Source organism: Pleurodeles waltl, chromosome 4_1 (genome assembly GCF_031143425.1).
Source record: "Pleurodeles waltl isolate 20211129_DDA chromosome 4_1, aPleWal1.hap1.20221129, whole genome shotgun sequence".
Classification (NCBI taxonomy): domain Eukaryota; kingdom Metazoa; phylum Chordata; class Amphibia; order Caudata; family Salamandridae; genus Pleurodeles; species Pleurodeles waltl.
The window spans coordinates 807,861,392-808,130,190 of record NC_090442.1 but is presented as its reverse complement, the minus strand read 5'-3'; the positions used below and the strand labels follow the sequence as shown (position 1 = coordinate 808,130,190).

The following is a 268,799-nucleotide window of genomic DNA, read 5'->3' as shown; positions in this document are numbered from 1 at the left end:
AGCGTTAAAGTCGGGCTAAGAAAAGAGCCATGAGGGACTCCTTGTTTAACATGCCTAATTGTAGAGTATAAAGATAAAGGTGGTCATTATGACATTGACGATGACTGTTAAAGTGGCGGTACCGCCAACAGGCTGGCAGTAATTACAGCCAAATTATGACCATGGCTGTGATACCTCCCATAGACAGCCAATGTACCACACCAACCGCCAGGGCATTAATACAACTGACCACGGCGGTAGCCATCAACAGCCAGACGGAAGCCAGGGTACAGCCCACCTTATTATGACCTAGCAAACCACCAGGATTTCTGGGGCGGTACCAACGTCATCAAAAGCCTGGCAGAAACACTGCACAGCCAACAAAAGACTCACCATCAGGGACACAAAGGATTCTGCCGCCACCATGGATCCGAAACTTCAATTCTTCTCGATTCTCTACTACGCCATGGCCATCCTGGAACACCAATGCCGACGACGACGGCCAGTACAGCCGCCTAGCACACAAGGGAGGGAGGGAGGAAAAGGAGAGTGGCACACACGCACATCACACACCATTCACAGAGCCAGCTGCAGAGTAAAACGACTGTCACAGGACCCACGTTGAATTAAAACAAGGACAACAATTAGAGTGAACGAACAATGTAATTTGCTGCCAACAGCCACCATAATGTTAAATCAAATGCAAATGCAGGTGTCAATGTCCATATTGGGCCAATGGCCAGTCCAAAGTACAAAATGGCCACAGGGCATAGTCCAAGGACCAACTTGACTCCTGACAACTTCCGGACTCCACTGTTCAGAGGCATCAAGTTGGAAATGGGCAGGCACCTCAGGGGGAAGGGTGGGTGGGGGAGCGACCTTTGACCCTGTCACCAGGCAGGTCGCTCCCCCCCATCTGCCACGCAGCCCCCTGTGGGTTGAACCTCCGTTGCCGCTTTTGCCGCCTGACTACTCGCTCCCTTTTTTCTGTACCCCTGCGCTTGGCCTCTGTGCCACTTCGTTTTTTCATTCTGTGCCCCTGTGTTTTGCTTTCTTTACCCCTGTGCTCTGTTGTCCCTCTCCCGCCGTCTTTTCCCGCCGTTTTTCCCGGGTTTTCCCCTGGGTTTTTCCCCAGGTTTTTCCCTTGCTGCTGAGCCCCTGCTGCCCCGCCCCCTTCACTCCCATTGGCCGCCCCGCTCCCACCTCCCAGCTGCTCCTCCCTCCCTCAGCCCTCATATGGAGGCCGCAAAGCGGGTGCGCCGAAGGCGCGCCTAAGGCAAGCCCGTCTGCGCCCGTCTGTGCCTGGACCGCACCCAGCACCAGAACCCCTGGAACCCACACCCCCGCAACGCCAGACTGCACTACGACGCAAGCACCCTCCACGCACTCAACACCAGACGAGGCCACCCCTGCTACCGGCCCACCCCGAAACGCACCCAGGGTCCTTTCACCTGCCGGAACTGCAGATTCACCAGCATCCAACCCTCCACACCACGAGCCAGAGAACCCAACCACCTCCACTGCATCCTCCTCAACACCTGCTTCGCTCACAAGCACGCCATCGAACTTTGGGACCTCCTAGGCTCCACCGCCCGACGTCGCCTTCCTGACCGAGACCTGGCTGAACGCCACCTTAGCACCAGACATCGCCATAGCCATCCCACAGGGCTACAAGATCTCCCGCAGAGACCGCACCAACGGAGTGGGAGGAGGAATCGCCATCATCCACAAAGACTCCATCAAAATCTCAACGAACACCGATGACACCCTCACCACCACCGAGCACATGCACTTCCAGATCCACACCGACCCCAACACCACCCTCAGAGGAATTCTCATCTACAGACCTCCCGGACCCCACCCACAGTTCAGTGACACCATCGCCGACCTCCTCAGCACCCACGCCTTCACTTCCACGGACTACATCCTCCTCGGGGACCTGAACTTCCACCTCGAGAACAACAATGACGCCAACTCCACCGCCCTGATCGACAACCTCGCCAACCTCGGACTCAAACAGCTCGTAACGACACCCACTCACGCCGCTGGACACACGCTCGACCCCATCTTCTCCGCAAGCCCCCACGTCTCCTTCAACCACACCACCGAACCACACTGGACCGACCACAGATGCGTCCACTTCACCTTCAGAAAACCCACCACACACTACCGCACCCAACAGCTACCACGCCGCTGCTGGGGCAAGGTCACCGAGGACCAACTGACTACCGCCCTCGCCCTGAGACCACCCACCGACCCAGACACCGCCGCGACCAACCTCACACAGTGGATCAACGACTGCGCCAACACCCTCGCCCCTCTCAAGACCTTTACAACCAACCACACCAACAAGAAAGCCGCCTGGTTCGCCGAGGACCTCCGGATCTCCAAGCACACCTATCGGAAGCTGGAGAAGAAATGGCTCCACGACCGAACACCAGACAACCACACAGCCCTCAAGAGCGCCATCCGCTGACATCACCAACTCATCAGGACCGCCAAGAAGACCGCCTTCAAGGACCGCCTAGACAACAACGCACACAACACCAAAGAGCTCTTCAGCATCGTGAAAGAACTCTCCAACCCCAGCTCCATCACCAATGACATCCAGCCATCTCAAGACCTGTGCGACTCACTGGCCACCTTCTTCCACCGCAAGATCACTGACATCCACGACAGCTTCAACCCCGACCCCCCGCACCCACCACCGAGTCCACCACCCCTGCGACTACCACTCGCACCAGTCGCCTGACCGTCTGGTCCAGCGTCAGCGACGAAGACACCATCAAAACCATGAACTCCATCCACTCCGGATCCCCATCGGACCCCTGCCTTCACCACGTCTTCAACAAAGCCAGCGCAGCCATCGCGCCCCACCTCTGGAAAACAATCAACTGTTCCTTCGAGACAGCAACCTTCCCAGAAAGCTGGAAGCACGCCGAGATCAACGCCCTTCTGAAGAAGCCCAAGGCTGACCCCAAGGACCTCAAGAACTTCCGGCCCATCTCCCTGCTCCCTTTCCCAGGAAAAGTGACGAGAAGATTCTCAACAAACAGCTGACCTGCTACCTCGAAGTCAACAACATCCTGGACCCTTCCCAATCCAGTTTTCGCAGTAACCACAGCACCGAGACCGCCCTCATCGCCGCCACTTACGACATCCGGACCCTGATGGACAAAGGAGAAGCAGCCGCCCTCATCCTCCTGGACCTATCAGCAGCCTTTGACACGGTCTGCCACCGCACCCTATCAGCACGCCTCCATGACGCCAGTATCGAAGAGAAGGCCCTGGCCTGGACCACATCCTTCCTCTCCGGCAGAACCCAGAGCGTCCGCCTCCCACCCTTCGGCTCCAAAACCACTGAGATCATCTGCGGCGTACCACAGGGATCCTCGCTCAGCCCGACACTGTTCGACACGAGAAAAACCATTACCCAGGCCCTCATCACCAACAGACTTGACTACGGGAACGCCTTCTACTCAGGAACTACAAACAAGCTCCTGAGACGACTCCAATGCATCCAGAACGCCTCGGCCCGACTCATCCTCAATGTCCCCCGCCGCAGCCACATCACACTCCACCTGAGAGGCATGCACTGGCTCCCCGTCAACAAAAGGATCACCTTCAAGCTCCTGATCCACGCACACAAAGCACTGCACAACACCGGACCCACCTACCTCAACAACCGACTCAGCTTCCACACCCCCACCCGAAGCCGCCGCTCAGCCAACCTCGCCCTCGCCACAGTCCCCCGCATCCGAAAAACCACAGCCGGCGGCAGATCCTTCTCCTACCTCTCCGCCAAGACCTGGAACACTCTCCCCACCATCCTACGACAGACCCAGGACCTGCTGGCCTTCAGAAGACTCCTCAAGACCTGGCTCTTCGACCAGTAGCACCCCCCCTCCCAGCGCCTTGAGACCCTCGCGGGTATGTAGCGCGCTTTACAAATGCAGTGATTGATTGATTGGCACCTCAGCTGAAGTGGTAACATGCCCACTGGTTCTGGAGGGGGCTCCTTGCCCAATTGTCTCTGGTGGGGAGTGTAAGCCCACAGGCTCTGAAGTGGGAAACATGCCCACTAGTTCTGGAGGGGGTTCCTTGCCCATTTGTCTCTGGTGGGGAGTGTAAGCCCACAGGCTCTGAAGTGGGAAACAAGCCCACTGGTTCTGGAGGGGGTTCCTTGCCCAATTGTCTCTGGTGGGGAGTGTAAGCCCACAGGCTCTGAAGTGGGAAACAAGCCCACTGGTTCTGGAGGGGGTTCCTTGCCTAATTGTCTCTGGTGGGAAGTGCAAGGCCACAGTCTCTGAAGTGGGTAACATGCCCGCTGGTTCTGGAGGGGGCTACTTGCCCAATTGTTTCTGGTGGGTAGTGTAAGGCCACAGGCTCTGAAGTGGAAAACATGCCCACTGGTTCTGGAGGGGGTTCCTTGCCCAATTGTCTCTGGTGTGAAGTGCAAGGCCACAGTCTCTGAAGTGGGTAACATGCCCACTGGTTCTGGAGGGAGATGCTTGCCCAGTTGTCTCTGGTGGGGAGTGTAAGGCCACAGTCTCTGAAGTGGGTAAGAGGCCCACAGGTTCTGGAGGGGGCTCCTTACCTGATAGTCTCTGGTGGGGAGTGTAAGCCCACAGGCTCTGAAGTGGGAAACATGCCCACTGGTTCTGGAGGGGGTTCCTTGCCCAATTGTCTCTGGTGTGAAGTGCAAGGCCACAGTCTCTGAAGTGGGTAACATGCCCACTGGTTCTGGAGGGGGCTGCTTGCCCAGTTGTCTCTGGTGGGGAGTGTAAGGCCACAGTCTCTGAAGTGGGTAACAGGCCCACAGGTTCTGGAGGGGGCTCCTTACTTGGCAGTCTCTGGTGGGGAGTTCAAGGCCACAGTCTCTGAAGTGGGTAACATGCCCATTGGTTCTGGAGGAGGCTCCTTGCCCAATAGTCCCTGGAGGGTGTCTACATGCCCTCTGCTGGAGGAGACGGCTCCTTGCCCTCTGCTGGTGGAGGTGTCTCCTTGGCTGCCTCTGTGGAGGTGAGGGCTTCCTGCACTCTACTGGTGGAGGTGTCTCCTTGGCTGCCTCTGCTGGTGGTGAAGGCTCCTTGCCATCTGCCGGTGGAGGGGGCCCCTTGCCTTTCTTTGGTGGTGGAGTGTGAACCTTGTTTTTCTTTGGTGGTGGAGTGTGAACCTTGTTTTTCTTTGGTGGTGGAGTGTGAACCTTGTCTTTCTTTGGTGGTGGAGTGTGAACCTTGTCTTTCTTTGGTGGTGAAGAGGTATACTTGGCTCTCTTTGGTGGTGGAGGGGGATCCTTGGCACTCCTTGATGGTGAAGGGGGATCCATGTGTCCCCTCTTGTGATGAGCCCGCGTGGCCTTTGACATATGACTTGTGTCTTTGCCTCCAGGACTAGCAGGTGCCTCCACTGTCCCTTGGTTTTCCCACCCTAGTCCTCCCTTTCTGAGGCGGAGGTGTGCTCTTACTAGGAGTGGCTGCAGTCACACTCAGGGACCCCTTTGTGCCAGAAGCTGATTTTTTTGGTGGGAGCAGTGGCAGACTGTTTGGCTGAGGTGCTGGGCTGGGTCCTTGGGACCCTGCTGCTACGGGCAGTAGATGGGGTGGAGGGGGAGGGAAGAGATCAAGCTGGGCAAGGAAAAGCTTCTTAGTGACAATGGGGCGGGATGTGGGAGGAGGGATGGGAGTGGTTGTCGGAGGTGTACGTTTGCTGGACTTGGGTGCAGGTGCATGGACAGTGTGTGCTAGAAATGGGGTCTTTCTTTGGCAGTCAGGCCACCCCTTGTCCAAGCTAGGACCCTCATTCTAGTCATGGCAAAGGAGAATCACCCTCAGCTAACCTCTGCACACCCCTTTGGTAGCTCAGCACAAGCAGGCAGGCTTAACTTCAGAGTGCTAGGTGTAAAGTATTTGTACCAACACACACATTAACTCAATGAAAACACTACAAAATTACACAACATAGGTTTAGAAAAATAGAAAATATTTATCTAAACAAAATAAGAACAAAACAACAAAATTCCAACATACACAAGTTAAGTTATTAATTAAAAAGCAAAAAGAGTCTTAAATCCTTGAGAAAACAGGTAAAACACTGCTAGCGTTGAAAAGTACCTGGGTAGGGTCAAAATAGCATGCACAGGCGAGGTAAGCGATGTGTCGATTTCTCACCCGCAAGCAAGACCGTGCGTCATTTCTACTTCTCCGGTTCGGTCGGCGTGCGTAATTTTTCCTCCCCGCAGGGGAGCGATGCGTCAATCCGGGCAGCACTCTGGTCCAGGCAGGCGTTGCGTTATTTTTCCGTGCCCAGCAAGGTTTGCGTCAAAGATCCTGCCACACGGTCTCAGCGAAACCGCACAATGTAGTTTGCGATGTTAACAGCCTCCGTCAGCGGGTGTGCGCATCGTTCTTCCAGCTCCATGCGTCGATTTTCCAGCTTTGATGCCGGTGGAGTGTCGATTTCTGCCGTGAAGCCGGTGCCGCTTCCTTTTTCAGCCGCGTCTCAGAAGGTGCGTCAAATTTTTCGCTGCATGGCGGTCTGTGCGTGGATTTTCAGTCTTGGTCTGCCGGCTTCACCTTCCAAGGCCCCAGGTACTGGATAGGGCACCACTTGGCAGGGCAGGAGTCTCAGCAGAGAGTCCAGGTGCTGGCAGGAGAAGTATTTGATGACTCTGAGACTTCAACAACAGGAGGCAAGCTCAGGACAAGCCCTTGGAGATTTCTTCACAAGCAGGAAGACACACAAAGTCCAGCCTTTGTCCTCCCTCACTGGCAGAAGCAGCAGCTGCAGGATAGCTCCAGAAAGCACAGTCTCAGGCAGGGCAGCACTTCTCCTCAGCTCTTAAGCTCTTCTCCAGGCAGAGGTTCTTCTTGATGTCCAGACTAAAGTCTGTGGTTTTGTGTGCCCTTCTTATACCCATTTTGCCCTTTGAAGTAGGCTTGCTTCAAAGGAAAGTCTCTCTTGTTTGTGAAATCCTGCATTGTCTGAGGGCAGGTACAGCCCTTTCAGGTGTAAGTGACCACTCCTCCCCTCCCTCCTAGCACAGATGGCAGGATATGCAGCCTACACCCCAGCTCCCTTTGTGTCACTGTCTAGAGAGAGGTGCAAACAGCCCAACTGTCAAACTGACCCAGACAGGGAATCCACAAACAGGCAGAGTCACAGAATGGTTTAAGCAAGAAAATACCCACTTTCTAAAAGTGGCATTTTCAAAAACACAATCTTAAAACCAACTTTACTAAAAGATGTATTTTTAAATTGTGAGCCCAGAGACACTAAACTCCACATGTCTATCTGCTCCCAAAGGGAATCTACGCTTTAATCCTTTTAAAAGTTTTAATGTTAACCTATGCAAGAGAGAGGCCTTGCAACAGTGGAAACCAAATTTGGCAGTATTCAGTTGTCCTGAACTCGAGCCGGGGGTGTCGGGTGCAGAGTGGGAAGACTCACGCTTCTGGCGGGAAGTTGGAGTCTCTTTAAAGTTGCTTTCTTTGCAGTGTTTCTGGACAGAGCCACTGTCCTCAGGAGGTTCTTGGTCCTGTAGGTGCAGGTCTGTCCTCAGAGGTCGCTAGTCCCGCTGGATGCGTCGCTGTGCAGGTTCTTTGAGCCTGGAGACCGGCTGGGAGGGCTGGAGCCAAGTCAGTTGTCGTCTCTGCAGAGCTTTCAGGTCAGCAGTCCTTCTTCTTTCTCCAGTTTGCAGGAATCTGATTTCTTGGGTTCATGGTTGCCCCTAAATACTCAATTTAGGGGGGTGTTTAGGTCTTGGTGGCAGTAGCCAATGGCTACTGTCCTGGAGGGTGGCTACACCCTCATTGTACCTCCTCCCTGGGAGAAGGGGGGGGCACATCTCTATTCCTTTTGGGGGAATCCTCCAAAACAAGATGGAGGATTTCTTAAGGCAGGGGTCACCTCAGCTCAGGACACCTTAGGGACTGTCCTGATTGGTGGTTGACTCCTCCTTGTTTTTCTCATTATCTCCTCCGGACTTGCTGCCAAAAGTTGGGGCTGTGTCCAGATGTGCGGGCATCTCCACTAGCTGGGATGCCCTGGGGCACTGTAACAACAGGCATGAGCCTTTGAAGCTCACCGCCAGGCATTACAGTTACTGCATGGAAAGGTGAGAAGCACCTCCACCCAGTGCAGGCTTTGTTCCTGACCACAGAGTGACAAAGGCACTCACCCCATGTGGCCAAAAACCCATCTGGTTGTGGCAGGCTGGCAGGAACTGGTCAGCCGAACACTGGTGTTTGGACTGGTATACAAGGGGCATCTCTAAGATACCGTCTGTGTGCATTTTTCAATAAATCCCACACTGGCATCAGTGTGGATTTATTGTGCTGAGAAGTTTTATACCAAACTTCCCATATTTCTTTGTAGCCATTATGGAACTGTGGAGTTCGTGTTTGACAAACTCCCAGACCATATACTCTTTATGGCTACCCTTCACTTACAATGTCTAAGGTTTGGCTTAGACACTGTAGGGGCATAGTGCTCATGCAGCTATGCCCTCACCTGTGGTATAGTGCACCCTGCCTTAGGGCTGCAAGGCCTGTTTGATGGGTGACTTACCTTTGCCACAGGCAGTGGGTTGAGGGCATGGCAATCTGAGGGGAGTGCCGTGTCAACTTATTCATTTTCTCCCCACCAGCACACACAAGCTGTGAGGCAGTGTGCATGTGCTGAGTCCCCAGGGTGGCATAATACATGCTGCAGCCCTTAGAGACCTTCCCTGGCCACAGGGCCCTTGGTACCAGGGGTACCAGTTACAAGGGACTTATCTGGGTTCCAAGGCTGTGCCAACTGTGGGAGCAAAGGTACAGTTTAGGGAAAGAACACTGGTGCTGGTGCCTGGTTAGCAGGATCCCAGCACATTTTCAATCATAACTAGCTTCAACAAAAGGCAAAAAGTTAGTGGGTAACCATGCCAACTGAGGCATTTACCTACATGGCGGATATGTGTTTGTGGCAGTATTCTGTTTGTGTAGTGTGTCACAATATGGCGAACGAATGTTCGCCTCCCCGACGGTATGATGTTGGCAGTAACCGCAGCAGTAAACGGGATTAACCACCAATGTCGCAATGAAGGCCAAAGTCTTAAATGCTGTAGGTAAAACCATAACCAATTCAGGACTGGGGCTCAAATGCCAATTTCATCTAGCTAAATTAACAAGAGGCTGATACAATCTTATTTTCAACCGCCTTCATCAACTAGAATAAAGCTTTAAACTGGATAACCTCATTTCCTAGCAATAGTTAGGCAGTTTAAATGCCCCAGTTTCACTCCTTGCCCAAACCTTAAGTCGCATGGACGTTGATTCACCAACAAAAAAAACACGGTAGTGACATCACAAGAAGTGACATCATAGGGCCTGATGTCTACTCAGCAAGTTATGTCATGTGACATTTGACTGCAATTACATCACCTGAATTACATCACTAAAGTTATAAACTCTACAGTAACTGTAAGATTAATAAGGTTCCACAGCGATTGCTAAAACAGATGCATGTCTATTTTTGCTATTAAAATACTTTAATGTGTTGTCATAACATGAACGAACTGCAACCATTACTTACCCATTTGCAAATATTAAATGCCAAATACAGTCATACACAATCCCAACTTAAAACACCGAGGGTCAACGAGTGTATTACTATGGGTTCAGCAACACTGCTCTCCTCTTACAGTATTTCAAACATATGGAACTGAAAACAAATCTATCATATGAAATATATTATATTTTTAGGATCTAATACATTACCATCTGGTGCGTAGAGCGTCTTCTTGGTCTGTCGGAATGATGAATGGTAGTGATGTGGAGAGCAGAATATTACAATGTGTCCACCCTGATTCCAGTGCAACATCTGTAGGCATATTCCCAGTCTCTGATTGCCAGTTCAACCACCAATGCTCAGTCAGCCACAGCACACAACCACACTGCAACCACATCTGACACACCAGGACTCTAGTACTTCTGATGTTTATATATTGGTGAGCATACTGCAATTTGATGTTCAGCTTGAAGTGATTGAATCTCTCTCCTCAGTGGAAATCATGTTATTCACTTTGGAAGGATGAAAGAATGAGTAGGTTTGCTGGTATTGATGTTTATGTGGATGAAACACAAATCCGTGAAGTGGATCCCTTGGTCTTCTGCACCACCAGGTCTGGTTTATAGTAATACACATTACGCCTTAGCAGAGTCATTATCCTAGTACTGGACAGTGGCAGCGGCATCCAGCACTGGCACTTCTCAGCAAAGGTGCTCTGCTAGTAATGGACACATCTAGCAGCTCTAAGCACACCCTTTGTACTTCTACTAAGTCGAAACATTACTAGCAGCTTTCAGCATGGCTGCGATATAAATAACGGAAAATGAAACCTTCCCAACATTTTTCTGCAGACGCCAGTGCTCAGTTCTTTGTATCTGTCTTCCATTTGTGGCACTTGGTGGAGTATTTGAAACATGATTGTAAATTGTCTACACATCACTCCCAGAACTCAATGTCTAGAATCAGTCAGTATATCTCTGCCTTCGAATGTTCAGTGCTCGTCTACCTTTCAGCTAGGTTTGGCCTGTAGAAATAACACATATACAAGGGGGGGGGGGGGGGGGGGGTTAAACACACATTTTTATATTTTACAATTTTATATATTACGGACCACAATTTCAAGTATGAGAACCAAAAGGTGTGTTGTCAGTCTCGTATGTATTCATGATAGGGTCTTCCACGAAATATCAGACACAGAAGCCACCTTGCTGCCCTTGTTTCCCACTGATTCCAGAGACTAGAGGCCTGTGCTTGGAAACCCTCAGCTGGAGTTCATCGCTCTCTGCACCCGTCATCCAATCACCCGTTAAAATTGTGAAAGAGTAATGCGGGTTTAACAGTAGGAATAATCAATGATTAGACATCGTGAAAAGTAAACTAACCTACTTAATGGAAATACTACTTGTGTCTCGAGCTTCCTCTGGTTGTTTCCTTCCAGTCTCCTATCCAGTGCTTAAGGGAATGCAGCTGGATCCTCTCTGGCATTTTTTTACTTTAACCTCCTTAGATAGATTTGGCCTCAAGTCAAGCCTAAGTGTGTAAAACTAATGTGGAGGCTTACAGATAGCATGCGGGCACGTAAGCAAGCGGAAGGTGCAAAGGTTTTCTGTAATGTTCACTGGCTTTCTTATTAGCTTAGATGTTCGCTTGCTTGCGCTTACCTGGTCCTAGCTTACATAGTTTGAGCAGGCAGAGTAATCGCTTGCTCTTGAAAACTGATTTAAATGCTAAATTAAAACAATACCCAAATTACATTAAATGTTAAATTCCCACTGCAGTATTCGCCAGGTTCTCAGACTGGAGCAATGAGGCCACCAATGTCTGTTAGGTTACATAACAGCAAAATCAAAATGAGTCCTGGAGTGGCCACTTCTTCCTTCATGAGTGGGTCCTAATTTCCTAACATTGCCACTAACCTTTGCCATATCAATAGGAAGTTACGATCTATTTTTAGGTTCAGATAGAAAACTGATAACCATGCAAAATTAACATGCTTTTTACTCCGAGATCGAGCAAAACCTAATACCGTTCTTTTGAAAGCAAATACAAAATGGGAAACTCCTGGTTAAGTCTTCCTTGCACAGAAATTATAATGTTGCCAGTATTAACAGCACATTCACCTTATAAGGAAAGTACATTTGAGGAAGAAAACAACCTCGCAACTTTCCCTCATTGCTGTGTAAGCCTTATTCACACAAACAGTAAGGAATTCATCCTAACTGACCCCCAAATGATTAATCAGGGTGCAGTCCAATAGCGAACCCCAGTCTTTTCTTTTCTCCTAATCATTCTTTCAATTTAGCTGATTACAGTCGGGTTTACAAAGCGCTCACCTTTTTGTGCCTCTGTTATGGGTACTCCAGGATGGAGATAACTCTTTTGGGAACAGCATCAATGTGTATGAAGGCTGTGTTTGGAGAGTAGCCTGGAAAGGTGACTTTGAATGAGAACTAGTCAAACGGATTCTGAAAATACAGATGATGAGCAGGCATCTACTGTTCCTTTTAATGTATAAAACTAGGACACTACAAACCCACCAGTTGTTTCAAGTACTCCATATCCAGGAAAGGGCGGACTGTTGTGAAACCAGAGCTGGTTGCCTGACCGCTAACTTCCCAGAAGCAGGAAGGGGCATGCGCACTTCAACGAAGCGGGCAGGTGCCAAAACGGACTAAATCAACATGGGCAGTAAGAACTGAGCAACTGAACCGAGTAAGACTTGAGCATATTCAACTGTGAGAGAACGAGCTTAAAATGCACTCAGATAGGCGGTGCACCACCAGACAAGCAAGCCATTGGATACAGTAAAAAGAGAGTCCAGTACTCCAGTGGTAAAGATGAAGTAAATCTTCCTTTTAATTCTTTTCAAGTCCAATATTTGGTATTCGCACAATTCTGTAAATCCAGCATATGGTACAGAAAATAGACAGCCAACGCGTTTCGCCCACCAACAAGAGGGCTTCTTCAGGGCTGTAATATGACATAGAACACAGGTATACAAAATATAAGAAAAGAGAAGGACATACTAACATGGATTCTATAATAATAAAGTACTACATATCAAAACAATCTAAAACACTGTTAGAAACAAGGTAAAAGCATGTGAAGGTGCATGAGCATGCATAGATGATATCATATCTAAATGAAAAATGTCATACAAAACTCAAGCAAGTATGGGAAAGAACCAACAGGAAAAATCAAGAAGAGTAAGAATAGATGTATCAATACTATGAAAGACAGAGAAATACGATATTCACCCAGTGTATGACCAGTCTAAAAGTCAAAAGAACAATGTGAAAAAAAAAATGTGATAAAATAGAGTATCCAGAACAGGAAACTAGGAAGGCAAAGTTTCCACCTTGTGCAAAATCGAATTTAGAGGTCAAGAAAGATAGTGTAAAAAATAATACACGTAAAATTCAGCATACCAAAATGGTATCCAGTCGGTCACAATAATCGAAATTGCAGCAAGAAGTGAGATGCCTAGCAGGGGAAAACATGAAGAATTGTGATGATGAAAACAGTGTAGAATTGTATATAAATATGAATAACGAGCGCCAACGAGAAAAGGAATGTCAAATACAATTAAGGAAAAAGGGGCAATGTGAATAAAAAAGGGGAAAGGGACGACTACCCCCATCAATTAACAATAAAGGTTGTAATTAAAACCAAGAATCGAGGGGAAAGAAATAACAGAAGAAAATAACCAAGAGTTAGCTCATAAAGTACCCATTATCCGGTATATTATGGAAATTTAAATTTAAGGCATGTGGCGATAGTACGCCATCATGTCAGAGGCACGGCACAGACGTCAATACGCCCCGGGTGTGAAACTGACCCTGAATAAAACCACCATCCCATGGCACAAACAAAAGGAAAAAGTGTCTTACTGAGAAACTGCCAAAGTGTGATTCAGACGAAGTCTGTAGTGGGTATCACGGTCAGAGCGACCGTTGTAGTAAATACGGGACCGGCGGAAGTGGAACGCCGGTCCCGATGCGTGGAGACCAAAAGGAACCCCCATCAAAGTATCGTAAATATACTTGAAAAAACCCAGAAATCCGGGTGGTGTCAAGGAAAACCAAAAATAAGATGGACAGCAGCAGCGGCCATCTTAGAACTGTTCAAAATAAAGATCTATATGCAAGTAAATAGGAACGCTAAAGGTCGGTGTTCCAGGGCACAGAATTAAAGGACAGACTAAATTGAAAGGCCATCTAGAGAGTACATGTAACAAAAGTACGGACTGGATTCCACCGTCTATTTAGTCAAGAAAAGAGTGAACAAACCACAAAAAAGGTGGATGTAGAAAAGGGTGAAAAGAGAAAATCCTTAAAGCCCAATAGAGGTGGTGTGCTGGGTATTGCAAAATACTTAACAACAAGGACCAATTGGAAACTGCAAAAATTTGAATTTAAACAAACAGAATATTGGTGTTGGCCCTAATCTTAAACAAAATAATCCTATTCATCATATAGAAAAAACAAATACATCCAATAGTAAATACAATAGCTATACAAGAACCATAATTACATGTAGTTTATACATGTCGATATTCACATTATATAAGTAAATATTTCTGAATCCATAAGGATTGAATTTTGATACAACATACCGTAAATCATTTAGAAGTAGTAATAGCTCATTCAAGTAATAATAAATAATATGCATACTCTAATTGGAATTATAGTCCTAATCCAACCTTGTTTTATTAATCAAAGCGCAGATATTATACTATAGGAAATAGTGAAGTTCATGGTCAGTATTATGGCCCAAGTCTGCCGCTCATAGGCTGCAGATCAAGGCTGCCTCCCTTTGACGTAATATCAATTCCCTATTACCCCCTCTGGGGTGCATGGGAATATGGTCAATCCCCTGGAACCAAATCTGCGAATCATTAAGATGAACCAATACTATGTGAGCTGTTAATGGGTAATTGGTGTCATTATTTTTTATAGCACGTAGGTGTTCCTGTATTCTAAGTTTCAAAGAGCGTTTGGTGCTTCCCACATAAATTATATTGCATGCACATCCCAGGACATAAACAACAAATTTTGTATTGCAATTAATAAAATGTTTGATAGTAAATGTCCTTGTATTATTATAACAAAATTCTTTAGTTTTGTCAAGACCAAAGATACAGATTTTACATTCATGACAAGTATAAAATCCCCTCGGTTTCGTAGAAAGCCATGTGGTGGGACTGGGGACAGAGATGTAACTGGGGCATAGTTGATCCCTTAAGGTCAACACTCTACGATAGGTGATCTTGGGTTTATTTGACAGGTGTCCTTTGAGACCTGGGATTTCAGTCAGTAAGGGCCAGTGACGTTTTAAGATTTTGAAGATGTCCTGACTGTGAGCAGTATAACGGGTCACAAATGGCAACAATTCCTTATGGTTCTTGTTATCTCCATGAGGTTTTACAATCAAAGTATCTTTTCTAGGAGTATCCATATTGTGTTTTTCTGCTTGTGAAAGAATCTTAACATTATAACCTCTCTTAATAAATCTTTGTTTTGTGAGTTGAATCTGTGTGAAGAATTTATCATTGGTGCTACAATTCCGTCTAACACGCACCATTTCGCCAAAAGGAATATTGTGAATTACCGAAGTAGGGTGGGCACTGGTTGCATGGAGAAGACTGTTGCAAGCTGTGGATTTCCTATATAAAACACTCTGTATGCACTTCTGTTCTATAAAGAATCTGATGTCCAAAAAGTCGGTGGTATCTTTACTGAGTTTTACGTTGTAGGGGTTAATATTGAGGAAGGCATGGTACATAGTAAGTTGTTCAATAGTTCCATTCCATATGACGATGATATCATCTATATACCTCCCCCAAAAGACAATAAACTCAGTCCAGGGTGAGGCATGTTTTCCCCAGGCATGTATTTTCTCATACCAGCCCATGAACAGACAGGCGTATGATGGGGCAAATTTGGAACCCATCGCCGTCCCTTTTATTGGTTGGAACCACTCAGTATTGTGTAGAAAGTAATTTTTAGACAAAATAATGTCAATCATTTCTAGGAGCATCTGATTGTGCGCAAGGTGATTAGCAGTTTGAGTATTTAAATATGAAGTGACTGCTTGTATACCAAAGGGTTTTCGGATGCACATGTATAAACTATTCACATCCATCGTGACGAATGTGAGATCATCAGACCAAGTGAAATCCTCAAATTTATTGAGGATATCTTTACTATCCTGTATGAAAGAAGGTAAGTTGCAAACAAACTTCTGTAAAAAGGAATCCACATATTCTGACAATTTCTCCGTGGGTGAATCAATACCTGATATCATAGGTCTTCCGGGGGGGAAATCACCACCTTTGTGTATTTCTGGAAGAATATACATACAGAGGTATTTTGGGTTTGTTACGGTGAGATATTTAAGTTCATCATTAGAGAGTAAACCTAATTCATGTCACCCCCATAGTTTATTATTAGCATATCCCGTCGAATCACCAATTGGATTATATGTAAGGTGCTTATAACACGTGGCATCAGCCAATTGCCTGTTTATTTCTTCCATATAGTCGCCTCGGTTCATGATAACCACGTTGCCTCCTTTATCTGCCTCACGAATCACAATCGAATGGTCGTTTTTGAGGCTAGAGAGAGCCTCTCTTTCTAATGCAGACAAATTGTCAAATTGGTGCCAATTACTCATATGTGTGTTAAAACATTTGTAAAAGTCTGATGATACCTTATTAGCGAATGACTCAGTGTTGCTATGGGTATTAGCTGACGTGAATTTGCAACCTAGTTTTAACCCACTGGTCCTATCAAGTCTCTCCGATATCCCTAAATCAGTTCAAATTTTCTCAATATCCCTTTGATCATCTCCTAGGGACATCAGGAGTTGTAAGTCATGTAAGTCGGAAACAGATTGTATTGGCAAATGACTGTCCTCAGTGGAACTCTCTTCTGTCAGTAATGTAGAATGCCATCTATTTACACCCCCCCGCCCCCATGGAAAGAGGAAAAGTAAGTTTTGAGTTTTAAAAGACGAGTGAATTTGAATAAGTCTACAAGGACCTCTACTAGGTCATTGGTCTGAGTTGGACAGAAGCCCAAACCCTTGCTCAGTAGGTTGAATTCAGTCATATTCAGAGAACGATCAGACAAATTGACTATAACCAAGTCCCCCTCTGTCTCATCTGCAGTGAGTGGAGTTGGTTCTAGTCCTTCTGGGACCTGGTTCGGACCCCTGATTTTACCATACTTTTGTCTCCATCGTTCCCCAACCCTTCTAGTCTTGTTTCTTTTCGGATTGTTTTTGTGCCCAGACGTAACCGCTCCATTTCCCCTAAAAAATTAGAAGCGCTGCGAGAGGTTTGTTTGGAAGGACCACTGTCTCTTGAAGTGCTGCTATCTAGTGAAGATACAGAGCTCCCACTAGACAAGTCAGTGTCACCCGGGTCTCCACCCCTTCTTGTTATAGGTTTAAGAACTTTCGCTTTGTCATATTTGCGGGCAAAAGTGTAAATTCTACCCAATTTGTAGTCCAAATCATCACGTTTAACTTTACGTTGTTTTTTATCTCTTAAATAGATTTGATAATCGTCAATTATCCTACCCAAAATTTTATAGTTCTTATTCACGAAATCCTTTTGAGGGATTTCGTCAATCTCTCTTTCTAATGTTTCTATGTCACCCTGGAACTTGGTGGCCATCTGACATGATGGTGTACTATCGCCACATCCCTTAACTTTAAATTTCCATAATATACCGGATAATGGGCACTTTATGAGCTAACTCTTGGTTATTTTCTCCTGTTATTTCTTTCCCCTCGATTCTTGGTTTTAATTACAACCTTTATTGTTAATTAATGGGGGTAGTCGCCCCTTTCCCCTTTTTTATCCACATTGCCCCTTTTTCCTTAATTATTAGTTACTGACATTCCTTTTCTCATTGGCGCTCGTTATTCATATTTATATACAATTCTACATTATTTTCATCATCACAATTCTTCATGTTTTCCCCCGCTAGCCATCTCACTTCTTGCTGCAATTTCGATTATTGTGACCGACTGGATACCATTTTGGTATGCTGAATTTTACGTGTATTTTTTACACTATCTTTCTTGACCTCTAAATTCATTTTTGCACAAGATGGAAACTTTGCCTTCTTAGTTTCCTGTTCTGGATACTCTATTTTATCACATTATTTTTTCACATTGTTCATTTGACTTTTAGACTGGTCATGCACTGGGTGAAAATCGTATTTCTCTGTCTTTCATAGTATTGATACATCTTTTCTTACTCTTCCTGATTTTTCCTGTTGGTTCTTTCCCATACTTGCTTGAGTTTTGTATGACATTTTTCATTTAGATATGATATCATCTATGCACGCTCCTGCACCTTCACATGCTTTTACCCTGTTTCTAACAGTGTTTTAGATTGTGTTGGTATGTATTACTTTATTATACTAGCATCCATGTTAGTATGTCCTTCTCTTTTCTTATATTTTGTATACCTGTGTTCTATGTCATATTACAGCCCTGAAGAAGCCCTCTTGTTGGTGGGGGAAACGCGTTGGCTGTCTATTTTCTGTACCATATGCCGCATTTACAGAATTGTGCGAATACCAAATATTGGACTTGAAAAGAATTAAAAGGAAGATTTACTTAATCTTTACCACTGGAGTACTGGACTCTCTTTTTACTGTATCCAATGGCTTGCTTGTCTGGTAGTGCACCGCCTATCTGAGTTTATCTTATTGGGGCCAGTTTTGCCTCTAAGGCTCTCTATGCAGCAGGGGTCTTGGTGGAGTTGCACGCCTATTGACACAAGAAACAATCGTCCTTGTACTTAGTATTGTATACAACCAGGCACTCATAGGGATTAGTGCATTACCTACAAGCGTGCTGCATGCTGTTTTTCTGTTTGCTTCTGAGCTTAAAATGCCTTTGAGGGAGAGATATGCACCTAAGTCATGATCACACTATTTTCTTAATCCCTGGGGAGAACTGCCTAAACCAGAAGGGCGGATCCATTAGAGATAAAGGATGGATGCACAGCTGTAGTTTATCACCCAGGACAATACATTGTGCTTTACCAATGCTTGTGTGTCATATTCCATTCTGGTGTACATTAAAGTGCTTTTCATCCTTGTAAGCACAGGTTTGAGCATTCTCATTATGCTGTTGTGTGATTGATGGTTCCTGAGCTTGAGCACTCCCACACTACCTCCCTGAGAAGCCTATTACTATTCACCATTGATACAACTGAGAGTCAGGGGCTAACATAGTTGTACTCCTCTCTGTTTGCGAAGCCATAGTCAGATGGACCCTGGGACATCAGAGGCAAATTACCTGAGCCCACCAGTAGCTCTTCCTCACCTATGACTCCTTGAACAGACCATTACAGTAAATATCTGCTGGTACACATGAACAACAGTAAGATAAGGCTGTTGTCTATATGCGCCGAATTTGAATTATTGGCGTACACGTTATGAATCATATGTGCCATTTACATGTTTTCAAGGAATTAAAATTGCTACAATTATATAATAATATGGACTACACCCCCAAAAAGTAAATATTTGTTAAGCACTCAGATGGTAGTATGGCAGTAGTCCATAGATATGTGTATGCAAGATTTGTGTAAACAGAATGTGTGCAATGTACTAAACATTTATGTCAGTTTATCAACACCCATGCAATGTGATTTCTTGGACATTATAAGTAAGCGAAGCATATCCCACTGTGTAAAATCTGCTTTACTGAAAACTGAATATTTCTCCCACCACAACACTACCAATATGCAATGTTTTTTATATGACACACTGGAAGGAAATGCCTCCTTGGCATGGTTACCCCCTAACTTTTTGCCTTTGCTGATGCTAAGTTATGATTTGAAAGTGTGCTGGGACCCTGCTAACCAGGCCCCAGCACCAGTGTTCTTTCCCTAAACTGTACCTTTGTCTCCACAATTGGCACAACTCTGACACTCCAGTAAGTCCCTTGTAACTGGTACCCCTGGTACCAAGGGCCCTGATGCCAGGGAAGGTCTCTAAGGGCTGCAGCGTGTCTTATGCCACCCTAGGGACCCCTCACTCAGCACATCCACACTGCTTCACAGCTTGTGTGTGCTGGTGGGGAGAAAATGACTAAGTCAACATGGCACTCCCTTCAGAGTGCCATGCCAACCTCACACTGCCTGTGGAATAGGTAAGTCCCCCCTCTAGCACGCCTTACAGCCCTAAGGCAGGGTGCACTATACCACAGATGAGGGCATATGTGCATGAGCACTATGCCCCTACAATGTCTAAGCAAAACATTAGACATTGTAAGTGCAAGGTAGCCATAAGAGTATATGGTCTGGGAGGTTGTCAAACACGAACTCCACAGTTCCATAATGGCTACACTGAAGACTGGGAAGTTTGGTATCAAACTTCTCATCTCAGCACAATAAATGCACACTGATGCCAGTGTGCAATTTATTGTGAAATACACCCAGAGGGCATCTTAGAGATGCCCCCTGAATACATACCCGACTTCCAGTGTAGGCTGACCAGTTCCTGCCAGCTTACCTCACACCAGACATGTTGCTGGCCACATGGGGAGAGTGCCTTTGTCACTCTGTGGCCAGGAACAAAGCCTGTACGGGGTGGAGGTGCTTCCCACCTCCCCCTGCAGGAACCGTAACACCTGGCAGGGAGCCTCAAAGGCTCACCCCTTTTGTTACAGCGCCCCAGGGCATCCCAGCTAGTGGAGATGCCCGCCCCTCCGGCCACTGCCCCCACTTTTGGCGGCAAGGCTGGAGTAGATAATGAGAAAAACAAGGAGTCGTCACTCACCAGTCAGGACAGCCCCTAAGGTGCCCTGAGCTGAGGTGACCCCTGCCTTGAGAAATCCTTCATCTTGAGTTCAGAGTTTTCCCCCAATAGGATTAGGGATGTGCCCCCCCTCCCCACATGGAAGAGGCACAAAGAGGGTGTAGCCACCCTCAAGGACTGTAGCCATTGGCTACTGCTCTCCCCGACCTAAACACACCCCTAAATTCAGTATTTAGGCGCTCCCCAGATCCCAGGAAATCAGATTCCTGCATCCTTAAGAAAGAAGAAGGACTGCTGACCTACAAGCCTGCAGAGAAGGAGAAAGACGACGACTGATTTGGCCCCAGCCCTACCGGCCTGTCTGCAACTTCGAAAACCTGCTTCAGCGACGCATCCGACAGGGACCAGCAACCTCTGAAGCCTCAGAGGACTGCCCTGGACTAAAGGACCAAGAAGCTCCTGTCAACAGCGGCCCTGTTCAAAACCAGCTACTTCTATGCAACAAAGAAGCAACTTTCAAAGACTGCACGTTTCCCGCCGGAAGCGTGAGACTTCACACTCTGCACCTGACGCCACTGGCTCGAGATCCAGAGAACAAACATCACAGGGAGGACTCCCTGGCGACTGCAAGCCCCTGAGTAACCAGAGACGACCTCCCTGAACCCCCACAGCGATGCCTGCAGAGAGAATACAGTCTCCCTCTGACCGCGGCTGCTTGTAACAAGGGACCCGATGCCTGGAACCAACACTGCACCCGCAGCCCCCAGGACCTGAAGGAACCGAACTTTGATGCAGGAGTGACCCCCAGGCGACCCTCTGCCTAGCCCAGGTGGTGGCTGCCACAAGGAGCCCCCCCTGTGCCTGCCTGCACCGCTAAAGTGACCCCTGGATCCCTCCATTGTTTCCTACCTGAAACCTGACGCCTGCTTTGCTCACTGCACCCGGCCGCCCCTGTGCCCCTGAGGGTGTACTTTGTGTGCCTTCTCGTGTCCCCCCCAGTGCTCTACAAAACACCCTGGTCTGCCCCCCGAGGACGCAGGTACTTACCTGCTGGTAGACTGGAACCGGAGCACCCCTGTTCCCCATAGGCGCCTATGTGTTTTGGGCACCTCTTTGACCTCTGCAGCTGACCGGCCCTGAGATGCTGGTGTTGTGAGTTTGGGGTTGCCTTGAACCCCCAACGGAGGGCTGCCTATGCCCCAAACTTGAGACTTTTAAGTGTTTTACTTACCTCCAAAACTAACCTTTATTTACCTCCCCCAGGAACTGTTGATTTTTGCACTGTGTCCACTTTGAAAATAGCTTATTGCCATTTTTACTGTATGTGATATTGCTTTCATTCAAAGTTCCTAAAGTATCTAAGTGAAGTACCTTACATTTAAAGTATTAACTGTAAATCTTGAACCTGTGCTTCTTAAAATAAACTAGGAAAACATATTTTTCAATACAAAAACTATTGGCCTGGAGTTAAGTCTTTGAGTGTGTGTTCCTCATTTATTGCCTGTGTGTGTACAACAAACGCTTAACACTACCCTCTGATAAGCCTACTGCTCGACCACACTACCACAAAATAGAGTATTAGAATTATCTACTTTTACCACTATCTCACCTCTTAGGGGAACCCTTGGACTCTGTGCACACTATTTCTTACTTTGAAATAGTATGTACAGAGCCAACTTCCTACACACACCTAATGAAAAAATGCTGGTCTGCCACTTGCCAGAGCAAACATCAATACAATATTATATCAACTGATGTTTCAGAGATGAGCCTCTAGGGCAAAGCTTCCAGGACCTATCGTGAAAACCTTGTCCCCATTATTGCTTTGCTATTGTGGTCAGTCAAACCCCTAATAAGACTGCACTTTTAGGAGCCATTTATATGTTCAGAAATGCAAACAACTGTTACTGTAAGTTACACTGTCTTGGAACATATATCCAAAGTTTCCCACACACAAGCAGGTAAATTTGATGCACAGGCCCTAATGAAGCTCCCAAATCATTTGTTGATGGATTGCATTATATGATGGATGTACAAATGACCGATTGATCCGTTTCCCCCCCAAAGTCAATGGTATAAACTTTATCTACTTGGTGATGATGTAAAGCTGATTGGACTCATGTGGATTAGAACCTATGGCCATTGAGTTTAACACATATCCCTGTAGATGATGCTTTAGACCATTGTGCCACCAGACCCGCTAATGGCTCAGCATAGATTAAGGGACTAAATACATGTTTCTGGCTCTTCTGCAAATGTTTGTGAGTTCTAAAACCCTTGTGTTCAGTCGGGTCACTTCTGCTGGGCCTTTTGCTAGTGCTTTTGTGTCTGTAACTTGGTGTAATTACGCATTTAGAGGCGAATCTTCAGGGGCGAGATAGTTAACACAGGCAAATTAGCCTGGTGCAACTGAAATCATGTCTAGTGCATTTGTAAGTCAATGCACTGACCTATTTTTCCTAATAATAATAACTAATAATAAGTTAAAACTGAAAATCAGACCATATACCGCTCTTGCCAAGTGAGAGCCTCAAACCCCAAATCCTGCCTCTTCTTGTTTGGTCACCACCATGGAACTGCAACATTCACTTAAGCTGCATGTTAGACCTGACAGCCTTAGGGTGGTCACCCCTAACTTTTTGCCTGCCTCCCTCCACTTGTTAGTTACTGTTTTTTCTGGTTTTAGGACTTTGCACACTTTACCACTGCTAACCAGTGCTAAAGTGCATATGATCTCTCCCTTTAAACATGGTAACATTGGATCATACCCAATTGGAATATTTATTTTACTTATAAGTCCCTAGTAGGATGCACTCTATGTGCCCAGGGCCTGTAGATTAAATGCTACTAGTGGGCCTGCAGCACTTATTGTGCCACCCACTTAAGTAGCCCCTTGACCTTGTCTCAGGCCTGCCATTGCAAGGCATGTGTGTGCAGTTTCACTGCCAATTCGACTTGACATTTAAAAATACTTGCCAAGCCTAAAACTCCCCTTTTTCTACATATAAGACACCCCTAAGGTATGCCCTAGGTAACCCATAGGGCAGGGTGCTGTGTAGGCAAAAGACCGGACATGTACCTGTGTAGTTTACATGTCCTAGTAGTGCAAAACTCCTAAATGTGTTTCTACACTACTGCGAGGCCTGCTCCCTTCATAGGCTAACATTGGGGCTGCCCTCGTACATTGCTTGAGTGGTAGCTGCTGATCTGAAAGGAGTAAGAAGGTCATGAATAGTCAGAATGGTGATTCAAAATCCAGCTGACTGGTGAAGTTGGATTTAATATTACTATTTTAGAAATGCCACTTTTAGAAAGTGAGCATTTCTCTGCACTTAAATCCTTCTGTGCCTTAAAATCCATTTCTGTCTGGGCTTAGTTGACAGCTCCCTTGTGCATTCACTCAGACACACCCCAAACACAGGATACTCAGCCTCACTTGCATACATCTGCATTTTGAATGGGTCTTCCTGGGCTGGGAGGGTGGAGGGCCTGACACTTGCATGTCAAAGGACAGCAGCCTGCTCTCACACAAAGGACTGCCACACACCCCTACTGGGACCCTGGCAGACAGGATTGAACTGAAGTCACTCTCTGAAGTCTCCCCCACTTCAAAGGCACATTTGGGTATTAAAACAGGGCCTCTGCCCATACCAAGTCAGACACTTCCTAGAGAAGAGAACCTGAACCAGAACCTGCATCCTGCCAAGAAGACCTGCCTGGCTGCTCAAAGGACTCACCTGTCTGCTTTCTGTGAAGGACTGCTGCCTTGCTTCTGCCCTGCTGCCTTGCTGCTTTCTGGCTTGGATAGAGCTTGCCGCCTGATCCCTGAAGTCTCGGGACCAAAAAGACTTCATCTCTGCAAGAAGGACTCCTTGTGCTGCAAAATTCGACGCACAGCCTGCCAGAAACAACACACAGCCTGCACCACAGTGAAAATTTCACCACAGACTGAACTGGAACGATGCACCCCGATTTCACAATAAGATGATCAATGCAGCGCCAGCATAGCAACTGGAAATTCGATGCACGGCCTCACTGGATCAATACACAGCTGAGCCGGAACGACGCAGCCTGGCTTCCAGAGAGAAATCGATGCAGTGCGTGCCGTGCGGTAAAAATAATTTACGCAACGCCTACTGGATCAACGCAGCTCCTGTGACTTCATCCTAGCAGTGCTGGAAATCCACGCATTGTCCCCGGGGCGTCTGAAAATCCTCCAACCCAAAGAGGATCCACGACTGAACGCTGGAAATCGACGCACAGCTGTCCGTGCCTGAAAACTAAACAATGCATCGCCGTGTACAGCCTGAGAAATCGACGCAAACACCTTTGTTTCCACGCATCTCCTCCAATGCGGTTCTTTTGCGGAGATTTTTCACGCGAACCAGGTACTTTGTGCTTGAAAGAGACTTTGTTTTGCTTTTAAAAGACTTAAGACACTTCATATCACTTTTCAGTGATAACTCAAAATATACTTATTGCATTTTAATCCTTATGACCTGCATCTTATCAGATAAATATTATATATTTTTCTAAACAGTGTGTGGTGTATTTTTGTGGTGCTATATTGTTATTGTATGATGTATTACCCAAATACTTTACACATTGCCTTCTAAGTTAAGCCTGACTGCTCAGTGCCAAGCTACCAGTGGGTGGGCACAGGATAATTTGGATTGTGTGTGACTTAACCTGACTAGAGTGAGGGTACTTGCTTGGACAGGGGGTAACCTGACTGCCAACCAAAGACCCCATTTCTAACACTGCGGGATTTGTGTTTAGGAAAGGGTGGCAAGATAACAAGAGGCTATAAGCTTGACTGTGCTCTTGGCAGGCAAGTTAGCACTTGTTTTGCATTAAACTCCTTCCTGTGAGCTGTTGTTTTGATTCTCTTAGAGAATACCAGATAGGATTTTGGGTCACACAAGTGATCTGTATTGTACCCAATGCTCACTGATATGCTTTCACACCATCCTGGTATTCTCATTTCAGAAGTGCACCAGATCTGTACCATAAATTATCAACACCATGTGAAATTGTCCTAAACAAAACAGAAAAATAAAGGCTGGTCTATATTACTGGATTTTCATTCGGTATTTAGGGGCCCACAGGGAACAAAACCAGAGATGTAATCTTACCTTAATCTTACCTTAAAAATACTAGCTACAACTTGATGCAGGAAACTGTGCGATGTCAGGCACCTTTGACTGTGAATATAATTAGGCAGTTGAGTAAGCCATTGACCCCATCGCACTTAGGGCCCGATTTAGAGTTTGATGGAGGGGGGCTACTCTGTCACAAATGTGTTGGATATCCTGCAATTCCATTATGGCCTATGGAACTTTTAATATGGTGGATGGGATTTCTGTCACATTTATGACCCTCTGCCAAACTTTAAATCAGGCCCTTAGTCTGAATTGTTGACCCACATTTCTCACACCTTTCTATTGCTACATGAGGCAGGGTCAGAAGCGAGGGTCCACTCTGTACACATTAAGAACACACCTGTTCAGACACTGTAAGCCAGTATCATGCTGTAATCAAGAACAGCATCAACACTTACTTACTGTCCCTGGGCACAACAGCTTAGGTCTCTGTGGATATATGTGAACTGCACACCTTCTGTGTTATGATTGCTTTGCAGAACACAGACTATAAAGTATGCATGTGCAGCAGGCCGACTGGCCAGCTGCACATCCCCCAGGCTCAACCTATGTTGATACACCTAGGTGCTGTCATGGTGCAGGATGCAATGTCTTTCCTTTTACCCCCAGTTTGAGCTGAAGATTGTGACTTTAGCAGAGCACAGGTGCATGTGTAGCAGCTCAAACCAGCAGGCCTGCATTAAATGTTAACTATTTTCAAAGCACTGTGGAGTGCTGTCTTCTACTTCGTGAGCCATCACCCAGATACCATGAAGAAATGCTTCTCCTAGTGTAAGTAATACAGTGACAGCAGGGTGTATCGGCTTCACGTACTCTGCATGCTTAAATACACATTACATATACATGGTGCTGTGTTCTGTCGTACATACAAAAAGCAAGAATGTTGCTCCATTGATCGACTGCGTTGTTCAGACCCCGGTGATGTGCCCTCAGGTTATTTAGACAAGACCTTGGAGTAAGTTTGACTACAAGCTTGCCTTGCCACCCGAGGATCTATGAAGCAAAATCATTGCTTTTTATATGTATGACAGACTACAGAACCAGGTAGGTGTAATGTGTATTTGAGTATGCAGACTGTGTGAAGTCGATACACCCTGAGTCACTGTATTACTTACACTAGGATTGGGATCAGGGAGTTAGATATTTGGTCCTGAAGGTAGCCACGAGGAAGTGTGGCTTGAAACATATAGACCTGGTAGAAGGAAGTGTAATTTAAACCATGCATACCTTTTTAATCATACCATCTGGAGGACGGTATAAAGCATAGCTCTCCTACCAAGCAGGTGTTTTTAACTCACTTCAAAATCAACCCCTCCAACTCCTATCCACCCATCACTTGGTGCTTACCATTTAGTGCTCCTATGCCTTCCACTCGTTAGAAGAAGCCCAGTTCTGCAGCGGAACAGGAAGAACCCTATGGTGAAGCATTCCACCAAAGGGGAACCCTGGTGGGTCATAGTTATATGAGAAAGTCTTCTGCTTTTTCCACCTATAGGAGGTTTAGCACTAACTATGGCATTTTGTACCTTAAAACTAGTGATTTATTGATGGCTACCTACCCAGACTTTTCCAACATGAGTGATGCCTTGTCATATCTCACTTCACAAAGCCCTCCACCCCTGTGGTGCGATGCAGTCCTGTCCTTTGCCGGAGGTGGGGTCATCACTGTAAACTGGCAATACCAGTGCACAAGATGGAGCACCACTGTCCAGCATAACACAACCACCTGGGTGTTCTCTAGAAGGGATCGATGAATTAGGGCTCTACAGTGCAAGCCCAAGAGCCTCTCCCGGCCAAATAAAGTCAGCTCTACACGGTAGGTCAGGCAACTTAATTTCTGCATCTATGGTACTTAAATAGACACCCACAAATTCAAAATCTGCTTCCTCCAACTGGAACTTTACAAGCATTTCAAATATCTAAGTAGCAAATGTGGTAAGTTTTTCTAAATAATAAATGTGATGTGAATACATATTTTAATAGAGTCCAAACAAACCTGTGATGGTTTATAAAGCCATTTTAAGCACATTTTATTTTCATTTGAAATTGCTGCAAGTATCCTAATACATAAAATCATGCTAGCTGATTCACAAAGGTATATTCATCCGTGAACATAAGTTTACGACCAAATTGACCTCTTCTGCTCCTTGGCAGTTACAAGTGTGAAATTCTCCACCACACCCGTAAAGCCCATTCAGTGGATGGGAAGAGGGTGTTTTATGACATAGTTTGCCTTGGATGTTTGGGAACTGCCGCAAACATGAACATTTGTGGTAACTCCCAATATCCTCTACGTCCCTTTTTCTCCACGGAAAGAGATGGAGAATTACTTGAGTAGATGTCTGGAATAGATCCACTTCCAGATTGGGAAGAGGGACGGTTCACAGCAACATTTTGTCCAGATTTAGGCGGTAAGAACTTTCTCCACAGGCAAAAAGTGTTTTGCCTGTGAAGAAAAAACAGGAACAACGTGTTTGTACAAAGCAGAGAGGGCCTCTCTGCTACGGAAATGTGCATAAGACAGTAGGGAACTTTAAGAAAATGTACCTAACATTATTGATTTCAGGTATGGAAACCAGCCCCTAGTACAGCTTTCAAGACATACTTCCTGACATGTTTGTCAATAGGAAGTACATTTAAAAGTACGCTGAGATGGAACCGCAAATCTCTGCCTCTTTTTCCATTTAATTTAATAAATTGGGCCCACTAAATTTTATGAAATGAGAAACGAGCAGATGGTGCCATATATCTCCTTCTTCCCATGTGTGGTCTTTAAGACAGCTCGCCAGACTACAGTTTTCCCAAAACATCCAGCATAGAGGTGCTTTCGTTTCAGCAGGCTTCAATTACCTGTCTGTTGAATTTGTCACTCATGTTGTGCTTCCACCCACCACTGCATACATCTCGCTTTGCTATTGGCCCCCTTCTCTTTACCCATTGGCTCTCTTCACTTTGAGTGACTGCATAAAGCCTTTGCACATTGTTCAACTTCACCTAAAATTAGTTCCTTTCTTTTCATTTGCAAAGCTGCTTCAAAGTATGTTTATTTTTTTAAATTACTTTTTCGGTTAACTTTCTAAACTGGTGATGCCTGCTCGTCTTTCTAGGGTCCCTGTTGTAATCTCTCTGTGGGCTTTTAACCATGCCCATCAGTTTGGTTTGTTTGTGGGCTTGCCTTTTAAAATTAGCTTGATTTCATTAGTGAAAGGCATGCACACGTCATGTCCTTCCCATCTTGTTTGGGGTCAAGGGCAACAAGTTTTTATGTTTACTTTGTCCTTGGGACAAGTAAGCCCAACCCTCTGCAGCACAAACCCTTTGGCTGCCTGTTTACATAGAGTGGAACTCTCTGCAGTTGAGGTAATGTGTTTCCAAAAGATAATGCTGTTCGAACTTGTATTTATGGTTCATTATTTGAAAACCTTCATTATTAGGGTGAGTGCTGTAAATAAATGTTTTAAGGTCACACTTCACTACTGACGTTGGTTCCAGTACAAAAAAAAAAAAAGTGTATACACATGTTTGAGAGGTTTAGGCTATGAGGCTAAGCATAATGCTCCCAGAATGCTCTCTGATTAGATGCAAATGAAGTGTCATTTAGTAAAATGTTTTGATGCATGCTAGTATTTCCCAAAAATATTTTAATGGAAAATCAGTGTAACCATTTTCAACACCATTATGGGAAGCATGAAAATAAACAAACACTGACAAAGCCAACTGATCTGACATATTGTTATAAGTCTTTTAGTTTCATCAATGCGTGTCTTGTTTTGACATGGCTTTTGTAGCACTTTATTGTTGTGGGAGCTACCAGGCCCTCAACATTGTAACAAACACTGGCAAAAAAAAAAAAAAAACGTTTTTGAACTCTAAAAGCACACGTTGCCACCAGTGGCATAACAAAGGCCCCGCAGCAGCACTCCAGGGGGCCCCTTCAGCACAGCACCTGCCCTGAGTGAGTCTGGAGAGGGGGCTCCTCCATGTTCTTTGCAAAGGGGCACCCTCCAGTTTCGTTACGTCACTGATTGCCACTGTAGTTCCTGACACTGAACAAAACTACTTTGTGTGCCAATATGCTCCCTGTGGAAGAGAAGAATGCGATCACTCACAGTAAAGCCAGCCGAAAGAGAGAGAAATAGAAGTTTAATAAAAACAAAATGTCTTTGTTAACACCAGACCTAATTAGGGACCAAGACCCACATGTAGGTAGCTTTTTGGATGTTGCAAACAGCGACTTTCGCTGTTTGCGACGTGCAAAAAGCACATTGCGATGCACAAACCCAGTTTTGCGATTCGGTAACCTGGTTACCGAATCGGAAAACGGGTTTGCGACTCGCAATTACGAAGGGGTGTTCCCTTCCTAATTGCGACTCGCAGTGCAATGTAGGATTGTTTTGCGAACGCGGGTGCAAACCAATCGCAGTTTGCACCCATTTCAAATGGGTGCTAACACTTTCACAAAAGGGAAGGGGTCTCCCTGGGGCCCCTTCCCCATTGTGAATGTCACTGTAAACATTTTTTCAGAGCAGGCAGTGGTCCTGCGGACCACTGCCTGCTCTAAAAAAAAATGAAACAAACGTTTCATTTTTCGTTTTTGTAATGCATCTCGTTTTCCTTTAAGGAAAACGGGCTGCGTTACAAAAAAATAAAAATAAAAATGCTTTATTGAAAAGCAGTCAGACATGGTGGTCTGCTGTCTCCAGCAGGCCACCATCCCTGTGAGGCCGTCATTCGCAAGGGGGTCACAAATTGCGACCCACCTCATGATTATTCAGAAATTTATAAAGAAAGTCACAAAAGTGCACCCATGGTATATGTCGTACCCCTATAAAATATTTGTGAACTGTATTTTAGCATGGGTAAATACGCATGTGTAGATTTGCTCATGTGAAAATCTATTGAGCATTTGCAAGTTCATTTTCCCTCCAGCCACTTTCTTCCCAACCCTGGAAGAAGTTCTAATTCTGCCATTGTCAGGAGTAAATGTCCAACCTTTCTTATTATGGGAAAATATTAGCGAGAAGCTGGTGAAAATCTTTAAAACATGCAGGTTAGTAGGTTTGCAGACTCAAAGGCATTCCAGCCCTGGAACTATTGCTTACTGCTTCCTCCAGCCCCAGTATGCAGATCTGCAGAAAGGTGGAAAAATAAGGAAATTGCTACAGTAGGGATTGAAACTGCAAGTATTCAAGCCCTACTATGGTAGTAGCCCTGGCATAATCAGAGAGGCTATTATCAGAGCTCTTACATAATGAGATTGCTGCCATAATTTGGCGCCACACTACATGGCACCAAAGGGACAAGTAGATCTTTTTACAGGACAAGTAGATTTCAGAAGCAACCTGTCCTGTGGACAAGTAGATATTTTAATAAATTCCACACCCCTGTAGAGCACTGGTAAACTACTGAAAACATACAAGCCTCCATGTTTTCTGTATGGCTTCTGAACTACTTTTTATTTTTATTTCCTACGCACCGCAATCTCGCTGGGCAGTAGTCGAGCGTTTTGCATGACATCGAACCTGTTACAAGGATAATTGTACTTTTGCCGGTTACATGGATAATTGCACTTTTGCTGATATGTTTAACTGCAAGTGAACTTCTGTTTCCTTTTGTGTGTCTCCTTCGCGTCCATAGCTGCCGTCGGCACGCTTATGTGAAACTTTTACTTTTCATTTTCAGTTTATGTGGCAAGAATACTCTGGTTAGGAGTGTACAACACTAATAGCTCCAACTCGAGCAAATGCGAGACCCATTGCATTGCAAATGCTTGTTGAAGTTTAAGTTTTAAACTATTTAAGTGACATTAAAACATTATTAATGCCCACACTTTCAGTGTTTGTTTATGTGGCGATTAATTCAAGTCTCCTTCATGAATAATAAAAAAACACGTGCTGCAAAGAAAGGCTTATTTAAAAAAATCATTAGTAAATGATTTGCCTCATTGAGCGTTTTTTAAATTGAATGTATATTTATTCCAACCTTAAAAAGTTTGAGCTTAAGTGACAGCATATTTTCTTAATTTACTTTTGTCACATATAGCTGCAACAAAAATAATAAACTAAATTAACCATCCCACCGGCATGCTAAAGTCATAGCTTTTGGGCTTACCAATGTTTGTTTACACATTGGCAACTATATTAAATACTGTGCAAGCTGAAAATATGTGACAAAAGCCAAATTTCCCAAAGTTGCACAGTAAAACTGCATCAGTGATACTGTTAAATAGCATTAGCTATAAGCAAAAAACATATCCCATAACCACCATGCAAAATCATACATAGGCCCCACCTGCGGTTGCAAGAAATTTTTAAAGATAGAATCAGGTAAATAACTTAATGAAATCCTCTATATTTCCTCCAGCAAGCAAGCAAGACACATGCATACCTTTAACTGAATGTTATTGCAATTACATGTGTGGCCATCGCACCAGTAGGGGCAGTAAATAATTAAAATTGCCTGTGCAGAAAAACTCCTTGGAGATAATGCACTATGGTAAAAATGCACCTGCCTTAATTGCTGGAAGAGCAAAAGAAGCACTTGACCAACATTAATGCAGATCCATTAAAACCAAATTGCATTTAGCTTCCAAAACGCATTTTGATTGCTTACATGCTGAGCACCTCCAACACTAATGTGCAATAAGCACATATGCAAAAATGATGTACTATTAGATATATAGTGGAAAACTGCAAGTATAGGCACCAATTACAAATATAGGCATCAGAAACAATCTCAGATATCGATTTGCGAAAAGAACAAAAATAGGTACAGTGAAACTTTGCCAGTGTGTTATTTTTTCTTTTAAATGGTTGAAGGTATCATGCCAGTATGTTGTAGTCCTATGTGTACAGCATAAGACAGCTTATGCTACAAAACATGTGCCTAGTTTGAACTGGCCTTTAAAAATGTTGTGTATTTGGGAATGGCCCTTATTGTGAGAAGTACATATTTACCTTGTTCAGTCCTGTGGTACATTGTTCCAGCGAATTGCTGTATTTTCTGGATTTTTTCTACTGGCACTCAGTGCCTCGGGTGGCAGCACAGCATGAAAAAACACATTTCTCTTTGTGAACGCTGTCCATTTGTGACACAGAGTGCAAAAACTTCTATACTGTTGAGACACAAAAAATCAAGTTAAGGATTCTTACAGTGTTTAATCATGTGATGGGGATAAACGTTATACAATATTTCTAGTACACTCTTACAAACGCTTAGTTTATCATTGAGGTCCCATAGTACTACACATGATATCAGAAAACAATGGCATGATGGATTCAGACCTCAGTTAAATCAAGATCTAAGGTACCCGGAAGTCAGATGTAGCAGGTGCATGGAAGACTTAAAGTTGTTTTCCTAGTAGTGGTGGGAGAGGCTATGGATGAATGCATGCTCCACTATGACTGAAGCATCTATTGATAAGCTGTTTCAGGTAACCTTATCAAAGCACTTTAAGAGGACTATTTAAGATTTGCAGTCGCAACCATTGATTTGTTGGGGAGGTTGAACTAGACTCTGTTAATCTGCAGCCGTACGTCCATCAGATCAGTAGAGTTTTCCTTTCCTGCTTACTAGGATGCTGAGGAAAGTCTTACATCATATGCCTGTGGATGCCGCCAAACCATTATTATCTATTATTGATATTGCCCTAAATTGACTACAGCTGTATCTGGGTATCTCCCAGCACGCTCTTACACAGATTACAGCTCATTCAGAATACGGAGGCAAGACTCCGTAAATTAATGGAAAAAACTGAATTTCACAAAATTATTCTGCTGTTCGTTAATTAAAAGATGACAGATTCTAAAGATCACTTTCCCTCTCTCATACTCCTTTTAGTTGGCCCTTTATGTCTCTGTATCCATCACCTTGCCTGTTCATGTTCTCCATTTTTTGTCATTTCTCTCACCTATATCGTTTGTCTTCCATCTTTTATCCCTACCCCACTCTTGCTCAATGTCCTTTCTCTCGTGCCGGACTTGTTTTCCATCGTTCCCTTTATTTCCCGGATTTTGTTCTTAGATTCATGCCTGTTGTGTATTAACTTACAAATAGGAGATGTTAAAGCAAGAAAATGTATAACTTTATGTCTTATCCAGGTGGCTGGTTGACACCTGTTCGGTATAAGTCAATAAAGGAAGCTCAATGAAGGACCACACGCCAATTATGAATAAATGTAGCTTTACTATAATTTCAGGTAAATGCAGGCATTTAGCACATTAACAATATTGAAATAAGAATGGCAATGAAAAGCATCTATTCATATATATGTACACTACAGATAGTATCTATGTATACGAATGAGCAAAGAGTTCATTGACAGAGTAAGAATAGTAAATAAATAAAAAAATCTCTATATATGTTTATATATAAGTACACTACAAAGAGCATCTATGCATACATCTGAGTAAAGAGTTCATTGACCGATATAAACTTGGAATAACTGTATACCAACATGTGACACACTATGATGTTCAGGGAGCAGAATATTAACGAGTTGAATACTTCAGATAAGCTTTGTTTTACTCCACACTAAAATGCACATTTCAATTACTGTGGCAGACTCACACTACGATGTTCAGTAAGGCAGGAAAAAACTATAAACGAGCTGAATTTCTCAGATTATAAACACAGGGCAAATATAATAATCAATCATAATAATAGAGCAGAGAAACAAAAAGCCTTTCATCCCTGGATGGAACTTAACTTAGTCCACGAATGCTGGGAAGCCCTCTACCGCCCGCTTGGACCTCACTCCCCCTCGAGCGTCACGGTCTTGGAACAGCAAAACAGGGAGGCAGCTCTGGGTCTCAAGATGACCGTCTCATAACTCCATCTGCGAGCTTCAAAATTCCCTCACCCACCTTTCAGTGTTTAAATAACCTGAAGCTTGGATTCTACCCCCTTCCAGTATTTTCTAGCTATGTTATCAGTATATGTCTCTTGGCTGCCTTGCCATTCCCTGGCCATTGTTTTCATTCCATCTTTTACTGTGGTCTTGTTCTCAAGGTTGAGGCTGACTCTCTTTTACAGCCTGTTTCTCACACATGCAGCTGCGAATAAGTTTATCTACGGAATGTCAAAAGAAAACAAGCTTGAAAGCGAACATCGTGAATTTCTTTTACGTTGTTCTGGCTTCGGCAGGCATCACGCTTATCTACACTGTTCAAGCTAATTAACCCTTCGCGTTACAATGTCTTCCGCATCTTTCCCTACTACTACACTGATCACTCCACCCCTTAGATGAGCGCGATGCTTGCGAAGCCAGAAGTATTTATTGTAACACTTCGCTAGCTAGATTGCTACGAATACTTGTTAGCATTATTCTGAGCGCCTGCATTTTAGTATAAAGCTGGTTTGTGCGTACATATAGTCTACATAGTATAATCATTAGCGTGACACAGACAATCAGCAACCAGATTAGCGGATGTAACACTATATTTAGCGTTTTCGTGGCTCCTGGTGCCCAACCTAAGAATATGTCATACCAATGGTGCTCAGTTTCTTGCTGGATGCGTGTAGCAGTGTGCATAAGCGGTTTGGCGTCTATGGTCATCTGTATGGCTGCATCCTTGGTATATTTAGCTGCCATGTCGAATTTAGCAAATGTGATTTGTGCGTAGCGCCCGATTGCCTCTAATCTAGGTAGCTTCACAACAAGCGGAATGTTCCATTCTAACTCTGCCTGCATTTGCGTCTGTAATGTGGTTGTGGTGAACTTAGTCAGTTGGTATAGGATGTGAGTACTTATGTCAATAATGCTGGTAATATTGCACATACACATTACCTGCTCTCCGGTGGTTTGTACAAATCCGTTAATAAGTAAGGGGTGATTAGTAACGTAACATATACTCTCTGTTCCTATCTGATATAAGTCTGTGCCATCGATAGGATAAGGTAACCATTCACATTCTCCTGGTATTGGGTGAAGGTATGGTTCTAGCGCCCGTCCATTGTGGGTACATACCCACCCCTTAGACCAATCTGCACATCTAGTGGGATCTACGATGTGATTTGTTTGATCAATCCATTTTTTGTCAGTGTGAGGTATCCACCATTCTTCACCTATTACTACAGGGAGCAATATAAAGGGGCACCAAATTTCAGGAGGAAGATTACTTCTAGCTATATCAAAATGAGCATAACACATCTCTCCCTCACAATGGAATTGTATAGGCTTTACACATATTTCTTCAGGCAAATGCAATTGTTGTCTCCAATATTCACCTTGAAGCTGTCCCCATTCTGCCTTGAAGTCTACATACTGTTGATTAATAATACTTTGCCATAGTATGCACTGAATTCCTTTGGACATTGTTTGGGTGCTTTGAAAGCTTTTTCCAAATTGTTCATAAGTGAAATTATGCCATTGCCAATCATGATACAACCCACACAGAACCTTCCATACTTCTTGTGAGTGTGTGGGCCCCCATTGTGAAATTACTTTTATGGCCTCCCCTGTATTATATCCTGTTGAAGATAGCTTATTCCTGATGGCTTCAATATCAAAAGCGTTCAGGGCCCCTACCCCAATTCCGGTGGCCCTGGCTATCATGGATCCTAGATCTCTTCTGATGCGTAACTTCGGCAAGGGCCATAACTGTAGTGTCCATGGTGTGCATAATGGATCGTACTTGGAGACATTCCCCTTGGCAATAGTTATCTGTAACACAATATGGTTAATTATGCTTGCATGTAAAGCTTGCTTACATCCTATTCTATATCGAACTATGGAAACGTTGCTGACCATGCGTCTTTCGGCTACATAAAACATAAAGGCAGGCGGTTTGGAGTATCGAACTCCTGTAGTTCTATTAGACATTGTAACAACCACCATATGTCCTGGTAAAATGTCATGTTTATCTAAACAATAATAAGATCTACACGGATATGTCTGTACTGGTGTAAAAGGTACAATGGTATCACAATATTTACATATCATGTTTAGCGTATAATTCAAAGCCTGTACCGTTGCGGGCATTCCCTGCAACTCGTTCAGTCCATAGGCATGTCGGATTTGCTGTCCAGTTACCTTCCAGGTTACAGCTTTGGAAGCCATCCATTTGCCTCCAGGTACCTTCACGTTGCAGAGTGAAACATTTCCCTGGTCATCAGTTACCTTAGCGGCTTGAGGTGCACAAGTGACATGAAGGTCCGTGATGACATTCTCTGCCACATTTGGTCGGACTAATATACTTTTTCAGGTTATAATCATGACTGCAAACAGGAACCACGTCATCGATGCAGAAGTCATCATTTACGACTGTGGGGTAAGTTTCACTGCAGGTACAAATACAGGTACATTAGAATTCTTTAAAAGTACAACATATGTACTCCCCACCCCTTGACTCAATATCTCTCCTGCCTCTGGCTTTTTCCCTGGATGATGCACCCATACTCTTCTTCCTGTGCTTCCAAATCCTCCTTCACCTCTCTGAGTGTTATCGGGGGGCAGATCTTTCTTCAATGTGGGGAGTATACGCTTGTTCACAAATCAATTGGGCAAGTCTGTCATGAGCTTGATACGATACAGTAGCATCTCCTTGGTTCAATAATACTACTTTAACCTCTCCTCTAAAATCTGGGTCTATGACTCCCCCTAGCACCGACACTCCCTTGATGACTAGACTGGATCGAGGGGCAATTCTACCATATGTTTCGGATGGTACTCTCACTCCTATTCCTAGGGGAATAGTCTTCACCTGTCCTACGGGTATTTCTCCATCCTCTGGAGCAAACAGGTCCAGTCCTATACTGCCAGAAGTAGCCTGTAAAGGTAATCGAGCTCGAGGGTCTGTTTTCCAGACAATCATTGTGTGGGTGATTTCTTTATCATGCCCTGTCATCCGAATGAAAGGAGTCTGCTGCCCAACTGGTCTATTGTTCAATTCAAACAAGGCTTTGTCTAAATTACTACTCCATCCTTTTAGAGTCTGATGTGCTGATAACTTTTTTAGCTGTTCTTTCAACAATCTGTTATATCTCTCAATCATGCCTGCAGCTTGTGGATAATAACTAAGGTGTAAAATCCACCGAATTCCCTGTTCCTGTGCCCAATCCTGCACTGTTTTCCCTGAAAAATGTGTGCCCCTATCTGTTTGGATTTCATCAGGTACCCCATAATGTTTTATCAGGTAGTTTAGCCCTCGCAAAGTGGACTTTTGGTCTGCAGACTTAGAGGGCATAAACAACATAAGGCCAGAGTAGGTGTCCACCATGGTCAATACGTAGCTTTTTCCTCCTTCCTTTGGTAGCGGCCCAATATAGTCCAATTGCCACACTGGAGCGGCTGCGGTTTGTGCTCTGATGTGGCCGCTAGGCTTCTTTTGCAGGGGCATTTGTTTTATCTGGTTGCATGTGGGGCACTCTTTTACTGCTTGTTGGACCTGTTCTTTAGTGACTGGAATCTGTCGTTGCTGTGCCCATGCAGAAGTGCCATTCTCTCCTAGATGTCCCGATGTTGCATGAGCCCAGTTTGCTAGAGCAGCTTCAGCCTCCTCATTGATGATTACTGTTCGTATTTTGGCCATCTGATCTGCGGTGTTGTTGAATAGAGATGCAAGAGAGGTGTCTGATGGGCAATGGGCGTCCACATGTCCCACATAGATTTGACATTTGTGCCCTTTCTCCCACATCTCTTCCCATAGCTGCTCACCTCCCCAAATGGGGGTGCCTTTGATTTTCCATCCATCCTTGCGCCAAGTCGGGGCCCAGCTTACTAGTCCTTGGTAGGTGGCCCAGCTGTCAGTGTACACAAACGTTTTCTCTCCGATGGGGGCCTGCTTGATTACTGCTGCTACCCCCTGCAGTTCTGCAAGCTGACTTGATCCATTATTTCCTCCTTGCAGCAACAGCGTTTCTGTAGCAGGCTGGAATGCGACTGTTTACCATTGTCTCTTTCCTTGATGGTACCGGGCGGTACCATCTGTAAACCATGCATTTTGCTGTTCTTCTTCTGTGAGCTGTTCAAAAGGTGGGGCTGTTTTAAATGGTGAGGACTCCATCTCAGATGGCTCTGGTGAGGGGACCATTGCTTGTAAGTCCACTGCCCCCAGCATATCTTCTTGTAACTTTGACACTCCTGCTGGCCCCGGTTTTGCCCTCTGCTGCAGATACCATTTCCACTTTACGATGGTAGACTCCTGCGCCCTGCCTACTTTAGTACCAACCCCTCCTTTTCTTATCCAGCCTAGTAAGGGGACCCGTGTTCTTAGGGTAACCGGCCGGTCACCAGTTATGCACTCTGTTTCTACTAACGCCCAATATGCTCCTGCTAGTTCTTTTTCTAACGGGGTGTAATTGCTCATGGAGGGAGTTAATTTCTTCTACCAAAATCCCTGTGGCACTCTCTTTTTTCCTTGCCTCTGCCATAAACTCCACATCACTACATCATCCTGTACTATCATTTCCAGCTCAAATGGGTCTCCTTCTGTGATGGGACCTAACGCAAAATAGTTCTGTAATGCATCGTTTGCTCCCTCAAAGGCCTCTTGCTGTTCAGGTCCCCATTGGAAAGGGTGCTTTTTTCGTGTAACTTGATATAGTGGTCTCAATATTAATCCTAAGTGAGGGATATGTTGTCTCCAGAATCCCATCAAACCAATAAATCGTTGTGCTTCTGCCTTAGTTGAAGGAGTCTTTAGCTGCTGTACCGTATCAATCACCTTCTGTGGTATTCTTTTTACTGGTCCTGACCAAATAGTGCCCAGGAATTTCACTTCTTGTGCCGGGCCTTGGACCTTTTTTGGGTTAATAGCCCATCCCCTCTGCTGTAAGTATTCAATTAATCTTTCCAGCATGTCCGTGACTTGCTCTTTAGTGTCCCCAGTGATCATGATGTCATCAATGTAATGTGCAAGTCGGGTGTCTCCAGCTGAGAATTGGCTAAATCTCTGGCTATCAGCCCATGACACAATGCAGGACCATGCACGTACCCCTGGGGCAACTTCCTGAATGTGAATTGTCTGTCCTGCCAGCTTATTGCAAATTGGTCTTGACTGGCCTCATCGATATCGATCGAAAAGAAGGTGTTTGCTAGATCAATCACGGCATGCCATTCCCCCACATCTTTACTCAACTGTTCCACCAGTGTGATGATGTCTGGGACGGTGACTGCCAAAGGTGGAGCCACTTTATTCAGTTGTCGATAGTCGACAGTCATTCGATATGTATCATCTGGTTTCTTCACGGGCCATATAGGAGAGTTAAATGGGCTCACAGCCGGCCTTAACACACCTGCATCTAGCAACCCCTGTATGGTTTCTGAAATCTCTTTATGACCTCCGGGTATGCGGTACTGTTTAATGCACACCGGCTCCTTTGGAGGAGGCACATGTAATGGACTCCACTTTGCATGGCCAACCAGAACTGTCCTAGATTTCTTTATGTGTACGCTCCTCACACCAAAAGTAAATGTTCCCCATTGCGTATCAATAGTTTTGCCTAGTAACAAATCCATGCCAATAATGTATTCTGGTACTTCAGCTATTAAAACTTCTGCCGTGAACGGGGGTCCTTTACCGATTGACAATTTAAGCTTAACAGGTTTGGCCTCTGTCTCTGCACCCCGTAACCATTAATGATCACACCCTTCCCTGGCAGCCTCTTAGGGTTTCCATTTATCAAAGTTACTTCCGCACCTGTGTCGAGCAGTGCCATAACATGTTGTGTTCCTTTGTGCCAATAAATGATGAGAGGTACATATGGCCGCCTGTCCCCGGGGCTTACCTCTTGCTCTGACCCCCGGGGTTTGGCCTGACCTTCAGAATAAGGGGTCTGGGACTTCCCAGCCATTGCTGGACAAGTCAGGATATAGAGTTGAGACAGGCACCTTCCTATTTTTCCCTGATTCTGTTTTTTCCTTCTCGGACTCTTCCATGGGTGGTGCTGAGGGCTGTTTCTCATCAACTGCCTCTTTCTCTTTCTGTCTACGCTGCAATGCTTTCCATTTATTAAGCAGATAAGGGGTAGGCTTTCCATCTATCTCCTCTTTCTTCACCCCAGCATTCAACAAATCAATCCACATTTGTCGTCTGGTCACTTTTATTGTAGATTCTCTTCCCTTATACTTATTGTCCTGCCCCACTGCTCTTGCTGATTTTTGTCTATCAAGCCCTTCTAATTGTGCCATTAATAATACCACATCCCCCACTGGTCTTCCCTGAGCGGGTCCTAGAAGGGCCAACAAGGCACCTTTCATATGCGGAGGGGCATTTCTGATTAACCGTGCCCGGATCCCTGCTGTCACGGGTTCAACATCAGGTCCTAAAAATTGCTGGGAGTATACTGCGTTCTGCATCCCCATTTCTCACAGTTGTTCATTTGCCTCAGAAATCGTATGCCAAGGACCCCAACTCTCCACATCTATAGCAGTTGGGTACAATTGCTTCACTCCTTCCATCAACCAGCCCATTAGAGAGAAAGCTTGTTGCCCCTGTGCACCTCATAACCGTTGCCCTAACATAGCGTGTGTAGTTACTGATCCCATTTTCAAAAGTTCAGTTGGTGATAAATATGTACAGTCTGCTCCAGTGTCCCACAATCTCACCAACCATTTAAACAAGGGCTCTGTAGGCATTTGTCTAAACATACGAGTTATTTCTAACAATTCACTCTGTGTATAATCTCTTACCAAACGTGAATTCTGTATTTGCCCACCATTCACCCCCTTTGATTTATTCTGCATGAGTGGGCGAACCTCCATTACACTTCCCCTTTCACCTTCAATTTCACCTGCACGTCCTTCTCCACTTTCAACTCCACCTAGTTCTGCTACAAGTACTTCCACCTCATCCTCCCAATTCCAGTCATCATCATTATCTTAAACTGTTCCATCCCAAGTATGAGGATCCCAGTTTTCTTTGCGTACCAGTGCCCTCACTTGCACAGCTGAGGGTATTTTAGGCTTCTGCCTACTCTTCTGTTTTGCTACTCTAACTGCTAATGCAGTGCACCTTGCCTCCATTTGATCACCCCTATTCACTGCACTTTCGATAGTTTCTTTCATAAGTATCTGCCTTTCCTGCAAGGCTGCAATCTCATCCCGCAGTTTTCTTATTTCTGCATCTTGTGTAAATGTTTTCCTGTAAACCGTACGGAGCGCAGACAGGAAAAGCCATTCACTTGCCCTGCTGCTTTCAGCTCCAGCTTTGCCCCTTTTAGCTTCACACTCTCAACTGCATCTTCCACTAAAAGGGGAGTCACTTTCTCATCTAATGTCTCCCATAACACCGGCGCTGCCCACCGGTTCAGGAGCCCTGCCACACCAGAGAACGGGTCAGTTGCTAACCACCCGGGAATGGATCTGGCTTCTGCCCCATGGTGCCTTCCGCTCTCTGCCTCACTTTTCTTATGTCCCCAAAGAGGCATTATTGACTTATACCCCACTCCTGGTACCAAATGTCTTATCCAGGTGGCTGGTTGACACCTGTTCGGTATAAGTCAATAAGGACACTCAATGAAGGACCACACGCCAATTATGAATAAATGTAGCTTTACTATAATTTCAGGTAAATGCAGGCATTTAGCACATTAACAACATTGAAATAAGAATGGCAATGAAAAGCATCTATTCATATATATGTACACTACAGATAGTATCTATGTATACGAATGAGCAAAGAGTTCATTGACAGAGTAAGAATAGTAAATTTAAAAAAAATCTATATATATGTTTATATATAAGTACACTACAAAGAGCATCTATGCATACATCTGAGTAAAGAGTTCATTGACAGATATAAACTTGGAATAACTGTATACCAACATGTGATACACTATGATGTTAAGGGAGCAGAATATTAACGAGTTGAATACTTCAGATAAGCTTTGTTTTACTGCACACTAAAATGCACATTTGAATTACTGTGGCAGACTCACACTACGATGTTCAGTAAGGCAGGAAAAAACTATAAACGAGCTGAATTTCTCAGATTATAAACACAGGGCAAATATAATAATCCATCATAATAATAGAGCAGGGAAACAAAAAGCCTTTCATCCCTGGGTGGAACTTAACTTAGTCCCGCTTGAACCTCACTCCCCCTCGAGCGTCACGGTCTTGGAACAGCAAAACAGGGAGGCAGCTCTGGGTCTGAAGATGACAGTCTCATAACTCCATCTGCGAGCTTCAAAATTCCCTCACCCACCTTTCAGTGTTTAAATAACCTGAAGCTTGGATTCTACCCCCTTCCAGTATTTTCTAGTTATGTTATCAGTATATGTCTCTTGCCTGCCTTGCCATTCCCTGGCCATTGTTTTCATTCCATCTTTTACTGTGGTCTCGTTCTCAAAGTTGAGACTGACTCTCCTTTACAGCCTGTTTCTCACACATGCAGCTGCAAATAAGTTTATCTACGGAATGTCAAAAGAAAACAAGCTTGAAAGCGAACATCGTGAATTTCTTTTACGTTGTTCTGGTTTCGGCAGGCATCACGCTCATCTACACTGTTCAAGCTAATTAACCCTTCGCGTTACAATGTCTTCCGCATCTTTCCCTACTACTACACTGATCACTTTACTAGATTATAAAGAAATGCGTCATCATGTCCTCATAACTCTACTACTAAATTGCCTGTCGGGTTTTGCTCTCTTTGTCCAGTCTCCTGTGCACATTGTAGGGCTGTATAAGAAATCAGGGTGAACACTGATAGGGTGCAAGGTTTTATGTTTTGAGGAGTGTATACTTCAGGGCCATGGCATAGGCCCTTGTCCCCCTATGGTGCATGAAGTCCCATCACTCAATGATCTCACATCTGGCGCCTTGTAGAGCTGTTAGGCGTGTAGCCTAAGGGACATTTTTGGGCCCCATTCCTAAAGCCTGTATTGTGGAGGGAATCACTGCATATTGCACCCTTGTGTACCGCCCATGAAATAATTTGTCCAGTTCAGTACAGTGTTACTAATCAAGATGTCAATGACCATCCAAGGTGTCTTAATATAAACGTTTGTGAACAGGAAAATCTTTCAGCTTTTCTTTAAACGATTGGACTCCTACCAGTTCAGGTGGAGAGAAAGAACATCATACCTGCATTCTTACTTCTTTTACAGAGTGTGAAACTTAGGATGGTGGAGAACTGTTTGGAAAGGTGACATTAAAAATAAGCATGCATGTTTTCATTGAAGTTTGAAAATGATTACAAGGGATCTCTTAAACCACTTTGGATGAAAGAACCTAACAATCGTATATTTTTCTACAGGAAAAACAGACTTGCTTAGATTTACATTCCAGTTGCAAGTTTCTTGTGAGTGGAGGCCTCGATAATGCTGTGAACGTCTGGGAATTAAAGTCTAGAAGTCTTCATTTGTCCCTTAAGGTAAGACATTGAATTCAAGGAAGTCAGTTCAACTATGCTGTGAAGTATTATGTGCAGTAGTTGATCACTGCATGCTGTAAAGCCATGCAGTGAGCAACTACTGCACTATGAGTGATAGTGTCTTGATTCATGCAATAAAGTCTGATGTGAAATAATTGCTTACACTTGTCAAAAACCCTGATGCCTGCATTTTTAAATATTTGAGCAACGAACCATTTAGTTCATATTTGCAGCCTCATCTCAATTTTTTTTGTAATTTCCAGGCCCACAAAGAAGTCGTCACCTGTGTGAACTTTAATGGAAATGGTGACTACTTCGCCTCTGGTTCAATGAGTGGTGAAATCATAGTACAGAGTGTGTACACCAATTTGTCCAGTGCTCCCTTCGGTCATGGTTGCACACAGGTAATGCATGTGTATTATGCTGGTTTATGATTAGGTAGGTAATCAATGTATGTCTTAGAGTGGGTCAAATATGATCTGCTGCAGTAGGACGCCTTTTGTTGACATCCATTTTTAGGCCTCACCTATGCAGAGTTTTCTCTGTCTGGCAGCATATCTATAAATTCCAATGTACATTTAGAGTTGTCGTTGATTCTGCCTTGCTCATGATACAATTACTTGCGTGTCGGTCAGTTTGATAGCCTGATTCAATGGCTTTCCACTATAATCTTGTTTTTACTGCCCAATGGAGCTTTTTGGTCTCACTGTGTTTGGCTAAGGAGTTGTATCCTTCCACTACTAACATAAAGACGGTGCAATGCTGAAATATTTGACTGTTCCAAAAGCACCTGTGCATGACCTCCCGTGCTCCATCCTCTTCTCTCCCTCTCTTTGCTCTCCCTGTTAACGTATCTCCTTCCTGACTCATGTCCCTTTAATGAAATCATGCCTCCCAGAGTGTACTTCTTCATTTCCCCTTGACCACTGATCTATCTTCTGCTGCTGTATTGGCAGGCAACCATATTAAAATGGTTTTTGAACCATTCCAATATGGCTACACGGCGGCCAGCATGAAATGTTATTTGTTAAAGCACAAGAAAAGCAGTTCCAGGGTGGACGCTGCGCATGAGCGCAAATCGTGTGCACGCACCTTGGTAATCTTGGAATGCTTTTTATATACCTTAAGAAAAAAAAAAAACACTCCAATATGATCAGTGTGTGCACACAAATGTGCACATGCACTGCAGCTGTCACGGATTAGTTTTTCCATTACTTTTTGGAAAAACATTCTAAGATGGCCACAGCACGTGGGCACTCACTGGAGGCCATGGTAGAATGTTTTTGCCGTGAACCAAAAAAGCATTGGTAATCCAATAGGTTTATTTCCCTGTGTCACAGATGAGACCTACTGGCTTCACAATATTTTGGTTGTTAAATTTTGGATTCCATGTTATAATACCATAGTTAACCTTACTTTGCCATCGAGTGGCAGCAAAAGGGCAATAGGCTTTTAAAAAAGAGTAAATTGTTTGAACACCAAAACTATGAGATGTGCCTGAATTAGCTATTGGCACCTGGTATTTTTGTCTGAAACTGGTGTTACTATTTTTTAAAGTTACTTTAAAAACTCGAATTGGTGCATTGAAATCATTATTAATAGTTGAAAGGTTTTGCTTGTACTTGCCTGTGTAAAGAATGCTGCTATAACTGGAAGACATCAGTTAGATTCATTTGTGTCTGCTCTGCATTTTTCTCAACCAGTGCAAGTCTGTAATAATTTATTTGGAACATGGTGTAAGCTATTTCTATAAACGTCTGAGGGAGGTGCACTCGTTACCTGCTCTTGTAAACGGCACATTTGCTTGGGTTATCTTTACATTGGTGGTGTGCAAAGTTTACATTACATGAGCATAGTTCCTGATAATGGGTTTGCAAGTAATCCAGAGTTTCACTATTTTTTTTTACCCTCGGCCAAGCAGTTTCTCTTTCACGAGTGATAGTTTGTGCCTTAACTGAATATGTTTTTTTCTTGTGAGTTCTGGAAACCCGGTTGTGCTAGCAAATCACAATAATTTAATTCGGAATTGTATACCTTGCCTGGCTGTTCCACATGAGGATCCAACACTCAGAAGGCAAAGGTATGTCAAATCACACTTGTGCACAAAACGAGAAGCTCCGACATGGACAGAACAGCGCTAGGGTTCTGTCCATGTCGGAGCTTCTCCCTGAAAAGAAAACGAGGGCACCTTTAGAAAAGCAAGGTTTCCAGAAGTCTCCTGAAAACCACTTCTGATGGGCTTTTGTCAAGCTTGTGATGCATACTGTTTCAGATTTGTGGTGGCTATATATCAAAATGAACGCACTCTTTGTCTCGCTTTGTTGATTCGATAAACCAGCTCAACAAAGAGTCAGATGAACTAAGAAATCTTGGGGGAATGTGAGGTTTTATTAGATTGTGGAGGTACTTTGGCCCAGTATTTGTAAAAGCCCTATAGGTGTAGCACATGCTTTTGAATTGAATCTGCTTGCCGACTGGCAGCCAATGTAGCTCTCTGAGACCTGCTGTGATGGATGACAGTCTGGGGATATTTAGTAACAGACGGGCTTCTGGATTTTATATCATCTGCAGGTGTCTTGGAAGCGCCTAACATTTTAAGAACCAAATAGAGTAGGCCAGTGGTTCCCAACCTGTGGTCCGGGGACCCATGGGGGTCCACGAGAGCTTAGAAAATTAAAAAATATGAACAAATATTGACAAATTAGGTCCCCAGATTCTAGTAATGACTCAGGCGGGGGTCCCCGGATTCCCATTATGATTCAGTGGGGGTCCCTGGGTTCCATTAATGTTAAAGTGGGGGTCCTTAGAAATCAAAAGGTTGGGAAACACTGGAGTAGGCTACTGTGGTCTAGATAAGAGGTTGCCATACTCTGGGCAACAGTTTTCTAATGCCGAAGAGGGAAGAGCAGTGGACCATATATTTGGTTGGTTCCCCACTACCAACACCTCCTTCCTATCCCCATTGAGCTTTACACTGTTCAGGGCCATTCACGTTACCACTGCAGAAAGACAGAGTTTCAGGTGTGGGGCCCACTCAACGGAGTCTTGAGAGAGTGGTATGATTAATTGCCTGTCATCTGCATTTGTAAGTAGGGTAAATCCAAAGGTTTCTGTAATCTCTGCTAGGAGACATATATACATATTAAAACGCGTAGGACTCAGGATCTGCTTGCAGTAGGGTTTCATTGCCATTTGAAAAGGTCGATTTTGGAGAAAAGAACCGAGCCATGTTAGTACTTTGTTACATGTCCCACAGGATCTGATGTGAATATGACATAATTTATGGGTGGAGGAAAGAGGGACAGATTCTGTACTGGGGGTGAGGTGCAGCGTAAATTCTGATGGAGTCGAGATGTAAGAGCTAATAACTCACAAGAATGTTTGAAAGTTGCTTGTTAACTTGTTTCAATACAATCTCGGTATAAAAGGGCAGTAAGCATATTACAGTTTCCCGCATATAATTTCGCCATCTTTGCATATTATTCGTAGTTGCTGAAAGAAATGCTCAAAGGTGCAGGAACAATAAATACCCCTATTGTATATATCTTGTTTTCCTTATTATCTAGGAACGTAGCCACCAATCTTGCTTTGTGCCACTGGAACTAATAGCGAGCTCCCGTTTCCTGCTACCAATTAATTTTCTCACGTATTTCCTATAGACTGAATAGGCCATTGCTGCTATCCTTTTTATTCGGGCCTACCAGAATAACGGATTTTGTGAGCTTTAAAGTGCACAAAAGTTCTGCATTAATTACGTACACCACCAGGCACAACTCTCTTGCAACTGTTACAGGCACATCAAAAGCAAATTATCCACGGTGCGAATCTTTTTAACCAGTTCCCTTCAACAATTCTCTTGACATGTCATCACAACCAGCACCCCTGCATAACTTGCAGTCAAGCGCATCTTCTCTGGTCATTCTCCGCACACATGCAGCCAGGACACTATCAAACTGCAAACTAAGAAATGTAAAAACATAACCGAAGGCAGCTGGCTTTTCTATCAATACACTCAAGATCTGATCCATCAGACATGCCCCAACGCTGCTCCAATCAAGGAAAGTGTTGAATATTCACCTGTTGAAAGAAAACCCTACATATCAATGCATTACCACCCTAAACCCAGCCAGACCTTCTGCCACTAGTTGACTTTATGCTTGTTTTTGACCCTATGCAGTGCTTCACTGTCGTTTGTCTGGGTTCACGCTATAGAAATACAACATACATGCATAGATAAAAATATGCCTACAAACATCTTTGTTTTAGTTTCATCACAAATGTTAATGTACTTGATACCTTTTAGTATATGTTGTTCATCTTATCTGGCAAGATTCTGTTTTTTGTAATCTGAGACATTTTTGACCCTTTGCAATGCCCTTCTAATCAAACCCATTTGGATGATTAATTACATGGAGTAACTATGTTGAAGCTTTGACTGCGCTTTAATACCAACATAGGTGAACAAATTGCAAAGCAAAGTATGTGGGACCCTTCTTCAGTATTCCTCGACCTATTCATACTGGTGCTATTCACTCTGAGGAAAAATGTTTAGGATAGGTGTTAAGACCATCTAATTTCCTGCTACACCACAAAGTGATATCCTTGCACTTTCAGTATTATCAGATGCTAATAGAATGCATATTAGTTTTGATGCTTTCTGGGATCTTATTTTGACTAAAAAGAAGTTGCTCCTAAAATACCCTTATTATTATTACTTCTCAGAGGCAACGTCTTTTCTTTGAAAATCAATTAAAGTGAGCCTAGGAGATATTCACATCTTCCAAAAAGGTGGGCAGAAAGAGTGTATGTACAGTAGAAGTGTTCAACATGAAAGTGTGATGCAGGGACACTTGCCATTATCTTTAACTCTATCATAACTTTTTAATCAGTGAATAATATTTTAACCTTCAAGAGCTTTTTCTTCTGGAGCTGGCAATTGGCAGTAGGAAGACCAGGTGAGGTGCCCAGAGTATCTTGGAATGGAGTTCAGGCATCGCAAGTTGAACTGCAACACCATTTTGTTTTGGAGTCCATTGCATGAACAACGTATAGATCTCCCTGGAGCAGAGTCCCACCTCATTTCCTGTCGAGGAGACAAACAGGCCTGCTCCCTCGCTGTCATCACCAATCCTTTCTCAGGGTTAGTTATCCAGCTTGTCTCTTTATCGGTCCTCCTTAAAAGCTCCATCAACCATTACCGTACAAACTTTGTTGGCATAGTTGCGTCCCTATGTGAAAAGAACCAGAGGCCTAACTCCTGCACCCAGCTTCTTCACTACACCCTAAACTACAGGAAAGCACCACAAGACTCTTATTCCTCAGTTATCTGTGTATGTTGAAGAAAGCGTTCTCATGTCCCATGCCCTTCTTCATCACTGTGTTCACCCACTGAGTCATAAAGAAACTGAAGTCCCCATTCATATTATCATTACAAAAGAGGACATTAATGAGACAGACTGCTTTTTAGTCATCGAAGCAAGGAAATACATTTTTGGGAGACTCGTTTGCCAATATGGTAGATGAAAGACACCGTTTTGAATAAAGACTCCGTTTTGAATAAAGACTCCATGTTGTTTTTTAATGATTGTTCTTGCCTGGCAACCATCTGACTAAATGGTTTTTTGGGTCTATGAAATTGTTGTTCTTACTGCATTGTGCCCCAAGCATAACTTGTATTGTATTCTTCATTTTAGAAATTATTTTGGGCTTTCTCCACTGGTAAAAGATGTATGTGACTATTTCATGTACCACCACGTTGTATTTTTTTGCTAATGCATTGTTTACTCCAGCATCACAACTTTCTAATGGCAGTGGTGCTTACCATTCCATTCCATTAGATCACTACATAGCAATGTTTTCCACATTCTGTTTCCTTATTTTACTTTATAAATCAATTTACATCAAATTGTATCATTATTTCTTTTTTAAAGCAAATAGAAATTAAGTAATAACCAATATAAAAGAAAACTCTAGCAAAATAGCAGAATCTGTGACAGACAAGATGTGAATACAAATATATTGTAAGAACAAAAACTAATAAAATGCCATAACATTATTGTTATATTTCAAATAGACATTTTCTATATAATAATGCACACTACATAGTTTTTTGATAACTGTATACAAAAATATACTACTTGCAATTTGTGATGCTTTGACTTTAATGTCTTGATTGTTTGTTGTTCCATAAGTAGTAGTTGGGGTCCACTTTATGAACTATTGCTACCTTTTAGCCTCAATCAATAAAATCAAGTATGCTTTATTTCGTTTCAAGTGTATTTCCTACTTTATACCTTTCTATCTGCATACAAACCTGTGATTGTCCATCATATTATTTGAACTGATCTACTATATCTACGACAGCAGGGGCAGTCCTCCTTTTTTTTTTTTTTTTTTTTTACCCTGGTCCAGTAGTGCTTTGAAGATGGTACCTGGAAGTGCTTTTCACCAGTCAGGGGATGGGAGGTATTCCCTCCCTGTCCCTGACCAACAGGTAGCCCTACCCACTTTTGCAGCAGTTCCTGTATGCTGTACTGCAACTAATCTCCCAGTGCACCTCTTCCTAAATCCAACATAGCAGATCCCATCTTCCCCTGTGCAGAGATCCTTTGCCCACCCTAGATGTGTAGCCAGCAAAATGAGCACCCCCTCCCCCATGGTCACTGAAAACTGATACTGGGGCTGCCCTTCTCTCACTTGGGCTGGTACCAAGCTGGATAGAAGGACAAAAAAGGGAGCTGGGCCAGGTGTTAGCTACATCTGTCTGTGACACAGTAGGCCTCTTTGTAGTTATGTAAGTTCCTGGCCACTAACCAGATTGTCACTCTGTCAGAGGAACAGAAGACCACCACACACCCATGGCCTTTGTTTCTGCTCTAGGAGCAAGTTTACGCCTTATCAAGTAGCTAGTCAGCCCCTGGGTGGCAGTTGGAACCTAATGCAAATGGGCTTCTAGATTCTATAATTAGACAAAGGTTATGTTTTAAAAGTACCTATTGCAAAATACATAGTAAAACTCTGACTTTACTATTAATTGGGCTTATGATCAATATTTTCTAAAGTCTAAGCATTATATTTTTATCTCATTCCTAGGTGGACATAACTTTTAATTTTGATATTATATCCCAATGCTTTCCAGTGGAACACATACATCTGCTACAGTGAAAGTAGCTTTTGGGTCCTTGCCACTTTAAGGGCATGTTTTATATTAAACTGTTACATGTTACACTTTTAAATACAATTCACCGTGCCTTAATGGGCATTAAGGCCTATTTAAGGGTGACCTATTTAAAAAAAAGAGTTTAGGTCTGTTAAAGGGGTTATTTTGATAGGGCACATTTGCAGTTTTAAAACTGCATAGACAAGCAACAGTTGTAGGCCTGTAGTTGCACTTTGCACGTCATACTAATAGTAGCACAATGAGTGCTACAGTCTACTGGTAACATTTAACTTACAGGCCCAGGGCACACGTTGTGCCATATGCTAGGGACTTATAGGTAGAGTAAATATGCAAATTAGGAATATAGCCAACTTAAACATGTTTTAGGGGTCAGAGCACATGCACTGGAACCTGATTAGTGGAGTCCCAGTACACAAAGTCTAAAAATATTTAAAATCCAGCAAAACCACACAAAAAAGGGCATTTTGTTATACTGATATTCTCGGACCCTGCAGTGTACTCCTCTTAATATCCTGAAACACCTGGGACTTTTTGGTTCCAAAGACCTCCAGAGAAGGGGGACAAAACCTGTTCAGTCTATCTGATGAAGGTGCACTGCTGCCGGGCCAAAGATTCAGGTTGCTTCCACTTTGAGCCTTTCTGCAGTAGCAAATCCATTTCAGCGGGACATCGCGTAGCAAGTATCCGGCCTAGCAGAGTCCTGTTCCTTTACAGCTTTCATTCTTGCCCTCCTGGAGGAAACCAAGGTCCAAAAAAGTGAGTAAGTCTGGAAGTAGACATTTTCATGGGGCGAATGTGCCAAAAATACCGGAACAGTGACGGACCATCCTTGGGCGCAAATTTTGAATTGCTCCTGCTCTGCGCTTTCCTGCCAAAAGTCAACAGCATCCCGGGGAGCTCATTGGACAGTTAGCTGGCATTATGGAGCCCGTCTTGGACACATCCTACTGGCTTTCCCAACTGATGATTCTTGACTTCCGTTTCAGAGACTAAGGGCCTCATTACGAGTCTGGCAGTCTGAGGACTGCCACACTAGCATTGACAGTCAGACCTCCATAACTGTGGTGATCCAACTGCCCAATTGCAATGCTGGTGGGTGAACCCACCAGGGGACCGCCGTCCCTACCGGGAAAATGGTTCTCGATGGCATGATGGCGGACGAGCTTGTACTCTACCAGGGCGGTGCTGCCAACCTTTTCATGTTGGGGACCCCTCCATGAGAAGGCTGGTGGAAAGTTAGTGCCGGGGGCCACCCGCCCAGCACCATTGGAATGTGCATTCCAAGGGTGCTGGAGTGTTAGGATATTGTCCTCGGCTCCCTTAAAGGATTATTATTAGGTGAATATGTCAGGGACGTCATTACCTTTCGAACTAAAAATAACACAGAAATTCGCCAGTTATATTTAGTAGAGTGAACTATAACTTCCGCCCCTGCCATGCACTGCTGACCTCACATCATATGTGATCATTTATGACATGTACTATGACATCACTGATGACATCTCAAATGACATCATTAATAGGGGTTGGGTGTATGTCACGGAGCTTTACCTTGCGGAATTCCACAGAGTTAATAAATCTGTGAAATTCTGCGGAGTTCTGAAAGCGGCAGAGTGCTGCCTGCCCAGGCCTGAATGCTCCCGATCTGAAAGCACTAAGCAGTGTCAACCCTGCTTAGCGCTTCCATATTGGGTGCAGTCAGGTAGGCGACAGCAAAAGCGTCAGTGCACACAGGGCAGGCCGGTGAACAAAGGACCTGGGCAGGCCAGTGCACAAGAGGCCTGAAATGGCACCTTTCGCTGCCTAAGGCCCTGGCCTGAATCCAGGCTAGGGGCCGTAGGTGGCAAAATCTGCCATTTCAGGCCTCTTGTGTACCAGTGTGCACATCAAAAAAAAAAAAACAAGGACTTACCTGGGTTCTTCCAGGGGGTCCTTGTTGCTAGTGCAGTGGTCTGGCTCTTTGCCTTTCTCTGTGTCTGGAATCCATTCCAGAGCCGTCGGCGAGCAGCTCCTCCGACATCCGGTAAGTAGTACGCACTGCAGCGTCAGTTATGGGCCACATAGCGCAACCACAAGACTGTCTGTGCTTGTGCTGTGTGGCTCATAACTAGGCTGCAGTGCACATGCTTTGAGCTCTGCTCCGTTGGCGGGCTAGCAGAGTTTTTTCTCAAACTCCACACTCCAAGCAGAGTGCCAAAAACTCAGTTAGCTCCGCCAGCAGAGCTCATCGCCCATCCCCTAATTATTAATGACACCACTGATGACATCTTTCAGTGAGTGTGGTAGTTTGTTTCATAGTTTACATATTGGCCGGTAACTACAATATTACTTTTATACCTAATTTTGACCAGCCTGTGTTTGCTAATGAGTGTAAGTGATTACAAAACACATCTGCTCCTAATGCATCATACATGTGTACAGATGCAAGAAATTGTTGGGTGACTGGGGTAGGAGTCCTGGTCAAGCAGTAACCTCAATCACTGTCAGGGTAAGGCACCCCCAAGTTATTCTATGCTCAAACCACTGGTAGCTTGGCACAGAGCAGTTAGGCTTAACGTACAGGCAGTGTGTAAAGTAATTGTGCAACACTTGAGACAGTAAAACATTGGAAACACCACACAAAAAGGATGGCACACCAGATTAGAAAAATATATGTTCAATAAATAAAACAAGAGCAAAATGACAAAAATCCAATTAGTAAAACTGGAGATATTGAATTTTAAAGCCTTTAAAGAAAATAGTGTCAAAAGATCTCAAGCACCTACTGTGGTTATCTGGTTGCCCTAGACCTGGACAAAGTCATAAGTTCAGGCTGACCACGATGGAGTGCGGGCCAGCTACCAGGAACCAGTTAGGCCCACTGAACAAAAATACGAAGTCTGGTGTTGGGTATGCAATGCGCAGGTGGGGCAATGCGTCAGTTCCAAAGAGCTGCAAGGCTGCGATTCATAGTCTGTCGTATTGTCAAGGCTGCTCTCAATGAGAGATGCAAGGACCTGTGCCAGGAAAGCATCATGCAGCGGGTGTTCTGGAGGTGATGCAGTTTGCAATGGCAGTGTCAGTCTTTTCGATGGGTCCAAATCATGCAGTAGTGGCAATGTGTTGGTTCTGCTCAGGTTTGCGCCGTGCAGCAGAGGAGAAGAGTTGGTTCTGCTTGATCCACAGGCTGGTAGAGCACCTTATGCCCACTTCCAAGTGTCCAGTACTGGGGCAGCTCCATTGATGAGGCAGACTCACATATGGCAGAGTCCAGATGCAGAGGCAAGGTTGTTGGAAGCCTGTAATGTCCCTGAAGCTTAAGACCAGGAGGCCTGCCAACTAGACCTTGGAGTAGCTATGGGTTTGAGATGCAGCTCTAGTCCTTCTAACCCATGCAAGAGGGCCGAAGACAGCAGGTCAGCGCAGCAAAGCAGGAATCCAGCAGAGTGCACTCTGGCAAAGTGGTAGTCCTTCAACAGCACAACAGTCCTTCCTGACAGAGTACCCACCGATCCAGAAGTGTACTAAAGTGATGCTGCCTGAGGTCCAGTATTTATACCCTGGTGCCCTGGTTCTGGAAGGTGGGAGAACCATCTAGGCAGTGACTGTGAAGTGCAAGGAATTCCCTACTTCCCTTGCCCTGGCTCCAAGCTGGCTAGGTGACAATGCAGGGTCAGTAGGCCCTTTATGTGTGAACAGGACACAGCCTATTTAAGCCTAAGTGAGGCTGTCTCCAGCTCCTTCTTCCCATCCTGTCAGTGATGGCCCATTCAGTCACACCTAAGCTCTCATTGCATGTGACTGTCTAGGAGGAATACACAAAGCCCAACTGCTAACTACATTCAGTCAAGCTGCCAGAGACAGGGTGCAGGCACCAAATGGCTAAGTCAAGAAAATGCCAACTTTCTTAAAGTGACATTTTCAGAATAGCAATTTAAAATCCAACTTCAAGATTTTAATCTGTGATTCCAGGGACACCAAACTTGAAGAGGCTATCTCTTCCCATTTGGAAGTTACACTTATAAAATGTATCTGATAGAAACTTCTAGCTGCAGATTCCTTACCTTAGAATTCCCTGGCGTCGGCTTCAAATCAGGAATTTTTCTGCTGAGAAGTACCCTGCGCGCACCGTCGGGTGGCGTAGTTCGGATCTGTGCGAGTCATCTGACTCAGCGTGGGTTGTCAACATCGTTGGAGCCGTCTGTGACGTCACGGTCTTTTACATAGGCACCACCCCGGCACGCGTACGTCTGTTCTTTTCCTTCCGCACCGGTTAAGCGCAGGTCCGGATAGAGCTACCTTTTTTCGACGTTTTTGTCGAGGATTTTTTCGATTGTGTGTGTAATGTTTTAAGAAAAAGACTGGATTTAAACCATGTGGTGCATGTCATCGCACCATGTTGATCATGGATCCACACCTGGTTTGTCTCTGGTGCCTCGAGCAGGACCACGATTTGAAGTCATATTCAGCCTGTCGGGCCTTGGCTCTGAAGTCCTTGAGAGAGAGATCTCTCAAACTTCTAGCGGCCCGGCATCCATCTTCGGTTAGCATGACCCCAAGGAGGTCACGGTCCCACTCTAGGAGGAGGTCGCTTCACCACTCCAGGAGCCCCAATTCATCTTCCTCGCATTTGAGGTCTTCGGGGCATTCAGGTAAGAGGCACAAAAAAAAGAAGTCCAAGGGGACTTTGACTTTACCACGCCCGTTGGCCGACGAGGCATCTAGGGAACGTCGATATTCCCTGCCAACTCCGGGTCTTCCCTCCTTTCCGGGAAGCAGTGCAACCCCCGCTCAAATTAAAGAATTTTACGAGGCTATGTGCCTTGTTTTTGAGTGGGGTGCACCCTTGGGTGGGTCTCAGGCCCCACGGGGTCAGCAGGGGCCCATCAGATTCAACATCGACGTCGGCGGCTTTGGCCTCGGCGCCATTGGGGACCCCAAGATCCGATAGTGGATCAGGGCCGGTGCCAGTTTCTCACAGTCGACCTCCTCCGGCGCCGGCCCCGAAGTCGACACTCCCGCCGCCACCACCAGCGCCCACTGGTGGTGGTAGCCCCATCCTCATTCCAGATGATCCAGAGTCGGAACAACGTCGTACGACGCTGATTCCAACTTCGACAGCACCGATTAGGCCCAGATGAGTGCCTGAGGCTTATTCAGACCAGTCAGGCACTGGAGCGGAGTGGGAGGGGTCTGAGGACTCTTCAGAATATGGATTGGAGCGTGAAAAGGACTGGTATGAGGATCTAGGGGAAACCAGTGGACTAGATACTTCTTCAGATGCTGGCATGCTCTCTCCTCCCGCTGTGGCTACGGAGGAGAGGGCATCTTATGCCATGGTGGTGTGTAGTGCAGCTGAGGTCTTGGACCTAGGCTTGCCTAGTCAGGACTTATCTCCTGACAGAGGTGCTTCAGCCGGGGGTCGCTACATCAGAGCCGATGTTACCCTTCAATGAAGCGCCCACAGATGTCCTTCTGGGAACATGGTCCAAGTCCAGCACATGGGCTCCTGTGAACTGGGCAATTGGCCGCCTCCATAAACCAGCACCAAAAGACCTTAGTTTCCTCAACCCACCCCGGAGAGCTTGGTGGTTCAGGCCTCCACTTCCCGTGGTGCCTTCCCTTCCGCCCCTCCGGATACGGAATACAAGAGGCTGGACGGTGGCACAAGTGCTGCCCCAGGTCCCGGACGGCATACGGGACACACTCACCCAAGCTGTGAATGATGGGAGAGATGCAGCCAAGTTTACCATCAGGTGTGGCTTGGACACGACTGACTCGCTGGGCCGAGCGATTACATCGATGGTGGCCCTCCGACGCCATGACTGGCTATGTTCCACTGGCTTTTCTGGGGGATGTCCAGTCGAGCTTGATGGACATGCCTTTCAATGGCTCTTGCCTTTTTGGTGAGAAGGCAGACTCTGCGCTTGAGAGGTTCAAGGATTCTTGAGCTACGGCCAGATCCTTGGGCCTCTCAGCGTTGGCTCGCCAGCAGTCTGTCTATCGCCCCTTTCGAGGCTTCGGAAGGGACGCAGCACCACGTCAACCACAGGTTAGCCACCGTCCTCCAGCTTCACAGCATCCCGTTCGAGGACGAGGTCATGGTACCCTCAGACCCAGAGGGTCTAGCCAGAGGTAGGCCACCACCCAGCCCCCCTCTTCTGCAGCCCCCAAGCCCTCCTAGTATGGTTCTGCAAGACCATGTCCGTCCACTTGGAGGGAGTATTCAATTTCATCTCCCTCACTTGCGGTCCATAACATCGGACAAATGGGTCCTGCAGATCACACAGAAGGGCTAATCCCTCCCCTTCCAGTCTTTCCCTCCCTCTATCCCTCCGATAAAAGAACGGCTGATGGAGAATCATTTGGTCTTACTCCGCAAGGAAGTTACGGCTCTCTTGGCCAAAGGAGCCATAGAAAGGGTCATGATGTAAGAAGTAGGCAGTGGTTGTTTTTCCCACTACTTTCTGATTCCAAAAAAGAACAAAGGTCTTCGCCCTATCTTGGATTTAAGGGACATCAATCTGTTCTTCAACAAGGAGAAATTCAAGATGCTCACCCTTTCTCAGGTCTTGTCTGCCCTAGACCAAGGAGACTGGATGGTAGAGCTGGACTTGCCTGATGCGTATTTTCACATCCTGGTCCTGCCCTCCCACAGACGTTACTTGCGGTTCAAGGAGGGACACGAACACTTTCAGTTTACTGTGCTCTCCTTCAGTCTCACCAGTGCTCCTCGGGTGTTCATCAAAGTGATGGTATGGTGCCAGCTCATCTACGCGGGCTAGGGATTTCAGTCTTCCCCTCCCTCGACAACTGGCTTTTGAAGGTTTCGACACACCAGGCTCTCGTCACTCACCTTCAGACTACGGCAGACCTCCTGCATTCGGTGGGGTACACTATAAACATGCCGAAGTCACACCTGACTCCCTCTCAGAAGCTCCGTTTCATCTGAGCTGTTCTGGACACAGTGCAGTTTCAGGCCTATCCTCCCGAGAAGCGAGTCCAAGATATTCAAGTTATGATACCGATGTTTCGGCCTCTATCCTGGATTTCGGTGAGACATATTCTGTTGGGACTCATGGCTTCCTTCATCCTATTATTCAAACATGCCAGGTGGCATATGAGGGCTCTGCAGTGGAAGCTGAAGTTCCAATGAACACAGCATCAGGGAAATCTTACCGACATGGTTCAGATCTTGGAGGGAACTGCAAAGGATCTGCAGTGGTAGTTAGTGAACTGTGATTGGTTAAAGGCAGACTCCTCTCCCTTCCCCAACCAGATCTTACAGTAGTGACAGATGCGTCACTTCTGCGATGGTGCGGAGATCAGGGGCCTCTGGTCTCCGGTGTAATCCAGGCTCCACATCAATGTATTGGAGCTCCAGGCGATCCAGCTTGCATTAAAGGCATTTCTTCCTGTTGTGAAAGGGAAGTTAGTGCAGGTGTTCATGGACAACACTACTGTGATGTGGTACTGCAACAAACAGGGCGGTGTGGGGTCGTGGACCCTTTGTCAAGAGGCTGTATGTCTCTGAACATGGCAGGAACACCAAGGCAAAACCCTGGCGGTTCAACACCTGGCAAGTTCTCTGAACGCCCGAGCAGGTGAACTGAGCCGGCGATGCTTAGCAGATCACGAATGGTGTCTCCCTTCGGAGGTGGCGCAAAGACTTTCTGCAGTGAGGAGATCCTTGGTTAGATCTGTTTGCCTCCGAAGGGAATGTGCAATGTCAGCAATATTGCGCTTTGCAGTTTCCAAGGCGGCTATCGTTAGGGCCCTTGGTTAGATCTGTTTGCCTCCGCAGAGAACGCTCAATGTCAGCAGTATTTTGCTCTCCAGGTTACAAGGTGGTACCCACTCAGCAATTCTTTTCATCACAAGTGGAGCTCATGTCTCCTGTACTCCTTTTCGCCCATACCACTTCTGCCCAGAGTTCTCAAGAAAATCAAGAACGCCCGGACCCAAGTAATCCTAGTGGCTCCGCATTGGGCACAAAGGGTCTGGTATCCCGAGCTTCTCAAAATGAGCATCAATCCTCCAAATAGGTTGCTTCTTCGAAAGGATATTCTGTGGTAGCAGCAGGGGAAGGTTCTCCACTTGAACCTGTCAACTCTGCAGCTTCATGAGTGGAGATTGAGCGGCGGCAGTTGATGGCTTATGACCTCCCTCTCGAGGTCTGTGATGTCATTCTGGCAGGCAGGTGTCCCTCTACCAAGACGGGTTACGCCTGCCGTTGGAAGCGTTTTGTACATTATTGTACAGAGAGGTCTATTGATCCTCTTTCTTCTTCTGTTTCCAATATCCTTCTTTTCATTCTGACACTCACCCAACAAGGTTCCTCCTTAGGGACTCTTAAGGGCTATGTTTCTGCCTTATCGGCTTTTCTTCGATTGCCTGATCAACAGTCTTTGTTTAAGTCTCCTTGTACAGAGATTCTTAAAAGGGCTTGTACATATGTTTCCACCTAAGCCTTTTGTTATGCACTAGTGGTACCTTAATCTGGTGCTCACTTCTCTTGGTGTGCTCTTTTTGAGCCTTTACATAATTTTCCTCTCTGGCTGCTCACTATCAAAACAGCCTTCTTACTGGTGATCACATCTGTCAGTAGAGTAAGTGTGATGCAGGCTTTATCATCAAAACTGCTGTATCTCACACTACATCCTGATAAGGTAGTCCTTAGAACTCGTGCCTCTTTCTTCCCCAAGGTGGTGACCCCTTACCATCTGGGTCAAAACATCACCCTGCCCACCTTCTTTGCTCCACCGCATCCCTCTAAAGAAGAGGAGCGTCTCCACCGTCTGAACCCAAAAAGAGCATTGTTGTTCTACCTTGACTGCACAAAAGAGTTCCGGGTGGATGACCAACTCTTTGTCGGGTAAGTTGGTACAAAGAAGGGTCGGGTCCAGAAAATACCCATTTTGCACTGGGTCATTCTCTTTATTAAAATCTGCTACGCATTGGCTAAGAAGCAGCCTCCTGAGGACTTGAGACTCACTCTACAAGGGGGAAAGCTGCTACCACGGCGTTAGCTTGAGGCGTGCCGGTTCTAGACATCTGCCAGGTGGCAACGTGGGCTTCCTTGCACACGTTCGCAAGGCACTACTGCCTAGATAGCCAGGTGAGGAGATATGGGCATTCTGCTCGCTCAGTCCTACAGGACCTTCTTGTGTAAAGTATATGTCCACAGCCAAACACCAGGAGGTTATGCCTTGGGTATCTATTCTAAGGTAAGCTAGAACTTTCTATCAGATGATCAAGTTACTTACCTTCGGTAACAAATTATCTGGTAGAGAAGCCCAAGACATGGTTAATGGGCTACTTAAGTGGTTAAATCAATCTGTGCTGCAGGCCAACTAGTAGCATTTAATTCACAGACCCCGGGCACAAGTCGTGCCACTTTCCTGGGGACTTATAAATAAATGAAATCTTTCAATTGGGGATAAGCTAATACTACCATGTTTAGAGGAGAAAGTACATGCACTTTAACACTGGTCATAAAGTGCTCAGAGCCCAAATGCCAGCAAAAAGGAGGTTTTAAAAAAAATGGAGGAGAAAGGCAAAAATCTGGGGGGAGAGGGACCTGCCTAGGGCTGATAGATCGAACAAGAGATAAAGAACATTTTATAAACCTTTGCATTGAAGAGTAGCTTGGTGACAGTTGATGACTTATGTTTAGCATGTTCTCTAGTTTACATAATAAATATTGTAAGCAGCTTTGAGTTATCAGACAAAATCATCACAGCATGACAATTCCTACATAACATGGAAGACTGTGTGCACCAGGTACTAACCTAGGTGCAAGCGCTTCTTTTGCTTCAGAAGATGGGCTATCTGTAAAGTTTTCACCACAGTATGAAGGCTAGAGGTAGTATGGTTCTTAGCACCTTCAAACCTTGGTTATTTTAAGTGAAATAGTATTTTTTAAGTATTGCATAGAGTGTACAGTGTTTTAGTAGTTGTGTTTTAATACTCTGTGTGGTGTATTTTTCATGAGAGTTTACTGTCTGCAAACAGTATGGTGCAGAGTAAACTCTCTCCATTGAGTAAACACGGTTTACTGTACCCACTTTTTTACTCGTATCAATTTCATTTCTCAATGTAGGTTCAGTGACTGTGAGGGATTTTGAACTAGGATACACATGAGGTGTATAGTATAGTGTCAATGTTGCACATAACACATGCTTGCTAAACCTAAGGGAGTTGTATCTGTGATGGCACTAATTATACTTTATATTATTCTGAGCTATTTTGTACTTACTTTCAGGCCTCTAATGCTATACTAGTTTTTAGCGTAATATGTAAAAAAAGAAGGTTGGATGATATCCCTGATGCTAACAGTGATGTCATCAATTAAGTAACTTGAGATGTCATCAGTGATGTCATAGAACGTATCATGAGTGATGTGATATGTGAGGCCATAAGCAGTGCATTGCAGTAGCACAAGTTATTGTCAGTCTGCTAACTTAACTGTTGAATTTCTGTGTTTTATTTAGTTCAAAATATTAATGTAGCCACTGACGTATTCAGCTAACTATAATGTTATTTGAGCTTTTCTTTCTGGTTACTTTCTAAGGTCATTTGTAAAAAAAAAAAAGAAATAAAAATTATTTCCTGTGTATTTCTAGTTTTTTTTAAAGTTAAGGTAATATTTTATCACCATACGTAAAACCAACACCCCATCACCCAAGGCCAAAAAGTGTGCACAGTGAGGGGTTGTCTGTACGGCTTAGCTTATGGTGAGGTCTTGTGGCAAACCTCCCAGGCAGCAAACCCAACACTGTGCAAGGCTTTTTTCAGTTCACCGCAGAGGTTGGCAGCAGGGCCTGGCCTGCGGCTAAACCACTCAGAGCCAGCACTGTTGCTTACTACTAACATAGGAGGGGCGGGGCAAAATGGGCAAACCTTGTAGGTGTTTTTATGCCTTTGCATACTCAGTAGCAATGAAAAGGGAGAACTGTGGACTCTGCTTTCAGATTCAGACCTGGAGACAACAAGAAAGAACCCACTCATCTTGGACAGTCACTACAGAAGAGAGTGTGCTCCAATAAATCAACAATGCTGTCACTTACATCAAGAATTTCATATCATTTTTCAACATACATGTGTAAAGAAAGAAAATTGTCTATCAGCCTAGAAAATGCCAGGAACACTGTTGAATACTACTAACATGAGAGGGGTGGGGCAAAACAGGCAGAGCTCTTACGTATTTTGGTTCCTTTGCATATTCAGCAGCAATTGAAAGGGAGAACTGTGGAATGTTGAATTTTTTTATTAAGGGGAGAGGGTCACGTGGCACCCCTCCCAGAGCCTCATTAGGCCCTGGGGGCCTTACGTATTTTAAAATGGCTGGGACAAAGAGGCTCCCCTCTGAAAGCCTTTTTAGACCCTGAGGACCCATCCCTCAGGGCCACACACCCCACCTGCCTAAGCCTATTTTGCCCTGAGGGATCAGTCCACAGGGGTCTCCTTTTTAAAAAGGTGGATGCTCCGGTGATCACCAAGGACAATCACCATGAGAAGCGGCCTCAGCCAGCTGCTTGCATGCTGCAGGAGCCAGCATTGCTCCTGACTACAAGGAGAAGCGACTTCTGCTGCTCCCTCTGGTAGGGAGCAATGTCTTGATCTGTTTCTCTGCTTGTTTTAGTGTGGGCAGGAAAACAGATCAAAAGTCTGCACTCAGCTGGCAGAAGCGTTTTTAAAGGTTCCGCCAGCTGGGAGCAGACTTTGTTTGCTTCCATTCATTGAGATTTTAAAAATGCTTCCACCAGGTGGAAGCAAACACAAATGTCCCTGCCTGCGATGGCGTGGGCAGAGAAACTGCTGTGTCCCGGTGGTGGGCTCCCTGGGACACAGCATGTAACCCCCAAGGGGATGAGGTGCCTGTGGCCAATGAAGACTCTTACAAAATACAGTTGGCCCCAGGGATGGAGTCCCTGCGGCCAAATATGACTCAAGGAGGAGGCCATGCAACCCCATCTCCATGTTAGATGGATCAGGTTCTGCAAGATTGGTTCCCTGGGACAGAATATGGTTTGGGGAAGAGGGCCCATATTTGATTAAATGGGCCTGGGGGATTGAGTCCCTGGTTCTAAATACGGCTATATATATATATGTATGTAGGGAATGTAAAACTAAGCACACGACCGTGAACTTGAAATTTGAAAACACAGCGCAACATCCAGCACCAATAGAGGCCACACCGCTGTTCACAATCAAAAAACAGTTTAGGTCAAGCCCCCACACTGATACAAGTAAAGTGAAAGGTTCATACAAGGATGTAGCAGAATAAGGAATATGAAAGGGTCATCTGTTAAAGGCTAACTCATGTACGACCAATCTGCAGGTAGTTAGGACATAAGAGCACAAGTCCCCTGGCACGCTCTCCATGCCTACAAACAAGATTGCTGACAGATTAGACACTGGGCACATAATTGAATTAGCTCAAAGCACACAAGTTCACGACTTATAATGGGTACAGGGAAGAAACGAAATTCTGAACACCTGGGAGTCTTGGACACACAATGCTGTCAGCACATGTTCCAAACAAATTAGATTTTTTTTAAAAAGGGCATGTACGCGTTCCTAGGTCAAAGAATGCTCAGTCATAAACCCTTATTGAATGTATAATAAAGAATGAATAATGTCTTGACCTAGGATTTCGGGCTATGGGGTCACATGTTTTTCATTTTAATCTGTAGCTTGCAAGCTATCTATTGTTAAACAAGTATAATATATAATTGTACAGATTTGTATAAAAGGGCCTGTCTGTGAACAGGCAAATGAGAAAACCTGTAGAGGCAGATCGTGCAGGGCTGAGGTGCATTCCATTGTGTTTTTCTCCCTGTCACAACTGTTTGTAAATATTGTCTTTGGAACTGCCAATAGGAGTGTGCCTGATTGTTTCTGAGCCGTGAGAGAGTATTTGTTCACCTTGTAATAGTTGGCGAGCCATCCCTGTAGGTTCCTTAGCATCCTCACATGAAATCAACAGAAACATGGCTTTGTGAACTAGTAAGGCCGGAAGGATAGCTTGTGATTTTTTTTTTTTTTTTATTGTTGAACGATTGACAAGTGTTGCTTAATCAATAGAAATATATGTCTTTCTGAACTATTAAGGCCAGAAAAGTACCACATGCAATTTGCTTTTTTTTAAATTTTTTTTATTATTTAAGGATTGCGTACATGTGTTACCCTATCAGCAGGAATATATGTTTTTGTGAACTAGTAAGGCCGGAAGGGTACTGCACATAAATATGTTTTTATTGGAGTTTGGTTTGTTGAATGACTAAAGGGGAACGCGTGCAGTAGAATGAAGTGTGGCCATAGTGTGGTGATGTGAGATTGTATAAATATGCAAACTTTTTTTCAAATGTACATTGCATGTAATGAAAGATTTATACTGTAAGGACCCAGTAGACAGACCTAAAAACTGAAAGCCTATTGTAAAAAGAGTAAAGTAGAAAAATAGACAAAATTATTCCCCACCAGAAAGGTTGTGCGAGTCCACTTTAAAATTCTTGAAATCTGAAAAGGTAAAAAGTAAAAGATTTAGAACGCCTGAAAATGGAGATCCCTTTACAACATATGTAGAAGGTATTGCCCAGTGACCCAAAGAAGTTGAAGTATAACAAGGAGTGGTTTAAAGCCACCGCCTACCTCTGAGGCAAATATACAGGAGTCAAATTGGAGAAAAGAGAAGCCACTTTAGCATTATGGAAAATATTTTAAGGAAGATTCAAAAGATTACTTACCCCCCATATGACCCTACAAGCACTGCACCCACAGTGCCCAGCATCTACCATTAGTGCAGCTACAAGAAGCCACATTAGGACTGTAAAACCCTGAAACTGAACCCCCTTCACAGTACCTTAAAGCAACCCCCCAAAGTAACCCACAAATACCAAAACCAAAGAGGACAAACATTCCTAGAGAGCAAACTAAAATAGGTGATCCACAATTTTCAGGGCAATTAGAGGCACAGTTTTACTGCATCTAAACACTACCTTTTACCAAGAGGAGAAAAGCAAAGAGGAGGGTTCAGGGATAGCGATGACATTGTGGTTGCTTCAGAAAAGGGACACTTCAGGTAGAGTAAGTAGGAAACAAGTGTCCACCCCACAATGAAGGGATGCAGGGAATGCAGGATGGAGCAACTATGTGCATGTGACTACAGAGATAAAGGGACAACTTGTATCCCAAGGGAACAGGAACAAAGGAAGACTGAAAGTAGTTTGCCACCTTGGCAGAAGGAGAAGGAGGGTATAGTAGTCTCACCAGAGAGTGTGCTGGACTGGCTATCATGCAGTGAGGACAGGAGAGAAAGTGGAGTAAGGGGAGAAGGGCATAATGATGACTGTATAGAGCAAACTCAGAGAACCCTGGGAACAATAGCAAACAGGATAGAATCCATATGCCAGAGAATGAAGAGCATGGGTGAATTCTTCCAAACCCAAGATGTAAGTCACCATATTTTTGATCTCCAAGAAAGGCAACTCATTGACTTAGATTGCACAAGGGACACATGGATACTGCCTAACCAAATTGATGCAAGGGGAAGAGAACAAGATGTGCTCCCTAGAAGCAGGAAGCCCCGAGCTACAGAGCTTGAGCGGCTTCAATTCTGAAGCACTAAATGCCAGCCAGACACAAGAATAGGATCAAGCAAGGGTAGGGGACGGATGACTGTCCACAACAGACACATCCAGCAAGTGAGTGCCCAAGCAAGTTCACACAGCACAGGCCTCACCCCTATCAAGACCGTCACTGAAGAAGAGGATAGCTGGCATTTCTTGTGCCATTTGTAGAAAACTTAGCAGACTGAACTGAGTTGTTAGCTCTACAAATTAGCGCTTGGCCAGAAGAGGGTTCCTTTGACCTACACAACATGGTAAATGCTGAAGGCTGCATTCTGTATGGTGAGGGTGATCCAAATTGGGACTACCCTTACATGAGGAAATGCCTCCATATTTGGCAGAAGTACGCCAGACAGCATGATCCCCAGCATGCCACCATCCCTTTACATCAGATGTCCCTGGTGCACCACATTTTGGCCCTCACTATGACACTGGCGGTAAATCCTACTTACCGCCAGGCTGACGGCCGCCAACTTACCGCCGCGGTGGCGGATATCCGTTTACCATATTATGACACACACACACACACACACCAATCTGACAAAATTCAGCCACATACGCAAATCCACCAGACCAAAGGTCAGTGATAAAGTGGCGGTCCCAAAACCCATACCGTTATGCCAACAAAACAACACCCATCACATTATGACCCACGAATCACCATGGCGGACATTCAACAGTGGTAAATCATTAGCCCCACATACCGCTGTGCTCAGAACAACACTACATTGGCCAATACGAGAAATAGACACCTGACAACCATACACACACCACACCCACTCACCAACAACACTATTAAACACACACCCACATTACCCACAACCTTTTACAAACAATTACTGCCAGGAGACTGAGAAGAAGAGCACAGAGACAACTAGACACACACACACCACATACAGCCATACACCCCTCACGCACTCCACATCACACACCCCACCACATTACTCAACACACATCACACAACACCCATGGCACCACAAAGGCACCCCGTTTCATTGAGGAGTTAAGGGTCATGGTGGAGGAAATTATCAGGGTAGAGCCACAGCTCTTTGGAGCACAGGTACAGCAGATATCAATAGCAAGGAAGATGGAGCTATGGTGGAGAATCGTGGACAGGGTTAACGCCATGGGAGAGCACCCAAGAACAAGGGACGACATCAGGAAAAGGTGGAACGACCTATGGGTGAAGGTACTTTCCATAGCAGCAAGACACCAGCTCGCCATACAGAGGACTGGCAGTAGACCCCCACCTCCTTCCCCACAGCTCACAGCATGAGGGGAGCAGGTACTGGCAATACTGCATCCTGAGGGACTCGCTGGAGTAGCTGGAGGACTGGACACTGGTAAGTCAACATTTACCACTTATCACCCCCATACCTGCATGCAATCACACCCCCTCACCCTCACTCCCATCACTCCACACCATCCCACACACTGCACCTACATATATGACTAACCACAATGCCCAGCCCTGCATGCCATACCAATGCATGGACACTCCTCCCAGCCCTGCATGGACACTCATCACTAAAGGATGTACAGCATAAGAAAACTAACATAACCAAAATACATCACCATACACAAGCAACAGCTGACATGGCAACACCAACCATAGAGGGGAAGCTACAGAAGTACAAATGTCATACACTTTAAGCATAATACATCATTTACATCCCAACAGGTACCCAGGCCAATGTCAGTGGAGAGGAGATGCCACCACTATCCAGTCCCCCAACAGAAGAGGCCCCCAGTGATGATAGTAACTCTGGACTTCTGGATCTGGAGGACCTACCTGGCCCATCAGGGACCACTGGACATCCGGTCACCCATGCCCACTCACAGACCACCAGAGAGCCTCCCCCATCAGGCACCAACACCACAGCACCCACCCAGTGTTCCCACACCTCTGTCCCTTGTACAAGTCAATCAGCAGTGTGCCCACCTGAACAGGGACCCCAGGCCACACCTCCCCCACAAGACAATCAGGGACCTGGGGTCAGTGGCAGTGGGCACATCTTTCAGAGGCACTGGCCAACAGGGACACTGGGAGGACTGCTGTGCACCAGGGGGAGGACAAGACCAGGGAACTGACTCTCCAGGAGGCACTCTCCAAGATCCTGGGAGCCTACCAACATTCCCAGGAAACGATGGGCCAGATCCTTGACGATGTGCAGGAGAACAGGTGGCTGCAGGAGGGAGAGTATCAGGGGATCAGGGAGGACTTGCAGGCCATTAACACCACCCTGATCTCCATTCCAGGGGTGCTGGCAGACATGGCCAACTTCATGAGGTGGGCAACAGCACACCAGCGGGCCCCTACAACTAGCCAGTCATCTGAACAACCCTCCACTTCTGCTGCCGCTAGTGGCCAGGAGGCCCCACCACAGGCCACCAGCACCCCTCCCCCTGCAGAAGATGAACAACCCGGTAAACATTCCCTGCGACCCAGACAGAAGCCAGAGACACTTGCTGATCAGTATAGGGAAAGGTGCAGAAGACATTGTGACGCGAAGGGTTAATTAGCTTAAGCAGTGAAGCAGTGTAGATGAGTGTGATGCCTGCTGAATCCCCCCCCCCCCAAAACAATGTGGAAAAGTTCATGATATTGATTTCAAGCTTGTTTGTGTAGAAGACTCCGTCTCAACCTTGAGAACAAGAGTACAGGGAGAAGATGGAATGAAAACAAAGGCTGGAGAAGGGCAGAGCAGCCAAGTACTGATAACATAGCTAGAAAATGCCAGAATGAGATAGAATCCAAGCTTCGAGTTATTTAAGCACTGAAGTGTGGGTGAGGGATTTTGAAGCTCGCAGATGGAGTTGTGAAAGCGGCCATGGCCCAGCGCTGCCTCCCCGTTGTGCTGACCGTGATGCTTGAGGGGGAGAGAGGTCCAAGCAGGCGGTAGAGGGCTTCCCAGCATTTCGTGGACTAAGTTAAGTTCCACACAGGGATGAAAGGCCTTTTTTTCTCTGCTCTATTATTATGACTGATTATTTATGCTTGCACTGTGTTTATAACCTGAAGTATTCAGCTCGTTTATATTTTGCTTTCTAAACCTCGTAGTATGAACCTGCTACATTAACTGAAACATGCATTTTGGTATGCAGTAAATCAAAGCTTATCTGAAGTATTCAGCTCGTTTATATTTTGCCTTCTGAACATCGTAGTGAGAGCCTGCTGCAGTAATTGAAACATGCATTTTGGTGTGCAGTAAATCAAAGCTTAGCTGAAGTATTCAACTCATTTATATTCTGCGTCCTGAACATTGTAGTGTGATGCATTTTGGTATACCATTAATCAAAACTTATATCTCTCAATGAACTCTTTGCTTATATATATATATATATATATATATATATATATATATATATATATATATATATATACATAGATGCTCTTTGTAGTGTACTTCTATATAAATAGATGCTTTTCATTGCTATTCTTGTTCTTCTATTGTTAATGTGCTAAATGCCTAAATTTACCTGCAATTCTAGTAAAGCTAAATTGTATTTATAATTGTCGTGTGGTCCTTCATTGAGCGTCCTTATTGACTTATACCGAACAGGTGTCAGTCAGCCACCTGAATAAGACACTTACCAAGACCACCGCCAAGAAATGACTCTCCTGGTTGTCCCTCTTGTGTCCCACTCTGTCACCTTGTCCACCTTGAACTGCCATTGCTCCACTTCCTATGTCCTCTTGGACACTGTACCTGTGCTACGAGCAGACTGGAACAATACCCTGGACTTTCCTCCATCATCAACCCATTCCATTGCACTTTCCCCTCAATTTCTCAGCACTACTATAAACACCCTTGGGGGTGGGGGGATTGTCTGTTGGCGGTGGACATGTTGTGATCTGGCCCATGTGTGTTGCAATAGTGATGGGATCGGGTATGGTGGGCCATGTGTGTGACAGGCTGGACTGTTTGTTTAATGGAGTTCTCCTGTATGTATTACCTCTGCAGGTCAGCACCCATCAAAAGATGGGATTATGGTGTGCCATCACCAAGGACGTGCTGACCCTGGGGGTCTATGGAAGGCAGAGCACCAACTGCCCGAAATGGTGGGAGGACCTGAGATGCTGGGCACGGAAGATAGCGGAGGCTCAGCTGGGGATGGCCTCCCAACGAGGAAGGGGTGCCCGTCTGACCCTGACCCCCCTGATGGCCCGTATACTGGCGGTGGCCTACCCTGAGCTGGATGGGTGCTTGAGGGAATCACAGCAGGCACAAGGGGGTGAGTACAGTGGGTATCATTACAACTTATGGCTGGTGGGGTGGTATCCGGGTGATGGTTGTGTGTTAGTGGTTGCCCCTAAGGCCAGGCAAGACATAGCAGCGTAGGTCCTCAGAAGGGTAATGGTTGCATGGCAAATACAGGTAATCTAGCTTGTTAGTATTCACTTGTAGGCAATGCGGCGTGGGTCCCAGGTGTGCTGCAGTTGGCGGTGTGTGCTCCTCCTCATGCCTTGGTGACTAGTCATTTCACTGGTAGTGTACTGCATAGCGCGTAGGCCTGTTTCCTGTGTGTGAGGGTGCTGTGTATGCCAACGGTGGTGTTGGGGCAGTCATTGACCCAGTGTTTTTCCCCCACTTTCTTGTTTTGTCATCCTGTCTTTGTGTGCATTAGCATCATCTGGCGGAGGAGCAGAGGCACCGGTGACAGAGGGAGCTGCATCCCACAGGACCCTGGAGGCAGAGTCCACCGACGGCAAGGGAACAAGTGGGACGGAGGGCGAGGGGAGCACCACTGCAGAGACTGGAGGGGACAAAACAGACTCTGCTACCTCCTCCGATGGGAGCTCCCTGGTGGTGGTGGACATCTCTGTGACCACCCCAGCTGCAGGTACAGCTGCCACCCCCATACCAGCACCGCCCTCCCAGTAGCCCCTCAGCAAGTTGCCCGTGTCCGCTCACATAGGAGGTATCTCCTTCGCCCCAGGCACCTCAGGCCCTGCCCCAGTGAGCCCTGCTGCCCTGAGTGAGGAGGCTATTGACCTCCTGAGATCCATCTCTGTAGGGCAGTCAACCATTGTGAATGCCATCCAGGGGCTGGCATCCCAGATGCAGCAATGCAATGCATTCCTGGAGGGCATTCATGGTGGTTTGGCAGCCCAACAGAGATCAATTCAGACTCTGGCCTCCTCTCTGATGGCAGCCATTGTCCCTGTTTCTACGTCCCCCCTCCAACTTCCACTTCCCAGTCCCATTCTCCTCAACCCTAACCTATCCCAAGCACACAGACAAACGAGCATGCACACAAGGCAACACACAAGAGTGACACAGGCAAACACAAGCACCACACTTCATCCCACAGGCACTCACACAAACAGCATACCATTGCAGACACAATAACATCCACAAGCCTCCACTGTCTCCCCACCTGCTCCTGCTCCTCCTCCTCCACCTCCCTTCCAGTTATGTCCACACTCACACCTGCATGTACTACATCTACATCCACTATCAGCATCACCACACCAAACAGAACACACACTACTCTGGCAGACACCTCCACAACATCCATGCATGCATCACCTGTGTCCTCTCCCACTGTGTCTGTCCCCCCTCCTAAAGGACACAAATGCAAACACTCAGACACCCAACAGCCATCCACCTCACATCAGCATACAGCCCATGCACCTGCACCCAAATCCAGCAGATATACACCTCCAACAACCACTCCCTCATCTGCCACTCCCATTACTCCTACCTCCTCCCACCCCAATGTCCCTAAAAAGCTTTTCCTTTCTCAACTTGACCACTTCCCTACCCCTCCCACCTCCCGTCCTGCACGTACGGGCAGGTTTCCAAGGACACAGCCCAGCACCACAGCCAAACAGTCCACTGGGACAGTGGTAGCACCACCTACTTGTGCTGGTAAGGATACCAGACCTACGACACTGAAGGGAAAGGAGTCAGCACCACCAGGGATGAAAGGGAAGAGTCCTGCACCAGCTGTGAGGAAGGGGAAGGGGCCAGCACCAGCTGTGAGGAACGGGAAGGGGCCAGCACCAGCTGTGAGGAAGGGGAAGGAGCCAGCACCAGCTGTGATGAAGGGGAAGGAGCCAGCACCAGCTGTGAAGAAGGGGTAGGAGCCTGCACCACCAGGCAGAGAGGGGAAGAGCCCATCTACTCCTGCCAGGAAGGGTAAGGGATCCCCGACCTATGAACAGGAGGAGATGAGGCACTCTACATCAGCGGAAGCTGTCAGGCAAACACCACCACCACCAACTGTCACGGGCCCCACTGCCAGCTGTGGATGTGCAGCCATCAGTCAGTGCAGGGGCTGCCCAGGAGCCTCCTCCAAGAACCACCACCATGCAGCCATCAGTGAGTGCAGAGACTACCCAGGAGCCTCCTCAACCCCCATCAAAGTGCAGCCATCACTGCTGGCAGACACCATGTAGTCTACCCTCCAGGGGCTACTGTTCGGGTTGCCCTGTCCAGAATCAGTGGGCAAGTCACCCACTAGAGAGACTGTGGCCTTGCACTCCCCAGGACAAAGCAATGGGCATGTTGCTCCCTCCAGAACCAGTGGCCAAGTCACCCACTCGAGAGACTGTGCCCTTGCACTCCCCAGGACAAGGCAATGGGCATGTTGCCCCCTCCAGAACCAGTGGGCAAGCCACTCACTCGAGAGACTGTGGCCTTGCACTCCCCAGGACAAAGCAATGGGCATGTTGCTCCCTCCAGAACCAGTGGGCTTGTTCCCGCAACGGGCTGAGGTGTCCTTCCCACCCCCCTGAGGTGCCTGCCTATTTGCAAACTGATGCCTCTGCAGTTTACTATCTGGAAATGGTCAGGACTCAAGTTGGGCCTTAGACTGTGCCCTGTGTCCATGTGGGCCCTTTGAACATTGGACTGAGCAGTGTCCCTTTGTGTACATGTGTACATATCTGTTACATGTACAAATTGAATTATTACTTTTAATGCTGATCTGATTACAATCACTTTCATCAATTCCTGTTGTCCTTGCATTATTTTTCTGTTTTTTGGGGACAAATTGATTTTCGTGTGCAGCTGGTTGTGAGTATGGTGTGTGTGTGTCGGGTGTGTGTGGTGCGTGTGTGTGTCACTCTCATTTTCCTCCCACCCTCACTTGTGTGCAAGGTGACTGTACTCACTGTCATCGTCTTTGTCGGTGTTGGTGTTCCAGGTGGAGCATAACGTAGAAGATCATCGGGAAAACATGCAGTTAGGGTTCCATGGCGGCATGGTTCATTGGCTGTCTATGGGAGTTGTCACCGCCCTGGCCATAATTTGCAGTACTTACCGCCAGCCTGTTGGCGGTATTACCGCCACTTTATCACCCACCGCCAGGGTCATAATGAGGGCCTATGTTCCTTGGCCACAAATGGGCAAGGAAAACCTCAGAAAACAGTTGTCGCTGCTTACAGAGGGAGCAAGGAAATGGATCAGAGCATTTGAGAAGCAAACTGCAGACATCTCCCTGGCAGTAGGGGATGTAAAAAGTCTGCTTCATTCCCTCATAGGGGACTTAATAGACAAAGATTGGAGTTAAAATGTGACCCTCACTAATGCCAGGTGTGATGGATCACCATTTAACCTGGTCAGGTCTGTGGGGTGGGACCAGCTGAGGAAAATGTACCACGATAGACCAGACATCGGATCATTCATTACTCAGTCTGTGCAACAGAACAAGGATCCAGCACAGTACATGAATAAAATGAAAGAAAGGTGGGCCCAGGAAGTGGGTCAGGGCTGGGAAGTGACAGGAGATAATGCTGTGTTATTCTATGGTGTAGTTAAAGGATTGCCTTCTTGCATATATGACATTTTAGATTACATAGTGGCATTGGAAGCCAAGCCCTGGACCGAAATTCATGCACACATCATACATTTTTGCAAGAAGGAGGAATAGGAGAAAAGCAGACCGAAAGTAGTAGAGAAAGCATCAGCCAAGTTGGTGCAGCAGAAGTTAGCGAAGAAGGGACCAATGGAAGGCGCTGTAATGGCAGTAACCACAGAGATGATCAAAATATCTGCGGGAATGGTTCCAAGGGGTCACCCAACAACAGTACCCACAGCAGCAAGACGATATAAGGACACAAGGAAATCGTAGAGGGGGATGGGAAAGAGTAGGAAGAGGTAGGATGGGTCCTCCAAGAACAGTTCAAGCATGTGATTAGGATTGGTCATCTCATTGGAGACTGTAAAGTGAAGAGGTGGGATGAGCAAAATGGAAGAATGAGAATTTATGTTCCATCCAGAAAAATGCAGCCACAGCAGAATCCATGGATCACACATGCACCCCAGACACCATCGCCAAATTTGCAGATACCAGGAATGCCCCGAGCACAGCAAGGACTGCCTCATCTGAAGTATCAAGTATTCTCCACGGAAATCCCAAGCCAAAATGGACGAAGAAAGGTTGGTTATGAGTGGGGGAAATTCCTTGCAGGAGGGTACACACAATGAGGGTGCCTGCAGAACATTTCTATGTGTCCAGTCTTATCAGTGACACACAGGCCAGATGAGGAACCCACTGTCATGGTGTTCAATAATGACAAGGGATATGCATTCGTCGTAGATGCAGGGGCAAAAAAATCCTGTATTAAAGAGTGAGGACTCCCGATTTCCAACATAGACACAGAGGGATTCTCTGGGGAAATTATAAGGGTTCCTCTTACCAAATCAGTAGAGATGGAAGGAGGGGGGAGACAAATTTACAGCTGAATACTGTCTCACCAGCTGCCCCAGTGAATTTGTTGGGCAGAGACTTGATGGCAGAATTGAATATGACCGTTCATTTTAAGCCAGACGGTAGCATGGTTTTCTCCACACCTGGAGTTCCTCCCTCCAGAGTCATGGTACTAACGGTGGACTCCTCCAGCAGAGAGCAGACTAGAGCATGACCCCCAGAGGTGGAGGCATTTATGGCAACAGTATACACCATCATAGCAGAGACTCCAGAGCTATTTGGGAGGGAGGTTCAATTGCCCAAAGAATTCCTTTTTAGGCAGCAAGGACAGGACCCCGGACTATCAGAAGCAGAGGTTATATTGCAGGTAGAGGCTCTGGAACTAACATCTACCTATGTTGCCCTGTCTGCCAGCGACTATAATGGTGCTTTGTGGGCACGTCATCTTCCTTGAGCCAGGAAAGATGATTAGGGAGATACTGGGTGACGAGCTATTTGATGATAGCCCCAAGAAAAGGATTATCCTGTTCTAGGATGACATACCACTAAAGATGGTGCTTGAAGTCAGAACGCTCACACCAAGCAGAGCTTTGGATGCAGTAGAAGAAGCCGATCTGTCACAGGTGCCAGACGTCCTGTGGACTAAGGGTCCTCACAATGTCAGTGTCTTCCACACTGCTGCACCATTCCAGATTACATTGAAGGAAAGTGCTTTTTTACCCAGAGTAAAACAATACTCCTTCTCCAAAGAGGCAGAGGAGGGCATGACCCCCACTAAACAGGTGTTACTGGAACAAGGAGTAATTTACCCTGGAGTGTCACCTTGTAACACCCCTATATACCCTGTTAAGAAAGCTGAGAACAATACTTGGTGCATGGTTCAAGACCTTCGCCCAATGAAGAATATTGTGTTACCCGAATTCCCAATTGTCCCGAGCCCCTCCATCATCCTCAAAAACATCCCGCAGGACATCAGCTACTTTCCAGTTATCGATCTTAAGAATGCCTTCTTCAGCATTCCTCTCCATCCAGATAGTCACTATCTGACAGCATTCTCATATCGCGGGATCCAGTATTTCTACTCTCGTTTGCCCCAAGCAGTGCTTAATTTGTGCTTGTTCTTTCCGGTGCTGAACACCTGCACTTATTTGTGAGGGCCGGGGCTTTTTCTTATGCCTCAAGCATTTGCTGAGAGCAAAAGACACATATGTGAAAGACGGAAGAGGGAAAAACTAAAAAGCGTCATAAAAGGAGAAGGTAGAAAGTTGCAGGATGAGCTGAAGGGGCAGGGGTGGCCGTAAATTGATTGAAGAGGCCCGAGATGGCTTCAGGATTATGCTGCCTCGGTATTTAGTGCTGGCAGATTTAATTACAGCAGCCTTGTGCTTAAGAGAAGGCCTTTGAGCACCGGCACCTCTTAATTTACAAATTAAGCACTGGCCCCAAGGATATTGTTAATCCCCCAGCATGTTCAACAGAGCAATAAATAATGTGTCACATTTTCAGTGCAACAGCACTCTTTTGCAATGTCAATGACATATTGATTTGTAGTCCTACCACCAGCAGTGTAGAAGAGACACTATGCCCCTCATTATGAGTTTGGTGGGCGGATAAGGCCTCCCGTCAAACTCCCGTGGACGGGTTACCAACAGTGCGGTCCCTTTCTCGTGGCCCCTGTTAAGAGTTACTTGCTGGCTCAGTAGAAAACAGTCCACAATATTGATGCTGGCTCATAATTGAGCCGGCGGCAATGTTGCGCTGCGTACAGCAACAGGGCTGGTCATGGGCGCCCCTGCACTGCCCATGCTAAGTCCCTGCACTCCATCTCCACCAGCCTTTACATGAAAGTGCTACAGCCACGTAAAAGCTGGCGGAGAGGGGACATGTAATCCCCAGTTCAGCGCTGCTTCCAGTGGAGGAGAAGTGGCGGTGCTGGGGGTCCGACTGTGGCACTACCGCCATGGTCGTATTGTGGCTGCTGGCCCACTACATTGGTGGCAGTCCAACCGCCACTATGGCCCTGGTGGTCTGAAGACTGCCAGGTCATATTGACCACCTATATCTTTTCTAACCACTCTTGCCCAGAGAGGATACAAAGTGGAGAAGGGAAAAATTCAATACTGCAAGGAAGAAGTCCAATATTTGGAACCATTACTGTCCGCAGTTGGTAGACGTGTACCACCTGAAAGGGCAGCCTCAATTCAGCAAATGTCAGAGCAAGAAATGGTCAGAGGAATGCAGAGGTTTCTGGGCCTCTGTAACTATGTGAGACAGTGGGTATTTGACTGTAGCACTCTAATAGCCCCATTGTTAACTACTATCAAGCAGGCAAGAGATAGGGAGGTTGAGACAATTTGGACACCAGAGATGAGGGAAACTTTCCAGAACTGAAGAATGAAATAACAAATGCCCCTGTCCTGGGAACTCCAGTTTACACCAAGGAGTTCTACTTATTCTGCCACTGCAATGGTCAGGTGATAACAGCCGTCCTCACACAAGTATCTGCTAGGACATGAACCGATTTTGTATTTCATTCATGTCCCCATCCCTGTGAACAAGCACTGGCCACAGCAGCGTTTGCAGTGCAGAAGAGCACCCCTATAGTTATGGGGCACCATTGCTGCTCTATGCAGAACATGCAGTGTTCGCTATCATCCAGAAGGCCAAGACCACCCTGACTACTCAGAGTGTCAGGATATGAGATGATAATGTCACTACCATCCTTGAAGGTTGTGAAGTGTCATATGTTCAATCCTGCAATATTTTTTGCCCACTGAGTATTAAACCCAGAGGTGGACAAGCATGACTGTGACACATAGGGGGTTATTACAACTTTGGAGGAGGTGTTAATCTGTCCCAAAAGTGACGGTAAAGTGACGGATTTACCACCAGCCGTATTACGAGTCCATTATATCCTATGGAACTCGTAATACGGCTGGTAGTATATCCGTCACTTTACCGTCACTTTTGGGACGGACTAACACCTCCTCCAAAGTTGTAATAACCCCCATAGTCTCGATGAATGCAGTCAAGCCATAGAGGACCCTATACCAGACAGCATTGGCTGTTTTGTGGATGGTTCCTCCACGAATGACCAAGAAAAAGGAATTAAACACACTGGAGCAGAGGTAGTCCGGGCTCAGCGACATGGGTCCTTAGATACACTACAGGTCATAGAACAATTGCACCTGCCCGCATACTAATCAGCACAGGCAGCAGAGCTGACAGCATTAATCGGGGCACTTAAGTTGGGACCAGGGGGAATAGTTAAAATATGCTCAGATTCAGCATACCTAACAACTACTATGCACTCAGGTATCATGAGATGAAGTAGGTTGCTTAAATCAGATGGTAGTCCTGTGATGCATAGAGAACTCTTAGAGACCCTAATAGAGGCACTGGCAGGGCCGCAGGAGGTGGCATTTGTTAAGTGTGCAGTGCACACAAACAGACAGGATTTGGTGTCCCAGGGTAACACGCTGGTGGATCATGCAGCCAAGGATGCAGCCAGATGTACCCCGCCACCCAAAAGTACCATCAGATCCACAACCTCCCCTGTCCAGGTGGCTCAGTCTGCCCCACCAGTGGAGGCCGAAGCAAAGACTACCACAGACAAGGACACACCCCAATACACTGAGTCAACAAGGTTACACCTGAGGGAACTATAGGAAGCTGTGTTGTCACACGAAAACCAGTTGTGGGAAAATAGAAGGTGCATCGAGTCCAGTTGCGACCTAGTGTCTACAGGATAGCCAGTTATGCCACAAACTTCTCTTTGAAATCGCCCTGGATCAGATTCATTTACCAGCTTACACTTCCAGAGACCATTTGGCAACCCAAATACAGCAAGAGTGGTTTGTCCCCAATTTGCATAATAAATTAACAATGTGTCTACATAGCTGTAAAACTTGTCAGATGTATTTCCCTAATCCCCCTCTAAAAGCAATAAGCTCCACCATTCCACCACCGCAAGGTCCCCTTAAGGGCCTTCATTTGGACTTTGTGGATATGATTGACAAGTGCAATAAATACAGGTACCACATAGTGGAGGTCTGCCCATTCTCCAGATGGATTAAGTAAGCATCATGTGTCCATTATGATGCCAAATTCCTAGTTCAGGAAGAGATTTCCTGATGGGGGAATCCCAGAAGCCATAAGATCTGACAATGGCACTTACTTTTCTAATACAATTTTTGAACACCTGACAGCACTATTAGTCCTCTGCATACCACACACAAAGTAATGGAATTGTGGAGCACCTGAATGGCCTCTTGAAGAGTAAGATCAGCAAGTTGTGCCCCACCCTGAAAGGAAAAGTGGCTAGGTTGCTTACCAGTAGAACTATTTTCCCTGAGGAATACCCCATCCTCAAACCATCACTTGACTCCTCAATAAATAGTAACAGGGAGATCCATCAATGTCCAAGCCCCTGCCACTAGAAATAAATTTCAGGGAGAGAGTTTGTCCCAAACACTGAGTGATTAAATGCATATGTTTTTGCGTAAATTGACAAAATATGCAACGTTTATTTCCAAACAGATAATCAAAGGAAAACGAAGTGTGCCAACACCGAGGTAGACCTCCCAGAAGTAAAAGTAGGAGATCAAGTGTTCATATGGAACTTGGTTCGTAGATGGAATGAGAAATGTTTTCAGGCTCCCTACACTGTCACCATTATTACAACAACAGCTCTCAAAGTGGATTGCAGGAAACCTTGGATCCATCACAGCCATGTGCATCTCGATCCACCTGCTCACCAAAAATAATGGACAGTTCAAATGAAACAAAAGGGAGGACGAAGATTGTCACGATAAAGGGCCCCCCTCCAACTATAATTTTGGACTATTTTTTGAGTGAATATTACCAAAGATATGTGTTATTGTATTTCTCTTTTATCTCCTAAATCTATATTTTTTCATCTTTGCTAGCAAAGAACCACCACATTCTAATATCTTTCTTGTCCAAAGAGAGTTCTTTTACTAGACATTACTTGTGACCCATAACTCTCATGTTAAGTTGTCAGACAACATGTGGTATCGACACGTCAGATATAGTTGCAGAAGCCACAAATGAATCATGCTTTGTGTGCTTCTTATTTTCCCATGGTGCTGGTTCAGATAGGCTACACTCCACTAAGGAAGTACCACCAGACATAGCTCACTGCCTAATACACCTATCCTGGAATAAAGGCTCAAATGCAATTGACGCATGTCAGAGTAGTATGCTTCCTAGTCAATGCCACAAAATATGACTCATAAGTGAAAGTATTATACATCCTCACAGACAGACAAGAGGTAAGAGAGGAAATAACATGCATGAGACAAACAGGACATCCTGCCATTGTAGAATGGACGCAGATGGTCCTAGATCTAGGTTTCTTAGGGGTTACACGCCCACCAACTGAATGTAGCAGCTATTTTGCAAACCCCTTGCCCCCAGGTTGTGTTCACAGGCAAGGACTTAGAGTCAGAGGGACAGTCTTTGCTCATAATCAGTAGCGTCCAACATCGAGTTTTCCTGTAGGGCCATGTCTTTATGGAATGGCAGTGACATTAGCCAGGGTGCCATAAGGAAATGTACACCAATCTGGGATGAAAATATTCCACACTATGCCTGGGTAGAAAGCATTGAAAGTCCTCAGACTGTCATGAAACTAACCTCTGTCTCCTTATATTTCAGGAGAAATGGGATTGTCAACATGGGTCGGAATATTGGTGGCAAGGTCACAGTCTTCCACGACACTCCAGCCTTATGAACTTCTTCTGGTAGTGTGGAGAACTACTGTATGCCTGGTTACCACCTAACTGGGGAGCAATCTGTTCCATGGTAACTTTACATGCTCCAATTTTAGTACTACCTGGAATAAACATATCTGCTTTGCATGAGCACCTCATAAGCTGCCCAACAAGCTTTCTACATACCAGGCAGAAGAAGCGATTTGCAGAATACTATGGCACAAGCACCTGAAATTAAATCCCTCAAGAATTCTGCTTGTTCAGTGATGCAGAGCTTTTCTCTGGGAGCACCTTGTCATTTGTCCAAGCTAAAGCAACCACTTGTTGGAGCCAGATTACTAGGTGGGAACTCCTCAAGGTCATCAACATCACAAATGAGGGCTTCAATGCAATAAAGGAAGATGTTCGTGCCCTGAGGGTAATGGTGCTTCAACACCGTTATGTACCGGACCTTATGACGGCCACGCAATGGGGTCTCTGTAAAAAGATAGCTACAGCATGCTGCACGTTTATTCCAGCAAACGATTCAGAGAATGGAACTTTGTCGGAAGCAGTACAGGCACTGCATTATATACAAATTAAAATGATAGATGAAGGAGGTGCCCCAGATCGTTGGTTTGTTGGTTAGTTTGCAGCACTGTCATCCTGAATGTCAGGACTGTTGGGGGCTCTGTAACCAATGGCTGTGATCTTGCTACTAATATACTGTGTTGTACAGACAATTCGAGCATTTGTTAGGAGAATAGGCACTAAGGCAGGAGGGATGTTTTCAATTAGGACACGAACACAAGTAGTGGATTCCCACAGTAAAATGTATCAAACGGTATCAAAGGCAGACCAAGATTTAGAGAAGGTAGTTGGAATATCAGCTAGAGAGGGGAATGTTGTAGGAAATGCAAAAAAATGTAGGCGCACTAGCATAAGCATGAAATGTGAAAACATTGTGCAACATCCAGCACCAATAGAGGCCACATTGCTGTTCAAAATAAAATAAATACCCCCACACTGACATGAGTAAGGTGAAAGGTTTATGTAAGGATGTAGTGGAAAAAGAAACACGAAAGGGTCATCTCTTCAAGGTCAACTCATGTCTGACCAATGCGCAGGCATTTACGACTTAAGCGCACGAGTCCCCAAGCACATTCTCAGTGCCAACAAACAAGACTGCAGACAGATTAGACAGTGGGCACATAATTGAATTAGCCCAAAGTACACAGGTGTGCAAACGTACAATGGGTACATGGACGGAACCAAATTTTGAGCACCTTGGAGTCTCGGACACACATTGCTGTCAGCACACACTTCAAACAAACTAGATTTACAAACAAGCATGTACGCATTCATAGATCAAAGAATGCTCGGTCATAAACCCTTGTCGAATACATGATAAAGAGTGAGTAATGTCTGAACCTAGGAATTCGGGGTTGTGGGGTCACATGTTTTTGAGTGTTTTCCATTTTAATCTTTAACTTGCAAGTTACCTATTTTTAATCATGTGTAATAAACTATTGTATAGATTTTTATAAAAGGGCCTGTCTGTGAACCGGCAAATGAGAAAAACTGTAGAGGCAGGTCATGCAGGGCTGAGGCGCAGTCCACAGTGTTTCTCTCCTTGTTGCAACAGTTGGTGAATGCTTTCTTTGGAACTGCCAAGAGGAGTCTGTGTGGTTATTTCTAAGTCGTGAGAGTGTATTTGTTCATCCCCGTAACAATACTGGGTTCTGACTACTATGAACTCCCTACTAGACAGCTTCGCTTGGCAAATCACAATTTCAGAAAGCAAGATGATGAAGTATATCCTTCTCGGTGGCCACAGCTAAGCTATGGAACTTCCTTCCTTGTAATAGGACCAGCTTGAAGAATCAAACATCCTTTAGAAAAGCCCTGAAAATGTGTCTCTTTACATAATAAACTGCGGCGCACAGCTGCCCAGAACAAAGATCATGCTAAGTCTTTTCTTTGGCGTATTGACAACTTTGGGTATTTTGTGCGCTCTTACAATATATTTTTTTTCATTTCCCAAACATCCTTATCTAACTTTAATCCCTTTTTAGCCATGCCACCCTGCCACCCAACTAACAACCACACACAACCACTACTTATTAAAAAAAAAAGTACTTCCCCTTTTCAATTCCATTCTCATTATTTTTTCCCTACTCCTAAGTCCTCCTTTTCAGATGCATTCCTATAATTCTATCCCACTTCAAACTCTAGTAAACACACAAGAAATCAAGAGCACAAACCTAACACAACCAATGCACAAGAAAACACGAACAAATTGTTCTGTCCTACTTCCTACTGTTCTTGGGTTCCAGAGTGGCATGCTTCTCACCAAAAAAGGATTTTAATGCCTCAACAGAGGTCTTAAGGGCTATATAAATACATTTACAATTTATAATTTAATTTAGGCCGTCCTGCTGGAACTATTTTAGGAGTGGGGATGCTGACCTGGGACATCGCCTGACTTAAATATCTTGTTTGCACTTTTCATGTTGTGGGTATATCTTTTGCGATATTATATGGGTTCTTTACTTTGTAAAACTACCACATCTTTATTTACATTTTTTACTCAAGTATGTGTTAGACAATCACTGGAATACTGTGGACTACTCCTTTCAATGTACCCCAGCAAAAGTGTCACTAGTTAAACAAAGTACCATTACATGCAATAAGAGAAAGAAATAGCAAACAAGGTTACTAAAAATAAATAAAGGCCCCTGCATTTGTATTTTTCCTTTTGAATTCCATCAAGGACTTATGAGGGTGCTGCAGCACCCTCTACCCTGCACTCTTACTTCCAGCAACACTGAATTTAGAACTATCACACCACCATACTGCCAGTCAAAACTGACTGTCTGTCTTCTGGCTTTACAAGTTATGTAATTTCAAATGCAATTTTGAAACCAGAACTAAAGGGAAGCCTACATACTATGCAGACATATGAACACACAAATACTTTTATGTTCAATGACATTGCACATCAAATAAACAGGAAAAGAAAAATTAACAATTGAATAGCTGATGTAAAGCAACTGTGTGTTCATTGAAAGAGAATGCACTCTCCTGCTCTACACTTTCTCTATCTAAGGCAGACATCAACCTATTGGGCAGAAAGCCAATGGCACCATTTGCTAATAACTAATTTCAGGGAGGCTCGTGAGTCAAAGAAACAATAAACTGTCATAACATGTTTCAGGTGGCAATAGATTAAGGTGAACAATGGTTTACAGGATACATGTTAGGCAAAACCCTGGGATGGACCTTTCGAGTAAGTGTGATATATGGCCCGCCCACCTATAACCTTTTATGGGACAAGTTCAACCCCAAATACACATATAAGTCCGGGAAGTACCAGTACAGGTGAGTAAGGTTTTGCATGGAATCAATGTATGAATAAATGTGTTTTTAAGACTATAAAAGGAAAACATTTCAGGGATAGTGAGTCAGTTTAGCGGAAGTGACTGTGGATCTTGTAGGTCAGAAGAAAAACAGGTAACCCACTGGGGAAGTGAAGGCTGGCTGAAACATGTAGAACTTAAAATGGACATTGAGGGGGGCGTAGTTTGGCCGCCGATCCGAATGGCTGCCTGACTGCGAAGCTCTGGGTGCCGGGTCGGATCGGGGGCCTGCGGAGGGGGCTCGGTGTCAGAAGAGAGCCTCCCCCGCTATTTTAGAAATCCCCAGAACCATACGGGATCCAAAGGGAGTAAGAGGAGGCATCCTGTGTCAATCGCCAGCCTCTGTCAGTGTTTTGGCCGGGCGCGGCCTCGCAAGCAACACTGTGCCACGGCCTCAATTTCTGTTGGCCGAGTGTGCGTCAACGGTGGAGCGGGAGTTAAGGACTGCCTCCAGCGGCCGCGTGCACCTGTTTTCACCCATATTGATGCAGGGCGGTTGAAAGGGGTAACTACCCCTTTCTGGACACTAATTCAATTTAATGTAATTTAATTGACATTAAAGTAGCAGAAATGTCTATGAAGAACGCTGGGGCCGCCAAGTGTAGACAGCAGTCAGTCACACATGTGCACAATCCCAGGAGCCTCACATATCTCTCTGGAAGCCCTGCGATGCGCTAATCAAGCACCAACGAACGCATACTGGGGTCACTTGGCCCTTATAGATCTGTACTGAGGGCCTATTCTGATGTATGGAGGGGGCGCAGTTCTAGAAAATGTGTGGAAGGGAGAAGCATCATTCTTTCCTGTCTGGAGCTTCCTCGACGAAAGCCAGTGCCAGCATTAGGAGCTTGGGTGAGGAACCACTGTTTTTAGGGAGTGGCTGTGCCCCTCGGAGAGCGTCTTACAGGATAAGAATCTTTGGTCTGCTTACATTGTCACAGTGACTGGGTCACTATCAATTGGATCCGCCGGGCCTCCTTAACGCAGTCGTCCCTCCTCTGCTCTCCACTTCTACGTCATGGTTTTACACTGGTGAACGATGTTGGCCCAGCATTACCAGAGATTTCTTAAATTGAGCATTGAAAGAGGAATATGAGGGAAAGAGGGCGCATCTCGGTGCTCCGAGCCTCCTGTATATCGGGGTGATCTGTGCGTCAACCTTATCTTCTATTACGGTCTTGCTCTGTCTGTTTGCTATCTCCTGTTGACTACACTCACCAGTCTTCCTGGCGGCTACATTGCTAACAAAGCGCCCTGCGCACATCCTTACTCTGCACTTTATTTTTAGACGCTCGATACCCTGGGGCAATGCCAGACGGGAAGCCTTCTGGTAAACACTCCCGCCAACTGCTCTGAGGCCCTGGCGCAACCTAAAGTCATGGCAACACAGGGAACCTCTCCTGGTTCTGCATCATCACCCGCTGCTTCTCCCCCGTTGGAGGCGACAGATCACATACTGTATGAGATTGCTACGGTGGGGCGTCATCTGGAGACAGTGGATGCCAGAATCTCTGAATTGACTATAGCCTCCTCCTCCATCCAGGCAGACATAGCTGGCTTCCGAGAGACTGTGCATAACTTGGATCAGCACCTCACGACCATGGAAGAACATGTGGTGGTCTTACCCGGTCAGGAGGCTGAGCTGAGATCCTTGCGAGCAAAGGTCACTGACATGGAGGATAGAAGCCATAGAGCTAATATACACCTTTTTGGTATTCCGGAACACAAAGAGAGCTCTGATGTAAAAACTTTCCTCAAAAATCTATTTCCCGAGCTTACAGGTTTGGAGTATTCACCACCATTAGAGTTCCAAAGAGCGCACAGGATTGGTCCTCTTCATAGAGCAACCCCAGACAAACCACAGCCCATCATCGCATGCTTCCTGAGGCATGAACAAGCTCGTCAGACCATCTTGGCAGCTAAATCCCAAGGATCATACTCTCTTGAGGGTCATGAAATCAGGGTGGTGGCTGATTTCTCCAGACCAACAAATGAAAAGCGGAAAGCTTTTCTGGTCCTTTGTCCCCAACTCAGGAACTTAGAGATTAAATATGGCCTTTTTGAGCCAGCACACATGTGGATCACCTACAATGGCAAATCCAGGTATTTCACTGAACCAGCGGACCTCAGTGCCTTCCTGAGGGGCCTGGCTTCTCACCCTATGGACACCACCGCTACGCACCCCGACATGGACAGTATCACCCACGAGGATCTATCAACAGCTTCCTCTTCGTTGTCTCAACCACAACGTCTTGTCTCGCAAAAGAGAGGCAGGACCTACGATTGCTCATCCAAAACTCAGGAGGATCGCGATCACGTCCTCCAAGTGGTGATTGATCATACTCAGGATCAGGGCAGGGACAAGTCTCGCTCCCCCTTAAAACTAATTCCTGAGGAACACCCCTGTTGCTGGATCTAGGAGAACTCTGAGATCCTCCCACCTCTTACTCGGCAACAGGTTCCTATTCCTCAGACAGCGAAGTGCCAAAATAAGCTAATAATGTCATTGTCCTCTTTCTTGGTGGAGGGGGGAGGGGCTGGCGATTGATCCTCAAGCGTTAACTGTATTTGTTATGATTGAGCTTTACTCTTGGTTGGGTTATCTGACCGTTTCTCTTGTGAATGTTACACTATCCTGAGGATTGGCTATGGCTCATGTCTTGGAGTGACCATGGATATACACTCTTGGTACTAGAATCTTGCATTTGTTCTTTGATTCAGCTTCAGTTGTTGATTGAGGTCATGCAGTCCGGCGCTGTTGGCTCACCTCTTTCTTCCGTCCCACTCACTTCCACTCAGGGTACGGGCCTTTTGTCCTCATGCTGGGCTTTCCTGGGATTGTGTTCTTCCTTCTGGGTACTCCTGGCTTCAATTGTCCTTTTTTCTCAACTCTGAGACTCATATATTGCCCTTCTCTTGAAGTCTGGGGACTTAGCCCTTTGGTGTTAGACTTTGGTGTACATGATATGGAATGCACATTTCTTTATTACAATAGTTGGTTCTCTTTTTATTGCTCCTTGTCAGAATGATCAATTAGGGCGTACCTCTCTCTCCCCCTCCTCTTCCCTGACTTCTTTCTCAAATTTATGCCATCCCATGCCTTTGTTTGCGGGGGGCCCCTTGGAAATCATGCTAGTTAACATGATTGATTTCCTTGTCACCCTCCCGGTTCCTTCTGATGACCACCCGGCGCGTGGGTCTTCCAGGTTTTGACCCGCAGTTTAACAGGACTTCTAGTGACAAGACATTTCTTGATCACTGCAGCTATCTCTTCTTCCCTCTTGTAGCTCTGGTTTTTTACTTTTATTTTCTTCTCTTTTCTGTTTCCCATTTTATCTTTCACTCCCTTCCTCTTTCTTCTCTTTTCTCTTTTCTCTTCTCTTTCTTTTCCGTGACCGAGGGGTTTCCTCTCCATCTCTCATTTTGCCTTCCTTAATTATCCCATTTCAAAACACCAGTTTGTGGAGCACCGCTATATTTAGCTCTTACATATATCTATTGTCTCACTGATCGCAAATTCCCCAACTATTTGTAAGACTGCGTTCCTACTCTGCTACATAATGGGATTGGCGACACCGCTTACAGTTCTCTCTTGGAATGTACATGGCAATGCTCATTATATCAAGCATCAGAAAGTCCTCTCTTATCTTCGATCAAAAAGTACTGACATTGCCCTTTTACAGGAAACTCACCTTACTCCATCTGAGTCAGAAAAAATCAGCAGAGATTGGGTAGGCAAGGTGCTTTATAGTGGAGCACCAGCTGTACATGGCGAGTCGCAGGGTTCGGGGAGGAAATCAGGGTTGCAATACTTATTCGCCGATCCCTCCAGTTTAGGCTTCTTAAAAACTGGAACGATCCGGATGGGCGCTACGTATAGGCCAAGTTTACTCTTGGATCTTCTACGATTTGTATTGTTTCCATTTACGCTCCTATTGGTTCCAAACGCTCTTTTTTCCTCTCTCTTAACAGAACTCTGACAGAAATTGGGACCTCCCAATACTTGTTCGCAGGGGACTGGAATTTAGTGCAGGATGCCACCTCAGATCGCTCTGGTGGTCTGGATGCGGGTAATAATGCGGACCGCGCCCTCTTCAGTGACGTTCTGTTGGACCATGGTCTATTAGATCATTGGCGCCTTTGCCACCCAACGGATCGCAAATATACTTTCGTCTCTGCAGTACATGGGACACAATCTCGGCTAGACTACTTTTTAATTAACCACCGGTTATTGCAATCGGTTCGTGTATCTGAAATTCTTAAGGCCACATTGTCTGATCACTCCCCGATTTTGCTAACTTTGGAGCTGGGGATGGCCTCGCCGGGTCGTAAGCCTTGGCGTCTCTCAAACTCCAGATATTGATCCCCGAAGGGAAAAGAACAGCTCATGTCTCATCTTGCCACATATCTCCAGAATAATAGGGGTTCTGTCTCCTCACCACAATTATTGTGGGTGGCGGCAAAGGCGATCATCAGAGGGCAGCTTATGAGGCATGCGGCCATTTCCAATGCCTAAAAGAGAGTTGGACAGAATGACCTGGAAATCTGCATCGCTCAGACCACCCGAGAATATACTCGAATGCCCACCCCAGCCGTTCGTCGATGTCTGGAGCTAGCTAAAATGGAACTCAACTCGCTCTATACGTCGCGAGCGGAATATGCCTTACAGAGACTGAAAGGCCGTCATGATGAACACGGTGAGAAGGCAGGTCGTCTACTGGCTGCTCAACTCCATCAGAGGGAGGCGGCGCTGGCCATCCCAACTTTACGCAATCCCGACGGCTCGTTTATCACACACCCACAGGCAATTGCGGAGGAGTTTGGTCGTTTTTATCGAACCCTGTATACACTGGAAACGACTGAAGATATTGGACGATTGGAGGCCTTCCTTGATAGAGCAAACATACTGTGTCTTTCAGATGAGGGTAGAGCACTCTTAGAGGGTGACATTAGCAAAGAGGAGATACATCAGGCTGTGGCCAATCTTTCTTACCATAAGGCACCTGGTGAAGACGGATTCACGTCAGAGCTTTATAACTGGACAGGATACTGTAGATGCATTGTATGAGGCATTTTGAGGGGCTGATCAAACGGGTACATTACATCCTCTTTCCAACAAAGCCTCCATAGTAGTTCTCCCCAAGCTGGGCAAAGACCCTCTTCTATGTGGTAGCTATTGCCCTATATCTCTTCTTAATGGAGATCTTAAGATACTGGCAGGGATTTTGGCGTCTCGCCTCAGGAAAGTCGTCCCTTCTTTAATTCATCATATCCAAGTGGGTTTTGTTCCGGGCCGTTCGTCTAGAAATCATCTTCGCACATTACTTCACGCTATTTGGACTGCCCGGGACTCACAGGAGGAGGCCCTTGCCCTTTCACTTGATGCTGAAAAAGCGTTCGATCGAATAGAGTGGTGGTACCTCTTCGAAGTATTGCGCCGTTTTGGTCTAGGGATGAATTTCATCAACTGAGTACATTTGCTCTACAACTCCCCGACAGCTCAGGTAAACTCTGGTGGGTTTCTTTCTGATGTTTTTTCGATCAGTAGGTAGACACGTCAAGGTTGGCCTCTGTCCCCGTTATTATTTCTTTTTGCCGTGGAGCCCTTAGCGGCACTGATACGCAATTCCAATCTTATATCCGGCATCCCGTTTCCAGGCGGCCGATCCACCATTTGTTTGTATGCTGATGATATTCTCCTCACTGATCTATCCACTTCTCTTCCAGCTCGTCGAGCTGTTCTGGAGGAGTTTGAATATCTTTCAGGCTACCGAATTAATTGGGACAAAAGTGAGGCGTTGCCACTATCTCCAGTAACAGTTTGTGCTTCGGTCCAGCGACTTCCAGTTAAATGGAAACAGGCATGTCTCCGTTATTTGGGCATTGATGTCAACAGAGGTTTGGACAACATGGTGGCAGACAACTTGGATCCTTTAATTTGCAGTATGAAACGGGATTTTGCAAAATGGGCCCATTTGGGCCTTTCTATGTGTGGTAGAGTTCAGGCGGTGCGAATGGTGACCTTGCCACGTTTCTTAAATGTTTTAGGTATGCTGCCCCTACGAATACCCCTGTCCCTCCTCCAAGGGACTGATCGTCATATTCGGTCTTTTGTTTGGGGATCCTTGCGTCCGCGGTTGCCTCGAACCACCTTACTTGCCAGATGTGAGTACGAAGGTTTGAGTTTTCCCTCGATAGAACATTACACCTTGGCACTACACCTATCACAAATGGTCTATTTACTCCCAGGAATACGAGAATCAGGACTCCAAATTATATACAACGCAGGTCCGATTCCCCACTGCATTCACAACCCTATGATTGGGGCCATGGGTACTGCATGGCGGCAAGCACGATTATTGAATGTAGATCCCTACATACACAACAGGGCAATCATCTGGGGCAATAAAGGTTTCCTCGTTGGAGGAAAGACCATTTTTTGGAAGGACTGGGGCCTGAAACGTCTCATGAGGGTAGATCAGTTCCTTATGGGGGACAGATGGAAGACGTTCTCGGAACCTAAGGTGGAATTCGGGCTCTCCAAACACCACTCATGGCATTATATACAGCTCAAGCACTGTCTGATGAGTCGTCTTGGGAATCCTCCTCAACGACTCATTCAGTCTCCAATACTTCATTACTTGGAAACATGGGGGCAAGTGAAGGGGGCTGTATCAGCCCTGCAAGCCTTGCTAAATCATCACCTCTTTTTGTTCCCCCTCCTGGTTTCTCTCAAGAATAAGTGGGAGGCATGTCTACAGGTTGACTACGGTTTGGAGGACTGGGCGGATATAATCGAAGCTAGAGACCGTGGAGCCCGGGAGGCCCGCTCAAAATTCAGTCTTTTTAAAACATTACACAATTGGTATTGGACCCCCTGAAGCTCCGTACTGCGAGGTTACTACATCATGCCTCCTGCTGGAGGTGTCCTCATGTGCGCTGCGATTTACCTCACATTCTGCATGATTGCCCAGCCACACAGCCTTTCTGGCGAGCAATGGGGGCTACTCTTAGGGAAACACTACCCTTGCCACTTTCTCTTACCCCTCACCTTCTCTTACTACACGACACCAGGGAGCTCCCTAATCTCTCCAGATCACAATGTCGCTTGTTACACACTGCACTAGCCACGGCAAAGATATGTATCCTCAGATATTGGTGAGTGACACTTGTACCCTCCCACGGGGAGTGGATCTCTGCAATGTATCAGACTGCCTCACATGAGCATCTCGTTTATGATCTACAGGATAAGACAGATGTGTTTCTACAGACATGGGCACCCTTTCTCTCTGGGCTGGTGACCTGATTATCCCCTACGCGGAATACATCACAGATGCTCCAGTGGCACTGCACCTTTCCAATAATCTTAATCTTTTTATTAGACCTCAGTGCGAATCGGTCCTTTTTACCCTTCTTTATTTCGCGTTGGACTCCACTGAGTGCGCACATGCATTCTCTTCACGCATTCCTCCATACCTTTCCCTCCTTCCCTTATGTACACTTATCTTCCATAGATGTGTTTTTTGTTCTCACCTACCCCCCGGTCACTATTACTATATTCATTCTTACTCTTATTACTATTACTATTATCATCATCATGATCATTGTCATCTTCACTATTATTACTATCTTCACATCACCATTGTTCCTCTCGTTATCGTGCTCATTTTTTGTTTTACACCTGTTCCCGGCTTCTGTCCTCTCTATTTTTCCTCGTACTTTTTCTTCTGCCTTTGCCTTTTCTGTTTCCTTCTTTGATATTTTCCTCCTCTCCCTCTTCTTTCCCTCTAGCTTCCATTTCTCCTTCTCCTAATACAACTTTTTTAGCCTAATTTTGTATGTATTCCTACCTTGTCAGATATATTTCCCTTAAATATGATTATATCCATGTCATTGTACATTACTATTCAGAGACACTCATTTCTCCCTTCTATTTGGGTCCCGTAGGACATCATGTCACATCTAAAGTCGGATGTTCCCAGCTTGGAGGTACGAAAATGCTATGTGCCTCTAGTTCCTTCAACAGTCAGTTGGGGTCTTTGTAATTACGGGACCTCTAATGATGGGGCAGGTTGGAGAGGGCGGGTCTATTAGTTCTATTAGGAATACATATACCTGTGTTCTCCTTTGAGGCCTGAAGTAAGGTAGATAATTATCTAACTTTATATATTTGTAAAATGGTGATGATGAATTGCTCCTATATATATGTTATGTTATTCTGTTCTATTTTGCTATATCATCGCATCTCCCCATCGTGGTGCGGTGTTTTGGTATTGTATTATAGATACTTCATATGGTAAATTTCAGTAGATGTTGTATATCTTAGAAATTATTACTAGATAGCAGACATTTTCGGGAAGCTTTATCTCCATTGCTTGTCTCTATTGTTTAATTTGTTTGACATCCCACTGGTGTGGCCTTTTCAGGCTTTCAGCTGTACAATGCATGTGGATGTTAAGGGATTATTGCTAGCTCTCTGTTTCTGTATGCTGTACATTGTTTTGAAAAATGACAATAAAAATATAAAACACAAAAAAAAATGGACATTGATGAGCTTATCTCTATGAACATCTGTTAAACCTGCCATTCTTGATGTAGTTTCCCCCATAACTTTTTGCTTCAACCCTCCTGCTTGCTGACTTCATTTTTGCTGCATTTAGGTGTCTGGCATATAACAGCTAACCAGTACTAATGTGCTCTCTCCTTAAAACATGGTAGAATTTGCTTAAATCCAATTGCCATATTTAATTTACTTGTAAGTCCCTAGTAAAATGGTACTACCTGTGCCCAGGGCCTGTAAATTAAATGCTGCTAGTGGGCCCACAGCACTGATTGCTATCCACCCAATTAGCACTGTAAACATGTTTCAGGTCTGCCATTTCAGCCTGTGCATGCAGTTTGTAAGCTGCCATGTCAACATGGCAAAATAAACCTTTTGCCAGTCTCAAACTTTCTTTTTTAATACATATAAGTCACCCGTTGGATAGGCCCTGGACAGGCAAGACGGCAGGAAACAGTGTATTTAAAAAGCAGGACATATATTTTTTAGTTTTCATGTCCTGGTAATGAAAAACTCTTAAATTTGTTTTTCACTACTGCAAAGCCCACCTCTCCCATAGGCTAAAATTGGAGTTATCTTGTTACATCTAATAAGTGATAATTTCCAAATGGGAGCAGGTAGCCATTTTATGTTTGTTTGTGGTATAATGAAAAATCCTCTCTCAATGGTGAATTCAGATTTTCTATTACAATTTTGAAAATGCCACTTTTAGAAAGTTGGCATTTGCCGGCCTTTGCTGTTTAATGTCTGAAGTCTGTCTCTGGATTACATGACTAGGTGTAGCTGACAGTTGAACTTTGTGTATTCCTCAGTGACACACAATAGAGAGCTTAGGTTCCCTGATGGGCACAGCCCTACTTATGGTTGAATGGGCTATGTCCTGCCTCCACACAAAGGGCTGCATACCCCCTGCAGTTAGTCTGGAGCCCGGGCAGGGCAGGTAGGATACCTGGGGACCTCACAGCGTGCATCGGAACCACTACTATGTGAATATTCACTGATGGAGGCTATCACAGTGGAAATCCCTCAATGGCAGCCTCGATGACAATGGAGATTTTCATATTGCAACCTCGCAGCTCTTCAGAATTACCGCATTGCCTTGATTGCGCAGCGCATTCTCGACACTGAACTTCACATTGCAAGCCCTTGTCAAAAGAATCCTGGATGACAGCACAGGACCTTGCATTCCAGCTCCACAGTGCCTTGGAATAGACACATGGCCTCTGCTACATGATGCATCCTTTGTGGGGGACATCCCAATGCTCTGCAACAAGGATTTAAGGTACTCTTATTCAGCGGGCCAACCTGGGTCTCTGCAGCCAACCCGTGCTCCAGCGGGGTCAGCCTGAACTTTTGACTTTGTCCTGGTCCAGCACAACCAGATATCCACAGTTGGCGCTTTGGGCTTTTTGGCACTACTTTTACTAAAATCTTTAAACTTGCATATCTCCAGTTTTCCTGATTTCATTTTTTTAATTTTGGTATTGTTCTATTTATTAAACAATTTCTAATTTTCTAAATTGGTGTGGGATTTTTCTTGTATTGTTTTTTCACTTTATTACTGTTTGAAGTTATGCATAAGGACTTTACACACTGCCTCCAGGTTAAGCCTGACTGCTCTGTGCCAAGCTACCTGGTGGTTGAGCACAGGTAATGTAGAATTTGCTTGTGCCTCAACCTGACAAGGATTATGGCTATTGCTTGAGTAGAATTGCACCCTCCCTCAACTAGTAACTTCTTTTCTCCCAACACCTATGTTTGCTTTTAGCCTCTGAAAACTCCCCTTCCAATAATAGCCAGAAAAGGGAGTTACCTTTAGCCGTCTGTCTCTAATATCCAGCCAGTGCTCCCTAATATCCAGTAGTGCATAGGCCTACAGTGCATAAGAGAGGTGTAAAACATAACTGGAAATCTAATAATAATGACTTCTAGAAAATTCTGCAAATGGGTAACTACCTCTGACTCCTTTTCTTTATCAAAACACAAAAGTGTGAAAATCAGCTTAGTTAGTTGGCCTTCTTCAGGAGGGGAGGTAATATAGCATGCTTTATAGTCACTGTAATATAACCTCAAGCACAGCAGTGCACCTTTTTGGCTTCTGCAATATTTTACTAGTCAATATCTCTCGAATTACTAGCTGTATTTGTGTATGTGTGCATGCATAGACCTATATACCTATGAAATGCAATCATGCCTACAAATGTTTGCTTCTCATTTGTATTCCACCCACTCCCATTGTCAAGGCGCAAGCCAGACTAACGGTCAGTGATATTTCAATGTGCATACTCTTATCTAGTTTATGTAAGGATACAAATGAACCACGAGATGTGTGAGCGAGTAAGGGTCACTTCTAACACAAGAAGTGATCTGAAGTTCATGGTTGAAACCTAGCTTGAAGGAGTCAGACTTCCTTTCTTCTGATGCCAGTAAATTGAGAATTATTAAATTGACTAATACAATATTTTATTTAGAGTGCTAACAAAAGGCCGAAGTGTGGTATGAAATTGTATAACAATCCTTTTATGATTACTATTTTGAATTAAACAACTTAATGTGTTCTTCACATACTGCTCATTAATTTTTCTTTGCATGCATATATGGGCATGCCTTGTTCATGAAAGGAAGTGATATAGTATGCTTTACAGTACATCTAATCTAATGTAAGCACAGCAGTGCAGCTTTTTGGCTTGTAGAATATTTTGTCAGTCAGAAGCTCTCGAATTACTAGTTCTATTAATGTATATGCACATATTTGTTCCCCCCACTCCCATTGTCAAGGAGCCCATCACACTGATGGGTACTGATAGTTCAATATGCATAACTTTATCCAGATTGTGTAAGGATACAAATGAACCACGAGATTTCTGAGCGAGTTCAAGCTCACTGCTGGCATAGGAAAGGTCATGGCTGAATCCACCTCGGTAGAGGAAGCTTTCCTTTCTTCTCATGTCATTAAATTGAGTATTTCTACATTGGCTAATATTATCTTTTATTTAGAGTGCTAAAATAAGGCTGGAGTCGGGTATGACATTGTATAAAACATTGCTATGACTACTATTTTGGACGAAACTTTTTTTGTTCTTCACATACTGCTCATTAATGTATTCCTTTACATGCATGTACGGGCATGACAAAGTACGAATGGCATTACATATAGAATGACATCAACATTAGGAACTCTCCATTAATTTCAGCACAATTCAAATAATTCCAGCACAATTCAACTAAAGGCTTAGGATGTTATTCTAAAGCAGTGACCGATATGAAGCTCGAGCTGCATGCAGAAGGCAGTTGGTGAGGAGGGGACTGGTCTTGATCTAATCATCATATATAATTCAGAGTTAAACAACTAAGGTCACTGTGCCGGGGAGGAAAGTATGGAGCCTATGTAGCTCTTTACTTGGTGTTCTCATAGAATGTGCACATATATGAAATGGAAACCTTCTTTAGTTCGGCATCCTGCTTCTCTTACAATCTAGCACTACTTAAAGCTATTATCGTGCCAAATCAGGGACTCACACAGGCGGGGGAGGGGCATGCACCTAGACTAACTGCTTTTATTTTAGCATTCTAAATATATTCTTTAAATACTTGCATTCAAAATGGTGCTGTGGAAAAAACTGAACTGGTGGGAGCTATAATATGATATAAGGATCATTAGTGAGGTCTCTCCATTGTACATCGTCCCCGCCCCCAGCATTTAACCGTACGGCCGGAAATTACGGACATTCCTGTGACCCTGAGCTGAACCTCATGCAGCGCTGCCTATAGGCACGTTACCGATAGTTATCTGTCGGTGCATGCCTAGTGTTCCCTTGTTGCGCTTCGCTGTGTGCTCCGCACTACACAACTCTCATACTCTAATGGTGCGTTGGGAACATATGGGACACATTCTATCTGTCTAACAAGTCGAGAACGTGGTAAGATCCACAGAGATGAGTTTTTAGGAGCTCGCGAGTGTCAAAAATGAACGATGGCAGCTATGTTAATAATATATTTACTCGCATGCTGACACATTTTTTAAAAAGTAAGAAGGTGAATACATTCTGGTAACATGAATGTCCTCTCTTTCCAGCCTATTCAACATTTGCAATATTCTCTGAAGAAGCATTTACTTGGCAGTGTATCTGGCTACGGTACGGTGACCTTGTGGGATGTAAATACTCAGGACTGCTACCATACATTCGAGGAAGCACACAAGCATTCAGATGCACATATTTGTTTTTCTCCCATTTGTGACCTCCTGCTTGTATCAGTAGGTTCAGATAAAAGAATATGTTTCTATGACACTTCAAAAAAGGAGTAAGTATTCTTTACTATATTATGGAATGTTCTGTTGTGGATGCTTCCCTGGGTACTGCAATGAATTGGTGATCCTATAACTCTGAAAATATGTTTGAATTACGGTTCACTAGAGGTGGGTGATGAATTCCGCTCCACGGCAGAGTTTTACCCACTCTGCGCTCCGTACGGTCCGTGGAGTTCTGAAAACTCCGCAGAGCGATGCAGTGCAGAATTATTCCTTTCTCGTTAAGTTGGCAAGCGTGAGTGAGAAAAATTACATGCTAGACCACCTCCTGGCAGGATTTCTCAATGTGGGTGGTCGGGGCAAGTTGCTATTGCTCACGTTGAGGAAGCTGCAGCTCAAGCAGAAAATCTACTTGAGAGTCAGAAAGAAGCAGCACCCTCTTGCGCTGTGCATTATACAGACAAACTCCCAGTGTTAAAAATCAGGGTGACTTACCACACTCTGCCGCTTGCAGGGCGTGTGGAGTTTTTTTGACACTTTGCAGATTTCAGTGTAGAAGAACTCCACCCAGGCCTACTATTCACACAATAAAGCTTTAAAATGTCAAGAGGAAATGTAGTACGGGTATCATGCATTATAAAACTAGTCAATATTAAAATTTGTTTGCTCATGCACACACATTCAGGGTGTTTACTCTGAATATCAAAATATTTTTTTTTAAATAGCAAAAAGTAAGTAACTCTAGATTGTCTATACCTACCTCCACCTATATGTAACTTGGGAATATATATATATATCCTACTGGCTGCCATCTGTAGGTATGTACAGTTAGGACTCTACGCCAGCACCACACTCAAGCTCAAACAAAAACTCCAGAGGATCCAGAACGCAGCAGCCCGCTTCATCCTGGACCTCCCACGCCATGAACACATCTCCTCACACCTCAGATCCCTTTACTGACTTCCGATCGACAAGAGGATCACCTTCAAAATCCTCATCCATGCACACAAATCCCTCCACAACACTGGACCAACCTACCTCAACGAAAGAGTGAACTTCCACACCCCCACTTGCCACCTCCGCTCCACTGACCTTGCACTCGCCACAGTCCCCTGCATCCAAGGTGCCGCCACCGGAGGCAGATCCTTCTCCTACCTCACACCCAAGGCCTGGAATTCCCTCCCCACCAACCTCTGCAAGACTCAGAACCTCCTGCTCTTCAGAAAAAACCTCAAGATGTGGCTTTTCGAACAGTAATCAGCCTCCCCTCCCCCCCACCCCTACCAGTAAACAGCGCCTTGAGACCCTTAAGGGTGAGTAGCACGCCCCATAAATTGTTTTGATTGATTGAGTTTCCATAGAAAAAGCTTTTTTGACTTGGCTATATCTTTAGCATCAAGCGCAGCTGGGAAAATGGGGGGTGTCAAAAAAAGTGTGTTTCCTTTGTTAATTCCCATAGACTCTTTAGACATGCCTGCAGCCCGAACTGCTGGTCGGAATTACACCAAATACTTACCTCACCATATGTGTAACTTGGGTATATGTGTGTGTGTGTATATATATATATATGTTTGTATGTGTGTGTGTGTGTGTATATATATATATATATATGTATATATATATATATTTACACATAGATCCATATCCTACTGGCAGTTGGGACCTAGTTTCCATTGAAAAAGCGATTTTTGACTTGGCTATATCTTTATCTTCAAGTGGGGGCTGGGAAAATGGGAGGGGGGTCTTCAAAAAAGTGTGATTCCTATGTTAATACCTGTAGACTCTTTAGACATGCCTGCAGCCCAAACTGCTGGTTGTATTTACACCAAATTCGGCAGAAAGGTAGCTTTTGGTCAGCAGATTATGTTTTTTGTTATTTGGTGTAAACTTTCCAGTAGTTTAAGATAAATTAAAGGAGATCCAAATTTGTATATCTAAGGTCGCGACAGCTTCACAAATAATCCAGATCTTGTGCAGAGATCTGATTGGCTGTCAACACCTCAACCAGGAAGTGTTGGCAGCCATTTTGGGACTCTGCTCCACGCTGGAATCAGCATGCAACTGAGCAGGCTTCTTCAAACCATTCAGAACCCAGCAGCCAGGATCACACTTAAACTACCATGTCGCACACCCATGATCTCGCACCTCAGGGAACTTCACTGGCATTCCATATGCAAATGAGCTCTTTTCAGATTCTTCAGACACTCCTTCAACTTGTTACAGAACACAGGCCCAGACTACCTCAATAACTGTTTCACATTCCACAAACTCACCAGACACTTCGGCTCAGTGAGCACACAGGTGCACGTCACCCTCCTACGCAGATCCAAAACGGGGGCTCGGCCTTCTCATTGCTCCTAAAGCCTGGAACACAATGGCGGGCGGTGACCCTCAACAGTGGAGGGTCGCTGTGCTGAGTGCCCATTCCGGTGGCAGGCACTGTAATAAATCACAGTGACTTTAGTCTCTGTTCCAACGCTCTTAATCATGGCTCGTTATTGTAATGGGCCATGACAGAGCTCTGGAATTAGGCTGAGGCAATGTGAGTTTCTCACAATGCTTGTCACTGGGACAACAACAAAAATATAAATTAAAAAGTACTTACCCACGCTCCGTCTTCATGCAGTCAGCGCAACAGCACCTTGTGGAGCCTTAGCCAGCTCTCTTCTCCGAATCCTAATGCTGTTCTCATGCTACAAATGAGCAGCATGAGAGCAGCACCAGGATTGGTTGGAGCAGACTGCCTCGATGTTCTGCTGTCCACCCAGCTGTCTAAGACAGCTAGGTGGAGAGGTTTACCCTGCGCATGTTGGGCGCAAGACGGCTGGCCAAACTGACATGCGCAGTGTGAACAGGTGGCGTGAGCACCACTCCCCTGCTGCCAGTCAGCAGTAGTTGCCCGCCCCCAAACACTGCTCAGGCTGGGGGCAGTGAAAAATAAAATGTTAATTCATTTTATTGCTATTTTATTTTTCACTTTTGCTGCAGTGGCAGCAGGGGCGGTGACACTCCTCCACTCTAATGTGGGGGGCGGAGGCACTGTTGGAACAAGCTGCAGCTGCACATCAGAGCTGCTTCTTCCATTCTAAAATTCTGCAAGAAGCTGAAAACTTGACTTTTCAAATAGGTCCCACCAGCCTAGCCTAATGCCTGTCCAAGCTGCCCCTGCTTAACTGCAGGTTACAATTCCAGGTGATAGAGTCCTCCACTATTACACATAACACAACAATATAGCATGACCTATTGGGAGCTTCAATTTAACTTTATGTATGGATATAAAGAGAGCATGCATTAAAAGTAAAAAAGACAAAGTAATATGCTGCTGTTTAGCATAGTGCTTTACCTTTTACAAATCAAACCAAATTTTGAAAAGCTCCAACCTTTCTATTAAAATTTAGATTTGTTTTTTGTTTGAGAATTGAATAAAATATTTAATTGTTTGCATATGTGTTCTACCTATACTTGTTTTAGCATTTTTAAATAGTTTTGGGGTTCAAATTGTAGAAATTGCTTTGGCTTGGACACTGCATAAATTGTTATAGAATGAGTGTCGGTGCCAAAAGATGTGTGCAGAAACCTGCTGCCGGTGCTTTAAAATGTTGGTGCATCCAATGCTAAGGCTGCATAGTCTTGAAACAACCATATGGCTCTTCTGTCCACTATCAGACACTCCCTGCCCTGTTATCTCACTCGTGCAAGTTCTTGCTTTCTCCTTTTGCCATGTTTTTTCCATCTTACTATTCCTACTTCTTTCCCATGTGTGTGCATTTCCTGCTCTTGCTTTTGGTCAATGTCTGATGAGAAAAAATAAGTGCTGGTCCCCAAAATGAAAGAAGGAGGGCCCCACTGGCAACCATCTGAAATTAAACGCTGGGGTGCCTTACTGCCTGTAATGATTCAGTGGAAATTCCCAGTAGTTAAAATGTTAAGAACACTGCCAGGAGCTAGGATCATCAGTCCAGGTGTCCCTGATAGACGTGAGCCTCAGAAGCAGACTGCTAACAGTATTAGTGATTATAACAGATGATGTACTGTCTTCTTGGATGCTTTTTATTTTTAGAATATATGTAGGAAATGGAACTACCAGTGTCCAGGCTTCTGTCATACCCTTTGGATGTAAAATAAATCAAACTATGTAGAACCTATTTAAATTCATTTTACAGCAGCTCTTCATTTCAGAATTGCAAACTTTGAATTCGTATGTAGGAGTAAGTTTTTGTATGCAGAGGCCATCTTCAGAAGCATTCAACAAAATCGGTGGTACTGTACCGCAAGGCCCGCTGTCAGAGATTCTGGCACCAACATGCTGGCGCATCACCTTGTAATGGGGACGTATATCTATATAGGTCCAAAGTTGTTTCCTCTGCTGGTCATGAGCTTGCCCCACATTGGCATGTAGGGAGAAGGCAGTTCAGAAGCAACTCTGTAAACCTAGTAGGTTTAGGTAGTCTCTATCATCCTAAATCCTGCTAGGGTTTGGGCAATAGTCTTTGCTGATCCTAAAGTCCTATTTCCTGTGAGTGTTGTGCACTAGGGCATTCACTTCCCCCTCATATAATAGTTCCTGCTAAGGTTTGGCCAATATGGCTTTGGCTGTCTCCTAATATCATGTTTCTTCGCAAGGTTTGGGCACTGGGATATCGAATGCCTCTAGTTGGTATTAGCTTTTGTGTGCCGTGGTCCTGACTATCTGCTAGTATACTTGCTCCTATTATCATATCTAAAGTTCAGAAAAAGCCCTAAAGGCCTGGTTATTTGCTCAATCCTCCCGAAATAAGTTATACTGCTCGGATATATTTTCAATCGTAGCACTAGATCTGTTTCAGTGCAATGCTACCTATGTGGTGACTAACTGCGCTTTAGAATAAACCATAAAATAAATAAACCCTCGACACAGGGTGGGGCCTGGCGTGATTGTTCTAGCCTCAGGACTGCACTTCAGTGCCTCTCCTCCATCACTTGCTTCATTGTCGGTCTGGTTGTGTTTACAGTGTTCTACGTATCATTTTACTTCCTCCATATGATTTATACGTTCTTATAGATTATTTCCTTCATGAAAATAGTTTTAGTTAAACGGTTGGTGTATGCGAGTGTTCATGTTAGACCCCTATAGCTTAGGAACATGCTTTGGAAATTGTACTAAGTCTAGACTTTTCTTACCAAACATGAGCTAATGAGGTTAATTGCTCACCAGATCACGGTGCTGAAAAGAGTTTAATTATTAAAGGGTCTCCAGGTAGTGAAACCGAGTGAGTAAACATGAGCAGTTCGCGTTGGTGTTGCTCACACTTTGGTCCCAGACTCTTCAAAATGTTTTTTCAGCATGGACCTTCGTTCTCTGCAAGCAGCTGAATTGTTGAAAACTAGGGATTATAAAGTCCATCAGCTACAAAACAGAAGCTTCTGACAATTCAACATCTGAAGCTTCACAGCTGTCGAGTCAGAACATATTCATAAAGAGCTCCCTGACACACAGTCTTCTCTGGAGCCTTATGAATGCTTCAGCAATGCTTTTCAGGAGAAACCTTTGAACCAAAGAATCTTAGAGGTTTTCTCTCCACACAACGCCTGGTCCGTTACCCAGACAGTTGCACTGATCATTGACCATGAAAACCTTGAATTATCTAGCTAACTTTTGGATTTTGGGGTGGGCTGGCGCTCTGCTCAATCTTTCCCTCGTACATTTTGCTGTACATTTCTTCCACCGAACATCTACAAAAGTAGAGGTTCTATGTCCCCTCAGCCATAGTGTTACACAAAGTACATCAACCATTGGGAGTTGATAGGTGGAACCAGGCCATGGTTTTCCATCCATTGACACAGTTGTTTGTATTGGCTGCACACTCCACATACAACAGGTGTCTTGGGATGGGCAATGACTCCTCTCAACATGATAAACTCAGAGTGGAGCCCTAACTCATCAATCATGGCAGCAAGACCCAATACGGGATATTTTTCAGAAGGGTTTTGGTCTCGGGGAGGTTATGTTTTTGCAAGTTGGAATGGGACATTTACCAAAAGCAGCATGAGTACCTATCCAAAAAGTCAGCGGCAAAATTAGTGACAAAACTAGATTGTGCATCCTTTGGCTATGTGCATACTGTGCCATTTAATTCCATTGCTTACTTAAGGAAGAGCTGTTGTGGATGGTGTTGCTTGCATTTAGTTTATTTTGGCTAACTTACAGTTAATTCTTGAGGTGCTCTCTTTACGTGTTTTCTTGATGTCACCTGTGCCAGAAGTGTATGTTTAAAATGTTTTTTGTTTGTTTGTTCCTGGTGTGAAGCTTATTCAAAATTGTGAGTGCTGAATCTCCTCTCACTGCTGTAGAATTCATGCCGGATGGAAATGGCATAACAATTGGATCTATTTCTGGAAACCTTTACCAATATGACTTGAGGAATCTGACTCGCTCAGTAAACACAGTTGTTGCTCACAAATCAGCAGTAAAAAGCATACAGTTTCAACACGGCGGTACACATGCAAAGGTGAGCACCAATGGACTGCTTTTTAATATGAAGTTTAAAATACAGTTCGGGCTTCTTATGTCCTAAACTTAAATGATACTCACTCTGAGGATTCTATGTTTGGGTTTGTGTGATCTCACCTACTGTTTTGTGGCTTAACTGGACTTTTAAATTATCGCAGGGAGCACTTCATCTTTCTGACTGATTATTGATATATGATTATGAAATTATCTGTTTTGGAGCAAACCTGACATTGTACATGGCTGAACTAGATTGAGGCAGGGATGAACAGAGGTGAATATTGGGTCATCCTTCAATATGTGATAAAGAGCTTAACCAGAACTGAAACTGTCTGATGTCTTTACTTCGTATTATCCTGACCAAGCGTAAGATCCACTTCTGGGATCTTCCTACAAACAAAAAAACTATTCATGACTTGTTCATAACTGTTGTAATCCAAATGAGTCCCTGCAGTGGCTTTACAGATAGATCTTGAGCTTAATGTGGCGGGGATTACAGGATCTGAGTACCTGGCAGCTGCTTTCCAATAATATTGAAGACTCCTAGTGGACATTTCCAGCACCTAAGCAGGATTTGTTTGTCCTTGTCAACAAACTGTTATACATTTTGGAAGCAGATGCAGGAAGGCCTGTAATTGTAATAATGACTATATTCCAGCCTCTCGGATCCTACCCAGCCTTGTGTATGGTGAGCATTTTAGTGGATTACTGAGATGGGATGGAATGAAGCCAATCCTATAGCATGAAGGAAGAGGTTAAACGTTAGCATGGAGAAGGTCATGCATCGGTGGAAGAACACCTGTTAGCCACTGTTATCTTACATTGCACTAAATAGGATGTTTTACTTTTATTTACTTGCAAAGGTTCTTCTCCACAAATTACTTCAAAATTTGCAAGCTTCACGGCCTCTGAAGAAGTTGGACAGTAAAAATGATGATAAATAACTCTTGTAAAAGTAGGTTTCACAAAAGAAAATCTCTGCAAAAACTATTTACTTATGTTACCGAAACGTTTTATGGAAATTATTCTGCAAGGAGAGTTTTGCAAGGTTTGCAAAACTTTACAACTTTTGTGAAGTTCGCAAACTTCACAGTTGAAAGTTATATTTCCCGTACCTCCAGTTACAAGAAACTGAATGTGAACATTGGAGATATCAAGTTAATAAATAACAGACTGCCAGACACTGTCTCAGTATACTTCACCTAGGAATGAAATGAGCGCTAATCCCTCTATGCCATAGATGGGATGCTTGGCTGAGATTCTGAGGTCACGATTCTAACCAGCTTCTCTGAAACGGAATTTGTATGGAGGTTAGAGGAAGCGGTCTTTTTATTTTTATTTTAGTAGTAGTTACTCTTTTGACAGCATTATTCAGATTTGGAGAATAGATGATTGGCTTTTGGAAAACTAAAGTAATTTTCTAGATTTTGCAACATTTGCCTTTAAGGCATGTATTTCGTTCCAATGTTTTCACAAACTATGTGCTGGAGGATAAAACATTAAATGCATCCACACTTTAGAACTTGTATTTCTACCAACATTTGGTTATACTCACCCTGGTTGTGCCTGCTCAGGCACTCGATATAAAACTATGAACCGTCTTACTTTCATATGTTTTTACTTGAACTACACAACACAAAATGTATTATTAGATCATTTTATTTAGAAATCCGTAACATAAAATATACTCCCTGCCTTTCTCAATATGTACCAATGGACATTTCGGGGTCGCAGCTACGAGCCCTGACTTGCCCCTTGCAGCCCCTGGCACTGCATTTGCGACCCCTGGCTTCAGATGTAGCAACATCTGCGCCAGGAACCCAAGGAGAACTCCAGTTTTTCTTTTTGTTATTTTTTAATTGCACTGATAGTGAATACTAATATATTATTCGCTATAAGTGTCAAAAAAATTGAGTACGCTCAGCTGGAATACGGCCCCCCCTGGCAGCAGAGGTAAGTAAAAAGTCCTTTTAAATGTATGCCGTATGAATGCGTGCAAGTGAGAATGTGTTTCTGCGAGCGAGAGCGTGTTGTATATGTTTGTGTGTATGTGTAAGCATGTGTTTAGAAGCGAAGGTAAAGGTCAAATGGCGCATGATGTCACTTCCTCTTTTGGTGAATTGACGTCCATGTCTGTACCTATTGAGTGTCTGTGCTGCACTGTAGGCCGTGGTAGCACAGGCTCTGGGACTTGGGCATGCAGCTAACGTTTCAATACTGTTCACTTATGCAGATATTAAAATAAGGCGTAGTACTGAGGGACTAAATCTTCCTCGCTTGAAGAAATTAATGAGTAACAGTGGTAATGAGGTGATATCTAGGTATACTAGCGATGAAGTGGTGCGAGAAGTGTGAATACATAATTTGGGACTTATGTCACCATACGTATTGCTTCTAAAACTGACACATGGAAGAAAATGATATTTTGGTGGCATACACATTTTTATCTACCTAGTCTGCTCGATCTATTAATTGCCCTAGTTCTTATTTTTCTTTTTTATTTATTTCAGTATAATCGATCTTCGCGCAGATCATCTATGAACAAGAGATACTCTTTTAATAGCAGTGGAAGAAGCCAGAATTCTAGTTCGGATTTTGATTCTTTTGTTTTCACTTGGTGCCCACCAGAAAAAGACAGTGATGCGACTAATGTTAATCAAGAGTTGACAGGTAATTTGAACCATAACTTAGAGCACCTTGTTTTATTGTGCAGTCTGCTGGGTCTAGCACTGAAACCATCCACAGGTGTTATGCTGTCACTCTCGTTTACCAGTTTGTCTTCAACAAAAGCAGAGGTTGGGGTACATTTTAACTGGGTGGTTGTGTCTGCCTAAAGTCATCCCCGTGAGTGAGCCACTCTTCCTTCTGTTATGTTTGGAAGGTTCCTAGTCTGCTGACTTTGCAAGGGCTGGCGCGTTTCTCTAATAAAGCAATACATTCCACTGACCAATGAGCTGTAAATCCTCATTATAAAGGAGGAATGACTTTGGAGGCTCAGAACTCGAAGCTGAAATGATCATTTGCATTCACAATCCATTTTCCACTTCACCTACATAAAACCCCATTTAGGTGCTCCAACCACTTGTTCATCATCTAGAGAGGACTTTCTCTCTCCCTATCCAGTTGTACCTTTCGCTTGTGTCAGTCTGTGTTTTCCCTAAGTTTTAAATATAACTTCATATTTTATTTTACTACGCTAAACGTACAACTCCTGTGAAAACCATTTCTTCATAAGCTTCCGTCCCTGTGGTCTGTTTGTTTTCCAAAGTTATTGTGTACCTTCTAGGCAGCTAAGGAATCCTTACTTTTCACGCTCAGCAGCTGGTACCTTAAAGTCTCTAGCAAGCAAGGAGTGCTCCTTCAGCAAACCTTATATACAGTTGTGTTATCCCTCTGCTGAGCTTTGGATTTCTTGCTGTAAAGCTTCGCAACTCTGTAAATCCCTCTAACTCCTTCTCAGGGTGATGGCCGTCCTTACGTTCTAGCTCAGTTAATGCAACCTGCGACTCTGTAGCAGAAAGTAATGTGAAATGTAATGTTCGCTGTCCGAAGAGCATATGAAATCGAAATATTTAACATAGTTCCTAACGGCTAATGCCCAAATAATAAATACATATCGTGTGTAGTTATTGTGCCCGGAGTTTTTTCTTACTTCTTTTTAACTGTTTTGACATTTTCGCCTATTTTTTAAACGGATACATTTTGTTCACAATAATTATTTTATAGCAATACATTTTGTCTGTATTTGCACAACAGAATACATGTTTTAAAGAAAATAGTGCTTTGATGTGAACTTATATGCTAAATTAATCTGGTATTGTTTTTTACAAAATGTAAGACGTTTTATTACAGTTGGTCTCTGTAAGAAGGCTACACAAGGCAAGTTGGGTGTGGGGTGGAAGCGCTGTTACGTTCACACTACTCTCAAACCCCCCTCTCCCTCAGCTCCCCGCATCCAACGTGCTGCTAAAACCTAATTTTAAAAAGGTTGGCAGCGGGACATAACAGCAAGCTTCCCTAATTGGCATCAAATGCCAGAGAAATGCGACCAGAAACAAACTGATTCAGTTTCAACCTGACAGATTGTCCCTCCAACTTGGTGCCGTGAATGGAGAAATTCTTGCAGGACGATGAGGCAGGGCCGCAGGGTGCTCACAATACCCTGTTCCTAGTCTAGATCTTGGAGATGGCAGCGACAGCCTGTCATTAGCTGCTTTGGGTGCATGACAAGAGTTTGATTGCATAGATTCCTGCATATGCTAGAGGCGTTCATAATTTCCCAGTGGGACACTTTCCTATACACTGAACCAGCTGCCCGATTGTGTACTGTCACAAATGCCCAGTACAGAGGGAAGTCTCTTCACTCTCACCATTAATTACTCCTGTTTCTCCACAGTCCTTGGAGAGCAGGGACTTCCAAGCTGTCCATCATTGCCTTTCTTTGTCAACTGTTTCCCACCTAGGTCACGGTGGTATTAAGCCTCAGTCACACCATGGTTTCCCCAATATTTAGGATGCTGCTCCATCTGTATAGCACCTTTCACTGCAAACATGTCATCCACCCAGTACTACCCCTTCACCTTACTTGGCTTGGTTTAACTAGTTTGTCAGAGACTACTCTTCCATTAAATTAGTTAAGGCAGCAGTCTCAGAACACTGCAAAGGCCTCTCTGTCCCATTACAAATGGGCCGATGTTCCTGCATTGAGATTTTCTGGGTATCGAAAAACCTATACTTGATTTTACTTGCTGGAAAATCCGGGACGTAAAATTGCTTTAGGCTTTGCAATGTACAGCCTTTCACCACTCCATAGATCCTGACTGAACCACTCCTATGGCATGAGGGGAGCATGTAATGCTCCACTCTGCCAGGCCACAATCTCCGTTGCCTTTCTCACCTCCTGTACCTGCTCCGATGTACCACTTACTCAGAGCCTGTTTTTAATTGGATCGTTAACCTGAATTAAAAGAAAACACCGTGCAGAATTTTACCCTGCAAACCTGAATCAGTGTGGTCTTCCCCATTCAGTGTGGATAAATCGTAAAACATCTATTTTGGTGTGGAGATATCGAACTGAAGCGTTAATTCTAGCCACCCATTAGCTCATCACTTACATGCCTAGACCATTATTGGGGAGTTAGCCGTGCCTGGTGGCACCAAATGGCCATATAAATGCCATTTTATTCACTGTATGGAGATTGCTCCAACAGACCAGAGGCTGTTTTGCCTGGAGATCAGAAAATTATTGCACTTGTGTTTGTAGTTCATCAAACATTCTCCTATTATCACCTGTCACAAAGCTTGAATTTGTTTTGTGACCTCTCTTTCGGTTTTTCTCTTCATCTTTACATTTTTGCAGCACTTCCCAATGACTTTGCAGAGGACAAGAATACAACACCACTGACTGTGAAGTTGCTGGGTGGCAGTTAAAATTCGCATCTCTGTGCTAACAGCAGTTTTTGCAGGGATCAGAATATCAAATATTGTGGAAATTACCATACCACCCTGCTATTGTTTCCCAGGCAAGTTGTGGCAGGTCATCCCACTCAGTTTACTCAGAATACAGAATATACAATAAATATTTGTGTAACATTTAGTGCAATAAATATCAATTACTCATTTGATTCCCATTTTCAGAGAGAAAATTTAGAATGTGCAGAATTTATGGCAATTGGTAAATACTACATCCCTGGGTACCAGTGTTAACTACATAGCCTTTTAATGGTCCCTTTGTAATCGAGGCCCGACTGTTTTCTACAATGTGTAACTTATGCTGATCCCTTTGTCAGGGTCAAATAAGTATGTTTGTGACATAAATTGTCGCAAGAATCACACTTTGGATATGGGTCGGGAAAGCAAAAACCTTCTCAAAAGTTGCACAGCAAAGATTTCCATGGAACTTTGTAAACGTTATAAAACAGTATCCAAGCAACCTTTAAAAACTGTCATGATCTGCTCATAGCTGTGCCGATGATTGTCACACTATGCCACTCTTTAATGCAAATCTTGAGCCCATCAGTATGCCATCACACATCTACTTGTTTGTAGTAAGCAAGTGGTATATGGTCACTTAGCTCAGTTTCAATGCGAGTAGGAGAGACGACATGTTCTGTGGAATTAACTGGTGCTCTATAAGAAAAACGTTTGGCTACACTATGAGTTTGTGCCCAACATCTTTGACCGTGGTAGCAAATCAAGGGAGCTGATGTTTTGTGGAGATTTGGCCATTCTGTGTCTAGTGGCAAAAGTCTTGCTACATGAGGGTCTAGGATTCTTGCTTGATAACGAATTACCTCTAATCTAAAGGTTAGTTCTATTTATAAAATGTGCATTTGTCACATAAGGATCCTGAAGAGAAACTGTGCACGGAATAAACTCCAATTGAATGACCACCTCTCTGTTATTGTACTGAGCCAGTTTGAGATTATTCATAGAGTGGAGGGTGCCTACATTGTCCACAATCCTGCTTGGCACCGTGAGGAGGGGCTACAGCTCTAAAGCTCTTAGACAACCTCAATTGGCAGAAGGGTTCATGCATCACTCGTCATGAGGAAGGACACATTGAACTACTGCCCCTAATTATTTCTACAGACAACTAAAGCCTGCGGTATTACAGTTATGTGGTGACTTTATTCATCCCAGTTCGACTAATTTTGTTGCCCAGGTCCATACTACAACCGTTAATGGAAGTAAATGAAAATTGACCTAGAGTTTGGCCTTACACCTTGTAGTATTAGGCTGGTGGCTTTAGACTCCAGCCAGTTCCCATATAATAGTTTGTTTGCCATGTACGTTTTTAGAGCTAAAAAATATATGCTGGAATATTTCTGGTGTAGCTGCCAAATAATATGTAGAGAACTGAATTGAATATATTCAATTATTTGACATTGAAACGTTACAAGAAACCTGGGTGACAAAAGCATAGACTTTGAGAGCGGTTTGTTTTTCTGACACTCTGTTTCCTTGGTCCCGGGTAGGGCCACGGAAGGCTTAACCTCTTGGGTTAAGGTTACCCTACAATGTTCTGTAACATCGATCACTGTACTAAAGGGCCTATCCAGGCATTTCATTTTACGGTGGCCAGGAAATTTCAATTGTATTTTTTATAACAATGATTTTACAGCTGAAGCTAATCGGAACTACTAACTACTCTTTGAGTTTATTGACGATTTAGGTTATAGTGCTCTTGTTCTGGCAAGGGTTTTAAATTAATTCTTGGAAGGGTGGATTTTAATGCAGAGCTGGGAACCAGGCAGTGTTCACTGTAGGAAGCTGGCCCTCTATGTAGTGTGCAAAACTAGGAAACTAGGTACACTGTGCAGGGAGTCCAGGCAACCACACGTTGGTTTCCAGAGGTAAAAACTAGATCACCTAATGCTCTAATTTTTGTGGTACCTTGGTTAAGCAGTTCGGCTAATCTTGGATAAGTGTAAAGCATTTGTTATACTCACAGTATCAATCCTGCAACTCACACACACACAAAGGAATAACTTGAGACCAATTTACAAAAATACTTCAGATTTATATATACATTTTAGGTCCAAGATTATCAAAATTGATTTAGTACTTTTGATGATATGGATTTTTGAACTTTTAATAAATGCAGTCTTTCTGTGCCTAATTACGCACCATGGGACTCAATAGGCAGTCACTTTTAAAAATGCATATAAAATCACACTGTGGTTTTACCAAGTTCCACTTTTAGCAGTTGGTCGAGGTCATTGGTGGGCACACTGAGCCAGCTGGAGAATTTCAGGTTGCTCCCGGTTTTGGCAAGAGCTGCGGTGAAAAGTCTTTTGGAACTAGAGCAGGACCACTGAGGGGGAGCACTTGGAAAAGGTCTGTTCTTGCAGATTTAAAGGTGGTTCCTTGGGGTCCCCTTGGATTGTCGAGGTCGCAAGGGGTGAGCGACCCATGGGGCACAGCTGGTTCTTCGTTGCAGGGCACAGGGTGGCCGGATGCAGAGCGAATCGATGTGCTGGAGGCTGTGTGCCAAGGAGCCCTCTGGATCTGGAGGTAAGTCTCTTTGGAGGTCGCTTACAGGACAACGTAGGCACTCTGGTGAGAGGTCCAAGGGTGTTCCTGAAGTCTCTTGACTAGGGCTTCCTCCTGGTCCTTTTTCAGCTCTGGGTGAGCTGGATTTCCTGGTGTCCAATGTCAGCTGACTAGTACCCAAGGTATTACCATGGTCTGGCCACTGGAGGGCGAAGTTCCACCAGACTTGGCACACTTATGGGGTTTGTCTTGGTAGTCCTAGGTGTGTTGTTCGGTCTGGCTGCAATGTCCTGCTCAGGAGATATTGGCCAGTCAGTGAAGTGACACTTAGTGGGTTGTTCCTTCTTAGATTGGTGCAGAGTGGTACCTCCACTCTGGAGGGAGTTCTTGGGTGATTGGTGAAACCTCGAGGTCCTCTGGGTTTCTTGAGGTCAGTCCAGTTTCTATGCAGCGGCGATTGTCATGTCCTGTGTGCAGCAGGCAGGGTTTGGTGCCTTTTCTTGATGCAGCAGGTCCACAGTTCTCGTGCCTTGGATTGTCTTGGAGATGCTTTTCTTTGTGTCCTTCAAATCTGATTTCTTGGTCTATGAATTCCCACTAAATTCTGAATTTAGTGGGCGTTTTAGGGGGAACCTGGTACTGTCAAATGGGACACTTACCTTTGGGTGGCTACACCCACTATAGTTACCACTTCCTGTGGGAGGGTAACTTCCCTAAACCTAATTGGCTATTTTCCTTCCATCTAAGATGGAGGAAAATGAAATGGAGGGTCCCTCTCGCAGGCAACACCTTAGGTGTAGTGCATGTCAGGTGGGGGGCACTCCTCCTAACCTTTGTGTGGTGTCCTGCCTTTGCTACTGCCAAAAGTGGGGGTTTGCTAAGGGGGGTGCCATCTGCTGCTAACAGAAGGCTTGGGGGTTGAGTTTCTAGGGTGGTAGCCCTTTGAAGCTCACCGCCTGGACAGTGCACATTTCAGAGAGAGGTGGTGTTAGCTTCTCCACCCAGGAAGGGCATTTTTTACAAACCAGAGCGATAGGGCTCTCCCCCAAGGGTTGTATATTGGCTGCCTGAAGGTGGCATGCTGGATGGAACTTGTCAGCAACCATGCCAGGATAGTTAGCTTTTGCAGGGTGTACCTCTAAGGGGACCCATGGGTACATTTAGGGATAAGTCCAATACTGGTACCAGTTTGGATTTATCATTCTGAGTAGTTTGATACCAAACAACCCAGGGTTCAGAGTGGCCATCATGTAGCTGGGAAACAAGTGTTGACCAGTATCCAGCACATGTATTAAAATGGTTACTCTGTTCACTCACTATGTCCCAAGTTTAGCAAGGACACAGTGGGGGCACATTGCTCATGCAGCTATGCCCTCACATATAATATGGAACGCCCTGCCTTAGGGCTGTAAGGCATGTCAGAGGGATGTCTTACCTATAGTAAATACAGTGTATGTTGGACAGGGCACACAAACAGTTTGCCATGTCGAGTTTGTGTTTTAGGTTTGCACCAGGGCGCTCATCCTGCAATGGCAGTGCTGGGTGCATCTAGATGCATGACCTTATAGCCGTGGTCTCCAAACATTTTAATGCCGCGCCCCTCCGGTTGAAAAATAAAAATCATTGGGGCTCCCCTCAGAATTTTTCACAATTATTTGATAAAGATGCCAATGTTTAAATATGTCTGGACCTATTTAAACATTGCAGTTAAGTACTGATACATTTTTAAAGATGCAATAACATGCTTCTGCTTAAAACAAAGGCCTGTAAGCTGTATAATACTTCTTTTGGCCAGAGTCTCGCACCCCCCCTGGTATCAATTGAGGTCCCACTAGGGGGGCCTGCCCCCCAGTTTGAAGACCTCATCCTTAGAGGTTGGCACAATCAGTGCTGCTGCCCTCTGGGGCCTACCCATAGTACCCCATGCCGTGGGCACATAGGTGCCCACTTACTAGGGACTTATAGTGGTAAGTAAGTGTGTATCCAATTGTGCCAGTGATTCACAACAGTTTAAGGGAAAGATCTCTGGCCCAGGGAACCTGGTTAGCAGGGGTCCTAGGCGCTACCACTTCTAGGCTACATCAACCATCAGCAAAAAGTGGGGATTAACCATGTCAAAAAGAGTCCTTTTCTCATATTCACCACATCAAGTCCTTTCACAGTAAACAAGCCAGTGGACAAGGTTCAACCCTGCGATGTGAGGGGAAAAGAGTTGTTGAGTTATTTGTCACTTCATGATTTAGGAAGTTCCCTAAAACCCTCTGACCACCTAGAACACCTAAAGCCAACATTTGTAAGTGGAAGATGCAGGACTATTATCAATTATGTTTCCACTTCTAGACATTTGAATAAATACCTTTTGGAAGGTGACATCAGGCAGTGTGCTTTTAGCAACCATAATTCATTAGTTATCACTGTCGCAAACAAAGGGTAAACTGTTTGGTAAAGTAGTTGATCACACCTCACTCGCAACTGAAGGTAAACTGTCAAGATTAGTCTGGAAATCCATAGACCTGGAAGAGATTTTGCATAGGCTTACTAGTTGCAATCGTAGAGTTGGTATATCAGTGTCTCTTGTCTACTGCCAGTGCCTCAGAGGTCACCAGAGCTTTTGTTAGTATTGGTATGAGTATAAGAGGCTTAGCGATGAAACCTCATGTAAATATTAATGAGAGCCATCGCATGTTGCTTGATAGGGCCTGTAGATGGGCTAACAAAAAGTTGCACAGAGCTAAAAAAAAAAATACCTAAGGATAAGGCAGACATTATTATATGCAGAGCCAATTAGAAGTTAGCCTTGAAATCAAGTATGACAGACCTACCAAGGGAGGCATGGGAACATCTTGTCAGAGCACATAGATAAAGGACATCAGGGCATTTTGGAAGGCTGTAAGTAGAAACACATTTTGTAGTGCACCAAAGCATATTATTGACATAGCGATCAGACCACATTGTTGGATTGCCCACTTTAAATTGATTTATAGTCTGGAAACCCAGGACATTACATTAACACCAGTAACTTTTCCATTAGTTATTTTCTTTGAGTTGTATGAAGTTGAGTTAGCAATAAACAAAAGTCCATCAAGCCCCAGGCCAGGATGGGATCCCCGTGGATCTGTACAAATAGAACACTAATTTGTGGGCACATCTTCTTACTAATGCCATTAGTTAAGCACATAACAGACTCCCAAAGACCTGGCTCGCTGCAATAATTGTTCCAGTTTTTAAAAAGGGACACCCCTTGATCCACAATGGTACCAACCTGTTTCCCTGCTCATCTGAAAAGTTCTGTTGGAACAATTAACAACATGGGTGGCAGACCATAATATACTCTGCAGTCCAGTATGGTTTTAGATCTTGGCTGAGGACAACTGAATAATGCTTATGTGCCTACTTGCACCCAAAAATAGGCCATTTGCTTTCTTCAGTACCCTTTTAATACAGATTCCAGAGGGCCAAAAAGTATATTACCCTGTGGAAATTTTCTACTTATGAGCACAGTGACTTCATGGACCTGCAGGCTTGTCTGCCAGTCCTCCAAATAGAGAAACAGTGCCCCATCAGGGTAAGGGAAGATGCGAGTTCAGTCCCATGACATTTTAAAAGCCATTTTGCATGAGCCCCGCTCACAACGTCCTCCCCATCCTCAATGCGAAATCTCAATTGCTCAGTCTCAATTAGTGCTCACATTCATTGAGCTTTATTTAAGTTTGATTAATTGGATTGGAATATGAAAATCTTTCTTAAGTGCTTGCTGCAGCTCAGTTTCCCTACAGTGGAGGAATAGTTCAATGTTGCTGGCAGAGCATGTTATTACGTTTTTCGTGGAGGTAGTGCCAGTGAAGTGGACCTGATGTGATAAATGTGCTCACAAAGATTGGCCATCTAGCCAATTTCCATCTTCATTTTAAGTGATTAATTAAATCACTATTCCTTCAACTGACCATGTTACCTAGTCTATGCTCAGGTAGTATCACAATTGATCTGTAGTTATGTTTTTGTTCCCATTGTTCTCTGGTAGTAGTTCTCCACGTAGTCAATAAATGGTGTGAGGAACTTCAACATAATCATACCAGTCTGAAAAGAATGTGTCACTCTAGTTTCAACAGGTTTTTCACAGCGGGGTCATTTTGGGTATTGTTTTGCAAACGTATAATTGCAATAATAAAGAGACTCATAGCATTATTGAATAATATTTATAATTAGGGGATTCCTTAGAGGTGGATAAGATTCAGGCCATTATTCTAAATAAGTGGATACTCATCCCCATCTGAGGTGGGGACAAACTATTTGTTTCTGACATCTGAGCAGCAGCCATTGCTAGTTGAGCTGTTGCAGCACTGTTAGAAATGGGGTTTTTGGTTGACAGTCAGATTACCCCCTGTTCAAGCAAGGACCCTCACTCTAGTCAGGGTAAAAGAGAATCACCCTCAGCTAACCCCTGCTTAACCCCTTGTTAGCTTGGCAGAGCAGAGAGTGAAGTATTTGTACTAACACACACAGTAACTCAATGAAAACACTACAAAATGACACAACAGAGGTTCAGAAAAATAGGAAATATTTTCCTAAACAAAACAAGACCAAAACGACAAAAATCCACAATACACAAGTCAAGTTATCAATAAAAATGCAAAAAGAGTCTTTAAGTAGTTATAAACACACACTAGTGCTGCTAGCGTGAAAATGTACCTGGTGCACGTCAAACATAACCCTGCATGGCAGGGTGTGCGTCAAAAAAGGCTTGAGATGCGTCAATATCACTCATGAGCGAGACCTTGCGTCATTTCCCCCTTCTGTCGAGTTGGCGTGCATCGGTTCTTCTCTCCGCAGGAGAGCGATGCGTCGATTTGGTCCGCACATGGGTCCAGGCAGGCCTTGCATTGTTTTTGCCCGCACACGATGGTGCACGTCAGAAATCCAGCCGCACGAGGATCCGAAAAAACCTGCAGTTCAGGATGCGATCTCCCAGCCTCCGTCAGCGATGCTGTGCATCGTTTCTCCTGCTCCGTGTGTCGATTCTTTTGTCGCATTTCTGGCGAGCGGTGATTCTTATCCACAGAGCCGGCAGCGCATCATTTTTTCAGCTGCAGATCAGTCATATCGATCTTTTCCCCACAAGGCGCTCGGTGCGTGGATTTCTTCCTCTTAGGCTGCTAGCTTCTCCTTTCAGGGTCCACAGGGCAGAGTAGGAGTCTCTCCAGGTGTTGGCGGAGAGAAGTCTTTAGTGTCCCTGAGACTTCAAACAACAGGAGGCAAGCTCTAAATCAAGCCCTTGGATAGTTCTTCTCAAGATGGAATGCACACAAAGCCCAGTCTTTGCCCTCTTACTCTGGCAGAACCAGCAACTGCAGGATAGCTCCACAAAGCACAGTCACAGTCAGGGCAGCTCTTCTTCCTCAGCTCTTCAGCTCTTCTCTAGGCAGAGGTTCCTCTTGTTTCCAGAAGGATTTCTAAAGTCTGTGGTTTTGGGTGCCATTCTTATACCCAATTTCTCCTTTGAAGTAGGCCCACTTCAAAGTAAAGTCTCTTTTGAATGTGAAATCCTGCCTTGCCCAGGCCAGGCCCCAGACACTCACCAGGGGGTTGGAGACTGCATTTTGTGAGGGCAGGCACAGCCCTTTCAGGTGTGAGTGACCACTGCTCCCCCTCCCTCCTAGCACAGATGGCTCATCAGGATATGCAGACTACACCCCAGCTCCCTTTGTGTCACTGTCTAGTGTGAGGTGCAACCAGCCCAACTGTCAAATTGACCCAGACAGGGAATCCACAAACAGGCAGAGTCACAGAAATGGTATAAGCAAGAAAATGCTCACTTTCTAAAAGTGGCATTTTCAAACATACAATCTTAAAATCAACTTTACTAAAAGATGTATTTTTAAATTGTGAGCTCAGAGACCCCAAACTCCACCCGCTCCCAAAGGGAATCTACACTTTAATCAGATTTAAAGGTAGCCCCCATGTTAACCTATGAGAGGGACAGGCCTTGCAACAGTGAAAAACGAATTTAGCAAGATTTCACTGTCAGGTCATATAAAACACATTACTATATGTCCTACCTTAGCCATACACTGCACCCTGCCCTTGGGGCTGCCTAAGGCCTACCTTAGGGGTGTCTGACATGTAAGAAAAGGGAATGCTTAGGCTTGGCAAGTGGGTACACTTGCCAAGTCGAATTTACAGTTAAAACTGCACACATAGACACTGCAATGGCAGGTCTGAGACATGATTACTGAGCTACTTATGTGGGTGGTACAACCAGTGCTGCGGGCCCACTAGTAGCATTTGATTTACAGGCCCTGGCACCTCTAGTGCCCTTTACTAGGGACTTAATAGTAGACCAAATATGCCAATCATGGATAAGCCAATTAGATACACAGTTTTTAAACGAGCACTTGCACTTTAGCACTGGTTAGCAGTGGTAAAGTGCCCAAAGTAACAAAAACAGTAAAACCAGAGTCCAGCACACATCAACAACCTCGGGAACAGAGACAAAAGTTAAGAGAGACCACGCCAAGGACGAAAAGTCTAACAAGCATAAACATCTCCATGACATCCGAAAGCCCACAAATTTGTGGCTCAATTTCTGGGCATAGTTGTCCTGGGTAGGTGAAATATCCCAAATAAGTGGCAACAGTGTATCATGGGCATTGATACTACTTCTTTTCATAAACAAATTCTACTTTTGTGTTAATGTAAGCACATCTTGACTGATCCATTATGCCTCCATTATATGGTAGTCTGACTATCATTCAGCACCCTGAAAATGTTCTTACTATGTTGGCCAAAGCACTTGCAGATCTCATGATTACCTGGAAATAAACTTTAAATATGGTGGGCATTGCAGGGCCAGGGAAGGTGGGGTTTCTGCCACCCCAGCAGTTTGATGGCCAGCACAAAAGCTTAAATTACTTTCAATGTTTGTTTATAAAGTGCATCTTTCGCCCCACTGGGGTTATGCTGGTGCAAAACTGGTCAAAGCACATTCTTATTGTTACTGTATATTGCCAATATTACCTGCCAGGAAATTCCAGAACTTGAGCCACCTCCTAAAACTCAAAATATCTGAATTGTCTTTGTGTACTTCTGGTAATAGGCTCCAGTTTTGAGTGGCTATAACCAGGAATGCCTGACTGTCTTCTGTCTTGCATAGAAACTGGGTTTGTTTTATTGAGATGAAAAGCCAATAAGCTTTCAATTTGCTGCAAGTGCTCTTCATAGCGATTCTATTGTGCCAAACAGAGCTTTGTTGCTGTTGTGCACAAGTCCATGTCTATGCATGCATCAATGGACACACAAGCTGTAGCATATAAAAAAGAAGTATAGTCATAGTATAGTCATTACATCAGAATTCCATTTAAGCAACTTGTAATATTAGTAGCTGCTGACCTCTGGATCTGTTTGTTGCTCCCTCGCTGCTTCTGTCTTAGCGCCGAAGGCTGCCGCCCCTCTCTTGACATCTGACCTCCCAGAGTCGTTCCTCCCACATTAACATAGTCACTTTTTGGCCTGACTATTCTGGTTATTTTCTGATAACTTTCTGTTCAGTTATTTTGGTTTTTCTGTCAGTGGTTCTAAGTCTTTTGTTCAGTGGTACTTTGTAATGTCACATATTTGTGGATTCTTGGCCTATTCTTTGACTTCTGCTTGTTGACTTTGCTGGGTGCTCATTGCCCCCCCACCTGTTCCTTCTGTTTTACTCCTGCCTGCTGTTTCCTGCCCATTGTTCCCTGCCCGCTGATCATACTTCCTGCCCCGCCTCTCTGCCAGCCCTCCACCCCCCTGCACTACTTATGAAGGCTGCAGTGTGGCAACACCACTGGCATGTCAAAGGCAAGCGCATCTGCACCTAGGCCCAGGAATCCTGGCCTTCCTGCTTCGCCTGCTACACTGCAGAGGAACTCAAGACACCAAACTCTGGGTGCCACTACAGCAACTGCTGCATGGCCTTCCCTCGAGCAATCAAAGGACTCCTGACACTGCAGACACTGCCATTTCTCCTGCAACCCAGAATCTCCAGCCCACACGGGACCCAGCTCCACACCATCCCCGAAGACCACGACCAACCCGGAACCTCTCCATTGCATCCTGCTCTACGCCCGATCGCTCTGCAAACATGCCACAGAAATTTGAGACAGCGTCACCTACCTCTCCCTGATGTGGCTTTCATCACCGAAATGTGGCTCAACCCCTTCTCTAACCCTGACATAGCCACCACAACACCTGACAGCTATAAATAATACAGTAGACTGCACCAACAAACACAGCGGGGGCATTGCCATCATCTTTAAGAACACCATCCGATGCATCACTACCAAAGACGTCCCTACACCCCTCATGAAACAACTTAATTTCCAACTACATATCGATGCCAAGACAACAGTAAGATGCCCCCTTGTATACAGACCTCCAGGAGCTCGACCGCCCTTCTGCGACTCCATCCCCAACATCATCGCACCACTAGCCATCAACTCCAACCACTACATACTACTTGGAGGCCTCAATATCCACATCGACATCCCCAACAACGCCAACACCACCACTCTCTTCGAGAACATGAGCAACATAAATATCAACCAACTAGTCACCATATCTATGCACAAAGCTAGACACACACTCAACACCATTTTCACCTCCAGCAACAGAGTCAGATTCAACCATGTCACTGAGTCACCTGGTTCGACCACAGCATGCATACTTCACCTTTGCCGGTGTTCAACACACCATCACTAAGAGCCACAGATTAAACTAACACAGCTGGGGCAAAGTAACAGAAACACAGTGGACGAAAGCCTTTGATGCTTCCCAGTCAAAGGCAGCATACAACAGTTGCCCCACTGTCACCTGCCAGAACCAATAAAAACTCAGGATAAGCCAGCAAGTACACCCCAGGAGCTCAGAGCCACCAAGGGCAGCTGCTATAGACTTGAGGAACAATGGCGATCCACCAGGAACACCTCTGACAGAGCTGCCCACAAAGCAGCCTTCTGAAACTACCACTTGAAAATCAAGGAAGCCAAGAGAGCAGCCATCATGGCCTGCATTGACTCAGCTGCCAACTGCATGAAAGAACTATTCAGAAAATCAAAGAATACTCCAACCTGACATCGATAGAGAACTCTATCCACTCTTCTCAAGAACTCTGCAACACCCTCTCACATTACTTTCACAACAAGATTGCCATCATCTTCAACAACTTCGACCCCCAACCCATGTTGTCCAACCTGAACTCTCCCAACCCCTAAGTGCAAACCAACAATACAATCACCACATGGACACCACTCACCTTGCAATCCACCTCGGCCATCATGACATCCATCCACTACAATGCACCCACCGACCCATGGTCCCACCACATGTTTAAACTCAGAATCATCCTCATTAGCATGGAACTCGCCAGCATCCTCAACACATCCATCAGCTCTACAGTCTTTCCGGACTATTGGAAACACTCAGACCCCTCCTAAAGAAACCCTCAGCCTACCCCAGTGAACTAAAAAATTACCAACCGGCCTCTCTGTTTCCCTACCCTGCCAAAGTACTCGAGAAGGCCATCAATCAATAGTTCACCAACTACCTGGAAGAAAACAACTTAAAGGACAATTCTCAACCAGGATTCTGCACCAACCACAGCAACAAGACCACACTCATCGCTGCCACGTACGACAACGGAACACTCCTTGATCATGGGGAAACAGCTGCCCTGGTCCTCCTCGACCTATCAGCCGCGTTCAACACCCTCATTAATAGTCTCCACGGCACTGGCATTCAAGATGATGTCCTTAAATGGATTGCCCCCATCCTCACAGGACATACCCAGAGCATCCAACTGCCTCCTTTCAACTCCGCACCCAAGAACATCATATGCAGCATACCCCCAGGATCATCCCTCAGCCCAAATTAGTTCAACACCTACATTACCCCCACAGACTCAACATCATCTCCTTCACAGTTCATCCTCTCATTCACAGAAGGCCCCTCTACCACCAGGACAAACGTCCGCAACGCCGTGGCCAATGTAGCAGACTGGATGAAAACAAACTGCCTCAAACTCAACTCCAACAAAACAGAAGTGCTGATCTTCAGGAGAAACACATCCATATGGGACCATAGCTGGTAGTCCGCTAAAGTCAGACCCACTCTCACACCTCCAGACCATGCACGCAACCTCAGCATAATCCTCGATAGTGAACTGACCATGAAGCACCAAATCAACGCACTTGCCTCCTTCTATTTCCACACCCTTTGCAGGCTCCACTCAATCTTCAGGTGGGTCCCAGTAAACTCAAGGAAAGCTGTCACCCAAGCCCTCATCACCAGCTGCCTCGACTATGGCAATGCACTCTATGCCAGCACCTGCACTCAGCTCCTCAAAAGACTCCAGACCATGCAGAGTGCTACAGGCAAACTCATCCTGGACCTCCTCATATCTACCCACATCACTCCCCACAACGGAAACCTCCACTGGCTCTCCATCTAGAAGAGCATGTCTACAAAGACCTTCACAATCAAGAGCCAGCCTACATCAGACACCTGTGCTCCTCTTCACTGGCCCCCTCACACACATCCAGAATCCGTCACAGCAGCAGCCACTCCTTCTCCTACATCGCCACCAAGGTATGGAATGGCCTGCCCAACCGAACAGCACCCTCACTGGCAGACTTCAGAAAGAGACATTGAACCCTAGCGCCCAGATAATCTCAGGGATGACAGTGCCTCACTCTACAAATATTGATTGATTGAATGCATACAAGGTGAAATGTTAAAATAATATGCAATCCTCGTTCAAACTCCTGTAACATGAGAAACCGTTTTTTGTCAGCACTAACAAGGCACTTCATAGACCATCAACAAGTGAAGAGTGATGCAAAACATTTCCATGGCAGATGCCTTTTTCGTTGAGACCTTTGCACCTGAAAATGAGCCTAGAGCAAGTGTTCTGCAATGTCCCTGTACCTTGAAAGATCAAGAAAAAAGTTTGAAATATATTTATCATGCGTTTAGAGTGCCTTTCCTCCTTTCTTATCCTCTCCTGGAGTCCTGAAGGAGTGATCCAAAGCATGTATACATTTTTTAGGTATCACTGAAAACTGAAACTCTTTTGGACTTACGTTCACAAACCTTCAAGCATTTCTTCCTGGGAGAGGGCAAAACAACATAAACGGGTTATCTGTTTACTCCTATTCAAGACAATGTGTCATTTAACACATGCAAATCTCTTGGCCTATCACAGTCCCACTTAGATACTAGTTAGAGCTGACATAGGTGATATTTCACATAAAGCTTACTTATCCAAAGGGCCTGTAGATCTGCAAATAGGATTTGCAGCCATGGGCAGGTTTATGCTCGAAGTGACCCATATCGAGCAAATTACCAGGGGCTACATTTATTATTCTGTCCCTCTTGTAAGACTTAAACGTTTCCGAAACCCTCAGCACATCAACATTTATTACTGAGCCAGTAATATCCTATAGATAACAGTAACAATCATCTGCCATAAGTTAGTAACATCAGGAAGGCTGGTGGAGACGCATTTCACTCTCTGTATGTCAAGCTACTTTACCTTAATTATGTTTTAATCTGCAACTCAATGAAGTATTGTATCCTGTCCATCTAACCGTTATTGTGTGGAGTCCTGACACATTTACCTAACTATGTCGCATTATTGAAGTTAGATCAAGAAAAAGGACCGCAGCAGCTGCTTTTGTAACCCTGCCACGTTACTTTCCACTGAAGGATTATTTCCCAAGCTCAGTAGAAGTTTAAGCTGTGTCAGTCACTGACACTCTTGTGCAGCTGATTTACATATGGCTGGGTCCAAGCTGAGATGGCATAAAGAGCAAAAGAAAAATGAGTTAGGGTGCTACCCTGAGTGGTTATCAGTGGTTAGACAAATTGAAAGCATTCCTCCCATCGCCTTTTGTGTGTTTGATGTACCCTCATAAATGTGACTGGTATACCAGGACATAGGTCTTGTCCTCATTGTGCCAAGGGACCCAGGCTATGCCTGACTGATGAGCCCTTATCAGGGTGAAACCAGTCCTAGAATGCTTATGTTCTGGATGAGCGTGGCCCTGGCCTGGCAGGTCAGGCTGAACTGTTCCCATGAGGAATAGGGTCTACGTTGATTTGCATTTGGCTGGGTCTAAACTTAGGCGGCATGTGAGCAAAAGAATGAAGGGTTGGGATGCTACCTGAGAGATTGCCAGAGGCTAGACAAATCAAAAGCATTCCTCCCATCACCTTTTGTGTTTTTGAAGTTTAATCTGTGTTAGTCACTGACACTGTCGGGAGGTGTATGGTGCCAGTGTGAAGTGAATGGAATCTCCCGGAGATGAGTTTGGCAGAACCTAACTCTTTGTTCACTTTGTAAAATACTTTTGATTCTGAACAATACTGAGTATTAACAGAAAGTAAACTTGTTGTTACACAGAAAGGTGACATTTTGAGTAAAGTGCTCAATGCTGACATCTACAATGACTTGTAGGTAACAAGTTCAATCCCAACAGGGCCAGCGGAGAGGAATGGTAAATCAGCAACAAATGCTGCATAAATGTTATTGTTGCAATACCCCTAATCCTGCCTTATGCTGCAGTGCACAAGACAGTGCTGAAAGTCCTACAGCTCTAGGTGTTGTAAATGAAGATACCGCTCTTGCAGGCAGGAAGTCAGGTAGCCAGTTAAGTAGATTACAATTTACATTCCTTTAGTTATTCTCTTTGGTTACAAGTAATTCAGTACACGGGTAAATGCCCCATCAGGAGCAGCATCCTGCTGCTCAGCCCACTCTCAATAACTGACACTCTTTCCACTTAAGCACTCATCAACATTCCATTACATCAAACACACTGGCTGAGCAGCAGGGAACTACGTAACCATTGAGAGAATGCATCACAACAAGATCAAGTAACAACACATATCCTTCTCTTAGAATACAAATAAAAACACAACAGGACAAAAGATGGAAGTCCTGTAAATATTAGAACCCATAAAACAACAATCAAAAAAATATGATTACTCTTTCAGATTAACCTGACAGATAAATGCATGACAAACAGCACCTACTAATCCTTACCCTTAAGGAAAGACCAATACTACATCAGGGTGCAAACTCGCCCCCCTTAAGTACGGAGGGGTAAATAACCACTACACTCTTTACTCCATGCTCATTCCAAACCAATGGGTCTCTTTCAACCCTCGCACATTCCTGCACACAGGGAATCTTTGCATTAGTATCTTTCAACTCTCATGCAATGCCACACACAGGGCATCTCCACAATGGGTATCTTCCAAGCATCACACATTCCCACACACAAGGAATCTTAGCATGTGTGTTTTTCAAACCTCTCACCCACTGGGAATCTTAGCCTGGGTAACTTTTAACCCGCACACAAGGCAACACGCAGGGCATCTCCATAAAGGGTATCTTCCAACTTTCACACATTCCCACACATAGGAAATCTTCACAACAGGTATCCTCCAACCCTCACACATCCCCTCACCAAGGAAATTTCCGCAATGAGTATCTTCCAGCCCTCACATTCACAATAGGTATCCTTCAACCCTCACACATTCCCTCACCTAGGGAATCTCCACAATGGGTATCTTTCAACCCCAGGTATCTTTCAACTCTCACACAACCCCACACACAGGGAATTCAGACAAATAGGTATCTTTTCAACCCTCACTTCTTTCAACCCTAACACATACTCACACACAGGGAATTTGTACAATGGGTATAATTTCAACCCTCTCTTCCACAGTAGGCAAAGGGTATCTTTGAACCCTCACTCATCCTTGTAACGGGGCACTACCTATTTAAACTACGTATCCCCAAACAACAACACTATATGCACACACACCCTCTCCTGTATACCTTGCCAACTGGAACAAATGCACAACACTTTCTACTGCAATCTCAACATAACATTAAAAATAAAAAATGGTAACTACAAGTAACAATACTCTCTCCTGCACTTTCAACATGGCTTTCAGAAATATAACAGTACTTCAACATTTAGTACATCATTAAAACCCAACTAACATGTACAGCCGCTTGTTATTCTGTAAAAAAGTCACTCTAAACCTCCACCCCAGTGAGTGACTTCTCACCCGAACATTATATTACAAAGTCCTTTACTCCGGTGAGTGACATCTCTCCTGAACATATCACCCATAGTCTCCTTTTAGGAGGCCAGTAATATGCAGATCTCAGGCAGCTCACAATTTGATGCTGGACTATTTCATTCATCAATCCATCACATCCACTGAATAACCATACCTCCTTCCTGTATTACGCCATTAAGAATGATAGTCTGTTCTCTACTTCAGCTAATGTAGCAGTTCCTCCTAGATGGCAGGCACAAACTTCTCTCCTTTCCAAGGCATTGGAACTAACAGTAAGGATTCACCAGTTTTCTTTTTCCTTTTTGGTGGTGTTACTCACTGCCAAACACTGTTCAGTTCACTAACAAAATGGTCCCAGCATTGGTCAGCCCCTTCTCGCCGCTGTGCACATTCCGTTCACCATTTAGCTAATTTCAGCTTTATCTCAGCGCCCCTCAATTGCTGCATTCTCCTTGCTGAAATCGGTACCCACTAGGAGTTACGCTGTTTCATTCTGATATCCAGCGTTTCGCTAGCAGCCTCATGTAAGTCCCATTCGGCTCCGCAACACTCTCTAGTTATGCAGCAATACTTAATAGTTGCACTGCCATGCACTAATGTCAGGAAGGCACTTCGCTCTTTGCACGGGCAAGATTGGCCTCAACAATGAGATAAGGTCACACTTCATCATACTGCCTTTCATGTAATGATCTCACCTGGTTTGAGATTGAGCTTTCTCGTGCTGGTCTACTGGAGTCAGGTCGACGGTTGGAAAGAATAACAATACAAAATATACAGATCTGGCTGTGGTATCCGCCTTACTGAATGTGCCAGTCTCCTTTTCTCAAAACTTCTCACACATCAAATGCTGTCTTGCCATGACAGCAGGGCACACCAGGGGTCCCTCATTCACAGTGGATTTCAACCACACATCAAAAGAAACTCATGTTCTAAAACACCAGATGCCAACAATGCTTCCAATGGCCAGAGAATACACAGAAATCAGCAATAAACCATCTCTAAGCTTACCATTTGGAACAAAGATGTTTGTAGGCTTTTTGAAGTAATATACACTGGTGGAATGGCACAAACACTTTCTTTTTTTTATCCATTTGATGATCTATATATCTTTTTGTTTCCTCAGTTTGAAAGTGCTTAATCTCCGTTCTACCTTTGCTTCACATTCCTCTTCACACATAGGTTTGGTTTCTAGTCGTTGCCAGTGTTGTAAATGAATATACTGCCCTTGTAGGGAGGAAATCAGATAGTTACATAGATTTGGATGTAGATTTGTTTTAGTTAAAGTCTCTTTGTTTACAAGTTACAAGTAATAAGTACATGGGTAAATGCCCCACCAGGAGCATCGTCCTACTGCTCAGCCCATTCTCACCAACTGACACTTTCTTCACTCAAGCACTCATCACCAATCCTTTACATCGCACACTCTAGCTGAGTTTCAGAGCACTACGTAACCATGGAGAGGATGCATCACAAAAAGTTCGGGCTATAACGCTACGGTTATGCTAATCACACATCTAGCAAGAGATGATTAGCTTGTGTGCACCTACCAGTGCATATAAGACTGCACAGTTCAATCCTTGAGCTATTGAAGACTTCATAAAGGCCAATACCATACTAGTTAATGTATAGCAAATTTGCTGAGAGTTACTAGAAATTAAATTCTTACTGGGCTCTGCCAGAAGTTGAGCCTGGCACCTTTCTGTGGCAGGTATACTGGCCTTGGATGTATATCACTAAGATCGGAGTATGGGACCTGTAGCTTAGACACAGATTTGTGCAGCAGAAGCATTATCCATAGAACTTATTTATCCTACTGTTCCTATGAACAGCACCTGTGGTGCAGCAGCATAACACAAATGCAACATTTTGTGTCATTTTATTATTGCATTTTAAAGTGAATATGGTCACTTATTTTGTTATAGGTGTTTATAACCGAGCCGTCCTAGATATGTGTGCAAAGGAATCCAATTACTCAAAAGGTGGGGAATACACCACCAAGAAGGAATATTGGAGAAATAGTTTGGGTGATCTTTTCTCTCCAGTTGGAGATGGTAAGTTTACATAGTCATTCTTTAAAATAACTGTGTTTTAGAACAACTTGATTCAATATTTGTATTAACATGTAGTACCAGAAAAACAAGCCAACTGAACTGAAGGTTCACCTTCAAGGGGGAATCAACTACTAATCTTAATCCATTTGAGATGTGTAGTGTCATAGCTGTCAATGTCTTTGTTTTTTTCCACATCCTTAAAAAGTGCAAATGCATGGAATGTGTTAGAAATTGGGCTTCTGATTGATGTGCCAGTAGGAACCACAATCCTAGTCAGGGTAAATCACAAACACACACTAGGGAAACCTGTGCTCACCCTCTAGTAGTTTTTCACAGAGCAGTCAGGCTTCACTTAAGAGGCAAGGTGCAACACTTCAATCTCTAAAAAAGTGAAAACACCACACAAAAATATTTCACACCTGGTTAGAAAAATAGAACGTAATTTAATAAATTAATCAAGACCAAAATGACACAAATCCAATATGTAGAAGTCAAACAATGAATTTTTAAAGAATAAATGTAAAATACCGCTTGGATGCAATAAGCACTTAACTGGGATATCTGGTCGTGCTGCACCTAGGCAAAGTCAAAAGTTCAGGCCAACCATGGTGGACAGCAGGCCAGATACAGGGACCCACTTGGGCCTGTTGAACCAACGTGCCTTAATCAGAGATGCATCATCATTGACAAAGGCGCGAGGTGCAGCAAAAGCGATGCATTGGTGCCCAACCATGTGATAGACTTAATTTCACCACTCAACTGCAGTGATGCATTGGTTCTGAGTGTGACACACTAGTTCTAAGTAAGACGGCAGCAAGTCAGCACAGCAAAGCAGGAGTCCAGCACAGTAGCAGCTCAGCAGAGTGGCAGTCCCTGTAGCAGCACAGCAGTCCTTCTTCCTGGCAGAGTATCCACAGGTCCATAACTGTTCTTAGTTGGTGGTGTCATAGGTCCAGTAATATACCCAGTTGGGCCTTTGAAGTGGTGAAGACTTCAAAGAAAGGTCTTTGAAGTGCACAGAGGTCCTGTCCTGGATCCAGACTCACAACAAGGGGGGTATGCAACCTTTTGTGTGGGGACAGGATTCACCCTATTCAGTTGTCAGCTCCTCCCTCCCACCCTGCCCAGGATGGTCCATCAGGCTCTGGATGGCCTCCAGTCACACCTAAGCTCTCTTTATGTGAGCCTGTCTGGAAGGAATCCGGAAGACCAGTTGTCACCCACCCTAGACGTGTATTCAAAGACAAGCAGTAGGCACCAAACAAGTAAGAAAATGCCACCTTTCTAAAAGTTAATGCACTAAGGGGTTGGGCCTATGTTTTGTCAGAAAGGCTGGGCCACTGTGTATTCCTAGAAAAATAGATTTGCCTTTCCTGGCATTGATTAACAGCACATTATATTCTGCGTAGTGTGCACAAAACTTAATCAGTGTGGCCACAGATTTATTCTCTTACATTTGTCACAAATTTATAACAATTGCACTCAAAATCAACATGTAATAGACTTTGGAACCCAAAGCAATTGTAAAACACAGGTAGCCGCTTCACAAGGCCACCACAAAAAGGAAAACCTGTCGTGGTTCTCAACGGTCTTACCCTTGCAGCGGAGAGGCGTAGGGGAACGGTCCTTGTTCTGACGGGTTCTGCTCTGGCCGAGGTAGGGGCGACCCCTTCCGGTAGCCACGGTGCTGTTTGGTATGAGCGAACCACTACAGTCCGTGCCCTCCAGAAGGAGTCCCAGAGGAAAAACCCCAGTAGGGTAAAAAACCTCCACAGGAACTCCCTGAAACGAAAAGGAGGACACCAGGGTATTAGGACCGCAGTTCAGGAAGGCAGGAAAACAAGGCAAATCAGGAACAGACAGGATTCGCAGAAGGATATCAAATAGGAGCGTGACTATCACCAAGGAGTGTTGCAACGCAATGAACAGGCAGTTGGAATCCCCTTATATACCCCTGGACAGGAAACAGAAAACAGGAAGTAGAACACCGCCATCTTGGATTGGGGAAGAGATAACAATAGTGAATTAGGTATGTGCGTAAAACAATGCATGCTGGGTAGAGAGGGAGTGGTCAGCATGCTGAGAGGAAAAAAAAAGGACAAGTATAAAGTGCACCATGTGTAAGGGTTCTGTTTCGTTCCCAGGATATCGGTAAGTGAGATATAACATGCAAGAAAGCGCATCACGCGCTGTAAGCGGCCCTGCCGCGTCTGTTTTTATTGTAAAATGTATAATAGGGGAGGCGGCGAGTGCCGCGACCCTTAAACCGGCTCCTTGGAGCCTCCCTGGTTTTCGCCTGAGCCGCGGCATCCCCCGTGACCCAAGCGCAACCGTGGTGGGCGTCGAAACCCGAACGCTGGCTGCGGCGCTCCCCGCGACCGGGGCGTCGGCCGCGGTGAGATTGGCGTGCCGCGCTGCGGCAACCGGGGGCCGCGGCGAGCGCAGCGGTGAGAGCCGCGGCGTAACAGTATGCCCCCCCGAGGCCCCGGGTTTGTGAGGGAAGAGCCGAAAAAAGCGGCGGACCAAGAGAGGAGCATGAACCGAAGAGGCATCCTCCCAGGAACACTCACTCATGGGGTATCCCTTCCAATGAATAAGGAATTGGAGGCGCCCATGGAAAAACCGAGAGTCACAGACCTCCTGAACTTCGTACTCCGGTACATTGTCAACCAACAGAGGAGGGGGACAGGGCAACTGTCTATGAAAAAGATCAGGACGGTAAGGTTTCAACTGCGAGACATGAAATACCGGATGGATCTTCCAAGTCCGAGCTAGACGAAGACGCATAGATACTGGGTTGATTTTCTTGAGAATGAGAAAGGGACCATAAAAGCGGGGTTTGAATTTGTTTTGGGTGAGTCGGAGAGGTAGGAATCTAGAGGAGAGCCAGACCTTATCATGGACTTGATATAGAGGAGCCGCACAGCGTCTCCTATCTGCTATTGTCTTCATGCGGGACTTGGTGGACACAAGGTTAGAATGGATAATTCGCTGTATACCCCGTAGCTGTCGAACGAAAGAGGAGATGGCGGGAAGGTTGGAGTTGTCTCTCAGGGGAGTTGGGAAGGCCCTGGGATGGAAACCATAGGAGCCATAGAAAGGAGAGACTTTAGAGGCACTGTGTAGAGAGTTATTATAGGAGAATTCTGCAAGCGGTAAGTAGGGAGCCCAATTACTTTGTGTAGCGTTACAGAAGCTACGTAAGTACTGCTCGAGACCCTGATTGAGTCGTTCTGTTTGTCCATTGGTTTGAGGGTGGAACCCGGATGACAAGGCCACCTGGATCCCCAAGATCTTGCAGAATTGGTTCCAGAAACGGGAGATATATTGGGGACCTCTGTCTGATATAATAACTTGGGGTAGCCCATGTAGCCTGAAAATTTCTTGAGTAAAGACCTGACTTAACTCCTTTGCCGTGGGTAACTTTCTCAAGACCGTGAAGTGGGCCATCTTGGTGAAGGAGTCCACAGTTACCATTATGATGTGGTTTCCCATTGAGGAAGGTAAGGCGCACATAAAATCGGTGGATATGGTAAGCCATGGGCCTGGGGGAACAGGTAATGGGCGGAGTAAGCCCACAGGTCTGGTTCGGGGTGTCTTGGCTTGAGCACATGTAGGACAGGATAACACATATGCCTCAGTGTCAGCCTTGAGAGTTGGCCACCAGAAAGAGCGAAGCAAAAGATCTTGAGTCGCTTTCACTCCTCGATGACCCGCAATAGGAGAATCATGGCACATGTGTAAGGCTTCGATTTGCACTGTTTTAGTGGGTAAAAACAGGGCCTTATCATGATAATAGTAGTCATGATCTATGTGCAGCTGTGGACGTAACCTTTTTAGTTCTGTTTCGTGTAGACGGGCATATTCAGACTTAACTTGATCTAAAAAGGTCTGTGCTACCCCTATGATTTTATTGTTGTCGAATAAGTTTTGAACCGCGGAATCACCGCACCCAGGATAACGTCGGGACAGGGCATCCGCCAGGATGTTCTGAGAACCAGGGATGTAGGTGATATAGAAATCATATTGGTTGAAGAAGAAGGCCCATCGAGCTTGCCGGCTATTTTGGCACTGGAAATTTCTTAAACACTGTAGATTTCTATGATCAGTCCGGGCTTCGAAGGGCTCCTTTGATCCCATCAAAAAGTGTCTCCATTCAGTGCACGCGACCTTTAAGGCGAGTAATTCGCGTTCTAGCACGGAATAGTTTCGCTCAGAATCAGATAGAATGTGTGATAGATAGAATACAGGGTGTTCTAGGTCATCATCGTCTTGTCTTTGTAACAAGGCAGCCCCGATGGCTCTTTCTGAGGCGTCTGTGACAACAATGAATTGTTTGCTAGTGTCTGGGTGTCGAAGAATAGGGGCTTGACTAAAGGCTTTCTTTAAGTCCTGAAAAGCTGACTCAGCGCCTGGTGTCCAACAAAAACCTTTCTTTAGGTGTTCCTTTTTGAGGGTTTGAGTAATGAAGCTGGTTCTCTGGGCAAAGTCTGCTATGAACAGCCGGTAGAAGTTGGCCAGTCCCAGAAAACATTGAGTTTCCTTGATGGAAGAAGGAGATGGCCAGCCTGTACTTTGTCTGAGTCCATGGCAATTCCGGTTTGGTCTATACAGTATCCCAAATATTTCACTTCTATCTGATCAAATTTGCATTTTTCAGGCTTACAGAACAAATGATGTTGTCGGAGTCTTTCTAAGACTTGGCGGACGTGCTTGGAATGTTCCTCTGGATGAACCGAATAAATTAGGATATCGTCAAGAGACACTACCACTGTTTGTTGCAAAAGATCAGAAAAGATAGAATCCATGAATCTTTGAAAGATGGACGAGGCATTAGTGAGTCCGAAGGGCATTACTCTATATTCGTAGTGACCAAAAGGTGTTCTAAAGGCGGTCTTCCACTCATCACCTTCTCTGATTCTTAGCAGATGATAGGCTCCTCGGAGATCCAGCTTAGTGAACCTCTTGGCTCCTCTGACTGCTTCTAAGATGTCTTTGATGAGGGGTAACGGATACCGGTCTTTGATAGTGATCCTGTTTAACCCTCTGAAGTCGATACAGGGACGCAGGTCTTTGGTTTTCTTTGGTACAAAGAAAAGAGGAGCCCCGGCGGGTGAAGAAGAGGGAGTTATTAACCCACTTTGTAGATTCTCATCTAGGTACTCCTTCAGAATTTGTTTCTCTGGTTCGGTGAGGGAGTACATCCGCCCAAAAGGGACTACAGTGTCTGGCTCTAAAGAAATGGCACAGTCGTATTCTCTGTGGGGTGGCAATTCAGGTCTTTCTGGCTTCTGGAATACATCGATATAGTCCTGATACTGTCTGGGAACTCCCTGTAGAACATTAATGGATCCTCCCACCTGGGCAGGTGCTGTTGAGAGACTTTTTGGGGACCAATAATCCCCGGCCGGATAGCAATGGTGTTGACAAAAATGGGAGGATAACGAAATGGTTTTTGTTTCCCAGTTGATGTAAGGATTGTGCCGTGTAAGCCATGGAATTCCCAGGATCATGACATGGTGTGGTGATGAGATTAAGTCAAACGAGAGAATTTCCTGATGTTTACCGAACTGTATACAGAAAGTAGGGGTGGTGTATTGTACAGGTCCAGAGGCCAAGAGTGACCCATCAACAGTATGTACCTGTTCTGGTATTTCTTTGGGTATTTGTGTTATCTGTTGTTCTTTGGCCCAGGTTTCATCTAAATATAGGCCACTGGCTCCGCAATCCAATAAAGCCAAAGTTCTTGCTTCGTGGCCATCAGTTAAATGGAGGGTAACTGGTAAGAGAAAAAGAGCAGTTCCTTCCTCCCTGGAAGAGCAAATAGAAGGTATATCACGATATCCCGTCCTCACCCTTCTTACTGGGGACGGGAGTTGGCATTTCCCAAGGGCTTGGTTGGACGAATGGGGCAGGCGCGAATTAGGTGACCAGCTGCACCACAATATAGGCAAAGCCCCTTCCTTCGTCTATGTTCCCTTTCGCTGGCGGATAGAGGTCCGCGAGCTGTGTCAATCTGCATGGGCTCTTCCTCGGTATTCCCTTTGGATTCAGGGCGGGCTTCCTCGGAACGATGGGCGAAGGGACGAGATGGTACTGAGTGAAAAGGCAAACGACTCTTCTTTTTCTCCATTCGTTGTTCATTTAACCGATACTCTATAGTTAGTGCTTGGTCCATCAACCCTTTGAGGTTTTCTATCCTGGCAGAATGTACTAGTTCATCTTTGATGTCCTCTCTTAGACCTCTACGGAAGAGTGTCACCAAGGTACGTTCCACCCAGGTTGTTTCTGCAGCTAATTGTCTGAAATGGGTGATGTATTGTAATACATCCTGACTCCCTTGTTGGACTTCGCAAAGAGCCTCTTCTGCTGACGCCTCGAGTCCAGGGCATTCAAACATCTGTTTAAAAGTAGTGATAAAGGTGGAATAATTAGATAGACAGGGATCGTTTCTGGTTACTAGAGGTGTGGCCCAGTCCAAGGCTGGTCCTGATAAGGCACTAATCAAATACCCCACCTTGGTCTTATCTTGTACAAATTGCGAGGGGCGAAAGGCAAAGTACACCGTTAAGGCATCCAGGAATTCTTTTAATGTGGTGGGATCCCCGGAAAATCGAGGTGTAGAGGCGGCTACTGCAGGGACATCTGTGGTCCTGGAGGCAAAGGCTTGTCGATAAACAGTATTCTCAGTACGTAATTGCTGGAGTTCTTGAGCCTGTTGTTGTATCGTCGCCAGTAGGTCCTGGTTAGTAGGTTCCGTGTTTACCACTGGGTTATCCATAGTTCCGGACTGCAACTGGAATTGTGGGCGTTGCAATCTGTCGCGGTTCTCAACGGTCTTACCCTCGCAGCGGAGAGGCGTAGGGGAACGGTCCTTGTTCCGACGGGTTCTGCTCTGGCCGAGGTAGGGGCGACCCCTTCCGGTAGCCACGGTGCTGTTTGGTATGAGCGAACCACTACAGTCCGTGCCCTCCAGAAGGAGTCCCAGAGGAAAAACCCCAGTAGCGTAAAAAACCTCCACAGGAACTCCCTGAAACGAAAAGGAGGACACCAGGGTATTAGGACCGCAGTTCAGGAAGGCAGGAAAACAAGGCAAATCAGGAACAGACAGGATTCGCAGAAGGATATCAAATAGGAGCGTGACTATCACCAAGGAGTGTTGCAACGCAATGAACAGGCAGTTGGAATCCCCTTATATACCCCTGGACAGGAAACAGGAAACAGGAAGTAGAACACCGCCATCTTGGATTGGGGAAGCGATAACAATAGTGAATTAGGTATGTGCGTAAAACAATGCATGCTGGGTAGAGAGGGAGTGGTCAGCATGCTGAGAGGAAAAAAAAGGACAAGTATAAAGTGCACCATGTGTAAGAGTTCTGTTTCGTTCCCAGGATATCGGTAAGTGAGATATAACATGCAAGAAAGCGCATCACGCGCTGTAAGAGGCCCTGCCGCGTCTGTTTTTATTGTAAAATGTATAATAGGGGAGGCGGCGAGTGCCGCGACCCTTAAACCGGCTCCTTGGAGCCTCCCTGGTTTTCGCCTGAGCCGCGGCATCCCCCGCGACCCAAGCGTCAACCGTGGTGGGCGTCGAAACCCGAACGCCGGCCGCGGCGCTCCCCGCGACCGGGGCGTCGGCCGCGGCGAGATTGGCGTGCCGTGCTGCGGCAACCGGGGGCCGCGGCGAGCGCCGCGGTGAGAGCCGCGGCGTAACAAAACCATGCTTATATAAACAATAACATTCAAATCATACCTTTAAATCGTACCAATGTACATACAAATAAATCTTTTTAGATTAAAACATCACATAACCAATTACAATATTATTAGTATTGCCCCAGTTCTTGATTCAAATGTTCGAGAACTTCGTTTTTGACCTTTTCTTCATACTCCTACTCAAGAAGAACTAGGAGTTGGAGAAACTGCCTTTGTAGCTATGTTTAAGAGTGGACCCTGCTTTTCTTTCTGTTTTCATCAGATTCCCTTTGTCCCATAGTTTTTACCAACTCCCTATTGAAAAGTGTTGACGCCCTTCGAATCCAACATTTCTGGGTTCTTCTCAGGTCCATGAACTGGATAACACTCACTTATTAAAGAAGAGTACATTGTGAATGGCATAAATGTGGTGGGAAAATAATTTGTTTAAAAAGCTCCCCCTTGTGTTATACTTACTTAGTTTAGTTTGTATTTTTTAAGACCAACTTGTGTCCTCGGCTGCCTTTTGGTGATGAATTTGGTTCGCTGAAAGAGAATCAAAAAAGTGCAGCTAATTAAAAGAGGCACGTCTGTCCTGAAAGACATGGCTAATAGTTTATTTTGACACTCACATGATTACGTTTGTCAGAGCAGTGTTTCTGTTTTTTTCTGTTCAGGTGTGAAGCTCACACTGCCATAAAAGATTTGCCTTCGATTATCTAGGTTGTTAACAGAAGGACATCTATTCCATGAACTATTTTAGTGGAAAAACAATTATTTAAATGCTTTTCTTGATACAACAGGTTCTCGCATTCATTATGCTACTGCAGTCAGACTGGTTGTTTCAAACATAATTCTCAAGCCTTTGAATCATTCCAAACTTTATTATTGTAATATATCTGAAAGGGAGGCAAGCTGTTATTTTTATCAAAAGAGGTTCTCTTTATTAGCTGCTTAGGCTTAAATGTCAGAATCCAAAACAAGCAACTTTTTGAAGCACTGAGAAATTCCCCGTTGAGCTTCACCACCAGAGCTCCATTCTTTCCTCTCTTTTCATTATTCAAAGTCTGTCAGTGCTATTAAAATGAGATGCAATTTTGATTGTAATTGTTTTATATTTTTTACAAATGTAAGATAATAGATCTGTGGCCACGCTTATTAAGTTTCGCGCCCACTATGCAGAATCAAATGTACTGTTAGTTAATGTCAGGGAAGGCAAATCTCTTTTTCTATAACTTTTTTAAAAGTGGTGTTTTCAGAACAACAATTTAAAATCCGCCTTCACCATAAATTGTGATTTTAAATTGTGAGTCCATGGTCACCAAACTCGACAAAGGTATCTCTTCTAAATTGTGAATTATACTTGCAAAATGTAATAAAATAATCCCAGTCTTATCCAATCGGAGAGATAGGCCTTGTTGTAGTGAGAACTGAGTTTGGGAGCTTTTCACCACCAGGACATGTAAAACTTAAAAGTACATGTCCTGCCTTTTATATACATTGCACCTTACCATCTGGGATGCCTAGGGCCTACCTTAGGGGTGACTTGTGTATAAAAAGGAAAGTTTGGGCCTGGCAAAAGGATTATTTGCCAGGTCGACATGGCAGTGTCAAAACTGCGCACACAGGCTCTGCAGTGGCAGGTCTGAGTCACAGTTAGAGGACTACTTAAGTGGGTGGCACAACCAGTGCTGCAGGCCCACAAGTAGCATTTAATTTACATGCCGAGGGCACCTGTCGTGCACTTTACTAAGGAATTATAAGTAAATTAAATATGCCAAATTGTGTTAAGCCAAAGTTACCATGATTTAGGGGAGAGAGCACAAGCACTTTAGCACTGGTTAGCAGTGTTAAAGTACACAGAGTCCCAAAGCCAGCAACAACGAGATCATAAAAGTGGAGGAGGTAGGCAAAACATTGTGGGGGAGACCACACTAAGGATGTCAGGTCTAACAGGATGGATGCTGTGGTAGGGTCATGCAACCTTATGCATTTCATTATTTGTCAAAATGATTGAGTCCCACCTCGAGCTCCAAGGCTTAATCACCTACCCAAGTAATGTAGAGTGTTTCTGGTTAACCTATGTGCAGTGCTCCTACTTGGCAGAGACTTGTCACCAGTACCTTTTCTAGGTGCATTCATTTTCCCACTCACAGTTGATCATAATAATAATAATAGTAGTAATAATAATAATAATGATTGTTTTCATAGAGCACATCATATCAAACATCCACTGCTTCTAATGGCTTCACATAAGAGATGATAAAATGATCAGATTTTGTGACCTTGGAAGGATGGATGGCCTGCACATGAAAATTGTTTTAGACCTGAATTTAAGAATGAACACTGGTATTATGATGGTTGTTTACTGTGAATTTCAGTTTTCTTTGATCTGTCAGTCACTGATAAATAGAAAGTCATGTTTATCCACACTACACTTAACAATGTACCCTAAGCCAATAGTGTGGCTCAACCTCATGCAATCAATGCATGTGATAAATCACTGCATATGTTACTATATCGTTGAGAAATATATAATGCTGCTAGTATTCTGGTCTCACCCCCCTACAGTTTCTATCATTTTAACCTGTTCTGTGCCCAGGACGTAATGGTTACGTCCTAAGGCACAGTGCTGCTGTGCCCAGGACGTAACCATTACGTCCTGGTCACAGAGCCCAGAGGGAGCGCTAGCGCTCCCTCTGTGGGGTTCCCCCCCACCCCCCCAAGTCAGGGATGGAAGGGGAAGCCCTTCCCCTTCCACTCCCGACCCCCCCAACCCCCCCATGTGTCATCAGCGCGTGCTGATTAGTCACAGGGTCTCCCGCGATTGAAAGAGAAATGCAAAGCATTTCTCTTTCAATCCCATGGGGAAAGCCCGGAAGGGCTTCAAAGGGAAGGAAATGTATTTCCTTCCCTTTGAAACCCCACTAGACACCAGGGATTTTTTTTGTTTTGTTTACATGGACATAAGGGAGCGACCCCTTGGGCAAGGGTAGCTCCCAGGGGGGTCATTTTTTGGGGAAGGCCTTTTCTGCCTCCAGGGGGGGCAGAAACCTCTAGGCACCAGGGATCATTTTATTTTTTGTGTTCTTTTTGTTATGTTTTTTTTTTTTTTTTAGGTGGGGAGCGACCCCTTAGGCAAGGGTTGCTCCCCTAGGGGGCAAATTATATTTAGGCCATTTCTGCCCCCCTTGGGGGCAGATTGGCCTATTTTGATGAGGCCAATCTGCCCCCAAGGGGGGCAGAAACCACTAGACACCAGGGCGTTTTTTTTTTTTACGTGAATTTCACGCAAGGGGAGCGACCTCTTAGGCAAGGGTCGCTCCCTAGGGGGGGGGGGGGAATTATTTGAGGCCATTTCTGCCCCCCTGGGGGGTAGATCAGCCTATTTTGATTAGGCTGATCTGCCAAGGGGGGCAGAAACCACTAGGCACCAGGGATTTTTTTGTTTTATTTGTTTTACAGATGGGGAGCGACCCCTTGGACAAGGGTCGCTCCCATGGAGGGGCAAATTGTATTTAGGCCATTTCTGCCCTCTTTGGGGGCAGATTGGCCGATTTTAGGTCAATCTGCCCCCAAGGGGGGCAGAAACCACTAGGCACCAGGGATCTTTTTTTTGCGCCGTCACGCAAGGGGAGTGACCTTGTAGGGGTGGGGGGGCAAATTTATTTTAGGCCATTTCTGCCCCCCCTCGGGGCAGATCGGCCTATTGTTATTAGGCCGCTCTGCCCCCAGGGGGGGCAGAAACCTCTAGGCACCAGGGCAAATTTTTTTTTTGTGTTTTCTTTTTTTGTTTGTTTGTTTTTTTAGAGATGGGGAGCGACCCATTAGGCAAGGGTCGCTCCCCTGGGGGGCAAATTGTATTTAGACCATTTCTGCCCCCCTTGGGGGCAGATTGGCCGATTGTAGGTCAATCTGCCCCCAAGAGGGCAGAAACCACTAGAAACCACTAGGCACCGGGGAATTTTTTTGGGCGCCAATGTCACGCAGGGGGAGCGACCCCGTAGGCAAGGGTCGCTCCCGGGCAGGGAGGGGTTTGGGGGGGTTTGGGGGGAGTTGGGGGTCAAATTTATTTTAGGCCATTTCTGCCCCCCCTGGGGCCGGCTGAGCTAGAGGCCAAAATCCACAGGTAGGCACTGTTTTCTATGAAAAAATGTGATGTGTCCACGTTGTGTTTTGGGCCATTTCCTGTCGCGGGCGCTAGGCCTACCAACCCAAGTGAGGTATCATTTTTATCGGGAGACTTGGGGGAACGCTGGGTGGAAGGAAATTTGTGGCTCCTTTCAGTTTCCAGAACTTTCTGTCACCGAAATGTGAGGAAAACGTGTTTTTTTAGCCAAATTTTGAGGTTTGCAAAGGATTCTGGGTAACAGAACCTGGTCAGAGCCCCACAAGTCACCCCATCTTGGATTCCCCTAGGTCTCTAGTTTTCAAAAATGCACAGGTTTGGTAGGTTCCCTTTGGTGCCGGCTGAGCTAGAGGCCAAAATCTACAGGTAGGCACTTTGCAAAAAACACCTCTGTTTTCTTTAAAAAAATGTGATGTGTCCACGTTGCGTTTTGGGGCGTTTCCTGTCGCGGGCGCTAGGCCTACCCACACAAGTGAGGTATCATTTTTATCGGGAGACTTGGGGGAACATAGATTAGCAAAACAAGTGTTATTGCCCCTTGTCTTTCTCTAAATTTTTTCCTTCCAAATATAAGAGAGTGTGTAAAAAAGACATCTATTTGAGTAATGCCCTGTATTTCACATGCTAGTATGGTCACCCCGGAATTCAGAAATGTGCAAATAACCACTGCTCCTCAACACCTTATCTTGTGCCCTTTTTGGAAATACAAAGGTTTTCTTGATAGCTATTTTTCACTCTTTATATTTCAGCAAATGAATTGCTGTATACCCGGTATAGAATGAAAACGCACTGCAGGGTGCAACTCATTTATTGGCTCTGGGTACCTAGGTTTCTTGAAGGAACCTACAAGCCCTATATATCCCGCAACCAGAGGAGTCCAGCAGACGTAACGGTATATTGCTTTCGAAAATCTGACACTGCAGGAAAAAGTTACAGAGTAAAACATAGAGAAAAATTGATGTTTTTTTTCACCTCAATTTCAATATTTTTCTTTTTCAGTTGTTATTTTCTGTAGGAAACCCTTGTAGGATCTACACAAATTACCCCTTGCTGAATTCAGAATTTTGTCGACTTTTCAGAAATGTTGCGGTGTCTGGGATCCAGCATTGGCTTCATGCCCATTTCGGTCACTGACTGGAAGAAGGCTGAAAGCACACAAAATCGTAAAAATGGGGTATGTCCCAGTAAAATGCCAAAATTGTGTTGAAAAATTGGGTTTTCTGATTCAAGTCTGCCTGTTCCTGAAAGCTGGGACGCTGGTGATTCTAGCACCGCAAACCCTTTGTTGATGCCATTTTCAGGGAAAAAAACCAAGCCTTCTTCTGCAGCCCCTTTTTCCCATTGTTTTGAAAAAAACGAAATTTTCACTGTATTTTGGCTAATTTCTTGGCCTCCTTCTGGGGAACCCACAAAGTCTGGGTACCTCTAGAATCCCTAGGATGTTGGAAAAAAAGGACGCAAATTTGGCTTGGCTAGCTTATGTGGACAAAAGGTTATGAGGGCCTACACGCGTACTGCCCCAAATAGGCAAAAAAAGGCCTGGTACAGGAGGGGGAAAAGGCCTGGCAGCGAAGGGGTTAATGAACTGGATGCCAGTGGGTATTTATGAGATAAAAGGAGATAGTCTAAATTTTTTATTACAGCCAAGTAATTAGGAAAAATCTGAACATTTTGAAACACATGTAGCAGATTCAGAATTTCTGTGGTTACTTTACTTGAGGTGTAGATAAAATCAGTTGCCTGTTTCCTTGTCACACACTCATGTGGTTCCAACCGTGGTGACTATGCTGGAAAACAAATCCCTCCTGAGGCAGGGACTGAACAAAGGTAAAGTCAACCCTCATTCACCCACTGCTTCCAGGGGAAAGAGGGAATGGGATAAAAAAAGAAAATAAAGTTGTGTCAACGGGGGGGGGGAACTGCTCAACTGTCTTGTGCACTGCTTAGGATCGGGACTCCCAGAACCTTGTTATGCTTATACAGGTGTGTAGCACTGGAAACAACAATAACCAATGTTAACCACCTGTTCTTAACTCAAACTATTTTAGCAATTGTTTACACAATAATGTACACTTAGACTTCATCATAAATATTACATGAGAGAAAGCAAGAATAAACTGGAGTTTTCTGGCACTCTATAACATACAAAGTTCAGATTCAAACTCGGATACAACTTCACGCTCTAGAAGTTTCTCCAAAAATACCAGATACAACTTGCCTAGAAACACAGGAACAAGCTTTCAGTTTGAGTACAATACAATTCACACCGCTGCAATGAAAGGACCCCGGAGTGCTGGGCCTTAAGGGTTTTATACTTCAACAATGTCCAATATCCAAAAAACATGCTCACAACTTCATGAAAATCCGTCTTGGAATTATGTACTAAACTATTGATTAGTGTGCACTAACCTGAGGGTGAAGTATTTAGCCTTGTCTAGCACTTTAGTTGTATACCGAAGAAGACAGGAGGCTGTGGTGCAAGGAGCTCAAGAGGAGACAGCACCATAGATTATGAATGAAGACACTCAAAACGTCGCAGAAGCCAGGATCACAAACTTATAAGAAAGGCTTGGAAGTTTAGACCCAGGAGGTGAGTGCAGGGATAATGCTTGCGCAGGCCTGGAACGAGGCCAAGCGCAGATGCAGGTTTAGAGGGGCTATTTATGCTGGAAGAAGAAATTGTTCCAGAAGGCACATGTCCCACGTAGAAGCATGGAATATTCCAATGAACATGGGGAAAATCACTTGTTACATACAACATATATGAAGCCTAGTAGATACAAATGGCATTTGGAAACAATTAACAGGTATAATGGAACCCCAAGTGCATGATGGTACAGTTAAGCAGGTCACAGTGGATAACGTAAGTTGTCCAGAAGACACATGATAAACCTGCAGATGCAAGAACTGACTAAACTTGCTAAGCAATAGAGGTTCAGTGGTTCAACCTTCCTGAGAGGGGGACCATGGAGTGCTCGTGACAGGGTATCGCCACAAGGGAGGTATGATACGCAACCTGCGAGCAAACCCACAGCATATAGGGTACAAGATGGAGTCGCAAGAGTCTCCCCTGCAAGGAGCAACATACTGGGATTGGTTTGTCAGGATCCCATGAAATGAATGAACCAGGTGAGGGGCATTCATATTACTAGGTGGTTCCCAAGAGTGTTCCTCAGGCTCATACCCTTTCCATGCAAATAAGTAAACAAACCACTCTTAACTCGCTGTGAATCTAGAATCCTTTGAACTTCAAACTCTAGGTGACCATCCGGGGTTACAAGTGGAAGAGGAGGAATGGGGCGGGTTTGGGCACGATTTGGTTTGAGGAAAGAAATATGGAACATATGGTAAACAGGCAAATCATCTGGCATTTGGAGTTTGACTGCTAGGCTGTCAATCTTTACAATTGCAAAGGGACCAATAAATGGAGGTTGCAGTTTTTGAGGAGGTATGTTTTTTGTGGCAAGCCAAACCTCATAGCCGCTTTTCTAATCCGGTGGTTTCTGGTGATTTTTGTTAGCATGTAGCCTGTTGTAAGTGTCATAACACCTCTTGTTGGGGTTCAGAGAGGTTCCTTACAAAGTTTTGTATTGCAGGTAAACTTTCAGATCATTTTACAATATTTTCTGGTAACATTTGTGGATTAGTGCCTGTAACACAATAGAAGGGGGATATGCCAGTAGAGGAATGTTGTGAATTGTTTTATGGAAAATCCACAAATGGTAACAAGGACTCCCACTCTTTAGGAGCAGATGTTAAGACATTGCAGTGTCTGTTCCAATACCTGATTTATTCACTGTGTTGGCCATTCGGTTTATGGATAAGCAGACAAGTGTCTACTGCCGATCTCCCGTGATGTGAAAAGACTGCACCAAAAACAGGAAATTAACTGTGGGTCTCTATCAGAAATAAGGACAGAGTCAAGACCATGTAACAGCAGGATATGCTGCACAAACAAGGTGGAAGGTGTCTTGGCATTGGGTATTTGTTTAAGACAGTGAAGTGCACCAGATTAGAAAACAGATCAACAACTACCCAAATAGTATTGTAACTGTTGGAGTTGGGCAACTCTGTGATAAAATCCATACTTATAGAATGCCAGGGATGTGGGGGGCAGGCAATGTTCTTAACAAACCTGCAGGGGCGGGTGGGAAAAGTCTTTCTCTGAGAACAGATGGGACAGGTCTGGATGTATTCATGCACATCCTTTGACAACACTGTTGGCCACCAAAACCACCACTGACAATTAGCTAGAGTCTTGTGACTTCCAGAATGACCAGCCAGAGGAGTGTCATGACATCAAACCAATGCTTTCTGTCTTAAATTCTTAGTGGGAATAAATATAGTGGTTCCATGGTACAGAAGATAATTTTTCTGATCCATGGTAATGCCTTTCAGGGATTGAAAATATCCCAGGAATTCAACAGATTGAGTGTGAAATGTAAATTTGTCCAGTTTAACAAAAAGGAGTCAGTCTTTAAAGCACCTTCCTGACGTGCTCTATGTGTTCTGTCATGTCTTGGGAGTAAATGAAGATGTCATTGATGTATACTACTATGCAAATGTCCAGTAGTTCTTGCAAAACTTCATTTATAAAATACTGCAACACTGGGGGAATTACATAGCCCAAAAGGCATGATGTTATACTTAAATAACCCAAAAATCCAGATATTGTACACAAACGTGTGTTGTACATTGTTAATTTAGTGAAGTGCACCTCAATGGAGACAAAACCTCCTGTGGTTCCATATAACAATGGTTTCAACAAAATTGGGGACCCATGGTGACAAGGCCATGGGCACAATCAGTGAGTTTATTTTGAAGCTGGAGCCAAGGGAGCCCTAATATAGCACCAAAGGTAGGTGTAGTGATGATTTCAACGGTCAAGGTCTCCATATTCCTAAACTCACATACTAGAGGAATAGGAAAAGTTTCATATGGAATCATTTCAGAAGAGAGCTCAGAGCTATCCATAGCTCTAACTGGTTCCAGTTCTCTTTTCTTAATACATGGTACATGCAAGGAACTGGCCAAGGTTAGATCTGAAAAGTTCTCTGTAGCCCCAGAGTCTAGGTGTGTAGGTGATACCTTATGCAGTTGAGGTGAAAGAACTAAGGTGACTACTATAGTATAATGTTTTGGAACTTTGTGTTGGCAAAAAACTAGAAGGTTTGTATTAGAAACTTACCCAACTGGTTGACCTCTGCGTCAGCCGGCTGTCTAGTTTTCCTGCATTGAACTCGACATTATAGCAACAGTCTTCGAATCCCTTTTGGTTTGACAATACATTCACAAACGAAGTGCCCTGCCTTACCATAATTTTAACCTCTTTCTTGGATCTTTTTCCTCTGTAGTCAAAGGACCACACAAGACCCCTATTTGCATAGGTTCTACATTATCCTGACTCTTGTGCTCAGTCTCTCTATGCTTTTGAGTACCACCAATAGTTTAGGTTCCCCTCTAGGGCATTCTTGCTCACATTCAATTAACCTGTGGTCTAACCAAATATCTAAATTAGTCAACTCAGAACAGTGCGATTGGAGATTCATATTGTGTATTAAAGAGGGAGGAACTCTTCCTGCCATTGGGTTTCAGTAACCATTCTACAATAGGTTGTAATATAAGCCAGAAGATCCTTATTATGGTGATGTAAGTCCAATAACTCATTATCACTAGCCTCACTAAAGAAGTATTTAGCATGGAGATGACACATCACATCTTTAAATCTTATAAAATCGTGTAAGACTTGGTCATTATTTTCAATGAGTGGAACTGCCTAGTTAGCAGCTGTGCCCCTAAGATAGGATAAATTAAAGGCTATCTTAGATGCGTTGGGAGGAAAGGCTCCAGGTTTAACGAGAAACTGCTACTGACACAGACTTCAAAATGCATCAAATTTATTACTATCACCAAAGAACCTTTCCAGTGGGGCAGGAGGTACAAGGGTTGGAGCGGTTTCCGTGACATGCACAGGATTAACATTTAAAACGAAGGATGGACTGGTGGAATTTTTTGTTTCGCCAAAGTGTGCAGGTTGTAGAATAGGCCATGTGTCTTTAGGAGTCGCCCTGGCCCCTGCATCAGTTAATCAGGGTGAATGGCACTGGTGATATCGGACTAACTCATCTTTAAGGAACAGATTTTCCAGCCGCAAGGATTGAACCTTGAACATTAGATAGTGCCTGAACTAAATGGTCAACATGTAATTAAATCTCCACATCGTCTGAGCAGTGGAAAGTGTGGGGCTTGGCCTTCTGTCACGCACTATTCTGGTTTCGACCGCAGAGACGATGCTGGACCTCCAGTCCCTCCGGAGGCAAAGACTGAACAAAGCTAAAGTTAACCATCATTCACCCACTGCCTCAGGGGAAAGGAAGGATGGGATGAAAAAGAATAGGTGAACTTGTGTCACTTAGGGGGAAGTGCTGAGCTGTCTTGCACACTGCTTAGTAGGATCGGGACTCCCTGGATCTTATTATCCTAAGCAGGTGCAGAACACTAGAAACAACAATAAGCAATGCTACCCACCATTCCTCAACTAAGAATATTTTAGCAGTTGTTTACATGATAATGTACAATTACAGACTTCATCATAAATATTGCATGAGAGAGAGCAGGAAATATTCCAAGATTAAACTGGAGTTTTCTGGCACTCCATAACATACAAAGCTCAGATTCAAACCCTGATAAAACTTAACACTCTAAATATTTCTCCAAAATACTAGATACAACTTTTCAAGAAACAGAGTAGCAAACTTTCAGTTTGGATCCAGTAAAGTTCAGAGCACTGTAATGAAGATTCTGGAGCGCTAGGCTTTGAGGGGTTATACTACAACAATGTCCAATATTCAAAAACATGCTTACGCCTTCATGAAAATCAGTCTTGGAACTATCTACTAAACTATGGATTAGTGCACACTAACCTGAGGGTAAAGTATTTAGCCTTGTCTTGAACTTTGACTGGAAACTGAAGAAGGTGGGAGGCTGTGGTGCAAGTAGCTCAAGAGGAGACAGTATCATAGATCATGAATAAAGACACTTGAAGCATCGCAGAAGCAGGGGGGCAAAGGCCTGGCAGCGAAGGGGTTAAACTTTGAATAACAAACTGTGTGCCAAATACTGTGCTGGTGGTGTTTTTGTTTTCTCAATCTCTGGCTCTCTGTGAATGCGCATGTATGGTGTAGGGAATTTTTGTTTTGCCTTTTGATGGACCCTGTATTTTTGCTTGTTGTAGAACTCTGAGCACTTTACCCCTGCTGACTGGCGTTGAACTGCTCTGGTCCCCCTTTCAACATGGTAAAATAAGTATACACATGATTGGAATATTTAACTGACCTTTAAAGTCCCTAGTATATGGTACAAAGTGTATCCAGGGCCTTTAAGTTAAATTTCACTAGGGCACTGCAATACACATTGTGCCACCCCTGAGGTGATAGTGCAACTATGATTGCAGGCCTACCATTTGTAGCTTGACTGCCAAAACCTTCCTTTTAAATATTTTAAATATTTGTAACTCCACCATATAGAGGACTTTTTGTCCAAATCTAGGGCGCATGGTATTTGAAAATAGGACAATTAGGAATTTAACGTTAAACATTTTATTACAGTGGAAGAGTCCGAAAAGCTCTTTTCACTTTAGCAAGTCTAGCTGTTCCATAGAAAAGCACTGTGTTACAATATTGCACTTAATAAGGCTACTTCTGGTAAGGAAGCAGCTAGGAAAATAATGAAAGTACTATTTTTAATAGTTCCTAAAAGTCCAATTCAATGGAGAAGTCAAATGTTTGAAAAATATTAAAGCAAAGGTATATTTAGAAAGTTACCTTTTCCTTGCCTAAAGCCTCTGGAGTCCCATTTGCATATGCAGTCCCACTTCTGCTAGTCAGTAATTAGCATTTGAATGGGTGTGAATGGGGTATGAAATGTCTCCCAGGAACAAATAATAGCCTGACCTGAATGGACCCCACTGAACCTGATAGAATATGCATTTTGACATTACAGTGTCATATCCTGATTGATAGATCTGTTGGGGTATTTAAATAAAATACTTGGGACTCACTTCAAAGGGCAAGTACAGGAAGCAAGATAATTCTTGTGTATCCACTGGTTGTTGAAGTACCTGCTTCAAACTGTATTTTAGTGTTTGATGTGGAAGGGCACTTAGATTATTAAAGTACACTCCCCACACACTAACCCACAGCCCCTCAGAGTCCAGTCTGAGTGTTGTCGAAGATTTCCGCTGTCTTGAAAATGCCCTTAGTGTGCAGGTTTTAAACCATTAATTAGGGCCTGACCAAGAGTCATTCACCAGCCACTAGCTCATGGCAGGCATAAATGTGGCATTACCAGACACACACTTAACACTCCTGGACCGAGGAAAAATTAGAAGAGAACTGAACCTGCTGTAGGTGACCTGGAAGAGCCATGAAGGACTGGGTCTGTTCTTCCCCCTGTACCCAGGTCAAAGAAATGGACTCCAGTGTTTGTAAGGCCAGGCCTCTTCCTGAAACTGCCCATGTTGCCAGTGGCAACTAGACCTGGGCTGGACCCTGCTGTTTGGCCTCTGACTCAAAAAGTCTTTAAGTGCCTCTCCTGAGGTCCTGGAGATTTAGAAGTGTACTCCTGTAGTGGAATGAGAAATACAGGGCTAAAGTCAGAAGGTAAATCTTTGACTAGGACAAACCTGGTTAATGCATAGTGTCAAACCGCACCTAAGTCGTGGACTATGGAGACTACTGTATTGACTATCATTGGCACGTTAAGCTTCTTGGTACTATCCCAATTTAAAGTTTTGAAAATTCATATCTCTGGTTCCCCTCATTCGATTCTTGGTATTTAGTGTTATGTTATTTAAAGTTTACACTTTTTCTATTTTTATTTTTTATTTTTATTGTATTGCATTTCAACATTATTACTATTTTAGTACTGCATAACTACTTTACACAATGTCTCCAAGTTAAGCCTGTCTGTTCTGTGCCATAGCTACCAGGGGGCGAGCCCAGGTTTATTTAGTGACTTTAAGGTTTATCTTGACAGACATTGTAATTGTTTTAAATAATAATCCAATTTCTTGCATATTTATTTTTTTGTTTTTAGGGGACTCATGGGTATGCATCATGATGTGAAGTTGGTTGTTGGTGCTGATTTTCATTAGATTGCCTTTTTCAGGAGGAAAATTGTTTTTTGCAAACACCTAGGGCAATAGGATCAGTGATGTATTGTTAAATCTGTGCAAATCTCACGTAAATGGACTTCACATAGGAAGAACCTTTCACAAATCCATGCTGGCAGGTTTCACCTTCGGCTGTTTAGTGTTAGGCCAAAAGTGCAGACCTGTCACTGCAAGCCTGCAAGGTACTGCCTTTTCCTTTCCTCTGTACTTTGTGGATTCACACACCTGGGGTGCCATGTTTACAGAGAGCAAAGTGGAAAACTGTGATCTTAATACGTTCTCTACTTTACTAGGTTTTCGTATGTAAATATGAGAAAACAGTGAGGTCATTTGCAATCCCGTACCGGAGGTTGAAGAGCAATACGAGTTGGAAACAACGGTGACCAACTCCAGACACTCACAGCTAGGTTTCCGATCGTGTCCGAATCCCAAAACTATGGAGTGTTGTTAGCTTCTCATGATTGATAATATTCTGAGATCTAAATGTAAGGCATATACCTTTCAATCTACATTAGAATATATGTATGACGGGTTGACATTCAGAATGAATGGACACGACTTGATGTGAACTTGACTTCGCGGGTGTTTGTGTCTAATCAAACTTAGGAAGGCATGCAATTGTCCTATTCCTAAAGTCAGAATATTTTTTAATTTTCACAAATGTATGACTTTCATTGGTAACCAAATTATGTTTATCGAAGAAGCCTGATTTAATGATATGCTATGGCTTTCAATACCTGAGTGCAATGATCTCATAACCAAAGAAATCATTCGAAAACATACATATTGAATGACTGCGGTTACAGGCGCAGACATACCCCCCCCCCCCCCCCGAAGTTCTTTTTTTTTAGTTTATTTTCAATATTTTAAAGATTTTAGAGTTAACGTTGTTATGTGATATACATAAATACATTTCTTTAATCCAGAACTTTTCATTTTAAACCAAAGAGCCCTTATTTACTACATTTCACCCATGATGTTAAGACGTCTAAATAAAAAAAGATAAATGATTCTCTAAGACAAACATTATGATTTAATCGTTTGACTGTGTTTTTAACTCAACTTGTTTTAAAAGTCTCTGGCATTAATTATATAAATATGAAACGTTTTAGCGTTACAGACAAATATTTTATGCATATAATGAACAATAACAATTTTGGAAAACAAAAATACTGCCATATACTAGCTACTTTCCAAATGCAGACCATATAGGCAACGTCAAGTTATATCAAATGGAGATGGAATTTGTCAACAAACTGAAAAATACTGAAATACATTGGAATATCCCTCTTCAACAAACGAGATTTCATAGATTCAGTATTAAAAGCAATCACTATCCACTTTAAAGGGGTATATAATTAAGACAAAAGGAAGCAGTTCAGATATCTTATGATAAATACTAGTAAAGGACTCGATAATTGAGGGATGAAAAGAGGAAATCGTTAATGGTATTTTGACAAAGCAACAGAGACTGTTTTAAGAATGTTTAGGTCACTAGTCTCCAATAAAAGGAATATAATGAAACAGTCAATCGTATAGGTTTTATTTTCGTTTAAAATGGTGGGAAAGAAAAGGGAATTTTTGACACGACCTTGGAAAGTAATGAAAAAGGATAAAGACTCAGATGAAATTATGTTCAATCAAACTGGTAATTTGAAAGACGTTCTTTGTAGTAGCTCTATGACATAAAAAGAAAAACATACTGGTAATTTTCTGCAACCAGACATATCTACAATGCACTGCATATTAATTTTGAGGGTGTTCTCTTCAGATTTACTCCTCCTTTGACAAGAGTAATCTCCCACTGGTTCCAGAATGGGAATGGCTTGTGTAGAATTTTGCACATATGCACAATTTACTTATGTTTAATAACACACTGTACATAGATGCTATTGTGCATAGGTAAATCAACTTGCGCATTGAAATGTATTTTTTTCTGAATTCCTTCCACGCCATTTGCATACTAGTTCAACTTTCACTTACAAATGGGTTTGTGATTGGGACCCATTTATGAAAAATATATGCCATGTTGACATCCTGACAATGTAGCCTGACTCTTACTTCGTATACCATGTTTGCACTATAGTGTTTTCGGTTATCAACTGTAACTCCTGACATACGGGTACCTGCAGTCTGACAAGAGGCAATGTGTAAAGTATTTATGCATCAAACAAACAATAATAAAGTGACAACGCAACACAAGAAAAATCCCACACCAGATCAGAACTATAGAGTAAATATGAATAAATTATTTGACTCTAATCCAACAAAAATCCGTTCTTCAGAACTGGAGTTATGGATTTTTAAAGTCTTTAGTTAAAACTATTGCCTAAAAGATCAAAGCACCAAGTGCAGACACGGATGCTGGCCGGTAAGACACTGTGAAGGGGGGACTCTAACTACTCTGGTGAATGTTACATTTTTAAAGTTGGGACTTTTAAAAACTTTTTTGTGTGATTCTTTTGGTGCACTTTGCTAATTACAGGGCGATTCTCAGACGGACGCATGCATTTCATGGGCCTCTTATAGCCCATTTTTCTCTTGCCTGGTGGCCATTTTGGGTGTGCCACTATACTCTGGTGTTAGCACTGTAGCCATAGTCACATGTGTATTGCCATGAGTTTAAAGAGGGCCGTTGCACGGACGCCAGCCCAGTAAGACACTATGAAGGGGACTTTTACTACTCTGGCAAATGTTGTATTTTTAAAGTTGTGAATTTTAATTTTATGTGTGATTCTTTTGGTGTGCTTTGCTAATTATAGGGTGATTCTGGGAGGGACGAGGTACATTTCAAGGGCCTGTTAGTGTCCCCTTTTTCTCTTGCCTGGTGGTTTGGGCACACCGCTATGCTCTGGAGTTAGTGCTCTAGTCACATGTCCATTGCTATGAGTTTAAAGGAGGCTGATGAGCTGACATGCAGCGGACTCACCACTGGTATGCCGAGGGTGTGCCGCTGGCTGCTGAAGGTGCGCCACAGGCAAGCCCGTCTTTGCCCGTCCACGCCTACATGGCACCAAGGGCCAGGAATGCTGCCCATTCTGACTCAGATAAAGAGTGCTTAGCTCACTCCAGGTTGGCTCTACTGAAACTTGATCTGAAGGTGAGTAGTGAGGAATGTGATAATATGGACCCAGGGAATTCTGGGTGGTGTTGCTCTCACTGTAATTAGTCTTCTGAGAGTTTGGAGATAATTACGGAGCCAATTCTCTATAGCAAGGAAAAAGTTCATAGGGGGGTATGGTGAGGAAGAAGACACTACATTGCACCTTGATAAATGCTCGCTCCATGATAAAACACTGCACGGAAATCTCTGAGCTGATTGGTACTGCACAGTTAGATTGTCTGCTCGTCACGGAGACCTAGGCGAAGGAAGATTCCGAACCGGACTTAGCAGTAGCTACTCCACCCGGATATGCTATTGTGATGTTAGATAGGGGCACTGGAGAGGTAGGAGAATGGGCCATTATTTTCATTGTCCAGCCGAATTGCACCTTAGAGCCTGTTAATATCTCTGCCATTAAGGAATGTGAAGTGGGGTATTTTAAAATGAAAACTAATTGTATAGAGGCTCTGGCAGGGCTCTTGCTCAATCGCCCTTGTGGTCTGAAAATGCATTTCATTATGGTGCCAGGTGTTAGAACCCTTTATTTCCAGCAGTAACTTTACAATTTTAGGGGATTTCAATTTCCAGAAGAGAAAGGTGGTAATGACGCCACGGCCTTCTCATGAACAGCTTTGGCTTTTCTCAACAGGTTAATTCAATAACCCATATAGAAGGTCATATTCTGGATGGGATCTTTACCAACCAAGATGCCCTGGCAGTGGAGGATTGTCTTCCTTTAAGTTGGTCTGATCACTATTCAGTGGTGTTTAGAGCGCATAGGAAGATGGTGGAGAAGGCTACACAGGGTAACTTCACCAGTTTCAGAATGTGGAGTACAATAAGGAGCTAATAGAAGCCCTTACCAAATTCCAGATAAGAGACTTAAGAGGCCAGGGACGTTTAGAATTTCAAAAATGGGTATTGTCAGCTATTGATAAGGTTGCTCCTTTTATAACTAAAATCAATTGTAGGCCTCCGAAGGCAATGTCAGAGGCAGGAATGGAGGTGGAGAATGGTTCTCAATTTGAAAGAGAAGAACAAACACAAAGAGTTAATTTGAAAGTATAAAAGTGTTGTGAAAGAGGATAAATCATCCTATTTTCCCAGAAGATAAGATCTGCTATTCATGTAACAAAGGAACTGTGCCAGACCATCAGCAATCTCACATCCCCTCCGACTCAACAGGTGCTGGAGAACTCTCTAGGTTTTTGCAATAGGATGGCCTCGTTTTTTTTGGGACATGATTTGGAAGATTTTCTCAGAATTTCGGGAGCCTGAGAACAGGACAGGTGCTTCCTATATGGAAGGTGATTCCTCTAGGCGCTCTACTAATGGACATGTATCCATGTTCTCTTCCATTCCTGTGGCAAAAAATAAAAACCCTACAGAGTCAAACTACTTCAGGATCTCCAGAAGATCCCTGTCTGCCTAGGGTGCTACAATTGGCCCCAGATTTAATTGCTGAATCTTTGGAGAAATGTACTCTCAGGTTAGATCTTATTGCAGAATCTTTGGAGAAACTTACTCTCAGGTTCTGGAGTCAGGAGTGTACCCTTGGTGCTGGAAAAAGGCGATTGTTATCCCCTTTAAGAAAAAGCAAAATGAGGACTCTGGAGATTTAAAAAATCTCCGCCCTACTTCATTGTTGCAGACTCCAGCTAAAATCCTTGGGAAACATATCAATCGAATGAGCTTTGTTTTTTATTGAGCTTGAACTCCTGGACTCCTCCCAGAAAGGGTTTAGGAGTAACCACAGGACTGAATCTGCACAGATTGTGGCAGCTTATTCCATTCGCCGTCAAGTGGATCAGGGAGGTGCAGTTATTTTGATTATGTTCGATCTATCTGCAGCCTTTCATACCATATCCCATCTCTTCTGGTGTACAGGCTGTGAAAGGCAGGGTTAAAGGATGCTGCATTAAACCTGCTTGAGTCCTTTTTGGTGAATAGGACTCTTATGGTCAGCTGCACGGACTTTAGGGCTCTTTTCAGCTTCCATGTGGAGTCCACAGAGGTCCTCTCTCAGTTGCACCTTATTTAACCTGTATGTTGCTGCTCTGGTGAAACTGGTGCATACCTTTGGTTTTCAGGTGTGATACCATGTTGATGACACCCAAAACATTGTTCCCATCTGTGACGATTGGGAAGGGGTGGAAGACAAGTTCAGGTCCTGTATGACTGAAGTCAGTGTTAGGATGAGGGAGAACTGGCTCAAAATGAATGCAGATAAGGCATTGATTATGTTTTTTGGGGCAGAGAATCTGATACAGGTTGATTGTTGGTGGCTGGTACCTCTTCCTGTGGCCGCTGCTAAAAATCTGGGGGTGGTCTTTGACTATACATTGACATTTGACACCCAGGTCGATAGAACAGTGAGTTCTTGCTCCTGAATCATTAGGACCTTGAAGAAAATATTTTCCTTTCTTCCTGGGGAGCTAATGGTGCTAGTGGTCATTCTGCATATTACATCTCGCCTTGACTACTGTACTGTCCTGTACTTAAATGTCAACCAGTATTTGCTAAATAAGTTTCAGGTCATCCAAAATGTGGCTGCTCGGTTGGTCAGGGCCTGCTGAAACATATCCCGGTAAGGGAGGGCTTGAGTACTCTCAGTTGGCTGCTAGTGATGAAGCAGGTGACCTTTAAAGCCCTTTGTCTGGTCTATAAGGATCTCTGTCAGCAGGGCTCATGTTTTCTTAGGGCCGCTTTCAACTGGTATGCTCCTAGTAGACTTTTGAGATTGGCAGGACAGAGAAAAGTGATTGTTTCCAGGCTCCAGAAAGCTAGATGGGGTGAACAAGCTTTTTTGATAGCAGCTGCCAAGCTGTGGAACACTCTTCCGAAAAATACTGGGAGCCTGAATTCTTATTCTTTCTTTCGCCGGGAGGTGAAAACCTGGTTATTTCCACAACTATAATGCATGGAGTGAAATCCTGGCTTTCTTTGCAACTTTATTGCTTGGGACTCCTCACTGGTGTTTTGTCGGTGACAGCGCTTTGACGGTTTTATGTGCTTAATAAATTCAAATTCTAACAGTTGCAAAAGACCGAGTCAAATTAAAAAATATGGCTGACCACAAAGGAGCATAGTTCAGGTACAAGAAGTGAATTGGGTCCAGTCAGCGCTTATCTTCAGACTTAGAAGAAATTTTTGGAGAAATTTAATGAGAAGGAAAAGTTTAGTGGCGCAAGGCTGCAGATGGTGTCCGAACATGTTGTGTCATTATCAAGGAGATTTATGTCAAAGCCACTGTGACGATTTCTACATTCTGACACTCTCCAGCATACGAGACAGAGGGCTAAAGCCAAAGTTAGTTCCACACGGCCAGATACCCCTTTGGTGAAGGATCACTGAGCAGGATTTACTGCTCTAGAAAAGGTAGTGTGAGAAGCGTGAAAGTCAATCTGACTGGCGATGCACTTCGGGCGGATAGGCCGGCAGGTTGGTCCTGGTCTCCTCCTGATTCTCAGAGCTCGTTTTGGTAAACAATTGTCTAAGTCCCCACGTTTAGGATTTTGCCATCTATGCACCTTTAGCACCACAATCAGGGGTCCAGGACTGCTGGGACACCACTTGGGGGTTCAGGATTCACTCAGGCTGGGTCACGGTGCGGGTTCAAGAGGGTAGGAGCCTTTTATATCACTGTGGCTCTGAACAGGAGGCGAGCAAACTAACCCTTGGAGTCCCTCTGGTAGTCCTGGGTTCAGGTGAAAGTGCAGGGCTCAACAGCAGGGCTGGCCTTTGAGAGTTCAAAGCAGCTCCAGGCAGCAAAGCAGTTCTTCCAGGTACAGTAAAACAGTCTTGCAGAGTCCAACGCATGTCACAGCAGCAGGCAGTCCTCTGAGAGTTCTTCCACAGGTCCAGGAGTGAACTGAAGAGTGGGTCTGAAGTTCCTCTTTTTATACTCTTGTGCCCTTCCCCTGGAAGGTGATAGTAGCTTGTAGAAAGTTTATTTGAAGTACATGGAATTTCCTGATTCCCCTGCCCTGGCTTCAAGCTAGCTAGCTGGAGTGAGCACAAGCAGTTTAACAGTGGTTAGCAGTAGTAAAATGCACAGAGTCTCAAGGCCAACAAAAACAAATTCAGCAAAAAATGGAGAGTAAGAGGCAAAAAGGTTTTTGGGTGACCCTCAAGAGAGGGCCAGGTCCAACATGGTATCTATGTTTATGTTAACAAATTTTTGTGTATTAGCTTTTTTTTCTATGCTTGGAACCACAGAAAGCTTCACCGAAAATGTCAGGGACTGGGCTCATAGCTGATAGTTAATGCTGCTAGTTGTGACCTTTTATGTGATTCAAACCAGGCTAAAAGTGCCCCATTCAAAAAGAGAGCAGTGTAAAACCTGCTTATTGCAATAAAACTTACATGTTTGAAAAAGATTGCCCCAATGTCCTCCAAAGGACATGCAGCCTTTGCAGCAATTGTTGTGAATGTCCGTTTCCAACTCAAATCTTATATTTTCTGTTACGGCCAACAACAAACCTCAGCAGGAAAGACATGCGTGTCTGCAAAATTCATTCTTAAGAACTATCCATCAAATAGTTTTTAAATATAGCCTCACAAATCTTATAAGCTGTTAAGAGTGCTGTAATATTTGATAGGGGAATACTTTCCCTGCTACCCTACCCAACAAAAGTAATGGAAAAAGTTATAAACAAATGCTTAGCCACCCACCACACTGACAACCACCTCCTTGGCACCACTAAATCTGGATTCAGGCCCAGCCACATTACAAAGACTACCCTCATCAGTGCCACGGACAACATCAGTTTGATCTTGGACAGAGGTGACACCATAGCCCTCATTCTACTGGATCATTCAACAGCCTTTGGCACTGTCTCAAATGTCATCCTTATCCAACAATTGCATGAAGCCCTCATTCAAGATCCTGCACTTCACTGGATTTGCTCCTTCTTGATAAGCCACACCCAGTCAGTCAGCCTGGCCCCCTTCACCTTGGACGCCGTCAACCTCATCCACGGAGTTCCACAGGAATCCTTACTCAGTCTCACTTTGTTCAATGCCGAAATTACCCCACTTGCCAGCATCACACATGCCCACACAATCAACATCAAATCCTATGCTGATGACACCCATCTCATACTTTCCCTCTCTGAGAAGACACCAAACACTGGACATTTTTCTCTGCCCGCATGACCAAAGCCACCAGGTGGATAAAAACAACTGCCTCAACATTAACACAGACAGACAAGATTAAAGTAGTAATATTCAGCAAAGACATCATGCTCTGGGACTCAACATCATGGTCGGCTGATCTAGGACTCACACCTCTACCAGCAATTCACACAAAGAACTTCAGAATATTAATCAACAATCAACTCATCATGACTGTCCACTGAAAGAAATATATGTCTACTGCTTCCACACACCAAAGATGCTCAAGATGGTCTTCAAATGGCTTCCAGCTAAAACTCCCAGATATATCGCCGAAGCCCTTATCACCAGCAAGCTGGACTACTGCAATGCACTTTATGCTGGAATCGACACTCAACTGAGCAAAAGACTCCAGACCACACAAATCTATGTGGCCAGGATATCTTCAGCCTTTCTCCCCACACTTGCAGCACACTACATCTCAAAAGATCCACTGGCTCCCAATTCACAAACAAGCACTCTTCAAACTTCTCACATGCACATCCAAAGCTTTACACAACATTAGCCCAATGTACCTCAACAACAACATTAACTTTCACAAACCTACCAGCCACCTATGCTCAGTCAAATTACTACTCTGCGCATGCAGAACCAGATTTGGGGGCCGTGCCTTCTCCTACCCCACTCCTAAAGCCTGGAATTATCTTCCCCTGAATATCAGAGCCTCTTCTGCAGTTCTTGATTTCCACAAAAAAACTGAAGACTTGGCTTTTCACCTAGCCCTGACCCTGGCTTGACCCATACAGTCCTGCTGGGACTGTATGGGTATACCCTGCTGGGTGGGTGTACAGTATACAAATGCATATATCACATAATGTCCATTCCGATATTTTTAAGGTCTTTCCAAACCTTATGGAGAGATCCAGTGTACTTGTTGCCCTCACAGAAAATTGGATTCCATACAGGTGGCAATATTTTACTTTAGTTGTAAGATTAAAAGTAGTAAAAAGTGTGTTTGTGTGCATGTGTGATGTTTATTTTCAAAATAGAAAATGGAGGGGTTGTTTAGCCCCTTTAAAGCTTTTTTTTTTAAAGCTGTGCTTATATCATGGTGTTACTTATCCTTGCATACTTTTAGGACAAGCTTCAGAGTCTCATTGTACAATCTCTTTGTAATATGCATCATGGATACACTTGTATTGCACAATTTCTTTACATGTTGCTTAGAGAAGGGATAGCTGAAGAACAGCCAGCAACTCTAAACTATTTAAAGGTTTGTGTTCCACCAAAGTTGCTGCAATGTATTAGCCTGATGTGCTCCTGGATGAATATTGACATTCATACAAGTACAACATAAAGGGGTCAGTTCTATCTCCAATGTTCAGCGTGGAATATTTCATAGAGCATTTGTTGGGAGATGATTTATGGGTATGTACAATATGACAGACAAGTGTATGGTCTTTTAATGTTGCAGGTATCCTATGTATGCATAGTTTAAGAGGGCATCAAATTTAGTTCTATGGACTTTGCAGCTCAGATAATAGCAAAATTAGCGACTTTGAGAAAACACATCTCATCAGTGAATTGAGAAGTGTAGCAAGTGGTCTGCAAAGTATATAAAGTGAAAACCATGCAACATATTGACCATCTACAAACTGTGTAACAAATACAATGTAAATGATGTATTTCTGATTACTATTTTTTTATTTTCTTAAAATGATCTTACACAAAGCAACAGCATGGCCCATTCCTGCTTCAAAGACTTTAGTGATGCATTTGACCAAGTGAACAGAATGAGATTGTGGTTTAAAATGCTGGCATGGAACATTGATCCTATGCTGTTTTTTTTACATATAAAAGTTTCTCGACTTGACAGGTTAACATTCAAATATAACTTTTCTGAATATTCGAAACCGATATCCACCAGCTCTGGGGTCAAACCAGACTTTATTTTGGCACCCTTTGGAGCCAATATTTAGCTTAATTACTTTCCTAATTTGGCCCTTTAAATGCCCCCCCCCCCCAAAGCTTGGCAGCCACAAAGTCACGTAAGCATATACAAAAGCCAGAAGAGAGCAGAAAAGGATAAAAAAAACACAGGCAGAGCAAATATCTTTAAAGTCATAACCAATAATCACATGCTTTGTGCATTATCCCTCCAGAGAAGGCACCATGTCGGAGTTAGACTTCTTTCTGGCAAATCTATGTAGATAAGCATCAAAAGTAGTTTTTTCATGGATGTCTCACCTCTAGCTGGAATAAGATTGCCCATTCCAATATTATTTTTTATCAGGATACTGAAGCATGTTGTGTATTTTAACGAAATTCTTTTGCATCTGATATGTAAAATTACATGTGTGAGGGGCACCAACACAGAGGCTGATGCAAAATGTGAAGCAATCATCACATTGCAAGCATTTGTAACCAAAGAGATATCACTGTCAGGGGCTGTCTTAATACCCAAAACAATGACCTGTATGCTAACAGAGCTTATAGTGAGAACATTCTCTATTACTGCAACTAAACCATGGATACCCCACTTTAAGTGAAGCTAGTCTACAAGAGTGCATGTTCACATTTTGAAGTGATAATTTAGGTTTGCAATGAAAGCAAGCTTTGCATCCATATTAATCTTTTTGAAATTCTCAGATATAAACATTCCAATCTCTTTTTCCAAGATAAACAAATCATCCGCAGAATCAGTCTTAAGGTTGAACTTCCCCCTGACAAAGATGCCTTCTGTCTCACCCGCAACACTGCTGAACAATATAAAAGGGTGATATGCCTGCTTGTTTACTTGTAAAGAAAGTGTCACCCAGTATCGGATTGGAAAATTCTGAACCCTTACAAGTACTAAACCTAAATTATATCATCCAGAGTCTCATTGAAGCTATTCAGTATTCCGGCTGAGACCACATTGACCCAATAAAAACAAATGTTTTTTAGAACAGCTTCCAAAACTTATTATCATTGGATTTGCTGAAAACACAGCTTTTGCTTCAAATCTTTTCAATTTCTATATTATAACTATGTGGTACTATTCTATGAAGGAGCTGTAATTCCTGCAAAATCGAACAACCAGCTTCCAATAATGTTATTTTGTTTAGAACAATCCTTGATTGGTTTCTGTAAGAATTGCAGTTACTGGTTAAGGGGGGTGAAACCATTCTCAAGCAGCAACCACAATTCTTCTCAGGGTGAAGTCACAAGCAAACTCAAAATTAACCTTTGCTCAACCCTCAGGCAGTTTGGCACAGAGAAGTGAGGCTTAACTCAGAGGCAATGTGTAAAGTATTTGTGCAATACTTCAAACAGTAACACAGTGAAAACACACCAAAAGAAGTGGCCACAACAGAGTTAGAAAAACAGAAAAATAGTCATTTTTAATTAAAAAAAATCCTAGTAGAACAGGAGATATTTAATTTTAAAGACTTTAGTGTAAGTGGTGTGAAAAGCCGTGAAGCACCAAAGGTGGATGTCTGTTCGTGCTGGACCAAGACAGTCACAAGGTCAGGTTGACTGTAATGGAGTTCTAGCTGGCTACCTTAAATCCTGCTTTGAGGAGCATTGAGAGGATCCGCGTTGAAGATGTTTTGGGCAGCCAAAGAAATGCTTCTTTCCCGATACGTCGCAAGGCTGAGGTAAGAGGGCCTGTATCAAAAAGGATCCCATCGATGAGGGCATGCGATACAAAGTCCGGCGTCGAGGATGATTTGTACAGTTGGGGTGATGAGTTTGTTCTGAAGAGGTGCTACGCTACAATGCAGGTGTGGTATTATTGTAAAGACTGATGCCAGTGAGGGATGAGAGGGTCTGTGGCAACAGGCCACAACGCAATGTCGATCTTTTGTAGTGGTTCTGTTCCCTGCAGTAGCTGCGATTTGTCAGTTCTGCTCAGTGTTGCGCTGTGCTGCATAGGTCATGTGTTGCTTCCGCAGGATCCACAGAGGCTGGAAGAACACTTCAGGCCCACTTCCAAGGGTCCAGGACTGGGATGGCATCATTTGGAAGGGGAGGCTCATGGATGGCAGAGTCCAGGTATATGTGACAAGTTGTTGGAAGCCTCTTGTGTCCTTGAGGCTTCAGATCAGGAGGCTAATCAACCAGCCCTTGGAGCCATTCTGGGGTTCTGATTCCAAGAGATGCAGGTCCACTCCTTCTCACCCAGGCAAGAGGGCAAAAGAGCTTGCTCCAATTCCTTCTTTATGAGACTGAGTGGTCCTGGCACTGGGTGCACAAAGGGAAGCTCAAACGGGCTGAAGCCAACCCTCTTTTGGGGCACCTCCCAGTACGCAAACTAAAGGCATAACAAAATGACACCTCACATGATTATTCCTTTGAGGGTCTTGTTGAACCTCTCAACAAGCCCATTAGTCTGGGTAGTAAGGGGTGGAGAACTTGCAGGTTATCACACAGTCCTTCAACATGGCCTTGTATGCTGACATGAAGTTGGTACCCCGGTTTGACAATACCTTCTTGGGGACTCCCACACATGTAAATATACCCATCAATACCCTGGCCACTTCAGGTGCAGTCACCTTCACCAGAGGGGATAGCCTCCAGGTACCGGGTGGCATGGCCCACCCAGACTAGGACACACCTGCTGCCCAGGGCTGTTAGGGGTCTAGAGACCCAACAATGTTGATACCCATCATTTCAAAGAGGGTGCCAATGACAGGGAAAGGTTTCAGGGGAGTCTTGTGCTTCCTTCCTGTTTCGTCACCGGCCTGGTAGGTAGGACATGACCTGCTGAAGGCATCTGAGGCCCTCCTTATCTGGGGCAAATAAAAGTAGGTGACAAGCCTGTTAAACATCTTGCCTTGTCTTAGTTGACCTGCCAGGGGTACATCATAAACCAGCTCCAGTAGAAAGGCCCTGTGGCACTGGGGGACTACCAAACCTTGGGTTGAAACAGGCTCAGGAGCCTTGAGCTCACTATACAGGAGGCCATTCTCCCAGTAGATCAGGTGGTCACCAAAGGTGTCGCCAGCTGTCTGGGCCTCAGCCTGCCGCAATAGACCCTCAAGTGTGGGGCACTCCCCTTCCTACTAGGTTCACGAGAGCAGGTAGGTTCCCCAGGATGGCAACATCCTCCCCTGTAGGCTCTGGGGCATCCCCTTAGGTTCAGCCTCCTTTTGGACCTTGGGAGTTTCAGGAGCTGGTTTCTCTTGTCCCTTCTCTTTTTGACAGGCGCTTCTGCCATTCTTCCAAGCCTCAGGTCCTCCTGACTTCCCTCTCGGGCGGCCATGGACCAGGTGGTCGGGCACACCCACTCAGGCAGCCCTAACATTTCCAAGTGCGACCTCAAGTCCACCTTCTTCTGGATGGTACGCTCTAGGTCGCTGCCGAGCAGACAACCACAGGCGTGGGTGGGCTCACAGACACCCTTCAGGAACCTGAGACCACATCCTCCCAGCCAAACGGAATCAGAGCCATTGGGTAGTGATTCTTATTGTTGTCGGCTGCAACAACTTGGTGGAATGCATTAAGGACAATCTCTGTGCTTCCTGCGAGTGATGGCCCATCCAGTCATATCTAAGCTTCTCATTGTGTCTGGCTGTCTAGGAGGAATACACAAAGCCCAACTATCACTACACCCAGTCATTTGGCCCAGAGACAGACTGCAGGCACTGAATGGCTAAGGCACGAAAATGCCAACTTTCTAAAAGTGTAATTTTCAAAAATTGTAATTTTAAATCTGAAGTTAGGATTTTTACAATTCCAAGGACACCAAATACAAACCTCATTACCTTTCCCCATTTGGAAATTACACTTATTAAATGTAATAGTGTAACTCAAAAGTTATCCTATGGGAGAGGTAGGCCTTGAGGTAGTGAAAATCATGTTAGAGCTTTTCACGACCAGTGCATGAAAAACGTAAAAGTACATGTCCCACTTTTAAAATACAATGCACCGTGCCCTCTGACTGTCCAGGGCCTACCATGCGGGGACTAGCCTGTAATAAAAAGGAAGGTTTGGGCCTGGCAAAAGGTTAATTTTGCCAGGTCGAAATGACAGTTTAAACTGCACTCACACAGGCTGCAGACCTGAGACATGTTTAAAGAGTTATTTAGGTGGGTGGCACAATCAGTGTTGCAGACCCACTAGTGACATTTGATTTACAGGCCCTGGGCACTGTTAGTACCGCTTTACTAGTGACTTACAAGTAAATTTAATGTGCCAAGTGGGTATAAGCCAATCTTACCATGTTTTAAGAAGACAACACAAGCACTTTTCCACTTTTTACCATTGCTAAAGTGAGTCCTAGCAACAAAAATGTTTTCAACATAACAGGAGGTCTGAAGGCAAAAAGGTAGGGGGAAAACCACACTGCGGATGCAAGGTCTAACAATTGGCATATTTTTGTCCCTAGCCACCTGGTGCCTGCAGCCTGTTCCTTGGTCACATGACTAGGAACGAGTGGCAGTTCACCTTTGGATATTTTTGTGATTTGGTGCAGATCTGTTCAGTAGTTTCAGAGTTATTCAAGGCCAAAAAACATAGAGACATAGGGACACTGATCCTCTGCGGATCCAACTGTCCCCGTCCTGATATCTGATTGGCTGGCAACACTTCAGCAACAAAGTGTTGGCAGCCATCTTGGGACTCTGCTTCAGCCAAGTCCCAGAAAAAAAGACAAAATAAAGAAAAGGGGCGAGGGTAGAGTCACCCTCAACCCTTAGACCTGGTGCTGGGGTCCCTGAGGGACCCCACCAGGCCTAAAAATGAACATTTAAAAATCGGAAAAATCAGCAGATGGATCCGTAAATGTAGTAGTTTATTGACATACATCGAAACAACATCTCATAGTCAGACAAGGATCACAATTAAAAGGCACAAATTGCAAATACCTCAATACAGAATACATCTCATACAACATAAAAGCCAAAGAACCAAAGTGCATAATGCAATACATCTCATTATATTAAATAGGACCAAAGGTAGATAATCAAATATTTGGCCTAAACTGTGATTGAAATCACTACAATCTATAAAAGCTACTACAATTAAAACCATATAAAAACCCTTCATGCTTGAGGCTGGGCTAGTAGCCATGTGCAAAACTTTGCAAATACAAAGGCTCTTATTATGAACCATCCCATCCAAGTTCTTTAGAAGCTTCTACAATGGATAAACTGGACAAACAACAAATAATTAACTCACCACTTACTGCCACTATCAATGTGTCACTTTTGCAAATTCAATGGGCATTCAACAATGATAATAACACAGAAAATCAAAAATTAAAACTTCATGCTTTAAGGCCGAGCCAATAGCGCTGTGCAAAACATCCCAGATAAGAATTCTTATTCTGAAACACTTGCGTCAGTTACAAGCCCTGATATTATGTTACTGCTCATTCTACATACAACAAGGATGACGTAACGAGGCATACGGCATCTGAAACTGTAGAAGGAAGAAGGAGACATTTATACATAGAATACACAACATTTATGACAACATTCTAGTATAATTCGAATTTAAGTTATAACTTTAAATACAAAAACGAAACCCAGTACATCAGCTGAGAGAAGCCTTGAAGAAGTCTATGGGGAGACATGTACCCTGACGAAACATGTGTTGGCTTGGCTGTGGTTGCTTAAACGAAAGATTAAAGAAGAAGAAGACCTTCTCAAATGGATTAATGGTCTTTCTGGTTTTGATTTTGATATGTATTTACCTTAACTAATAAGGGCTCGAGTGCGTCCATTGAATATTGTATACCATCCAAGTGCTTTAAGGAGTCTACAACGGGCTCTATGATGGCATTAAACATTGGTAATATCACAAAGATAAAATAATTGAAATTTCATGCCTTAAGGCCTCGCCCATAGGACTGTGCAAAACATTGCAGCTAAAAACTCTTGATCTGAGCCATCCCATCCAAGTGCTTTGAGGGGTCTACAACAGGTAGACCAGGCAGCCAACATATATTTAGAAATGGCACTTACTACCAATGTAGATGTATCATTTTTGCAAATTCTATAGGCATTATTGCGTTCATAGAGAGACAAAGTTTTACAAAGTGGGATGATCCATCATTTCCTTGAAACCCTATATTTAGGGCAGAAAAAAGAAAGTGATCAATTGATTCCTCACCTAATTGGCACAGTTTAAATGTTTTATCTTCAGGACCGCTTGGCGACCATCGAGTGGTGAAAGCATTTACAGGAATGCATGTCGGAACAACGCATGCTGGAACAACGCATGCCTGAACAACGAGGTCGGAACAACGACCGCGTTGTTACCACTAATGCCTTTAACACGAATGCCTTAACAATGATTTTTCGTTGCAAAGGCATTCCTGGTAAAGGCATTAGTGATAGGCTTGCATGGTTCCAGCATGCGTCCCCTCTGGCCCCCCACCCCTAAACATCACCGTGACCCCCACCCCTTCCCTAAAACCACCCTTGCCCCTAAAGATACCCCAACCCCCCACCTCATCCCTAAAATTACTGCGACCCCTGCCCCTAAAACCACCCCAACACCACGCCCATAAAACTACCCTGAGCCCTCCACCACACCCCTAAAACTCCCTCTAACTCCCCCACCCTGCCCCTAAAATTACCCGACCCCCAACCCACCCCTAAAACCTAAAATCACCCCAACCCCACCCCTAAAATTACCGCAACCCCTCACCCCGCCCCCTAAAACCTAAAACCACCCTAACCCCACCCCTAAAACCTAAACCATCCCCAATCCCCCACCCCACCTCTAAAAACCTGAACCGCCTCGACCCCCACCCCCAAATACTAAAAAAACCCGACCACCCCACCCCGCCCCTAAAACTAAAAATACCCCTCCCCAAACCTAAACCATCCGACCCCCACCCCTAAAACAAAAAATACCCCAACCCCCCAACCTTGCCCGTAAAACTAAAAAGACCCCTTCCCTCCCTCCATGCCCCAAACCGCCCTACGTCCCTCCCCTAAAGCTAAAACCCCAACCCCGCAACAAAAATCCCAACCCCCACCCCGCCCCTAAAACTAAAACCCCGACCCCTGCCCCGCCCCTAAAACTAAAACCCCCTAACCCCCATCCCGCAACTAAAACTAAAGATACCCAACCTCCGCCCCTAAAACTAAAACCCCAACGCCCCACCCCGCCCCTAAAACTAAAAATACCCCTCCCGCCCTCCCTGCCCCTAAACCTAAACCACCCCGACACCCCTCCCCTAAAACTAAAACCCCAGCCCCACCCCCACCCCCAAAACTAAAAATACCCGTCCCCCCACCCCACCCCGAAAACTAACCCCCCACCCTGCCCCTAAATCTAAAAATACTCCGATCCCCCCCCCACCCCTGCCTCTAAAACTAAAACCCCAACCCCCCACCCCCGCCCCACTTACCTGACTCATTGCGTCGTCCTCCTCAGCCGACTCCCTTGTTCTGTGCCTTAACCACGCATGTGCGTTGTTCAGCACATGCGTGATTAAGGCACATAACAATGAAGTCGTGGTTAACAAAAGCATTGTTCCGCTTTTGTTGTCCACGACTTTGTTGTTACGGAGTCGGCGTTCAGGGCGTTTCCCATTTACAGGTAGGATACCATATCTAAACTGGAAGAGTAGGGAACGGTCATAGGAAGGTATGGGCAGGTAAGGAAACTGTTCAACCAATGGTTTCTGCTTAACGAGCAAGAATTCCTTTGTTAAACAACCCAACCTACTCCTCTGGGAGATACTCTAATTTACCCACTCCCAGTATCTGTGCTTGACAAGTGTGTGATCGACTCAGGGTTCCCCCAAAACTGGTCAGCCTCGTCCCAGGGGCATCATAGAGGAGGGGAGCACAGGGCCCCACTTCTTTGGCTTTAATAAGCCCCAGGGACTGCCACCTCCCTGGGGTGAATGTGCAAATAAGAGCGGGTGGCCGCACCTCCCATGACCAGGAGACCACCACCCCAGGGCAAAAATGTTTTAAAGTATGTGGGTGAGCCCCGATGGCCTCCCCCACAGACCGGGGAACCACCACCTCCCTGGGCTATCCATTTGATTAATGCGGGGGTGCATTTCCCCCCCTGCACCCTGGGAACCACCACCCCCAAAGGCCACCCTTTAGTTGCTGGCGCAGGGACCTCCACCCCAGGGCAAAATCCAATCATTTTGTAGGGGGTTTAGTGCCCCCCCAGGGCAAATATTATAAAAAAGAAAAGGTATCCCTATGGGACCCTTAGCCCCCCTCTGGTGGACCTCACACCAGAGCACCTTCGTCGTCCTTCAAGTCCCCCGGAAGAAGACTTATCTCCAGCTCTAAAGAGATTGATTGTGCACAGCCTCCAAGACCTCCAACTTGCCCTGCATCCAATCGCCCGAGCCCTGCATTGCAGAACCAGCTGTGTGCCACAGTACCCTAACCCCTTCTGACCTCAACAGCCCAAGGGGGCCCTTAAGCACAACCTTTAATTCTGGAAACCAGCTCCTTTTCCAGGCGGCCCCTCCAAGTGGCCCTGTGCCAAGAGATTTTGCAGCTCTGCTCCCATCAGAACCAGGAGCCACCGAGACTCTCCAGCTGACAGTTGTACCCAACAAACTCATTGACCATCTGGCAGAAGAAGCGACTGGTAACTCAACTGTGTGATTTTATATGCATTTTTACAGGTTGCCTTCCATTGATTCCAATGGTGCGTAAGTACACACAGAAAGACTAACTTTATTAAAACTTAGAAAAATCATAACTCAAAAAGTACTTAACGAATCTTAACCATTTTTATCTTAAAAGGTATATAAAAATCTGAAGTATTTTTGTGAGTACAACAAATGCTTAGCACATCTCCTGGATTAGCCTAAATGCTCAACTACCTACCTCAAAACTGGAGTATTAGGTGATCTGATTTTTACCTCTGGAAACCAACGTTGGGTTGCCTGCACAGTATGCCTAGCTTTGCACACTGCATAGAGGGCCAGCCTCCTACAAATATATTATATATATATATATATATATATATATATATATATATATATATATATATATATATACACACACACACACACATACATACAACTGGCGGTCGTCTGTAGGCGGACCCAAGAAGACCGTCAATGTGACTGTGTTCCGCCCACTGTATTTAGATGTATTGCAGCTGGACCAAGTGCTCATCGTAGCCATCAGGCAGGCATCTTCCCACTGTGGTATTTAGATGTTACAGTCCTTTAGGTGGCGTAATGGTGGCAGTTTGCTGATGCAGGGAGGACATCGCTGGACTCATTGGACATCAGAAAATGGCAGTGGCCATTGGTTAAGGGTAAGTCACACACACACACTGTACCTTTACCATTTGAGTCTTCCACATTATCTGCAACACACTACATACAAACAAGTAGCCATAGCCATTACACCACAAGACAATACGTATATTCTGCAAAACACACATTGACAAACATCCATGACATAACATACACACTCTGACGCTGCACCCTTACACAACTCAACCATCAACACAACTATACACTCATCTACACAAACACACACATCACGATGACTGGACACAACACTCACCTGAATGTGTCACGCAGCAACACAACACACAATACAACATACAAACAACATCAATGCCATATGCAAGTGGCACATATACTGACACAACCACATCCCCCTCTACACCGCCCTCCACCCCACCCAACCAATTGCATCACGCACACAGACTCACATAGAAGTAGAAGCACAACATGACAGGTCCAGGACCCCTTGCAATGCGCGCACATGGACACAGTTGACAGGTGTGACAGTACGATCATTGTGGTGTCAGCATTCTTTTGGCAATGAATACTGACACCACAATGACAGTTGTGTATGTGTGTGATATGTGTGGTGTATGACTGTGTCCCATCCATGTCTGATCAACTTGTGTCCCTGACTTATGCATGTAACAATCATTTAACAATACTATGTGACATGTATAGCTCTGCAGCGGTCCTGAGCTCATGTCCAGTGACCCCCAATGCATACAGCCAATGCAGGTTCCCTACATTCATGTTCAGTGACAGGGGGGTTGTGTTTTCTCCATGGTCTAGTGGCAGCAGTGAGGGAGTTTGTTGTCCAGTTGTGTTTAGATGGAAGTGGAAGTAGAATCAGGAAAATTGTGATTTTATTTTTAAGTAGCCCTTGGGAGGTAGCAGGCTAAGGGGTTCCATGTGCCCCCCTCACATATTTTTTATAATGTTGTCATGGGGAGGTGGTGGTACCCAGGACTTTGGGGAGGGACGGGTCCACACAGCTCCCTGTAAAGTCTATTATTAGTTAGGCCCAAGGAGATGGTGGTCCTCAGAGCCTAGTGTGTCTGTATGCCTCCCATATACTTTATTAATGTTGCCTCCGGGAGATGGTGATCCATGGGACCTGGAGGGGTCTGTGCGACCAAACCAAGTTTTATTTTATTGTGTATCCCTACAATGGTGGTCCCTAGGGCATTGAGGTCTATGCAGCCCCATACATTTTGTTAATGTTGTCCCAGGGAGATGGTGGCCCCCCCAAGTATTTTTTATTATCTAGTCGTGTGGGGGTGGTGGTCCCTAGGTCGGGGTTCCGTGTGGCCTCCCCATTTATTTTTTTAATGTTGTGCCGTGGAGTTGGTGGTCCTTGGGTCCGGGGAGGTCTCCGCGGCCCCCTCTAAGTTTTTTTATTATGTAGGCCTGGGGAGTTGGTGGTCCCCAGGGCTTGGGGGGTCTGTGCACCCCCACCATATATTTATTTAATGTTGCTCGGGACAGACCATGCAGCCAACTCGGCTGCACACGGCCGAAGGCAGTGCATTTTGTGGATTTGGGTGGTTATAGGGGTTTGGCTGCAAGGTTAGGCTTAGATTTTACACAACACCATAGCAATTCAGCTGTTAAAATTATACTTAACTCAAGAAACTATAACTTGTGCCTAAGGTACCTATAACTTGTGTCCTCGCCAAACACTGCAAAATACTCCACATATTACATCAGTCATGATATCTTCTATGACATCATTGACAATATTACTGCAACATTTGCAATAAAATTATTAATGAGAAAACTGTGCATGGTGGGGGAGTGCGTTATAGTTGCCTTAGTGTGGTAGTTGGCGGTGGGATTTCAATATTAAAGTGAGTTTCTGTACCGTAGACACCATAAGGCCATCTGTTGTGCTACATTACACTGTCATGAACTTGAAAATATACTCAAAGTAGTCTTTCTGGCAGAATGGCACAACACCTGCTCTGAAGCATTTCCTCCTTACCCATCAAGCATTACTAGCCATCAGGTAGACTACCCTTGGGGAAATGGGAATGAGATAAAAGAAATGTAAGAAAACCAGGCTTTTTGCAGATGTCCCTCCACTCGTCTGGAACTGGCTAACCAGGTCCCAGTGTGTGTGCTTGCTCCCTAAATTGGTTAACCTAAATGGATATCCCCAATTGGCATGTTCTTTAACTTACTCCCTTATAAATCCCTAGTATATGATACCAGAGGTACCCTGGACATGGGAATTCAAGGGGTCACCAGGGCCTGAAGCACTGGTTGTGCCACCCTGAGTGACCCAGTCAAACTACTGACAGCAGGCCTCCCATTGCATTCTGTAGGAGTGGTGCAAACTGCTCAGTCACAACTGTGGCCATACTATGTGTGGCACAGTCACCTGCACTGCTTTTAGTATATGTCAGTCTCACTAGAGAAGACCTCCTGTGCCCAGGAAGCAGGGTGCAGTATATTAAAAGTGGAGACATGGAAGCAGAAGCGTATATGTCTCTATAGTGACTTTGCCAATAAAGTACATTGTAAGTGATAGCCATTCTGGGGTGTACCCAGGTGGCACCTTAAAGGTTACCCATCTGTTTGCCCCAACTTCTTTGTGCTCTGACTGGTCAGCATGAGCTTTCCTAAGCCTGCTGCCCCCAAAGACCGGATTCTGATCCCTCCCAAGAGTTGGAGACAAAGGCTGAGGCAGGAAGGAGGTCACACATCCTGGCCTCATTTGGGCTAGTGAATAGGCAAACCAGGGTGTTGCGGTTCAAAGGTTTCCCTTCTCCTGATAGTCATCTGAGCTATCCCCTATTGGAGGACACAGCCCTCCCCATGCCCAAGGCATATTTTCTCATGGTCAGGTAGGTCATTAGCTATGCAGGGCAGTGCACACCCCCAGAAGGCTCACCACACATCTAGAGTGAGCAGCCCGGTCTGTGAACTAAAGTTTGATTCCTGCCATTTCAGGAGTGGCAGAATAGAGGGTTCCGGGTAGTAGAAAATGACCCACTCCACCAGATATGGTCACCTTAGGAGTAGATTAACTGCAGAAGCAAGCTTCCCATTGGCCACTAGCCTTAACACCCCTAACTCCCAGCATTTAAGGGACACCCCTGACACCAGAACCTCAGATCTGACAATTAAATTCAAAGTGGGACCAAGAGGAGCCCTGTGTCACCAACAACCAGAATTTGCCCACTACAACAAAGTAAAAGATAAGCATACTCGGTCCCTGAGGCAACAGACTTAGAAATGTGTGATCAACCCTCATCCTTGGCTCAAACTCAGCACTCCCAACCAGAAGGACTCTTGTGGATGCCAAAAGCACCCTCAGTCTCCCTTGGTCACTGGCACTAGTTCCCTGCAAACTGCAGGAAAACACGCTAGCAGGATCCAAAGATTCACCGGTCATCGGCCCACCATGGTTCGCTCAAATTCAGGCTGTCCAGTGTCTTCTGAAAGTTGTGGTCTCACCTGCTGCAAAGTTGCAGGCTGCTATATCACTCCCCTGGGCCCCCTGACATTCCCAAAGCTTTTCTTTGTGTTTACCGCTGCCAAGGCTTGTTGCCAGTCTAGTAACTGACCCTCCCGCCCCACACACTCATGCAGCCTGCATCTGGGATTGACAACCCATGCCCTACTGTATTTCTTGCAGTACCACGTGAACAGTAATTTAGCACCAGCGCGCGTCCCATTTCGCACCCCAGTTAGCTAGGACAACTCTGCACCCAGACTCCACAGACCAGGTAAAATTTAAATGCCTGTCATGGTGTGGCCCTAGATCCCGCAACAACTTACTCCTATAAGGATTCCAGGTAACTCAACCTTGAAGTGACCGATTGTCACGAGTGCTTTTTCCTGTTGACCGCAACGTTAATTTTCAGTGTGCATTTTCTCTGTGATTTATTGTTACTTCTAAAATCTATAACTCCAGTTGTACTGATGCAATTCCGTTCATTTTGGTGTCTAAATTAAGATAAAATTAAGCTCTGTTTTTATAAATTGCTGTCGGATTTCTTTCGAGTCGTGTCAATTATCGTCAATGTTGGTGATCTGAAACGCTTAACACATGTTCCACTAGTAAAACCTGATTGCTCGTTGCCACACTACCAGGACAGAGCTAAGAAATGGGCATGGGTGAGTTCATAATTTACATAAGTGAAAAACAGCCTAAAAGAATTCTATGATATGCATTAGCAACCAAGAACTACAGGCCATCACATATATACGTTGGTCTTGCTGCAGTTAAAGATGCATAACCAACATTTTTTTAATGTTTTTTTCTGTAAAGGCTACTCTCTAGGCTTGTGTGCTTAACTCCCTCTTTTCTGCGAACAGTGAGAACCACTCTTCTGAAGGTGCCAACTGCAGTGATTTCTTTACTTTGTAAAGGTTTAGCAAGATTTTCGAACAATTACACAGTATCAAATGCATCATGCCAGGACATCTTCTGAATAAAGAACTGTCAAGACCCCGTGCATTGAAATGGAGCTGGTAATAAAACACTTGACCCTACGTTGTGCGACATGTATTATATAGGGCTTTTATGACAATGATTAACTACAAGAATGTGATCAGTAGACTTTATGCACTCACAGTTGGCAAACCAAAATTCATGTGGGAAACCTCGCTCCATTTCCTTGGTACCAGTTTGCATATTGTAAACACAATCGCTAAACTGATGATTGGTGTTCAAAAGGTGATGCAGAGATACCTCGGTCATGCTGGGAAGGAACAGCCTGGTGTTCGGGAACGGTCTTTTTACGACTTCTCCACACAATTTTAGCTTTCTTTATATTATTCATTAAAAACCTTCTCTCCTTTGCAGAAAGTTCCTACGTTTGAATCTAGCTAATGTAGCTGTTTTTGGACTTTAGAACCAAATTATTGTTTCCGATCTCTGGAGTATTTGATGCACACTGACTCTTTGAAGCACTGCCTTTTGCCATACCTACTTATTTTAATTGGCAAGTGCTATTTTTTGGCACATTCGTTTCTTTGCTTTGTAAACTAGAACGAATTTGAAATGATTGGATTATCTCGAGTTAATTCCTGAGCGAGCACTGTGGGTTCTCTGGGTGATTTTAGTGTGAAGAAATGGCCTTTGATGGTTTCATCAATAATATACCATAGAGAATAGTTGTTTTCACTATAATTTTTGGTGACTATAGACGGGATTTAGAAATTATCTCTTGGACCATCTTTGAATAATGTGCTTTTTGCATGTTATTATTTATTAAAATATGACACCGCTTCAATATGGGCCTCTATTTTTTTGCATCAGTGTGAAATATCATTCAAGCCGGAACCATCTCAGTCAAAGGGGAAGTTACAACTTTTTGTTTTGTTTTGTTTTTTTAATTCCGAAGTTTAAGGTTTTACCTTGGATGTATGTTGCGTGCAATCTCACAGTAGCTCTCTTCACGCCTTCAATAGAACAGTTCAGGCACCTGTCTGTTAAGAAATCATCAGCTCTTGGACCATTTGGTTTGGGTTGCTTTCTGCTCCCATTCCTAAGCAATCCCTTTTGGGACACTCCAGAAATGTGGGCTAAGGCCCAGATTTTAAAATGATTGTGCTGTCAGGAGCCATGGCAATGTGGGTGTGTAGGTCAGGAAAAACCCGGAAATCTACATTAGAAGTTGGAATTGTGGGAGACTATGCTTGGGGTCATATGAAGATATAGTTGCCACCAAGTATTACATATATTGCCAAATGTATCAGAGTTTTGGGGGTCTGGGAGATACTGGAGATGTATAGCAATAGTTTTGGAGCTTGGGGTTTTGTGGAAGTCTCAGGGTTTTGTTGTGGCCAGACCTGTTCTAGATTGACAAATAAATTTGAGGCTGTCGATGGAGCAACAGATTGATTAGATTCTTCTGCTTTAATACACAGGTCAATAGTAGAATTTGTTTTGGAAGACATGGTGACAGGATGTCGTGTATCATGAGTTTATATAGTCTCATTTATATTTTATGCATATTCTGTACTTTACAGCTTTGAAAAAGTCACATTTTGTGACGAAACACTTGTTGGCTGTCAATGTGCTACTTGATGAATGAGGACTGTTTTTCCTGTATAATCTAATAATAAAAGACTGGATCGGATTGGAATTTCTGTATACTTGTACTGTATTGGGATTACTTTGAGTGTTGTGGTTCCATCTTCTGTTTACTAGAATAAAATGTTAGTTGGTGTCAGGATCATTGAAATCCTCAATGGGCTGCTGTGCATATTTGAGGGGCCAGAAAGGTGCTCAACAGTTACTGACAGTTGTTCTGTGCATGGAAGCACTCCCAACTGGTTCTTTGTTTGTTTGCTTTAACACGTTTTGTAGAGTTTTACCATCAGTGGCTGCATGGTCAGGACCTTCTGTTTATTAGACAAAAAATATTCAATCAGTAAAATACTTGCATTGTCATGTACTTTATAGGCCGGTCTTTATAATCATACTGCTAACTAGTTTGCTATAATTTTCAATAAACATACAAAATATAATAGGAGAAAAGTTTGCAAATAGTATAAGCTACTGACAGTCACTCTAGGTAGCATTCAAACCCACTGTTTTTCACTCAATGTGGCACTCTAGACAGAGGCTCGCCTTGCGCAAAGTCATAGAAGATGGCATGAGTGATGTAATATGTGGGGTAATTAGCAGTGCATGGTGAGGGTGCAAGTTATAGTTACCTTGGAGCACAATATATAGTTACTTGAGATAACTATAACAGGTGAATTTCTGCGGTTTTTAGAGTTTAAAATGTTATGGTTAGCGCTACTAAGTATAACTGGTGAGTTTCTGTGTTTTTTTTAAAGTTTAAAATGTGAACGTTGTTACTGACAAATTTACCTAACTATAACGTAACTTTTTGAAATTTCTTTTTTATTAAACTACCTATATGTGATTCTTTCTTTTTACATATGGCCTGATTTTGAGGCTGGTGGTCTCAGGACCGCCAGCCTTGCGGTGACTGTCAGACCACCACAATGGTCTGACTGCCACATTACAAGGTCAGGGGGCAGTCCCTCAGACCTCCCACCGTCCCCGCCAGGGTCAGTGATCCCAACAGGCTGTTTGTGGTGCAGGTTGGAATCAGCCAGGGTGGCGCTGAAGTCAGCACCACCCTGCTGATTACAACCTTGTTTTCCTCCAGCCTTTTCATGGAGTTTCAGCCACCATAAAAAGGCTGGTGGAGAACAAGTACAGAGTGCATTCCGGCATCATTGTCACCAGCTCTATTATGAGCTGGGGACAATGCTGTTGCCCTTTTCCCACTGTGCTAACCGGTGGAAAGCGCTGGTCAGCCCAGTGGGAAAGTTGTAATGGGGCCAGCGAGGAGGTCGCCAACATGGCTGTGACCACCATGTTGGGAGCTTGGTGGACAGGTGTTCTCATCCGCCAAACTCTTAATCAGCCCCATAGTCTTTGTTATTACATTATGGGTGTGAAAAATGTGAAAATAAGAAGGCTGGTATATTTTATTTTTCCCAAAGAAAAGCCAAATCTCTTACATGCACTTTTTAATGTTTTACACTCCAAACAATTTTCAAAATAAAAACAAGCACATACAGGCCTTGTAGTTTATGGGATATACTGTATCACAAAAACTACAACCATACATGCAGCCCCTAGGTGGTCCCAGCTCTAGTGCAAAAGCTCCTGCCTGGGAAATGCTTTAAAAAATATGGTAAATTCTCCTGGGGTCATTGTTTCCGTTACCCAGGAAAGTTAATTTTGTTCTAGTGTTGCTGGGGGAAGATGCAAAAGTCACTAAAGCCCCCGTAACATCAAAAAATGATGTCCCTGCCCCTTTTAGGGACATCATCAAAACAAAATATTTCTAAATAGCCCTCCCAGGGCATTATGGGGTGCTCCTTGAAGGAGCAGTAAATAATAAATGAACAGCTGTGGCCACTCATTTAAAACTCACTTTAAAATATATATATATATGTTTGTGGGTGTCTCGGTCCCACCCTGGATGCCCAGTGTTCTGTTTTTTTTAAAGAAAGGGTCACAGTGGGAGCCTCAAGGCCCCAGGACCATGCAGCCTTGCTGGCTCCTGGAGGAGCTGGCTTGTTTTTAGGTAAAGTGCCACGCCCCGGTGCCCAGCCAGAGCATGCCACAACTTGTGCATTTGTTTTAAATGGTAAGCCCTGGTCCCCACCTGAGGTACCCCAGAAAATTAATTATTTTGGAGGCTAAGGAGGTATACCCAGGACAGCACAGCCCCACTGGCATTTTCTTTTTTTAAAGAAATGCCACAACTTCTCAGTTTTTATCTTTTAGAGGATTGCCCTGGATGGGCACATCCATTATTGAGGGTTGCAGGGAGTGGGACAGGACCCTTGCAGCCCCACTGGCTCCCCTGCCTGCACCCATCACAGGTCCAGTGGGAGCTTTTCAAGGATCCAAACCTGCTGGAGCAGTTTCCTTTTGCTCACACGGGACAATAGCAATACAAAGCATTTCCTTTCTGAGAGTGTGGGCAGAGAAATGCATTGACTCTCACCATAGGTGTGGGGGGAAGCTTTGTGCTTCAGCCCAGTGGACAGGGAAATAGACAGTGCCCCTGGGTTAGGGCCTTGGGACACTGTTCCTGAGCTGTCCCCAGCCAACGGAATCCCCAAGGCCATTCCGTGGCTCAGTGAGGGGGGCTGTGTGGACCCACCTCTTTTATTTAGGTATTGGCCACAGGAATCCCTGCAGCAAAATTTAGCAAAAATGTTTTGGACCCCAGGCAGGGTCCCCCTGAGAACCCATCACCAGACCTATAGGGTCAGGGTATCCCACCTCTGCCCCCGTATGTCTTTTCTCTTACTCTTTTTTTTTTTTTTTTTTTTTTTTTTTTAATAAGACTGAGTCCCAAGTGCTAATATGGCTGCCACCACACCCTGTTTCAGGTGGTGGCAGCCATTAAGATCTCATCTTGAGACCAGTGGGGATTCACAAAGGTTTTGTGCTAGAAATGGGGTCTTTGGTTGACAGTCAGGTTACCCCCTGTTCAAGCAAGGACCCTCACTCTAGTCGGGGTAAAAGAGAATCATCCTCAGCTAACTCCTGCTTACCCCCTTGGTAGCTTGGCAGAGCAGTAGGCTTAACTTCAGAGTGCTAGGTGTAAAGTATTTGTACCAACGCACAAAGTAACTTAATGAAAACACTACAAAATGACACAACACAGGTTTAGAAAAGTAGGAAATATTTATCTAAACAAAACAAGACCAAAATGACAAAAATTCACCATACGCAAGTCAGGTTATCAATTAAAAAGCAAAAAGAGTCTTTACGTAGTTTTAAACACACACTAACACTGTTAGCGTGAAAATGTACCTTGGGTGCGTCAAAAATAACCTTGTACGGGCGAGTGTGCGTCAAAAAGGGCTTGCGATGTGTCGATTCCACTCACGAGCGAGACCTTGCGTCATTTCTCCTTTCGTCGGATCTGAATGCGTTGTTCCTTCTCTCCGCAGGAGAGCGATGCATCTGGTCCGGGCAGTCCTTGCGTTGTTTTTCCATGCACAGCGGTAATCGCATCGGAAATCCAGCCCCATAATGATCCGAAAACTACACAGCGCGGGTTCGATCTCCCAGCCTCCGTCAGCGATGCTGCGCATCGTTTCTCCAGCTCCATGCATCGATTCTTCGGTCGCGTTGCAGCCGAGCGCTGATTTTCAGCCGCAAAGCTGGTGGCGTGTCGTTTCTTCAGCCACAGATCGGAGTCACAACGATCTTTTCCCCGCACGGCATTCTGTGTGTGGATTTCTTCCTCTTAGGCTGCCAGCTTCTCCTTTCAGGGTCCCAGGAACTGGATGGGCACCACAGGGCAGAGTAGAAGTCTCTCCAGAGACTCCAGGTGCTGGCAGGGAGAAGTCTTTGCTGTCCCTGAGACTTCAAACAACAGGAGGCAAGCTCTAAATCAAGCTCTTGGAGATCTTCACAAGATGGAAGGCACACTAGGTCCAGTCTTTGCCCTTTTACTCTGCCAGAAGCAGCAACTGCAGGATAGCTCCAGAAAGCACAGTCACAGGCAGGGCAGCTCTGCTTCCTCACCTTTTCAGCTCTTCTCTAGGCAGAGGTTCCTCTTGGTTTCCAGAAGTGTTCTAAAGTCTGTGGTTTTGGGTGCCTTCTTATACCCAATTTTTCCTTTGAAGTAGGCCTACTTCAAAGCAAAGTCTCTCTTGAATGTGAAATCCTGCCTTGCCCAGGCCAGGCCCCAGACACTCACCAGGGGGTTGGAGACTGCATTGTGTGAGGGCAGGCACAGACCTTTCAGGTGCGAGTGACCACTCCTTCCCTCCCTCCTAGCCCAGATGGCTCATCAGTATATGCAGGCTACACCCTAGTTCCCTTTGTGTCACTGTCTAGTGTGAGTTGCAACCAACCCAACTGTCAAACTGAATCCACAAACAGGCAGAGTTATCAGAAATGCTCACTTTCAAACACACAATCTTAAAATCAACTTTACTAAAAGATGTATTTTTAAATTGTGAGTTCAGAGATCCCAAACTCCAGATCCGCTCCCAAAGGGAATCTAAACTATAATCCGATTTAAAGGTAGCCCCCATGTTAACCTATGAGAGGGGCAGGCCTCTCAACAGTGAAAAGCGAATTTAGCAATATTTCACTGTCAGGACATATAAAACACATTACTATATGTCCTACATACATTGCACCCTGCCCTTGGGGCTACCTAGGACCTACCTTAGGGGTGTCTTACATGTAAGAAAAGGGAAGGTTTAGGCTTGGCAAGTGGGTACGCTTGCCAAGTCGAATTTACAGTTTAAACTGCACACAGACACTGCAGTGGCAGGTCTGAGACATGATCACAGAGCTACCTATGTGGGTGGCACAACCAGCGCTGCAGGCCCACTAGTAGCATTTGAGTTACAGGCCCTGGCAATCTCTATTGTACTTTACTAGGGACTTACTAGTAAATCAAATGTGCCAATCATGGGTAAACCAATCAACAATACAATTTACACATAGAGCATATACACTTTAGCACTGGTTAGAAGTGGTAAAGTGCTCAGAGTTCAAAAGCCAACAGCAACAGGTCAGAAAAAATAGGAGGCAGGAGGCAAAAAGATTGGGGATGACCCTGCATAAGCAAAAAAGTCCAACACTTTGCATCCCTAGATGTATAAAGTTTTTGAGCATTAATTGCTCAAAAACTACTGAATTGAATTACACCAAAACACAAAAAAGCACTCTTTCTGGGCCAAGGTCTAGCTTTCTGCCAAATTAGGTGAAAATCTGTTCAGTGGTGTAGGCTGTAGTTATGTCTAAAGTTTCTATGGGAAAATGAATGGGGAAAATGTGTTCTGGAATCTACTTTTTTCTCTGCCCCTGCTTGACAGATCACCCCGAAACTTAAAATGTGCAAATCAATCAAAAAGAGCTTTTTTTGGAAAGTTATCTGTCGACTTTCACTGGATGATATATTGCTGAAACAAAACAAAGGTCAAGGTAACAATATAGTTAGGTGAATTTCTCAGTGACAACATTAACATTTTGACCAAAAAAAGCCACAGAAACTCACCAGTTATAGAGAGCAGCACTAACTAACTATAGCTATGCACTGCTTATGACCTCACTCATGACATGTTCCATTACTTTATTTATGATATCATCCAATGAGTGTGCTAGTTTGTTTTACAGTTTACATAGTGGCAAGTAACTACCATATTAATTCTAAATAATTCTGTACAACTTGGGTATATCTGATGGGTGTAAGTGTTTACAAAACATGTGTACTCCTAATGCACCATAATGTGTAGAGGTATTAAACATGTTATAAATGTTTGCATTCATGAGCAACTCTGTGGCGAGTGACAATTGACGTGTTGATTATATGTCACACACCTTTTTGGTTCTGCAGACAATGTTTCCAACAAGAGAAACGGTCTACATAGTACATTTAGCAAGCATCCATGAGTTATTAGAGAGAATCATGTCAGCAAAATAATTTATGCTTAACATGGAAGGGTGTGCTCAAGGTACTAACCCTTTGCTTCAGAAGAAGGGCTTATTTTTGTGTTTGCTTTGCTTCAGAAGAAGGGCTATTTGTAAAGTTTTGGGTGAAGGTAGTATGATTTTTAGCACTTTCAGATCTTTTTTATTTTTGAGCAAATAGTGTTTTTCTGGACAAACGTTGCATGTAATATATGCTGCTATTAGTAGATTATTTTCAATACTCTGTGGTGTATTTCTCATGAGAGTTTTACTGTTTGCCAACAGTGTGATATAGAGAGGACTCGTTCCATAGAGTAAACACTGTTTACAATACTGAGTTTTATACTGACATCAACTTCATTTCTTATGCTAATCTTTAATGATAAAGTCAGTATCGTATGTATATTGTAGTATATATTTTGTTTGCAAAGTTACAGCTCTCGTAAGAGGATCAAGGGAGCCTAACACACAATCCCCTGGGTAGACTACGAGGGGACTGTACTTCTTGGCTGGCTCTCGCGATACACTCGCGAGATCGTATATTTGGAATGAAGTTCAGAACAGTGTATTTTTGTAGTTCTGAACAAAGACATGAGAACTGCTGTTTAAAGTACAAAAACAGTTGACGTATTGTCGCATCTGAGATGTTAAAAAGTTCTCTGTTCTTTTACAATCTCACGGGCCTCATGCAAGACATCCATGAGATGCCGAGGAGAGAAACGACATCCCAAGGAAGGATTGTGATTGGTTCATATGGATGTCTTTATTTAGCGAAGAAAGAATCCTTCCTTCTTGAATCATTTGCCTACTGGGGTTTTCTATGATTAGACCTTTTTGGCTACCTCCCTGACTTTGTGGACTTTCTGTGATTAGAAAGTCATCATCTGATTCAGATGAGAACCCTCCTTATTCTTATTCCTGAAAGTTAGCCACCTCAGCCACCAAGGAGTCTTTCATGTTTTTTTTTTTTCAGATGAGGCCTGCTGGGAAGAAAGTATCTACCAAATATGTAATTTGTACAAGAAGTGAAAAAAGATTTCATTGGGGCAGCCGGAACAAGTAATATTACATGGGTACCACTGGGAAGTATGACATTTGAGAGCTATGCATCCTGAACTCCCTGCTCGTGCTGAGTTAGCTCGCTCCTCAGAACTGATTGATTCACAGGGGAGTCCACATCTTTTCAACCTTGTGATACTGTGCCTTCCAAGGCACTTACCCCTCAAGCAGATAACAACCCTTCATATCTGAGCAAAGCACTTTTTTGCATCTTATGCAAAGAGATTATTTATCCTTCTAAGACAGGCAGGGCTGCACAGGACAGGCTTGTCCAGGATCATAAAAGCCCACCTAGGTGGTTGTTTCTTTTAAACATTGTTTCCTACAATTTTTCTCCTCTTTGTTTTGAATGAGATTTTCAATGAGTTTTTTGTACTCCAAGTTGCTTTTATTGTTTCATCCCTTTTTAAAATGCTTTTTTTAAAGCTACCCTATACTTTCATTATGTATGTTTATACTATGTACAGCTTTTTTTCCCTTCTTGATGACTCTCTCGAGAGCCATGATCCTCCCATACATAGCATGGGTGATTCTTGCAAGCACTGCGTGAGGGGGCAGTGTCTGCAATCGTTATTGTTTAATGAGACCTTACTTTTATAATTGGATTTACATTTTCACTGAACATACCCTGTTGTGAGAGGTATAATTTATATACACCAGAATTTCGTTACCCCCCTCTGTGTTTTTCTTCTGTGAATCTGTAAGACTCTCCAAGATCATAAAACCACTTTAGAGGAAACCTTTACATTTTCCTTCTTTATAATAGTTATCCCTTCTAATCCTCACTAGTAGATTATGGGGAGTGACTGGCGTCTCCACTGAGACCGTGCATTAAGATACCTAGTGTGTAAACTAGGGTATAAGGAGACACTGATTCTCCAATCACAGCTTTCCTATGCTCACCTCACTTATAAAACCTAATTATTCCATACTAAGTACAACAGGTGCTAGCCTGCCCACTGACACCTTCCCATGGGGAAATAACTACATTAATTAGTGTATGGTTATGGATTTCCCTGTCTCCTCATAGCTCTCCCCAGCATGACAGATAAATACAGTAGTATGTAGAGAAATGTTGTTTTCTGCACTAACACCTATCTCCGGGACAACTTGGAAATACAGTACAGTGTAATGAACCAGTGGCATCTGTCCTCAGACATCTCCTTAGAACAACAGCGATATGTAGTGCTGTCTGGGAAGTCATCTCTCTGCTAATACATCTTACCAGGGTAAAAGGTATCTCTAGTAGGGTTTGAGAGAAATGTATCTCTCTACTTATACTACTTCTCATGCTGACAGGTATGCATAGTAGGCTTTGGGGCGAAACTGCTCTGTTTAGAATATGATATGAAAACACACTGCCCTCTCAGCTGAGACATCTCCCCAGAGTAACACATGTGCAAAATACACTGTGAGTAGCCACTGCTGTCTCTACTCATACCTCTCTTCAAGTTAGCGAATATCATTAGTAGATTGTAATATGGAGCATCCTCTCTGTTGACAACTGTGTCTTGGACATCCAGGGTGCACATTTGAATGTAAGAACACACTCACCTATTTATAAAAAAATCTCCTTATGGGGGCAGGGATGTATAGTACGGTGTACTCAAAGACAGATCTCTGTGCTAACATTTCTCTCCAGAGTGACAAGTATATACACTAAGATGTGCAAAGGAACTGCCCCCTCTACCAGGCAGACAGCAGTGCGTAGTATACTATAAGAATGCATTTGCCTCTGTGCCAAAACATGCCTCTTGTATAAAAATCTTTATTCCGCTGTGGGAAGAAGCATTAATCTCTCTATAGTACAATAAACATACATATACATGCACCAGAACAGTCACAGTTCTTGAAGAATTAACTTCTACTTGAAGTCAACATTAGAAGACTTTTATAATTGTCAAGCCTTTAAAAGCTATTAAGGAAAGAATAGTAAAATTCAAACTATTTACATTTTTTCTTCCCTCTCACTACTAGACAATAATACTTCCTCCCATTTTCCTTTATTTGTCTACTGGATTTTGATGTACACAGATATTCTTCTTAATTGTGTCAGCCACGTTAGCCCACCACATAATATCTCATTTGACAGTATTTTTCTGGCAGGCTAGGTGGAAAAACAGTCTATTAAAGAGAAATATGCAAAAAGGAGTTCTGCCCGTGAACTAGAAGCAGTGTGTTACATCATTTACAGGAATGTAGAAGTATTGTAGATGCAGCCAGTCTAAAAGGGTAGCTAAGACAAACTAAGTTCTTACAGTTAAACTACACAGTTCTTCAGCTGCCTACACATTCTTTCAACCTGCAGATACAACCTCTCTTCGGTTACTCACTGCTCAAGCAGAGCAACCCCCCTTTCATAAATAAAGCACTTTTTTTGCTGCTTAAGTAAAAAGATCATTTTGTCATCAAAAGTAAGTAGAGCTACACAGAGCAAGCTTCTCCAAGGGTATAAATGTTGCTGAAGGCAGTAATTTGTGCAATTATTTTTTTTTCCTGTCTTTGCACACAGTTATTGTTTCATCTTTCTTCCAAAGTAGACAGTTTTTGTTTTATTCCACCTTAAATTGTATGACATCCTACTTTTGCATTTGGGAGTTCTGTTTTCCATTTTCTCCGTAAAAAACAGACAAAATAAACAAAAAATAGAAAGTTACATACTAATCAGTAATTAATGATAATGCTACATCACTACATTCTCTGAAGATTTCTACATTTACCACTCAGAATCCCATGTTTATATGTACTGCAACACTAACTTAATGTTCTGTTAACAAATTCCACAGCCTCAAACACTGCATTTTTTTATCCACAATTAAATCAGAACATGCCTTCAAACACGGTTCCATGACAATTCATAAAGTAGCACATCCTTCTTTACACACCTCTCCCAACAGTGAGCACCGCGTTTTACTATAGAAATTGTAATATCTCCACTCAAACATCTTATAAGGGTACAATATGTGCACAGTCAGGTTCATAAAACACCATTTATTAACCCCTTCGCTGCCAGGCCTTTTCCCCCTCCTGTGCCGGGCCTTTTTTTGCCTATTTGGGGCAGTTCGCGCTTAGGCCCTCATAACTTTTTGTCCACATAAGCTAACCAAGCCAAATTTGCGTCCTTTTTTTCCAACATCCTAGGGATTCTAGAGGTACCCAGACTTTGTGGGTTCCCTTGAAGGAGGCCAAGAAATTGGCCAAAATACAGTGAAAATTTCGTTTTTTTCAAAAAAATTGGAAAAAAGTGGCTGCAGAAGAAGGCTTGTGGTTTTTCCCCTGAAAATGGCATCAACAAAGGGTTTGTGGTGCTAAACTCAGCAGCTTCCCAGCTTTCAGGAACAGGCAGACTTGAATCAGAAAACCCAATTTTTCAACACAATTTTGGCATTTTACTGGGGCATACCCCATTTGTGCAATTTTTTGTGCTTTCAGCCTCCTTCCAGTCAGTGACAGGAATGGTCATGAAACCAATGCTGGATCCCAGAAACCTAAACATTTCTGAAAAGTAGACAAAATTCTGAATTCAGCAAGGGGTCATTTGTGTAGATCCTACAAGGGTTTCCTACAGAAAATAACAGCTGAAAAAGAAAAATATTGAAATTGAGGAGAAAAAACCATCAATTTTTCTCTACGTTTTACTCTGTAACTTTTCCCTGCAATGTCAGATTATCGAAAGCAATATACCGTTACGTCTGCTGGACTCCTCTGGTTGCGGGGATATATAGGGTTTGTAGGTTCATCAAGAACCCGAGGAACCCAGAGCCAATAAATGAGCTGCACCCTGCAGTGCGTTTTCATTCTATACCGGGTATACAGCAATTCATTTGCTGAAATATAAGGAGTAAAAAATTGCTATCAAGAAAACCTTTGCATTTCCAAAAAGGGCACAAGATAAGGTGTTGAGGAGCAGTGGTTATTTGCACATCTCTGAATTCCGTGGTGACCATAGTAGCACGTGAATTACAGGGAATTTCTCAAATAGATGTCTTTTTTACACACACTCCTATATTTGGAAGGAAAAAATGTAGAGAAAGACAAGGGGCAATAGTACTTGTTTTGCTAATCTATGTTCCCCCAAGTCTCCCGATAAAAATGGTACCTCACTTGTGTGGGTAGGCCTAGCACCCGCGACAGGATATGCCCCAAAACACAACGTGGACACATCACAGAAAACAGAGCTGTTTTTAGCAAAGTGACTACCTGTAGATTTTGGCCTCTAGCTCAGCCGCCACCTAGGGAAACCTACCAAACCTGTGCATTTCTGAAAACTAGAGACCTAGGGGAATCCAAGGAGGGGTGACTTGTGTGGCTCGGACCAGGTTCTGTTACCCAGAATCCTTTGCAAATCTCAAAATTTGGCTAAAAAAACACATGTTCCTCAGATTTCTGTGGCAGAAAGTTCTGGAATCTGAGAGGAGCCACAAATTTCCTTCCACCCAGCGTTCCCCCACATCTCCCGATAAAAATGATACCTCACTTGTGTGGGTAGGCCTAGCGCCCGCGACAGGATATGCCCCAAAACACAACGTGGACATATCACAGAAAACAGAGCTGTTTTTAGCAAAGTGACTACCTGTAGATTTTGGCCTCTAGCTCAGCCGCCACCTAGGGAAACCTACCAAACCTGTGCATTTCTGAAAACTAGAGACCTAGGGGAATCCAAGGAGGGGTGACTTGTGTGGCTCGGACCAGGTTCTGTTACCCAGAATCCTTTGCAAACCTCAAAATTTGGCTAAAAAAACACATGTTCCTCACATTTCTGTGGCAGAAAGTTCTGGAATCTGAGAGGAGCCACAAATTTCCTTCCACCCAGCGTTCCCCCACGTCTCCCGATCAAAATGATACCTCACTTGTGTGGGTAGGCCTAGCGCCCGCGACAGGATATGCCCCAAAACACAACGTGGACATATCACAGAAAACAGAGCTGTTTTTAGCAAAGTGACTACCTGTAGATTTTGGCCTCTAGCTCAGCCGCCACCTAGGGAAACCTACCAAACCTGTGCATTTCTGAAAACTAGAGACCTAGGGGAATCCAAGGAGGGGTGACTTGCGGGGCTCGGACCAGGTTCTGTTACCCAGAATCCTTTGCAAATCTCAAAATTTGGCTAAAAAAACACATGTTCCTCACATTTCTGTGGCAGAAAGTTCTGGAATCTGAGAGGAGCCACAAATTTCCTTCCACCCAGCGTTCCCCCACGTCTCCCGATAAAAATGATACCTCACTTGTGTGGGTAGGCCTAGCGCCCGCGACAGGATATGCCCCAAAACACAACGTGGACATATCACAGAAAACAGAGCTGTTTTTAGCAAAGTGACTACCTGTAGATTTTGGCCTCTAGCTCAGCCGCCACCTAGGGAAACCTACCAAACCTGTGCATTTCTGAAAACTAGAGACCTAGGGGAATCCAAGGAGGGGTGACTTGCGGGGCTCGGACCAGGTTCTATTACCCAGAATCCTTTGCAAACCTCAAAATTTGGCTAAAAAAACACATGTTCCTCACATTTCTGTGGCAGAAAGTTCTGGAATCTGAGAGGAGCCACAAATTTCCTTCCACCCAGCGTTCCCCCACGTCTCCCGATAAAAATGATACCTCACTTGTGTGGGTAGGCCTAGCGCCCGCGACAGGATATGCCCCAAAACACAACGTGGACATATCACAGAAAACAGAGCTGTTTTTAGCAAAGTGACTACCTGTAGATTTTGGCCTCTAGCTCAGCCGCCACCTAGGGAAACCTACCAAACCTGTGCATTTCTGAAAACTAGAGACCTAGGGGAATCCAAGGAGGGGTGACTTGCGGGGCTCGGACCAGGTTCTGTTACCCAGAATCCTTTGCAAATCTCAAAATTTGGCTAAAAAAACACATGTTCCTCACATTTCTGTGGCAGAAAGTTCTGGAATCTGAGAGGAGCCACAAATTTCCTTCCACCCAGCGTTCCCCCACGTCTCCCGATAAAAATGATACCTCACTTGTGTGGGTAGGCCTAGCGCCCGCGACAGGATATGCCCCAAAACACAACGTGGACATATCACAGAAAACAGAGCTGTTTTTAGCAAAGTGACTACCTGTAGATTTTGGCCTCTAGCTCAGCCGGCACCTAGGGAAACCTACCAAACCTGTGCATTTCTGAAAACTAGAGACCTAGGGGAATCCAAGGAGGGGTGACTTGTGTGGCTCGGACCAGGTTCTGTTACCCAGAATCCTTTGCAAACCTTAAAATTTGGCTAAAAAAACACATGTTCCTCACATTTCTGTGGCAGAAAGTTCTGGAATCTGAGAGGAGCCACAAATTTCCTTCCACCCAGCGTTCCCCCACGTCTCCCGATCAAAATGATACCTCACTTGTGTGGGTAGGCCTAGCGCCCGCGACAGGATATGCCCCAAAACACAACGTGGACACATCACAGAAAACAGAGCTGTTTTTAGCAAAGTGACTACCTGGAGATTTTGGCCTCTAGCTCAGCCGCCACCTAGGGAAACCTACCAAACCTGTACATTTCTGAAAACTAGAGACCTAGGGGAATCCAAGGAGGGGTGACTTGTGTGGCTCGGACCAGGTTCTGTTACCCAGAATCCTTTGCAAACCTCAAAATTTGGCTAAAAAAACACATGTCCCTCACATTTCTGTGGCAGAAAGTTCTGGAATCTGAGAGGAGCTACAAATTTCCTTCCACCCAGCATTCCCCCAAGTCTCCCGATAAAAATGATACCTCACTTGTGTGGGTAGGCCTAGCGCCCGCGACAGGGTATGCCCCAAAACACAACGTGGACACATCACAGAAAACAGAGCTGTTTTTAGCAAAGTGACTACCTGGAGATTTTGGCCTCTAGCTCAGCCGCCACCTAGGGAAACCTACCAAACCTGTACATTTCTGAAAACTAGAGACCTAGGGGAATCCAAGGAGGGGTGACTTGTGTGGCTCGGACCAGGTTCTGTTACCCAGAATCCTTTGCAAACCTCAAAATTTGGCTAAAAAAACACATGTCCCTCACATTTCTGTGGCAGAAAGTTCTGGAATCTGAGAGGAGCTACAAATTTCCTTCCACCCAGCATTCCCCCAAGTCTCCCGATAAAAATGATACCTCACTTGCGTGGGTAGGCCTAGCGCCGGCGACAGGAAACACCCCAAAGCGCAACGTGGACACATCCTAAATTTTGGAAAAAAACAGAGGTGTTTTTTGCGAAGTGCCTACCTGTAGATTTTGGCCTCTAGCTCAGCCGGCACCTAGGGAAACCTACCAAACGTGTGCATTTCTGAAAACTAGAGACCTAGGGGAATCCAAGGAGGGGTGACTTGCGGGGCTCGGACCAGGTTCTGTTACCCAGAATCCTTTGCAAACCTCAAAATTTGGCTAAAAAAACACATGTTCCTCACATTTCTGTAGCAGAAAGTTCTGGAATCTGAGAGGAGCCACAAATTTCCTTCCATCCAGCGTTCCCCCACGTCTCCCGATAAAAATGATACCTCACTTGTGTGGGTAGGCCTAGCGCCCGCGACAGGATATGCCCAAAAACACAACGTGGACACATCACAGAAAACAGAGCTGTTTTTAGCAAAGTGACTACCTGGAGATTTTGGCCTCTAGCTCAGCCGCCACATAGGGAAACCTACCAAACCTGTACATTTCTGAAAACTAGAGACCTAGGGGAATCCAAGGAGGGGTGACTTGTGTGGCTCGGACCAGGTTCTGTTACCCAGAATCCTTTGCAAACCTCAAAATTTGGCTAAAAAAACACATGTCCCTCACATTTCTGTGGCAGAAAGTTCTGGAATCTGACAGGAGCTACAAATTTCCTTCCACCCAGCGTTCCCCCAAGTCTCCCGATAAAAATGATACCTCACTTGCGTGGGTAGGCCTAGCGCCGGCGACAGGAAACACCCCAAAGCGCAACGTGGACACATCCTAAATTTTGGAAAAAAACAGAGGTCTTTTTTGCGAAGTGCCTACCTGTAGATTTTGGCCTCTAGCTCAGCCGGCACCTAGGGAAACCTACCAAACCTGTGCATTTCTGAAAACTAGAGACCTAGGGGAATCCAAGGAGGGGTGACTTGAGGGGCTCGGACCAGGTTCTGTTACCCAGAATCCTTTGCAAACCTCAAAATTTGGCTAAAAAAACACATGTCCCTCACATTTCTGTGGCAGAAAGTTCTGGAATCTGAGAGGAGCCACAAATTTCCTTCCACCCAGCGTTCCCCCACGTCTCCCGATAAAAATGATACCTCACTTGTGTGGGTAGGCCTAGCGCCCGCGACAGGATATGCCCCAAAACACAACGTGGACATATCACAGAAAACAGAGCTGTTTTTAGCAAAGTGACTACCTGTAGATTTTGGCCTCTAGCTCAGCCGGCACCTAGGGAAACCTACCAAACCTGTGCATTTCTGAAAACTAGAGACCTAGGGGAATCCAAGGAGGGGTGACTTGTGTGGCTCGGACCAGGTTCTGTTACCCAGAATCCTTTGCAAACCTTAAAATTTGGCTAAAAAAACACATGTTCCTCACATTTCTGTGGCAGAAAGTTCTGGAATCTGAGAGGAGCCACAAATTTCCTTCCACCCAGCGTTCCCCCACGTCTCCCGATCAAAATGATACCTCACTTGTGTGGGTAGGCCTAGCGCCCGCGACAGGATATGCCCCAAAACACAACGTGGACACATCACAGAAAACAGAGCTGTTTTTAGCAAAGTGACTACCTGGAGATTTTGGCCTCTAGCTCAGCCGCCACCTAGGGAAACCTACCAAACCTGTACATTTCTGAAAACTAGAGACCTAGGGGAATCCAAGGAGGGGTGACTTGTGTGGCTCGGACCAGGTTCTGTTACCCAGAATCCTTTGCAAACCTCAAAATTTGGCTAAAAAAACACATGTCCCTCACATTTCTGTGGCAGAAAGTTCTGGAATCTGAGAGGAGCTACAAATTTCCTTCCACCCAGCATTCCCCCAAGTCTCCCGATAAAAATGATACCTCACTTGTGTGGGTAGGCCTAGCGCCCGCGACAGGGTATGCCCCAAAACACAACGTGGACACATCACAGAAAACAGAGCTGTTTTTAGCAAAGTGACTACCTGGAGATTTTGGCCTCTAGCTCAGCCGCCACCTAGGGAAACCTACCAAACCTGTACATTTCTGAAAACTAGAGACCTAGGGGAATCCAAGGAGGGGTGACTTGTGTGGCTCGGACCAGGTTCTGTTACCCAGAATCCTTTGCAAACCTCAAAATTTGGCTAAAAAAACACATGTCCCTCACATTTCTGTGGCAGAAAGTTCTGGAATCTGAGAGGAGCTACAAATTTCCTTCCACCCAGCATTCCCCCAAGTCTCCCGATAAAAATGATACCTCACTTGCGTGGGTAGGCCTAGCGCCGGCGACAGGAAACACCCCAAAGCGCAACGTGGACACATCCTAAATTTTGGAAAAAAACAGAGGTGTTTTTTGCGAAGTGCCTACCTGTAGATTTTGGCCTCTAGCTCAGCCGGCACCTAGGGAAACCTACCAAACCTGTGCATTTCTGAAAACTAGAGACCTAGGGGAATCCAAGGAGGGGTGACTTGCGGGGCTCGGACCAGGTTCTGTTACCCAGAATCCTTTGCAAACCTCAAAATTTGGCTAAAAAAACACATGTTCCTCACATTTCTGTAGCAGAAAGTTCTGGAATCTGAGAGGAGCCACAAATTTCCTTCCATCCAGCGTTCCCCCACGTCTCCCGATAAAAATGATACCTCACTTGTGTGGGTAGGCCTAGCGCCCGCGACAGGATATGCCCAAAAACACAACGTGGACACATCACAGAAAACAGAGCTGTTTTTAGCAAAGTGACTACCTGGAGATTTTGGCCTCTAGCTCAGCCGCCACATAGGGAAACCTACCAAACCTGTACATTTCTGAAAACTAGAGACCTAGGGGAATCCAAGGAGGGGTGACTTGTGTGGCTCGGACCAGGTTCTGTTACCCAGAATCCTTTGCAAACCTCAAAATTTGGCTAAAAAAACACATGTCCCTCACATTTCTGTGGCAGAAAGTTCTGGAATCTGACAGGAGCTACAAATTTCCTTCCACCCAGCGTTCCCCCAAGTCTCCCGATAAAAATGATACCTCACTTGCGTGGGTAGGCCTAGCGCCGGCGACAGGAAACACCCCAAAGCGCAACGTGGACACATCCTAAATTTTGGAAAAAAACAGAGGTGTTTTTTGCGAAGTGCCTACCTGTAGATTTTGGCCTCTAGCTCAGCCGGCACCTAGGGAAACCTACCAAACCTGTGCATTTCTGAAAACTAGAGACCTAGGGGAATCCAAGGAGGGGTGACTTGAGGGGCTCGGACCAGGTTCTGTTACCCAGAATCCTTTGCAAACCTCAAAATTTGGCTAAAAAAACACATGTCCCTCACATTTCTGTGGCAGAAAGTTCTGGAATCTGAGAGGAGCTACAAATTTCCTTCCACCCAGCGTTCCCCCAAGTCTCCCGATAAAAATGATACCTCACTTGCGTGGGTAGGCCTAGCGCCGGCGACAGGAAACACCCCAAAGCGCAACGTGGACACATCCTAAATTTTGGAAAAAAACAGAGGTGTTTTTTGCGAAGTGCCTACCTGTAGATTTTGGCCTCTAGCTCAGCCGGCACCTAGGGAAACCTACCAAACCTGTGCATTTCTGAAAACTAGAGACCTAGGGGAATCCAAGGAGGGGTGACTTGCGGGGCTCGGACCAGGTTCTGTTTCCCAGAATCCTTTGCAAACCTCAAAATTTGGCTAAAAATACACATGTTACTCACATTTCTGTGGCAGAAAGTTCTGGAATCTGAGAGGAGCCACAAATTTCCTTCTACCCAGCATTCCCACCAAGTCTCCCGATAAAAATGATACCACACTTGTGTGGGTAGGACTAGCGCCCACGAAAGGAAAGGGCCCAAAACACAACGTGGACACATCACATTTTTTTATAAAAAGCAGTGCCTACCTGTGGATTTTGGCCTATAGCTCAGCCGACACCTGAGGAAACCTAGCAAACCAGTGCATTTTTGAAAACTAGAAACCCAGGGGAATCCAAGATGGGGTGACTTGCGGGGCTCTGACCAGGTTATGTTACCCAGAATCCTTTGCAAACATCAAAATTTGGCCCAAAAAACACTTTTTCCTCTCATTTCGGTGACAGAAAGTTCTGGAATCTGAGAGGAGCCACAAATTTCCTTCCACCCAGCGTTCCCCTAAGTCTCTCGATAAAAATGGTACATCACTTCTGTGGGTAGGCCTAGCGCCCACAAAAGGAAATGGCCCAAAACACAACGTGGACACAACATATTTTTTCACAGAAAACAGAGGTGTTTTTTGCAAGGTGCCTACCTGTGGTGTTTGGCCTGTAGCTCAGCCGGCCCCAGGGGGGTGGGGGGCAGAAATGCCCTAAAATAAATTTGCCCCCCCAACCCCCACCCTCCCCCGCCGGGAGCGACCCTTGCCTACGGGGTCGCTCCCCCTGCGTGACATTGGCGCCAAAAAACAAATGCCCGGTGCCTAGTGGTTTCTGCCCCCTTGGGGGCAGGTTGACCTAAACTCAGCCAATCTGCCCCCAAGGGGGGCAGAAATGGCCTAAATACAATTTGTCCCCCAGGGGAGCGACTTTTGCCTGATGGGTCGCTCCCCATCTCTAAAAAAAAAAAGAAAAAAAAAAAGAAAAAAAAGAAAAATTCCCCTGGCGCCTAGAGGTTTCTGGCCCCCGGGGGGGCAGAAATGGCCTAAAATAAATTTGCCCCCCCAACACCCACCCCCCCCGGGAGCGACCCTTGCCTACGGGGTCGCTCCCCCTGCGTGACATTGGCGCCAAAAAACAAATCCCCGGTGCCTAGTGGTTTCTGCCCCCTTGGGGGCAGATTGACCTAAAATTGGCCAATCTGCCCCCAGGGGGGCAGAAATGGTCTAAATACAATTTGCCCCCCCAGGGGAGCGACCCTTGCCTGATGGGTCGCTCCCCATCTCTAAAAAAAGAAACAACAAAAAAAAAAACCACAAAAAAAAAATTGCCCTGGCGCCTAGAGTGTTCTGCCCCCCCCCCCGGGGGCAGTTCGGCCTAATAATAGGCCGATCTGTCCCCCGGGGGGGCAGAAATGGCCTAAAATAAATGTGCCCCCCCAACCCCCACCCCCCGGGAGCGACCCTTGCCTACGGGGTCGCTCCCCCTGCGTGACATTGGCGCCAAAAAACAAATCCCCGGTGCCTAGTGGTTTCTGCCCCCTTGGGGGCAGATTGACCTAAAATTGGCCAATCTGCCCCCAGGGGGGCAGAAATGGTCTAAATACAATTTGCCCCCCCAGGGGAGCGACCCTTGCCTGATGGGTCGCTCCCCATCTCTAAAAAAAGAAACAACAAAAAAAAAAAAACACCAAAAAAAAATTGCCCTGGTGCCTAGAGTGTTCTGCCCCCCCCCCCCCCGGGGGCAGTTCGGCCTAATAATAGGCCGATCTGTCCCCCGGGGGGGGCAGAAATGGCCTAAAATAAATTTGCCCCCCCCAACCCCCACCCCCCCCCCCCCGGGAGCGACCCTTGCCTACGGGGTCGCTCCCCCTGTGTGACATTGGTGCCAAAAAACAAATCCCCGGTGCCTAGTGGTTTCTGCCCCCTTGGGGGCAGATTGACCTAAAATTGGCCAATCTGCCCCCAGGGGGGCAGAAATGGTCTAAATACAATTTGCCCCCCCAGGGGAGCGACCCTTGCCTGATGGGTCGCTCCCCATCTCTAAAAAAAGAAACAACAAAAAAAAAAACACAAAAAAAAAAATTGCCCTGGCGCCTAGAGTGTTCTGCCCCCCCCCCCCCCGGGGGCAGTTCGGCCTAATAATAGGCCGATCTGTCCCCCGGGGGGGCAGAAATGGCCTAAAATAAATTTGCCCCCCCAACCCCCAGCCCCCCCCCCCCGGGAGCGACCCTTGCCTACGGGGTCGCTCCCCCTGCGTGACATTGGCGCCAAAAAACAAATCCCCGGTGCCTAGTGGTTTCTGCCCCCTTGGGGGCAGATTGACCTAAAATTGGCCAATCTGCCCCCAGGGGGGCAGAAATTGTCTAAATACAATTTGCCCCCCCAGGGGAGCGACCCTTGCCTGATGGGTCGCTCCCCATCTCTAAAAAAAGAAACAACAAAAAAAAAAAACACAAAAAATAAATTGCCCTGGCGCCTAGAGTGTTCTGCCCCCCCCCCCCGGGGGCAGTTCGGCCTAATAATAGGCCGATCTGTCCCCCGGGGGGGCAGAAATGGCCTAAATTAAATTTGCCCCCCCACCCCCCCCCCGGGAGCGACCCTTGCCTACGGGGTCCTGCGTGACATTGGCGCCAAAAAACAAATCCCCGGTGCCTAGCGGTTTCTGCCCCCTTGGTGGCAGATTGACCTAAAATTGGCCAATCTGCTCCCAGGGGGGCAGAAATGGTCTAAATACAATTTGCCCCCCCAGGGGAGCGACCCTTGCCTGATGGGTCGCTCCCCATCTCTAAAAAAAGAAACCACAAAAAAAAAAAACACAAAAAAAAAATTGCCCTGGCGCCTAGAGTGTTCTGCCCCCCCCCCCCCCCGGGGGCAGTTCGGCCTAATAATAGGCCGATCTGTCCCCCGGGGGGGCAGAAATGGCCTAAAATAAATTTCCCCCCCCAACCCCCACCCCCCCCCCTCCGGGAGCGACCCTTGCCTACGGGGTCGCTCCCCCTGCGTGACATTGGCGCCAAAAAACAAATCCCCGGTGCCTAGTGGTTTCTGCCCCCTTGGGGGCAGATTGACCTAAAATCGGCCAATCTGCCCCCAGGGGGGCAGAAATGGTCTAAATACAATTTGCCCCCCAGGGGAGCGACCCTTGCCTGATGGGTCGCTCCCCATCTCTAAAAAAAAAAAAAAAAAAGAAAAAAAAAAAAAAACACACAAAAAAAATTTGCCCTGGCGCCTAGAGGTTTCTTCCCCCCCTGGGGGCAGATCGGCCTAATAATAGGCCGATCTGCCCCCAGGGGGGGCAGAAAAGGCCTTCCCAAAAAATTGCCCCCCCTGGGAGCGACCCTTGCCAAAGGGGTCGCTTTGTTGCGTGACATTCGCGCGCAAAAACAAACTCCCTGGTGTCTAATGGTTTCTGCCCCCCTTGGGGGCAGATTGGCCTTATCAAAATAGGCCAATCTGCCCCCAAGGGGGGCAGAAATGGCCTAAATATATATTGCCCCGTAGGGGAGCGACCCTTGCCTAAGGGATCGCTCCCCACCTAAAAAAAAAGAATTCATCACAAAAAAAAAAAAAAAAAAAAAAAATGGTCCCTGGTGCCTAGAGGTTTCTGCCCCCAGGGGGGGCAGAAAAGGCCTTCCTAAAAAAATGCCCCCCTGGGAGCGACCCTTGCCCAAGGGGTCGCTCCCTTTTGCCAATTTCAAGAAGAAAAAAAAAAATCCCTGGTGTCTAGTGGGGTTTCAAAAGCCGGATTGCAAGCAATCCGGCTTTTGAAACCTGTGAGAGACTTCAAAGGGAAGGAAATACATTTCCTTCCCTTTGAAGCCTCTCGGGGCCTCCCCCATGGGATTGAAAAAGAAATGCAAAAGCATTTCTTTTTCAATCGCGCTGGAAGCTCTGCTTCCAGCGCGATGGGGGAGACCCTGTGACTAATCAGCGCGCGCTTGCGCGCTGACGTCACAGGGGGGGTTGGGCGGGTCGGGGGTGGGAGGGGAAGGGCTTCCCCTTCCATCCCTGACTTGGGGGGGTGGGGGGGAACCCCACAGAGGGAGCGAGAGCGCTCCCTCTGGGCTCTGTGCACAGGACGTAATGGTTACGTCCTGGGCACAGCAGCACTGTGCCTCAGGACGTAACCATTACGTCCTGGGCACAGAAGGGGTTAACCGATTGCAAATGCTTTGATTTATAATTTCAGAAAGTCTGCCTCTTTTAACGAAACTACATACACAATGAACATTTCAGTTTTTTAACATAACATTCTATACTTGGTGATATCTCTCAGCATTCTAAAATCTACCTCTCAAAACCTATATTAACAAACGTGCCTTTACACACAGCTTTGACTCACTATACAAATTTACCCATAGTAGTTCACTTACTGACACTTCTCAAAGTTTATTTCTAATTGCCTGAACTTAAAGCAGTTTCCTATATACAGCTGAAGACACCATCCTGTCTCCATTCCAAATTCAGTCACTTCTGCTGAGCACAACTCCAACAGACTTCCTTCTACTCCAAATCATATCATCTAGAGTCATCTGAGCTATCCTGGTTGGGCACCCAATCACATCACAGCATTTTATCGACCATGCAATAAGAATGGTAACTATTGGTGGAGTTGTGGTCCTTTTTATTTTACTCCCTCCCATGCGGTCTCACAAACTCCCTGTGAAAGGCCCAGCAGCTTTCCATGTCTGTTTCATAAGAGGCTTGCAGTATTGTAAATTACCTCGTGGCAGGCTCAGTAATTCCCCTCCAGGTCTCGCCTCTCACGAGATTGCATGTGTCCATGCACAAACATCAGTCTCCGAAGCTTGTCAGCTACTCTCATGAGAGTCTTGCAGGATCACAATAAAAATTATAGAGGAATAGTTGTATGTGAGCTGGAGTACTCTTTCCACTGAGACCTATCACTTACATGGCAGGTGTGTGTAGTAGGGTGTGGGGAGAGACTGGCCTCTGCACAGAGAGTGTCGTATATGACCGGTGTATGCAGTAGTGTGTATGGAGGGACTGACCTCTCTAGTGATCCCCCTCTCTTGGGTGATGGGTGTACATAGTAGGAATGGTCTGTGTAGTAGGGTGTCTGAATGGACTGCCCTCTCTTTCCACACCTCTTTCTCAGATAACAAGAGTGCATAGTAAGGTGTGTACATCGGCTGCTGCAGGTTTGCGTAGTAGGGTGTATGGAGAGAGACTGCCTCTTCACTAAGTCGTCTCTCTTAGATTACGGGTGTGCGTAGCAGGGTATTCAGGTTTCTGTGTCAGAAGAGGGCTGTACATAATAGGGTGTGTACATGGACTAGCCTCTCCTGTAAGACCTCTTTCTCAAAGGACAGGCGTGTGAAATAGGTTGTGTCTATGGCTTGACTTCTTCTGTCACAACGCTCTCAGATGATGAGTGTCTGTAGTAGGGTGTGTCACGAGAGACTAGCCTCTCCACTGAGACATCTCTCCTGGATGATAGTTGTGCATAGCATGCTCTGTTCAGTGACTGTCCTCCCTGCTAACACCCCTCTTTCTGACAATGCGTCTGCATAGTAGGGTGTGGGAAGAGACTATATACTGCTCCCAACTCTTACAAAGCCAATGGGCATAAATAGTACACTCTGAGAAACGCCATCTCTAGTAATACAGCTTCCTGTATCAGCAATTGTGTATTCTACAGTTTATTGAAAGATCACCGACTCATGTCTATTGTTCATGATCCCGCAAGGGTCTTCCGAGATGATAACTTTTTTGGTAAATAGGAATCACCCATCTACTCATGCACTTATCTCTTACACACTTCCTGTTGCAAACATTGATCACAATGTGCATTACTACTAAGGAAGTGTATTCAGAACTCATCAAACCTTTTTTCCTATTCACAATCCTGCAAGAGTCCTGCAAGATCAAAAAAAAATAGTTTAAAAACAATATACATTCATTTTTATCACAGTAGTTATCCCTTAGACACCGCCTCCCTGAATCTAGGGAGAGAGCATTTATATAGTTTTTTTATTTTTTCTTTATTATAAAAAAAATATATATATATATTTTTATTTCATTTTCACAACCCCTTCAAGTTTTCACAGTAAAAAGCATTGGCCACCATTTCATTTTTAAGATTCCAACAGCCAGCCAATTAGAACACTCACAAGAATCGCAGGAGCTTTGGGAAGTGAAGAGAGTGAAGGCACACTGGAAAAGCGGGCCTCTTGACCAATCACATGCCTTTATTTTTAAATTTGCCCCAGGGGGACTCTGAAAAGCCCAATCATCCAAATATACAATTATATTTGACTCTTAATTTCTCAAAAATTACTGAAGCGATTTACACTAAATCACAAAAAGCACTCTCTTGTGCCCCAAGGTAACTATAACTCACGCCCCCAAATGCACACCTTTCTCATCAATAATTTTACTGCAAATGTTTCAGTAATATTATCAATGATGTTCTAAAACATGTCATAAGTGCTGTACCATCTGGGGTAATTAGAAGTGAATGGCGAAGGCATGAGTTATAGTTACCTTAAGGCGTGATTTATAGTTACTTGAGATAACCACAACTATAGCTGCTAGATTTCTGACTTTTGTGTGAGTAAATTCAGAACCTAACCATAATGTCCCTGTATCCTTTATTTTTTCAAGTGAATTAACATTTTTTAATTCTATTTCCTTACTATAACGTCCCTGTAGCCTTTGTTTTTTCCAGTGAATTTCATTTTTTTTTTTAATGTTAAGTAATTTTAATTACTTTACCTTAATCCATCCACCACCGTGTGTGGCGGGGGTTGGCTGCAAGGCCTGGTCTGCGGCCACTCTCTGTGGCCAAACCCCTATAACCACCCACCCCATTCCATGAACTGCCTTCGGTTGAGTGCAGCGGGGTTGGTTGCAAGGCTTGGAATTTGGCCAGGCCCTGTGGCCAAACCCTTATAATCACCCAACACTGTTTGGCCATGCGCATCAGGGTTTGGATGCTGGTCCAGGCCTGCAGCCAGTCCATCTGACCTACCCCACAGGCCTTTGCTTCTTTGTCTGGTGGAGATGTGGTCACATTCCTATGCACCAAAAACACATCTCTAAAATCGGTGGGAACTGCGTTTGGTGGTACTTTTAGTTCTTTTTGATCTTGGGTCAGGCAATAAAGGCAGTGTTTCTGTTCCAGTGTACATACTTGCGGTTTTTAAAAGGGATGACACAATCTCTGGAATCAGGAGCATATGGCTTGTGAAAGTCACTACATGGGATATAGTGCTTGAAAAAAAGCAAGAATTCAGACACCTCCATCAATGGGTTACAGATAACTTTTCATGGAGGAAATGCACAGAAAACACACTTGATTTGCCTTGACCATGTGCATGATACTAGGATAACTAGGATTTTTATTACTTCACAAAAGCTTCAACTTGGGCTCCTGCTTTGTTTATATCTGTAAGTGCTTTCCGTTGAGGTTTTCTTTTTTGTGAAATGAGTATCATGCCATAATGAATCCTGCCCTACGTATTTATTCCCCAGGGCCTGTGTGGTCCACATGGCCACCCCTCATATTTTTCCTTGTTTTTGCCCTTGGAAGGTGGTGGTTCCTGAAACCTGGAGAGGTCTGTGTGGCTCCCCTGCATTTATTAACATATAGCCCCGAGGATGTTGTGGTCCCAGGGACCTTTCAAAGCCCTAAGAGGGGGGCCCTGTCTGCCCCCTTTCTTCATAATTCTACTAAGAATGCCCCCTGGACCTGGCCCACCTGAGCTCATTGTTAAAAGTAATTGCAGGAGACTACACTTGCTTTTTTTAAAGATTCACAGCAAAATTCACGAATATTTGTGAATTTCTCTGTGCTGGCGGGGTCCCAGGAAGACCCCTGGACCAAGACTAGGGGGTAAGTGTAAACGTACCTTGTCCCCTTTTCTTTTTTTTTTTCATTTGTTTTTGAGACATCCCTATAGCGGAGTCTTCAAATGTCTGCCAACACTTTCTGGTTGAAGTATTGGTAGCCAATTAGATCTCTGCATGAGATCGGGAGGATTTGCAAAGTCTTCACACCTCTAGGTATACAAATTTGATTATCCTTTATTAACTTGAAAATGTTTGAATGGATTTACCCCAATTAAGGAAAAGTGTGACCGATAGACCAAAAGATACCTTTTTGTCAAATTTGGTGTAATTCCATCCAGTGGTTCAGGCTACGAGCTTTTCTAAAGAGTGTATGGGAATTCACATGGGAAACACACTTTTTTGACTTCCCACTTTTTTCTCAGCACCTAATTGATGGATCACCATGAAACTTTCCATACACAATTAGACCCTCAAACACACTATTTTTTTATTTTATTTTTTTTTACAAAAATTCTGTGAAGATTTGTCAAGTGGTGCCAAAGATATAGCACCAAAAATGATTTTTCTATGGAAACTAAGTCCTATAACTATAACTCAGTTATGGTATCAGGAATCTTGCCCAGCACATTTCTCAGAACACTGGTACCCAATCAATGTAAGTAAATCTTAATACAAACTAAAAACACTGTCTGAGAAAAAATCACATTGTCAGAGATTTATTCCACATGCTTCATTTAATCTTGAATGAATACTTTCACAGCCAAATGGCCATCACATGTTTCGAGACATAGGGCCTCATTACAAGTGTTGCGGACTTACGACCGTAACACTCGCGGTGGCGGTGTAGACTGCCACCTATGCAGCGGTCTGACCACCACATAACAACCCTGGAGGTCCTACCGCCAGCTCCTTCAGGATCTTGGATCTCGGTGGTCTGGCGGTGGCAGAGATCCTAATCTGCTAGGGCAGCGCTGCATGCATTGCTCCCCTGAAGATTACGACCTCATTCTCCGCCAGCCTTATCATGGCGGTTACACCAGAAACTGGTTGAGAACAGGTGCAGGGGGCTCCCCTGCCCAGCACTGTCGCACCTTGCTGGCTACAGTCGATTAGGAGCCAGCGACAATGCTGTAGCCTGTTTCCCACTAAACTGGCGGGCGGAAATCTAGGTTTCCAGCACATCAGCCTAGCAGGAAACTCTTAATGGGTCCGGCAGGGAGGTAGCCAGTGTGACGGCAACCTCTCAGTCTGAAATTCGACGGGAGGTGAAAAATGCCCACCGAACTTCTAATTATGCCCAAAGTCTCTTCTTCAGGGCTGATGTATTTCTTTCATTAATCCATATTGCATGATTTTCATGACCTTACACATTCTCTCTTCACTGGTGTTTTTATGTCTCTTCTATATTTGAAGCTGATAAAAGAAAATCAGAGATTCAAAACCTGCTTCGTATAACTTCAGATTTAATCGTTGCAACAATTATGCTGCTATAATTGTTTCTCCAGAAGCACATCTTAGTAACTCCTGATAAATCAGAAATGCCTTACATTCATCCAACATCTCGCACAGAACCCCCGATATGGTAATTTCCTCATAAATCAGAAATGCCTAGTATTAGCCAATGCCTCAGATATCAAAGACCCCTGATGTGGGAATATTTACTAATACTGTAAGAAAACACACTCCACTCAGTTATGGTATTGTCTGAATGAACAATTATGCTGCTATAATTGACAGGGTCAATTTTCCTAAAGATCATTTCTCCTGATAAGTGAATCTGATACATGAAAGGAAACATGACCCTGTGTCATGGCTCAGCTTTTAAGATTAAATTAAGCATGTGGAACAGATCTCTGACAATGGGATTTCTTCTCATTAAATGTGTATTAGTGGGTATATATATATATATATATATATATATATATATATATATATATATATATATATATATATATAGATATAGATATATATATTCACTTATAAAACCAAAGTTACGGGGAAATTATAGCTAGGTTCTGAATTTAGTTGCACAAAACAGTAGAAATTCAGCAGTTATAGTTAGTTATTTGAAGTAACTAAAACTCGCAGCTTAAGGTAACTATAACATGCACCTCCACCATGCACAGTTTTTTCTTCAATAATCTAACTTCTACTGTTTCATTAATATTTTTATTGGCATTCTAAAAGTTGTCATGAGAGATGTAATATCTGGGGTAATTAGCAGTGCATGGCGAGGTCGCGAGTTGTAGTTACCTTAGGCCGCAAGTTATGGTTACTCGAAATAGCTTGAAAACCATGCGCAGTGGGAGTTGCCCACAGGGTCTGTCTCTGTGGGTGTGAGAATAGGTATTAGAGGGTGTCTCTGGGTGTGAAAGCTGCAGTGAGTATGTCTGTCTGGGTGTGAGAATATCTATGTGGGTCAGTGCTTAATTTGTAAATAACAAGGTGCCGGTGCTCAAAGCTCTCCTCCAAAACACGCGGCTGCTGCAATTAAATGTGGGAACACGGAATATTGAGGTAGCGTAATCCTGAAGCCATCTCGGGCCACTTCATTCCATTTAAAGCCGCTCCCTGCCACTTCAGCACATTTTTGAAGCTTTCTGTTTCTCCGATTGTGACGCTTTTTCGTTTTTCTCTTCCTCCGTCTTTCCTATTTGTGTCTTTTGCTGGCAGCATATGCTTGGGGGCGAAGAATAAGCGCCGGCCCTCAACAATAAGTGCTGGTGCTCAGCACCGGAAACAACAAGCACAAATTAAGCACTGATGTGGGTGTGAGAGTGTATGATTGCACTGCAATGGATTAAAGACGCATTCAGCTATACAAAGGATTTCAGATCGTTTTTCAGTATGGAATCATGAAGTAAACACACTTGCTTTGCCATCACCAAGCCCAGGAGTTAGAATCATGTATGCTTTCCAGAAGTGGAACTTCAACTGGGGCACCTGCTATGTTTATATTTGTAAGTGCTTCCTGAGGTTTAATATCTGTGAAATGAGCATCATAGCCAGAACGGAAGCTCACTCCCTCATTTACCCAACAAGAGTCCACAGTTTGCACAAAATGTCTATCCAACTGGAGCACATTCTATTGGTTAGTTAGGAAGTGCTCAGTCATTAAGTAAATGTCCAGTGTGGGGAGAGGGGCTGTGCATCCCCGTTCTAGGCCAATTTGAGCCCCAGGGATCTCATCACCTCGGGGCCCAGTCTTCAATAAATGGAGGAGGGGGGCTGTGATGCCCCCTACCCTGGCCAATTTCGACCCTGGGGCCCAGCCTTCTAATTTTATTTTTTGAGACAGAGGTTGTGCAGCCCCCATTACCTCAGCCCCAGGAACCCCATGGCAGTCAGTGTGCAATGGGACCATAGGGGTGCCCCCAATGCCCCCGCAGCCCCAGTCGGCTCCGTGCCTCCTGAGTGAGTGCATTGCTGTCACAGACAGGTAGCTGCTAAACATGTAGCTCCCTGTCTGTGAAAGCTATTGTTTCCTCTGTTTTCCTGCCTGCATGTCGGCAGGCAGGAAAACAGAGGAACTCTCCTCTTTTAGCTGTTTCTGCTGTGACTTGGTGGAAGCTGTCAAAGCTCCTGCCAAGTCACAGCAAAAAGCTATGTTACAGGGGTGTGCATCCCAGGACTTACCAGGAACTGGCCTTAGAGGGTAACAATTCCCAGGGGCATTATTGGCTCCTCGAGGGGGGGCTGCACGGTCCTCCTCCAATATTTGAAATTGGACACAGTGATGGGGTGGGGGAGGTGGCGGTCCCCTGGGCTCTGGGGGAGGCCATACCGACCTCCCTATATGAAATTATTGTTTTGCCCCGGGAGGTGATGGTCCCTAGGGGACGGCGGGCCATGCACCCCCCCATATTTGTCTGTGATCACCCCCGGGAGGTGGCTGTCCTTGGAGCTCCTAGGAGGGGAGCCAGTGTGCCCCCATCCTTTTTAAAGCCCCCTATGCTCCGGGGACCTGGCAAAATAAAATAAAAGTATGGGAGACAGTCCTTTAAAAGAAAAAATAAAATCCCTGAAAAAACTGCAGATCTATCCACAGAATTTTCAGAGATTTAAAAAAAAAAAAAGCATTTTAGTTCTGGTGAGGTCTGTGGGGGACTGCTAGACCAAGGCTAGGGGCTTAGAGTGACGCTACCCTGGCACCTTTTCATTTTTTAATCCTTTTTTGTGGGACTTGGCTAAAGCAGAGGCCCAAGATATTTGCCAACACTTCCTTGCTGAAGATATCAGCATGGGGACAGTTGAATCCGTGTATTATCGGCGTGCCTAGCAATCTATAATTTTTTAACTCTAATTACTCCAAAACTAATAAACAGATTTACACCAAATCACAAAAAGCTCTCTTTCTAGGCCAAGATCTAGCTGTCTGCCAAATTTAGTGTACTTCTGTTCAGCGGTTCAGACGGTAGTCCTGTTCAAAAAAGTGAAAAATCTCATTGATCGGACCACCATATCCCTGGGACATTCATGTAATTTTATGCGGGGGTGCGCGGCCCTTCCCTGCAGCCTAGGGACCACTTCCTCCCTGGGGTACTTCTGTAATTTAATGCTGGGGTGCGCAGCCCTCTAACCCCCACAAAAAAGATAAATAATTATGCGATGCCTGGGGGATGGGGTTCCCAGAGCCAAGATCAGCCTGGGGAGGGGGGCTGAGCGGCCTCCCTCCCCTGAAAAAAATGTATTTAGGCCAGGCCTACGGAATGGGGAACCCCCGAGCCGAGATCAGCCTGGGGCTGGGTGGCCCCCTCCCCAAAAAATGTTTAGGCCAGATTCTGTGGGGTGGGGTCCTCGTGGTCGAGATAGGCCTAGGTGGGCACACGCCCCTCCCAAAAAGATTAAATGTTTAGGCTGGGCCTTGGGGGATCCTTGGGGCTGAGATTGGCCTGAGAGGGGTGGGTGCGGCCCCCTCACCCCCAAAAAATAAAAATGTTTAGACTGGGCCCTGGGGGATGGGGTTCCCGGGCTGAGATCAGCCTGGGGAGAGGGGCTGTGCAGAGTTGGATTGTCAACCCCTGCTGTGCATGGCTGAAGGCCATTCCCACCACAGGGTTGAGTGGTTATAGGGATTTGGTTGTTACTGGGGTTGGCTGCAGGGCTGGCCCGCACACCACGCTTTGCGGCCAACCACCGCAGTGAACAGCCTAAGGCCGTTCATAGTGGTGGTTGGCTTACCGAATAGTAATAAAATTACTTTGTTAAAAAACAAATATAGTTAGAGACATTATAGTTAGGAAATAGCAATAAAAAAACCTTACAAATTCTTTGAAAAAAAACAAAGGTTACAGGGATGTTATAGTTAGGCTCTGAATTTACTCTTACAAAACCATAGAAATTCAGCAGTAATAGTTAGTTTGTTCAAGCAACTATAACTTGCGCTCTAAGGTAACTATAACACGCACCCTCGCCATGTGCTGCTAATTACCCCAGATATTACAGCACTCATGACAACTTCCATAAAAGTATAAATTAAACATTAGCAGTCAGATTTTTGAACAAAATGTTGTGCATTGCAGGGGCGCAAGTTATAGTTACTGTAGGGAGTGAGTTATAGTTACTTGAATAAACTCTAACTGCTGAATTTCTATGGATGTTGGATTTGCATGAGTAAATTAAGACTGTAACTATAACATCCTTTAAACCTTTGTTTTTTTCAGTTAAAAATAAATATATATGGTGAGATCATCTGTTTGAGTCACTTCTTTCTTGGATATTACATTGCATCCTTTAGGATCCAGATTTTTGCCCTGGCTGGCTGTTGTTTTCTTGTGATCCTTCATCTTCTAGTGTGTATGTATGGGTGTGTATATGTATATATGTGTATATATCTATATATCTCTCTCTCTCTGTCTCTCTCTCTCTCTCTCTCTCTCTCTATATATATATATATATATATATATATATATATATATATAATAATGAAATTATCCTAAAACAGTGGTGGTGCTTCTTAGCAAAAAGACATACTTACAAATTGTATAGAAAGACCTTAGCATATTAATGCACACCATACGAAAGTTATTATTTTCTTAAAGAAAAGATACTCTTGGCGTTACTGTTATCTGAAAACTTTGTTTAAGGACACAAAGCTGCCATAAAAAAGTTGCTAAAGAATGGTGAGCAAAACGCATTGACTAAATAAAGTAATGATCCACCTGCCCAAGCTTTAAGCGCACTTCTTTTTAGGAAGGTATGAACATGTAATCAGGAAAAAAGCTAGCACGCAAACTACCATTAATGCAATGCGTGAAATGGGCTCACCAATGCCCTATAATGTATGCTGTGGTGTGTGGAACTATACTGGGGAGCACAGCTGAAAGGAGCAATAAATGAGGACAGTGGACCCAAGGTCCCTCTATTTCTGTATATAGGTTTTTGTGCGAAAGTATATTGTTAGTGGAGTGGATGGTAGTCCACCACAAGTAGTAATGCCTCTATTCTTATTAAGTCCTGTTAAGGTTTAAGTAATTTAAACATGAGCTCACCTTCTGGTAGCTATTATACAGACTAAACAGGATCAACATAAGAAAATGTGTAAAGCATTTATAAGTAGCAAGAAGCTAAAGTCAAAAACACAACACAATACAAAACCCACAAGATCCTATTCCAGTTTATAAATATAGAGAATAATTTAATGAACAAAAAAAAAAAAAAACAGCAAAAATCTAATACAGAGAACTGAAAAGATGAGTTTTAACAAAAAATAATCTAAATGAAAATAATGCATTAAACACCAGCCATGGTCATCTGGTTCAGCTTGGCAGTACCTAGACAAGGTTTAAGGCCAACTGTGATGGAGCGCATGTTGGATACAGAAACAAAAACCAGGTTCCACCTGGTCCAAATCTTTACCTCCTGACAAAGGGCCTGATTTCTAATCTGGTGGTCACAAGACCACCAGACTTGTGGTGGTGGTCAGACTGCTGCGGCTGTGGCAGTCCGACTGCCACATTACGAGTTTGCTGGGTGGACCTGCCAACAGACAGCTGTCTCTGCCAGGATCTAAGACCCCAGCGGTCTGACAGTGGTCCTGGTTCTAATCAGCCAGGGCGGCGCTGAACACGGCACGCCTTGCTGATTACAACCTTGTACTCCGCCAGCCTTTTCATGGCGGTTTTCCTATTATGAAAAGGCTGACAGAGAACAAGTGCTGAGGGCTACAGGGCCCCCCTGCCCTGCACCATCAGAATGCACAATGTATGCTTCAAGGGAGCCAAGTGCTATCTCGTAGCACTGTTCCCACCAGTCTACCAGAGGGAACACTCAATTCCAAGGTTTCCACCAGTCAGCCAGGTTAGACAGGCAGAAATCTTGTAATAGGGTGGCGGGACACCACTGCATTGGCGGTGGCATCCTCCCCATGAGTTTGGCCGTCCAACATTGGGACCGCCAAAGTCATAATCAGGCCCTTAATCTCTGAAATGGAACTCGGAAATTCTCACTGGAGCAAGACAGCAGTCTGTGGCAGAAAAATTCTGAATGGAAGAGATAACATTTTGTGTCCAATGATCCCTTGCCTGCCAGATACTTTTGGAGACTTCACCCAGTGAAGATTTCTACGTTCAGACTTAGTCAGTTTTTTGGAGCTTGGATTCCTCCAGAGGGGCAAGGATGCAAACTGTAGCCAAACCGGGCTCCATGAGTCTGTATCCTACTCACACAGGTTTACTGCTGTGGAAAAGCTCCAAGCAGGAGCAACTTAAATATTTGGCACAGCAGCAGTGCACTTTCCACAGATTGACTTGGTAGGCTTGTCCCTGTCCTCCAGAGGACTCTAGGGTTTCTAAGTCCCAGATTTTTCAGAATGTTAGGAGGAGTGCACTTTAACACAGTCAACGGTGCCAGGCCCTAGAAACAGCACATGGGTGTCAAGACTCACTCCAGCAGAAGCCTACAGCAGGATCCAGGGCAGTTCCAGTTGCAAATGGTCAGTTGGGCTGTTCAGGAAAGGGGCTTCTAGCATCTTGCATCCCTGTAGCCTAACAGGAGGCCAGCCAACTGAACCTTGAAGTCCATTTCTTTGTCCTGGATACATGTAGGAGCAGGTCCAGTCCCTCAGGTCTCCTCCCTGGTCTTAACAGCAAGTGCTGTTCTGTCTTCTGCAGGTCCAGTAGTATTCTGAAGAGGGTGACCAGGAGTAGTACATTTAGGCCTTTTACTAGCCTGTGGGTAGGGGGTGAGTCCGGGTCCCTCCCTAACCAATAGGAAAAGGTTCTGAGGGGTAACCTAACCCACATTTGCAGCAGTTCCTATGTTCCCTACTGCACACAATCTCGCAATGCCTCTTTCTTCCTAAAACCAACATGGCAGAACCCTTCTTCACTGTGTGCAGAGCTGCTATGCCCACTTTGGAGATGTGACCAGGGGAATCCGCAAAACCTCTCTCTGTGGCCACTAAGAGCCAATTCTGAGGGATCTCCTCTCCCACTGAAAATGGTATCTGGCTGACTAGATGGAAAAGTGAGGGACAGGGACAGATGTTAGCTACATTTGACTGTGACAGGGTAAGACTCTTTGAAGTTGATTAGGTTCCTGGCAATATCCAAATGGTCCACCTGCCAGAGGAACAGAACATCAAACACACTGAAGGCCTTTGCTTCACCTTTGGGAGCAAGGTCATACCACTTCAAGTGGCTAGCCAGGTCCGGTGTGAGAGTTTGAAGTTTATGCAAATAGGCTTGTAGAAGCTTTAGGTAGGTAACCAGTAATTTAATAAAACACAGTTTTGTAAAATTTGTATTACAATCTGACTTTACCAGTGAATCCGGCTTCTAATAAATATTTTAAAAGTCCAAGAATGAATTTTGGAGCTGTTTCCTAGGCATAAATAACATTTTTTAATTCAATATTGTACCCTACTGATTTCGTATGAAGCAGCTAACCCTGCTACAAAGAAAATAGCTTTTAGGGCCGTGTCATTGTAAGGACATGTTTTACTTAACAATTTTACATGTCCTACTTTTAAATACCATGCACTAATGGGCATTCAGGCCTTCTTTGGGGTGATTTTGTAATATTTGAAAGGAGGGTTTAGGGCGGCCCAAAGGGGTTACATTGACAGGTCAAATTTGCAGTTTAAAAACTGCCCAGACAGGCTACAGTGGTAGGCCTGCAGTCATGTTTGCCCTTGTCACTACAGTGAGTGGCAGAGTAGTTGCTGCAGTCCACTAGTAACATTTAAATTATTGACCATGGGTACACATTGTATACAGAGGGACTTGCAGGTATGTTAAATAGGGCATTAATGAGGACAGACAGTTTAAACATGTTTTTCATGGTCAGAGCACATACACTTTGGGCCAGCAAGCAGATTCCCATGGCACAGAGTGGAAAAAAACATGCAGCATCAGTCCAAACAATGGGAGTGATCATGCAATAGAATCATTTCCCTACATGTGTATACTTACGTTTTTTTTTTATTACATGAACCCATGAAATTGGATAAAGCTGCCTCTCAGAGAGACCTGCAAATTGCTTCCCTAGTGAAAATCACAGTAAGGATGAGTAAGGTTGTGAACATGGCTGACAAAAAGAAAGGGGTAGATCCTATATTTCCAATAGGACATTGCTTGCAGTATTTTTGAAACACAATTTTTCCCATAAGTTAACACATAAGTGCAGAATGTCATAAAATGCAAATAATACTGTAGAGCGGGATGGGTGGCATAATGCCACCCTGAATTTAAAAAAAAAAAAAAAACTATTTAACTTTAGAAGAGTGCTAAAGTCTTCTTTTACCCAGTTGGAATATATATATATTGCTGACAAAACAGTCAGTATGCATTTGAGTGTCATTTTGTACTATTTTCAGTTGATCAGGCAAAAATGCCTCTGGAAATTGGTAGTTCAAAATATTTTCACAACGTTAAAAACTTAAAATAATGAAATAATATTTATATGGAAGCTAAAGAAAGTGCGCAGCTTATCAAGTAATATTTACACTTTGACTTACATATCTGTGGAATCAATCAGTCTTGCTGGTAGTGCCATGTAGAGCCTGTCTCTTTGACGCTGTCCTCCAAAGGAAATAAATACAATGCAGTAAACAATTCTCTTTAGATTCATACTTTCATAAATCGTAATGATCCATAATCATAACAACAAAGGGGAATAAATTAAATTATTTTGGACACAGGCGTTTTACAACAATTCCTTGTTCAGCATAGTTTCACTGTACGATTTCCCTTGCCATGGTCGCACCTGGTTAATTAAGAATTGTTTAATTGCCCAGAGAGTGGGCAGTTGCCCAGGCCCTTAAGCTTCCAAGAGAATCCATGATAACGCGACCAAGACATACAGAAGCCTCGCAGTAAAAAAAACATCAGGGCCTGCTCAGCCTTGAATGTCACGCACTCTGGCTGTCAGTGGTATTGATATAAAAATATAATCCTTCAGCATCTCTATCCTTACTTTAATTAACTCCGTTCTCTCTACCTTTTTCTCTCTTAACCTTCCAATACTTATCAATGTAACTACCCCATATCTCTGTCTCAGGTCTGTCTACCTCACTGAGGTCTGTTTCATCTCCCTAACTTCTCACTCGGACTACCACAACTTTAAATCTTTCTGCTGCTCTCTGTACCTTGCTTTTCATTTTTATTCCCCTCCATCCACCTCTGCTCTCTTACTTCCTGTTTCCACCCCACCTTCCTACATCTTTGCACCATCTGTCACCTCTCTGTAATCTTTCTTTATCTCATTCTTCCATCTCTCGCTCTATCCAAAATCCCTCTCTACCCTTTTCTCAGCCCCTCTGTAAGTCCACACTCTATACTTAATAACTCACTCTTCCTCAATATTCGCTCCCTCACATCTCTCTATCTATCAGATAGCACAAAATGTTTGTATCTACCATATGGAAGGCTCATTGCTCACCACTGAAGCAGCATACAGTTTAATCCCACCCACGTGTGAATCTAATTCAAGCAATATTACCTTGAATTTAATGAGCATTTTATGAGTCTGAGGAGATCATGCAAGACAGTGGATAATGAACTTCAGTAGTTGGCCATATTAGTTTACAAAACAATATGTAACTTTTCCAACCAGATAAGAATTAACATAATAATCATATTACCTAACTTGCAAAATAGGTGAGAACACCTCTTCAATAAGTCAGCAACACTCAAAATGTTCTATTTGCAGGATTCCTAACACACTTTAAGGTTTCTTCCTTTAAACCCATGAATAATCCATAGTGAGCAAATAAACTAAACAAACATGACAAACTAATAAATGCCAATAAGTCTCCCAAACGAAAGCTCATTGACTCAAGAGTACAATGTGCTTTCAGAGAAAAACAAAGTTAATTGTCACACTTTTGATGCAAGAAATCACCATAATATGTCCCCATTGAAATCTTTTTGAGCCAAAAGTCTCATGTGTTGGAAGTCCCGAGCCCTTCAGTCGCCAAAGCTACTTGTAAGACTGAGGTCCAAACATTCTAGTTTACAACGATATTGTGAAATCCAGTATTTGCCTTCCTTCAAGCTGGTGATTGTCAATCCCACTAAATGTCACTTTAAAAAGGTCTTAATGACTTACTGACTCCATTATGTAGAGTGGAAGTCTAATCGCATCAACAACACGCAGCAATTCCTAATCTCTTCAACGTGTGAACGATAAGATCCTACAAACAGCAACCATCTCCTAGAAAGGCGTGGAAAAATAAAGCTTAATAATAGCCCACCAATACGGTCATACCTAGGGAACTCGAATTATTTCCACCGAGTAGAATGTGACTGAACCATTGAAAATCAAGATTGTCCTCTCAGGGGAGCTCTTTATATTCCCAGTTAACATGAATTATTTCACTTGCTAAACTAAATTATGAATGACTTTATTATTCTGGGGCCACAAACGCCTAACAATAGTATCTGTTCCTCTACATCTCCGCCTCCATCTTCCTTGCCTATGAATTTACACACCTGATGTTACGACCTCTGTGGTAACAAAGGGAAATGAATGAAACCTGACCCTATCGCATCTCTCTCTGCCTCTTCATTCTCTCCCCTCCTTTCCACCACCCTCGCCTCTGCTTTCTTTTAATCTCCGAACCTTTACCTCACCTCTCACACTACCTTCATCCTTTCTCTTCTAACCTTTATCTCTTTCAATTCCCAGGTTTCTGCACTTTTTTTCTCTTTCACTTTACCCTTTCTACATCAGCTCTCCCTTGCTCTTTTACTTGGTTGTCTCTCCCTCCCTCTTTGCTTCACCCTCACTGTACTTCTGCATGAACCTCAACTATTTTGCTTACTGCCTTCTATCGTCTTCATCTATTTTCTCTCCCCGCCTCACCTGTCTGTCTTTTGTTCGGACCTCTCTTGTTATCTCCTTTACCCTCGCTGCCTGACCAATCTCAGTATACTGTCTTTCATTGGCCCGCTCTCTACGTCACTGTTTTCTCTACATTGCATCTCTCTTAACAACCTTCACTATCTCACCTCATTACCTATCTGCCACTCTGCTACTCTCAAACTTCCTGCTCTTTCTACCTGCCCTCTCTCGCCTCACTCTAAACCCTTACCTGTTTCTCTCTACCTACATACCTCTTCCTTCTTCTCTGCACCTTCAGTTGTAGCTACCTCACCATTCTCTGTACCTCACTTATCCCTCTAAATCACCTTTCATTATACCTCTAGCTCTTTCCTGTTGTCTTCCTTTGCCATTTAGTTTACTCAGAGTCGGAGGTCACAGTCGCACCAAAGAAGTATTCGCGTAGAAAATGAGAGGATTGTCGGCAAAGAGAAATTAGGATAATTACCACGTTTCACGCAGTGGAACTGTGGAAATCCTATAATTTTCACTGTTGCAATGAGAATGCGAGTCGTGAAGGATTTTTTTGTGATTACGACTATCAGGCCACTAAAGGTAAAATTTCAAGAGATTTGTGCATATGGCGTCCTTCAATATTATGCATTAATCAATTGACCATCTTTTTTTTTTCTTTAATGGGAGGAACAGACTGGTCAGACCACGAATTCCACCTAATATATTGAGGTTGCAAGCCATATAAATCTACATCAATATGGATTCATCAATGCTTGTTTAAGCTTCTTATTGGTAAAAGGTGTTTGAATATCCCCCTTTTTATAAGTTTAACCAAAAATGTAGTACTGTTTGCATTATGATGGTGCGATTTAGTAGGAAATGTGTGTGTATATTCATGTGTTTTTCTGATGATGGAGCTCCAAAACTGGTACTGCCCTCGGCCAAAATGTCCTTAATTGGGCAGGCCAGTGCTCTTGAATGACCCATGCCTTCCGCAACCAGATGACATTAGGAGTTATATTCTGTAAAGAGGGGACTGGATTGGCAATTAAAATATGGTCACATAGTACGTAGAATAGGTTGCTCTAATGTCAACCTATTTCCTAGAAGGAAACTCTACAGAGAGTGCCAACAAGTTCTACTACTTTCTGCTTTAAAGGTATAACAGCTCCGCTGAGACGTATCTTTAATATTTTCTTACATTTGTGGCAGTTCTGCTGAGAGGTTCCAGTGCTGCCAAATTCTATTAAAAGTGTAGCAGTTCTGCTGAGAAGTAATGGTGCTATCTCACATTGCCCATCTGTGTGATCACATCTGTTCAGGGATGTAAAGCGGGGGCGACTCCATACCAATTCAACCAGTCTGCCCCCATAGGTGCCATGATCTACTTTCTACATGTAATCATACACATTATTAAGGCACATCTTTGTCCTCCACATAAACCTTATTTCACCACAAAAATGAACCATTAAATGTGTCTCTGATCTGCTCATACGAATATTAATTAGCAAATACTGTTTTTATTGCTGTTTGTTTCAAAATGTATTCTTACTTTGATTCAAATAGTTAGTTCATTGTGATTGTGCTGAATTATTTGTCTACAGGTGTTGGTTGCGAAGCCAGCCTAGATCTTACACCTTCAAAAGAAAAAGACAACACAAAGTGTACTACGGAAAAAATCAGCAAAGAGTTTTGGAGGTGTTCTTTGGGTGATGCCGTCTCTCCAGTCAGAGGTTGTAATTTTATGTTACCCTGCTTGTCCTTAGAATCATTCTCTTATGTTTTTGTAAGCACGTTGTCAATTGTGACTAAACCAACAGCAGACTTAGGGCTTAGAGTCTGACGGATGGGTTACTCCGTCACAAATGTGATGGCTATCCCGTCCACTGTATTGCGATCCCATTATATCCTATGGGAATTGTATGGGTGGACGGGATGTCTGTCACGTTTGTGACGGAGTAACCTGTCCTCCAAACTCTAAATCAGGCCCTTAGTTTTGCAGAACCCTAATTAGAATGCTTTAGGTTTTACTTGGAGAATAATTGCAGCCACCATATGGTGCATGTGTTATGAGACAGTCTCTCAGAATCCATATGACTCATTGAGATCTCAGTGAGACAGCCACCTGGATTCATAATTTTGAGTTCCCCATCCTATCACTGGGATATAGCAATAGGATTTTCTGCAACAAAAAAACAAAAATAGTGGGAGATATCTTATGAAAAGCAAGAAGAAAATGAAATGCCCCTGACACACAGGAAGTTTTATTCCCCAGCATACCGAGAGCATTTTTGTGTTTTCCTTTATGAGACTGCCATCCCTTCAGTATCCTTAATGTTCAAGAATAAATAGGTTCAGTGGCAGTGACATTCGACTCCATAATAGTTTCCAAGAAACAGTGGCAGTGACAGCTTGTATACCACTTCATAATCATCCGTTCAAAGTAAAACCATACCTTTGCAGAGGAAACTAATGCTGCCTCGGCTAAGTTGCAGAATACATTTCTCCTAGGAAGTACTACCACTAGAACTCGATCAAAACTTTGTGCATAGCAAATGATGATTTAAAATGTTGGTTTAGACATGTTTATCTGTAACATTTATGCACTCTCCCAAACCATCAAAACTTTACCAAAAGAAAATGTAGTTCCTCCACGAGACATTCGTGCACATTCCTCGTAACACACAAAGTTGCTTTAAAACATTCATCTGAATTGAAAGCTTTTTGCATGGGGCAGAGACTTTGAGGAGTACCAAGACGCCAGAATAGCATGGGGCACAAGAGTCATCCTGCAAAGCTTGACCAAAAAATAAATTTAAGGTGAAATACTGAGAGAATTTCTTTATGAGAATAATTTAGGGCCTGACGGAGAGGAATACTCTGTCACAAATGTAACAGATATCCTGTCTGGCATACTATGATCCAATTATATCCTATGGCGATAATATTATGGTGGACGTGATATCTGTTACGTTTGTGAGGGAGCGTTCTCCTTTGCCAAGATCTAAATCAGGCACTCAGTGTTTGCTTTTAACACTGCTACAGCTGAAACACCTCAAGCAGCATCCTGAAATTACTCAAGAACTCAGTGAGTGATTACAACCTCGTGGATCTCCCAAATTGCCAGCACTTAGAGGAGATGACAAAACGTGGTAGGTAGGGAAGCGATCAGAATTCTTTCACTTTTAATCTTCAGACTTGACATGTTCTTCAAAGACGGAGATTAAATTTACAGCTCAGGCATGGAAATAAGAAACTAAACCAAGATAGCTGGCACAAGGAAACACAGATGACCTCTGCAGTTTCCTAACAGATGACTTGCAACACTTACATTCATGTATTAGCTGACCCACAAAACCAACACAGACTCAACAATAGTCCAGTTTATTAACAACCACGAAGAACTAATTAAACACATCAAACAATGGCTCACATGAGATGCCTCAGTGACCACACCAAAGCTAAAACTAAAGAAAGATTCCATGTGTTCTGGCAGAGTGATGAATTTAAAACCATGAAAACAAATCTAAGCCTAGCATTGAACTGTAGACACACTAACACAATTAAAAAACTCAGACAGGCTTACAAAAAGAGGGCCAAAAAGAAGAAAAAACAATTCTAACAAACAATGGATTTCACCTAGCGAAGCAGCAACATCAAGCAGTTTCATATCATTTGGACCCTGATGGCTGAGGGAACTGGATAATCCCAAACTAACATCAATGCAAACATCCCAGTAGATTCGTAGATAGTCCACTTCCCCACTTCCAGAAAATATACTAACCTAACACTATGAGGCCTGCACACAATTAAAACAGCAACCATATCGGATACACACAACCATACACCAACGACCCTACAGCTGGATTAAAATTGAGAAGATGTTTGAAGTTAAAGATAACAAAACCCCAGGCCCCAACATGATCCCCCCAGAATGCCTCATAGCTTTCAATGGCGGTCACTATTACAGCAAATAGCTTTCACTATCTGTACAAAAATTGTCTCTTTCCCAGGTTCATGGAAAACTGCATGTTGCCTGACCTGCTGAAACAGACCAATCAGCCTCATTGATATTGAGGAAAAAAAATCATAAAAATAATTTTGGAACATTTTGAATCCTGGTCAGAAAACAATTGCCATTAAAGCCGCATTCATGGTGGCTTCAAGGAAGAAATATTGCCATTAGGCAGATTTTTGCCCTCTACCATAGTGCCCATTAACTTTGCATCAAGGCACAATGACCCTCTTTGGTAACTTTATGTACTCTCCTGAGCATTTGAGTCTGAGGTGGAACTAGAAATGTAATGGCCCAAGGTGGAATCCCTGGTCAGTGGCCCTCACTATTGAGAATAATAATAAAACAATACACAAAGTCAAGTGCATGAGTAAGAATAAGTACCAACGGAGCAAGAAGCAAATTGTTCCCATCAGCGGAGATACTAAGCAAGGCTGCATCCTGCCACCCTTGAAGTTTAAACCATATGCAAACGACATGTACACAGATACTAGCATCCTTCCAAAACAAACAAAAAATCTACAAAATCTGGTCTCAGGTTCCTATACTTGAAGACTCAATTTTGCTGGCTATGTCATAAAACACGCTACAAAGAAAACTTAATGCAATAGAATATCTCAGTTATTTAAGATTTAGTAAAATAAAAATATTTAGGGGGCGGTGGGACCTGTACTTACTTCATAAAAAGACATTGTATGCTGGTGGTTTCTACATGTCCACTAGTTTCTGAATATTAACAAACACTGCAGCAGATCCATGTATTAGACTTTGTCCTGCATACGTCTTTAGCCTCACATGACAGACATGGCGGTGTATTGTGTCATCATGTCCCATCCTGTCAAGGCTGAGCCCATACAAGTGTCTCTGCTCTTTCTTACCTTTTATTGAAGCCTAATCATGCCTAGTTTCTGGTATTTGTGTCTGGCAGAGAGGTCTGGGGACAGCAAGCCAAAAGGTTACTAAGTAACCCTTCAATCTTGGCAAACCAGCCAATCGATGTACAAAAACCTTCAGGTACTTGGAGTGACAGTATCTAGACTGACCTGGAAGATTCACTTTGATATGACCTTAATCAGGACACAGTGCACTGCAAAGGCTATCCTACAGTTGGCCAGTAGACACACTAAGGTGCTTTGAAATTGTGATACAAGGTAATGATACACTCTAGATCCGGAATCTGGTGTGCAGACTTTGAGTTGTCAGCAATAAGGTGGGTGGAAAGGTTTATGTGGTCCCCATCTGACCCCTGCCCACATCGCATCTACAACAAAGCCAGCCCAACCATCGCCCCCATACTCCGCGACATAATCAACTCCTCCTTTGACTCCGCCACCTACCCAGACCCCTGGAAGCACGCGGAATTCACCGCTCTCCTAAAAAAAAAACAAAGCCGACCCAGAGATCCTCTCCAACTATCGCCCCATCTCCCTCCTCCCCTTCCCCGCCAAGGTCGCAGAGAAACTAGTCAACACCCGCCTATCCCACTACCTCGAAGAAAACAACACTCTTGACCCCTCACAATCCGGGTTCCGCAAGAACCACAGCACGGAAACCGCCCTCATCGCATGCACTGATGACATTAGGACCAAAGTCGACAAAGGCGAGACCGTCGCACTCATCCTCCTAGACCTCTCCGCAGCCTTTGACACTGTCTGCCACCACACACTCCGCACACACCTCCACAACAAAGGAATTCGCCACAAAGCCTTAGACTGGCTCACCTCCTTCCTCACTGACCAGACCGAGAAAGTCCGCCTCCCCCCACCTTTCCACTCCACCACCACCAAGATCATCTGCGGAGTCCACCAAGGGTCCTCTCTCAGCCCCACACTCTTCAACATTTACATGATTCCCCTAGCCAACATCCTCCGATCACACGGAATCACTATCCTCTCCTACACAGATGACACCCAACTCATCCTCTCCCTCACCTGCAACCCCACCACCGCCAAAACCAACCTATACGCAGCTCTCCTCAACACCGCCAACTGGATGACAACTAACCACCTCAAGCTTAACTCCAACACAACCGAGATCATCATCTTCGGCCCCAACAAAACCATATGGGACGACTCCTGGTGGCCCACCGCCCTAGGACCCGCACCCTCACCCGCAAACCATGCACGCAACCTCAGCATCATCCTGGACCCCTCCCTCTCCATGACACAGCAAATCAATGCTCTTACCTCCTCCTGCTTCCTCACACTCTGCACTCTAAAAAAATCCTTCAAATGGATTCCCCCAGAGACCAGTAAGACAGACACCCATGTACTCATCAGCAGCAGACTAGACTACGGTAACGCCCTCTACGCCGGCACCACACTCAAACTCACACGCAAACTCCAGAGAATCCAAAACACAGCCGCGCGCCTCGTCCTTGGCCTCCCCTGCCACGAACGAATCTCACCACACCTCAAAACCCTTCACTGGCTCCCCATAAACAAGAGAATCACATTCAAGATCCTCATCCACGCACACAAATCCCTCCACAACACCGGCCCGACATACCTCAACGAAAGAGTGAACTTTCACACCCCCACCCGCAACCTCCGATCAGCCAACCTCGCCCTAGCCACAGTCCCCCGCATCCAACGCACCACCATAGGAGGCAGGTCCTTCTCCTACCTCACCCCCAAAACCTGGAACTCCCTCCACACCAACCTCCGCAAAACCAAAGACCTGCTGCTCTTCAGAAAAAACCTCAAAACATGGTTGTTCGAACAGTGACCCTCCTGCCCCCCCCCAAGCAACTTGAGACCCTCACGGGTGAGTAGCGCGCTTTATAAATTCTTTTGATTGATTGAAAGATAATGAGCCCAAATCATTAACATCTGCTGTACTAGAAACAGACCCAGGAAAAGTGTGTTGAAAACAGAGCCGCAAATGTTCCACTGCACTATGAAGTCAAGAAAAAAGTTAGCTAAACAAATTGATTGAGCATGTAAGGAAGCACTAAAGGTAAAAAGTCCCATTGTGCCCCATCCATGCAGGGAATTTACTCATTTATATCTAGAAGACCTCATGGACCCATCATCATCTACAAGAATCAACAGCTAAAACTTAAATGATAGCAAGGAATACAAGAAAAGATTATTCAAATAAAGCGTTGAGTCGATGCGACAAAGAAAAGTGTCCTCTAGCCAATAACATTTTCTTCTGATACAAGAACAGCCTTCTACCTGATCTCAAACAAATCACCACATCCCAAAGAAGCCTATTCTTTGTAGTACACATCAACACTACCTCTCAGGGATCTCCTCGCTAAAAGATCCTAAGAAAACCCCTGCATGTCTAAGCTATAGCAAAGAATTGAAACACTTAATTCATTACATGCAAAGCGTACTGTCCAATCTGCAAAAGAACATATATCCATCCTTTAATACAGCATCAAAACTTACCTAAAACACAATTTTATTTTGTTCTAAGACTGAAAACTGAAGAATGAATTGCATGAATGGGCTACTACCTAGAGGAAGACTTAAGACTTTGTGAAAACAAACTAAAATAAACTAGAAGTGGCATCAAACGTACACTTAAGGCCAACCTGCGTCCCTAAAAAGGTAAAAAGAGGAAGATATTTAGAAAGACAAAATGATTTACTCTGACTACCTATGCTATCCCTTCCTCACACATGACCCCCCCCATTCACATACGCCTTTCCTCCAATCCTCCTCCTACCATTACCCTTAAATCCTTCCACCCATCACGACCCTATACCATAAAACTAAGCTTTGCTGTTTTATGTTTCTCTGTAAAATAAGACATTAAGGGCCAGATGTAGGAAGCCTTTTGCACGTCGCAAACTGCGAAAAACGCAGTTTGCTGCATGCAAAAGGCCTAACGCGATGCACAACCTCAAATTGCGAGTCGGTACCGAATCGCAATTTGAGGCTGCGACTCGCAAATAGGAAGGGGTGTTCCCTTCCTATTTGCGACCGCATCGCCATGCTGAGTTGCTTTGTGACCGCGAATGCGGTCGCAAACCAGCTCGCAGTTACCACCCACTTAAAGTGGTAAACCCATTCCCAAAAGGGAGGGGTCCCCAGGGGACCCCTTCCCCTTTGTGAATGCCGAAAAAAATGTTTTTTCAGAGCAGGCAGTGGTCCTATGGACCACTGCCTACTCTGAAAAAACCGAAACCAAATGGTTTCGGAAGTTTTTCTTTTTGCAACTCATTTTCCTTTAAGGAAAACGGGCTGCAAAAAGAAAAAAAAAACTGCTTTATTAAAAAAAGCAGTCACAGACATGGAGGTCTGCTGTCTCCAGCAAGCCACCATCCCTGTGAGTGCATGGACTCGCTATGGGGTCGCAATTTGCAACCCACCTCATAAATATTCATGCAGTGGGTCTTTGCGACCCCATAGCGAGTCGCAGAAGGTGTCTGAGACACCTTTCTGCATGCACTTTTGCGAGTTGCAATTTTCGAGTCGGTATGACTCGCAATTTGCAAGTTGCAAAAGTTTTTCTAGCTACATCTGGCCCCAAATGAGGTACCGTACACAGATATTGCAGTAGGAGCATCCACAGAGTTAGTTGCTGGATTCCCCTTTTCGACCAATCTTATATGAGACACTATGCCTGAAATTTAACACCAGAGGTTTTCCGGTTGGGTTAAGAAGAAATGAACAACATTCAATTAATAAAGCAGACATTTTAGACTGCACTCCTTAACATAATATTTTTGTTTGATTCTCAGTACTAAGGGTAGGCGGAATGTTTCATTCCGCTTTCTAAATTGGCAGAATTTTTGTCAGTCCGCTTTAGCCTTTAACATAGAGTTGTGGCCAAATTCCCCCAGTCGCCATGTGACAGAATATTTCTCCCGTGAGGCTCCAGAAAATGCGAGCTGGTGAGCCTGAAAAGATTTGGCGCCCCCCAATGTGATTTTGCAACACAGGTGTTCGCAGTTAGAGGGTTGTGGTTTGAGTAGGTTTGCTGCCGGTCGAGTACATTTTCTACTCTAGAGTCAACAAAAACAACTCGAATGGCCGCATGTTCCTGTGCAATGCATTGTGCATTTGCGCTAATTTTTCAGCACTGCTTGAATACCAGAACTAAATCGCACTGTGAGCTGCATATTTTCTGCCCATTGGTGGAACTTAATGGAATCTCACAGAGTTTTTATGTAACTTCACAAATTCCACCCCCTCTCATTCAATATATCTATTGCCATATTTTCTAGTGGTGTGGGGCTGATAAAACTTTGGTGTAGTCAAAACTTAGTAGAGCTCAGGAAAATTGTTTATTGCAAGTTAGCAAGGTCAATGACTATCTACTATTAAGAAGGTGACTATTGACAAGAGTCTTCCCTTAATGGTCATGGCGATTTATTATTCTTGCATTTAAAAAACTCTATGCTAGTGAAGATTGTGAAGAAGAACATTTAGAACTGGAACTCAAAACCATTTTCACTTTGGGTATTGCACAAAGGATATGGTTTATGGTTACACTGAAAACATAACGTATAGTCCTACTGTATATGGCATCAACTGTAAGCCATTTTACAGAGCAAGTATCTGGTAGCTGCTGCAAGCTGCAGAGACATCACCACGGTTAATAACCAAATAGGTAGCAACTTCAGAGACATCACTGTAGTAAATAGAATGTAATATCAATTATTGTGGCATCAAATGAACTGTAGATCAACTTCTATTCCTGTGGCTTCACATATCTGAGAGAGATTGGTGGGGAGAAAACTGCCTCATCCTACCTCTCCCAAACCCCCATGTGTACTGACTAGAAGGAAGAAGAGAAGTGGTGCTGAAACTGATAGAGACTTCTAGTTGCAGATTCCTTACCTTATTCAGTGGCGATTTTTGCATAGTTATGGATTTGGCATATTTGCCACATAATTAATCATCTGTGGCATAATCTGCAGATTTTGCCAACAACTAAAGTTTCTTTGTAGCTCAAAGGGAACCAAAATTACAAAGCATATTGTGTGTTGTGTTCCTGCGCATCAGAAAGCTTTTCTCAAAGGTTGACTGGTCATCTTTCAGTTGCTATTTGCTGTGTTTAGGTGTTTAACTGGTACTAATAAGATGAACGTTTTGCTCAGAGACTATTACTAGTTGTTAAAATGTCAAAACTGTGAAGTAATACTGTTGCAAAATGTGCTGTATTATGCAAGCTAATTTGCCCTTTCTTTTCCCATAATTTAGTCAACCTTGCCACATCATTTAGTTCTCCTCTGCTGCATAATTTCAGTGAGCCTGAAAATTCCCCAGGTATCACACTGGATCAGGAAAATCTTGAGCAGTACATTTGCTCACTAGCAAGTGGTGCTGATTAGCTCTGCATCAACATCGTTCATTTCGGATGTGACCTGCATGGTGCCTATATAGACATCATCTCAGCACACTGATATTAGTTCTTTCCTTTCCGATCTATCAACTCAGACCCAGAAGAGCTACATCAGTCATTTTCTGAGTGCATTTTTGACTTTTCGTCAACACTTTCTCGAACAATTACACTCCCAGTGTGCCTTAGAGATGTCCCGTAAGAAATCTGTGGGATTTAAACCCTATGAAGCCTGCCACAGGCAGATGCTTATGGTTCCTGCCTTCGGACTGCAACTCCAAGGGCTGCCATGCAATGCACCCCAAAAGCAGTCTGGTACCGTGCATCGAAGCTCCAGATCACTTGTCACTGGATAACTCAGCATTGCTCCAGGTCTCAGCCCCTGGAAGATCCCAGGTGCGCTCTCGGAGCCATTCTTGTCATGGAGGTCAAAATCTTTGTTGGGTAAGTCCTGCACCTTATGCTGCCATCATCAGAGATATTCCTCACAGGACCTCTTCTCCCCTTCGGTGAAGTCTGGCTCAAGCCATGCACAGGCGGTCCTGTGCAGAGGACAATCCCCTGTCACCACCACCCCCTACTCCTGTGGATCCAGATTACCTCACACAGAAGCCCACCTCACGTCCAAAGTTAACTCTGGTGCATTCCCTGCCATACTACCAGATAGGGAATCTGAGAGGCTTGATATCATTACTAAAACAGTTATCTGTTCACCAGCCTCACACTGCACTTAGTGAACACTGCATGCCTCTTGGGCTGGTAAACGTAGACTGTGTGGGACACACTCAAACAAATGCTGCTCATGGTGTCGGAGGAGGCCCAAGCCATCCTCACCTAGGCTATCACTGATGGCAGGAATGCAGCACAGTTCACAATATGCTGTGTACTGAACACAGCAGACTTGCTGGGTAGAGCGGTTGCTTTCTCTGTGGCATTCTATTGCCATGGCTGGTTGAGGTCAATTGCCTTATCAGATCATTTTCTGGTATCTCTTATGAATATGCCCTTTGATGGCAAGCACCAGTGTGGTGACAAAACAAATTCAGCACTTGCGCATCAAGGACAGTAGGCCCACCACCTGACTGTTGGGACTAACCATGGCTCCCCACCAGCCTCATTCTGCCTTCTGCTCTTTCTGTGGCTATGGTAGGGGCTACCAGCTGCATCCATTTCCACCCAGCCACCATGACCATCAGGCTCCCCAGTCCTTTCAGCAGGTGACCGACATTCTCTTTGCATGTTCTGCCTGGCGTACAGTCTTTATTTTGCCAGTACTTTAACTGCACCATTCATGATGAGGACTTTGATGAATAACTCAGTGCATGTGCAAAGAAAGGTTGAGCCCATGCAGTAAGATATTATCTATATTGTCAGTTGAAAAGCAAGGATCCTCTCCATTTAGAATACAGATCGCCATCATTGGCCAAATCCTCTGTGTTAATATCCGCAGGCCAGTGCAAGGACTGGTAGCAACACCATTTTTCTTTGATAATTGCCAGCTTGTTCTGTATTCACTTGCCAAAGCGCAGTAAGGTTAAGGATGTGTGGTCATTTCTGAAGAGCTGAAGACACCTTCACAACCAAATCTAATGTAGCTCCTGAGAGGCCATTGTACAGGCCAGTCGAGTGTCACTCCAGGACCAAGTTCCAATCTACCTCTGTAATGTAGGCTACAGACACGTTGAACTGAAAGGAACTAGATGCATCCTCATTCTGGGAGTACCTTTCAAGTATGTGCCAGCTAGATAAGTCATAGTTTTTCAGATTTTTCCTGTCCCTCAGCAATAAAGTGTCATGCTTTCTTTAGAGCCCCATGCCTCATTACAAATATAAAAGGTACATTTCTCAATCCCTGTGGCATGGGAGGGCTCCAAGTTGGGGGGGGTCTCAGCACAGTTCCCTGGCCTGAGAGCTCCTGAGTGAATTTGGAGTGGGGCCCCTCAATGTATTTTGCAAGGGAGCCCCCTCAAGTTTCATTACACCACTGCATTTGACCTTAGCACTGCTGCATAACGTCTCAGTGCACAGGAGACGGAAGTAGTTCGAGAAGCCCAAAGTTATGTTAACAGACTAGCTCTCATGCTGACTCAGTAACTTGATTGATCATTGCTAGACTCCACATGTACTAGGGATTATGTGCCCCTGAACTTCTCTCTTCCGTAGCAGATTTTGAGATTTGTTTACCGCTCAGTTGGTCTTCAATCAACCTCTTCTAGCTTAGAGTCAAGCACTCCTTTGGAGCCTTGTTCTACATTACCAGACTCCTTAATTGCAGGAGGGTGATTGACAGTCTCTTAGTCAAAAAAGAGTGTCTCGATGGACCAGGTCTCAGATTATTTCCAGTTTAAATCATTACCAAGACCGACAAGAAAGATGTCACGTTCGGAGAACACTATTACTGTTCTATCAAACCTCTGCTCAAGCTGTGAGGTTATAGCAGCTGCCTTAAGGAAACGTTATCCTCCCTTGTTGACTGAAAGACCCAATATCTTGACCAATAGAAAGAAGAGTGACTTGTCTGGTGGCCTTTCTATTATACAGGCTGTCAATGTGATAATGGCTTGAATGTTCATACCTTTAGCACAAGTTTGAACCTTTTATCTCACTGATATTGAGAGACAAGTAGATTTTTGCTTAACTACCTGCAAAAGTTTTAACATCATTTGCTTCATAAGGAATCTAGCTTAATTAAAGTCAGTGGCCCTAAATAATAAGCACAGGACAAGATCATTGATTTTACATTTGATGGAAATGGCCTCCTCCATCCCTCAATGGATGAGTTGTTCTAGCACTATGAAACAAGCGCACAGTATGATCACATCTGAGTTTCATTTAAGTAGTACTGGTCAAATTTCATAGAACCTATAAATCGAACAAGGCTTTTTAGACCTGCTAGGTAAGAGTACATTTTCATTTGAAGCTAAAAGCATGTGCCTGACCCTACCGGTCTTTAAACTTAAACTACAAGAAAGATGATTCTGGTAAAAAAAAAAAGTCAAACCTGTCATACCAGTCTCAAATCTGGGGAATAGTAATGACTCTTATTTGGGGCCAGTCTTCCCAGCTTTTTCATTTCAGCTAACAGGATTTCCCTTTAACTCTATCCTGAGACCTGGTTTATGATTTTTCTCAAGTGTTTCATGACAGTTATACTTTGAATTTCCCATCGTCATTAAGTCCATCTCTGCCTTAGTATCAGTCACAATCTAGGGAACTCCTATAGGAAGTGTTAGGGGTCCTTCTCGTGAGACCCTGAAATCCAGTTCATCACTTGGAATGAGCAGACCTACTACTTGTATTATATTATGGTAAAGAAGTAAGCGGGGTTTCATCCAATATTGCATATATGGGAGTTCAACAAATTCATTCCACTTAATTTCAACATGCTGACAGACTTTTCGCAGAACAATAATGTGGATGGGTCTACCAGCCAATACAATTCATGTGTTGAGGTTTCCTACCAAAACAATAACAAGCAATTGTTCTAGTCTGCATTGGTTGGGCAGCGTTGCCAGTACAGAACAATGCTGTTTGGCCAGAATGCAACCACAACCATTGGGAACCACCAGACCTGTTGGTGGCTATTTGGCCCCTGTCCAGTGGAGCCTTTCTAATATCTGTTTTAAAGTGAACTTACTATATTCCTATCTGAAATGTCATCTTGTATCATCAAATAGGATTTGGTATGTGAAGACAATTGTGCACACAGGATTAGTGAGAACTCTGCACCACCTGGAGAGTTTCAGCAATGGATTCTGTGCTCTTTGATACAGGAAAAAACTGAATGAACTAACACCAATTTTGGCACTCGGTTAGAACTTTACTCAAAGACTGTGCTTTCGTTTGGTGTAAATCCATTCAATAGTTTTCAAGAAATTTGTGTTTAAAAAGTGTATCCATCTGGTCATGAAGATATTAAATTCTAAAGATATTTGCACCATTAATTTGCATATCATCTATTACTTCACAAATCCTTTGTGGATTCACGAATCCATAAAATAAAAAGGCACACTATTCAAGAAGGAAACTTTTTTCCTGTCATCCGAATCGGCAGTGTTCTGGTTGGCTGGGCATCATATAAGAATTCTGTTTCTGCCACTGTTAGCCAACATAGTTCACAAAACAGGGTATTGGGAAAATACATTTAAAAAAGGGAATAAAGGGGCACCAAAAGTTCCACCCTCAGAAGCAAAATTACAAATCAGAAAAGTTGTTTAGAGCATTGCCGCTGCACGTGGCCAGTGGCCACACTTGGGATTTTCCTGCACATGCTCAGTGCACAGTTTGTCAGAGAGGTAACCAATATCAAAACCCTTTTCTACTATGGTAAAAAATACTTTTTTAAAGGCTTTTAATAGAAAGTAATAATCTACTTGCTAATCCCTATTTACTTTGAAGTATGCTTAACACAACAAATGTCAGGCTTACAGCCTTTACTGTAACTTTTCTAAATAAACAGACCAAGACAGATCAGGACTATGGCCTTGATCATTTGCTTGCCACCATAAACTACTCATTCTGGCTGTACTGAGCAGAAGCCTTCCCCAAAGCCAAAAAGTGTGGCACAAGCATCCACTTTCAGTGGGAGCACCCAAATTCTGCCCTTTCAACAAGAGCGGATCCTAATCCCCTCTCTTTGTAGTACGTCTGAAAGACATTTTTGAGTATGGTACTCCAGCAAACACTAGTTGCACTCTCTTAATGGCAAGGGTGCGCTCTGATGAAGATATACAAATTCTTTCACTATTGTATTTTATATTCCCTTTACATACTGCCTGGATATTTATAGGGATGTGCATGTTACTGTACCCACTGCTAAAAAGTGTCTTTCCACAGCTGTGTCACCAGGCCAGGCCTAAGAAACTTTATTTCATAAGAAAATACACAGAAACAAACAGGTGGTCGTGCCCTTCTACGTGCAAACAGGCTAACTGGCTTGACTCATGGCAAGTACACACCTCAGCTGACAGACATTAACAATTGAGATTGGTTTCTTTGAAGTAATACTGTTTAGTAATTCAATAATTAATTTTCAAGTGTTAAAAATATACAGGATAGTTTGAAATTACTATTTTCTGAATTACAGGGCAAGGAAGTGCTTACATTTCAGGGTCTGAGGAACGAAGTGTTTGTGTTGCATTAGGGGACAAAGACCAGCATGAAACATGATGAACTTACTATACAGAGTTTCAATGGTATATTCATTTTTCCAAACTGAATAAGGTAGTGCAAAAAGGTAGATGCCGGTCTAGTTTTCACCTTGGCTTAATAAATGGCTGATATCTTTTTTTTGCATCTTATAGGACCCGAAACCATGACTGCCGTCACTGATAGAGCTGGAAATTCATTATCAAAAAAAGTTGCAGACACCAGCAAAGGAGAAAGAATAAGTCCATTTTTGACATCAATTCAGATGAATTTCATAAAAGATACAATTCAAGAAGCAGCAAAATATGCCAGGTACTTCTGAACATAATGCTCTATATTTACCAAAAACGAGTTGCCACAGATTGAAGAAATAAACAAAATTAAATGGATGTTTAGGGAGTACAAAATATCACTTCAATTATTGGGCCCCATCTTTAAGTTAAGAACAGCATCCCATTCAGGATTCAGGTCTGAAGTACACTAGAAACTAGAGCCAAATTGCAGAGTGCATTGGTGATGGCTTCTTTTTAGGATAGGACCGCTACCTATATCTCCGTGTTTGATGTGACTTTAATGCTTGAATGCTGAAGTGCAATCATAGTGATTGCTAAGTAATGTCATGGGGTCCTGACTCTTAAATGCTTGCCTTAAGCTACGTATAGAAAAGCACAAGGACGCCCAGGCCATCAGCCAACTGGCAGCAGTAGACAGACCCCTCAACACCAATATGCTGGAGTGAGAGAAAATTGGTCTGGAGACTCTAACTGTTCCAAGTATCTGCTACCACCACCAACACCATCTATTGGAACTCCCACGATCCACATGAAAGATTGTATGTCCAAGAGGCAGATCAAGCTTGCAACCACAACTTATAGGATTTATCCATTTAATGGTACCAGATAAAGCTAGGTAAGCAGATTCAGAGAAGGTCACACTGTGCCATAGGATAATAATATTGGGCCAATGCAATTATCAATTCAAGTTCAAAATGACTGCATGGGGTAAAAGTGGATTTATAGTCGCAGAAAAGAAGACACTTTTCAGCAAGTCTAGTGATGATGAAGCCGAATGTATGCCAAGAGCACCTTATGAGAGAACTCTTGGTAATTTGGCATCCAAATTAATCCTTAAATGTGGAATTTATGGGACAAAGATGCAGTCAATGGGTGATTGGAGGGGTATTTGGATTCTGATAGTGAAGGTGAACTTGTACTCCATCACAACCTAGGGTTCTTTAAAGAGATGTGGGCTGTAGTTGGGATCTGAAATTGAAAGAGGGCTGTTACTTTATCATGCTATTGTGTATTTTAAAGGGGGATGCCTTTGACTCTTTCCTAAATTGAAGCAGATTTGGAGCAGTGCTTTGCCACCATCCACATGTAAGAGTATGAGTGCTTTCACAGTGGTTCTAAAGTCGCTTTGTGGAAGGAATGGCTTTATTTTCATTAATAAGAAGAGCTGGTACCAGGCAATCTTGGTTTTCTTGACGACTTGGCCAGCTGTGGATGGAATCCATCCGTGGTCATTTAACAGAACTATATGTAGCTTCATGTAGAGATTGAGGATGGCTGGGGATAAGATAGAACACCAGGGAGCTACACAGTTGATAGGGTATCTCTCGTAGAAGGCGTTGCCAATATGGTGTTGGATGAATAATCACATTTTAGATTTCAGGGTGTGAATGAGGGTAGGGTGACTGATAGTTTCAGAGGTGATTGAGAAGTCCACCACTATCCAGAGGCAGAAGCCATGAGGAACTTATAATTTATAAGCTAGTTGTTTCTGTGCTGCAGTATGATCTGAAGCCAGATTAGTATTTATGTGGGAGGTGGTTGACTTTAATGTGATGTTGAAGTTGTACTTAAACTGGATTTTTAATTCACTTGCCGATGAAGGGTATGTGATCAATGGGGCAGTAGTTAGTATTCTTCAGGTGTGGAGAATCTGCTATTTCTGAAAAGCTTCTGTTAGGATGCCTTGAGTGAGAGAGGTGTTGATGATGGTGCGTAGGAGTGAGAGAGCTTTTCCGGAGATTGCTTTGGTCTGTGATGAGGGTAAGACACCATCTTGATAGGCATTTGCTTGTTAAGATTGGGGATAGGGCTCTGAAAGCTGTCCATTGATGGATGCAGTACAGAGTGGTGAGTATCAGAGATAAGAAAGGATTAGTGGTATCAATATTCTGGCAGTTCTTTTTTATTTTTATTACTGAAGAAAAGGTTGATAGAAATTCATTTGTCTGTGGAGGGTGGAATTGGAGGGCCAGGCAAGGGATTTATAGAGTGCTTAATTGCTGTGCCATCAATAAACACATGTCTAGCAGTCACATACAAACAATGCCAGTGAGAAAAAGGTAAAATAATGAATAGTACTGTCAAAAACAACTTAGTCAATATGTTACCAGTATTCAATTAATCAAAATATATTCAATAAGTGATACGCTATTAATGAACATATATTCATATTCTACACAGAATACATTCTGTATGTACAAATAACTGTAGGAAATATTTAGAAATATACTTTTACATTGTGTATCTACTAGGTCTTGGGTTTGTTGCACTTGAGCATGTGAACACACACGTGCACATGTGTCAGGGGTCCGCGTCTGAGACTGCTATCATGGACAGTCAGATATCTGTGTACAAGTAGCCTGTCACATAAGGGGACCTTCAGGGATTAGTGCTGACCCAGGGTAGGGCTTATAAAATAATGGGCATTCATAGTGTAGGTCTTTAATGCTGACTGAAAGTCTGTGGTCCTTAACTGAATTGCACATTAAAAGTAGGGGTCCAGTTGAATAATATTTGTTCTTTTTTAAAATTTCTGTCTGTATTTATCCATATTTATTTTTTCGCCATCTTTTTGGTATTTATCCATATTTACCTAGTGGTTTGAGAGTTAATGGTTTTGTAAAATGGTATAGTTCCATATTTATTTAACTTATAAACATGCACTCAAACTGTGATGCCTGTCACATTTTAGCAAGTTAAGCAGCCAAATATAATAAAACACTACACCCACAAATAAATATTAGCATTATATACAAATATATGTTTTAAAAAATGCCTGTATGTATGGAAATTGCATTCCATTACAGCAAGGAGAGTCTCTCACAAAAGGACAATATTCTGTATTTTGTCGCTTTTAAAAATAAATACAAACACTAAGCACATTGTTTTCTGTCTGTATTTATCTATAAGAAATCAGTAAAAATTTAAAACTGGGAGCCTTAATTATAAATTAAATATGCAACAAGGTACACTTGGACCCCACTTTGGCCTACAGACTCCAGTGAGGTATCAATTTTGCAGTAAGCATGCATCCCAAGCATAAACCCACAGTGTCTTTTATCATATCTAAACGCCCTAATGGCACTATAGGAATTTTCACATTTCCCTTGCTCAGCCATAATCTGAGTCCAGGCCTTTATCCTCCCTCCGGTAAAGGGCCAAGTTAATTAATCTGCTGGCCAGCAGGAAGATCAAAAGCAACTCCCAATGATAATACCATCAATCGTGTCTGACACAGTTCCTGGAAAAGGAAGGGTGGGAAGCAAATCTACATTTGTTAATCATAGAAACAAAGGAAACATTCCAGACCTAAGGAGATGAACATAGGAAGGGCTCCCCTTTGAAGTTTTGGTGGGAAGGGACCGAGCATCTGTGTCAGTTGAAGAGGAAGAAAAGGCTCCCAGAGAAGGTCTTTTCAGAGACCGCTTGAGGTCTGCAACTAAAATGTCCCAGTTGTGCAGGATGGTTGAAGAAGGGGTGCAGTGACAAAGTGGCATTCTAGGACTGGTCAAAGGAGACTGGCTTCTAGAACCTTCCTCCACGGCTTATAAACTCCTGTACAAGGGAAAGACTTTTCTGAAGATTGCCTCCTGGCTGGAAGGAGAAGCCACGTGACCCCAGTGAGATGATGGACTGAAGGGCTATGACTCCACACGTACACAGGACTAGGAAGGGTCTCTCCAGTGCCAGTGGTGCTGGTCCCCTTGTGCCTCCTGAGGAACAGTTGGAGGACTCTGGGTAGTTACCCTGAGACTTCTGTGGCATGGCACTTGACTATTCTGACACACCAGTGTCCTTCTAAAAGCCAGGAGGCCATGTGACCTGGGGAGTTGGACTGGGGGGTGTCCGGCTTCGTGGCTGAGGAGGGGTTGCAGAAGAAGTCTCCTCCAAGCAGGCGAGGGCACCAGGAGTCAATGCAGAGGTCCAGTCATGTAAGGGAGTCTTAAACACCATGCTTCCCAACAGAAGTACCCTTCAGAAGCCAGTAAGATCTTTATTGACAATTGCACCCCATCATATTGTGATCATGTATCTAGTATAGGTTCACTTATTGTGGTTTTAGGTTTAAGGACCTCAGTAGGAGTGTAAAATGTTTTGACACTGTCAACACATGTATTTCCATCTACTTGATGGAAAGGATGATGAAGTGCAGTTTTCTTTGGAGATCCACATTTCTGTTTTGAACAGAAAGTCGATGCTCCTGGGAAGAAGTTAGATAATCTCATGTCGATGTAACCTTGTATTGAAGACTCTAAACTTTGCTTTTTATTTGTGTGGAAGTTGTTTGGGGGCCTTTGGAGTGTGGTCTTGGTGAGAGACTTCAGTATGGGGTATGTGCCGGTAGGTTTGGCCTGAGGTATGCTGTGAGCATAGTTACTCCAAGAGATTCTGGCAATTTTATTTGCTGAATAAAATTATAATAATGCATTTTATTTGGTGAATAAAATTTGAATAATGCCAGAGTGAATGTATTTTGCTAATGACTAGTATGGAACTGTCACAGCATTCCACTTGTATTTGCATGCATAAGTATGTATACATATGTTAATGTAAATCGTGATATTGTAGCCAAGTGTAAGCATATGTGTACTTACATTTTATTCTCCAGATAGAAAGTATTTTTAACCATGGAGAAACCACTAGAACTATACCCCCATGTACCCCCATCATTTTAGTGGATGTTCCCAATTCAAACCCTCCTGCACAAAGATTTACTTCTGACTCCTGAGAGACATAACTTTCCTACCATATCCAAGGAGGAAAAGTGCCTGCCAGTGACTTGTATATATGTATGAATTTGCAGGTTTGTAGTTGTTCACTTACTGATTGTCCCTGCCCTGGAACACCCACAACCTGCCCTATTGAACAGATGTGCTCACACGTAATAGAACACTATTCTGGTGTAACTGTACATGTGAACAAATCATCATTAGTCTAAGTTCATATTTTATGACTGGCAAACATGAGATTACACTCATAAATCAAGATAGCTGTGCCCCCATTTTTAGTTCCCCCTTTTTAACATATGTATACTCAGATCACACACATTGTACCATAAGGGTAGGTTTTTTAATGGTATAAGTGCCAACATTCATGTTGATTTATTTAAAATGGAGATGTTGGTTGTGAGCAGCTCCATGCTTCCATCAAACATGGCACCCTTTTGCTCTTTTCTGTTGAGAATAGTAAGGAATGTTGTATATTCTTTGGTTCTTTATCACTTGCTTCTAAAGTGGCAGACTGTTAAAATCAGATTCTAGCATGTAAAAGCAGCACCAATTATTTTTATACTTACATCACAAGGTTTAAGCCCTTGATTTCCTTGCTGTTATTAAGGCTTACTGGGACACCAGCATGTACCTTTTTACTTCTTCAATGTATGTCATAAAATACTGCAGCACTTGTTAAACTTTTCCATGGATGCACATGTCCATGCATGTTTGTGGACAGGGCCCTTAATTCCTACATGAGAAACTTGGTCTTAAATCAAACAACACTCTATGAATGGCAAACTTTGTGGTAGTGCCATGCTTTTCTTGCACTACTATGAGTAACCGACCCTTCTCTTACACTAAACACAACCACTGTCTCTGTGGTCCTCCATTAACTATTACCCATTTCTAAAATGTCTTTAATCTTGCTGGTTAAACCTTTGATTGAATTTAAAAAATAAGCCCCTTCATGGGCAGCAAAACATTAGCACCAATAGGTATCACTATCCCTTTAGACATGACAAGACATATTGGAAGGGTTCCAGACATCATGTTTCCAAATTATATTTGTGCGCACAAGCTCAGAGTGGTAAGCTTGTCTAATCATCAACCTCTCTGAACCGATGTGCATCTTGATGATGATCTCCCAACCTTGGATAAGAAAAACACCTTTCTGGTAAGTAGATCAAAAAGCCATTACAAATTGCCATACTGGCTACAGCACATGAAGCTCTACCTAATTAGATGATGACATTTACAAACAAATGGGTCATTGAAATACAGCAAATGGCACAGACCCAAGGTGAGAAATTGGGTTGTTGGTTGAGTGGGATGAAACCCTAATCCAGTAACACCCAAAATCCCTGTTAGGTTGAACCACAAAAAGTTACTAAATCAACCTTTGCTTAGCCCTCTGGTAGCCTGGCACAAAAACAGTCATCCTTAACTTCAAGGCAATGTGTAAAGTATATACAGACAGACAGTAATAAAGTGATAACCCACCACCACAAGACAAATCCCACACCAAGTTAGAAAAAGACACTCTGGACGCTCTGGGTACAAACAGGCAGGGTGGTTTCATTAGGGCAGTCCACAGCAGCAGAAGAGTCCTTGTGAGGCAGAGCAGGCCTTGTGCAGCAGATCAGTCCTAGCTCAGCAGGGAAGACTTCACAGGGAGGGCAGTCCTTCTTGTGAAGGAAACACAGGTCCAGAAGTGATCTGAAGAGATGGGTCTGAGGCTCCACTACTTATACCTAGTGTCCAATTTGAGAAAGGAGAAGCTTCTAGAGCCCTCCCCCACCCCACAGAGGTGCCTGGAATTTCCTTACCACCTCTTGTGGCCCCAGATTGTCTGGGGTCACAATAGACTAGTGTAAAATCATTTCTGAGTGTGCTGGAGTAGTCCATTTGAGGTGCAAGTGTGGTAGGAGACATGTCTGCCCCCTCATCCTGCCAGAGATGGCCCATCCTGCCAACGCCCACACCTTCTATTGTGATGCTGTCTGGGACAAACAAAGTCCAACTGCAAACTACACCTATTCATGTGACCTAGGAAGCGGCCATCTGTGCCAAACAGTTAGGGCAAGAAAGTGACAACTTTCTAAAAGTGGCATTTTCATAACTATAACTTAGAATCTGACTTTACCATTAAAGAGGATTTAAAGTTACAATTCCTCAGACAGTAAGCATGGCCTTCCTATCTTCTCCCGGTCAAACGTTATTACTTATTAAATGTAATGAGGTAGCCCATTGTTATCCCTTTGGGGAGGTAGGCTTTGCAGTATTGAAAACAAATTTAAGAGGTTTTTTTCACTACCAGGACATGCAGAGCTTAAAAGTACATGTCCATCTTTTTTAAATACACCACACCCAACCTATGAGCTGTTTAGGTACTCCCCTAGTGGTGACTTGTATGCATTAAACAGAAAGGTTTAGGTCTGGCAAAAGGATTATTTTGCCAGGTCAAAATGGCAATTTAAAACTGCACACATAGGCCCTCATTACGAGCCTGGCGGTCTGTGACCGCCAGGCTCGCGGTTGGCGGGAGCACCGCCGACAGCCTGGCGGTGCCCCTTAGGGCATTCTGACCGCAGCGCTTTGGCCGCGGTCAGTGCAGGAAAACCGGCGGTCTCCTGCCGGTTTTCCGCTGCCCGTCAGAATCCTCCAAGGCGGCGCAGCATGCTGCGCCGCCTTGGGGATTCTGACACCCCCTACCGCCATCCTGTTCCTGGCGGTTCGCCCGCCAGGAACAGGATGGCGGTAGGGGGTGTCGCGGGGCCCCTGGGGGCCCCTGCAGTGCCCATGCCAATGGCATGGGCACTGCAGGGGCCCCCGTAAGAGGGCCCCGCTTGTATTTCACTGTCTGCATAGCAGACAGTGAAATACGCGACGGGTGCAGTAGCACCCGTCGCACCTTCCCACTCCGCCGGCTCGATTCCGAGCCGGCGTCCTCGTGGGAAGGTTGTTTCCCGCTGGGCTGGCGGGCGGCCTTAAGGCGGCCGCCCGCCTGCCCAGCGGGAAACTCAGAATGCCGGCCGCGGTCTTCAGACCGCGGTGCGGTATTCCTGCGGCGCAACTTTGGCGGGCGGCCTCCGCCGCCCGTCAAAGTTGTAATGAGGGCCATAGTCTGCAATGGCAGGCCTGAGACCTGTTTTAATGGCTACTTAAGTGGGTGGCACAATCAGTGCTGCAGGCCCCCTAATAGCACTTAATGTACCGGCCCTCAATACATGAAGTATGACTTTACTTGGCATTTACAGGTAAATTAAATGTGCCAAGCAGGGGTAAACCAATTTCACCATGTTTAGAGGCGAGAGCACAAGCACTTTAGCACTGGTAGCATAGGCAAAGTGTACAGAGTCCTAAGGCCATCAAAAACAGATTCAGCAAAAACAGGAGAAGTAAGGTAAAAGGTTTGGGGGAAGGCCACCTAAAGGCTGACAGATCGAACACAAGGGAATTGTAAAACCTGTTTGTCTAAGCCAGCTCTGTGCTAAGTACTTGCAAGATGAATTGAAGAGTCACTTAACCAGCCAATGACGGCTGGCCTACATGAGCATATCCCCAAGGCCATAAAAATGTATTTCAAGTATGTTTTCCTTTGTTTGGCCAATGCTGGGCATGCACAGAATACATGAAAGAGGGACTCTTGTCTTTACCCACAGAGGTCACAAGATTGCTGAACTGCTGCTTCCAGGAAGGGGCCATATCTTTAATTTCAATCGACCCAAAGCGCAGAAGCACGAATTGGTATTCCAACAAATGCATATAAAATGCAGATAAATATTCCTGTGCTTGGAGTTCTTTATATGATGATAGTACGGTCCAGGCATGTCTTCTTTTGGCAAGCACGTTCTTGTCTATAGTGAGCGACAGTAACCGAGTTGCAGCGTTTGCCATCCAGTAAAATTCCGCTTTACTCAGACTCATACCCCAGACATTATGCAAGCCCAGTTCCTTTATAGAGCTGTTTAGATGGTTTCCCCATGAGCCTTTTTTATTGCAGCGCTGTTGCTCCTCGATTTCACACCAACATAGATTGCTTATAGATCCTGTCTCTGCAGCTCACAGTCACCAGCAGAGTTTTATGTACGTGTTTTTGCTCTGAAATTTGTAGTTTTTTTATCCAAATTCTAGGCGTATGTCAGCTGGTGAAGCTGACTTTGGAATCTGGAACACTGATTTATAGGCCTTTGTTTGTATTTGGTTTAAAACTGCTGTTTCTTTGCCCAACATAGTTTCAGCCCCATATGTAACTGTTGGTATTAAACATGCTGACATTACAGAGAGCAGATGGTTGTATGATGGACAGCTAATTTTTTGTTTTAATATCTTGAACCTATAAGTCAAAGATTGTGCCTTTGCTTGAGCGGAGACAAGCTGAGGTTTAAAGGTCAAATTTTGGTCCACTATGAAACCCAAGTATTTGTAAGCGGGAGCGACCTCCTACTTGGTTCCATTAATGAACCATGAGAAAGAGTTACATTTTGAGTCCACCATTCTGACCACTTTGGTTTTATTCCGGTTCAGTTCCATACCTTGCTTGGCTATATATCCAGTGAATGCATCAGTGCTCTACTGCAGACCAATTGGAGTTTGACTAAGTTATACTATATCGTCTGCGTACTGTAACCATGAAATTGCTTCCTGGGCCAAAACGGGCAGGCGATTGTTTACCAAAGAAAGAGCATTGGCTAGGTCTGCTAAATATAAATTAAAAAGTATAGGGACTAGAACACATCCTTGCTTTATACCATTTAAAGTTTGGATTCTGTTGGTAACCTGACCACCTGCTCTAATTTTAACTTGGGCCCAGGTACCTGAGTATAGTTCCATCATTGCGTTCAGCAGGCTACTAGGAAGACCCCAGCTTTTCAATTTTTCCCATAGGCGAGCTCTTGGGACTCGATCAAACACCTACTTAAGATCAATAAAACAGGCAAATAGTCAGCTTTTCTTGTGCCTGGACTTTATGCCTAGCAAGGCCAAAGCTGTCAGGTTGGTTGAAGTCACCATGCCGACTTTGAAGCCAGTCTGACTTTGTGGTAGGAGTTGTCTCTCATGTACCCACACCGATAATTGTAACAGCAGACAGGATGCATAACGCTTTACTTCTACATCAATCAAGGCTATTAACCTGTAATTAATTGGAGATGCAGGGTTGCCGGTTGTATAAATTGGATGGAAGAGGTTATCTTTACAGGCATTTGGAAGCCGCTTGGTGCCGTGGAGATCGTTAAAGAGGAGCGCCAGGTAATAGGCCCAGTATGTTACGTCACCTTTAAATAGGGCATTAGGGATGCCACTCGGACTTGCGGCTCCTTCCGTTTTTAGCTCCATTGTAATGCCTGTTAGCTGCTCAATGTCTATTTCCATGATAGCCTTGTCTTGATCAGAGTCGGGAAGGGAGGCGTCTATTGTCAATTTTACTCTAAAACCAAAGCCAGTCAAACTTGAGGTGCTACAAATTGAGGGCAGAGGGACCCCTCCCATCCCATTTTGGTCTGAGGATGAATACAACACTGAGACATGGGCTTCCCAGTAGGCTGCATCAATGCCTGCATTGGAATGACGTTTTTGCCCATGTACCAGCCCATTCACCAGTTGCCAGAATTTTTTGTTGTTCTTCAGTTTATTACACGTCAGCAGCTTTGACCACAAATCTTCATAGAACTTCCTTTTTTTTCATCTAGCAGTCTTTCTTATATTGTGATCTCAATTTAAGGAGCTTTGTTTTGTCAGGGTTCTTATTCATTCGTGCCTCCTTTGCCACTTTTCTGGCCTTACGTGTAACTTGATTTTTTAATTTACACAGAAATCTATTAAACGTTGATGCTCTTCGGCAACACCTTTCAGATTTTAGTTTGCAGCAATTACTGAGCTTGAGATAGGGATTTTATTAGGAAATATGTTCAATAATGAATCACATAGGTGCTTCCATGCCTTCACCCGTGCTCCTGAACACAATGTAGGTTGTTCCTGATACTCAAATTCTTTCCTAAGCTCTTCAAGTGACCCTGCACAGCAATACACTTCTTCCATAACTTTCTCAATGCCATGCCCCTGCAATTTTAACTTCTTTGTATTCTAGGTCATAGGAGCGGTGATGATGATGTTTCCAGTTGGAAGTCGCTTCCATACCTGTTCTGACTGTATGGCTTGGGGAAACTGATTGCTCTCTAGACATGCATGAATATTATAGGTTGGGACGAGTGGCAGTGCTGCTTCATTTATTAACGTGAAGCCATTAAATCACTTGAAAATGTTACTAGTGAAGGAGAGTCTCCCCCTTGGTGGGTCATCAAGTGACAGAGCCACAATTTTCAAACCTGTTGTTCAGGTGCAAGCCGTGGCGTTTTTCCCTTTTTGTATAGCCCTTTGCTCAAATTAACATTAAAGTCACCAGACACAAAATGAATAGCCTCCTTGTGCTGCCTCATCAACAATTTGAGGATGTTTAACAATGTTTCCATGTTTTCTCTATTTTGCTCCTTGTTCGGGTGAATGTCCACATTGGTTAACAGAAGTGGGGTATTAACGCCGTTTAACTCCTGAGGTTCCAACTTAATTGGCAGCAGCCAGGCTATACCGAAATCGATTTGTTTGATAGCCCAATTGGTTTTGGTTGAACATAATGTTGTGAGGGCACCTTTGGGATGCCCAAATTTGTGGCTCTTGACTGCAGGAACATGCCAGCCGACATAGCCTGAGATTTGCATAGACTCCGTACACCAGGTTTCCTCGAAGCATCATGATATCGAATTTCTGTAGGAACGTCAACGTCTCTGCATCTGTGACCATTTACTTCAAACCATGGCAATTCGAGGAGCATATGTAGAGGCTATCCTCTATGGCAGTTTCCCATCTAGGTCTTTGGTCAGGACCAATTGCTGCTGTGGACCATAATGGAATGCCGCTCTGCTGGAGTCCAAGTTGGATGCCTGCCAATAAATACTTGATAGCTACTCCCCTGAGGAAGTGAACTTTGATTCCTTACTATAGTTAGATTTTCTCGGCTGCTTTGAATCACCTTCGCACCAACTGCTCCTTTCAGCACTGAAGCCCCCTCACAGTATCCGGTAGCAGGGGGCTGGGATATCGACATAGTTCTTGTCTTTGCAACATGATGCCCCATGACCTAAAGGTGTCCTGGTATGCCAGGATTTGGGGCGGCAGTGCCTGGAGAGGCCCAATATGTGCATGTTGCCTCTTTGTCCCTGTGATTCGGGTGCGGAACAAACTCCACTGTCTGCAGACAGGGGCTGAATTTCATTTATGAGCTTGATGATTGTTCCTCTATCCAAGATATCAAAGGCCCCTTTTGAATTGTACTGGGGGTTAAATAGGAGTTTGTGATCACTCAGAGGCTCGGTTTGTTGTAAGGTCTGACCTCCTGGCGGGCATATTGGTGTCAGAAATTTAAGGTTGGTGTTGTTACTTGTGTATTGTTTCCTGCCAGTGTTCGGCATGGTGTTTGCCTGTAGAAGCTTTTGTGAGGCCTGACAATGCTCGATTACTGTAGGAGATTGGATGTTTTCCCTGTAATCAGAGGCTTCCCACCCAGCGCTGCCCCATCGGCTCCCTTGAGCAGTGATCTGACCGATGTGAAGATCCACTTCCTGGGGGTTGTTAGTTGTGATCTCCCACTGACCTTGGTTACCACCCTGGCAGCTGTGCAATGATCTGATATCCTAAGTGACTGGTTTCGGTGAGATGGGTAACTTCTTAATATAGGCACACCTTGTTTTAGATTAGCCTGGTTAACCTTTTGCATGGTAGGCTGCTGCGTGGGGTGTGTGCTGCTACCCTCCAAGTCTCCCTTGTCTCTCCCCTCAGGGTCTTTGCCCTGCGTTCTATTGGACTTTGTGAATGACTTCCAGATGCTGTTTTGCTGAGCCACCTTGGCCTTCTTTCGAGCTTTCCTTTGTTGTTCTTCTCCCTTTTAGTAAGAGAGGCCTGATTTGCTGCTGAGGTGTTTGAAGCTTCTCCAACAGCCTCTTCTTTGACGGGATTTGTTGGTTGAGTACTGGAGGTTTTGCAGCACGCAGATAAACTGTGGTTATGTTCCTGCTGGGAAGAGCAAATAGCCTGTGGGTTTCTATTTTCACTGTCTGTGCCATTCTTTTCAAGGTGATTATCGAATACCGATCCTTCCCCCCCTATAAAGCCCATCCTGAGATCTGGGGGCCTGGGCCCTGACTTTAGTCAAGATGTTGTTTAAGATTTTGATGATCTTAGGTGAGTTGTCTCGTGTAGAAGCACATTGACATAACACTTGCTGGGTGTAAGAATCAAGACATTGAGTAGGTCCACCTGAGTTTCCTGCTTGATAGTAAATCACTGCTTACATTGCAGAGATTGTCTACAGGAGGGCCTGCCAAGAGGCCCCAGCCTTCCCGGGAACTGACCGGTCCTCCTTGAGTTTAGCTTCCAAAGAAGGATTCACTCGGACTCTTACCTCCTCTAGACAGCCCAACACAGTGCCCGTTGCCTTCTTGCCTGGCTAGGGCATAAAGGCACCATGGGTTGGAGGAGGGGTGTGCCTCCAACTCCGCTGATGAGCTGTGCTACTGGTAATACGCTATTTCAGAGTAGCTGTTCGATTTTACGAATGCTCCTCCCCTCCTCGCATAGTGTACGTGTTAGACGATTGGGCCGCATTGGTGGGACCCTCACAAGCCACCAGCTCAATTTAAGAAACAGTAGCACAAGTGTCAGAGAGATCAATTAAAGGTGTGTTGCGCGTCATTATTACTAATACTCTCCCCCCCCCCACCGTGATTGCTGTAATAGCTGTACTTTGGGTACTTGTGGAGACTGTGGAAGGGAGGTCTGGCTCCAGTTATTCCAATTGCTAAGATATAGGGAGGAGAAGGAGTTGGTTACCAATGTGTACTCCCACCGTAGTTATTACTTTCAGGGTGCTTGGGGTGCTGCTGTGGGAGCTTTTCCGAACAAGAGGGGGCCTCTCTATTGCAGCAAAAGTTGCCTCAGTAACAACGTGCATGTGCAGTGCGACCAACTGTGTGCCATTGAGACCTGGGATGGACTTGTCTGATGGCTTAGTTGGCAGGAAGTCAGTGATTTTTGTATCCCTCTTTCTTAAGGTGTCCAGCTAATTTACTTGTAGTGTTAACAGGTTTCTTGGCTGCTGTTGGATTGGTGGCAGAGTTCCACTCAGAGGAGTCATTCGGTTGGACCATTAAGTATGTTGGTCCAGGGGAGCTATGCCTTAACTTCTTTGTCGCCTTTCTCCTCCCCCGAGTTAGTGCCATCCTTGCTCCTCTGCTCCTTTTACTAGAAGTAGGTGTTTAGGTAACCAGGCTAGGGTTGAGTGCTTGTGCCAGTGCTGGCGATGTGGTGATCAGGTGTTTAGCAGCTTCCCTTTAGGCACAAGCCGCACCGGTCCTACACCGACCACTTCTGTGCAAAAAGGTGACTGCGGCCTACAGCCCCTAGGTAGCTTGTTCCCTCAATTGGTGTCCTTGACTGCAGGGTTTGGTACTCTGCAGTTGCACACTGGTGCTTACACCACCTCCTTAATCTGTGTTAGGCCTAGGCTGTGCTGTGACGTGCTGGTGCAAATTGATGCTTGGCGCTTGATTCACTCACTTCTAGTTGGGAGGTCTGGTGAAGTTCCTGTACACCTGCCACTCTGGCCTCTGAGCCTCTGTGTAGTGGAAGGAGTAGGGCACCTTTGGCTCCTAGCCACGTCCGAGCAACTGGGATGTCAGTGTTGGCTCCACCCACCCTCCTGTTTCCCTGCTGGCACCACCACGTGATGCCCGGATCCAAACACCATGCTGCTGTCCCACTGTCCGACACGTAGGCATGACCAGCGACTGACTGGGGGTGAGAGGGCGCTTGGGCACCTGCTCACCACGCTTCTTGAGCCCCTGACCCCAGCTGCCTCACGTTTAACTCTCCTTGATGGGCTAGGTGCTAGCCGGGTGTTGACTAGGTGCTGGGTAAGTGCCTCAGGCAAGCACCTACCATTGCCTGCAGCACCAGACCAAGTCAAGTCGAAGTGGATGCCTGCACGCAGCATGCAGCTCTGGCCGGGCAAACTGAGTACATTAGGCTGGGGGCCAAATAGGGCTTGTGGCTCCGGCTCGTGCCCTACAGCTCCAGGTTGGCAGAGAAATAAGGCATCGGGAATGGGTGGGCAGCACTGTGCGTTCGGCTCCGCTCCCCGCACCTCCCCTCGTCTGGCGTGTCCCGGCATGCACCTCCTCCCCAGCCGCTCCTCTGATGTGAGCCACCCTCCACTGACTGCAATGTCGTCCAGACGCTCCACCCGACTCCGCTCAGCGTCCATCCCCGGTGAAATCCAATCAGTAGAACCGGAGTTCTTTTTAAAAAAAAAAATCTTAAGGTTCAAAATAGCGCTTACAAGCAGAAAGCGCTAACCACAGACATCTGGTCTCACTAGACCATGGCAAAATCAAAAGTCTGACAAAGATGGAGCGCAATTCGGATATACGAAGTGGATTGGGCCCGGTCAGCACTTATCGATCGTTTTAGAAACTTTTTGAAGAGAACGTCTTTGAGAATGTACAATTTCAGCAGGACAAGGCTGCAGGATTATCTGAGCAGGGTTCATCACTGTCGAATATTTGTGATGTGAAGCCATGGTGAAGACTTTTACCATCTGACTTAGTCATTGAGATGGAAATCGAAAATCTCCAGCGGGACAGGCTGTAGCCAGGTCGGACACCCCTTTGGTGAAGGACCAGTAAAACAGATTTGCTTCCGTGAAGAACATAGAGGGAGAAGCTGCAAGGTTAATTGGACCAGCAATGAACGTGGGGTGGCTAGGCGATCAGGTTGGTCCCGATCTCCTGCTGGTTCTCAGAGCACTTTTTGGCCACATATTGTGTAAGTCCTCAGTTTTGGAAATTTGCCATCTGGGCACATTTTGTACCATAACCAAGGGTCCAGGGTTATTTGGAGCCCTCTTGGGAGTTCAGGACTCTCTCAGGCTGGGTCCAGGTGCAGGTTTAAGATAGTGGAAGCCTTTTATATCCCTTATGAATCCAGACAGGAGGCCAGTACACTACTCATTGGAGTCAATTCCAGAAGTCCTGGGTGCAGGTGTAGATGCAGAGCTGTACTCTGTGGGGTTAAGGCAGGCTCCAGGCAACAAAACAGTCCTTCCAGGTACAACAGCAGACTGGCAGAGTGCACAGCAGTTCACAGCAGCAGGCAATCCTCTGAGAGTCCTTCTGCATGTCCTGTTTGAACTGAAGAGTGGTTCTGGGAGCCCTATTTTTATACGCTGTTGCCCTGTTCCTAGAAGGTGGGAAGAGTATCCAGAAAGGTTCTTTGAAGTTCCAGGAGTTTTCTGCCTCTCCTGCCCTGGCTCCTAGTTGGTTGCACTGACAATACAGGGCTTTTAAGCCTATTGTGTGGTGGCAGGACACAACCTACTCAGGTGCAAGTGTGGCTGCGCTCAACTCCGCCCCCATCCTGCCAGTGGAAAGGCTATTCAGGCTATGCTAATCCTATTACTGGCTGACCGTCTGAGGGGAATTCATAAAGTCTAAACTGTAAGTTCTTCCCAGTTATGTGCCTTAAGGCAGGTTGCAGGCACAGAGGGCCTGAGGACAGGAAAATGCCAACTTTCTAAAAGTGGAATTTTCAAACTTGTAATGATAAATTCAACTTTACCATTAAAAAGGGTGTATTCACTACAAGTTAATAGGTACCAAACATGCCATATCTGTCTCCTCTCATTTAAGAATTACAGCTTGTTAAATGTAATATGGAATCCCCAATGTTATCCTGTGTGGGTGGTAGGTCTCATAGTAGTGAAAAACAAATCTGCAAGTTTTTCCCTACTGGGACATGCAAAACTACCTTTTAATTTCACAGCCTGCTGCTCTACAGGACACCTAGGGCCTACCTTTGGGGTGACATGTAAAAAAGTGAGGTTTAATGCTTTGCAAGGGGTTTTAAATGCCAAGTCGGTATGGCAATGGGACACTGCATTCAGGCTGCAATGGAAGGCCTGGGACATGTCTTGAAGTGGGTGGCCCAAAAAGTGCTGCAGGCTCACTGGTAGCATTTAATTTACAGTCCTTGAGTATATGGTCTGCCTCTATGCAAGGGCCTCGCAAATAAATTAATATGCCAATCACGTATATGCCAATCGAACAATGTTTAGGAGAATGAGTACAAGCATTTTAGCACTGGTCAGCAGTGGTAAAGTGCACAGAGTCCTAAGGCCAACAGAAGCAAGACATCCAGGATAATGGAGGCAAGCAGGCAAAAAGTTTTGGGGAAGACCATCTTAAGGCGGCAGGTCTAACAGTAGCTGATATGGGATTCCAGAGATTCTTTTTTTTTTTTTTAAAGTAATTCAATTACTGTAACTGGGCAAAGTCTCAGGTTTTGCAATGATGACATTTAAGGATAAGTATGGGATTTCAAACACCAAACCCCGTTAAATATGTTTGATTAATACATTTATAAGTTTCCATATTTAACTGGTATAGAGTGATTGATACCATTTTGGAATGTTAAGGAAAATCTGTTTCTTAGTTATTATATAGGGTTCCAGTGGTGATCATGTGATGAGACCGAAAGAAAGGTGTTACACAGGTCAGGACTCAAAATTGTGTGAGAGTATAGGGTTAACATTCCATTTACTCAGTTAAGAATTTAGCTAATAGGTGCATTGATGTCTTTGTATGCTTAAAGGATATGTAGTGTAAAGTATAGAGATTGCATGCGACATAAAACAGCTGTATAGAAGCTTTAGTGGGGAATAAGATGTGGACCACAATTGAAGAAGCCAAATTACATTTTTAAATGGCTTTTGATCTTGCTAGGTGTGCTACCATTCTGTCCATCCCATTAAGCATGAAGCAGAACATTGAGGGCATAGTAGTGCAGATCTAAAGTTAGTTGTTTGATTAAAATAAAATAAAACTTTAAAATAGCCCATTCTTTATTATGAAAACAACACAGCCAAATTCGAAAGCTGAGGATCCGTAATGGATAAAGGTTGAGCAGTACTATTAACAGAGCAGTCGGCGAGAAAGGCTTGAGAAGATTCTCTCTAAGAATTTCTCTGTAGCATTGCTGTATTTAAAAAGGTCAATTGAATCAAAACGTGGTAAAAAAAAAAAAAATGAATACTAGAATTTTTTTTTGTTGTTTTTTTTTTGTTTAGAACATTGTTAACCATCCCTAGAGTTAACATTTTACTTAATAGTCAAAGATGCTCTACATGGATGGACAACACTAGTTTTTCCTTGTAAATATTTACAATCTTGTTTTTTCTAATTTTTCTCAGGGAAGCATGCCATCAAGACATTTTTTATCTTCAAGTAGAGATGCTGAAGCAATTCCACATGCAACTGGTATGTATCAGATAGGAAAACAGAGGATAGCAACTAGAAAATACAGTAGTCGCACAAGAAAGAAAGAACATTGTTTCATTTGTAATTACCTTTAAAACTGCGAATTGATTGACTGCTCCCTGTTGCATATGTTCAACCTTGGGAAAGGTGACCGGAGTTTTCACCCCCACTGCTTTACTAGATCAAACCTGTGTGGTCCTGGGCCAATTGCCCTATCTTTCTATCTTGTTGTAGTATTTTTGTATCTGACAATACTTGAAGTTCCTAGCTATGCGATAGATAATAATATGAAGCATGAACAGTAGAGGTGAAATCATCTTACCCATCAAACTCGAAGAAACACGTGACTATTTGTGGTTCTAATCTAGAGCCATCCAGTTTGCGGATGATTCATCTCAATTGCCCCCAGCCCTTCCAGCTTTACCTCTGACTTCTGATCAGCCCAAAATACTGTTCACAATCCTTTCAGCCCATCCCCTCACCTCCAGTCATCACTAATGTTAGGGGAGGGGAACTCTTTGCTACCCATTTAACCGTAAGTCATCTATTCTGCCATTTTCTATTTCTTTCCATTCTTGGACTTCTAAAACAGAGAGGATTTTTGCTGTTGCACTGCACACAAGAAGAATTTATGTGAGTAATTTCTCAACCTCTGTTGAACAGCATAGTCATAATTTATTATGTTCAAGTTGTCATCTATCATGCAGTATGGAAGTGTGGTGAGTGAGCATTTGGAGCTCTTGGTGACTACGGATATATTTATTTATTTAAAGCCTTCATAAAGCATGACTGTCACCAGTGTATACATATATGTACCATACTGCTGAAAAAAAACAAATATGCACAGGGGCCAGAATGAGAGCTTTGGAAAAAGCCAGGTCTTCAAAGCTCTCCTGAATTGCAGCATACTCGCGAAAAGTCCGTAGCAAAGGAGGAAGCTTATTCCACAGCTGAGACACTTAAACTGTGAAGGCCCTGCCTCCTTGTCCTGACCACCTGAATTTATTAATACAGACTAAATTTGCAGACCTTGAACGGAGAGGTCTTCCGGGCATATATCCCTTCAGTGTGTGCTGCAACGGCACAGGGCCTCTTCCATGTAGTGCTTCGAACACAATGGACATGGATTTGAAAACGATCCTCTGCTTCAGAAGAAGCCAGTGCAATTCCTTTAGGGCATTAGATGCTGAAGACCTACAGGGTCTATTGAGCACCAATTTTGCCACTGCTCCTTGCACTCTATACAGTCTCTTCACCAAGAATTCAGGATCTCCAAGTCGCAGGGCATTGAAATAATCTAGTCTGCTGAGTATGACACTCCGCATAACCAAAACTCCGCTTTGACAGGCAGCAATGGTAAGACATTCCTTAGACTGTGAAGGAGTGCAAAGCAAATGCCTGCAACTTTTGTGACAGGGCTTTCCAGAGACAGCTTGTTATCAAATACGAACTCAAAGCTGCAGACTGTGGCCGACGACTGTGTTTCCTCTCCTGGCGACGGAGGCCAAATGTTATGGGGAAGTATTAAGGGGATTCTGCTAGCTGAGTGAGCAGCATAAGAATTCAGTTTTATCCCTGTTTAACTTTTGTGAATTTACCTTCATATTATTAACAATATGTGACATGCCTTTCTGAAAATCTGACATTGTTTCCTCCAGGTTCATGGTTGTTGAGTAGCCTGATGTCATGCTCCTTTATGAGGGTAATAAGTGGTCTCATATAGAAATTAAACAAGATGGGGCTACTTTCTGAGCCCTGCAGAACTCCCTTCACAGGTTTTTATGGGGGACAGGGCAACAGCCTGAAACTGATCCAACAGTTAAGATTCCATCCACTTCAGCACTCAACCCAGCACTCCAACTGAGGCTAGTTTATCCAAGAGGATTGCGTGGCTAACCATATCAAAGGCAGCCGACAAGTCCAACATAATCAAGACTGTCAACTGTCTACTGTCTGTCCTCATCCGCAACTCGTTCATAGCAACTCATAGGGCTGATTCAGTACCATGCCCAGGTCGAAACACAAATTGTTCATCCTCAAGGAGGGAGTGGGATTCCAAATAATGGGACAGCCTCAGACTTACATATTGCTCTACTATTTTCACAGGGCAAAGGAGGAGTGATGTGGGTTTACAGTTGCTCCAGGCCAACAGGTCTGATGTGGGTTTCTTTAGAAGGGGGGTGACTTCTGCCTTCTTCCCCAAATGTGGCACAATCCCTGACTTTAAAGGTTGGTTACCTAGCTGCAGTGTTGGGAGGGTAAGTTAATCTCCTTGCGCTTTTCACACTCTAGGAGGTAGGGGATCGAGTGGAAATCCTGACATGGTGGCCCTTGTAATAAGTTAGGAGCATTCCATCGAAATGGGTTTGAAAAAGTCAGATTTACTGCCCTGACTCTCCAGTAGGTTCATTCTGTTTTAGAGCATACTGAGACCTAGCACTGTTACTTTGGTACCACTGTGGATAGTGCACACTGTAGATCCCCTTTCCAAGTTCCCTGGTATATCACTTTCAGCAGATGTTGTCTGTATAGGGGCACTGATGTCCTTTAAAATTGATGGGACATTTAAGTAGCTTGGAATTGTAATTTATTCAGCCCTGAAGAAGTTGAGGCATATTGGCCATTTGAAACATGTGTTGGCTAGAAGCAAGATTGTTAATTTTGGAAAAAGAAATAAAGAACATCCTATGTACAACTCAACAAAGATACTCTACAAATGTTCTTCATAGTGCTCACATTAAAAGTAATCAGTTTGGACTGGGTCCGGACATTTAAAGATGCTTAAGGTGGTGACTCCTTTCACCAGTTGAAACACATTGAACACTTCTGTTTGGAACAACTTAAACTCGGGGCGGTGGGTGTTCTGTGATGACAAATCTGCTCTGGCTGCCTTTTGCCTTATGCATCAAATTGTATACAGCCTTCTCAGCTCAATGTACATTAACATATTTATAAAACCACAGAGGTCTTGAACTCTTCTGAGAGATTCCTTTAACTAAATTGTCCTGTATGGCGTGTTTACATTCCTCAGACTTGACATCCCATCATGGAAATTGTAAAATGATTGTTAGGAGGGCTTAAATAAAGGTATGTAAGGACATTGTTGCTAGGTTGATCAAATAGCTGCTGCATGATAGAAAAGTCACCATCTGTCTGCTCAGGAACAATTCTAAAATAATCTATAGCAGTCACTGGCTGTTGCAAAGACACAGGCATGTGATCTCTGGATAGTCTGAAATGTTCTTCCAGTTACCCGTATCGATAGAGATACAGTTCAGTGGTGAAAGGGTCCCTAAATTGCATGTAAGTGTTTCTCTTTCTCATTGCACAATAAATGAAATTAAAAGAAACTTGTATAGTGCATTGTTCACCCATAGAGCACCTTGGTGTTGCAAAATCAACAGCTGATACTGGAGAGTCGACTGGAGACAAATTTAAAAGAAAAGGTGCCCAGAGTATGATGAAACTGATTTTAAACCCAAGAGGCAATGCTTTCCAAAATTGGGGATTAAGGACTTGAAAGGGGCATACTTTCCACCTTATATCATTTAAATGCTGAGTAGCATTATCCCATCTATCTGGATGTCTGCCTGCCACTAACAATTCTGTCTTATTGGTTTGTTTTTAAGTTGCTGAATGTTTAGCAACATCCAGTGTTGAACAGCTAGGGGGCATTAAGCCAACTGCATGGCCAAAGCAAGAGATTGCCGATCCATTCTAAAAATGATCTGAGTGTCATCTGCGGGTGAAAGAATGGAGTTGTCATACAATTTAATAACCACAATCTGAAGTGAATACAGTTATTAAAAAGAATGAGCAAAAGGGGAGTCCTGAGGCATACCGCAAGAGATCCCTTGAGCTTTAGAGATATACCAAGTCATTTTAACTCTGTTAAAACAATGGCATGGTCAATTGCATTAAATGCCATCAATATATTGAGTAACAGAAGAGTAGCAGAATCACCTCGATCAACAACATATCACTCCTCTGAGGCAAGTGACAGGGCTGTTTCTGTGACTATGGATGATCAAAAGTCTAATTGCCATGGATTCGGCAAATCAATATTTTCTAGTAAAATTGTTAATTGATTGGAAACATCAGTTTCACTAGGGTTTTAGTAACAAATTGACCATGTCTCTTTTCCATTCCTCCAAAATGAAGCCAGCAGTAAGAGATAAGGTGATTATTTCCATGACGGTCAAGCGAATAGCAGAAGAGTAAGATTGTAAATAACTTTGGCTCATGTATTGCCTGGGGGTGTCCATTTAGCCCCTTTAGTGATTCACCATTCTCATATTCAGGTAGATAAAAAAGTAAAATGCAAGACAGATAGTAAGTTGTCCTATGAGATAACATGTTTAAAACTGAAGGGTCATGAAGGTCTTAATACCCTCCTGTATATTTTGAATCTTGGCCATAGTGTGATTAGCCAAGTCATCATAAGAATCTGTGAGCTGGACATATTGATGATATAGAAAACTATGGAGATTGTGAGAAAGTAGCCTCTTTCTAGCATGGTTACCCCCACTTTTGGCCTGTTTGTGAGTGTGTTTCAGTGTGTTTTTACTGTGTTACTGGGGATCCTGCTAGCCAGGACCCCAGTGCTCATAGATAAAAACCTATATGTCAGTGTGTTTTGCCTGTCTCACTGAGATCCTGCTAGCCAGGACCCCAGTGCTCATAGTTTGTAGCCTAATGTGTGTGTTGTCAGTAGTGCTGGATTGTGTCACTGAGGCTCTGCTAACCAGAACCTCAGTGCTTATGCTCTCTCTGCTTTTAAATTTGTCACTCTAGGCTAGTGACTTCATTTACCAATTTCAATTGGCACACTGGACCCCCCTTATAAGTCCCTACTATATGGTACCTAGATACCCAGGAATTGGGGTTCCAGGAGATCCTTATGGGCTGCAGCATTTCTTTTGCCACCCATAAGGAGCTTAGACAAAACCCTTTCACAGGACTGCCACTACAGCCTGCGTGAAATAGTGCACACATTATTTCACAGCCATTTTCACTGCACATAAGTAACTTATAAGTTACCTATATGTCTAACCTTCATTTAAGAGTGAGGGCACCTTTGCATTAGCAAAGGTGCCCCCACATAGTTCAGGGCCAATTCCCAGGACTTTGTGAGTGCGGGGACGCCATTACACACGTGCACTACATATAGGTTAATACCTATATGTAGCTTCACAATGGTAACTCCGAATATGGCCATGTAAGGTGTTTAAGATCATGGCATTGTCCCCCCATTCCAAATCTGGTATTGGGGAGCCAATTCCATGCATTCTGGGGGCTCCATTATGGACCCACAGTACTGCCAAACCAGCTCCCTGAGACTTGCACTACAGCTACAGCTGCTGACACCTCACAGACAGGGTTCTGCCCTCCTGGGGTCTGAGCAGCTCAGCCCCAGGAAGGCAGAACAAAGCATTTCCTTTGGGAGGAGGGTGTTACACCCTCTCCCTTTGGAAATCGGTGTAACAGGCTGTGGAAGGGTAGCCTCCCCCAGCCTCTGAAAATGCTTTGAAGGGCACAGATGGTGCCCTCCTTGCATAAGCCAGTCTACACCAGTTCAGGGATGCCATGTCCCTGCTCTGGCGCAAAACTGAACAAAGGAAAGGGGAGTGACCACTCCCCTGTCCATCACCACCCCAGGGGTGGTGCCCAGAGCTCCTCTAGTGTGTCCCAGACTTCAGCCATCTTGTTTTGTAAGGTGTGGGGGCACTCTGGAGGCCTCTGGGTGGCCATTGCCAGAAGGTGATGTCAGAGACCCCTCCTGATAGGTCCATACCTGATACGTTAGCCAATCCAACTCTCAGGGCTATTTAGGGTCTCTCCTGTGGGTTCTCTTGAGATTCTACTTGCAAGTTTCCAGCAGGAATCCTCTGCAACTACTAATTCATCCTCTGACCTTGGATCAACCGCAACCTGCTCCAGGAACCACTGTAACAGCAACAAAGTATCTGCAAGGGATACTTTTCTTCTGCAACTTAATCTCCAGCCAGCAACTGAAACAGTTTCCATGGTGTTCACGCTCTGAGGACTCCCTGTCTTCACCCTGCACCAGAAGGACCAAAGAATTCTCCTGTGGGGTGACAGAATCACTCCGCTGCTCATGCAGGCACCATCTAAGTTGACGACTGGTTCTCTTGGGCTCCTCTCCTGGCGACGAGTGTGCTCCTTGGAACACAAAGGGTGGACCCCATCGACACAGACTGTCCTGAGGTCCTGCTATTGCAATTTGGAGGAGGTAAGACCTTGCCTTCCCCCAGAACAACAGTACCCTTTTGCACCATGTCTTCTTCACCTCCTGAGGCCTCTGTGCACTATTTGCCAAATTTCTTCATGCACAACCTGGTCCAGGTCCCCAGCACTCTATCCTGTGATGCAAAACTCACTGAGTTGTTCTCCAGCACCATGGAACCTTCCTGTTTAGTGCTGCACCAACTGCATTTTGCACCTTCTTTGTCCCCATGCCCTGGGACTCCCATGGGTGCGATCTGATGCTCTGAGGGCTCTCTACAGTGATGAGAGCCCCCTCTTCCTTCTCACATAGGGTTGAGGCCCCCAGGTCTCTCCTGAGTCCAGATAGCCTGGTTGATGCAAACACGACTTTGCTGGAAGCAAGGCTTGTTGGAAGAATCCAGTGCCAAAACTCGCCTGCATCAACTTCATGACATGGGACATCCTTTACATCATGCAGGAACCCGCTGGCATCTTCCTAGGGTGCATTTCTGCAGTCTTCGTCCAACTGGGGACCCTTTTTTGCACCCTCTTCTGGGTTGGCAGGGGCTCTTGTCCTTCCTGGAACTTCTTTCGACTTCTGGACTTGGTCTCCTTCTTTTGCAGGTCTTCAGGTCCAGGAATCCACTGTTTGTTGTTTGCAGACTTGGTTGGTTCTTGCAATAATTCCAATCACGAGGTGTAGTGTGTCCTAAGGAAACTTGCAGTACTTTACTCCTGCTTTTCTGGGCTCTGGGGTGGGGTAATTTACTTACCTTTACTGTATTCTTACTCTCCCAGCGATTCTCCAAACCCTACACTTGTCTGGGGGGAATTCTCGATTCGCATTCCACTTTCTTAGTATTTGGTTTTTGTTGCCCCGAGACCTATTTTCTCCCATTGCATTCTGTAGCATTTCCTATAGTTTGCACTATCCTATGTCTAATTATTTGCCTTATTTCGATGTATAGTGTATATATTGTGTATAATATTTACCTCCAGAAGGAGTATTGCCTCTAGGATATTTTTGGTAACACTGAGTATTGTCACTACTTGTGTATAACTACTGTGTAACTATAAGTGGTATTGCATGAGCTTTGCTTGTCTCCTAGTTCAGACTAAGCTGCTCTGCTATAGCTATCTCTGTCAGCCTAAGCTGCTAGAACACTACTACATTTCACTAATAAGGGATAACTGGACCTGGTTTAAGGTGTAACTACCCAATACAAACCAGACCAGCTTCCTACAGAGATAGCAAAGCATTCAGGGAACTGAAAATGTCTCTGCCAGGATAGGATGTGCCATAATAATATGTTGTGATTTAACCTGAAAGAACTAGTTATTTATTTTTAAGAAAATTGTTATTATATGATGAGCATAATTTCTGCTTATACTACGGAACCAGCAGACAAAACTTGCTCAAGGACTCAGTGAACAGTTTATTAGGAATGACCATTTTATATGTTAAACAGAGAAAAAGTGGTCTATCACTACAATCAGGGTTTCAATAGCAAGTGAGAGAGCTTCTTTTGTTATGTTCACAGTTTTATAAGCACATAATTAATCAAAGATGTCCTGGTGATAGTTATGCCTTCTATTGGTTAGTTATTTATATAAATAAGTCTTTAGTAATTTCCTAACCTCTCTGTGATTAGCCATTGTACATAATTAAATGGGAAGTGCATTCCACAACCTGCATACAAAAACGACACCTACTTGACTAGCTGAACATATGTTAGGGAGAGTCAGAAGCCAGGCAGAGGACACGCGCAGATCCTAAGGTGGAGTATAGATCTCAGTAACATTCTTCAGAAATCTGGGAAAAGGTCCCTATATGCTTTGCAACTAATGATGAGTACTTTGAATGTTATCTTCTTCTCAGTTGACAGCAGTGTAAATGGTCAAGATGGTGGGAAACATGTTATTCAAGATACCTCCAGCATGATGATTGCTGCTATATTTTGGACAATCAGGAGCTCTTAGGGTGGGGTCAGACAGAAAGAGTTGCAGTGATCATGCCAGGACCCCACTGTTGCTTTAATCACTGCCAGTTTATGAACTAAAGATATTTTAGGGGTCTGACCAAGCCCAAATTCGAAACCTCTACAAATTTTAAGGCTCTTCCAGCCATACGTACTTTGATATATGAGTTGCCTTCATGAACATTACTGAAAGATGAACGGTGATAAAACCATGATAGAGGAAAGAGAGTGGGGCCTCTTGTTGGCTGTCAGTTTATACCCTGTTTAAGTAAGGACCCTCACTTTATTCAGGGTAAAGGAAATACACAGCGTAGATAACCCTTGCTCACCCCCTTGTTAGCTTGGCACAAACAGTCAGGCTTATCTCAGATGTCATTTTTAAATTATTTGCACAAACACACACAGTAACACAGTGAAAACTCCACAAACTGAATCCACACAAGTTTAGAAAAATAGTGAATATTTATCTAAATCAAACAAGACCAAAATGACAAAAATCTAACATACACAAGAAAAGAGACTTAATCCATAGAAATCAAAGGATGTGTTGCTTTAGCACAAAGTACCTGGTATGCGTCAAAAATAAAGCTGCACCGGTGAGCGTGCATCGGAAAAGCAAGCAATGCGTCAATTCCTTATTTGCAAGTGTGGTCATGCGTCAATTCTTTCTCCACCGGGCAAGAGATGCATCAAATCTTTCCTCGCAGGGAAGTGATGTCAATTGCTGGACAAGCAGCCTCAGGTCTGTGTGGTGATGTTGAAGGTTTTGCCGCCCAAAGTCAGTGTGTGGAAAATTCTGACGGACTGTGCAAAGGGTCCACATTGAGAACAGGTGCTAAATCAATTCTCCAGCCATCGAGGCAGGCACTGCATCAAATGTTCCGCCATGGGACAGGCGCTCCGTCGATATTTGTGGCACGCACACAGCGGTGCATGGATTTTCTCCCACAGGTTACCAATTACCTCTTCTAAGGGCCCAGGGACTGGATTTGGCACCACTTAGCAAGTCAGGACTCTCAGCAGAAGATTCCAGGCACTGACAGAAGAAGTATTTGATGTCCCTGAGAATTCAGAACAAGGAGCAAGTTCAATCCAAACCATTGGAGAAACTTCACAAGCAGGGTTTCAGAAAGCAAAGGCCAGTCCCTTCCCTCTTAAGACAGAAGCAGCAGCATCCACAGTCCAGTACAGCAAGGCAACAGACAGAGTGGCAGATTCTCCTCAAGCTCTTCTCCTTGGCAGAGGTTCTTCTTGACCCAGAATCCATCTTAAAGTCTGGGGTTTTGGGAACTACTACTTACACTAATTTCTGCCTTCGGAGTAGGCAAACATCAAAGGAAGGTCTTTGTAGTGCAGGAGACGCTGCCTCTTCCTTACCTTGCCCCAGACACACATCAGGGGGTTAGAGACTGTATTGTGAGAGGACAGGCATAGCCCTTCAAGTGTAGGTCACAGCTTCTCCCCCCCCCCCACTCCAGCCCAGGAAGCCTCATCAGGATATGCAGGACACACCTCAGCTCCCTTGGTGTCACTGTCTGGAGGGAATTCACAAACAGCTCAAATGTCAGTCTGACCCAGACATGTATTCAGCAGACAGGCAGAAGCACTGAATGGTTAAGCAATAAAATGCTTTCTAAAGTGGCATTTTCAAACAGACAATCTAAAAACCAACTTTACCAAAAGATGTATTTTGTAAATTGTGAGCTGAGACCCCAAACTCCACCTCTCTGTCTGCTCCCAATGGGAAACTGCACTTAAAAGATACTTAAAGGCAACCCCATGTTAACATATGGGAAAGATAGGCCTTGCAATAGTGAAAACAAATTTGGCAGTATTTCTCCATCCGGACACGTAAAACACACCAGTACATGTCCTACCTTTTAGATATACTGCACCATGCCCATGGGGCTACCTAGGGCCTAACTTAGGGGTGACTTACATGTAGTGAAATGGAAGTTTTGGGCCTGGCAAGTGGGTACACTTGCCAGGTCGAATTGGCGGTGCAAAACCGCACACACAGGCACTTCAGTGGCAGGCCTGAGACATGTTTACAGGGCTACTCGTGTGGGGAAATCAAATCCCAATATCTTTAAGACAGAGAGCACTTGCACTTTAGCACTGGTTAGCAGTGGTAAAGTGCCCAGAGTATCAAAACCAGCAAAAACTAATTACAGCCCAGGGTTCAACAACAGGAGGTCAGAGCAAAAAGGACAGGGAAACCACACCAAGAGCTGTCAGGTCTAAAACTTGAGAACAGCATTTTTGCTGGTGGAGGGTACACAGGAAACATGTTTATTATCCCAGTCATCTAGTGGCCAGAAAAAATCTTTTGTGAAGTGAGCAGAGTTAAACGCCCCTCCCCCCCCACCCCCCGGCAAAGGGATGTGCCTATGTGTCCACCTATAGTTTTTCCTGTCTGCAGGTCACCGAATGATCATAGTGTTTGGATTTAATTACCTGCTGCTCAATCAGAATCCTACATCATTGAATATCTACATCATCACATGATGTTAAACAACCACCCAAGCAGCCGTATGTGATGGAGGTTGTTGGCAAATGTAGTTCCTAGTTCATTTCTTGGTTGCGAGTTGGGGTGCTTGCATTCAGATGTCAGCATTGTGACCTTCTGTGACATATTTTACTTAAAAAAGACGGATAATGATAGTGTGATTCTAACCACTGTGACAGGTCTTGGGATTTCAATTGTGCAGTCATCAGCTTCTTGTGCAACTGCCATATTGAACTTGTGAAGCTTCGTCATTACAAAGTAAATCCTAGACCCCTCTGGAATGGCCATAGCAAACTCGGTGTTGAGCTCTTATGCAAGCAGGTTTCAGTCAAGAAAGAGAAAAGTCCATTTGCCGCTGTGGAGAATATCTGCAATTTAGAGTAAGCTGTGTGTGGGAAAACTTTAGGATGTCCAGCTGTAAATATCTGACTAAGCACAGCCTTTTCAAGCTTAATGTGTAAGGAGGAGCTGGAAAGAGGACAAGGCTTCTTCTGTTGATTATTTCCAGCTACCGAATCAGTGTTTATATTTGATTGACCTGTACCTTGTTTTAAGTTAGAAGGCAGGCTAGAAATTGGATTACATCCTCCCAATGAATCAGACCTATGCAAGCCTCAACTATTGCTTTCCCTGTGTTTAAACCTAAGGTATACACATAAATACATGTCCCATTGTGAAACACAATACATAATTAATGACACAGATTATGTGCTGGGACCATGAAGATAAATACCTTAATAGACTCAGGGAATTAGATGGCACTGCAGCCTCCTAGTTTACTAAAACAGAAAAAGGAATCTTTAAGTTCTCAGAAAAAGCCCTCCAATCATCTGCAATTCTAAATCAAGATACACCAACAGGAGGACTACATAGGAAATCCGAAAAGGGCAACCCACTTAACAGAAAGTACTTTGCAAGACAGATTGATTGGACCCCCAAATCCCCCCATTTCTTTTAAAAAACTCAGCAATTGAGTGCATCATCATGAATTCTATATCCCCAGAACATGTGCACCCTTTCAAAACCTTCCATATCCAAGCCTGACTAGCCATTCATTCTGCCATTTTCTCCGTCATTCAGGCGTTTTGCAAGTTCCAGGGTCTGCCTTTGGGTATGGATACACTGCAATGATCCACCTCTGAAAAAGCTCATAGCACCATTTTAGCACTAGCCTTAGCCCTCTGCAAGCGATGAAATCTGATTGAGCTGCCTACATGTTTTCCTAAACCCAAAGAAATACAATGTTTGACATTCTACAAGCAGCTTCTTGATCCGGTCAGAAAAGTGAGCAACTGGTACCTGATGACATGCCCTAACTCTCCACAGGATAGAAGTTAGAACTGTAAAGGAAGACTGAAACACAGGTTTCGGCCTCTTTCTGAGAAGCTGGCACTGGGGTCAGTTGTGGGCAGCAAAACAGGCTCCATTAAGTATGAAGGTGGCGGGCTGGCTGCCAGTGGTTTTTGCTCTGTAATAGCGCTATACATATCGGAGCAGTTTCACTTTCTGTATTTATACATACAAAGGTAATGTGTATTCCGGTTTGAATGGCATTGGTGCTGTACAACACACAAAGGCAATATGCATTCTGGTTTGAATGTCATTGGTGCTGTACCCACCAAGGACAATATGGATGCTTGCATTGTAGTAGTGATTTCCATATTAGGACATTTATTTTTGTGTGACAGTGGTGCTGTACGTATCAGGACAATGTAGATGCAGGTACTACTGTGTGTTTAACAGAGTAGCAGATTACGATTTCTGGATTGGCAAAGGTTTGTTTACATATTGAAACATGGTATAGACTGGCATGGTGTGCACTTTTCATAATTGGATAGTATGGAAATAGGGCCATATAGCCTAATAAAAACTTTAATATCGGATGCGAGAAACTTTATAAACAAGCATTTCAAAAGCATTTGCTTTTGCCTTGCCCAGCCCTCTTCCCAAAGCAGAAGCATCTGTTCATTTTAAGGCTTGTTTTTGAGTTACAGGTTGCTCAGCTTATACACTAGTGTGCATGTTAACATTAACTGATTCCTCTCATACCTGAGCCTGCATGAGATTCAGTGTATTCGAAATGCAGGTGTGGGCACCCTCAACATTGATTCTCAGTATGATCCAAATTGCCACAATTGTGACCGGTTGAATTATAGCACTGTTGGTTCACCATTGTGCAATGGATACCCACAATATGGAAAGGATTACCACCATACTCTTTGGACCACCATAACACAGTGGATCTACACAATATATCACCAATCTTTCAGGGTAGGAATTATGATAGAGATTGTCATCATTATACCAAGAATGGCCATAAAATATCAAGAATTACCATGTTATGCTAGGGCCATTATTTTTCTAGTGGTGGCCAACATGCCATGGGCGCCACAAATTACCAAACATTGGCAGGATTGTGCCAGAGTCAGCCAAGAAATAGGACTATTGTGAAACTTTTTTTTACCAGAAAAGGGGAATCGGTGTCCTCATATGATGTTTGCAATTGTGCACAAATGTACCATTGTGCTTGGTTATCCATAATATGCCAACGATTACTCCCTGTGAGAAAGTGGTTTCATAGTTGGCATGGCTGAGTGTCCACCAGAGACAATAAAGTCATTATCTTTTTAGAACCATTCAAAGGCTTCAATAATTTAAACCTGAGTTCAGCCTGTGGTACCTGTGAAGCAGTGCAGACATGCTTAACTTACAGAAAATGTGTAAAGCATTTATAAGTACCAAAACATCTAAAATGAAAACATAACACAACAAAATCCCAGACCAATTTATAAAAAGTGAGACATGTAATAAGCAAAATACACTTAAACAACAAAAATCCAATAATAGTGATAAAGTTTAAATATTTAGGTGACAAAGCACAAATGCCAGTTAATGGTTAGAGGAGATCATGACTTAGACATGATTCAAGGCCGAGCACAGGATGGACAAACCTGTAAGTAAAGAACTTCGACAAAGCTTCTGAGCCCCAGTTTGAAAAGGGACTGTTTCATTTTTCTGAGGAAAAACTCTACTCCATGCTTGACCAACCTGAAATTCTATCCAATGCTGTATAACTGACAGTCAGATACATTTTGTGGTCGATCTCATTGAAGCTATGCAGCAAAGGTTTTCATAAAGTTCCCAAACTTCTTTTGGTGCATTAATAACAGGAGTACACTTCCAAGGGCCCCAAGACCTCAGGGAGGCACTTAGGGGATCAGCCCTATGATCCTTGGAGATCTTTCTGTCCTTGGATTTCAAGTAAAGGGGGAATAACCTCCTCAGGTCCTTCTCGAATGTCACAGATGCCAATTGCAGCAACTTCAGTTCACCTGTGTTGTTCCGCAAGTTCAGCAGTTTTCTGGAGAAGGCTGGGTGAGGGTCCAGCTTTGTAGGGTTCACCAACCTGTGGGTGAGGGACACACTAAGACACTCCTAGTTTGGCTCTGATCTACTTTTGCAGTAGTTCTTGGCAGGGCATTTTCTACATGTTGACAATCTGCAGTCACAATAGGCTTGGACTCTGAGCCCTGGGGGTGTATGTGGAGAGTTTACTGTGGTAATCCTGGTGTAGCCTGAGGTGGGCACTGTACCCACAATATATCCACAGACAGAAGTCTGGTAGGACAAAAGCAGGGTCCTTCAACAACTAGACAGGCAATACACAAGATGTCGTAGAATCCTGCCTGCTTCCTTTGACGGGTGCAATACATGTGCTTCAGACAGTCCTGTAATGTAGGATTTGTCATTGTAGTTTCAATAGGAACGCCACAGTGACAGAGAGGAGTCCCCATTGCCCATTCTGGTCCGTCTACTATGTACTTCTGGGAGGAATTACACACATAATTCCCACTTCATTCAAGGCTGATCACAGGTTGGGAGTAGCTGGAGAGCTAACCTAAACTAGCCTCCTGAAAGCTGCGGCAGCTAACAGGTAACTGGAGAAAATTGGGTTATTGATTCAGGAGTGTGTGGAATCCTACTCAAAGAAAAAACACAATTCTTGTCCGGGCGATATGCAAGCAAATCCCAAATTAACTTGTGCTTAACCCTCTGGTAGCTTGGCACAAAGTATTCAGGCTTATCTTAGAGGCAATTTCTTGGTGAGGTATTTTTGCAGTGCTTCAAACTGTAATAAAATGAAAACACAAGACAAGAAAATTCCCAAGCCATTTAGGAAAAGTAGAGTAAAATATACTAAATTATTTGACACTAAAATGACAAAAGCCCAATCAATAGAACAGGAGATATTGAATTGTAAAGCATTAAGTAAAAATAGTGCTTAAAAGCAGAAAGTGTCAACTGTGGTTATCTGGTTGCACTGGAACGTAGAAAGTCACAAGTTTCAGGCCAACCACGATGGAGCATGGCTCCAGGAATCAAGTTATCAGCACTTTGAAATACACCTTAAATCCTAGTTGCAGAGGGTTGTGCTGTGCAGCTGTGGTACATGAGCTACAAGAGCTGTGATGTAGGCATGTGTCAAGGATGTGTCACTCAGCGGTGGTTCCGATGAGCTGTGAGGGCTGCGATGTGGGCTTGAGTAGGTTTTGCGTCTGTTCTGATGGAGACCACAGCTTGCTGGCATAGCACCTTTAGCCCCACGTACAAGGGTCCAGGACTGGAAGGGCACCACTTGGGGCATTGGGACTCACAGCTGGCAGAGTCCTGGAGCAGGGGCAGGAGAGGTAGATCCTTTTCTGTCCCATAGGCTCTGATCAGGAGACCTGCCAACTAGCCCTTGGAGTCACTCTGATGGTCCTGGGTTCAAGATGCAAGTCCAGGCCTTCTCAATCAGACAGCAGGGCAGCAGACTAGCAGGCCAATCCGTCTTGCAGCACAGCAGCCCTTCTTCTGAGTCTTCCATAGGTTAAAAGTGCACTGATGAGTTGGGTATGAGGATTCACTATTTATACCTGGTGCCCACTTTAAAGTAGGAGAATCTTCTAAAGTCCTTCCCCTACTGAGGTGTCTAGATTTGGAATTTCCTCCCTCCCTGCCCTGGCTCCAGTGTGTCTGGGGCAAAAAAGACTAGTGTAAACAATTTGTGAGCGTGCAAGTGTAGTGTCATATGTGACAGCTTCTCCCTCTTATTCTGACCGAGATGGCCCATCCTGACAATACCTGTTCCCCCTTTGTCTCACTGTCTGCGAGTAATACATAAAGACCAGCCGCCATTTACACCTAGTCAGATGACCAAAGATACAGTATGCAGTCACCAAATGGTTAGAACAAGAAAATACCAACTTCCTAAAATTGGCACTTTACAATATTGTGATGTAAAATTAAACTTTACCATTAAAATTAGTTTTAAATTACAATTCTTTAGAGACAAAACTCAACTTTCCTGCGTGCTCCCAAATGACCATTATCACTTATTAAATTCAATGAGGTAACCCAATGTTTTTCCATGGGAGAGGCAGGCATTGTAGTAGTGAAAAACAATTTAAGGGTTGTTCCCTACTAGCAGGGCATGTAAAAGCTAGAAGTACATGTCTACTTTTTTTTAAATACACCCATCTTGCCTCATGGGCTGTTTATGGCCTACCCGAGGGATGGAGTACTTGTATTAAAACAAGAGATTTATGCTCCCTTTAAGGTTTATTTTTTCAGGTTAAAGTGACAGTCTGAAACTGCACACACAGGCTGTAATGGCAGGCCTGGGACATGCTTAAAGGGCTACTAAAGTGGATAGCACAATCAGTGCAGCATGCTCAATAGCATTTAATGTACAGGTCCTGGGTACATAAAGTGGCATGTGACTTATAATCAAATTAAATATGCCAATTGGATGTAAGCCAGTATGTCATGTTTTAGGAGAGAGCACAAGTGCTTTAGCACTGACTAGCAGTGGTAAAGTGCATAGTCCTAAAGGCGAATAAAACCTGGTTCAGAAACAGGAGGGTGAAGGCATAAAGTTTAGGGATGTCCCTGCAGAGATGGCCAAGTCCAACAGTAACTTTCTAAAATTAACTTTTCCTTAATATTTATTAAGAGTGGTTTAAATAATTATTTTTAGCTGTTCCCTCTTATGAATTAGAAGTATTAATGTTTTAATCTACACCAGGCCTGCCACAGTGAAAATAGCTTTTTGGCTATGCCACTGTAGGAATGTGTTAACAATAATTTTCTACAAGTGCCACTTTTGAATATCATGCACATTTTGGATGCCAACGGCTTAATAGGGATAACATCTTAATAATTAAAAGAGATGTTTTTACTTGTCAAAAAGGGTTATTTTAAAAAGTCACACTTCAGGTTTAACCTGCTGCTGTCCGGTCATAATGGGAAGTCTGAATCCATGTTTACTTTGTCACACTAGTGGATGGCACAATAAGTGCTGCGCTGCAGTCTACAGGTGACCTTTAATGTTGCGTGCCATGTGTGTATTTACTCAGTATATGGCCTTGTAGCAAAAGTTAAATAAGCCAGTCTGGGATTAGGCAATTCAACATGTTTTAGGAGTCAGATCACATTCACAGGGCACTAGACAGCGCTGCCCTGGTTAGTAGATCCTAACAAACAGCAATAAATGTCAGCAATAAATTGGGGTTACACCGTAAAAAGGGTCCTTTTCTCACACTACCATACTGCTAGGATTACCATTATGTCATGGGTGAGTACCACTGTGCCATGAATGCACTCAGTTTATCACCCTCTGTCGGTGCCATTATTCTATCAGGGATGGGCATTATGTCATGGATGTCCACAAATTGTCAAGATTTGGCACGATAATGTAATGACCACCATTCCTGTTTTGGAAGTGTCCCACTTGAAAGATAGGCTGGCAGAACAAGCTCCTTTTTTAAACTTTTACCATGCAGGTGGACGAATTCTTTCCACCTGGATATTGGCAAACTAGTGGGTTGTCTCTTGGGTTTTCTCTTGATGATGTGACAGAAATCCTTTTTGTAAAAAAGAAAATAGCCAAAACAGATTTGCCTCAAGGTGCCTCTTGGCAGTGCCGCTCAGGTGAAACCTAAAATATGATCTCCGCAGCACTCTAGTCCTAGCACCATTACCCCTGGCATCCTGAGAACTCCTCATGACTCACTTAACTGGCACTGGAACATGTGCAGGGGTATTATGTACTGGACTGAAACCTGGTGTTATTTCCATTGGCATATGGTTTTGTATCAACATGTCTTCTTTCAACGACACCGGATCACACAAGCACAATATCTCTTGCGGGATAATATCTGCCTACTGTGCATCTAATTATTTGTATCTGGTAAAATCATTTTTACACATGCAGTTTGCAGATTTGGATACATTACTACCTGGGCATACCCTAACAGATTTCATTAGTACAGTTTCAAAACTGCCTGTGGTTTGTTTAGTTTTTATATCCTACATATTTGAAGAATTCTTAGAGTTTCTTTAGGGGGGAAACCCATTCCTGAACTCCTCTGTAGAGGGCATGACTTGGTGGTTAATCTTGCTTAAACTATCGAATGTGTGGCTAGTTTGGGCACATTTTCCAGGCCTGATGTTCTTTCCCAGCCTTTCCTTGAAGGTTCTGCCAAACTTCACTAAGCTTATACTAACTTTGCACTCAGGGAGCAGTCACCATTTTCTCTTCCTAAAGTACTTCTAATTGAATACAGTCCCTGTGCTGTCGGATGATTTTGAAGGATTGCCATCATTACTGTTTCTCATCCATAATTCTTCTTGTGTCCAACTGGCCACATGCACATAATAGCTGACATAGCTGCACAAACTGAAAGAACACTGCTTCACGCACTATAGGTCCATACTAATATGTTCTGGCTATCAAGACCTCATAGGCAGTGCACATTGCCACTTAATGTGCCATCTCAGACTGTCTTCACGTTCTAAATCACGTGGCAGAAAAAGTGGTGTAACACAGGCCCCTGTGGCGCAGAGGGGCATCCCTAAAGGGAGTCTCCAGCCCTTCAAGGAGTCCCAACTCAGCCACAGGTCAATGAACATCTGTGAGATATGGGTAACTCAGGGTGGAGAGGTGTCCTCCTCATATTCTGCGGGGGAGGGGACACACCATTTTGCGTTGCGCCACTGGCACCTCAAACTTATCTAGTTTTCCATATATACGTATGACTTTTTCCACCTCTCAAGCTCCCTCCCCTCAAGAAGCTGAAATCTGCTGCTTGCGTTGAGAGCTGTTGGATGGAGGATGACACGCTGGGCACTGAAGATGTCACACTGGGGCTTCCATTGCAGAACTTCCATCTGCAGTATGTACTACGGTGCTTTCTTAAGCTTACTCCCTTCTAACAGAAGTAAATGTTTGTTTCAAAACAAAGCAATTTGTTGCATGTTTGACAATCTTTTCTTCTATCCAGTGGGAGATTATACGAAGTATTGTGGAACAACTACACTGTTACAGAACAAAGATTAGTTGCCCTGTCCTGATGCGCCCATTCATTCTCCAGGGACCCTCCACTCGACAAACAGTGTGAGGATACATAATATCTTGCGCACAGCTCTCCACGAGTAGGAACATTGTTTCATCATTTTCCATAGCTATATGTGTTTTTCACAATATCATTTTATCTGCAACATAAAATGGAGTGTTATATACTGTAGCAGTGCTTTCAAGTTATTTTTTTTTCTAAAGTATGATTGTTTATTCCTTTCATCCAAGGACGGAGAATCGAGTATAAAGCAAGTGGAAACATTTCACCATGTACTTCTTCACCATTGAAAACCGAGCACCCATTTATAGCTAGCAGAAAGCAGAAACAACTGCTTGCTTATGTTCTGAAAGAATTCTACAGAATATCGTTTCAAAATATGTTTTTGGCTTGGAAAGAAATCGCAAAAACCACAAAATATAACTGTGTTGCAATTCTGTCAGCAAGATTAGTCATTGAGTTAAGATTTTGTAGAACAAAGGTATCCTATGTGTTTTATCTACAGATGAAAGACCAAATGGGGCTACTATCCCTCCTTTGCCCCTAAGCATGGGTGACTGGGGAAAGCTAGGATAGGGGGTGCGGGGGAGGGGGGATTGGGGGAGAAAATATTCCTTGGGACAGAGGTGAACACTCATCAATGCCACTACAAAGGTTAATGCTATGTGTGAACTACGTAACTTAGAAAGCCTGAAGAGCTTGTTTGTACTGGTATTTACATAAGGCGAAGCTAGCTAGAAAGCAAGGGAACGCTGTACATTACACAAGGGAGTCCTTAGAGTACATAGATGATGTAATCCTCAGATGATGTACACAAATACTTTTCAGACATTTAGGCAGAGGGAGATTAAGTGATTTGCCCAGTATCAAAGTTGGCAGTTTTAGCCACTACGCCATGTTTCCTCCGTTTGGAAGGAGGCATTCACATTCTTAGCTCATGTTAACAATAAAACACAGCAGTGGGGAAGCCCAAATGATAACTTGTGTTTACTGCAAACTAGAAAGCAGTATAGCAAAATAATTAAAAGACGATTTTTTTTTAACTGACCCGGGCTCTTGTTTGAAAAAGGCCATTTCGAGCATGACATTAAAATACATAAAATTTAGGAGCATGTAAATAGGGGTTATCTCAATATAAGTCTTCTGAATATAATCGTGTCTAAGAAACGAGTTACTTGGCAGCAAAAACTTATCTAATGAGCAGGTGGCAGGACCTCCTGCCCAGGGGAGCGCACAACATCTTTGAGGAAAAGATATTCATGAAAACAAAAAATCCCACTCCCGGGTGCCAGGACTGAAAGGTAAGTTACGCTGTGCAGAAACGCGTGCATGTACTTCCTTGATCTATGTGGATCCTGGGTCTACTAGAACCACAACATTTAGCAAGCGTGTTTAAGGATAATGAATACTTCAAACCAATATGAAATGGTCAGTGGCGGTCCGTCCTTTAGGGCGGAGGGGCCACACCCCCCCACCTTTTGCTCCTCATGAAGAGTGTCTGTCAGGCTGAACAAAGGACAGCCTGGCAGACACTCTCCATGTTCAGCTCAGGCAGCCAGGAGCAGACATGCGTGATTTGCGCAGACTCCTGGCTGCCTGAGCGGAACTTTGCTGGGCTGAGGAGGTCACAGCTCCTATGGGCGTGACCTCCTCAGCTCAGCAAAGGTGCCTCGAGGCCCTCCCCTGGGTGACGAGGAGAGCGTCACCAATTGACACTCTCCCTGGGCGCTTCAGTTTAAGCCCTGAAGTACCCAGTGAGGGTGTCAATCAGTGATACTTCATCACAGAGTAGGGTGGGGTCAGCAGTCTCACTGACCCCATCCCACTCTGTGACGAGGCTGGGACTGCTGCCTTCTCTCATTGGCTGACCTGTGGTCAGCCAATGAGAGAAGGCAGCAGTCCCAACCCTCCTGGGACCTGGAGGCTGAAAGTAAGTGTGTGTGTGTTTGTGTGTGTGTATGTGTGTGATGTTTTAAATTGAATGTTTGGTGCGTGCGTGCATGTTTGAATGGCATGAGTGTTAATGGATGTGCGTGCGTGCGTGTCTGTGTGTGAAAGAATGAATGTGTGTGTGTGTCTTGCCCGCCCCCCTCCCTCCTAAAGCTGCCGGCCGCCACTGGAAATGGTATCCATATTTGCTCATGAAATATTGCTACATACTTTGCTATCCATACGTAAAACAAGAATACTGCAATACATAGAAATACACAATTTTTTCACAAATAATATGTGTACCTCAAAGAGTCTGAACTTGGTCAGAGTTTACAAACACAGATAACATGTCTTGTGTCAGCCAATTGGGAGAAAGCCAACTTCCTCGTATTGTCTACATATAATATTCATTTTGGGACATGGCTTTCCTTCCGCATATGCAGCATCTTCTAGGCGTCCTGTATTGTGCACCACTTTTTCTATGATAAGTACCACTATTTATTGAAAGGAGACTAAAAAGATGTATTCCAACCAGAAGCTTTACTTTGATCTCCTCTGCCAACCTTTGAATTCCAGATGGTAGAGGTATGTTTGAAAGTAGTTGGAGGCTTTAAGCCAAAGCATGTTCTAAAAAATATGTGAGAATGGCTAAAGCTGCAGTACACTATACATTAAACACTAGTGTCTATGTAGGCATGTGCCCATGTTAAATTGTAATACAGTGGGTATAGTAAAATTCTATAGGCTCTGCATGTTTATTTCCAGAACTTCACTAACGATTTTAAGGCATTGAAAATCAATGAACAATGTAGAATGTAGGGTGGGGTATCTCGTACTGGTGCTGGGACCCAGTGCAGCCCTCTGGACTCATGCGGGAATCCCACAGGATAAGTGAAAGTACATATATATATATATATATATATATATATATATATATATATTCATTCACCGGTTATAGTTAACTGAAATAACTACAACTCACTCACCATCATGCACAGTGTTGTTATCAACGTTGTCATGTCAGATGTCATCAGTGATGTTATCAATGATGTCCTAGAACATATCATGAGTGATTCAGTATGTCAGGTCATTAGAAGTGCTTGGCGAGGTTGTGATTTATAGTTAATTGAGTTAAATATAACTGATACATTTTTTTTAAATGTCACATTAACCGTTGTTTTTTTAAAGTGAATTTGAGTTTTTTTTTTAAGTAAAGTAAGATAATATTGCCATACATAAATATCACTTTAATCTTTGGTTTTTTTGCAGTGAATTTCTAATGTTATTGATACTGTATCTAAATATAACTGTCACTTTAGTCTTAGTTTCTTTCAGTGAATTTCTTGGGTTTTGTAATGTAAAGTCAACTAAATCTATAAGGCAGGCCTATAGGCTTTATCAAGGGGTGACTACATCAATAAACAAGACAAAATTGGCTTGTCAAGGGATCATCACATCAATAGATAAGGATTGGCTTTGTGAAGGAATCAGGAAATCAATGTACAAAGGCAAGTCTTTTGGCTTTATCAAAACATCACCTGCTTAATAAAAACAACGTTGACATGTAAATAATCATCATTAAAGTCAATAGACTCCAGAGGTAGACGTTTCTAACATCTTAAAGCTCAACTTATATGCAGCTTCAAGCATGGCTTCAGAAGGCCTGTAGAAATTCACTGTTACCCATCTATAAACATACAGTCATTTGCCTACCAACAATAAAAAAGGTAACCTCTCTGTTAATCTTTAAAAATGATAAACCATTTTTCCAGTACAAATTTATGAATATTATCTTGCTGATTTTTTTAATTATGATGATAACATTTTCTTTTATTTTCAGAACGATATTCATATCTTGCTTGAAGCATACACAACAGATTTCTGTAGTTTGATGTCCGAAATTGAAATTCTTCAGAAGGAGAACAGAAGACTGCAAAAAATGTATTTTCAATTTAGTTAATTACTATTAAAATGCAAAATCTTAACATAGGGCGCTAACAATGTTAAATAATAAAAAATATGTTACTACTTAAACAGAATTAAGAGCCATAGTTCCTTTCTCCCATGGAATCCAAATCATGTCCGTTATTCCCATCACATAGTGCTGGCTGTGCCAATCTCATATCAGAGGAAATAGAAAACTTCAAAACATGAATAGACTTTGTTTGATATGATGATATAAAGGGATCTCTGCTTCATGGCCGAATGCTCTGACAAAGAGATGTTCTACAAACTATCTTTAACTGTTTTGTTACAATATGAACTTGCAGAAAACATTTGTGTGTGTGTGTGTGCGTTGGGGGAGGGGGAATGGTATTTTCTTCTGGAGTTAGGGTTTGAACTGAAGATTTTGGTGTGAGTAGCTGGCCTGCTGTGCTCTGACCATATGTCCAGAGCAGGTTCAATCATGTTCTCCGTTGTTCAGCTGAGTAGACTGCTAGGATCAGCAAACTAAACCTCAGAAAAAGTATCTCTGGGTGCAAGACAATGTTCCCTCTATTCTTCCCTCTGTATGCAGCAATAATTGTGCTCTGTGACTCCTGCCAAGGCTGTGTGCACCGAAGACAAGTGACATCTTAAGATACAAGCAAGGGCAGTGTGCAAGTTGCCAATGTCAGTGATGTAGCAAGAGTGCCATGGGCCCTATTGCAAACCAGAAAAAATTGACCCCCTCGCCTCTGAATTAGTAGTAGGAGGTGCTCCTTGCACCTGTGTACACTACTGCCACTGCATCTTGTGCCCTAATCATTCTACTTATAATTCCTCTCTTTTAGTTATCTCCCTGCCTCTCCTATCACCACTGTGCACCTTTTCCCAGCTTTTTTCACTTCCACTCTATCACATGTGTGGCCATATCTCCTTCCTCC

General features: G+C 44.2%; 1 protein-coding gene across 1 annotated transcript; it reads left to right on the top strand.

The window, feature by feature from the left end:
- Window positions 1–43,540: 43,540 nt before the first annotated feature.
- Window positions 43,541–267,917, top strand: LOC138287199 (protein NEDD1-like). Its single transcript, XM_069227559.1, has 11 exons — window positions 43,541–43,563; window positions 43,707–43,791; window positions 44,055–44,195; window positions 96,013–96,239; window positions 102,473–102,674; window positions 105,184–105,343; window positions 126,715–126,843; window positions 212,658–212,786; window positions 226,672–226,828; window positions 244,822–244,888; window positions 267,773–267,917. The coding sequence occupies exons 1-11, from the start codon at window positions 43,541–43,543 to the stop codon at window positions 267,890–267,892; spliced, it is 1,440 nt and encodes a 479-aa protein (XP_069083660.1). The 3' UTR covers window positions 267,893–267,917.
- The last annotated feature ends 882 nt before the right edge of the window (window positions 267,918–268,799 follow it).

Excerpts from the sequence above, each read along its gene's own strand:
- LOC138287199 (XM_069227559.1), top strand. The coding sequence starts at position 43,541 with ATGGTGGAGAACTGTTTGGAAAG. Across the intron at positions 96,240-102,472 it reads TATGACACTTCAAAAAAGGA|CTTATTCAAAATTGTGAGTG; the intron begins GTAAGTATTCTT and ends CCTGGTGTGAAG. Across the intron at positions 102,675-105,183 it reads ACGGCGGTACACATGCAAAG|TATAATCGATCTTCGCGCAG; the intron begins GTGAGCACCAAT and ends TATTTATTTCAG.